Genomic DNA, 249,289 nt, shown 5'->3' on the forward strand with positions numbered 1-249,289 from the left:
CTAAACTACCTTCACAGTGCCTCACTACCCTGAGTGCAGAACTTCCTAATAGCTAATCTAAATCTACCTTCTTTTACTCTAAAACCATTACCCCTTGTCCTACCACAAACAGGCCCTACTAAAAAGCTTGTCCCCATCTCTCCTGTAGGTCCCCTTTAGTTACTGGAAAGCTGCTATAAGGTCTTTCCAGAGTGTTCTCCAGGCTGAACAGCCCCAGCTGTCTCAGCCTGTATTCACAGGAGAGGAGCTCCAGCCCTCTGAGCATCTCCATGGCCCTCCTCTGGACTCCCTCCAACAGGTCTATGTCTTTCCTGTTCTAAGGACTTGAGAGCTTGACTCAGTACTCCAGGTGGGGTCTTGTGAGAGAGGAGTAGAGTAGCAGAATTCCCTTCATTGACCTGAAGTTGTTTTTCCACCTATAACACTTTAAAGATGTCATTGGGAAACAATTACAGGATTAATATGTCCCATTAACATCAAAATGACTGACTACCAGGACATGTATATCAGAAGTAAAATCCTTAACTTACAGTGTCTTCAAAGTTATTAATTACCTGCTTCGTTTTGCAGCCGTCAGATTTAGGATGTCACAAGCTAGAGGGTTTCCAATGATTAATCCTTTTTGAAGGATTCTGAGTTCTAAATTCTGTATCCTTTTTGAATATCTTTATACCTTATACTCAATGGCAGCCTGCAGCATTGAGTTTAATGATTTAATCATGCACCCTAAGGAAAGAGAACTTGATTTTGTTTGTTCTTAAACCTGTTACCAAATAATTTCACTGAATGCTCTGTACCTGTCATACTGTGAGAAATAATGAACAGCCACTCCTTAATCACCTTCTCAGTTCTACTCATGGTGTTATAAAATTTAACATCTCCCCCTCTTCCCTCCCACAGTTTGTTTTCCAGGTTGAAGGGCTCAAGATTGCTTACTCTTTTGCTGTGGAAGTTGCTGCATTTTGCAGATTAATGTTGCCATTCTTCTTAGCATCCTTACCAGCTCAAGTACAACCCTCTCAAGATGAATGGCAATGATTTTATTAAATATGAAATATATTTGTGAAAACAGAATATTAACTCCTACAATTTCTTTCCTATTCTTCAAGATGATATTAATCCCTGAGAGATCTTCTAGATTAGATCATGTTACCTTTACATGCCTTTGATAAAAGATCTTTTACAACGATTTTTTTTAAATCCATATGTAGAAACAAATGCAATCCTCCACTCCTTGACGCCTTCAAGACTGTAATAAGCTTGCAAATAAAAAGATAATCTGAGCGGATTTTCCCTGTATCTCATATTTGAACTTCACCCACTGACTGATTTTATTCTGTCTTCCAGTTTTTACAAATTTTCTTGGTGCGAAACTCAGATTTACTGTCCTCAGAACAAACTCTTTAGCTCTCTTATAGATACACGCAGCATCTGCTTCTATTTTTAATGCATAAAAAGGCCTTTGGTATTCTTGCTGCAACTGTCTCAGCCTTTATATTCATTCAAATAAACACCTAGATTTAATAATATAAATTATGAATTGACCAGTGAGATAATACATATTTCATGATTGGAAAAAGTTTTAAATAGACACTTTCCAGGCAATAATTTCCAGTCATCCACTTCCACTTACTTCCCCTTCTCTTAGATCTCAGACCTTGTATTCAACAGAAAAATACTATCTCCAGAGCAATAATTCAACAAAGTCTGCATATGGAGATTTATTTTCCTTCTAGCCTGAGTAATTCCACTCGTGGAGGCAGGGTTGCAGGCCATCCTTTCCACCAGAACCTGAAGGTAAATGCCTTTTTTGTTTTATGGAAATTAACAGGAACAAAGTGCAGTGCAGCCTTAAAATGTGAACATACTTGAAGTGCCCATGTCTTTACAAAGATCTTCCATGTCCTGGCAACAAAAGCCACTATACAAAGGAAAAAAAACCTCCAAACATACTAAAACCTGATTCTAGAAGTAAAGACTTACAGATTGAGGAATTAAGAGATGCTTCCAGCCTACTCGTATGTGCATATTATTTATTGCTACCCCGTAGCCCTTATTCAGAGAAAAACATACACAAGACTTTCTAAGCTTGAGAGATCCCTCAGAATTGTCTGTACATGATTTTGAAAATCTCTTCACCCACATTGTGTAATGCTTTGCCTCCAGCCCAAGGTCTTGTATTCCAGACAGTATCTTGAGAAATCTGTCAGAACTGAGATGTTTTCATGCAGAAACCCCCTGATTTTGAACTCAGATGGATACAGGAAAGCCTGGAGCTCGCAGTGGTCACTCATTCAGCGCACCAAGCAAAACAAATCAGCTAGCTGTGAATGGCTTTCTGAAGTTGCAGGGAATTCAGCAGGGCAAGAAAGTGATGTAGCTCAGCTGGTTTCCTTGTAAAGGGGAAAGACAGCACAGCAGCACCCAGCTGTAGTCTTTGAACAGAGCAGCCTTGTGTTATGGAACTAAATAGGAAACTGAGAAACCAGGGAACAATTTTCCTGCTTGCAGGCCTCCTTGACCGTTTAAAAAACCTCTTTTAATCCTATCTGTGAGTTCCCTGATGAAGAAAACAGGTTAATAGCATGGCAACCTGAAAAAAGAAGGGCTATTTTTCTCAGCTAAGCAAACATACATACATATATGTCACCTCCATCAATGCCACGCTTTGCAGAAATATGCCAAATGTTGTCAGGCAAGATCCACAGGTTTAAAAGAGCTTTTAATTAACATTGCCCTGCCTCCCAGGAACAGTGAGAGAATGAATACACTGAAGATACAAGGTGCTCATCTAGCAACAGGATCACGTAAGTATAAATGAAACTCAGTTCAATTTTTATAGAATATTCTTCCATCTGACTGATTGAAATAAAAATATCATATAGTCCCTGAGATCATCACCTGCAGATTTATACAACAGCCAGATCTCGTTCTCAGGAAAAAATTATTAATTGCAGCCTATTATTAGCCATGAAAACATCCTATAGTGTTGTGAGTCCTGGTTCATGTCACTGTACTTTCTAAAAGCAATACCCTTAACTTTCCTCAACACAATGTTTGTGTTAGCATGGGTAAGTGCTGGCTCTCCAAGGTTTTATTATGAAAGAAAATGGGCACATGTGAAATGACTTGAATAGTATCGCATGTATTTGGACTTCTGTGGTGGAGGACTGATGCTGCCATAGCAAGAAAGTCTCTGGATAGTTCATATTTGAAACCACCACAGTTAAACTCCCTGTTGTGACAGAGAACAGCTGTATCACTAGCCTGTGGTCACCTTAATTTTTGCAGCTGCAGTGGTCTGCAGTTCTTAGGGGCTGTATTTCCCTATGATTTCACATGCAGACTGGTGCATTCCTCCCACCTGACCATGTACATGTCTGTATTTACAGACCTGGGTACCAAAGCTGTAACTGAAGTTGGATATTTCTATGGTGTTACTGTCTTGATGTTGGTATTATTTCATTCTGAAGTATAATCACAGGACTTCTAAATAAATATATGCGCTTTTTTGCAGCTTATTTTATATATTTATATGTATATATTGCACCCTCTATCACAAACTAGAGGCAGCAAAATAAGCCTTTTGCCAGACACATGCTTCTGATACTTCTTTTCTTTCTGGGCTTAGCAGAGGTCTGGTTTAGGAGACTGCCTCTCTACTTACAAATTGTTATGCTTGAAAGCTTATAGATGAGATATTTTAAATTTCTGCCTTTTCCAGCATTAAGCTGGTTTTGCAATATCACACTTTAGATGCTCAGGTTTTTTCACATTTCTTAAAGCACTAATTATCCTTTTCAAGCACTGATCTTTTTCATATGCTCAATCTTTACAGCAATTACAGTTACAAATTTCATAAACAAATACTATTATAACAATGTGAAGAACAGAGATAATTTCTGAATCATTTTAATGTACTAGGTACATCTCCTGGGTTACATCTTTTCATTTCTCAACTGTTTGTACTTTCCCATTAATACTACATTTTCTCTATTTATCTACAGCCACTGCTACTCTAAACTTGGCTCTTCTGCTCTCCGGTCACTCTGTTGGAGTAAAGGCTCTATCTAAAGGTAGATTATATTTTCATTTATTTTCATGTCTTTCTATGTATAGTAACTGCATTGGGTATCTTCAAGATGAAACAGATTCAGTTGTTCTGGTGTAATTTCCAACCCCTCCATATTTGCAATTGCTCCCAGTCAGAAATAGCATATTACAAAAGAGCTGCTACCTATTAAAATATTGCTGATGGGAATCCATCAATGAAAATGTATGCTCCATTAGTGACATTTCCATTACTGAAATTAGTTATATAGCCAACATAGCCACCTGCTAAGTGTTAAATTAACATTCCTTTCCCTCCCTGCTCTACTATGCTCTACTTCCAACCACTGCTACCCCAGGGAAATAAAATGGGAGTATTTTTAGATATGGAGTTTCTACTACAAAGCAGAAACTTTGCCTGTAAAGGTGAATTATCCATACAGCCATAAGGATGTAGTTAGACTGCTACTACGGAGACAGTGGGACAACTGCTGCAGGTAGTTTCTTTCAGGATTTGGAATGTCTCTTTTCAGTTTTATATGTCTCTTTAAAAGCACCTTAAGCCAGAATGAAAACAAGCTTAAAATAACATAGATGTTCACAAGGGGACTAAAATCAGCATACTCTCAGTGGTATAATTAAAGGGGGTTGGAACTAGATGATCTTAAGGTCCTTTCTAACCCTAACTATTCTATAAATCTAGGATTCAATTGAGATTATAAACTTCCTGAGAGAAAAACATCCTTAAATAAACTCTTCTGTTCTGCATTAGAGGCTCTTTGTCTCACATTAATAAAAAAGTGTGTGAAACACAAATTCACTACCACATAGGCTGTTGTATCTCATGCTATCCCACAGAATGAGATGGCTAGGCAGTGGGTCTTGTATCTTCACGTGTTACCACAACAATCCTGAATACAGGCATCTCAGAGGAACAGTTACTCCCTAGCTCACCTTAGTGGAAATTTGCTTTTCAGTTCTGACATTGAGACCCCTTTGGTATTTGGGTAGCACTGGTCATTCAGGCTGCTGTGGTTTCCCTGTCTAGCACCAAAGGTCCCTTCACGTCAGTTCAGTAGTGTGGAAAAAAGATTATGAAGCGCAACCTTCACTCAGGTTTTTAAAACACCCTTTTATCTGTGACCAGAGGCTAGCACAGGCTGTTCTATTGCTCTCTATAAATTTCCATTGCCTCTGAAGATTAACCAGCTTGGGAGCTTTTAATATATCATCATTATTACATTTGCCTTTGGTAAATGTACCTAAAACATCTTTCTAGAGGACAAAATTGCAGCATAGCAAGGGAGATGAGAAGCTGCTATTCATAAGCTACTGTCTAGCAAAGGTTAGCTTATAAAAATGCATGCTGACTTAGGCAGTATTTTTCATTGCCATTTTGGGGATGAAGATTTGGTTATAATAAGATTTCTTACACATCCAGGAGTGTCTGCACACAATATATAAATAAGAGGAAGTGCTGAGATCTGAAAATAAATCACTTAACTTTGCTTGAAGATTTTTAGGAAACTCTAAGGGCTGTGAAGTTAGAAACATTGCTTAAAATACTTCCATTTGTCTTCAGAAAAGTCAATTTTTGGTGGGCAGTGGCATGCAAAGCCAATAAATACTTCATCAGAGGCATCTTCCAAGGAGAGTCAGGACACAGCACTGAAGAAATGAGTCAAATGACAGTTCTTGCTTGACTAGGTATTTTGGAAAAATCAACTACCCAGCATCTATGTAGAAAGCTTGGCCGCTCAGTGACTTTCTTCCTTGGACTAAGCATGAGAAAGTATTGTGGTAGCAGAGATCCAGAATTTCATGAGCCTGTCAAGTAAAAGCAGTGCTGGAGCTCAGTACTCTGCCTCAAACAGTATGCATCCATTTGCTTACCTACAGAAAGAAGGAGGAAAAGCAAGCTGAGAACTAATGCTGAGGTCCTCACTTGGCCAGGTTTTACAGTTTTCTGACAACACTTTAGTTTTCAAAACATAAAACACATGTAGAAAGAACGTTCATAAATCATTAAGTGGTCTGGAGTCTTACAGACGCATTCACATGGTATGGGAGTCATTAACATGTTACAATGACAGGGAAAATGTCTAGGAGTTCTTCTGGTGATACAGGACTTAAAGATGATGGCAATATGTTCCTATTATCTAGTTTGCTTTAAAATTTTATTATGTGGAGCTGCACCCTAGAATTTTACATGCAAATTAGTGCCTCTTAATTCTTCCTCCCACATGAACCAAAGCATTAACTGGGCCATGTTTTCAATAAGTGGAGTCCCATATGCGCACATCTCTGCTTACATGTCCAAATCCCAAAGCTGTGCCTGCAGCTGAATGTTTTGGTATCTGTTATTTGCATGAAAATTGTTGTTACTAAGGGTAAAAATACAGGTATGTTTTGTATCAAATTATAGGCCTCAGTTTACTGGAAAGACTTGAGCATATGAATTGATATAAATATGAACAATAGATTGCCTGATATGTTATCTCCTTTTGGGCTCATTCAAGTGGGAAAAATTGGCTCCATAGTTGTGAAATTACTTATCATTTGGATGGTAACACATCCAAACATTACATGCTGACTCAAAACATTGTGGTGTCATTGCACTCCCTGCATCACCAAAAGCATGCTGGATTGCCTCGGGCAGATATGTTACAGGGACCCTCCAGCTAAAGTGGAATTGTCCCATAAAATCACAGCTAGCCATTTTGTTGGCAAAGGAGTGAAGTGCATACTCATCTCAAAGAACTGCTGTAAATTGTCTTCCTGGTCACAGGGAGGCAACAGGAAAGGAATATGCTTTGCAGACAGGCATGTATTTGAATCACAGCAGTTCCTTATCTGTACAGCAGCTTACACTTCACTCGAAGTTCTTCCTGAGCATAAAATCACTTGCCAGAGCTTTGCAGGGTCAGAGCAATATGCACACAATTTTTTTTAAAGTTAAGAAGTCTGGTCATCAGCAATATTCTTAGGTCTCTCCCCTAGGGCACTAATTTCCCAGAGCTTCTTTTATACTCAGTTCCTTTACACAATACTTCAGCTGGTCTGGATTGTAGAAAAAGTTATCTCATCCCATTGGCTGCTAAAGGATAAGCAAAAGGAGGTTCATTTCCCTGGCTAAATTTAATCTGTGAATAGTTCATCATTTTTACAGTTGGCTTTTTCTACTATTTTTCATTAAAGGAACCATGCAAAATAATGCAAATTATTCTGGCAAAGGGATCCACAAAATCAGGTGAAGAATATCTGGTGCCTGCTCCATTTAGTCCTGAATGTTGTCATCACAGGATAATGTTATAAACAAACGTTTTCCAGGATGTGTTTGAGATTTGTGAAGGACATCTGTCTGGTCATCACCTTCCTTCTGTGTCGTGTGTTCCGGAGCTTGGAAAAGCTGCACATTGTCTGCTGCAGGCATGTATTTTGCATATCAACACATGATCTAAAATTTATACAATAGGATTTTTGCACTGGGGCAATTCCCGCCTTTCACCAACACCGATCTTTCCTAAATGCACAGAAATGACAGTCATAACTAGCTAAAAGGAGGCCCTTCTGAGAGAGCTTCTCCAAGTAGGAGGGAACAGTGCCATCTATTGATTGGGTGGTAAAATGATGTCTCCCATCTGACATTGAAAACACTTCGGGAGTTTTAAGTGCCTTCTTCAGAACACCAGCCTTGCTCCAAAGTCTTTGTTTTGGTAAGTGTCATGCTTCAGTAATACATTCTTGAGGAGGAAAAGACCTAACCCCCACAGCTCCAAAGTGTGATGCTTTTAGCTATTGAACACTGCAGTCTAGAACATGGCACAGTTACGGAAGGAAAAATATAAAATAAAAAAGGCCTTATACTGCTTTCTTCCTAATGTTTGACTTAGGTTCTTTCCACTATTTAACTTACTAGCTATTTAGCGAAAATGTAGGTGCATATAATAAGTGGCATTACACACAACAGAATTATTTACTCTACGTGCTTCATTTACTAAGAATCCACAAACAGTATCTCTTACACAAGTCTGAGACTATGCTACCATAGTTAAAGTGGAAATACTTTATTACCAATAGTTTAAAATTCATGTATACATGAACCCAAAAATAGAAAACACTGAAAAAAATCATAGATGAATGCAAACAGAAGTTTTGCATGCCACCAGCTACCACACACTCTATTCAATATATTTCAGATTAAACTAAGTAGTCCTCAGTTGTTTAACTGACAATTTACAAATTTATAAAAACTGGATTTTCTTCCTGTAGTGTATATATATAACACATACATAACAGAATACCATGCAGCATACCATAGCATTCATATAGGATAATCACACACTTACTGTGAGTAAAGCAGTCTTCTCAAGTTCATGCTGATGAACCCTTTGCCTAGTACTTCATGCTGCCATTTCCTAAAATTTTACACACATGCTTATCTAACAAACCTGGTTGTGCCTGCCACCTGACGACCAGCTTCATGGAATATGCAACTATCCAAATATCACTGAAGTTGGCTCTACCCACACAATAACTTTTGATTCTATAGGTGTCTATATAGGGCGGGTTCTTTCTCTGCACCTCTGCAGTGTAAAGGCTCACATGTATATAGAAAAAAAGCAGTAGTTGGAGAAGCTGTTACCCCATAGCTGAATAAAACCGGTGCTCGTTCCTCACCTTTAGTGTAGAGTGCAAAAGCTCTGGTTAATCACAGAATCACAGAATGGTTTGGGTTGGAATGGACCTTAAAGCTCATCCAGTTCCAACCCCCCTGCCCTGGGCAGGGACACCTTCTACTAGACCAGGTTGCTCAACGCCCAGTCCAGCCTGGCTTTGAAGCTAAGGCACGTGCTCAGACTTTCCTGGTCTGTCTGAAGGTGGCATCTTGTCTGGGTCAGCACAGACCTGAGCAATGGACACAAGCGCCCACAGGGTGGCACTCAATAACAACACTGTGGAGCGGCACGTCCCTGTACCCCGTGTCGGGGATGTAACCAGCTGTGTTCGTCTGAAAGGTTTCAGGATGCTACCCGCGTATAACTGCACATGTTCCTCGGAATATTCTGAATTTCAGCTGTATGTTTCCTGTCAAGTTGGAGTTTAAAATTCGCAAGTGCAACTCTGTACTTCTTTTGAAGCAGTGAAAAAGAATCACAGGTTGGAGACAGAAGCTGTGACAAAACAAGGTATTGCATGTAACAGAAAACAGCAGTTTGCTCACTGTCCATCTCTTATACTAAAGCCTGCCTTTTACTTCATCCTTTTGTTCCATGATAACAAGTCAGACCAAATCAATCAGCCAAACCTTCACAAATAAGCTCTAATATTGTGTTGATTAAACATTGTTCTAAATACAGTGCTCACCATAAAGAAACAAAGAAAGGCAAGGCTTGTAAGAAGAGGTAATACCTGTTAGCAGGTAATAGTACAGTCACACAAATGCCAATCTTCTGAGCTTACATGCATTCTTCAGGATTTAAACCTGTTCCTTAAACAAATACTAACCTTAAGGCTTTAGGAAATTTCCCTCGTGTCATTTGAAGTGAACTGAACATCTGAAAAAACTCCTCACCAGTAGCGTTTATGATTTTGCCCGCTAAAACTTGGTATCAGCATAGGCCTCTGTTTTGCACTTGTATGTTAGAGAACAATAACATATGAACATGGAAATGGCTGCAGGAGGTCACACTGAAGATCCATCCAGTCCAGCAGTGGCCCATAGTAGAGCATAGGGCACATTGTTAATAGGGCAAACAAATACTGATGGCAAATACTTCCGGTTCCTGACAGCATGAAGCTTAGGCATTTGCCAGCGCAGAAGTGGTATTTGTGCTCAGTAGCCTTTGGTGGGGTTTGGTGCTTTGTTTGGGGTTTCTTAATAGATTTGTCTTATTTCCATTTTCTCAACATGGGTCCGTTTGGCATTGATCACTGGCATGGCAGCAAGTTCCACGTTTAAGCGGGCATTGCTTGAAAAGGTATCTCTTTTTCATTTGTTTTGAACCAAGAGTATTGCTGGATGCAGGTATGATGCTGCAGTATTACATGCAAGGGGAGAAGCTTTGCACTTTTAAATCAGATAGGAGGGCTGCCTAACCAAACACCCTTACATTTGCTATTTGCACCATATATAATAAAAGAGATGAAATTTTTTTTATATCTTCTCTGAAGTCAGGAGATCAATGCAGCTATAAGCCTCAGCATAAAGGCTGACCTTCAGAACCAAACTAGTATAATGTTTATCCAGGCATAAAGATGCTGTGAGGATAAAGCTTGTTATCTCAGGCCTTTCCAGACTGAGGGAGAAGTGTTATATTCGTGATGATGTATAAGGAAATACGCTGATATAAAGCACTGAGGTGAGATTCTGAGCTGTGCTTGAATCATGCTACAGGATCTTTAGATGTTAAGATAGTTTTACACCTACCCAGTTCTGAGTGTCTCTGTGACTGAGGAGATCTGCCTGTAACCGTTTAAATCTCTCTGAGGCATTCAGGGGGTCACAACACTGCCTTGTATCATCCCCTTCTGCTAAAACATTTTCTGTGACAGGAAACACATATCATATATATAAAGACAGAAAAAGTTTCAGTCTCTTTAAACTGACTATAAATTAAATCCATCAAGAAGCTCTGTGGTTCCTCCTTTCAACAGTTCAGATCTTAGTGTATTGCTTCCTCTAGAATTCAACCAGCGTAAATGGGGAAAAGAACATTTCCTTGTAAAACAATTTGAAGATCGATGGTTAAAAGATTTTTTACAGAAAACCTAAAAATATCAAGATGAGGAGCTGGAAGTTTCCTGCATTTATTCATGAGTGGCATTTTTCACAAGCAAAAAATGGCTTTGGCATTTTCCAGTCCTAAGGTCAGCCAGAAAGCTAGCTGCAGACCTAAAATTTAAAAGCATTTCCTAATTCTGAATAAATCTTTAAACAAAACTAACTGGACCAAATTCCTTCTAGACAAACCTAAATGAAGCCTGTTGAATTATGTCAACAGGAAAAAATTTGACCTATCTTGTTTACAAAATGTTGCGCAAATACAACAAATCAATTGAGTAAACAGTTCCAGAAAGAGTGCAACATCATAATTCAAAATATGTTCTAGGAGACATAAGGGTAGATCGTGAGCTGAAGGCTTGCATCATGGAAAAAGTGCTAAATAAGGACTAAAATCTGCTCTAACACATTTAGCCTTGCTGCTCTTACTTCTTTCTCTAGTTTATTTAGGACAGAAGAAAAATGTACTTACCAGACAGGATCAAATTCACCTCTGGTGTAAGTTAGCTGGATTTAAGACCAAGACTTACTTAGTATTCTGATTGCCAGAGGATGACAGACAGTGATCATGACTAAAGGACAGAATTCTACCTACATGTGTTAAATACTGAAACCCAATGAGAATACTGCATCCAATCCATGAATGAAAATCATAGAATCATAGAACCATAGAATGGTTTGGGTTGCAAGGGACCTTAAGGATCATCTAGTTTCAACCCTGCTGCCATGGGCAGGGGCATCTTCTATTAGACCAGGTTACTCCAAGACCCATCCAACCTGGCCTTGAACACTGCCAGGGATGGGGCAGCCACAGCTTCTCTGGGCACCCTGTGCCAGTGCCTCACCACCCTCACAGTAAAGAAATTCTTTGTATCTAATATAAATCTACCCTCTTTCAGTTTAAAGCCACTTGCCCTCATCCTGCCACTACAGGCCCTGGTAAAAAGTCCCTCTCCAGTTTCTTATAGGCCCTTTCTCTAGGTACTGGAAGGCTGCTATAAGGTCTCCCCTGAGCCTTCTCTTCTGCAGGCTGAACAAGCCCAACTCTCTCAGCCTGTTCACAGGAGAGCCCCTGCACAGGAGAGCTGGTCCATTGGATTTACAGACATCCTACTCCTGTCCTCAGCTTCTGTGTGGTATTACTCTTCCTGGCAGGAGTTTCTTCTCAGTCCCTGCAAAGCATGGTAAACTGGTATAGGTAGCAGAAACTGCTTTTTGCCAACTCTTTCATAGCTGGGACCTGGGGACCACTATAATGGGAGAACGCTTAGTGGGTAAGCCAGTCAGTAATTCAAGCAGGCATATATCTGTGCTCAACTTTTATGCAATCCTTCTGCTAACAACCAAAAATCAAGTATTAATTAAACATACAGACCTAAACAGGAAGTCTTAGGTCTACAGTACTGTGAGACTGATGCTGCATTGTGGTTTTTGATGGCTATATCACTTTTTGATTCTTAGCCTCCAAGGCTGTGATAGCTGAGTTTGAGAGCTCTTCAGCAGGGGCAGCCAGAACTAAAGAAGGTATATTGTCCCTTCCCCAAGCTCCACTGTGTGTCACTAGTGCTCACATACAGCTTTTCCATGGATTAAGACCAATCCATTCCAAAGGTTTGCTTCCTCTTTCCATAGGTCAGAGCCAGTCTGTTCTGGCTTGTCAGACAGATTTTACACTCTTTTGCATGCAGGACCAGTCCAGCAGTTTCAGGTGGGTGCTATTTGTCTGCAGACTGCATGCTGGCCGTCTGAATCCTTCAATTTTTTGCAGACTGGATACAGTTATTTTAGTTCTACTATTTTTGTGCAACTATGCCAAGCAAACAGATATTACACAATATTTCATTTCCTAAAACAAACAGTCTTGTGATATGTCTGGGTGCAAGGCAAACAGGATGCCTCATGTTTCTGTTTTAACCCAAGCAGGCTTGTGGTATATCTGGGTACAATGTAAATAAAATATATTTCTCAAATAGGTTTTCTCACTGAACAGCTATCCCTTCTGACTGTTGATTCCTGCCATTCTGTGAACACACTAGCTGATCACACAACTGAGTCCAGTATGATTTTCCTTCTTTTGCCAAATCACTTTTCACTCAGCATAGAGTTAGTCACTGACTCACCTGAAAACAGCTTCCACTCCTCCTCTACATGAGCCACTAAAAGCTACCTTCACACCATCAGGTAGAAGCAAAAGTTAAATTTGTATTTAAATGTTGGGTTTGGGTTTTTTTAAAGAGAATGGGTCACTCATGCTCATATGTTAAGATTATGACTGTATACTTCTCTGACAACTTGGTAATGGTAATGATTACTTGTTTAATGAGGGCTGGATATAAATACTAGGCAGAATTTATAATCTCTTGTTCTTCAACTGTGAACCACAGCAGATGGTTTCACTCTATGCAGATTAAGAGCAAAGTAACACATTTTGTATTTCCAGAATAAATAGGAATAACTTAACGCCAATTCAGTTAGATCATACAAAATAGGAAAGACAGCATTCTAAGCACTGTGTATCTACTGATTTGAGGAGATTTTGACATTACAGATATTACATTTGGCAGTTTAGAATCATCCACACCACAAATGGATGAGAAACTGTGAGAGAGAAGAATGAATCTGCAATAGGACTGGGATTTGGTTCTCCTTTCCTTTACACCCCTCTTCCACTCAAGCCTTTACTGTAATTTCCAATAGAGCTCTTTTTCTGCAAGGACCCATGTTAGAACTAGTTTGTCATTAGAACAGTTACTCTGAGTAAAGCCCCTTTTATGTCCTATCCATGTCTCCAGGAGTTTAAATCAAAGCATGAAACAGGAGAGGACAGAAGTACTTAAGGGATAGACTAGGAAGCACAAGGAAACAACACAACAGTACGCATCAGTGTGACTGGTATCAGTTCTAGCAGTCTTAACCGTTGCTATGGGGTTTTTAGGTATCAGAGCAAAGAAGAACTTTAACAAGAAATTGAAAGGTTATTTTAGATATTCATACATACAGGAAATTTCTCCCCAGTGGACAGTACAGGGAAAGCATGAAAGAAGCGGGCACTGCAGACTGACATCACAGTGTAATAGTAGGAGATCTTGATGGAGGAGACCTTGATGGCACCAAGGTCTTGCACATGCAGACTGCTCAGGAGCCCACGTGTTTGATTTGGGAGCACAGCTCACCCATCCTGCCACCCAGATGGATGAATTTATGCCAAATATGAGCTGGCAATTCCAAGCCAGGAAATCTCTTGTCACTCTGTATGAGGACAGCAACCAGGATGGAGAGAGCATTCTTCCGTATGACAACACCTGCAGTGGAGATGGGCATTTCTGTGGATGAGTTAGTGCCACGATTTACCTCTGAGGAGTGACAGATTGGAACAATGTAGTGCAGATTGGACCACGGATTTTGTCAGGTAGGATCCATGCTGCAGGATAATACCTAGTGTGTTTGCTGGTCCCACAGTTCCTGTTGTCACCCAGTTTCTACCACAGAAACAGCTGTTGTACAATTGAATCAAGATAACCACGGGTATAGGATAGAAGAAATACAGTATGTTACAAGGGAAGCTTTATAACAGGGGAGAGACCTTGCAAGTGAAACAAGCTTTTGGATAATAAAGGAAATCAGAACTTTCCCATATTTTTGCAGCCAAATTTAGGGAAACAGTATTTTCAGCAATATTCTGAATGGCTGTGAATTGGAAAACATTCACAAAGGACACAAAATTTTTTGATTCACAAAATCACAAGGACATTTACTCAGGAGACAGAAAGGAATGTGACGGTTACTGAAATAAATAATAGGCATAGGTGTCAGCAAAGTACAAGGGCAGAAGCTGCATTAAAGTGCTGGGCTGCTTTTGATGAAACCCCAGATACCAACTGTAAATTGTTTGTTAAGTACACTGAGAGATTAAAAGAGAAAGGATGATGAGGCAATAACCAGGAAAGGCAGGTGAGTTCAAGGGCACTATTTTAAAATGGGAGAGGTCAAATCATGCCTGGATCTGCGAAGAGGAGAAGCAGAGTGAGGAGAAGACTAAAGATGATTAAAGACAGTGTGGTGAGTGGGCAACAGAAACTAAAAGAGAGGATGAGACTAAGTCATTAGGAACATGACAGAAAAGAAATAAGTAGTTTGAAACCTTAGCATCTCTCATGGCAGGAATAGCAAGCTGCAGATGGGCATATATGGTTTTGGGTCTGGTACATGGTTCCTCTGTCTCCTGTTCCCATGCGGTGATCATGAATCACTGTGTCAGCTTTAGATCAGCCCAGACTGGCACAGTCATGCTGCTGGAACTCAGACTTTGTGCTGAGTCCTGGAAAGGCACAAGTATGCAGGGGACACAGCCATGGGAGGCTTTTGTGTTGTAAGCAGGACCTGTGCACCAGGATGCTCCTGTCTATTTGGCCGTGACTTGTTTCACCACAGGTTTCAAAGTATGGAACAGATGGATCCTAATAATCCACAAAGGTATCAAATCAGTCTGTCTCTGCCCAACACACTTAATTACTCTCAAAGCTTTGGATATAAGACAAATGTAATTCCTGTGCTCGTAATTATCATCCATAGAGCTGTGAAGGTAACTGACTTGGCATGCATGTTTTGATTTACATTAAGTAAGATAGATTTCTTCCCTGGGGATCCACTTTGATGCAAGGGAAAGGCTAATATGACCTGGTGATAGCAAACAACTATGCCAACAGAAGCGTTATGTCCTGGAAAGATCATCCAAGGGGAAGAGATGATTAAAGGATGAATAAAAAATAGCTTCTGGTCATCCAAGATGGTGTCCACGAAATAGGCAGGGGGGGAAACAAGTGGAAAAAAAAATATTGAAATACAGTATAACTGTTATAATAAACAGAGTAATAAACAGGGATGGCAGAAACTTATTTGTGCCCTAGGGAAACTGACAGAGAGAGAAGCATTTGTTTTCAGACAAGATATTAGCACATTAGAAAGTCAGTGAAAGATACTAACACATTAAAGGCCTTACTAGGCAACGTAAAAACATCCCTTTAAACTGCATAATAGCAATAGTATAATAATAATTTGACCAGAAGTCAAATTCATTCCTGATAAATTTTATTCCCTCTAGGAAAAAAATGAAGATGTTGTCTCCTTGCATGCACACACTCACTGTGCTGTGTTTTTTCTTACTTTTTTTTTTTTTTGTAAACTCAACCCCAAGAGGTTTGAGACATTTTATTTCTTTTTAAGTAGGTCACTGTCTTTCCTTTTCTGCAGTGCCTTCTTTCTAAAACAACTTGTAGCCTAAACTTTCTTCTCTTTACAACAGGGGAAAAAGAAAAAAGGCCTGCAGAAATTTCAAATCTACTTTAGCAATTCTACCCTATTCCATTTTAACCTCACTCCCTCAATACTGACCAAGCTATTCTCAAATTCTTGCCTTTCCATCTGCTAGTCCACAGATAAGGATTTGGGGAGGAAGGCATCCTAGAGAGATGAAAGGTGTGTACTGCACAAAAGAGGAAACTTGTTCTTGAAAAGTAAGACAAGGCAATGCAAGTTGTTACTAAAGCTGTCACCATTCTGGTCAAGCATGATCTTTGCAAAAAGACAGTGACACACTGACTGTCAGGAGCTTAAAAGAAAACAGCCTAAAACTCCATCCCATTATGACCTTCCTGCATTTATCTCCATTGAAAATTGCCATTACCTCTCCTTCCACCTCCCAGAAGACCTGCAGAACTTCTTGATACAATAACCCACAAAATGTCAAAAACATAGTTTATCCAGCATGAGATGGGGAGAGACGACAATGAGGGAGTGACAACAATTACGATACATGCAGGTAGTAAATGTGTACAGGGGAGGTCATCTCTGATTGCTTGCCTGAAAGGTGGAGAGAGTGCATTGGTAACTTGGTTGCTTAGGATGCTAGAGGCTGTAACACCACTGCTTGCATTTGGCCAGCATGCTTAAGCCCAGCTTGTAAATCAAGGACCATGCCTGGAGCTTGTGAAGCCAAGTAGAGCAACATTCAGACTCTCTTCTCTGCCAGAACAAGATGTGAGGTTCACAGGCACTGTGGGAGGAAGACATCAATAATAAATGAACTAAATAATGAAGACTAGCTGTACCTAATTATAGTTCTAGCTGGCCTTTTGAATAAAGAAAGTTCAAAGCTCCTGCAAAAAGATGCTGACCACTTTTCTGAATGGTGTTTGAACTTCACGGATTATTAACATGAGAAAGTCAGGAGATGCTAGTGGAAGTCACAGCAGCCTTTCATGACCTTACTGAAGAGAGAGGCAGTGTCTCTTACAGCAGTTTGTTTACACATCAAAACATTCTTAAGCTTAAATAAATATTTAACTTGAATACAATATACAATACAATTAACTTGAAGCAATATATGAATTAAAATTAAATTGTGTAGGGTATTTGGAAGCTGTTCTTCCTTATAGCTCTTGGTACCTGACTTGGGAGACTAACTTAGTAAAGTAGCTCTTCAGGCTCTGTACATAGTCAGGAGAGAGTCAGTTAACCACAGAAGGAGTGCAGGTTTCTAGCCAGGGCATTTAAGTGTCTAATGCTAAGTGTGTGAATGCATTTAACTCCTCATCCTTCTTTATTAATAGTTTAATTGAGAAGGATTTATTCCTAGTGCCCTTTCCATGATGCAAATCAGAGATTATGAATGGCTGATAACTGGGAACTGAATTTCTCTCAGACCAGGGGAAAAATGTTGTCCACAGAATAGGATGTTGGGTTATAGGTTGGTGTACTTGTGTTCTTGTCCAGTTCTTGGTGACTTCCTGTGACTAAGTGGGGGTCAGTATACACTTGCTTCACATTTTTCTACGTGTAAGATAAACATAGTAATTCCTAATCACATTCTAAAAGAGGTCTTCATCTTTGGATAACAAAGTCTTGATTATACATCAACTACAATTATTTCGTTCACAGCACAATTATCTATGCATATGGGCACATTGGAGTTATTGTTACATATTTCTAAATAATGTGAGTAGTAGAAATTAAGGACAGTTTAAGGTTCTTTCTAAACTTTAAGTGCATTTTCACTTTCATGCATAATATGAAATGTACTTTCACATGATGGTGAAATTTAAACTGCTAGAGCATACTGAAACAACTGCATTTGCAGAAAGATCTAATCAAGGGTCTGATAAAATTTTACTTTGTGCAACTAGTAAACACCATTAAGATGTTTTTCATCATCCCCTATTCTTTCAGTGGAAGAGTGTTTCATAGTGCTGTGTAGGCTTCCTCATTAGACCTCAGTAACACTAAACCAGCATCTAGGAACATAAGCAATATGTACACATGCCGAGTAAAGTGCAGTGTGTCGTAAAAGTACACAGTAAAGGAAAAAACGTTGCTAATCTGTAATGCCATCTGTGTATGGCACAGATTATATCACGAAGGAATGCCAACAAGTCATTTTTGAATTTAAGCACAGATTACTTTTAAATATATATCAAACTTCATGATATAACACAAAATAACTGGCTAAACTATATATGAATATTTTGCTGAGTTCAGTGGGTATTACGTAAAGGATGCTGAGGCTATAAACATTTTATCTGCATTTACAGCTTGAGCCTATTTTCATTATCATTCACCATTTACTGGTACTGCTGCCATTTGCTTCAAGCATACTGCAGAACAGTGATGCAAATTTGTCATCTCTAATACTCAAGCCATGGAAGCAAAGTAATCATAAAATAACTGACATATATTTGCTGCATGCAATGTGAAAGCGCCTATCTCACAAACCAGTAGGCCTGGTCCTTGGATGAGGAAAGTCAGTTCAGTTCTCTCTTCTGCAGTGGAGCTATACCACTCTCCGCCTGCACAGAAGCTATGGCCAGTTACCTGTGGCAGTGACATGCTCCTTCTTTATAAATGTCTTTTCAGATGCTCTACACCTTTCAGGTTTCTCTGGTATAGTAAGCACTATTATCCCAGGCAGCCTCCCCCTGCAGCAGTATTCGCAGTATCCCCTGATGTTCACTTCCAGTTTGGTGGCTAAGTAATTGTGGGATTGTTGTTTTTTTCCAATGTGCCTTCTTTTTTTCTTTCCAGTCCCTATACTTCTGTAGTTATTTCTCTGAAGTAAAATGTTCTGCAGAAGAGGTTGCATGTACAACCTCAACACTAACTATACAGTCATCTTTTGTTGGAAGAGTTCCTTCTGTGATGCTAAAAATATCTATTCTAGTATTTACTATTCTCAGGTGTGTTAAATGAGGCAGTTCACTAACTGCTTTGTCTACCTTGCTTACAGAAATGGGTCTCAGATGATACTTCACACTAATTCTACTCTGTAGTACATGTAATTAAATCTAATGTATCATAAAGATAGCAGCACTTTTTAATCTCAAACACTCCTGGGTATATAAGCCAGTTTTCGTACAGTCACAACGTGAAGACTGCAACTGAGAATGTTTTGTTTTCCAATGTTTTTAGGCCTTAATTATTTAATATGATCTCTTCTGTTTGTCCCCTGTGTTTTCACACTTCCTAAAATAGATCACTGAACTAGTTCAGTATGAACATACTAATGTATAATGCTCAGGTTTCAGAAAGATTTTAATAGCCTTTTCTTTTTTACAGCAGAGCTGATTGAAGGTGTGTCAATGCAGTAAGAAGCCTGTGATACCATTTCGTAGTGCTTATGTTCTCTCCAGATGACCTGTTTTCAGAAGAATCTTCAAATGGCTTGCAAACATTCACAGTCCCTACACTGCAAATTACTTATGGTTTCTATAACAATGTTAGAGCATGTATTATAAAACAATTCAAATTTAATGGTTTCAGTCTAATTGTAATGCCGTGGCTGGAGGTACTGCTGTTGAATGCCAGAAAATATACAGCAAATGCCTGTACATAAATAACAGATTGAAAATTAATGAGTGCCAATCTCTTTATTTTTGTATTTCAGGGCAGAGGGTAATGTAACAGTCATTAAATATCCCTAGTATGACTGCATTTAAAACAAAAGCCTGATGGCAATTATTTGACATAATATGCATACTAATGAAGAAATCCAGTGACATACTGAATAGTTATTTGGTTGCAAGCATAATTGTCTAGCGTATATTTGCTAAAAGGAATAATACTCTCTATCTCTCCCTTACTAGCCCATACAATTAATACTTGTGAGGATGCTGAGGACAAGGTGCAAGATTACTGGAAGAGGTGGTCTGGCCATTTCTCACCAGTCGTCGCACACCTGGAGACACAGGCAGAAGTACATCATCTGCTGCATTTCCAGACCCTTGTCCAAAGAATAAACACAAGGAGTCTTGTTCTCTGGAATGCAGCTTCCCTCACTGATGGGTCACACTGGGAAGAGAGTGGTCTGAAATCATTATGGTCCATAAAAGACCCTCTCAGGTACTTACTGATAGTGGTTTTGAGCCACTGTATGCACACGCTGTAGGCAGGCCTTTGACACTTAAGGTCAGTGCATGTAGAAGGCAGAACGCACAAAGCAGCGTCTTATCACTGCAGTCCCTGATGGAAAGTCCCTTTCTGGCACCCCGGTAGGCCCCCTTCAGATACTGGTAGGCTGCTGAAGCCATGAAGACAACCAAATTTTAAGTCTTCCTTTTTCCGATCAAGGAAGGTCAAAACATAGGTGCAAAGAGTTAAAACATTCAATACCCCAATCAACAAAACTGGGCTGAAAGGAGGAAAACAGAGGACCCAAAAAGCCTCACAAGTTTCTGCGATTTCCCTCTATTTACCACAGGTCCTTGCTTCTAAAGGATTTTATTGGTTTGTTTGTGTTTTTTTCATCCTGTGGGTTGCTTCTGTTACTTGACACAAACCGTCCGGCTCTGACAGTGCAGAAGGGGCAGCCCGGGTAACTTCTCCTCGCAGAGCAGGCCGCCACGACACCCGCCAGCGCAGTAACCGAGCGGCGACCCCACTCGTTCGCGATCCACGTCCAGCACGGGGGACAGCGCAAACCCAACGCCGATAACGCCCATACCGCCGATACCGCCGACACCGCCGATACCGCCAACGGCCGCCGGCGCGACCTTACCCGCCGAGGGGCCCGGCTCGCGGGCGGGAGCGGATACGCGCGCGCGCAGGGGTGCGTCGCCAGCGCATGCGCGGCGCGCGTCTCCTTGGCGCTGCGCGCGTCTCCTTGGCGCTGCGCGGAGGGCGAGGGGAGGACTCAAGGAGAAGGGAAGGGGGTGAAGGGGGGGTTCGTTGCTTCTGCTGTCGCCATGTTCCTGTGGGATTCCCTGCGGGCCGCGGCCGCACGCTCGGTAAGGGGGAGGCCGTTGCTGTGGCGGCGGCTGTACGTCTGTTCCCCGCCGGCAGACGCGGCTGGAGGAGGCCGCGGGAGTGGGGACAGGCCGCGGCGGGCGGGGTGGACTTGTGGGGGAAGCCGGTGCTACCTTCCTAGTGGGAGGGCGGCCGGGGCCTGCGGTAGGGCTCGGCCACGGGGAAGAAAGGCCCGGGACAAGTGGTGGAAGGGCGTCACTGCCGGGTGTTTGTCTCGCCCTCAAGGCCCCGCGGCTTGTCGGGGTTATCTGACAGGCTCTGGAATGGTGCTGCCTGCGACAGGTTGAAGAGGCTGCAGCAGCAACTGCGTGGTGCTTATTGTAGGTTATCGGGAAGCTTCCCATATGGAAGTAAAGTTTCTGATTTGTCTATATGTCAGACTCTCTATTGGAAGGAAGCCCCTTAATTTGTTTTTCATTCCCGAGTCAGCGCTTCACAGCAATAGAAATCCTTTAGGCTCATCCTGTTTCTTCTTCAGTCTGAAATTACAGGTGTGGTTCTTGAAAACAGAACAATATCTTTGGATAGAATAAGGGTTTTTCATTTTGAAGGAGCACTGCATACATGTGTTATATTTATTTAGCATACTTTAGTATGATTTATACCAGAGCATCACATTCTCATTTGCATGTTCCTTTCAGCATTGCAGAATTTCAGTTATATTTGCATGCTCTACTCAAAAGTCTTTTCCCTGTATTTTATGTGCTGTCTGGCACACTGAGGGCACTCAAATTGCCATGCCAGTGCACTTCATTTGCTGTTTCATCTCAGTTGTTAAAGATGGTAGCCTGAAAGTCTCTTGAAGTGGTGGCATTTGGGAATGATCTGCAGTCAGCAGTTATCCATGTATCCCAGAGTTCATTTTGGCCTCTGACAAAGAATGGCAGATGAATTGCTTTCCTAGCTGCTGCTTTCAGATGACCCAGAAGTGGAGAGCAAAGAGGAAATCGGTGCACACACTACACATAACTACGTGGTAGATCTAGTGCTTCCCGGAAGTACTGATCATATGACAGCAGCCAGCGTGTGAAATTACACTGTAGGTGAAACGACATGAGCTGCTGCTGAAAGCATTAAGCTGATCAGGTTGCTCTTACAGAAGGGAAGGGACTGTAGTTCCCTGGCACTTAGGCTTGGGTTTCAGATCTCACCCTGTGACTATATTCTCACTAGTTTGATGCTGATCTGCTTGGAGTCCCACAAATTTTGTACAGTAACAGAAATTAATTAGTTAAAGAGGGATTTTTTAATATATATGCTATACTTTAGGAAATATAAAAATTGATCTAGAATTCAATATAATAGTAATATGAAATTAAATTTGTTATAGAATGATTGCTTATGACAAGATAATATTAACAAGTTATCTTAGTAATACTGGCCAGAATCTAAAAATCTTGATCTGTTTTGGCATGACAGATCCAGACAGAAAGTACAGAGAATAGCTAAATAACTTGCATATAGATGTGTGTTCTGATGATATTTCAGATTTGTGTTTATATTTGTCCTCATATGCCTCATCATACTGCTCAGTTAGATAAAAGCTGCAGAAGCATGTCAATGAGAAAGAACCACTGTAGTTCTGGTAGTTTCTGCAGACTTTACATTTAAAGTACTTACGATATAAACTAACAAATTAGAAAATTCTTCATTAAATGCTTGATGAGAATTTGTCTTCGAGGCACTTCAATTACGCTGTGGCAGAGTATTACCTGAAGTTAAATCCTTTTACTTCTATGTTGTCTAAAACGGTCAAAGTGAATTAAGAGATTTTCTCTCCTAATAGTAGAGGAAAGCTCCTAATAGTCTCTTCTTGACTTAGTTTAAATTATTAATTATGATAGTAGTATTAATAGTTTACAGTTAGAGAAGATATCAAGCTGGTTCTGAAAGCAGCCACTAGCAGTATGTAAATTATTAACTATTAAATACTTTGTACTTTATTTTGTTTGTAGATAAGACAAGTCCGATACTTACATAGAACAGCAGGATGCAATAGCAGTGGAGGAGCCTTATTTGTGGTAAGTCATTTTCTGTCCTACTGTGAGGGGAATGTGTAAGACTTGGCATATGCTTTTTTAATCTGCTTGAAAGCTTCTGGTAAACAGAACTTTGCTATAGAAGCCTGCTGGCATTTACACAGAAGCGTTTTTTTTTTCAATAGAACTTTTTATTATGGTTGTGATGGGGTATTAAAAGGGTTGTTGTTTTTTTTTAGTTTTTGGCCTTGTGTTTCTTTCCTTGTATAGTGAAAACTCATGGTAATGGTGATACTAGTAGTATTTGGGTGTGATTGCAGATAAGATTGCTTAAACTGTATTTCATTATAAAACAGTTCTTGTTGCCCTTTATAATTGGTGTTACTTGAATTTGTAATTGGAGGTCATGAAACTTTTTGCAGGTGTAATTTCTTGCTTTCTGACATGGGCTGCAGAATTACTGTTAGGTCCAGGTTTAGCCCTGCTTACTGTGAGTTGAACCATGCAGTTCTTGTTCATTTTATATGTGATATAGCATGTTGCATAATGATTAATAATTGATGCCATTAGGCATTATCAGAGGCATCCCTATATATATATAAAAATAGTAATAGCAATTGCAAAAAAGAAAAAGCACTCCAATTTAAATGTGTAAAGCAAATGTGTGGTCTACTTCTGAAAAGAACCAGAAGCATCTCCAAGAGGTGTATTCTGCCCCATTCTGCCGTTTAGAGCTTTAGCTAGTCTGTGGTTTAACAGCTGAGTAATTCGGTGGTTTTCCAGTGCTTGCTAGAAATCAGCACTTTACTAGAGAATTGACCACTTTGTTGAAAGCAGGTGCTCAGCATTTTTGGACAGATTTTTGCTGTTGTTGCCTTTCTGCAACTGCCTCTACAGCTTTTATCATACAACTAAGTTAATGGGATTAAAATACATGCTTTTTATACTTTTCCAGAAACTTGAGCAAGCATCGATGATTTGTAGAGTGAGAGCTGGTATTCAAGGAATAGAGAAAACAGTGTAGGCTGACAACTTAGGAAACTTCAAGTGTAGTTTGAGGTTGGTGAAGACAGGCAAAAGGTGTCTTTGGCATCCTAATGTGTGTTGGTGCCTGGCACATGAAGCTAAATAGCTTTGTAAATTCTCCAGGTATTTTTCAACATTTATGTAACTGTTTAAATTATTTGCTGGAGGGAGGAGCCTTAAAATAGAGGAAGGAAAGTAGAGAAGTGAAGTTGTGTGTTCTAGTTAGCTACTTGTGATTTGCAGCTCTTTATTTAATGGCATCACTGACTTCCTTTATTTTTATTCTACAGCAGCAGTTTTGCTAGAAGAGCATAGAAAATTGTTCCAGGGGGAGGGGGAAAGGGGAAAGTGTGTGTGGTATTTTATGGGGGGAGGGGGGGCAGTTGTTTTTTTTAACAGGTTCATATTTGTTCCTCTGTGAAGCAAAAAGCTATGAGAAGGGAGATGTCAGTGCATGTGTAGTTAGGGCAAACAATTACAACTAGAAACCTTTAAAGCAAGTTTCAGATGTTGTTTAACACAGCAGATTTCAAGGGAAACTCTTCCTGCTGATTTGAACTGAATGTATTATTTTAATCAACACTATATACAAAAAAGATTTCTCAGGGCGGGCGGGGGGGGGGGGGGAGAAACAGCAACATTTGAAAAAGAAAAGTAAGTCTTAGTTTCCTGGAATTTATATAAAGTGTCAGAGGTTGTTAAAAAGTGCTTGTGGAGGAATAGTGGACTTACCTGGGAGTAACTAACCTTGTGGTAGCCCTCTTTGTATGTCAGTTTATACATACAAGCCTCTTGGTTTTGTTTTGCAAAGCATATTGGTGGTTCTTGTTTCACTTTCTGTATATGAAATCTATCTGTGAGGACAGGAAATACATACAGCATGTTTGTTTTGTAACAGCAGGGGACCTGGCTAGAAGGAGACCTGGTTGTCATAAAATCTAGTATTAAAAGGCAGTTCCGATTTACATGCCTATGCATCCCTTTACAAACTTTTTTCATGCAAGTTTTGTTTTCCTTACACATTATCAGAAAAATATAGAAATAACAGAACTACTACTGATACTCCTTTTTATTCTGAACTAAACAAGAAGAGACTTAAACTTAGTACCATCACAGATGGACAGATCACTCTGCCAAAAGAAGTACATATGTGAAGCTTAAAACTAGGTAGATTGTTTGCCTATAGTAATGCAAAAGAGCTGTTCCAAAACTGGCATTTCTGATGGCCAGGGAAGGCCTGATTTCAAATATACTTTTATTTATAATAGTTGTCTACCTTTCTTTAAACGTGCCTTCTCTGCCTTTGACTTCTAAGCTGTGTTTAGCCCCTTAACAGCTAAAACATAGCTCTTCTACTTCATGGTTTTAAACAGATGGGCTGAGTTTCCTTAACACATAGGCTGCCCTGATGTGGGCTTTGTCATAGGGCTGCACAGCAGGTTAGAGAATCTATGTATTAACAGTTTCAATTACTTGTGAAGATGGTCAGTGAAATACTTGGGTCTGAGAATACTTCCACCATTCTTCAATTTATTGGGGAACATGAGAAGGGAACTGGGAAAAAAATTAATAAAGTTTGACCTTGCTTTTCAGTAAATGTCTGTAATTGGCAGACATAGCTGTTTGCACTTAGTTTGTATAGGGAGGAAGCCTTAATGTATTGGTTTCTTTTGATGAGTGTATCTTATATGAGGAAAAGTTGAGAGAGCTGTGACTACTAGAGAAGGCTGGGGGAGGGAGTACCTTCAGATCCCTTCAAAGAGATCCAGGCTCTACTGAGTGATGCCCAGTGACAGGACCAGAGGCAATGGCCTCAGAGAACATCAGGAAACACTTTTTTGTAACTGTGAGGGTCACCAAGGACTGGCACAGGCTGCTCATAGAGGTTGTGGTGTCTCCCACCTTGGAGATACGCAGAACCCATCTGGACATGGCCCTGGCCAAGCAGCGGTGGGTGGCCGTGCTTGAACAGGAGAGTTTGGCCTGGATGACCTCCAGAGGTCCCTTCCAACCTCAACCACTCTGTGATTGAATACAGTATTCTCTCCAATACTGTGTCCTTAACTTTGATCTTGCTCACCAGAATCTGTCCCCCAAAAAAAGGGAGACATGCACCCTTATTATTCGGAAGTAAACCAGTTCATGCAAGTCTTGAATAAGAGGTGCATCATCAGACAAATCAAGACTAGGGAATGTGCGATTGACAAAATCCTTACAGCTCAGTAGGCCTAGAACTCTAAGCTTTTGATGAAAACTATCAAACTCTCTGAAGCACAGAAATAGATGAAGCCCATTTAGGAAAATGGAAAACAATCTGAAGGGGGCCTACAAGGATGCTGGGAAGGGACTCTGCATCAGGGACTGAAGCAATAGGAAAAGGGGTAATGGGTTTACACTTAAACAGGGGAAGTTCAAGTTAGATACAAGGAAGAAGTTCTTTACTGTGAGGATGGTGAGGCACTGGAACAGGCCCAGGGAAGCTGTGAATGCTCCATCCCTGGCAGTATTCAAGGCCAGGCTGGACAGAGCTTTGGGTGACATGGTTTAGTGTGAGGTGTCCCTGTCCGTGGCAGGGGGGTTGGAACTAGGTGATCTTAAGGTCCTTTCCAACCCCAACTATTCTATGATTCTATGATCTCAATGGTGTTCACCTGTGCTGTAGCCTTTACAGTGTATTTTGGAGCCTTGCTTCACAGAAGTGACTGTGTGACAGCTGTAGCTTTGGATATAAAGTCTTTATTATTCCTCTTCACATATAAAATACCCATTTAGAGATGATACACTGAAAAAAACAGCTGTGCTAGACAAAGAGGGAGATTTCAATAAATCAAATATATTTGCAAAAGAAATTAAGTACAATTGTATCAAATAGCTATGGAAGGCAAAATAGCAGCCTGAAATAAAACAGGCATGCAGACTTGAGAAGGAAAAGTTAAGTTACGGAAATACTTATCATGAATCATGGATTTGATCTGTTCAGCTAAAATACAGCCAGGTCCGGAAGGGGAAAAAACTTAAAAGCTGCACAGTATTTCCAACCTGTTTTTTCTCCATCACCCTCTTTTTGAGAACTTTCATTAAAATTGCCACAAAACCCTCACCACCATTACAAATGAGGAGTCAAATCATTTATCTTGGCCAGTCTAAAATAGTGACAGCTGTGTTCCTCAAAGCTGTCTTGTGTTATCTAGCAGACCACACAATAAGCAGTAAATTCACACTTAATAAATTATTAGTGTGTTCAAAGGGAATCAGTTATCTTACTGTAATTCCTGTTATTTGGGGGGAAAGTCATCCTTGGTGGTGAAGTACATAATGACTGTGGCTTTATATTAGACTTGGGACCGTGGTAGGTGTGCATGCTACCAAATTGAGAGAGGCAGTAGTACTCTGCTCCTGGATATAGACAGTATAAGCAAAGGGAATCTCTCATTAGACCAGCAGATGTAATTGAAGTATTTGGCCTTTTGATATTTCCATATTAAAATTTCTAAACCCAGGAATAGCTATGGGCCACACATATTTTAAGTTCTGCACTGATGACAGTCTTTCAGTATGCAAGTATTTTGCAATGTTAAGATTTGTCATTCAACCCTTCGCTGCTCAACAAGAACGCAGCATGGAAACTGCAACATCACCCTGGGCTACTTGAGAAAATGATCAAAGTGCAAGTGAGTGGAATGGGTTTCTTTCTCCTAAATATCATTTTAAAGCTTTTATTATTAGCTGGTTGTGACTTGCTTTTAACATCAAGGCTCAAGTATAGTTTGCATTATTCCCGAAGATTTCCATTTAATTTGCAAATTTCTCAATTTGAAAACTGTATAAAGTTTGGAATGAATCTTAACTACAAGTATTTCAAGGATATTGTAATGAGCAGATAAGAGAGAAATGAAAGTTTTGGGCAGGAAGTTTTTCTGGTGAATAAGGATTTTTATCAGAACTAAGATTTTATTATAGGAAAATGTCACTTCAAGACTTCTGCATTCTCATGGGAAAATAAAAAAAAAACAGGCTACCAATATTTTTGATATCTTGCCCAGAGACGTTTAATCCTTTGAGTTCTATGAAATCTTTACCTGGAATATATCTGTTTTATTCAAGCAGTTCAACTGTAACTGTCTATTGAGAAGACATTTTACAACAGTAAATCTGTTCTGAATTTCTTCTCAACCTGATTTTTACACATCTTTTTCTTCTCCTGAAGCACAGAGATACTCCTGAAAATAATCCAGATACTCCATTTGAATTCACACCTGAAAACCAAAAGGTATGAAGACAAAAAGCAGGGAAATGCTCAGACTTTGTCTTTAGATCAGTACTGATGTATTTTTCCCTCTTTCCCTTTAAAAAGCGGATAGAAGCAATCATAAACAACTACCCAGGGGGACACAAGTCTGCAGCTGTCATGGCAGTACTAGATCTGGCCCAGAGACAGCATGGATGGTTGCCCATATCAGCTATGAACAAGGTATTTAGTACTCAATTCTCTTTCAAGCACAGTTTTATTGTTTTCTTTCAGTATCTTACTAGAATATTGGCGTTTCTTTATCAAAGCGTACTAATGTGGAAATTTACACATGGGACAGAACTGTCAGAGTTCCATATGAGGCTACATTTAAAAAAATGGAAGGGAAAACTAACGCAGAAAACCCGGGGCTCTGTTTTCTACGCAGTGTTAGCCTGTTGTTAGAAACTACAGATAAAACAAAAATCACATGAGCCCTGTATAGATTTCCCAGACACATCCTGGAAGTTGGAACAGAAACTTGAAAGATTTTTGTCTGCTGCTGAAGTTTGGGAAAGAAGAAAGGTAAGGATGATGGGGGCTTTCTCCTCACAGGTTAGTGACGCTATGCACATTACCAGGATCATGCTTTACAGTCTTTAGGCCTGTAAAGACTGCAGACTGACCAGCCTTAGTGTGATACATGTCACGAGCATACAAGTAGTATAACACTTCCCAGCAAATGCCTGGAAGACTTACAAATTATTAAAATGGTTTCAAAGTAAGCAAGCGCACTGTTCCAAAGTGATAGGTTGCATGGTAGTAATCAAATAACAAGAAATAAAAAATACTGTTTATATAAATAAATTGTTACATTATGTATTAGTCTGGCATATCATCAGTTTTAAAATGAGAAGCTTTAAACTCAATTAAGATACACTAAGTGAGGAGTGTGAGCATTTACAGAAAATAGTGAAGGAGTTATGGGCACATTTAGAGGATGGCATTTTAGGTCAGCTGCTGTTTGTACAGTGTAGCATAAAGCTTCAAATCTCTATTAATACTGAATGGGAAAAGTTCTCTATTTACTCTGAAGTTTCGGATTGATATTATTAAAGTGAATGAATATTTTTCATGGTCTGTTATTTGCCTGCTAATAGAGACTGGAACATAAAACAGTTACCTTTGAAAACAGAGCCAGTTCTCAACCTGAGCAGTTTGCCAGGGTTCCAGGTTAATGAGGTCAGGGACCTCATTGCACCAGAACTGTCTCCATGGAGATAGTGCTCCCCCCCCGGCCCCGTTTATTAGCTGTGACGCCAATCTGTAGAAGTAGCCATGGTGTGCCACAGAACCTGAGGCAGACCTGCTGTCTGAATTAGGTGACCATAGCAGCAACCTGTAAGTATTCCCTTACAGAAGGCTTATGTGGGTTAGTGTAGGCAGATTCGCACAAGTTTGTTCACTCATACAGCAAAAGAGCAGAAATGTGATACGAGCTGGAGCTGACAATGAAACCTAGAAACCCTGCTGACTCCTTGCATCTGCTTGTGTATGATGCTAGATGCTGGAGGGGAAGTGACCTGAGCTCCTCGCTGTGCTAATCCATGGCTCAGTGGAGTTTCTTCTCACATGTGGTGACTCCAGAGTAACGGGTATCTCTACTTGGCACTTGAATATAGCTGTACACTGATACCCCTCCCCTCCTTCTTACTTACCTGCTGCTGCAGGGGACAGGTGACTTTACAGGTTTGTTAAATGCCTTTACTGATGCTGTGCGAGAATTCAGTATAGTCTGTTTTCTCCTTCTTACAGGTTGCTGAAGTATTAGAAATGCCTCCTATGAGAGTGTATGAAGTAGCAACCTTCTATACAATGTATAATCGCAAACCTGTTGGGAAGTACCATATTCAGGTCTGCACTACCACACCTTGCATGCTGCGAGACTCTGACAGTATTTTAGAAGCCATTAAGAAGAAACTTGGTATGACACAGATTTGCAATATACTTGTAATTTTTTGTTTAATGAAGTAAAATTACTCATGGTGGGAACAGCAATAGTATTGAAAATAGAGTGTAAGTATTGGAGAAGAGGTGCTAAACACTTCAAATTTGAGATTCTCCCTTCAGTCTTTATTTGTAAAGATTTCAGTATAGCAGAGCAGAAAAGGCCATTGCCTAGAATGCCATTTATTGACCTTAAAGTGGTTTTAAAGACAGTTTGCCAGGAAGCTCATTATTCTAATGTGGCTCTTGGACTGAGAAAGTGAGTGCTATGCCATATACAGGAGAGGACTCTGAATGCTATGGCTTTTTTTTTTAATATACAAAATAAGATTTTTGAGGTATATGCTATATGAAAATTGTAAGGCTGTTCTTTTTTTTTTTTTTACTTCAGCAAAGTGATAGAATAGTTTGGGTTGGAAGGGACCAGAAAGGTGATCTAGTTCCAAGCTCCCTGCCTTTGTCAGGGACACCTTCCACTAGGACAGGTTGCTCCAAGCTCTGTCCAACCTGCGCTGCCAGGGACAGGGCAGCCACAGCTAATTTGGGCAGCCTGCTCCATTGCCTCACCACTCTCACAATAAAGAATTTCTTCATAATACCTAATCTAAATCTACCCTATTTCAATGTAAAGCCATTCCCCTTTGTCCTCTCCCTACCTGCCCTTGTGAAAAGTCCCTCTCCAGATTTCTTGTAGGCCCCCTTTAGGTACTGGAAGGCTGCTGTATGGTCTCCCCTGAGACTTCTCTTCTCCAGGCTGAACAAGCCCAACTCTCATCTCAGCCTGTCTTCATAGTAGAGGTTCTCCAGCCCTTTTTTTCCTCCTTATTGGACGGTTATGAGGAAAAGTGGGGATAAGATCAGCAACTAACAACTCTTCCCTTTCTATGAAATTACAAGTTATGCTAACCCTTCCTAAGAACCAGTGTGAGAACAGCTGCAGAATAGCTGCTTATTATCTTGCATTTCACATATTCTGTGGTCTGGAAAAGGCATATTTAGATGAAATTTAGCTGAAGTTTGTTACTGCAAAGATAGCTTAATTTAACTGAAACTCTTAGCTTGAGAAATCAAAGCATTAAAGATGATAGTGTAGTTCATACTGAGACAGGCCTTACTTAAGACATTAGTGTGTTGTTCCTGCTCCCCCAGTAACTGTAGAGGAAAAATGCTTTTCAGCATTCTTCTTTCCATGGAGTGTTTTGTTGAGACCAGACTCAAATGTTATGGTGGCTGAACTGTCCTCTGGGGAAGGTATTTGTCTGGATCACTAAAACAAAAACATGTCATGGAAGCTAAGTCTGTGTATAGTGTTGTTCAATGTATAAGCCTTGGTGTATAAAATTGGAAGTTGTTTATGAATTTGTAGCTAAGAATTTTCATGCTTGAATCTTGGTTAATTTGGGAATTTTATACTCAGTGCCATATTAACATATTTCATACCAGCACATGAAAGCTGTTTTCTCTATTTTCCATTCTATTGTATTGATTACTAAAAATGTTCCCAAGTAGAGCTGTTCTGTTTCTTAGAATTGTCATTTCATGGTTATTTTTCAGTAAGTCGTAACTGTAAACCTGTAACTAAGGTCTCCAAAATGTGTATGAAAACTGACTTCACAGTTTGTTAGAATCTTTTGTTGAATGGAAATATTTTGGACTCATTGAAGAGGACTTAACTATGCAGCTGTTTTTAAGGGCAAAACACAAGTAATGAGAAGTCTCTGAAGTACTTATACTTTATTAATCTTGTTCAATAACCACTGCTGAACCTAATATTCTTTATTGGTTTAGGTATAAAAGTTGGGGAAACAACACCCGATAAACTCTTCACGCTAATAGAAGTGGAATGTTTAGGTGCTTGTGTAAATGCACCAATGGTACAAATAAATGATAATTACTATGTAAGTATTGCATTCCCTTTTTAAAGATGAAACTTCTTTGCTGGGTTATGTTTGCATTTGTTTCAGACTCTGAAGTTCTGGTCAGTTACTTCAAATTCCTATTGGCAAAGACAACTTCCAACCTAGAACATCTTTCAGTTTCTTAGCCTCCTCCTAGCACACTTTATCTGTAGCACAGTGTATTGGAGTATTTTTCCTTTCTGTTACTGTGTTGATTTATACAAGTGGGGTAATGTGTTTCTGTGATAGTAGTCTGCCCATAAATCTGGGATTTTAGATAGGTATTTGATAAGCTTTTAAAAGCACTTTAAAGCAGTCTGATGGAAAGCATGGGCAGGCTTAACACTAACTATTTTTAACTTTTAGACTTCTAAATTTGGCTGACCTGAATTATGCCTGACCTAGATGCCATCAGACCAAAGGAATTAATGTATTGACTGAATTCAGCTTAAAAAAAAAACCCAAAACAACAACCATCCCAAACAAAAACCCACAAAACCAACTTATTTTTAAAATATTTTATTGTTATCAGAGTCTGATTAATTTTTATGAACTGTACTCTTGAACTATACCCACAATTGCTTTTGTCACAGCTGACACCATTATGTACCACTATGGATACAGTGGGTAGACAGAGATCCAGCTCACTGAGGTACCAAGGAAACTGAAAACACAAGCCCATGTTACAGATGACCTGCATCAACATTGTTAGTTTTTACATAATTTCTGCAATATATATAAAACAAATTTTAACATTAAAATGACAGTAGGTTTTTTAATTTTCCTAATTCTTTAAACAAGTATGCATGTTAATGGACAGGGTCAAAATTCACCACACCTGACAGCCCCTAATCTGATGAATTTTGAATGCTGCAATTACTGCAATTGCTGACTTTGCAGGGTCTTTTTTCTGTTTGGTCAGTTATTTGTTTTCTTTTTTGTGGTTTTTTTTTTTTTTTTACAGGAAGATTTGACACCTAAAGATATCGAAGACATAATTGATGAACTGAAGGCTGGCAAAGTTCCCAAACCTGGCCCAAGGTATGCTCTGTATAATACTGGCCAACTACTTGAAGGCTGATGCTTCTGAAAAACTAGATTCCTGTTCCAGTGATTTGAGGTCATAACCTACAGATAAAAGGCATTAATTCACATCCTGAACAGAATGGCATGTATTCAGTGCCTTGCGGTATCTTCAAAGCCAAAAAGAACTGAAAGGAACAGAGAATTTGCATGTTCTTGATGCACTAGAGGAGCATGAAATGTGAAAACATTTAATTCTGATTTGGCTTAGTACTTAATAACTGAATGGTATCACCTGTTGCCTTTTTATTTTTCTAGCTCATGGGAATCAACAAATTCCTGTTGTTTGGTGTCTTTTAAATTTCTGACAAAACCCAGAAAGATTGCAAGTTTGTGGAAGGGTTATTTCTGAACTGTTAATTTCCATTGCTCTCTGTTAGCCCAACTACACACGTTTGTGTGAATGGGGGAATTAATTTGACTTGGATGTGTTACCTATTCCTATTGTTTCATCATAATGTTTTGGGTTTGTTTGTTTTTTTTTAATACAAGAACAACAGTCTTAAAACAATCAGTTTCCAAACACAGGGAAGCATCTTTAACAAAAATATGACCACTGTAATCAGATACTGCCTTTGGTATTACTGGGATCAGCATCACTTTTGTCTGGCCAACCTATAAATCAATAAAAAAAGAAAACCAGTCATCCTATCTTGTATTTCAGTTATGAAACTATTTGTCACGAAAGAATGAAAGAAAAAAGTGGCTTCAGGCTTAAGTCAGATGCACACAGTATGTGAGGTGATAACAGTACTAGCACTGGATAAAACACTGTTTTTCATTTTTCAGGAGTGGACGTTTCTCTTGTGAGCCAGCTGGTGGCCTTACTTCTCTGACTGAGCCACCGAAAGGACCAGGTTTTGGAGTTCGAGCTGATCTCTAAGGATTTTGTAATATAAGATAAACTGTCTGAAAATAATAAACTCATTCTAAATTTCCGTAAAATTATATGCATTCTAGTACTTCTTTTAAAAATCAAGAAAGCAACAGCAGTTAGAACACCTAACTTATGTGGTTTTAACTACTGCAAAGCATAATCATAATTCTAGATTATAAGAAAAGTGGTTCTGTCAAATGTGAAGTGGCTCACTGAAAGAGTCCACTTACAGTCACTGAGAGGTGATAGCTGCATCTTTTGATCTGTCATTAAAAAAACCTTTTATCTTTTTCTAAGGTTCTTTGAAGAAGCAACAAAACTGCCTAAATTACTGGCACATCTGGCAAATGCACAAGGAAACAAAATGAAAGGAAATTATCTGGCAAAGCTTCATTGCTTACTACTTTTAATTGCAATTTAAAAACAAAAACAAAAAAAGGTGATCAAGCATAAAAAATCTGGTAGGTTCCGTAAGAAGTGTTTCTTGAATCTAATGCTTCCTACTACCATTCAGTGAACAGGGAAGATGTGAGAATTATCTTTTTATCATGTTAACCAAAAAAAAAACTCAAATAGCAGTACTACTCTACAAAAAAGAATGAACAGTAACCATTTCCTGTACAAATTTATTCAATACAGCCAAGGTATGCGGGGGGGGGGGGGGGGGGGGGGAACAAAGTATACTAGAACAGTTTAATATTTAGCTAACTGTAATATATAAAACTAGGTATCTGGTTCGCAGATCTTTCTTTGACCTTACTGCTGTGTACCTGCTACTTTTAAGAACAAAATTTGTGTGAAACTGAGGTTCTTCTTCTCCCAATACAAAAAAATCAAAGATAACTTTTTAAAAAAATTATTGTATACTGATACTTGTATATAAAGCATTTGACACATTTTACAAGTGTATGTATATGTACGCACACACTTTTCAATGTAAATGAGGAAACATGAACATGTCAGTTACCAGAGACTATACTTTGTCTGCCTCTACTAAAATCTGCCATGGAACTTACATGATTATAATTAATGTGGTAGATGGAGCTCAATTGTATTATTTATATTTTATTCTGTATTATATTTAGTTTGGTTTGATACTCTGATTAACAGTTCTTTCCTAAACTGTTTTCCCTTGCCCAAGTTTTGCATCTACAGATTTCCCTGCATAATGGTTATCTCTTATAGTCTGTTCATGCCCTACCTTTGTTTCAATAGACTCTGTGAAGTTCTTTGATATACTGTTTAAGTAGTGTTACTGTTGGTAGTTCTGAGAGCAAAATATATGAGAATATCATTTGTATGTAAAACTTGCTTTCCCTTCTACATTACTAAATTTATAAAATGAAATAATTGAATTGCATACAAATGGAAAAGTAAATTCAATAAATATAACTCACGAGTGAAGCAGTCACCCAATAAGAATGAAAAAGCCTGATCTTATATGTAAATGTTATAAAGCACTGTGCCTATGAGAAATAACGCATGGATTGAAGTATTATCTGTAAAGTTGCTGAATGCTCTTCTTCAAGGTCACTTGAGTATCTAATAGCCAGATGCCTTGTAGCAGACTAGGCAGCTGGCACTTCTCTGGAGACATGAGATAGCACACTGCATTTTGATGTAGAGATGCTTATTTTTATATACCAATCTAACTAAGCTGTTTCTCAGTAACAACAAAGCTGTATTCCTATTCATACAGGATTACCATATTCTAATCTAGTATGAAAGCAGACAACTATTTTCAAAGTATACACTGAACATAAATGAAGACTTTGCACGTGTTATGGAACTACTGTGTGCTGCAGTTATTCAGCATTTTGTATGTAACTGAAACTGACGGGATTGCATAATTGTGTTGAAAAGAAACATAGTTTTAGACCTGCCAAGTGTGAAACTTTCAAGTATTCCAAAACAAAACTCAACTGCCAGACTCCTCCCATTCGTAAAGCTGGACAACAGGATTCATTGCCTCCTCCCACTTTGCTCTTATTCATTCCCTCTATACACAAAAAATCTTGAATGTCTGTCTCATGAGCAAAACATGAACCTCAGCGGTTTCCCATTTGCTGGAGATCACCTTAATGATGTTCCACAGACAGGTATGTCACTCATTTTGATGCAGCACATCATAGTCTGCCACTCATTTGACCAGAAAAAGATAATTTGGTATTATCCTTACAGTGTGGTACAAATCTGATACACCACTGTTTAATTTCAATACTGTAGTGCAGCTCTAGCATTCTGAAATATGTGAAGAGAAATACGCAAATAACCATTGTTCTTCTCTCCCATCTAAACCCACTTCATTCATCAACTGCATGAAGCTTTATGGTTCTGGTTTCCACATCAAGAGTTTGGCTATCATTGTATTACGATAAATACTTGAAAAGAAAAACAAAAACCAAAACCCCATCTTGTGTTATTTCAGCTTTTGTTGAAATCTGAACATTGCAAATTTGAAACATGTCAACTAGAAATACAGATTCTGCGACATTTGTTACTTGTCGTTGTTTACTATATTAAAAAATACTTTCATAATAACTTAAATCTGACTGTGATAAGGATTAAAACAGTGATTGTTATGGAAGAGTTCCAGAATAGTGTAAGAATTGTAATATATCCAGGTTCTCTTTTCTAGTCTTGAACAGCTGCAAGTAATACTCGGTACTTGCTTTTAGTAGTACTGAATATTTCAGCTAACAAATACTAGTAAGACATCAGTTCCGTTATCCTCAACAGCAGAGGGCTACTAATAGTAATGCTAGGCAGCTAACCAGTCAAATACTTCTAAATCTGCAGTTTTGATGTACCAGTTAGTATCTTGGACTGTAAGAGCACTGGGTGGCCAGTTAAGTGAAAAATGAGTTCTAGATGATCTTAAGGTCCTTTCCAACCATAACTATTCTATGATTCTTTAAACTGATAATAGAGGAGCAACAGGCCTGATTCTGTGGGTTTTAGTGGTCTTGTTTATCCCTCTTCTGGAATGGGGAAAAAAAATGAAAGAATTCATGTGCTATATTATCTAAAAGTGGAAGAAAAAAAAAAGGCGGCTTTTTCCCACCCCAGTTAAAAGACTATAGAGAAAATTTTAAGAAAAATAGGTTTGGGAAAGGAAAAGAGATTTAGAACATGGAAGCACAAAGAAACCACTGGGCCAAGCCAGTGGGTGGTGGTTGCTCCTTTGGTGAAGATGGAGGAAAGTCTGGAGTAATGGGAGACTCCACTACATACCCAACAGTGTTGCATAATGAAGTGTTTCCATGACCTCTACACGCTACTAGAAAAATGTCACCTGGAACCACACTGTCACTAAATAGGAAGAAGCACTGAAATTCAGTTCCACCGGTGCAGTGTTAGCTGGGCCACTCACTGGCTGACCTGCCACTTACCCACCAAAGGCACGTGTGTATGCTTTCACCAGCATGATGTTCTGCTAGTTCTTGGGATAAAGTTTTTAGACTTTTGTACTATAATCAGAGATTTTCAGTCACTGAATTCCTAGATGTGAGTTCAGCAATGACGGAGTCCAACTAGATGCTGCACACATTCATGTTGATTAAGACCAGCAGCTCACACTGCTGGTAACACAAGATGTTTCACCATGGAAGGCAGATCAAGGGAAGCACAGTGCAGCTACAAAGGCATTTTACAGCTGTGCTGTATGTAAAAGGAGGGGGCTCTGGAGACAAGGGGAAGAAACCCATGTAGGGGAGCAATTAGCACTTGACTAAGGCTTAAGGAACCCCTTTTTAGTTAGATATTAAATCTTAACATCTGCTGCAGATGTTGCTCACAAGATTCCTTCCCTGTTTTGTCAGCTGCTGGTTGTGAACACCTACTAGCACACACTGAAATCCTGAAATGCTACTCATGCGGATGCATGAGGATCAGGATGCAGTGCTACACCACCACACTATACTTGTAGCCTGTCATGTTTTAGAGGGTGAATCAGCAATGGCAACCCTGTATAGTATTGTGAGAAGGAAAAATATTCTTCCTCGGTAAATAGTTGTTAGTCCACTTACATTGTTAGCCCCTAGCCTGTCCACTCCTCAGTGTGCTTGCCATCTCATGTGATGACCTCTGCAATCAAGCTGACATGAAGAATATGAAGCAAGTGCAACTCCCTTTGTGATGTACTCAGGGGTGCTGGAATTCCTGCTCCAGGTCACCTGACAGAACTCCTGGTACACTAACAGAATTAAATGAAGGCAGTTGCTTTACCACAAGTGACCTGCACCAGCAGATCATACATTACAGTAACATTCTTGAAAGCATGTGAGAGAAATCTGCCTGAACAGATTAGGCAGATCAACAGTAAAATGTTGTGAAGCGTGGGAATACCTGGGATTTGCGATGCCGTTCTCTACTCGGGCTGGAAAATGATGGGTGGAGAAAGTCTACATAATAGATAGCCTTAATCAAAGCAGTCTTTTCATTCCAAAAAAAGCATCTGAGAAATTCACCCATCTGACTTGCACAGTAAATATTAAGGAATTCTTGCTTTCTACACAAGAAATCCAGTAGCAGACTGAGCATGGCAATTAAGACTCCACTAAGTAGAAGGGTTTTGTTTAGTTGCTTTCTCAAAACATTACCCCTGAGACAGCCCATGTATCTTTAGTCCCCCACACCCATCCAGAACGCACAAGTACCAAACTACATGTGACTAAATTCTTTTAAGTCTTAACGTGTAATACTATTTTAATAAGCAGTTACAAAGCCTTTCACAAGTGCAGATGAATGACCCATTTTCAAAGTTGCAACTAGGACTAACGTCAGCCTACTCCTGTAACCCCTTCTGATGCATTTGTATGACGTCTCCCTTATTGGCGCAAGCAAGACGCCCCTAAAAGCTACACACTTTTTGGTGTCCCTGCCCATGGCAGGGGAGCTGGAACTAGATGATCTTAAGGTCCTTTCCAACTCTATTCTACGATTCTATGTTGTTCTTAAACCTGGAAACGGGCCCGAGCTCCAGACAGCAGGCTCTGCGGAGCTGGGGCCCGCACACCCACACAAGCGGCCCTGCAGCGACGTGCTGCACCCGCCAGGGAGCGAAGGGCCGAGCGCGGGCGGACGAGATCCCTGCCTAAGGGCGGCGCGGCAGAAAGCACCGAAAAGGCCCAGGAACGGCGGATTCATCCGCCCGCAGCCCCTCCGCGCGAGTGCCCCGAAGGGGAGCGCCCCCCCCCCCCGGCGCCGCGCCGCGCCGCACGCACGCACCTGCGGCCAGCAGCTGCTCCGAGAGGCTGCGGGACCTTTCGCTGCAGGTTGCCGGCACGCAACGATCCTGTCCTGCCGCCTGCGAACACTCACACCGGACACCCAAGACAGCACATACCCACACCCGCCTCATTCAGATGCGCCGCCAAGCTGCGCCCGCCACGCAGGCGCAGTGCGCCAACCGTTAAAACTCACTGCGCCACCGCCGCCAGAAAACCCCTCCCCGAGGAGGGAGGGAGCGACCGGCACCGCCGTGGCGGCACAGCGGGGCGGTGGGGAGGGTCGCGGCAGCGCCTCTAGACCAGTTACCGTCAGGCGTTCCGCCCTCGCCCGCTCCCTGCCCCTCCACCAGGCGCGAGGCACCTGGGCCGCCGCCATTTCCAGAAAGTTCCAGCGGCAGCCGCCGAGCACAGCCCGGCTGCCCCAGCGCCTGCGCGTCGCTCGCACCCTTCGCTCGCCACTCTCTTACGCGGGCCCACGCCTACCCCCCCCTCCCCCAAGTCCCCGCCACTGGCACCCTGCGAGCCCGTTCTCCCCCGTACGCACAGGAGCGAGTGCGCTCCTCCCGCGGGGCCCGGCGGAGGGGAAGGGCGCGCCCGCACCCGTGCCCGTGCCCCCCGGGCCGGGGGAACAGAGCAGCGCCGTAACGGACGTTGCCTCTTTCCCTCCCCAGCGGCAGCCAGAGCGTTGTAACGCCCGCGCCCCGTGCCCTGTGTGAGGGCCACGTGGGCGGGGGGCGGCCAATGAGAGCGCCGCGGAGCCCGGCTCGAGCACCGACGTTGGGGAAGGGGGAGGGGAGCGGCAACGGCAGCGCAGGGGGAGGGCGGGCGGGCGGGGGAGGGGAGGGGTGTTTTCAAACCCGGCAGCCACAGCGGCCGGAGCCGGGGCTGAGCCCGAGCCCCCGAGCCCCGGCGGCGCTGGCGGGCGGTGGCCGCTCTCCTGCCGGATCCGCCGCCACAGAGAGAGGACGGGGTAAGCGGCGGGAGGAGAAGGAGGACGCGTCCCGCCGCCGGCTCCCTAGAGAAGGTGAGGACCGGAGCGCACCTCCCCGACCCTTCCCGGTGCGCGGCGCGGCCCCCCGATCCCACCTGCCGCCGCGGTGCCGCGGGGTGACGCCCCCTTGTCTCCACACGGCGGACAGTGGGGCGTCCGGGGAGCCCTCACCGCGTGCCGCCTCAGGGGGTGTAGCCGCTGCCTTGCCCTCCCGAGCATCGGGCACCGCGCCGCCCCTACTGAGTTCGGAGGGCAGGCTGCCGGGCGCCGGAGGCACGGCGGCGGCGGCGGTCAGCGGCGCTGGGCTGTCAGCCTGTCAGAGCCGCGGCGGGAGCCATGGCCGCCGCTGTCACCGTCTGGCGGCCGCGCCTCTCGCCCGCCCAGCCCAGCCCCTGCCCCGCCGTCCCGCGGGGGGCCCGCTAGCGGTGCCGGGGGCCGGGGCGGCCGTTGTGGCGGGAGGCACGGCCGGGGCGGTGGTGTGGAAGGTGGCGGGGGCTGTACGGGCGGCCGAGGCGCGGGTGCCGAGCGCGGCATGGCGGTGTACACACGCTCGCACACACAAATAAGTGCCGCCGCCCCGTCTCCGTTTCGGGAATTTCGGCAGCTCGCTCCAGCCTCTGGAGTCGCTCCGCCGCTTTCGGCCGTGCCGCCCTGCCGGGGTGGCCTGGCCTCCTCAGATCGAGACCTGGGGCGAGCGGGTGAGGCGTTCCCGGCGGCTTCCGTTGCATGCTCGCGGCTGCCCGGCTGTTCTGCAGAAGAATACGTTGAGCTTGCCTGGTGTGCCAGTGCAAGGCAGCCGCCGCTGGTGTGGAGCACTGCAACTCGCGCGGCACAGGTGACACTAGGCAACAAAGGAAGGGCAAGAAAAGAGAGAATGCCAGGCTCAGCTGCACGGTTCTTTATGTAGTTCTAGCTTGACTGCAGGAATATTGCTAATAGTCAGTCTTTTATTTAGTGTTTGTTACAGACTGGATAGCTGACAAGAAATTAAAGGGTATTATTTATTTATTTATTTATTTAAACTCCCAGATAAAAAGAGTAGTTCAATATCAGTATTGTCAGATAGAGGTCTTGTGGAAATTGTCTGGATGCTGTCACTGTGCCTGCCTTCTACAGGCTATGGGATGTGGAGGAAAATCTGAATTATATGCCTCTGAATTACAAGGTAGTTTGTGGGATAATGCAGTTCTTTAATGAAGACAAGTAAGTTATGATTCTTGTAGGAGCAAAAAGCTATCAGACAGATGTGGAATGATCCAAATGTACTTATGTTCCAGGAAAAATTGTTTAATCTTGGAATACTAGGAAAGGGTGAGATCATCATGTCTATAAGAAATCATTAACTTTTATTAAAATAATTCACTATTATTGACATGTCATGATTTTGGGGGAGAGGTTGTGCATTTCTGCTCTCAAGTTTCGAAGCAGCAAGAGTTTAGGTAGTTTTCAGTATACAGATTGATAGCAGTTTGGTTGTCCTCACATTTTACTTACTCTAGGTAGGAACATAGTGAGCTACCCACAGGTGCTGGGCAGCTGCAAAGAACTAATGGACATGTGCTTGCTTTCCTTCTTCCACTGTATTCATTTGCAATAGTTCAGTGGATAGTAGTCACCAGGATGATAGATCCAATGAGAAACTTAACATGAGCTGACAGTGTGTGCTTGCAGCCCAGAAGGCCAACCGTATCCTGGGCTGCATCAAAAGGAGCGTGACCAGCAGGTCGAAGGAGGTGATCCTGCCCCTCTACTCTGCTCTCGTGAGACCTCACCTGGAGTATTGTGTGCAGTTCTGGTGTCCTCAAGATAAAAAGGACATGGAACTGTTGGAACAAGTTAGAGGAGGGCCACAAAGATGATCAGGGGACTGGAGCACCTCCCGTATGAAGACAGGCTGAGAAAGTTGGGGCTGTTCAGCCTGGGGAAGAGAAGGCTGCGTGGAGACCTCATAGCAGCCTTCCAGTATCTGAAGGGGCCTATAGGGATGCTGGAGAGGGACTCTTCATTAGGGACTGTAGTGATAGGACAAGGAGTGATGGGTTAAAACTTAAACAGGGGAAGTTTAGATTGGATATGAGGAAGAAATTCTTTCCTGTGAGGGTGATGAAGCACTGGAATGGGTTTCCCAAGGGAGCTGTGATTGCTCCATCCCTGGCGGTGTTCAAGGCCAGGCTGGACAGAGCCTTGGGTGGCATGGTTTAGTGTAAGGTGTCCCTGCCCATGGCAGGGGGGTTGGAACTTGATGATCTTAAGGTCTTTTCCAACCCTAACTATTCTATGATTCTAAGATCCTCAAGATGAAGTGAGATGTCAGGGCATTTCACCTGTGCTTCTTACTTGAGGCTTGTGCAGATGCTGAGTGTCACTTTATTTCATTCTTTAGATGGAAACTCATACTCTCAGCTACCCTTGTGACTTTATCAGCTGGAGACCTTAATGTCACCCTATGTGAATTTAGTAGGTTTCTGTGCAAGGTTGAGAAACTGTCTTCTCAAAAAAAATTCCAGGGTTTGAGGTATAGCAGGATCCTTCATTGGGAACATAATGGTAAACCCATTGACCATCTGTGTCTTCCCCTACTCCCCCTTTAATACTTCTGCTTTTCTGTATGTCTTGCAAGGTAAAATGTCAAGGCGTGCCAATGTTTTTCTCAGCACCCAGGGGACTATAGTGGAATTCTTGTGGTGCTGTCAGGTTTTTTGGTGTATGGTATGTGAGTTCCTTGTCTGATTTCCTAGGTTTTCTCTACTAATCACTGAATGCAGACAGTTGATCACGGAGCCTTTGGATCTTTCATAAAGATGACAGCTCAATCTTTCAGATACAAGGATTTCTGCCATCTCTTTGTGTGTTCTTCACCCACCCAGAGGTTTACTCAAAATTATTTGTGAACTCTGAATACTACAGACAGCACAGCTTAGGACAGATGTTGAGTAAGAAAGCAAGATCTGTGCAACAAACTGAAGTTCATTTATGTTTTCTTCCAGCAGGCTTGCACAATAAATTAACTTCTTTGAGGAAAAGGTCTTTTAATAAGCAGGCTGAACGAGTGCTTATTAAGCTTCAATGTTTGTTTGGCATTACTTGGAGGGGATACTAGTATGTTACCACTTACCTTAGGATTTAAAGAATATATTGAAAATATAATATCTGTGTTTACTAAATTAGAGGTCACCAGTCATAGTCTCAAACAGCAGCTTCTTTGCAGCATTAGGTGTCTAAACTGCTACAAAACCCATAAACTGTTCCAGCTTTAGCTTTACTAGAGGAAAAGTCCTGGATATCCTTGTAGTGGAAATGTGGGCACGGCACCTAGAAATGGCTGAGTTAGAACATCTTCCTCAAAATTTGACATACAGATATGTGAAAGCAAGTGTTGAATGGTTTGCCATGTTTAGACAGTGTTAGGCTGATGAAATTGACTGAGAGATGAGCACAGTTGGTCCTCTGTAAAATAGGAAAAAACTATTGACCAGAAAATATGTAATGATTAACCTGCTACCACACTGTTAATATACACACTCAGAACAACTTTTGATATTTTTTTGATCTTATGTTATGAAGAGGTGGGCTGGGCATGAATGCTTGGTGTTTCTTCTTTTCTATGTTCTATTGCAGATGGAGTAGTATAAATTTTGGTTGGTCATTTAGTCTCCAAATCAAACTATATCTTTTTAACTACATCATTAGACTCTACTTAGGCTCTAGCAACAGATGGTATGAAATAAATATTAGCACAAACTCTGTCTTGCATTTTGTGTTATGACACTGAATAGTTTTATTAACAGAACAACAGAAGTCAGAGCCCTGCTAACATATTTAGCTTTTTTTTTCCTACCAGTTCATCATTACTCTAGAACTTAGAGAAGTCTTAGAAGGTGCCTCCAAAGCTTGTGGAGCCATACTTTGTATCTTAGCTGTACAGTTGAGGACCCTTATTGCCACCTTGCATGAAACCTAAATATTAATTTAAGGAGAGGTTTGAAGTCCTTGAGAGTATAACTGTGCCTTGGCTTATTTTGAGTTTCTCCCTGGATCTGACAAAGCATCCTTATATCTTCTGCAACTACTTTTATCTTTAGCAAGCAATATTGAATGAACTCTCCTCGGTTTCATGGCTGCTACTTGGAGTGCTGTAGGTAGTGATAATGCCACAAGAGGACTGATTTACACTAAGAAAAGTCATTAGCAATGTTAGAAACAATTATGAGCTATATTGGAGACAAAAAGTAAAAATGCAAGCTGAAGCGAAAGACTTGAGATATTTTCTTCCTTGCTTCAGGCATGTGCTTTCCACTTGCTGGTAGCCTAGTGGAGATGGAGAGTATTGAAATTTCTTCTTGTTCTGTATCTTGCCTTTATGAGGCTGTAAAACATCAGAGATTAGAAAGCACTTATTTCTCCTCTCTGAGCTTCAAAATGTATTAATTGCAACAGAAACCAAATAACACTTTGCATTTCCGCTATTGTTGTGGTAGAAATCTTAGAAAGTCCCATTGCTTTGATGACAATGAAAATGGGCTTACTTATGTGAAGACGTTTCCAATAGTTTCCTTTTCCTTTCAAAGCCTTTTGTATTAGTCCTACTTAAAAAGTGTCTGGCTTTTCAAACCTTTCAAACTCTGATTGGTAAATAACTTCCTTAGCAGGCTCATGGAAATGCCTTCTTCTTGCTTATGTTTGCTTCAAGACTGTGTGGAACAAAGATAGCTAAATGAGAGAAATCATCTTTCTGTGGTGCTCTGCTGTTCAGCAACCTACTAATCTGGGTTCTTACTACAAGTTTAATTACAAAGGAAAAATGGAAAGTTCTCTTTCTAGTGCGGGTAATGCTAATCCATTCATCTTCTGACTTCAAGAAGGGACAGGTGTCTTGACAACTGTATTACCTACCTTTTTTAAAAAAATAAAGAATACTGTCTTTTGTCTGGAAAATAACTGCTTCTTTGCTTTCTAGTCCCTGCGATTCTCCAGACAACATAGTAAAACATTAATGAAGGTTAATTGCACTACTCGTTGTAGCTTTACAGCTCTAAATAGTTATACTTGTATGCAAACAGAGTTCTGGATATTCTCTGTTCTCTATTTCCACTCCATCTGTTTCCTCGCAGTCTCTTTTCCCCCAAAGAAAAATTATTTCCGTAAAGGAACTGACAGACCATTTTGTTCTGTTACTTTTGTGATATGTGGTGATAGCCAAGAGGTGGCAATAAAGACCGTAAAATATTTTGCATGTCTTCACAGTTTAGCCAGGACAAAAACCTCTGTTATCCATCTAGGGACCTGTAGGTAAGCCTAGTCAGATGCCTGCTGTTTTTCCCTGCACCTGCTGCTTTAGGTCTTACACATGAATGGTAGCACTCAGGTGCGCTGTTTACCCATGGTGAATCCTGCTGAAGTTGGAGGTCTGTAAGTAGGTGTTGGCAGTTCATCTGTTTTTAGACCATGAAGGGCCTTTGCATGGTTTTAAGATTATGTTCCTTCTGGCAGTGCTGCAGGTAAATTGTGGGATTTTTTTGTTTTAGGTTGGAAAATTATCATTAGTTTATAGAGATTTAAAGGGAAATTACTGAGGTTCTAGTAATCATGTATACAGTAGGTTAGAAATGTCTTGTTTTTCAGATATTTAGAAGGTTTCCATAGAGGATGTAGGTTCCTGTAGAAGGAATTTAAACTCAAGATAAGCAAGCCTATTGACAATTGAGTTTGGCAAAGTACTGATAGAAAGGCTTGTAAGTTTTCCTTTGGTAGTCACTGTGATAATGGAATAGTCTGTCTTAGTTGACAAAGGTCTACATAGTTACATCTAATTAGGATGTAACTAAAATCCACTTAGTTACATCTTTAAGGATCCACTAGATTAAAAGTTTACACCTCCACTTCTCCATTTTACTTAAAGGGAGTATCATGTTATGATAAACATCTGTGCAGGTGCTTCTTTACAACCTGTAGCTCATTCTGAAAAAGACTCAAGAGGAAGCAAGCACCTGTGAACATACAAGTTTTTAAACTTGTAGATTAAAAAGGAGGACTAATGAATTTTGCAGTAAGTGGTTTTTGCTCCTAAGAGCCAGGGTTCTTGGGCAAGCACGACTCATTTCTTTCCCAGAACAGATTTCTTCTTTAGAGGATCAAGAATCTCCATTATTTTGAGAGGCCGTCCAGAATAAAGGGAGATCCCTTCAGACGCCCTGGAAACTTATGTATCAGTATGTCTGATTCTCAGAGTAAAAAAGTAAGGTTGTTTTCCTATGTAAATGTTTATTTTGACAGGTAGGTATATCCCTCTGTAGGACTATGATGTTTGTATTCTACGCAGATGTCTTAATGATGTGATTTAACTTGCATATGACATCTGTACTCACAAGCTACACAGGTTCTTCTAGCCACCTGTGTAGGTCTTTGTTGGAGTAAATTCTGTCCTGACTACATAGCAGAAGTCGCTGGAGAATATAGAAGGCTTAAACTTTCTTGTATGGTGAACATATCAGCATGAGGAGACAGCTGCCAGTAGACATGCTGTCGCTGAGGTAAAGAGCATCTGCAGTTCTAATTGGTAAAACAGAGTCATAGACTAGCTGAGATCAAAAAACACCCCTGGAGGTCACCTAGTCCACCTCTCCACCTGCTCGGAGTGGTATCAGCTAAAGCAGATTGCTTATAGCCATGACCAGCTGAACCTGGAATTCACTCCAACAGTGTGAGTAAAATGTTGTTCTCATTTTAGTTTACTGGGATTCCTTGTTGAACCTGCTGCTGAGGACTTGATAGGTTGTAAAACTGTCAAACTTCTTTTCTTCTTTTTTTTCCCTGTTTGTTGGTGGGTTTTTTTTAATAGTGTGGAATAGAATTTTTTTTTTTTCCAACTGTTGTAGGTAATGTGCTTTTCCTGACCTAATTTCATTTTTAAGAGTCAAAGGATGCATTCTTCTTGTACTGCCTGTATGTGGTAGTCTTGTAAAGCTGTGTTGCGTTCTACTAAGTACTGCTGCGTATTCTCAGTGAAGTCTTTTTTTTTTTAGTGACTAATTAACTGGCTGCATAAATAAGACTTATTTGCACTTCATTTCACTTACTAAAATTGCAGTTTCTGATATTGTTTTAAGAAAGAAAAGACAAATACATGTCTGTACTCTGTATGTTGTTTGTGCTAGAACTCAATTGGAGAGTCCCTTCCAGTGCCTGCAACTCAGAGTAAGTCTGTGAGTGAGAAACTGAAACAACTTTATTTTCTACTGCCAAAGGAGAAATCTGAAAAGTAGCTAAATCATAAGTATTAATAAAAGCATTTCTCCAGAAACTATAATTTTATTATTGATAAAATTTGAAAAGAAAATCAATGATATTTTTGATCTTCCAAGAAGAAAAACAATTATTTATTCGACCAGTTGTATTTGTACCCTCATCGTTCTATTTGTTTCTTTCCAGTGCTTCCTTGTAGAATGTAGACATATATGAGAGCAATAATGCTAGTATCTTGCATGAAAAGACAAAGGGTTAATGTGAGAGTAGGGAAGTGCAGTTGTGAATAAGAAAGTAATGACAAACATCTTCCAGATATGTCTTGAATTCTGGCACCGGTTGCAGTTCCTTACTGGCCCACATGGGGGAATGCTGTAGAAATAGTATATGTAGTTCAGAAGGAATGATGCCCTTTGTCACTATGGGAGCCGTCCGTGCCACACTGAAATGGAAGTCAGTGTCAGACTTCTGGAAGGCAGGTTTATCACCATTTTGGGGAGAGGCAGTGGTGGGGTTTTTTTGTTTGTTTGTTTTTTTTGTTGCTAATGTCAGAACATAATCCTGTTCTTTAACATTTGTTTCCTACATCTTGGTCCTCCCAGTTTGAGCCAGGGGATGTGTACTTAAGCGCATAAAAAGAAGCTTTAACGCAAGTCTTTCAGAATCAGGAAGCATTTTCTGTTTTTAAGTAATTCGTAACCATTCTCTGTTAAAAATGGCATCTGGTTTATGTTATATGTAAGCTCCACAGACTTTCAGCTTTGGTAATTTAAACTGTTTAATTCTAAATCAGTTTTTTCAGAAAATACTAGTTTAAATGCTTTGAGTGCAGCACTCAATATGATAAAAAAGTGGTGATAGAATGATGTACCTTTTTTTGCAAGATAATACGGGCTTATTGATGAAGATTCTGCTATTCTTGCACAATCTGGGATGCCATTGTGATATCAAATGTTCTACTGTTTTATACTTTTGGAAAAAAATAGCATTTTTCCAATCCTATTGTGAAATTATTAATCGCTTAAGACTGTGGTTTTGCAAGTTCATTTATTATATACTATCCAGTCCACATGCTTCACGATTAAGCAAGCTTGCAGCGCTAAGACTTCTGTGAAATAGTATATTATCCTGAAATCTTAAGCTGGAAGGACTTGTGTTCTGAAATTTTATCCCGAATGTAATTATGCATATGATTGAGATGTAAATCAAAGAGTACCTACTGTAAAGACAGTTCCTTAGCCCTGTGTGTTTTCTTTAACAATCAACTAGCATTTAGGATTTCAGACTTGTGAAACTATTTCTGTTCAAAAACAGAATTGAAGAAACCATCGTGTTTGATCTTACTTTTTGCTCCTTCAGGTACCTTCTCATTCAATGCTTCCCTGTTTCAGATGTCTGTTTATATTAAATCTTCTTTTGGGATCCCTGTTGCAAAGCACCATCTTCCCCACTTGTCTGTTTTCAGGCTTGTGTGACCTGTCAGTTTAGGCCATGTTTGTCAACATTTTTCACCCTAAACAACATTATATAAGCACATTAATTCCCATAGTGTTTTGTTTGTTTTTTTTAATGTCAGGATATAGTTCAGTGTTCTAGGAGATGCCCAAGAGTCAACTGGGAAAGAATTCATCCCTACTTCTTTTATTTCGTACATTTTCTCAGTACCTTACAGGGTTTTTGGAGACAGTCTCTGCTGTCTTCTTTTGGATAGGGTTTGATGCCTATACAGAATGGATATGATGGGTTTACCCAGGTTTTGGGTCCATGAATCTAACTGATTCTTTGAGAGTCTCCCGTCCTTTGAAAATGACACCTTTTTGGGTACTTGAACTTTAATATTTAGTGATTACTAATATTACTGTGATATGTTAAAGTAGAATTAGAGCCTAGCACACTCATTTTCTTTAATTCTTCCATGTTCACCATCTACTGAAAGAACATTAAAGGTCATTTACAGATAGCTGGGATCCTTTTGTTTCTTTTTCTATGTCATGTTCAGGGTTTTTTTGCTCTTTTATACCAAGCAAGACTAGATTGTTTGGATATTTTGACAAAATTTTAGATTTTGTGATTTTTTTCCAGTACCTTGGCAAGGTATAAACAGTAATTAATTCTATATGAGTTTAGAAGTCTGATACAAACAAGCTGCTTTGATTTTTTTTCGTAATCTTGATGTGCAGAGTGACATTTGCAGTGGGAGGACCTCAGAATCTATTTAGGACTGGAAACTTCAGAGAAAGTAAAGGAAGAAAATAGGAGTGTCTTGCGGAAGAAGTGAAACTAGTGCTTCTTGTCTGTGTTTCCATGCCTCTTGCATAAAGGTTAGTGTCAGTAACCTGCTGTGTCAGAAATGCTGTCTGCTGTATGTTAGAGTAGCACTTCTGCAGATAGCAAAATGTGAGCACAAGCTGATGGTTTTTGGCTGGGACTCCACTTCAAAGTAATGAAGTGAGTGGATCTCTGGGGATAAGTTACAATTGTGCAGTCCAGGATATTGCTCCAACAGGAGTCCTCTTGCAGAAGTTGGAATAAGTCATCTGACTTAGGAGGAGGTTTCAGGAAGAGAAAAGAGGGTCCCATGTTCAAGAAAGTTGAGTACTGACCCTGAATATTACCAAGTTTTAGTCTGTTTTGGAATTCATGTAAGATGCAAGCTTTTTTTGTGAACATTTGCCAAGTGTTTTTCTCACTTGTGGATAACTGCTTTGACACTGTTTTACCTTTTTCCTTCAGCAGTGGTAGGGAAGAGGAGTTGCTTGCAAAAGTTGAAACTGAAGTCACTAGTAGCTATGGTCTAACCAAGTATAAAGTGCTATCTAACATGAAATAATCTGAAAAATGAAGTCTGGGTTTGGCAAATTGCTGAAACTCCCAACTTCATTAGTTCTGTGAACTGAAGTTGCCATCTGTAAAATGAAGGACATAATGTATTCTCATCTTCCAGTGATATTGTGAAAATAAATTACTGTCTGTGAAAGGGGAACCTTAACCATTATTATTCCCAGTTTTGATTTATGGATAGTAAGTTCTGTAGTGTTGTCCAGGATAGGTCCTGCTTTTTATTTAGGGTGTGTTTTAAAGTAATAATAATTAAAAGTATTGCAGGCATTTCCTTCTCTTTAAGAAGGTAGAAATCAAGACAAGCTGAAATAGCAGGGAATCATGGTATGTGTAACCAGTGGATTCTCTTTGTCTGGAAGTAAGTGATGCCACTTGTTGTATGTGCTTCTGGTCAGTAGTTCCTCAGAACTTCACCAAGTTCTCAAAAAAATTTCACACAGCAAGAGAAGCCAGTTTCTTCAATTGCTATGAGAATTTGCCTTTGCCAGTAGTGAGAATGATCACAAAGTTTTTGCCTCAAGTGCTACTTAAACATTTCTGTAGGAGCATTAAGAACTAAACTGGCTTAAAAGGAATGTTCAGCAAATGAGTATGTTGCTTGATCATGTCTGAGGAAGTATAAATAAAATCAGAGTTGTAAGATACCCTGAAAATCTGTTTTTGTCTTGTTTTGATTTTACTTCCAGAGACAAATCAGTGCAAATGTATTTCTTTCCTTCTGCCAGGTGAATTTTTTGAGTTTTAGTTATGTGTGTAACATGAGAGATGTTCAGAGCTACTTCAGCAAGAGTTAGAATCCTTAATTGCTTGACATTTATTGTAAGTGTAGTTGCAAGAAAACATTACAGAAAGAAGTACAGGTATATTTCTAATGAGCTGTGACACAAAAGAGAAGCCACCTCTTGCTCAGGTACAGCTTTTATTGAAGCGTGAGCCGTCTGAAACTCACAAACCAGTAGTGCCTCTAACATTCAGTCAATCCATGCAACAAATTTCAAAGGCATATTGGGGTGTGGTATCTTCAACTGGAGAATTAGATTTTGTAAATTAAATATTGGGCCAAACTTAGTTTGTTTGGGTTTCTTATTCAAGTTGCTGCTTGTAAAATACAGCTGCATGGTTTATATGTGTCTATAGTGAGTCAGCAATAGGAAGGGTTTTATTCTCCATGTTTTCTTTTACAGCTTTTTTTCCTGCTCAAGTAACAAACTCGACCTGGTCTGTGTAAGGTGCAACAACAGCTGAAAATGTCTGACTGACTAGATAACTGAGGGACTTGGATGACCTCCAGATGTTCCTTAACCTCAGTTATTCTTTAATTCTATGAGCAATGAAGTTCTTGTGTTCTTTGATAAGCATGTGTTTGGTTTTTTTAAGTAAGACAGGTGGGGTAAAGCCTTGTTAAAACTTAATCAAAAACCTACAGATTCAGTCATGTTCTTTACTAGAGCATAGTTGTTAGAAAGACAAGTTTAGGTGCTATGATTAGCATGGAAACTAAATTGAAGAGTATTGTAAATCAGTGGAACTTGACACTTGATACCAACCACAGGTAAACTTTGGCTCTTAAAATAGGGATTTGAAGGTGTTCTGGGTTGGAGCCCGAGGTCCTATATAGGCAAGTGCAAAACCCCTGTAGAGTCTTGTTTGTTTTCTATATAGGAAAGAGTTGTTATGTCCTCATTTTTTGCTTTTCCGAGTAGAAATTCCTAGACTATGAGATATGTTCTTTATTTTGGTAGGAAGTAGTGGTGAGTTCCAGCTGAAGTACTGGAAAATCTGTCTTGCTGCCTGAGTGTCGGTTGTCGGCTTTTTTTCAGGGACTTGGCCCTAGTGCTGCGTAGTGGAGTCTGGCATGCAATGAGTAGGTACTTCAGAGTATGTTAAAAGCTGTTCTGGAGGTTATGAGTAGTCACTGCTTATTCCTGCTTCACTGTTCAAGGACACCCTTATAAAATGGGGTTAAAATAATTCTGTTTTTCTTATTACAGAAAGATTTGTGCAATTCTTAGATGTTTGGATCTCAAGTATCTAAACATTTCATATCAAAATCAGAAGTGCTTTGACAGGGCAGCAAGTCTAGTAGACCATTCCATGTATTAGCTAGGATCTGTGGAGTCTTGAGAATACACATATCCGAATTATGTCATGGCATATATTTCTGAAAAGTATGTTTGTTAGGTTGGTGTTCTGTTCTCTTGGATTTTTTTAACGTATCATCCAAAATCTAGTCAGGAGAAATGTTGGGGGGGGAAGCGGTAAGGCACTTTTTCTGAGGTTGCACAATAGGTATAGCAGAGAAAGGAGTAGAACTGATCTTAGAATTGCATGTTCTAGCCACAAACTCATCTCAAGTATTGTGCAAATCTTAAAGGAAAACTGTAATAAAAAAGAATTCCTGTTTTGTCATATTTTACCATCAGATGCTGTTGTAAAATCTGCCAGATTTGTGACTCATGTCCACCCTGCATACTGCATTTGCACTTAATACCACAACAGACTGTTGCCTTAGGCACCATTAGTTTGAGACTGTGTTGGAGCTTAGTTCTTTCATCATAACTGTGACAGTGGAATCCACATGGCCTGCACTGTCACAGTCATGTGTGAAAAGAGCTTGTGAATATTTTCCAAATAAAAAAATGTTCTTGTCACCTTTCATTTGCATAAGCCACTGCATGTACCATTAAGGCACTCTTCTCTCCATCATACTAAATTGATGTGCTACCTAAAGCCAGTTGTATTTAGTAATTCATGCTAGTTACTGCTAGAGAACTGAATTGCAAGTGCAGTGAGACACCATGGAGTGCAAGGCAAAAAGTACCTGGTAATTTGTTAGGTTCATCGTAGTTGATGGTCTTTTAGTGTATGCCACATCCCACAGGAAGGGATGATAGTAAAAATTTAGTCTTGGATAGTATAACATACACAGTGAGCCTCTGTTTCATCTTTTCTTATTCAAAATGTGTTTTTCTTTAAGCTTGTAAATGATAACATGTTTCTAGCCTGCAACAGGAGGTGGGCTTGCCGGTAGGGTTGTACTGCAGTGAATGTTTAGCCCGTTACAGCTGCACATGTCTAATGTATTTTCAGCTTTTGGAAAAAGTGTTTTATTATATAGGTCTTCTACCTGCTCAACTTTGACTTCTGCACCCTGCAGCGTCCTTGATTGCTAAATGATTGGGAGGAAGTCTTTTGGGAGATCCATATAACACTGTTTTCATAGGACTCTGCACAATATCTGGAACTGGTTTTGCTCAAATGAAGCCTTTAACAGCTCTTTCATTGTAAAGATCAAATAAACTGCTGCAATGATTATAGAATAGCTGTGTTTATATAGTTCTCTGCTATGAAGACCTTATTAGAAAGACTAAAATTTTTGTGGCTACAGTCACTCTGAAATTTTGAAATTTCAAACCAGTATTTTGCATAATGTTCTAATGAGATTTTGAAGTGCACATCCTGGGCAATGTCCCGTTCTTTACCATCATTTTGGCATTCTCATGAGTCATCAGCAGTGTTTAAGATTTCTTTTCTACAAGTATGTCTGTCCAAGGAGGTAATGGAAAACTGACCACAGTAGTAAGTTGTCATCCTCCATTAAAGCTAAAAGGAGATGGAACGCTTGTGCTTTTTTACAGGGCCACAGGAATGGCAAGACTGAATAATTTTGGTTTGTGTTCTGTGTTCTAGGGGGAAAAAAAAAGTCTTGTGTGTTGATCACAGAGTCTGCTGTGCTTGCTTCACAAGCATAATCCCTTCTGACTTGTCCTCTGCAGCTTCCTCATCACAGTCACATTCTCTCATTTAGTAATCTGAAGTTTTACTCCTCACAGGCATACTTCTGTGGTGGAAATACCAGGCAAAAATAGAGATGCTCTTTTCATACACATGGTGTTTAATTTCCCAAGCCAGTGTATGTTGTACTCGAATAAAGTCTTTCCCCACAGTCCCAAATTCCAGGTCTTGCATGTCTTAGCATGTCCCCAGCCTCTAACCAAAAGATCCCAGATAATCTTTTGTTCCATCTTGAGCCATTTTTTTCTTACTGGACACTGTGTGTGAAAACGTAGATGCTGATCTGATAACACATGCGTTGCAGTCTGACTGGCAGCTGGTTCATTGTATAGCAGTAGGTTATGGTTAAATAACTCTGTGTATAGAAGCACTGAGTTCTATAAAAAGAAAAAAATTGACAATGCTGCTACATCTCCCATCACATTTCATTTAGTACTAGTAACACTGGAGTTTGTTAACAAATCTCTTTTGGGAAGAAGTCACTCTCTTGTTTGCTGAAGGGTGCTTTTATTGTGAAATAAAATACTGAAGTAATTTGTACTTTCTCGATACGAAGAAAAAAAGAACCCAAAGACTGTTAAACTTAATTAAATGAACATCTTTTTGCTAGTATCTTTCTGCTTAAACTCTGCTCCTTACCCTATGTAAAAAAAAACAAAACCAAAACAATTTTCTGTGGATTTCAGTCTTTTGTAATATACCTAGTGCATTAACCTTAGCTGCTTTTAACACTCCCACCAGAATGTAGATAACATTTGGTATGGCTGGGCGGGAGCTACCTACGTACTTCTTAATTAGCCAGTATGTACATAAGGGTTGGCCAGCTGGCTTTCTCTGAACAGAATATGTAATGTTGGCTTTTGCCTGCCTTTCTCTCAGTTCAGCTGTTCTTAGACATCTCTCTATTACACTCATCCACCAACTTTTATTTTCCTTTCCATAATAGAGTCTTAATAGCTTTGAGATGCAGATCATACTAGTCACTTCTAAATAATCTTGGAAGAGACAAAGTCTTGGGAATGGGAGGGGGGAGATCGCTAGGAGGAAATCAGGTCAGTGTCTTAGTTTGAATCAGGTATACACCTTTAAAATTACTATCCTTAGCTCTCCTCACTGTGGTTTAGCTTGCTATAGAGTGGCATCAGAGCTTAATTCCTCCTGTTTTAAGCTGAGAGATGTGTTCAGCAGTGTGCTGAATGTGCTCCAACCTTTAATGTGTGCTTAGTACATGAGACTGCACTAGAAGTAGTCTAGGGTAAAATTGCAAAATGTGACTAGTGTAAATTCTGACTTTTTGTTACCAGCTGTTCCAGTCTACAGATCTGCTCTTGATAATTGTGTATTCCTTGCTAATGTAGATGTAGCCTTAGCTGTCATTTTCAGAAGGTGAATTTTAGCAAAACATCCTGAAGTACTCCTGTCAAATATTTATAGCAGAAATTTTGTACAGTCGATTCACTGTTTCCCAGTCTGGAGTAAATGCGTACTGGAAGAGAGGGTTTTTTTTGTTCTTGGAGTATGGCATGAATTCTGTTTTTTCACATAGGTGAGAGCATACTCTTTCATTGGTACTAGATGTAAGCTTATACAAGTTAATAAGTTAATACAGTAATCTGTTGGTGTTAGAGATTTATTATATGCCTAATTTTCTGTAGCTTCCTGTGTTTGAAGTTCTGGTGGTTGATGGGGGGGGTTTGGGTGAGCATTTTTTCATGAAATAATCCTGGCTTTTTGTATCACTGGCTGTAAATCTGTCAAAATGCTTGTATTTGTTACTCTAAGGGGGAAATAGATTATTTTTTTTTTCTTTAGGTGAAAAATGATTGAGAAAAGAAGTTTAACAGTATTTCAAATAATGGGACATTGATAACTGATAATGAATGTGCAGGAAATATGTTCAAGCATAAAGACATGCAAGCATAAAATCTGATTATCCACTTTGTTACGTGCAGAGAAGTTTCTTTAGTAGAAAGCAGATTCTATGTTTTATTGAAAAGGGTGAAATAGATCAGTGTGTGAGAGAAAAAGCACAGCTGTGCCTGTTAGAGGAAGAGTGATGGTGCTGCTTGTTGTGACAGAGGAGAATAATTTGAATGTAAAGAGTTTAACACTCGGTTTAGGGTTCTGGTGATTTGAAATATGCCATCAAGGCTGCCTAATAAACCAGTAATTGCATTAAGAAACAGCCCTGAAGGAAACTCAAAGCAGACAGATCTAGGTTTCCCTGGAAGAACCTGCTAATGTTCTGCATTTTCACTCTGAATGAAAATGTTTGTTGACTGTTCAGAACATGAATTGAAATGGCACTGCATTGCAGGCAAATGGAAATAAAATTAAAATGACAGTAAAATCGCTTCTTCAGTTCAGAATTTGATTGTAAGATATATTATGTGATCATGGGTTGAATAATTTACTTACATTTCTGGACCATAGCTCTTATAAAAGAGCTACACTTTCTGAAAAGAATTTTTTTTTCTCCTCAAATATTTGTAGCATTTATATCTGAAAAGTGTTTCACAGAGGGATTGTGAAATACCAACCTGGTATATAAAATACTTAATGAAAATGCTGCCATGTGTCCGTGTGATAGTTGTGATGGTTCTTTTTCAATAATCCAGTATGTGATGCTCAGTTATAGTGAACTTCTAAAGCAGTTCTCTCTTCAAAACGTAATTGGCTTGGGGTTGAGAATTGAACAAATTCACATTTACTTTTGATCATGTGGTGAAGAAAATGGAAACATGCTCTGATTTCTCTTTTCATGGAATCATTGGAATGCTTATAGTTGGAGCATGATCTATTCCAACTCCCCAGGTAGGGACAAGGAACACCTTCCACTAGACCAGGTTGCTCAAAGCCCCATCCAACCTGGCCTTGAACACTGCCAGGGATGGGGCAGCCACAGCTTCTCTGGGCATTTTCATTTACTTTATGTTTGTATAGTATTTGTGCTAACTGTATTATTTAAAAATACCTTTAGTTTTAATTTATTAATTTATTTTGAAAATGTTCTCATCATCCTCTTGCCCCTATACAATGCCTTGTAGCTTGAATTATTTAAAATACACTACATAGATGAAGGGAATACACTAATGTTTCTTTTGTTCTGGGTAAGAACAGAATAGTAGGAATTCCACAATGTTGTGTCTTGTATCATACTGGAGGCAAGATTCAGATTATGGTATGTCAGACAGTTTCTAATTAAGCTCTTCCTGTTTTTCCTAAGCTTGTAGTTAATGTTGAAAAAACCCAAACAAACACCACCAAAACAATTCACACCACCCTCAGGTGTAGGGAAAGTGGAGGAAAAGAGCAGACCTTAGTGCAGCATTTCCTAATTTTCTAACTTGAGGACTGAACATTTTAAACTTTCCTTCTCCTCTTATTCTTCCCTTTCTGTTCTGGAGGAGTAAGAGAGATATTACTTTGCTGTATATAACAGTATTAATCTTAGCTAAGTATTCTGTTAGGGAATTTCTCATAGTTTAGGTCTTGTGGGGGTTGGATGGGTGGGTGGGGTGTAGAAATGTGTTTAAATATGAAAATTTTATGTGTCAGGTCTGGTGTGCAAAACAGTTTTCTCAAAGTCATCTGCCAAAGAGAAAATATCAGCCTCTGTTGTCAGTTACCAATGTCAAACCAAAACAGCGGCCCTATAACACCAACAAATTTGCTACATGATGATCCCAGAATCTTAACTGTAAAGCAACAATATAAATGTCACTCTTAATGTCTCAGTGAGACATAAAATTACTACAAGACTCAGTAAGACTGTGATCACATAAATATTTGTAACATAATACATTAACTCAAAAAGACCCATAAAACATCACCAGCTTTAAAGTGAAGTCAAATGTGGTTTTCCTTTCTACACGACCTTTATTCTTGCAAGAAGAGTGGTTCTTTGCTCTGTGGAAGAGGCAAGCCAGACCTCTTCCATTATGTGAATTTATAATGACACTTGGCTTGGAGATGAAACATCACAGAGCTCTTAGAGCTTCATATGCATATATATTTATATATATGCATATATATATATATATATATCAATGGCTTATATAATTAATTTACTAGACAGTGAAAATTAAGGCTTCTAGTTCCAGGTCTAACCTTTAGATTTTTTTTCTTGTAATACCTATCTCTTGATCTAACACAAAGTACAGTAAATCACCAAAATTTGATTGTCTTTCCATATTTTGGGTAGACAAATTTCAGTTTCCCAGGCTAGAAAGCTTAATTGCTCTTTATAGTGTTGCTAGAAATGATCTTGTGCTTCCTACCTATAAAATTAAGCGAGATAATCAACAAATGGCCCATCAAATCCCCAGAAGTGTTCAGTCTGCCAAAGAGGTAAGTTAGAGGGCTGAGGCAGTTCAGCGGCTGACTTGGTGGTTTTCTAATGGCTGTGTCCCAAGAAGTAGCCATGTTTGACTTTTTGGGTTTTCGCCCCAAGGTTTGGGCTGCAGATGAATGGGATGCTTGAAGTCAGGTGTCACTGTTACCCATCTTTTTAGGATACTGTTCAGCTCTGCTACCATCTGCAGTAACAACATTTGTCCTGAAATGGCACTGCAGTGTATATATTTAAATAGTGTTCTTTGTTTATTTTTCAGACACACAATGAACCCACTGATACAAGATACAGCTAGCTAAACAGCTATAAGATGCCCAAATTTGGGTCTTCAAAAACAGTTCAAGTTGAAAATTCTGACAGTGACAGCACCATGGTGGAAAAAACAACTGCAAAAAAGGTAACAAAATTACATTAATGTCCATTTAATTTCAGTGAAATGAAGAGCATGTGTTCTATCACAAATTTTGTTGCTGTAACAGGAAGAAACAAATCTGTATTCTGGTTTCTTGAGTGCTGAAAAAAAGTGTCTGTACATTGAACTAGGGAACAGAATTTATGCCTTTAATTGTGACTTGCAGTTTAATTCAAAAAGAAGCTGGATGTGTTGGGTTTATTTGATACAAGTTAGTTCATAGTTTCCATATTTTAAAAGAACAATGATTCATATTATATTTAATTTTATGGTGTCTTACTGTCTGTAACAAACGCATGAAACATTTCTGAAGGCCTGTGACAGAGCACAGACCAGTGAACAAACAAGTTTCTTATGTTCCTTTGTAATACATGGGCTAGTATCCTCTCCCAGGGCTTGAAAGCCAAGTGCTGCAGAAGGGTTACGAGTAAGTCCTGTACAAGGGAGTCCACTTTAAAATTGTACAATCCATTTTTGAGTGGTGGAGAATGAAGGAATATGGGAGGTCCAGTAATACTGAAAAGGTAGTTTGTTGTTTGTGGAAGTGAAGTATCCCATCATTTTCAAACCAAATTGAAAATAATCCTGCCTGACCACTTTGGTGGCCTTCTATGATGGGGCTACAGAACTGATGGACAGGGGTAGAACAGTTGATGTCATCTACCTGGACTTTAAAGCATTCGACACTGTCCCACACGACATCCTTGTCTCTAAATTGGAGAGACATCAATTTGATGGATGGACCACTCAGGGGATAAAGAACTGGCTGGATGGCTGCACACAAAGAGTTGTGGTCAATGGCTCAGTGTCCAGCTGGAGACCAGTAACGAACGGTGTCCCTCAGGGATCGGCGTTGGGACCGGTCTTGTTCAACATCTTTGTCACTGACATGGACAGTGGGATTGAGTACGCCCTCAGCAAGTTTGCCGATGACACCAAGCTGTGTGGTTCAGTTGATACCCTGGAGGGAAGGAATGCCATGCAGAGGGACCTTGACACGCTTGTGAGGTGGGCTGATGCCAACCTCATGAAGTTTAACCATGAGAAGTGCAAGGTCCTACACCTGGGTCAGAGCAATCCCAGGCACAGCTACAGGTTGGGCAGAGAAGAGATTCAGAGCAGCGCTGTGGAGAAGGACTTGGGGATGCTGGTTGATGAGAAAATGAACATGGGCTGGCAGTGTGTGCTCGCAGCCCAGAAAGCCAACCGTATCCTGGGCTGCATCAAAAGGAGCGGGACCAGCAGGTCGAAGGAGGTGATCCTGCCCCTCTACTCTGCTCTTGTGAGACCTCCCCTGGAGTATTGTGTGCAGTTCTGGTGTCCTCAAGATTAAAAGGACATGGAACTGTTGGAACAAGTCCAGAGGAGGGCCACAAGGATGATCAGGGGACTGGATCACCTTCCGTATGAAGATAGGCTGAGAAAGTTGGGGCTGTTCAGCCTGGAGAAGAGAAGGCTGCGTGGAGGCCTCATAGCAGCCTTCCAGGATCTGAAGGGGCCTATAGGGATGCTGGGGAGGAACTCTTCATTGGAGACTGTAGTGATAGGACAAGGGGTAACAGGTTCAAACTTAAACAGGGGAAGTTTAGATTGGATATAAGAAGGAAATTCTTTCCTGTGAGGGTGGTGAGGCACTGGAACGGGTTGCCCAGGGAGGTTGTGAATGCTCCATCCCTGGCAGTGTTCAAGACCAGGTTGGACGAGGCTTTGGGTGATATGATTTAGTGTAAGGTGTCCCTGCCCATGGCAGGGGGTTGGAACTAGATGATCTTAAGGTCTTTTCCAACCCTAACTATTCTATGATTCTATGATTCTATTATTTGGAATAGCCCAACCAAGTTGCAAATAATCCAGTTCTCCATTTTGTCTGCTTAGTACACTTGTGCAATAGAGAACAAATTTATCTGTAATACTACTGAATAACAGAAGACAGAACAATATTCTTCATTGTGAATCATATAACAGGGTTGGAAAGGACCTTAAGATCATGTAGTTCTAACCCCCTTGCCATAGGCAGGGATACCACGCACTAAACCGTATCACCCAGGACTTAATCCAACGCGGCCTTGAACACTGCCAGGGATGGAGCATTCATAACGTGTTTGGGGAACCCATTCCAGTGCCTCACTGCCCTCACAGTAAAGAACTTCTTCCTTATATCTGACCTAAACAAGGAAAGAAATTAAATGATGACTTGTATATTGCCTTAAGGAGAGAGAATCCATTTATCTCCCAAAGGGTCTTTAAAACTGTCTTCTCAGGAAAGGGTGATTGTGTGTGTGGTCATACATAATGTTACTGGTTTGAAGCCTGTATTCTCTGTAAAACCATTTGATGAACGGATATACGATAGGAAGAGATTAAGAAGCAGGGAAAGATAGGAGGATTCAGCATCTACTTGAAACTGTCTTCTGAGAACATTAATAGAAAACTTGAGACTTTTTAGTCTCTTCCTAGTTTGTTTTATTGGTCCCACTAAAGTGAGGCAAAGGTAGTTGTTCCTGCTAGCTGTGATGAACTACTCAGATAAGAAGAGGACGATAACAGAATATCGGGAAAGGAAATTGGCTTACCAGTAAAAGGATGAAAGAATGTTGGGGTTTCTTCATTATTTGGTTTTTTTGTGATCCTTGTTTGATATATGGTCAAATTAATTCAGGTGTTACTCAATAGCGGGGGAAAGAGGGAATGTCTGGGACCTACAAGCAGGAAGAATAGGAAGGCTATTGCATGGAAATTTAGTGGTATTAATACTGTCTTTTTATGTATACTCTTGCAAATAAGTGACATTTTGTAAAGATTTTAGGTTATTTAAAACAAAAATTGAATGTTCTGGCTTTATAAACTCTCATCTTGACATTTTGGTATTTCTGAAAGAAAGTTTTGACACAGGAAATCTTCAAGATATAACCAACAGCTTCTTAGCAAAACTGACTTATGTCAATTTTTTCAAGCTTTATTTATGTTTATAAAAAATGATAACAGAGGTTAAAATAAATTTTCATCTTTTGTTCACTTTCATCAAAGCAAAAGTGGTGGGTTTGCTGAAATCTGTCAATTTTAAAGTGTTCTTTTTCCCTGTTTCTTTGCTAAAGGTGTGGCGTGAAATGCTTGGGGTATGCTTGTTTGTTGGTTTGAGCCTATAGAAATAGATTATTGTAGTTTCATAGTGGAGATTAATTTCTTCCTTCTTAAGGCTTTGAATTTTACATAAAAATTGTTCTCCAGTTTGAGTTTTATTTATTTATAACTTTATAATTTATAAATCAAAATAAAGAGTTTGCTTGCGAGGTCCCTTTTACCTCTTGCATTCTATACCTCTGACTCCCCCTCACCTCTTCTTGTTGCTCACTGTCATTGTAGAAAATTGGTGCTAGTTTGGCCATTAAACCTGCAACTGCTGCCAAAGGAACTCCCTCATCAGTGACTCTTTTGCTCAGTTCAGTATTTGCTGGTTGTCTTGATGCCTTCCTCTCCAGTAATCTCCTGCCTTTGATCCCCATAAACTGTTCCTTCTCTGCTAATAACACTAGCAGTTACATCTGCAGAGCCACATAACCCCTATACTCTGCAATCTCTGTTAGGTAATCTTCTGAAGCAGAGATGTGTAGCTCTTTTGCCAAACATTAAAAAAAGGAGATCTGAATTCATATGAAGATGTGAATAACTTATTTCCAGGAAACAGAAGAGTGAACATAGTGTCGTTTATTTAACCAGCAGGAAATATGGCAAATTTTGATTTGATTTAAAAAGAAGTAAATTAACATTCTCTTTTTAATGTCATGTAAAACCCTTTCATTGTGATACTGGTTGAAGTGAGGGTTTGTCCTTAGCTGATTGTTCTAACAAAGAAAATGTTTTTGGCTGATGACCAGTCTACAGGAATTAAAAATACAGGCAAATGTCAGATTCTGCCTTGCCTGGTATTTAAGATGCCAGTGAAAGCAGAATTACGTAGAAAATTAAAATCTAGGGGAAGATGGCAGTTTGACCAATGTCATAGATACGGAGTCACAATGTGGTTTGATTACACTGATACCAAAAAGTAAGCTGATAAACTGCTTGCACTGTTATATTCAGTCTTGCTCACCATCCAGCTTGGCACAATATATAATACGAGATTAGAGTAATGTAGGGTTTGGTTTGAGGATTGTATGATACAAATTCAAATGTAGTATTGAAAACGTGAGATCCTAACTAAAATTGCAGAATTATATAAGTGTTGCAGTTAATAATCCTGTATTCATTATTTTTAGCATAATAAATATAGTTGGGTTGCTTTTGTCATATTTGGGGAAAAACTAAATATATAGTTAAGATGCTAAATAGTCAGTGACATGATCTGTTTTCTAACATATGGGCAGGTAATTGTCGGAATTGTTTAGCTGGCCTTTGAATAATCTGCAATCTTTCCCCATCTATTAGTAAAAGTAGACAAAATCATGCCAAAATGTAGTAGTTTTCAGCCTAGAAAAGATTCAGCCTAGAAAATCAGTTAAAATTCAACAGGCAGTAGAGTAAAATTTGAGTTTGAACAGCAGAAAATCATTAAGGCAAATCTGTATTACATACACAAACATGAAACTCTGAAGTAAAGGTTGACCAGGCCAAATCAATGGTGATAATTTTAAATGAAATGTCTTTAGGAAGTAGCGGAAATTTCTGTAAAGCAAATAAGGATTTTTCTCTATACATAAATACTCGCCACCATAAATTTTAAACCAGTAGTCTTTGAAGCATTAGAACTTCTTATGGAAAAGTTAATGGATTTGTTAACATAATTGATGTAGGAAAGTACTGAGGCCTACTGTGAAATAATGTTCATACAAAACAGTGCATCTAACAAATGAACAGTCATGTTAACACCACTCCCTTAAAAAAAATCATTCGTGTTAGCAAAATAAACGCTGTAATGGCCTAAATATATGGTGTGAGCCTATTCCATTGGTTAATATATTAAGATAAAAGAAAAAACACCTGCAGGATTTGGTTTTCCTGTCATAGTTGGTGCAGTGCTTAGCTCTTACTGGTTGGGCACTCTTAGCTGTTGACTGGCGAATGTAGTAAAGTTACTGTTGTTATGGTACTTAATTTTTTGTGTTTTTCCAGTGGAAGTTAGTGCTTATTACACCGTTCTAGCAACATGTGACGTGAATCAGCGTGTGTTAAGGTCTTCTGAGAGCTTAAAATTCATTAGGAATAACATCTCTGTTAATAAACTGAGTTTATATTATGTATGCTTTAGGGTACATATATTTTTATGTCAGTTGCTCATCTTGGGAGCATAAAATAAATTGTGAGAGTGTGTACAGCAGATAGACCATTTGGTGTTTGCATGAGATATCTTGTAAGCACAAGAGCATAATGACATTTTAATTTATTTAAATTTATCCTTTAGAATTTATGTGGCCACACCTCAGGAAGTAAATGGTATATCTGTGGTCTGAAGAAGAAACACATTTGGGGTTTGTAAGAATTAACTCTTTTCTTAAAAGAGTCCAATGATAGTGCCTAAAGCCTTTTTAATACCATACAGGACACGCTTCAATATGTAATTATCTTTGATAGGCAGAAAAAGAATGCTGCTTCTCCCAGGGTTTAGTACATCTGCTAGATTATATGGCACTCTGTTGTCTCCTTTTGTGTATTGTCATTGATTGTCACAGTACCAGACAATAGAGCTGGAATGAGATATCCAGAAATTGTCCAGGCTGCTCTTTCTTAGCCTTCCGAGACTGTTGAACAGATTAAAAATGTGTTCCTCATCATAGCACACTAGTATGGTTTTGTTGACAGAGAAAATTCTTCCTTGTTACTACATCCTCCAGTGAGGCATGCATTAAATGTTGAGACATGCAGATCCAGTTCATCCATTTGCCCCAGAGTAGAATGAGCTGTACTCAGCTCTTGACAGATGTTTGCCAGACCTTTTCTTTAAAGCCTTACTTGATGGAAATTCAACTGTTTGGGCAGTTTATTCTGATACTTAATTACGCTGACTGGCATAGTTAGATACTTTGTAGAAGGATAAATAACCTTTGCTTGTCTCCTGTTGCAGTCTAAAGCCATTAAATGTTCTCTCACTGTAGCGGGCATGGAGAGTATGTAATGCTTTGCAGCAGCAGTTTATTTACCTGAACAGAACCTCCTTAGAAAGTCCACAGGAATTCTAAGTTACAGGTTGTTTTACAAAAGATGTCAACGTTGTTTTAGGTTGCTTCCACAGATCACATTAATATATAGAACTGTTCATGCTGAATTTCAAACCTTCCTTTGGACCATGAAAAAGGGAAATCCATGCTGTTACAGTGACCAGGAGTAGCTGGAATAGTGAATGCTCGCTCTTTAACTCAAAATGCCTATTCTAACCTGAGGGACTTGCTGCTTCCTTTTGTCTGCCTTCATTAGGAGTGGAATCCAGGAAGCTGTTAAGAAGTTTCTGGCATTTAATGTGGGGTCTTGTGATTGTACCATTAATTTTGTTATCCGTTTGTAGAACCTTGGTTTTATCCTGGCTTTTCCACTTCTGTTTTGTATTTAGACTGTTTTTCAAATTTGGCAGTCTTTTTGCTTTCCCTTCGCCAGCGCTCTTTGCTTCTCCCTCTCTCCCAGTTGTGATGGTGTTTACATGTATAATTGCATCTCTATTTCAGCATTGTCACTGAAAATACTAAGTAGCATCGACTTGTACAGACTTTTCGAACACCCTGTTCGTTGCATCAGTTGGGTTGGAAGGTCCACCAGTGGTAATGGCTAAATATTTAGCTAAAGAACAAAATACTCAGATTTTTTTTTTTTTGTTTCTGCATATAGCTGGTTCTTTCAGTGTATCTTTTATCCAAATGTGTGCATTTTGAACTGTCTCTCCTCCTAATTAGATCATCACAAAATTAGTACTCAGTGATTATCAAGAAAGTAGTTCATCGGTCATCATATTTAACATAATGCATTTATACAATTTAAGAATAAACTTTAAAGTAGGAAATTATTTAAGCAGTTTGTGTCTCTGCACCTACCAGTCTATTGTATTGATTAGTGCCAAAACGAGTGATTCTTTTTAAGGATTGCCAACAGCAAAATTTTGCCTTTTTTTCCTATAGAGCAAGTTGAAAACCAAATTTTTAATTGATTGTTTCTATTGCATGATACCTAATGTAAGATAATATTCTACAGAAAGCAATAAGATTTTAATACTGTGGGAAATTTACACACATACATATGAGAAGTAATTGGATTGTTTGAAACAAGGGATGAGAAAGCTCTTGGTGAGGTTGTGCTGAAGTGGAAAACTCGCCTGTGTAGTGGAAAAGACTAGAATGGGTTTAATGGAGTTTAGATCTGCTTTTGTCAACTTATAGATGGATTTGCAAATGGTCAGTTGTGTTTGATTGAATGGCTTCTTTCAAAAGTAGTCACACAGATCTCTCAAGGGCCTAGGAGAGTCTTAAGGAGATTTAGATTTTTAGACTTTCTTGTTCTAGCATGTAAGAAAAAGATGGGGGGGGGGGGAAGAGGGGGGTGTGTTCCTTTGGGGTTTTGGAGAAGGGTTGGTTTTGGCATGTGGGTTTTATTCTGTGTTTTGGTTTAGAGTTTTGGTTTGGGGGTTTGGTGGTTTTGTTTTGGATTGGAATTGGGTTTTGGGTTTTTTTTCCAGGTTTCCAAATTCAGAGTGAAGATAGGTTTTCTCTGGGGATATCAACCTTCTGTTTCAGGAATTCTCCTGACATAGGCTGATCTCTTCTTTGTGATTACCCTGGTACAAACATTTGTTGGCTGAAGATTGTAGAGTTTGTTCGCAGTTTTTTTTGTGTAATCCCTTCTACCTACTGTTTTGGCAGTAGTTTAAACTCAGAGGGTGAGATGATGTACTCAAACTGTTCTCATGTATTTATTTTTTAAAAAATGAAAGGTGCCCTCAGGAATAGTACCTTTACTTGGAGTTATTTTTCTAGTTTTCCTCTAATAAAATAAATCTTTTAAATTCTTCCTTCAAAAGTACCAAGGAGCAGCCTTTTGTTTTTCACTGATTGGCAAACTAGTGTGGCTCCCTATTCTGCAGCCTTTAGAAAATGAATCTGTGAATGATTTCATCCAATCATCTGTTAAGAATGATACAAAGTTATGGAGTTGTGGTAGCTGACATAGCTGGATAATGTTCTTCTGCAGCATGTAATGAACAGAAAATGTTATGTCTCTACATTACACCTTGGTTGGTAGGCTAAAATGTTGGGGTTTGCAGAGGGTTCTTTCAAGCAGTCTTCTCACTAATCTGATATCTTTTATGTACTTTGACCTCCTATATTATCAAAGTAAACATAAGTAAATATTGTGCCCATCCAGATTTGTATCTGTTTATCTTGAAATATGTTTTGTAAGCCATAAATCCCAGGTTTATGCAACTAAGAATAACAAATAGCTTTTAGTTTCTTCATAGATTTTCTAAGTTCTTAGTAAACTTTTGCTTTAGAAAATCAAAACTACACAATTGTTGAAATAGAAAGGGAGTCCTGTATAGATGGATTACAGGGTGGGGGTGGAGGCAGGGGAGGGTTGTTAGAGTGGGGTTTGGGGGTGGGGTTGCTGTGTTACTATTCACAGTGATTGCAGCGTGGGCTTTTAATGGGATTATTTTGTTATGGTCAGGGAAGGAAATTGGAATGGTCGTTAAGATTTAGCAAATTCTTGTCCAGTTTGTGTTGTTCCTTTGCTTATTAATCAAGGCTCTAATAGGGAACAGCAGTTCTACAGTGATGTATCTGGATGTAGCAATAACACAGAAGGTGCTCATTTTAAAAATAAAGGAATGCCGTTTATTATTTTTATGTTATTTTTAGTAAGGCTGGATTAAAAGTTTTTCAGTAAACTGTTATATGCATACTTACACACATGCACATACATTCTCACATAGCAGTCTTTTCAGTCTGTATACGTTATAAAACTATTCTGCTTTATGCAAAAATTACTTAGTATACTTTTTATTTATATTAGAGCAAGGACAAGATTGCATCCTACAGCAAAACTCCAAAAGTGGATAGGAGTGATGTGAGGAAGGAGATGAAAGAAAAGTCTTCCATGAAACGTAAACTTCCTTTTACTGTTAGTCCATCCAGAAATGAAGATCGCAGTTCAGACACAGGTAGAACCTTTTTATTTCCTTAACTAATTATTTGTTGTTAAAATACATCCTAATTTAATTAATTGTATATTATGTTTTTATATTGATTATTTTTCCCTATAGAAAAGGATACTAAGTATAAGAGTTGTTTGCTTACTTCTGATTGTTGCATCTCAGTCTGATAGGCTTTCATCCTGTCATTAGCAAGAGCTAGCATGCCAGCATAGTTATCTGCATTTTCCAGTTGTTTCCTAACCTCATTCTTTTACTTCTGTTTTAGTAATAAATGATTCTTTTCATTGTCATCTGTAGAGGTCTATATGTTTAAACAAGTAAAAGACATTTTAATTGTCTTGATTTGAGACAGCTGTCAGCCTTCTGTAGCTTTTTTTGGGGAGGGAGACTTGGAAAGATTGGTAGATGTACTGTCCTCCATAGAAAAGGATGCTGAGGTTATGGACCTAACTAAACTATCCATGGAGAGTGAACTTTTTTTTCAGTCTCAGCTCCTATGATCTGTTGAAGATCCCTTTTCTGTACAGGCTGGTAGTTCTTCCTCACTTAAGCATATTCTTTTGGAACTGATTTCAAGACTTCAAAATACTATTCTTGGCTCTTTTCAAATCAAGATGGAGGGATCTGGGTGTATTCCAAGAGTACCTCTGAATCTAGGTAATTAGTTTTCTGTATCCTAGTTCATTAATAGTTCTGTCGGTGGCAAAACAGGATCTGTGCCCTCTAAAAGGCCACCAGACAGCATGTTCTCACATTTGTCAGAGGCTCAGTGCTATGGTTTCTTACATAGTGCTCATTGTAAATTTGAATGTTTTCATAAACAGGTAATTCCCTGAATGTGCTTAGATTTAAATGCAAGGTATAACTATGTATCTTCAGTACTTACTTAATTTTTGGCCAAGACTGCTTTAATGCAGATTTGGTTTCTGGATATTGCATACAAATTTTTGTTACTGTAAAGAGAATATGGCAAGAAATCAAAATTTGAAATAGTCGCGTTACAAAACAATACTTTTGGCTTTAGATCTCTCTTTTCAGTGGTTTTACAGAATTCTGGAGTCTTAACACTATTCGTGATACTACTTGATTCTTAAAAGGCCATGTATAAATTAGAAATATGCTTCCAGTATCCACTTTATTAAATTTATTGTTTGGGACTAGACCCTACCTATTTTTCACAATGGAAATAAATATATTTAGAAGCAATATTTAGCACTTATCTAATGTTTTCTGTGTTGAAAATCTTCTATCATCTCTCCCCACACCCACCAATTTTAAATAATTCATTGTCGCAGCATCTTGTAAGGTAATTTACTTCTTTGTGTTTCCTTTGCTGTAGCTTATGTTGTCACAGTTGCCACAAACAAGATATTATTCTAGGAACTTAGAATGCACAAAAAGACCATGGGCACACTACAAAATCTTTTTGTTACAAATTGTAGCAGGGAGATGAAATAAACCGTTCAAATAGGTGTAAGAGGTACTTAATATAACAATAGAAGGCACATAGCTTTTAGCTACTGTGTAGCAAGCATCATAGCTTGTTGTCCATTTCTTTACTGCTGAGGTAAGGAGGTAAGAACAATTACCGCCTTTCACAGATGAGGAACTTGGTACACAAGCTTTCCAGAAACTTTTTAGGGGCAGGAGCATTACCAGGATGAAAAAAATAGTTCTTTGTAATGCTGATTATGTTCCTCACTAAGTAGATTAGACCAGTGGGAATTAGCCACTTACACTGGTGCCAAGTTTGCCACTGACATAGATCAGGACTGACATCAGTGATCCTTGAAGTGCTGCTTCTGACACAAACTTGGCCTTATGCAGTGAAAAGGTTTGCCATCACTGAACTAAAATGTTGGCTCTGAAAGCAGAGTTCCCTGCTAACTACTATGTACAGAGAATGTCAAATGTTATTTGAGAAGGAAGAATGTAAGCTTTTGGAGATGGGAGTGTAAACAGAGTCAAAGAGGAAAAAGAAGAGGTGGTGAAAAGTTTTTTTTATCAGCTACTAGTGCTGGTGTTAAAAAAAAATAAAATAATAATCTCAGTTTTCTTCTGATACTTTGTACAAATCTGCAGCGGTATTCTAGGTATGTGGTCAGAGGTTGTGTATACAATTCATAACTGGAAGGATTCTGAAAAAATACGTGGTACTACCTCATTCATTCTACTGCCCATTACAGTTCCAGGATGTTTTTTATCACTTCCCAATAGTTTGGGGTTTTTTTAATAATCTCCCAGTATGGGGTTTTTTTTTCAGAGTTCATAGTAGCAAAATGTTCTTACTGCTTTGCTAAACAGTTTCTCTGTGACAGGTAAGACCATTAAGTTTGACTTTTAAATGGTCTTACAGATTTAGGGGACTACTAAAAATCTCCCCGGGAGAACAGAAATAAAGAAATGCCGTAAAAAGTAACTGCAGCATGAAAAATTTCATTTAAGTAATTGTTTCATTTAGTAAATATTAATCTCCACAATACTATGATATGGTTGCTACCTGGTTGTAGAAACTCCATGATGACTGGGCTTCATCCTGTTTAGCAGGTGAATCAGTCAAAGAGTTGGAATACATAATTTTGAGAGCTTTACATCATTAGAGCTGTCTTGGTTCTGTCTACAGAGTATTCATTCATAAACTAAGATTTTGTCACTCTTGCTTTATTTTTGTAAAAATTGCCCCCTGCAGTTATACCTCTTGCTTCTTTTTGTGGTGGGTGTTTTTGTTTTTTTTTTTGTTTAGGTATTGTCTAGAAACTGTAAGTGATAGTGAACATGGACAGCTGAATATTAACTTAATTGGGAAATATTTTATTAATATTGATTCCTACAAAACTATACATTAAGTACATTTTACCCCAAGTCAGTTTTGGCAAGGCTGAAAACAAATGGCATTTGTAGTGTCTTGTAAGAGTCCAGGACAATTATAATCTTCCAGTTTATCTAAATTTATATTTAATTCAGTGTTTTTGCCTAAGAAACCACTGCAATAAATTGGTATTAAATTTTCAGATTTAGCCTTCAGGTTACTTTCTTAACAATTTCATACTGGGTAGGATTGAGTCCAGCTGCCTGAATGGAGTCATGCAGTGCCAGCTGAGATGCGTGCAGAAGCTAAGATGTCTGCACAGGGCTGAAAGATGTGAGTAACAGAAGAGCTGTGGCCTGCAGAGGCCAGCAGGACAATGAAATGGCGCTACATGCCTTTTTTAAGGAATAGCATTCTATTTTCAGTTTCTTCTGTTGTGCAAGGGTTTGTCTGTTTGGACAGCTTCCTAAACTGAGGGCTGTTATGACTTCCCCATTCTTTTATCAGAGCAACCAGAAAAAGCTAGTAAAAAGTCAAATTTGTTTATATTACAAATTTGGCAGTATAGCTTTAACCCTTATTTAAGTTAATCTCATAAAGGATTCTACATGCAAGCTTTAGTGAAGATTGAGAGAATGGATGGTGGAAGGAGAAGCATTTTTCACACCTTTTTAAATAAATTCTCTGATTCAAAGTCTCCTAATCCCAAACAAGAATTTGACTGAAAAGCCATCACTTATTTAGACTACTTAAATAGCACTATTTAAATTCTGTTAGTTTATTTAATGAGTTATTTTAAAATAACCTCTGATGTGTTTATCAGAATAAGAGCAACAGAAAAGTGCTGCTTTTGCAAAGGAACTTTTTCTCCACCTTATTAGTGTGAAGAGAGAAATTTGAATTTTTGCATAATAAATATAACTGCAGATTTTCTGCAGATCAGAAAAATCATATTAAAAATTTTAGTTGTGAGGATAAGTATAGGCTTTTTTTTCCTCATAGTCCTATTACAAAGTCAATTATTCAGGAAGAATAACAAAAGTTGCAATTATACTGACTGCTAATTTGTCATCTTTCCATGGAAATTATGTTCTCCAGATTTTCTGTTTATAGTAGCATCTCGGTTTTGTTTTCTGACCCCTTCAGTTTCTGTCTTTAAAGTAGACCACACATGGCACAGTCATATTTCTTTTAGCATAGAAGAGCAAAACAACTGTCCTCTTCATGTTCCATGTGTATGTCATAGTAAGACAATTTGTGTACTTGTGCTTCCCGTAGTTACAGAGGTTAGTGGGGTTGTTAAAGGGACTGTTTACAAGCTCACAGTGTTACTCCTTCCTGGATTTGGACTTATTGTTCAACTATTACAAGTTTTTATTGTTTGGCCTAGAAGCAGTAAAGTGAAGGCGGTTTTGCGTGCGTGCATGCGTGTGTGTCTGTTGGTTTGATTAAATAAATATGCAGTAAACTTGATTAGTTAGGTATCACAGTAGTACCTTGATATCTCTACAGAGTACAGTATACTGAGAGGTCTCTTCCATCATGTTCTAATCTTTCACTGAAGGTTGGAAGCAGCAGTCAGTCGTGTTGTTTCTCTTTAAAGTAACTTCAATCAGATTATGACAGTCACACAGATCTCAATAACTCTGTCTCTTGACTTTATCAGCAGCAGAACTGATCATCTTGACCTGTCTTCTACAGTTGTAATAAGCATATTAATTTCTTGTGTATCACTCAATCCTATTACTTCCTTAGCAGCATTTTTTTCAAGCAGTACATATTTTAGCTTTGCATGGTCCTATTTCTTAATCCTGTTATTCCTTACAATTTGCACTGTGAGAGGTGATCTATATTCAACTAGACTATCATGAGACCTGAAGTTTGAATTTGGTCTTTTTGCTTTCTTTTATCCACTAAGGTGGATGTTTTACTAAATGTGATGTTCTATTAGCTTGGATTAACAGTTTTGAGGACTACACATCATATTATTTAATAATTTATTTTCAGAAAACATTTAGAAATTACTTGACTGTAAATTTGTAATGTATCCAAATTAAACAAATAACACACACACACACACAACATACATAACTGGTTGCCTTGGAACATAATCTGTCATACATAAGTTCTTAAATAATTGCTGGTGATTCTGATGTTTCTAGTCCTAGAGTGAAATATCTAGGACTAGAGTGTGAGTGAATTTCATGAAGCTCCTCTCCAAATAAGTGCTCAAATGCACCTATGTCACTGGTTTACATAACTTGGCTATTTTTAAGTCCTTTTATTAAGTGTTAGGTGAAAACCTTACATTGCAAAATGAAAATCTTGAAAGGAATGTTGTCTAGATAGATTCGGCTGCATATTATGAAGGTTATTTAATAAAGATAATTGAACATGAAGCCACTTGAAGAGCTTTGATTTTTATATTTTTTAGTAACAAGAAGTTCTCTGATATTCTGTGTCCAGCTGCTGAAGAGCACCAAAAAGTGTCAAGAAAGTGAATGCAAAAGAAATTTTCATTCTACAGACTGAAAAAAATGCTCAAGATCTTTAAAAAAAACAAAATGCAAAACAACATACCCCCTCAAAAAAACCAAGCACAAACAAAAGCCTAATTGACTGTCAATTTTATAAATTCTCCTTAAACTTAATTTCTTAAACTGATAGTATTCCTTTATTAGGAAAGTTACTACTCTAAAAATTGTATAAACATCAGGTACACAGCTATGTAAAGTTTTCTGTTACCTCAAGATAAAGAATTGCTAAGAAGTCAAAGTTGATGAATGTTTTTAACAGGAGCAACTTCTCCTGCTAAATATAGTGTACTGCATGATGGTATTCCTGGAATGAGTGAATGAAAACAAATTGCATAATACACTCTGCAACAAGCGTAATGGGGTTCCCAGTAATTTAGAGGAATTTTTCTGTGGATTTGTGCAGCTTCCTTATCAGCACTTGCATCGTTGTTTTCCTTGGAGTAAAAAGAAAAAAAAGAAAAAAAAAAAGTAGTTTTTTACTATCTTACTTATCTATTGGTGTATAAAAAAAAATCTATATGCCCTACTACCTTACTTTTGCTTCCTTTCACCCCTTTGTCTTGTGTTATTCTGTCTTGTACATTCAGAACCAGAGCATATGCATGAGATCTTGAGAGGGGGAAGCAATAGCCTCTTACAGGACGTACTTCATATTTTAGGTTTATTCTTGATCATGTTAATTTTGTGTATTGAACTGTTGAGATTTACTGAAAACACATATGAAGTCTCACAAATTTTAATAAAGTTGTGTCTTTTTTGACACATAAGCACATAATTAAAGTATAATTTGGTGAGAGCACTTGTATTCTTATTTGGTACTTTAATTGGAAAGCTCTAGAAATGCCTTGCAAACATTATGTCAATAAAGAGTAATAGAAAAATAATTTGCTCACCACTGAAATGCTTTGGAAGGTGTAGGAGGGGATCTTCATATTGTTTGAAAACACTAAACATGAGATGGGATTTAACTGCACTCATTTATTTAGTAAGCTTTTATAACAAGATTATTAAAAGAATAAAAACCACCACTAACAACCCACACATACACAAGAGAAAAACCCCAGACCAAAAACCAGCAGATAAAACTACCTGGAAAACTACACTGTGTAATAAAAAAGCAACAGGTAGATCATCAAAACATTTATTTCATTTATTTAGATGTATTATTTTCTCAAGCTGAGTATAGCTATAAAGTTGCAAGAAGTACTTCAGAATGAAAATGAATATGGTTACGAAGAAAAGAATAATAAACAGTAAATAGCATAGCTAAGAAATAGCAGATCATGCCAAACAAACTGAAATATATTGTTTTGATGGAAGCGTTAAGTTAGTCAATGAAGAGTATGCTATGCATTATCCTTGGAGAGATAGCCACATATTCACAGTGAAAGTTTTGAAAGTACAATTTCAGTGTTGATTTTCTTTAAGATTTCCTATGCAGACATTCTACCAATAGGGCAATAGCCTTGATTTAGATATTCATGAGTATGAGATGCCTGCAGTTTGGAAAAATCTCATGTATTGCTGTAGTAAAAGGAATCTTGTTTCCTTTTTAAATGTGACTGATAGATTTGTAGGTTTTTTTTAAATATGTACGTAGAACTGTAGCTTTCCATTCTTAAAATAGCCCTGCTTATAATTGTTTAGTCTGTAAAATCATGTATTTCTGTTTTGGTCATTATGAAATTCAAGGTGTGCACTATTTACTTGCCTTCCTGTGCCTGAATAGCATTGCATTATTAAAGCCTAGAAGATGAGATTTGGAGAAGGTTAGGAAGGCAGAAAATGAGAGGAAATGAATGAAGTGAGGAGGGCCGCAGAGAGGGCTTTAGGCAGAAATGGAGAAAATCAAAAGATAAAAAAAAGACAGTTTGGGGTTTAATGAAATGTGGAATGGCATGGTTAGGAAACCTCAACGAGACTTAAGCTTATAATTTGTGATTTTTATTAATTTTTGTGTCTCTGTAGAAAGTCATGAAGTTAGCCTGGGTGGAGTCTTCTGTTTTAATATTTTCTGCGTTTGCAGATGACAGGGGGCTTGGGGGTTTGTTTCATGTTTTTTAATAAAGCTTTTATCATACAGGTGTTTGAGGTTGACATTTAGAAAATGAAACTGGGAGGACCAATATAATCATGGGGACAAGTAATAGCACCAAAATTCCCACCCCTTACTTTCACTTAGCTTAATTGCAGTTCACAAAATCACAGAACTGTTAGGGTTGCCAGGGGCCTCTGGAGATGATCCAGTCCAGCCCGCTCCCAAGGCAGGCCACCTAGAGCAGGTTACACAGGATTGTGTCCAGGAAGGTTTTGAATGTCTCCAGAGAGGGAGACCCCATGGATCCTCCTGGGTAGCCTGTTCCACTGCTCTGCCACCCTCAACGTAAAAAAGTTATTCCTCATGTTGAGGTGAAAGTTCCTGTGCTTATTTTATGGCCATTGCTCCTTATCCTGTTGCTGGGCAGCACTGAAAAAAGCCTGGTACCTTCCTCAATTTTTAAAAAAATAAATTAAAAATTTCCACAATCTTTTTAGTATTGTCCAAAATACAAAGTTTAACAGTGTCTCATCAGAAGGTAATTGGTCACAGTAAGAATAAGTTGACATAACTTACTACACAAAAAGCTAAAAAGATCAGAGTGGCAACCAGGCTTATTTAACCAATACTACCAATCCCCAACCAAGCCTCAACGAATTCCCAGCCAAATTCTACCATTTTTATATGGCCAAGTCTGTTTCATCTATGACACATTCTGTTGGAATGACAGTACAGCCCGGCACAAGCAAACCAGGAGGTTCCTCGATTGTGTGGAAGACAACTTCCTTCTGCAAGTAATAGAGGAGCCGACCAGGAGAGGTGCCATGCTTGACCTCGTGCTCACCAACAGGTAAGGGCTCGTTGGAAATGCGACGCTCCAAGGCAGCCTTGAATGCAGCGATCATGAGATGCTCGAATTTGAGATCCTCAGGACAGCGAGAAGAGCGTGCAGCAAGCTCACTGCCCTCGACTTCAGAAGAGCAGACTTTGGCCTCTTCAGGAACCTGCTTAGGAAGGTTCCGTGGGATACAGCCCTAGAGGGCAGGGGGGCCCAAGACTCTTGGTTGATATTCAAGGATCACCTGCTACAAGCTCAGGAGTGTTGCACCCCAGCTAGAAGGAAGTGCAGCAGGAGGGGCAGGAGACCTCCTTGGATGGATAAGGAGCTGCTGAGGAAAATTCAAATGAAAAAAAGAGGCTTACAAAAAGTGGAAGCAAGGACAGGTGGCCTGGGAAGAGTACAGGGATGTTGTCCGGGAAGCTAGGGACCAGGTTAGGAAAGCTAAGGCCCAGTTAGAATTAAACTTGGCTAGGGGTATTAAGGATAACAGGAAGGGATTCTACAGGTACATAGCAAATAAAAAACAGACTAGGGAGAATGTAGGCCCCCTCAGGAAGCTCTTGGGAGAACTGGCTACCCTGGATTTGGAGAAGGCTGAGGTTCTGAATGACTTCTTTGCCTCGGTCTTCACTGCCAAAGGCTCTGACTGCACCACCCAGGTCTTGGAAGGCAGATGGAGGGACTGTGAGAATGAAGACCTTGTGCCCACTGTAGGAGAGAAACTGGTTCGAGACCATCTTAAAAACCTGAACGTGCACAAGTCCATGGGTCCTGAAGGAGCTGGCGAATGAAGTTGTGAAGCCACTGGCCATCATATTTGAGAAATCATGGCAGTCAGGTGAAGTTCCCGATGACTGGAAAAAGGGAAATATATGTCCCATTTTCAAGAAGGGGAAAATGGATGACCCGGGGAATTACAGACCAGTCAGTCTCCCCTCCGTGCCTGGCAAAATCTTGGAGCAGATTCTCCTGGATGACGTGCTAAGGCACATGAAAAACAACAAGGTGCTTGGTGACAGCCAGCGTGGCTTCACTAAGGGGAAATCCTGCCTGACCAATTTGGTGGCCTTCTATGATGGGGCTACAGAACTGATGGACAAGGGCAGAGCAGTTGATGTCATCTACCTGGACTTGTGTAAAGCGTTCGACACTGTCCCACACGACATCCTTGTCTCTAAATTGGAGCGACATCAATTTGATGGATGGACCACTCGGTGGATAAAGAACTGGCTGGATGGCTGCACACAAAGAGTTGTGGTCAATGGCTCAATGTCCAGCTGGAGACCAGTAACGAGCGGTGTCCCTCAGGGATCGGCGTTGGGACTGGTCTTGTTTAACATCTTCATCGCTGACATGGACAGTGGGATTGAGTGCGCCCTCAGCAAGTTTGCCGATGACACCAAGCTGTGTGGTTCGGTTGATACCCTGGAGGGAAGGAATGCCATCCAGAGGGACCTTGACACGCTTGTGAGGTGGGCTGATGCCAACCTCATGAAGTTTAACCATGACAAGTGCAAGGTCCTACACCTGGGTTGGTGAGACCCCAGGCACAGCTACAGGTTGGGCAGAGAAGAGATTCAGAGCAGCCCTGTGGAGAAGGACTTGGGGGTGTTGGTTGATGAGAAAATGAACATGAGCCGGCTTCAGTGTGCACTCGCAGCCCAGAAAGCCAACCGTATCCTGGGCTGCATCAAAAGGAGCGTGACCAGCAGGTCGAAGGAGGTGATCCTGCCCCTCTACTCTGCTCTTGTGAGACCTCCCCTGGAGTATTGTGTGCAGTTCTGGTGTCCTCAAGATTAAAAGGACATGGAACTGTTGGAACAAGTCCAGAGGAGGGCCACGAGGATGATCAGGGGACTGGATCACCTTCCGTATGAAGACAGGCTGAGAAAGTTGGGACTGTTCAGCCTGGAGAAGGCTGTGTGGAGACCTCATAGCAGACTTCCAGTATCTCAAGGGGGGGCTATAAGGATGATGGAGATGTCATTAGGGACTGTAGTGATAGGACAAGGGGTAACAGGTTCAAACTTAAACAGGGGAAGTTTAGATTGGATATAAGAAGGAAATTCTTTTCTGTTAGGGTGGTGAGGCACTGGAATGGGTTGCCCAGGGAGATTGTGAATGCTCCATCCCTGGCAGTGTTCAAAACCAGGTTGGACGAGGCCTTGGGTGATATGGTTTAATGTGAGGTGTCCCTACCCATGGCAGGGGGGTTGGAAATAGATGATCTTAAGGTCCTTTCCAACCCTAACTATTCTATGATTCCCTGTTGTAATCTTTAGATCTCAGCTTCTTTGTGCCAGCCACAGAGGAGAAAAAGCAGGCAATAGACATCCTTACTGGATTCTGCCCCGTCTCTATGGTCTGTAGTCCAGCCTGGAGGGTGAACTGGGATTACCTTTGACTGTAGGATACAAAGTCCTGTCCAGCTGTTTAAAAGCCTGTTGGCAGGCTTCCAAAAGATGAAGATGCAGTAGAGTGAGCAGGATCTCTAGAAATGCCTGGAATTGGAAGATGTTGTTTCTGTTGGTTAAGTCTGTTGCACTATTCTTCAGACCGTTCCTTCTTGACAGTGTTGGTTAAAAATGTTTTTGTAACACTTTCAAAAAATTAAATTCCAAATCACGTAATTTGTGAATAAGGTTCCTTGAACCATCCAGTGTATTTATATTCAAGTAGTAAATTTAGGGGCTCTGAAGAAAAAGGTAGACATTATAGATCTGGCATGTAAGTAATAGAAGCTGTTTTCAAGTTATAAGATGTTGAATTTAGTAAGAACTTGTTAAGACAGAAAAAAAGTAGTTGCCTAGAAAGATGAGATAATTACAGAAAATTAATGGTTTTCATTCCACATAAATATGCAAACTACTATATCTCTAGAAAATAATAGTTAAACAATAATGACCAGGTAGGGAGATCTGCAGAAAACAGTTGTACCAAAAGAAATTTGGTGCATTGAGAGTTTGTACCTGATTGATTTAAGAACATTAAATACTGCTCCAGTTAAAAGTGAATTAGTTAAAGTCAATTACAAATCAGTTGTTTTCTATCATATTTTAACCTAAATACCTGTGTTCCTTTTATAAGACCTTTATGCAGAAAAATTAAGGGAGAACTTTTGAAAAGTATGGCAAATACAGACCAAAGTTTCCAAATTACACAAAATTATAGATTTGAAAATCATTAGGTTTTAAAAAGTTATCTGATTAAGAACACATTTAACCAATCTGAAGATCTGTGAGAGTCTGTAGGTACTGAACAGTTTTAGAAATGATCTGTTTATTCAGATGCGTAATTTTAGCTCCTGGTTTAAAACTTGAACATGAAATATTAAATAACTTCTGTAAATATTGATAAAAGGAAAGAACTTCTGTATATAAAACAGCCATATGATTTGGAAAGAGATTAACTTTGGAGAATAAATTGCTCTAAGGTGAAGTAACAGGATGAGTTTGAGAGAAACAGTCTTTCATGCAATTAGCTAACAATACCAGTAGTTAAAAGCCTTTTCCTAATTTTTAACATGGTATCTTGAGAGAAGTAGAATCGAGCAGTCTCAGGTCTGTGTTCAAGGCTGAAAATTGATTAGCTGATCTTACAGAATCTTTCTAAGTGCCTGACTTTAATCTCTGAAAATTAAAGTTGTGACATAGACAAGTCTTCCTGCTGTGAAACAGGTTTTTCGTCTTCCAGAATTGTTTAGTAATCCTCAGAGCTTTAAGTGCTTTAACTCAGTAGCTTATCCTGATATGATTAGAACAAGTAACCAAAACTAATACAAATGCAGTAAATTAGAGATGCAATTTCTGGCTTTCATCACCAATCACCAGTTCGCATACCTTGAAAGAATGTTTTTATTTCTAGAAAGATGTTCTAATAGAACAGCAGTTTGAGTTATTAAATGTTAATATTTCCAGAGAAGGAAGGTTCGGAGAAAAAGAAAATTAAGAAGGATGCTGGAAATAAGAAAACACCACCAGTTAGCATTCTTTTTGGTTATCCTCTGTCAGAGCGCAAACAGATGGCACTTCTCATGCAGATGACAGCAAGAGACAACAGTCCAGGTGAGCTTGCAAAGTTAACAGCTTTCTTCCTCCTGCCTGTTTAATTTTGTCTCGGTCAGAATATTCTGAACCCTGATGTTTTTCAACAATCCTTAATTTTATTGCTTTTTAAAAAATTATTCATAAATCTGTTAAAGCTTCTTTGCATTCACAAGCAATTTGATAATGTCTTGACCTTCTATATTTATGTGCAAAAAATTGCGCTATGATAGCTGTAAAACCTGAAAATCTTTTTCTTTCTTTAATTATTTTTGCCTCTCAAATAATGTGCATTACTTAAAAGCGAAATGTTATCTGTTGGGGGGTGTTGATTTTGTTTCTTTTTTAATGAACTTTAACTACTGTCTCATTGTCTCGATCGGAGCAGGGTTTTCATTTTGAAGGAAAGTGGATTGTTTCCTTAAGATTGAATGGGAGAGGGGTGACACCTTGTTTTGAATTCAGAACTTCAAATTGTCCTTGCTCCAGCTGTATTTAAAAAAAAAATCTTTCTTTGTGTATGTTCTACAGGTGTAACATTTTTACAACATTGGCATTTGAAAGTGAATGGTTGCATTTCCTTAAGAAACTATGTATTCCAGCCAAAAACATTTGTGCACAGAGTACAATACCCAGTAATTCATCAAACTGGTATCCCACTACATAAAAATATGGTGGAATTGTGCTAGAAGAAGCAGAAGCAGAGTAGATACTAATCTGCATGGTCATGCTTCTCTGTTTCAGCAAAATTTATAACACAGTTTGTGAACCTTGCAGTCTGGATAGATTTCATCTGTCCTTGGAACCTACATAAAAAATAGTGAGATATTGCAAAACACGCTTTTGCATGCTGTGAATAGGCATTGTGTTAATACAGATCAAGTGTCAAATATATCCTTTATTTAAATATAATTATCCGGTAGTTATTAACAAGAGTTAAAATTAGCTAAAGTAAAAATAGTGTTAAATAACTTCCAGTGACCATTTTAAAATTTATTTTGTAGATTCCACCTTAAATCATCCCTTACAAACAACACCAACACAAAAGAAAACTCCAACCTCTTCTTCAAGACAAAAAGACAAAGTTAACAAGCGAAATGAACGAGGGGAAACTCCTCTACATATGGCAGCAATTCGAGGGGATGTTAAACAGGTTAAGGAGCTAATCAGTTTAGGTGCAAATGTGAATGTAAAAGATTTTGCAGGTAAGTTGATATAAGTTCTCTTAACTGTACTAATTCTATGTACTAAAACTATGATTCTATGATACTAATTCAAAATTAATGCTGAAGTCATTATCAGAGGTTTAATTTCAGTTCATGCTATATGCAAATGAAAAAATACAACTCATTAGAAATTCTTAAACCATGGTTGTTTTTTTTTTATTTCTGATAGCAGTGGTAATACTGGGACACTATAGAGCCTAGTATATTATTAGAACAGTATATTAATACCTGAAGGTTTCAGTTGTGACCAGGCAGTCAGTAACTGGTAATGGGACTGTAGGTTGTGTGAGGAGATGGAAAGTTCAGTAACAGCAAAGGTGGCATTGTAATGTATATTATCTTCTCACTGGGACAGCTAATGTGCACCAAAGCAGATGGGTATAGTGTAGCTTGCACTTGTCATTTAGTTCTGTTAGATTAATGATAGTTTTGATATGTCAGTATTTGCTGTGATTTCAGCAATGATTGATGAACTTTAAGGTGAGTTGCAACTTGTACCATATTCTTAGCATCCTTTATTTGGTATCTTTCTTTACTGTCTGTTTGTCTGTAAGACCTTCTAAATAAGTTTTTGGAACCTGCTGGAAAACTTTTGCCTATTTTGTTTTTGATATGCTCACAGTAGTTAAGTTTCTACATGTTTTAGTAAAAAATCCATTGAGTAAATACAAGATTCCCTAAGTAATGCTTTCAGAGAAGATGATAGAACCTTCAGTTTTGAGTTCAGTAGTTGCCAGCTGCTGATTGGCCAGGCGCCAAATGAAATGCATTTACATACTGAGATAAGCCAAAGTACTTTCTGAGTTTTCCTCAGCCAGTGTAAAAGAGTCTATGACTTAGGAGCTGGAGTATTGGGTAGAGATTTAGGGCATAGAAGGAGGTTGGGGTAATGAGGAAGGATGGAACAGAGTGAAAGGAAGGCTAAATTACAGGATAAAGGGTTCGGTGGGGTGTGGAGGTTGTTGTGGGATTGAGGTCTGAGAGACATCTATAAAAAGATAGGATTTCAGTACATTTCTCTCTTAAATGCAAGGATAACTCTAAAAATAATACAAATATCAAATGCACATTATATAAACAGCATAAGAAACAGCTCTGCCTCTCAACATCGGCTCTAAACACTGGCTTTTTTCATCCACAGTAGAAGTGGGTCATGGGAAAGTATGGTAGTAAATATAAGAAGGGGCCATGTTGCTTTTTTTTTCTTTTTTTTTTAGAAGCAAAAATATAATGAAAGTTTGCATGAGTATTTTAACTAGACCTACAGCAAAGCCTGCTCTTAAAGATCCTCTTTTTATAGGTCTGAATGGTTACAGTGAGAATTACATTCTCAATGGGAATGGGTGAGATGGGCTGAGGTAACAGGCTCCAGTTGGAGAAATTAGGATTTACATGATACAATTAGTTGTCAGCTCTAACTTGATGTCAAGAGAAGGTATTAACTAGGTGGACAAAAAACTGAATTTTAAGTAATAAAGAGATCAGTAATTTCTTGGTTTGCAGAGGGTAGCTGAATTTGTGTTTAAAGATGAGGCTGCCCAGGACTGGCATGTAGAGGAAGAAAAGAAAGGAAGCTGAAGTAGAACCCTATGAGATCTTCAGAGAAATTGAGAGGGAAAATGAGAAGAATTCGTTGATGAGCAATTTTAGAAAAGGAGGGGGAGGTTCAGGGGAAGATAGGGCCGTAGAAACATTACAAGAAGAGATGTTGTGGTGGGTTAACCTTGGCTGGTTGCCACACGCCCACCCAGCTGCTGTCTTACTTTCCATCCTTAACAGGGCAAGGGGAGAAAATAAGATGAAAAAAAGCCCTCATGGTTTGAGTTAAAGGCCTTTTAATAAGAAAAGCAAAAGCTGCACATGCCAGCAAATGAAAAAGAGGAATTCATTCACTACTTCCAGTCAGCAGGCAAATGTGCAGCCACTTCCTGGGAAGCAGGGCCTCAGCAGGTGTAATGATTGATTGTGAAGACAAACACAATAACTATGAACATTCCTCTTTCCTTCTTTCCTGAATCTTTTATTGCTAAGCATGATGTCATATAGTACAGAATATACCCTTGATCAGTTTGGGTCAGCTGTCCTGGCTACATCCCTTCCCAGCCTCTTGCACAAGGAGGGAGGGAGAAAGCCTTGATATTCTACAAGCAGTTTCAGCTGTAGCCAGAACACTAGCTGTGTTATAAACACTGTTTTAGCCTCAAGTACAATGCACAGCACTTTTTGAGCTTCTAGGAAGGAACATTGTAGCTTAACCCCAGCCTGACCTGGTACAGATACTTAATTCATTTTGAAGGCAGAGGAAAGGATGGGGAGAATGGTAGAGAGCTGGTTCTGAGAATTGTAGAGTCATAGAATGTTCAGGGTTGGGGGCAACCTTAAAGATCATCTAGTTCCAGCCCCCCTGCCATGGGCAAGTACACCTCACACTAGACTAGGTTACTCGAAGCCCTGTCCAACCTGGCCTACAATGAGATACTTTGATAAGCAGGTTCATAAGAAGTCAGGCTGCAGTATCCGACATTCATTGCTGAACAGTTGTACGCTTACACAGACAGACATTTTAGTTCTGGTGTTTCTCTAGTTAAAGGTCTTTTTGCTCCAGATTAAATCAGGCACCACCAGAAAACTGAGCAGATGTGGCACGAAAGTTCCTAACTGTTTTCACAGGCTTTATCAAATCATTTACCACCCAATACTGCTTTCAGCCATCTAGTGACAGGAGCAAGAATCAATTGGGAGCAAGTCATTAGAGACTTCATTCAGAACTCTGAAGGAGGTGTTTGGGATCAAGTGAGATACTTTTCTATTGGTAATCCAAAGTGAGAAGCAGAGGTGGTTAAGCTTCAAAATCCTGTGTGGAGGAAGAGGTCAAGAGGAGGGGGAGGATCTGAGCAATGAGTCATGAGTGGAAAAAAATAGGAATTCAGGATGCAGTGAAGTTTAGAGAATTAGAGTTTTTAGCTAAGAATTTGGCAGGACTAAAGGAGCAGAAAATGAATTAGTAATGGAGGAAGTAACCCTGCTCATGGGATACCTGCCAGAATGATACTGCCATGTGAGAACAAGAGTAAAGGAAACAGATGTTGAGAGCAAGCCAGACTAGAATTGGCAGGCCAGACACTGTGGTAGGGTAGAAAGGAAAAGCAGTAAAATATGGAGAAGAGTGAATTACAGAGAGACTTAATGAGGGGAAAGAACACAGGGATCAGAGGGCTGAGAGCAGAAGAGTGTCATCATTGCAAGTGATTGAGAAAAGGGCAAATGAGAAGAAAAGGCAAAGAAGGATGTGGTAGCCAGGCAGTGTTGAAAGTGAGTGACCCAAGTAATGTTTGGAGAGAAACTACAGGATACGAAGATCAGGAAGAAATGTTTTGCTTTTTAATTCAGATGAGTGGCAGGTGAGAACTTGAGGGAAAGGTAAAGGTGAAAAATTACCTTACTGAGGGATTAGGTAAGTTAGATGTTTCTTGTACCTCCTCATCATGGGTATACAAGACTATTACTGATTAGACACAGAGTTCAAGTGAATGTGTTCTTCCTGACTTACACTGGTTATATTGGAAAGAAAAGTTGAACAGCTTCCCAGAATTGAGCTTTGAGAAGGCAGCAGCAGCAGGCTAGAAGTTCAGGGCAGCTATGAAGTGGAAGGCATCAAGTTGGGAAGAAGTTGAGGTAAGGAATATAGGGTGTGTGGGTTGATCATTGTTTTCCACTGAGGCTCTGTTACAAAAAGTGAGCACTGAACTTCAGATTATCAATGTAGAAATCAAAATTGCTAAAAATTACCAATATTCTAGGAAATATCAGGAGTAAATTCTCTGCCAGTATTTCTTACTAGCTTGTTATCTACACTAGTAACTGCTGAGTGTTATTAGTGATTCCTGGTGCATGTTCAGTGGCTCTAAAGGAGCACTGTTTATGATAATTTGCCATCATCCTTCTTTCCAATAGTGTGGTTTTCAAAGCATTTCCATATAGAATAATGTTATCTCTATATCCCCAACACTGTATTCAAATGCTCACTAGTCAAAGAATTTCTAGCATGTTTAGCCTGGGGATTTTGTGTCAGATTTTGTCTTTTACTATTTGAGTAGTGATTTCTATGTTCAATGTAATCACAATAAAGTTTGGAATTTGACAGGAGGTTTAAAATTTGTAAAGCACATGTTCATCAGATGAGTGGCATTACCTTCCTGCCAGTTACTGTGTGTGAGTGTATTTTGAAATGTCTTGAGGCAGTAGAGATCTGTAGTACAGGATCTTTGACCTTTCAAACTTAAATTTCCCACTCTTCACTACAGGTTGGACGCCACTGCATGAAGCTTGTAATGTTGGTTACTATGATGTTGCTAAAGTCCTGATAGCAGCGGGAGCTGATGTGAACACACAGGGCTTGGATGATGATACACCACTTCATGATTCTGCTAGTAGTGGGCATAGAAATGTGAGTCTGCCGGGAGAGCGGGAGGGAAATACATAAGTGGTTTGAAATGCTCAGTCTTTAGAACAAATCCTAAATGTCCTGACCACTGTCATATGTTTTTTTAATTATGCTTCTGCTGGTTTGAGAGCATCTTAAAGTTGTTTTGGTTTTGGTTATTTCATTTTGGTTTTCATCCTACTTCTATTGCCAGTTGTTTTCTACCAGTATCTGCTTTCTCAAATATTTGAAAGTTTCACTTCTGCTGTTTTAATAAACATCTCAATGGACTTTTTTGGAGAGACTTCCACTGTGTAGAATTCTCAAAATAAAAATGTCTCCAAACAAAAATGGTTTGTGTGTGTGTATATATACACACACACATATAAAAGTATTTAAGGGGGAGGGGTGGTGGTGTATATATATATATATGTCCTACACTTATTTACAGTCTTTGAAATACAGCACTGATGTTCATATATTCTTAAATTATCTTTTTAAGTTTTACCAATAACGAATTAGCAGAGAAGGTAAATGGAGCACTGTAGGTATTTTACATTAATTACTGAATTTGTTCTTGCTTTCTACAAAGTAGATGCAGAAATTACTCTGCTTTGCCTTTATATCTCTTTTATTTCATAATGGTGTGTGTGATCTACTGTATAAAGCAAAAAAAAACAGAAAATATCCTTAAATTCTTCCAAACAAAGGTGTTCAGTTTGAAAGGATCTTCTGGAAAGGCTGGAGCAATGAATTATATTAATCTGATTGTGACATTGTACTTGACTCTTTAGTAACCATTTCTTATGGCTATCTAAACAGAAGTGGGTCTTTACCTAGAACTTGCATAAAGTTGTAGTAGAGTTTTGGAGAACAGGACCTCTTGCTTGTCTGGTCTCAGTATATGTATCTGTGACCATCTCACTGACATATATCAGAAAAATTGCGAAGTTTCCTGTTAACATAGTTTCATGTTAACATTCACTGTCTGCTGAATTTACCCATTCTTAGCATGTACAACAAAAAAAGAAGTAACTCATACTGAATACTGTGCTGAAGATGCAGTAGCCTCAGTATCATAACTTTAACAGCTTGATGCCCTTGGTGCTAGAGGAATCAATGATTTTGCTATATTGTATGTAGCTGGGGATGGGGGTAGTTTGTTCCTCCAGTAAGATACTTGGATCTCTGTCAGGGCTTTTCTAAAATGCAGTGGAAGCCAATAGTACTGCTACTTGAAAAAACTTTCCTGTTCCTTAGAGGTAAGTGCTATAAAATTTGGAGCAAGAAGGTGAATCAAGCACAGAGGAATAGAGAGAGAGCTTGGTATGTGAGGAACCAGATGAATTGTGTGAAGAAATGCTAGAACAGCAAGAACAAAAAGGCCACTGATGCCTTTCTTTATGATGATGCTATGTCTGAGTAACAGAGGACAACCTTCTTCAGTCTTCCCAATTGCCTGTTTTAACAAGCAGATTACATATACCTGGGACTTTTTATTCTGGTTGCTGAAGGCTTGCTTTCCAGTCTCAGTTTCATAGGTTGAAGTTTGGGATTATGTATCATGTTATCCACATTTCATGTGCAGTGGGAGATTTTTATGCTGGTCAAATAACACGTTGTGGAAAACCTGAAAGTTCATTTATTTAATGCTGCAGATTGTGAAGCTGTTGCTTCGACATGGTGGAAATCCATTTCAAGCCAATAAGCATGGGGAGAGACCTGTTGATGTTGCTGAAACTGAAGAGTTGGAAATGCTATTGAAAAGGGAAGTGCCCATTTCTGATGATGAGGAAAGCTGCTCAGGTAAAAGTAGCCACTTAATAGTATACTTCAAGTGCATCAATTTGTCTGAAAAGTGGTTTTAATCTTTTGCATAATATTAGCTATTAAGAGTCTCTGCAGGTATCAGTTGCTATTGCTAAGGTTGTTTTCCACCTTTAGGGGTAGCTTTCAAATCTTTCAATTGAATTGAGTTAATCTGGAATGTTTTTTTTGACACCAGGTTGACCATTCCAATAGTTTTTTTTTGTATTCTTACTCTAGATTCTGAAGCTCCATCTGTAAATCCTTCCAGTGTAGAGGGCAATGCTGATTCAGAAGTGGAAAAGGACTCTGTAGCCAATGACAGCAAACAAATAGCCCCTAGTAAGGCTCCACTTTCATCTGCTCTTGATGAGTATGAGTTTAAAGATGATGATGAAGGGGAAATGAAAAAAATGATTGATGACAAGCACGTTCTTAGAAAAGACTTAAGGAAAGAGGACGAGACTGAAGATAAGAACAGTTTGTTTGTGAAACAAGAAAAAGTAGTTTTTTCAAAATCATTTAAAAGCAAAAAGCAGAAGCCATCTAGAGTTCTGTATTCAAGTTCTGAAAGTTCAGATGAAGAAATACCTCAGGACAAGAAGATAGTCCCTGTTTCAGAGACATCGAATTCTGATGTAAAAGTGAAGAAAGACTATATGGTTACAAATGAACAGAAGCAAAAAGGCAAAGTTAAAAGGAAAGTAAAAAATCAGAGCAAAAATAAAGAGAATCAAGAACTTAAGCAAGAAAAAGAAAATGCCAGAGTAACAAATATAGCTGCTTCTGGGTTAGATTCTTTAGATAAAACTAGAGAGGAAGAAACCTTTAAGAAGTCTTTCACTCCAAAAGAAGATTCTTCTTTACATGTATTTCATATCACTGCTGGGAAATCTTCAAAGCATCCCTGTGGATTAAGTGAAAAGCAGTCAACACCATTAAAGCAAGAAAACACCAAATCTTGCTTATCACCAGGAGGTTCTGAAATAACATTGCAATCAGAATTAGTTCGGTATGATCACAACACTGATTCTGAATACCTAGTAGAAAGCTCTAGTGGCAAATCTTGCAAGCACAAAGAAAAAAGCAAGCATCATCAGAAAGATTTTCACTTAGAATTTGGTGAAAAATCTAGTCCTAAAACTAAAGAGGAAGATAATAGCTCAGCATTTGAGAATTCAGATTATACCCTGAAAAAGATTGACAAGGAAGGTAAAGCACTTAAAAAGCATAAATTAAGGCACAAGGAAAGAGAAAAGGATAAGCATAAAAAGGAACAGGATGGGGAGAAGGAAAAACATAAGCATAAAGAGGTTCAAAGAAGTATTGAGTTTGACAGAGAATTTTGGAAAGAGAACTTTTTCAAAAGTGATGAAAATGAAGATATGTTGTTAAATATAGAGCATGAATCTCTTTCTTCAGACAGAAAATCAAAGCTAGAAAAAGCTGTGGCAAAAGAAGATAAGTTAGTTAAGGAGAGACAGTTCCAGAAAGAGAAAAATACTAGAGAGGACAGAGAGAGAGAGAGGAACAGAGAGAGGGAGAGGAACAAAAAGGAAAGTGAGAAGTTTCTCAAGGATGAAAAATTAAAAGATACAAAAGAAGAAAGTACGCTTGCAGATAAAGAATTTGAGTTGTTCTGCTTTGGTGTTAAAGATGAGGCTGTCAATATTCATTTAATAGAAACAGATACTGAAAAGCAGGAAAAGAATTTTAAGGAAAATAAGGAAAAGACTGAAAAGCAAACCTCAGCCAAAGAAAAAGATATTGAAAAGTTAGAAAGAAAAAATGGAGAAAAAGAGAAAAAGGTAAAGCATGAATATAAGGCGGAGAAAGAAAAAGCAGAAGTGAATGAAAATTTAGAGAAAGTGAGGGAGAAGCCCAATTTCCAGCAAACAGAAAGATGCCATAAGGAAAATGATAAACTAAAAAGCAGCAGTACTCTTAAAAAACTTGATGACAAGGAAAGAAATAAAGAAAAAACTGATAAGAAACATGATAAAGAAAAGGCTGATAAAGACAGACATTGGGCTGAAAGCAAAGAAAAACACTGTACTGAAAAAAAAGTCAAACAGTCTGAAAAAGAATCTGAATATGCCAAAATAGAAAAAATTAAAACTAAAGACAAAGAAAAGGAGGTTGAAAAAAGAGACAAATCCAAAGACAGGGAGATCTCAGCAGCAGCAAACTCAAAACACATACAAGAGGAAAGGAGATGTAGTACTACAGAAAGTAATAAAACAGTGCATGACAAACTGCCATCATTGAAAGAAAAAACAAAAGATGATCTGTTGAAAACTCCAGATGGTAGAGAGAAAGATAAAAAAGATAAAGATACAGACCGATACAAAGAGAGAGACAAACATAAACCGCATCAAAGTAGTTTACTTAAACTAAAACTTGAACATGAAAAACTTAAGCCTAAAGCAGCCCCTGCACCAAAGGATGCTCGACCTAAAGAAAAAAGATTAGTCAATGACGATTTAATGCAGACTAGTTTTGAAAGAATGCTTAGCCTTAAAGATCTGGAAATAGAGCAGTGGCATAGAAAACATAAAGAAAAAATAAAGCAGAAAGAGAAGGAACGTTTAAAAAAACGCCCTTGTTTAGAACTTAACAAGATGAAAGAAAAACCAAAACACTCGTTACCTGAAGTAAAAAGCAAAGAACTGATTCATTCAAAAAGCTCAGAGTTGCCAGACATTTGTATGAAGGACAAACAGCAGAAAGACACCACATGTAATAAATTGCAATCACTAGATACAAGAAGTGTTAATGTTATAAAGCCTTCATTGGGTTTAGATAATTTAAATAGATCCCCCAAATCAGAAAGTGAAAAGACAGGTCTGAGCTCCAGATCAGTGTCCATGGTTTCAGTTGCAAGCTCTGAGGATTCTTGCCACACCACAGTAACTACTCCAAGGCCTGTAATTGAATATGATTCAGACTTCATGCTAGAAGGTTTGGATTCCCAAATGTCTTTTTCACAATCACTGTTTCTGGCAAGTGCCAAATCACCAGCCCTTCTTGAAAAAGAGACCGATGGTCTTGCTGAGTTGCCAGATCGCAGTAAGCTACCTTTCACAAACAGGCTTCCACCAGTGTATATCAGATCAGCACCTGCTGAAGATGTTAAACTGGTTTTAAATGAGTGTAGACCTGTAGTAGAGGTTCGAAGATGCAACATGCCTGCTGCTGTTTCCGACCACAGCAAACAGCCTCAAATACCAGAAGAAAATAATCAAAATGGTCTGGCATCAGCTGAGACGTATGCTAGCACTTCTCCTAATTCAGAACTACCATGTAGCGTGCTTGAAAGGGATTTTCAAAGTAGTGTGTCTAGTTTGCAGTCAAACTTCACATCAGCTCCAACTGGAGCTTTTGGCAGCAAGCAGACAACAGGTACAAGTACCATTAAAAATACTGCTCAGATAAGCCCTTCAGAAGACTATAATATGCACTTAGAGCCATGTGGTCAAAGTGGTGTGACTCGGCAAACCAAACCATGGGATGTGCCTTTTGACAGACTTAATTCATTAAACAATGAGTTTACCAACTCAGGTTATAGTGTTTCAGAGCAAGATACTAACAGTGTTACAGGAATGCATAATTCTGAAAAGAGGACGTTAAAAGAGCAGCAAGTACCTGAAATTTTGCCTCAGCATGCCGAAATAAAGGGAAGTTTCGATTCTCAAGAATCTGTATCATTTTTGCCTTCACAGTCGCCTTGTTCTTTACCTACCCAGGCACTCCCAGATGTATCTAAATGCGTTTCCTTACCAGGCATTAGCAGTCAAGATTCATCAGTTGTACAACAAAATCTACTTCAGGCTACAACTTCTACTTTGGATACAGATGCTACTGGTAGCAGAGAGCAGGAGAATGCTTTTTTCCCTTCAGACATTAAGAAGGTTGATGCGCCCATTGCTGTATATTCTGAGAGCTCTGCAAAGGGTATTTCACAGAGCTATCTAGGAGTGAATGATCTACCTACAGTACTGTTAGAAAAAGATACTCCTGAAAGTGATAGCAGTTCACAATTGAATACAAGTTTGTATGCCTTCAGTAAAGTTGCTTGTAAAAACGCTCGGAGTGAAGTGGATAGTAACACAAAAGATACTTCAGATCCCAGAAATGAAAAAAGCCAACAAGAAAAGCTGGTTTCAGTCCATGTTGTTGATAATAAAGCCAGTGTTGATCTCTGTGAACTAGGTTCAGGAATGTCAAAGGGAATTACAAATGAAGTGGCTAATAAAAAACCCCGCACTACAGAGAGAGAAAATGTGTTGACAGATGATCCACTACAGTATTCCTCTTTATCCAATTTGGCAAATAATTCACAGCAGATGACACAGGAAGAGTTGCATAAATACAGCCAAATAATTAAACTAGAGGAAGAAATTGCTGAAGATCAGAAGGTGGAACAGCAAGAAATACCTCAAAGAATCACAAGGAACAGAGCAAATTTGCTTGCTAACCAGGCTAAGCAGAATCCTCTTGGCTGCACACAGACATCAGAAAAAGAGTCTGAATCATCAGCATCTGTGAAAGCAAGGATTAGATTAACTGAAGAGGATGATGCTCAGGTCCATCATCCACGTAAAAGAAAAGTGTTGCGTGTGCCTCAGCCTGCACAAATGAACCCTTCTTTACTGCAGGCTAAGGAGAAAACCCAGCAGTCACTGGCAGCTATTGCTGATTCTTTGAAACTTGAAGAGATTCAGCCATACAGTTCTGAGAGAGCAAACCCGTATTTTGAATACTTGCACATAAGAAAAAAAATAGAAGAGAAGCGTAAATTACTGTGCAGTGTTACTCCTCAGGCACCTCAATATTATGATGAATACTTGACCTTCAATGGCTCATACCTACTGGATGGCAATCCCTTGAGCAAGATATGCATCCCAACAGTAAGTAACATGGTCTTTAAATATCCGGTACAATAAAAGGCATGTTCTGCTTTCATAACTTTCACATTCTTCATAATTTACTTCTGAATACTTGTGCTGGAAATAGTAAGTTGAACATGTCAAATTAATAATGACCAGTAATGTCAGTCCCATTCAGGAGGCATAAAAAGTGTGGTTTCGTAGTTATTACAAGACAAACCATCATGTACAACACCTTTAAAAGGCACACAGACAAATACTATATTTCAGAGTATTTACTACTGTCCTTCTAGAGGTGAAGTCAGTTGTTGGGAGCTTCTCAGATTTTCTGCTAGCAACAATTTGGTTAAAACTTAATTATTCAATGTTGTTTCATTTGGGGGGGGGGGTGGGGGGGGGGTGGATGGGGTGTGTGCAGTACTTCAAAATATTAAGTCCGTCACCAAAAGATGTAAGTAGGAGAGAGCCTGCTAGCTATTTCAGTTCCTCCTTAATGCTCTCAAGAGCAGCAGGTGTAATCTGCTGTGTCCTAGCTTTTGTAATCATTGAAGTATTCTGCATTTCATTTAATCATGTGAAGTTCTTTGCCTTTTCACTGAAGAACATCCATAGTTCAGGAACACTAGTTTGGTTCAAAGCTCTCCATAGTTCTGACACAGGCATTTTTCCTGATGACAGCTATGAAGGAGGTCTGTGCAATGCAGAACATAATTGGCTCAAGTGCTGTTAATACTACGATTTACTATGGAGGTGACCCTCAAGGTCTCTCACAGTAACATGGTCCCTGCTGGTGTCTTGTTTTGAAATCGGCATAATCATGGTAGCACTTGAATTGTATTTCCTTTCTTTGCTCCTCAGCACACCTGGTTCTGTGCTTATTGTTCTATATGGGGGACGGGAGACCTGAAGCATTGCACATTGAGGGTTTTCTGAAGTACTTTCACTCCTGGGAGTAGGAGGTTTTCTATTTTTCTACCTATTTACCTAATTCACTTAAACGGTTCTAGTTCTGAGGTAAAACATATAAGCTTAAGTCTGTTTGAATGGTTTAAGTTAACGCACATAATAGCTAAAATTGGCTGAGACCACATATTTGATTTCCTAAAGTAGTTGTTTGGCTGACATACAGTAGCTTGGTAATGTTAGAATTCAGCAGAAGTTGATTGTATGCCTGTTACTTAATATGCATCAAGTTAGGAGAAGTCTGAGTTTCAGTATTTCTGAATGGAGTAGTTGCGAAGTTGACTCATTTAAGATAACTTGCCCCTGTTTGAGATGTTGCCTTAGCTTTTTCCAATAGAGTTGAAGATTTTTTTGATTTAGCAATGCACACAAGTCTAATATATAAAATTGAAAAATGTTTGCTTCATTCAGAGGTAATCATAATCCCCCATATAAGCTGTTCCTTCTCATTTTTCCAGTCTGACCCCTATTTCTGCCTGAGAGAATTAATATGTGCATCCTCTTTCTATTGAGTTCTCTCTTATTTGATGGTGACCACAGTTCTTTGTAATTAGTAGATCAATTATAGTCTGAGGAAAGATGTGGGTTCCCTTGGTCTGCAAGTGAACTAGGATGTATCATAAGCATTGCTGCAGTGTATCAGGCTGTCAGCTTTCCCCAGTCTACCAGTCTTTCTCAGTAGCTGTTGCAGCTTCTGTAATATATCTTTATCCCTGGAAGCAGAGGATTTTTAATTTCTTTTTTTTTTTAATAGCAGCTGCTAGTCAAGTACATACTGTTTCCAAGATACAACTTACTGCTTGGGCGTCACACTTCAGTGTTTAATCTTGGATAAGCGGAAAGAGAAGAAGCAAGGCATATATTTTTCCCTGGTCCATCTTCTATCTGGGCAATAGAATTCATTTCCCTGTCATAAATGGAAATATGTGTAGGTACTATAAAAAAGGGAGAGTTAATTGACTTGATATTAAAGCACTGCTTCATACATCCTTCCTGTCTCTCTTGCTGTGCACAATAGAGACTCTCCAGTTCATGAAAATAATTTAGGTAATGGGGTAGTGCAAATTCTTGGGTAACTTAGGTTCAGAAAACATCAGAGGTGAGTGGATGCTCCCAATTCTGAATGGCTTTCAATTACTTCTTGTAAAGAAAAACCTCTAAAAAAGTTTAGAAAAACATGCATATGTACTTGAAGGATCACAGTTACTGAGTTTTTATCTCATTTTGATTTCTGGGTTGCTTCCCTGTACATACATGTTCTGGTGCTAATTGCCTCTATGCAAATGAATGTACTGCCTCTATGCAAACACACCCAGCATGGGGAAAAAATAAGAGGAGTTAAGAGACATGCACACACCTGCAGGGCTGTGATCCTATTGGCATCACAGAGGCTGGGATGGCTCCTATGATTGGAGTGTTGGAAGGATACAGGCTCTTCAGGAAGGACAGGCAGGGGAGATGAGGAGGGGGTGTCGCCCTCTGTGTCAGTGACCAGCTGTAGTGTGCAGAGCTCTGCCTGGGGATGGATGTGGAGTTGAACAAGAGATTTTGGATCAGGACTAAAGGGGGGACAGGGACAGGTGACATTATAGTGGGGGTCTGTTATAGGAAGACTGAGTGGATGAGGCCCTCTATGGACAGATAGGAGCAGCCTCACATTCGTAAGTCCTGATCCTCATGGCAGACTTCAACCACCCCAGCATCTGTTGGAGGGACAACACAGGAGGGCATAAGTAATCCAGGAGGTTGATGATAACTTCCTTCTGCAAGTGATAGAGGAGCCAAAAAGAAAAGGGACTATGCTAGACCTTGTTCTCATAAACGGGAAAGGGCTGGTGAGAAGTGTGAAGCTTGAGGGCAGCCTTGGCTGTAGTGACCATGAAATGGTGGAGTTCAAGATTCTTAGGGTAGCAAAGAGGGCTCCTGGACTTCAGGAGACCAGATATGGGGGAAACACTCCCATTTTTAGAAAAGGAATACAAGAAGACCTGGGAAACTACAGGCCAGTCAACCTCAGTGCCTGGCAAGATCATGGAGTAGATCCTCCTGGAAACTGTGCTAAGGCACATGGAAGACAAAGAGGTGATTGATGACAGCTTCACTAAGGGTGAATCGTGCCTGACAAATTTGGTGGCATTCTCCGATGGGGTTATGACATTGGTAGATAAAGGAAGAGCTTAACTGATGCCATTTACCTGGACTTGTGCAAAGCATTTGACACTGTCCTGCATGAAATCCTTCTCTCTAAACTGGAGAAGTATGGATTTGACAGATGGGCCACTCGGTGGATACGGATTTGGCTGGATAGTCATGCTTAAAAGGTTGTGGTTACCAGCTCATTGTCCAAATGGAGACCAGTAATGAGGGGCATTCCTCATGGGTTGGTATTGGGACTGGCACTGTTCAGCATCTTTGTCATCAGCATGGATTGAGTGTACCCTCAGCAAGTTTGCCAACGATAGCAAGGTGTGTGGTGTGGTCGACATGCTGGAGGGAAGGGATGTCATCCAGAGGGACCTTGACAGCTTGAGTGGTACTTTTTACAAGGGCATGCAGAGGTAGGACAAGGAGTAATGGTTTAAAATTGAAAGAGGATGGGTTTAGATTAGATATTAAGAAGAAATTCTTTATCATGACAGTGGTGAAGCACTGGAACAGGTTGCCCACAGATGTGGCTGCCCTGTCCCTGGCCATGTTAAAGGCCAGGTTGGATGGGGCTTTGAGCAGCCTCGTCTAGTGGAAGGTGTCCCTGTGTGTGGCAGCGGGGATAGAACTAGATGATCTTTAAGGTCTTTTCCAACCCAAACCATTCTGTGATTCTATTTAAAATGTCACTTGTTTTGTATATGCTTTCATGGTATTGCTAGTCTTCTGTAGTTGTAGAAGGAGCAGATAGAGCTTTTTGTTTCAGGCAGAAGGGAGGGAAAAGAATTCTGAGAAGCCCAAATAAATGATTAGGAAATGGGTGTTTATTTCCATTAGGAGTAAAGTGTAAGAAAGCAGCATGATTTTTAATCTAGAGGGAAATATTTTAAGCATTTTAGTTTTGCTTGTTTGAAAAATCATCTACGGTGCAGCTAAATGTTTTATTTAATTACTGTCACTTGCATAAATGCACAAGTTTGATAAAATTAATGATGTTTGTTTCCAGAAATAAAAAGATAGAATTTTAAAAGTTATTAGTAGTTCAGATTTAATGTCTGTGCAGGGTTTGCTTGTGTATAGAATTTAATAATTTTAGTTTGCCACTGTTGACCTTTAATGGTTCTTTCATGATGCTCTGCCAGCCTGAGTTTTGCCTCATTAATTTACATAGGCTATAGGAAGGTAGATACTCTTTCTTAAATTATTGCTGTATGTTAGATATCACTGTGTGAAGGTCTAGGTGAAGACAATATATTTAGCTCTGACACTCTGAGACTCAGAATAGTTTGTGTAACAAACTGTTCTCTGCACTGGAATTTTAATGATGCACTATAGTTTATCTGATGAACTTCAGACATCCTGTAGGTGGGAACTAGGAGATGGTGCACTTAAGTTTGATTTCCACAGCCTTGTTTACATACTGTAATTTATAACCCATATCACCTCAGGCTGTAAGGATAGTCACGTATGAATTGTAGCTTCCCTCTCTCCAATGCAAATAGAAGACAAGATATTGGACACCAGTTCAGTTCAAAACAGAGGGCAACAAATCTCAGTCTTCTAAGAGAGTAAATTTAAATTGTACTTAGCTATGTTACCTTTCAGATTGCTACATCAGTATGTTCTGCGGGGTTCAGTCATCTTTATCTGTGCTGCCTCCTGAAAAGAGATACCCGGGTGATTCATTTCCAGCTTCTGATGGCTATCTAACAGATGTTTCTAGTAAAAGGGATTCTGTCCAGTCTTTCAGCCACTGCTGTAGAAACTTAAGTGGTAAAACCTTATTTTAGTGGTGTTACCAGAACTTTGCTTCCTAAGTGCATGAAATATTATAGCGGTAGAGCAGGCTTGTCAATTTTGGGTGGCATGGGTGAGGGGAGGTGGAGAGGGATGTGTGAAAATAATTGTGGAAAAATTGTGTACGTGTGAATCTGAATTAGCTTCAGTGTTGCTTTTTTTTATAACTGGCAGAAATGAGAATTGAATGTTTGTAGAGTGAGGGGCTGCTGGTTTTGTTGTAGTTGTTATGAAGGATGCAAGGCCTGCAGGAAACTTTCTTAATTGATTTTCATGTGTTGGAGATGTAAGGGCATGTCTTGAACTTCAGCTATGTACGATGGCTGCCTTCTTGTGAAGAGGAGCAGAGAGGTGAGAGGCTGAGTTCTGTCTGCCTTTTATGGGTGAGGTAAGAGAAGGCAGGGCCTCTTTGTATCCTTCTTGTCTGTATGGAGTCTGAGCCTTTAAGGAACTACTTGCGATAATTGGTTTTGTTTATACAAAAAAACTGAGGTCAACTTTTCCTCGTGGCATTCAGCTTCATGCTCTGTTCTTTCAAGTTCAGCATGCATGTTTGTATTTTCCCTACACGTTTTTTGCAGTCTCTTTAATAACCGTCTCTTTGAGTAGAAGATCAAGAGGCTCCTCTGGCTGTTCTTGCCTTGAAATCTTTAACTTCATTTTCCTTTGAGGCCAGGAAGTTTGCTTCCCTTGTCCAGACGCAGTGCCTCCGGCCGGCAGGGGGAGCTTTATTTCTGACTAACTTGGATGCATAAACTCGAACCCTCTTTATAGACAGGTGGTTTATCTTGCCGCTTATGTGGTGAGCTTCCCTCTCAGCAAAAGCACTGGGATTTTTGAGAGATCTTTGGGGTTTGGTAAAAGTAATTAGGTAAAAGTTTGGTGGTGTTACAAGCATCTTATTTTATTGAAAGACTGTGACAGCATTGTTGCACTGTGCCGTGGATCCAAACTTTCCAGGCAAAACTAGACTGCAGTATCTCTCAAGCTAAACTTAAACACATTGCTATCAGTTATGATTAAGACTGATTCTTCCAGTAGGTGTTTGTGATTTGTTTTTTTTGTTGTTGTTGTGTTTGTTTGTTTTTAGTGCTGATGACTTATACCAAATGGCACATGCCATAAGCATTACTCACTGGTTTGGAAGCCAAACTGTTTTGTTGGGAAGAGTGAAGTGTATCTTGTTTAGTAGTTTGAAAAGTGAAGGAGTTGAATGTCATTTTATACGAAATAGTAACTTAAGGAATGAATCACAATTAGTTATTCTGTATGTTCTTTAACTTCAAAGATACTGGCTAACTTCCAGTGGGGGAAAAGCTTGTCCTGAAATAATTTGCCAAGATAACAATAATTGAGTAACTTTTGGTAGGTAAATCACTTTGTTATTGGAGTGCATGGGGCAGGATTGGTACTAATAATACAGTGTGTTCATATTTTCATAATGGATTTAGTATTTCTTGATAGTTGCAGGATGCATATTATTGAATAGAGTGATTTCTGTCTTTGTGTTTTGTATGAGGTACAAGGTGGAGTGGAAACACCTGTAGGTATATATTTCAGCTGTGGTTTCTGAGCATCAGTGGTAGTAAGCAATGTTTTATTTAGTTTTCATCAGTCTTTCCAAAGCAATACCAACGTTCTTACATCTAGTAGTTGTTAAAAACCATGCTGAACTGTCAGGCAGAACTTGCATAGAGAAAAGTAAACTTTGCATGGAGCGTTAAAACTCCCAAAATGTTTATTAGTTACTTCTCAAGAAACTTCTGGTTTCTGCAGTTGCCATGAGGGCTCCAGGTGCCTTTACAGTTTTTGTCATACAGCTCGGTCTGGTCAGTAATACCATACAGTAATAACTTTAATTGACTAGACATGCAAAATGTTTGGAGTATATCCCATCAGTAATAGTGTTGATAGCTCACTCACTGTGTGATTTTTCTTTTTTATAATCTTTTTTTTTTTTTTTAGGCATAGGCCTTTAAAAAAATCTTATTTGAATAACTGACAGGAAGAAACACTTCTAAGCCACTGCCTGGCCTGTAATGGGGTTTTTGTGCTTGCCTGTGTTCTGCATCATTATAAAATTAGGAAGATGGTTGGTTATCTTTTATGCCATATATATGCTCTTGTATTTGGTTAGGCAGCTTTTAACTTCTCAAAATGAACAGTTGTGCTTGAAAGTCTTTAAAATTGAAAGCAAGCTGTATTTTTACGATGTTCTAATATATAGCCCTTTTAAAGAACAGCTATGGCATGCTGACAATGACTGGTTAAAAGCAGTAAACAGTTCGAAATGCCATTTCAGTCAGCTTTATTAACTTTATGGCAAAGAATCCTTTAAACCTTTTATTGCAAATGGGCTGAAGCCATATAATTAATGGAATGTACAAAATTCATATTTTCCCTAAAAAATACCTTGCTTATGGTTGTTTTGCTTTTTAAAAATAAAAGCCCAAATCATATAAACAGTATTAAGCATATGTTAAATACATAAAAACATATGTTAAATATTCACTATATTGTATATTAACACTTTTTCCACAGATTACCCCACCTCCCTCACTGTCAGACCCGCTTAAGGAACTATTTAAACAACAGGAGGTTGTAAGGATGAAACTACGTTTGCAGCACAGTATTGAAAGGGTAAGGCTAAAGTAATTTATTCTTGTATTTCCCAACTTTAAGCTTTAGGGGTTTTCATTTTTCAATGGACATTTGCTCAGTTTGACATTACTTTAGAAGTAATCTGCCTTCTATCCAAATTTATGAATTGGAGAGACTTGTAAATAAAAAAAAAAATGGCTTAGCAGAATACTTAAGCTAGTAAGATAGCAGCTTTTTCCTTTAATTGCTCTAACATGTGACCCAGATTTTTCCCAGAGGCAGTGAGAAGTGGGAAGAAAGCTTCGGATTCTAGTTTTGAAAGCTTGTAATGGTTGTAGACTCTGAACCAAAGTAACTGAGTTAAATGAATTGAAACAAGAGCATATTCTGTATTGGTAGTAGACATATGTGGCTTTAAGACTAAAACATTACTTGCAATATTCTGCTTGCAAAAACGGCCTAAAATTATGTTAGAACTGCATCCGTAGGCTTGACTAAATATGAACTCAGATACTGAGAAAATATTCCTGATTTAAGAGTATTCTTTATGGTGCCCAAACCTTTCTCTTTGGCAGCTAGCTTTAGATGTCTTGTCAGTATTGCGAACCAGATTGCTTGTGAATATAGACAGGACCGCTTTCTCACCTATAATGTATCTTAAATATTTCCACAGGGTTATACAAGCAGCAGGCTCATTAAAACCCAATGCAGTACATTTTGGTTAAGTTGATTTCATTGTGGCTTAACTAACCACATTGGGAGGCATTTCAGTGTAAAGCTAGGTATAAAATAACAAGCACAAAGAATGTAAACATGGTTCAAGTTCTGACTGAAAAGAAATTAATTGTAACCAAGGAAAAGATGCTGCTTTTTCTGTTTTCCGAGCTTTCTGTAATCCACCTTCTTTTCTTCTGATAAAAATCAGAGCCATTATGTTGCAGAGCAGTAAACACAGCATGTACATTAATTTCTGTCTTTTAAAATTCTCCATATTTCTAGTTAGTTTGCTCAGACTGTCCTTCCAATCAGATCTACTTTATAGAACTGTTAAGTCAAGTTTGGCCAAGTAAGCTGTATTTTCTTGTATTGGTTCAGGAAAGAATCTTTGTCCAGCTATGAATTTATGGAGTTTCTGCATGTTTGTTTTTTTTTTTTTTGTTTGGTTTGGGTTTTTGGTTTTTTTTGTGTGTGTGTGGTTTTTTTTTTTAAATAAAATTAAATTCTCCTACATATTATATTTCTGCTTGAGTATGTTTGGCCATTTTGCCTGGTACGACAAGCAAGTAACAAAAATCTTAATTCAGTCGAGACTCACAAACCTATATCCCAACCCTGTGCTCCTCATACCTTTCATCTTTCACCTTCTTCATCAACTAGAACTTGCCTCAGTGGCACTGAGTGGAAAACCTGGGCCTGACCTGCAGCCAGCAGTGGTGGTAGAAGAGAAGGTATTTTCTGTTCTGACATGCAGGGAACACTCTTTGCATCATTAAGTTGAAATTTTGGATTTGATCAGATAAACAACTACTCCTCGCTCCACTGGCCCGTTTCTCACACTGTTCAAAAGTATAAACCCTAAAAAGAAATGGGAATTTTAATGAATCCAGCTGAAATGCTTAATTTACCAAATGTATACTTATATGGTGATGTCTTTTCAATTAGGAAAAGCTTATTGTTTCTAACGAGCAAGAAGTTCTACGTGTTCATCATCGAGCAGCAAGAACGCTAAATAATCAAACACTACCATTCAGTGCCTGCACTGTTCTGCTGGATGCTGAAGTTTATAATGTGCCTCCGGATGCTCAGGTAAAGAATGTATTTCAGAATTTCAAACAAAAAGGTCAAAAGGAGTGTTTGGAGAGAATTCTGTTCCTTTACTGAAGTTGTCATTGAGTTGCCTGGAATTAAAATTTTGCACACTATAGACTGTTCCTTTGATTAGGCTTCATTTGGGTGTTCAGTAACAAGAGGGTATGGATATAGGTACACTGTTTTTTTGTTTTGCACCATGTCTGGTTTCTTTCCACTTCCAAAGATTATGAAAAGGATAAATTGAGAACATTTTTCTGCTGATTTTTATTAAATCAGTCATAAACAGAACATATTTTGGAAGCTTACAAATATAACTTCAACAACAACAAAAAAATATTTGCAGAATGTAGGATCATTTTTGTCAGTAGTCCAGAGAATCGGAATGCAGTAGTGTGTGAAGTGATGAGATTGGTTTGTGAAGTCTGGAAATGATTTGTGGAGGTATTCACATTATACTTTTCTTCTTTCTCTAAGGCAGCCATTACAACTGTGCCGTAAAAATCAGATGACCAGCAGTGAAATATCCAATGCTATTTCTTTAAAATCACCTCGAGCTCCATATTATTTAAATGCACCATGTTATTTATGTGTCCAGTGTTGGTACTTCGTCCTGATTAAAACATAAAATGAGCAGCGTACTTTATAATCTGCATACCTTTCATGGACTACCACTCAGAGATTTGCTGCAGCTCTGTTTCTAAGAGAATGTAATTTCATGGTCTTGAAATTACACCATGAATTTTGTGTGTTTTGTATATTTGTATATCAGTATTTTGTGAACAAGGCTGCTAACAAAAAATGAAAACAGCATTCAGCACCTGTTTTGGTGACTGTAAGGAGCACAAATAATGGAAGGAAGAAATTTGATGATTTGGGGGCAATAAAAATGTTGATGCATTGGATGTTGGGCATTTTTAAATGGAACACTTACATTTCCAACATGTGTGAGATTCCACTTTAGTCCCAGAGCCCTTTATAGAATTATTATAGCTTCCAGTGTTTCCTCAGTCTGCTGCTGTGCTTTTTCCCTGTCTTTAAAGAACTAGAGCTATGCACAACTAGGTGATTCAGCAAGAGATAGCAGTTTATGGGGAGTGTATTGTTCTTCCATTTTAAGCTTTATAATGCTTTATACCAACAAGCTTTTAAGTCATTATTTCCTTAGTGCATTTGTTAGGGCAAAAAATATATTTTTCTCTTCCATTAACAGTCCACATACCATCATTGTTAGTTCTGAAGTTCAGAATGTGCTTGGCTTTTTTCTGCCCCAATTTAGAGGCCCTCAACTTTTTAGAAATTTGAGGTACATCTGATTTTTATGCACATAACTGCATTTTATAGTTAACATTTTACAACAGATTTTAAATAAACTGATTCTACATTTGAATTTTGTGAAACAAAAGGAATCTTTACTGGGGGAGCAGTTGTGGTTCCTACGTCTCCCTCCACACCAGGTACTGCAGCTTTTTTTGACCATTAAGAGAGCAGCAGTAGTAGTAAAATGCCTCTCCTTCCCCCTTACTGCCTTAACAGCTTTGTGGTTCAGTCTGTGTTAACTTTTCTTACAAAATTATAATACTGCACATAACGTTCAGCAAAGAATTAAATATATTTTTTAATTATAATTGAAGTCAGTGTTTTAAATTATCAACTTAATGCTTTAAATTTGCTTGGTGGGAAGAATGTAGATGCGTAAGAAACCATTATCTTGTAGTACGTTCTCCCGCTTAGCTTTTATCCTGCTAACAACTCTTAGTTTTGTTCTACGATGGAGAAACATTTCTGATGAATTTTTCAAGTATTTGAGCAAATAGCTGCCAGAGATTTTTGATAAAAGATTGGTTTATTTTGCAGGAAAATGACCACCTCAGAGCTGGTTTTATGGGGTTTCTGGGTTTTTGGAGGCTTGCCTTTACGGCTGCACGTGTTGCTCAGACCTTGAGAACCGTACTTGGCACTCATATGGGCCAGAGCAAAGATGGGGGAGGGAAAACAACCCAAGTTTCTGGTGAATAGACCGTTAGCTGGTCACAGCTCACCTGAATGCCTATGCTATGGTTCAGGGTTACCGGACAAGTGTTGTTGAGGGCTCTTTGTACAACCAACCTGTGCAGCTGTCCTTGATACCTGAAATCTTGGCTATTTTCTAGAAACTTCTGTCATTGCAGGTTTGTTTTCCTCCTGTTCTTGCCCATTGCTACGATGTACAAGTTCCTGCAGCGTCCTATTTTTCTTCCCCCACCCCCTGAAAAGTAATAGCAGCTTGTTCTATTTAGTGGTTATTATTTAAACGTTACATTGGCATAGTCTGGCTTTAGGGCTATCTGTAGAGTATCTACTTTCTCACAACGGGCAGATGTGACATTCAAGATTCTTATTAAAAAAGCTTTAAAAAAATAATAATTCACAGGACATAATATATGTCTGCTCTCTTTTTTTAACCTCCTCTGGGGATTTTGATGGAAAAAATATTCTTTATTATAGCTTTTGAACACTTGTGTACCCAGGTAAGTCAGGCTGCTTGAGTTTTCCTTTATGAATGTTTTTGCTTTTCCCTGAGGGAATATTAATGTAATTTGTGGCTGAATTTTTCAAAGAGCAAAGAGATAGCGATTTTATGGAAGGATCTGCCTTGTACTGATTAAGGCATAAATCTTTAAGCCTCCTACTCTAAATTTCAAAACCAGAGTACAGTAAACAGATTGTGGGAATCTGAAAATACCCACCTTTAGTGAGCAGCTGGCGCACAGCAAAGGTGGTGGTCAACATTTAAGCTCGTATGTACCTCTATACTTTGAGTTTATTTTTCCATCTGAAGCACTGTTTAGGAAGATCCCCCACAGGAAGTTTCATGTTTTAAAGTCTGTTTAAGAGTGATTCATCAAATAACTTATCCTTTGAATAATTTTTTGCAGGCTGATGACAGCAAAACATCGGTAAGGGATCGATTTAATGGCAGACAGTTTATGTCATGGTTACAGGACGTTGATGATAAGTTTGAAAAATTAAAGGTATGTTTCTTTGTCTTTCCACTTCAAAAATAAAAAACAAACACAACAAAAAGCCCCCAACAACTCTAAAGTGACTATGAAGACAAGATGAATAAATAGTAGATTTGCATGCAATATCATAGGCTATTGTAGAGGTTTTAAGGGCAACACAAAGGAGGGTGTAGCTGTATAAAAAAACAAATTTTTCTTGCTGCATGGTGTAATGGAATAATCTACAAATTTCTGAATACTTAGTGGGGAAAATTACTCACTGCCACCAGAGAGGCTTTTAGATTTTTCTTCTAATTTCAAACTTGTTGCAGTATTTTTTTCATATAATAACTTCTTTCTCAATTTTAAAACAGACGTGCCTTTTGATGAGGCAGCAGCACGAAGCAGCGGCTTTAAACGCGGTACAGAGACTGGAGTGGCAGCTTAAACTACAGGAACTCGATCCTGCTACGTACAAATCTGTCAGCATTTATGACATTCAGGAGTTTTATGTTCCTCTTGTTGAAGTTAATGATGACTTTGAGTTGGCACCAATATGACAGCCAGCATCTTCTGGTCACCCTTTCCCTGGGACAACTAGGGATTGAGGTGCAGTGATACACAAATCTTTGGGGATTTTTTTTTCAGACAGAGCACTTAATTCTGTGGAATACTACCTTTCTCAATAACTTGGGTGTTCCTTCGGAGAAGTGTGGCACAGCCTCTTGTTCAAACAAGTCGGTTTCCCAGTAACTGCATTATCTGTATTTTAAAATTGCCTGTAGCTTTACAGCTTATTGCTGAAAAAGATGACGAAACATGGTGAGTTAACAGCGCTGGAAGCTGTTAACAACTGAAACAGCCACCAAAAAACAAATGATACTTACAATCTGCTGTACAGCTTTGTGCTATGAAACTGCAGTTAGAGTTGGACTCCCACAGAAAAACAATGAACAAGCCTGTGGAAGAAAACATAAGACTTGGAAGAAAATAGTCTATTATCTTATATTTTGTAAATTGCTGTACAGCTTTCTTTTTGGGGGAAAAAAAAAAAAAAGAAAAAGATGTAAGATTGTCTTCCTTTTCAAATAATTTATTTTATACATATTGTGCAAATGTAAATAGTCTTGTAATTAATGTTCAAACCTGTATAAAATAGAACTTTTAATTGTAAAACTGTTTTTTGTCTAATGTTTTATTGGACCAAAGTTGTACTTTTTATTAAGTGTAGCGTATTTCTGGTTGGCAGTTCTTTTCTTTTGTATGGCATGTATTTGATTTAGCTGCTTGTTCCATCACCATAACTGTAAAATAACTGAAACTGAACTGTACTGCATGCTTCACAGAACTCCTAACCCCTTTACTTCAGTAACCAATACCTTAACAACTGTAATATCTACAAAGTCATATTTCATATTAGTCTGTTGTTGTGATGCCATACTATGACTTACTAAACTGAAAATATTTTTGTGTAAAGCAAACAAAAAAGTTTTGCTCTTATATGGTGGTCTCGTAATAGAGCCTATTTTTTCCAACAAAATGCCTTTGAATGAAAATTCTTAAATTGTATATTGTCTATTTTAATATTAATCTATGGAAGGATATGTAAATAGTTGTAAATACAATGTTTAATAAATTTTATCGGTCATGTTATTAGTTGGAGTTTCTTAATATTGTAACACTGATACAATATCGCATCTTGACATTCCTGAAGTACATAAAGAGGCTGAGTGAAAAGCTGAAAAAGAAATCCCATGTTGTGAAATGTAATGCCCGTTTTTTTTTCTTAGTCCTGTTAATGAGCAGAGAGTTAATTATTTATTAGTAGGAGGCTACAGATATTCATGGAAAAGATTTGTTACCCTCTAGCCCATAAATTATTCAGGAATGCTTGGGATCTGATGTCCATGAAATTACTTCTGAAAGAAATGGGGCTTAGGCAACAGACCCAGTTACCTGGAAAAGAAATGTAAAGTGCTTTGTGGGAGCTGATGTTTAATTACTATTTGAACTACTACAGAGTACATACTCCCTAGGCTGGCATGAATGCCCAGTTTACCTTTCTTGTGATGGGGAGCAAACAGGCATTGAACAAGAAGGGACTGTGTGGATAGTAGGATCCTTTCTTGTGCACATCACTGCTAGTTCCAGTCGAGAGTAAAGTAATAGTAACTCAAGCACTGTAAACCCAATTAATATGTGGTTCCCTCCCTGTAACTTTTTTTTTCCAGTTTTAATTTGTTAGGTACCTGTGGAAGAAGTTGTTCCTGCTTTTATATAGGAGTGTCTTCCTGACATCACTCAGAATTGAAGATGTGCTCAGGAAAATGTAAATATTATTCTTCTGAAAATAAAATATTCTTCTGAAAGTAGCTGTAAACTTTTAAAATAATACAGATGTCTGTGTTACCTGTTTTAAAAGACAAGGGAGGAAATGGGAAAAGCTACAAGTGTTAATAACTAGTAAATATGTGTTAGGTTATTTCCATCGGATACTAAAAAGTTATATATCTGCAAATGGGAGATCCTGATCCAGGCGTTAGGAAGTATGGGTTACAAATAATTCTAAGTATTGCGTAAAGAACGGGAAGGACAAACTGGGTTGCAGGAGCATTGGCTGTGCAGGTGACAAAAATGCTTGGGACGGAGGAAACAACTGGGACTTGGCGTGGTTTACAATGGTACCTCAGCAGGTCCGAGTCCACTGGGGCTCCCGCTGTGACACAAATAGGGTAGCAGGATGGCAGCAGGAACAGCCCCACAGGCCTTTGGGACCTGGCAGGAGTGCAGGGGGTCAGGGTGTTTCCTGTAAAAGGGAAAGTTCATCCTCTGGAAGCATGAACAGAACCAGGTTTGTGATAAAAGTGGCTTAGCAGTACCCATTTTACAAGGAGATCCAAAGACAGGTGTTGCTTAAGGGTAGACTGTGTCTTCTTTACAAGGAGAGGCGATTTCCCACTACTGGGGTCTGTGGAACAGATTTTGTGTTTTACAGTTGCAACTGCTTAGTAAAAGTTGCTCAGAAAACTGGACTGACAAAATGTTTCAGTCCCTTAGACAGTGATCTCTTGGCATATCCGATATGAATGCAGGATTTGTTCCAGTCGTGTAATTTACTTGTTTTCCAAGGTCTGCTTTGGGGGACAATACCTGGTGTGTTGTTTAAGGACACCCAGCTGTGGATTTCCTTCAGCAAAGCGGTGCGAGGTGGGGGGTCAGAAGAAGGGATGAGATGAAATAGAGTAACAACTTGTGGGGGCGGGATGCCCGTGCCTCCTTCAAGGAGAGCGTCTCCCAGGAGGCCTGACGGCTCCCCGGAGTTTCCAAGTCCCTGCCAGGTTCTTCCTGCGTTTTCCTCCTGGGGACCAGACTCGTTACCTTGGTCCCTGCAGCCTGGCCGGTAGGAGGATGCCGCAGCTGTTTGAGATCCTGAGCGGGGCTGCCCCAAAGCCCCGGGACCCTCCTCCTCAGGCACAGCTGCTGCGGACTTACCGCCAGCCTCGAGTGCCCCGGGCGCTGCCGCTGCCAGCGCCGGCCGCCCGCGCCCCCTTCTCTCTCAGGGCTCATCCGCAGCTCTGGGTGCGGGGCTGCCTCTCGCAGCAGCCACCCGGTGACACCCAGCGCCCCCGGCCCGGCTCTTGCTCTTCTCCCCACACGACCTCCGCGCCCTCTCCTGCTCGCGCTCGGGTCGGAGGCGGATGCTCACCCGCTCCTCCAGCGCCCGGGCTCCGCGGCTCCATCCCGCGCCTACCCCCTTCCCCGCTCCGCGCAGCCGCCGCCCGCCGGGCCGGAGGGTCCCCCGGCGCGCAGCCGGCGGCGGGAGGAGGGTCCTGGCGCCTGACGGTGCCCCGAGGCGGGGCGAGGCGAGGCCGCGCCGCCGCCTCCGCGCTGCCTGCGGCCGAGGGGGGAGCAGCGGCCGAGGCGTGCGGGTGCTGCCGCCGCTGCCGGAGCAGCGAGAGCCGCCTGCGGAGCGGGTGGTGCCGGCCCGCGGCGCGGTGCGGTGAGCCAGCAGCCAGGGGAACGGGGGGGGAGGCGGGAGGGTGCCGGTGGCCGGGGATGAGCGGGAGGCGGCGGGGCCGCGGGTGCTCCTTTGTGGAAGAAAAGTTTCGGGGCGGCCCTGCGCAGCCGCCCGCTGCCGGCCGGAGGAGGAGGAGGTGGCGGCGGCCGGGCCCCCACTGCCGGGGGATGGGGGGTTCGGCGGTGTTCCCCCTGCGGGGCCCCGGCAGCCCCGCGCCGCTTCGGCAGGGGGTGCGCGCCCTGTCACCGGCCTCTTGGCGGGGCCGTCTCTGCGGCCCGGGCCTCCCGGGGGCGGTGGGGAGCGGGAGCAGAGCGCGTGTGACCGGAGCAGTTCTGGAGGTCCTTCAGCAGCGGGGTGAGCCCGGCAGAGAGGGGGAGCGGGGCCGGCCCCGGGCAGGGTCCTGCCTCGGGAGGAGGGGGGCGCCGGATAAAAGTCGCGGGAAAGGAGGGGGCAGCGCGGGGAAGGGGTGCGCGCCTGGCCCGGTCACCCCGGGGGAGCCGGTGGGGGTGGCACCGCTCGGGCTCAGCTTCTCGGGATCCCTTTATGTAAGGCAGCCCCTGGCCGAGGCGGTGCTGTGTTGAAACGCGCCTGGATCGCGCACCCGGCCGAGCATCCAGCCTGCCCCGCGTTCGGTGGCTGCCCCTCCGGAGAGCAGCACCCGCACCCGCGGGTTTGAACCGTCCGTAGCCGAAGGGAAGCTTCCTTTGCTCTGGGTGCCAGGGAGAGGAAGCGGTGCCTCAGCTAAGGGGAAGGATTCCGTGTTCTCCAAGCGGGTCTCGTATGGGGGGGCTCCTCGGTCCTGCATGGGTACAGATGGCCGTGCGCCCAGCACGGGGAGGTCGGGAGTGTTTAATAACCATTGTGAGACTAATCTGACACAGGCTTAAATGTCCGGATCGTGCCTTATTTACATGTTGGCTTATTTTCTCCCTTTCATATTTGCCAATTGCTCATTCAGAGCGGTGGCTTTTTTTTCACTTCATAAAGCAGAAGAACATTTCTAGATACCAAAAGAAAGAAATCCAGGGCCCCATTAGCATTTCCCCCCCTTAGGAGAACAATACAGGCTCACTGTAAGCTTGCCCAAACATGGGCTGCCTTTTATTATACATTGGTACAGTGCCTAGTGCAACACGGTCCTCTTCTGCCGGGGGCGCACATGCTGAGCAGGAGTAGAAGCTCGGTGGCACACCACTAATCATCGCCGGGCTCGTAACAAATACCACCTGCCGACAAGCTGGGTTTGCACAAAGGGGGAAAGGTGGAATGCTTTGAACCAGCCCAGCTCCTCTGCCTGTTTGAAGTAGCAGATGCTCGTCTTCAGCTGACTTCAGTCACTTGTTTGGCTCTTGAAAGTCATTCAGAGACCCCGGAACTTTATGAAGTATTGGTGTCTGTACCTAACAAAGAAGGAATCCAACAGCGTTGTGACTGAGCTGAGCAGCAGTGTGACATCTAACTGCTGGTTAAAGATGACACGGCAGCTTAACCTTACACGTGGTAAAAGGTTGCTGTATAGCTTTGGTCCTGCACACCTGTGCCTACCTTTAGCCTGAGGGCATACTACAGGAAACCTACCCTTCTGCTTTATGCATTGACAGGATTAGGTCTTCACTGGTGGCTTGTCTCTTCTGAGGCGTTTTTTTTTGTCGCCACTGCTTATAGGTTGTAATATTTGACACTGCAAAGTTGAGATTGTTCACCTTAAGTTTATTGTAGCATTAATGCATAGGTGCAGTAGCAGAAAGCTTCAAATAAACAAATTAGTTGCAGGAGGAGGGGTTGGGTTTGACATTAAGCACCCCAATTTGACCCAGTATTAATCTTTGTTGAAGGAGTTGCAGGGGAAGGCAATGGCAGGATTTCACTTGTGTCCCAATAGCCTTTTCAGTTGCTGTTTCTTATTTCAGTGCTGGTTGAAGTACTTGTGAAAATCACTCACCTGCAGCAAACATGAGGTTGCAGTACATCACTGCGCCCACCGTCACCATCCTTCTCTTCCTGCTGTGGACCCAGTCCTCAACAGGCTGCAATAAGGCTCTCTGTGCTAGCGATGTCAGTAAATGCCTGATACAGGTATGAGTCCCATTTCCTTTATTTGCTTTTATGTGTTTCAAGACAAGGTTCTGAAGTTGCCTCTTGAAAAGATCCAGTGATACAAATAACTGGTATTCTATGTTAAATAATGTGTTTTAAAGAAGCTAATTTGGTCTCCTGCATGTATAAATGCAGATTACCAGCCATTTTATAGATAATGTTAAGTGCGTGCACCAATGGACATGTTTCTTTTCTTAACGGAAACATTTTCTAGTTGAGGATTATGATTGCTGGGTTATTGTTAGAAGCCACTTCCAGTCACACTCTTAGTTTTCAGTCTCTTCTTTATTAGTGATGTTACGAGCAAGCAGCAATTTGAAACAGACATTCTATTACAAAGGTTTCTGCGGGCAATTGTACTTTTTAAAGTTAACTGCAATATCACAAGTTCATATGTGCTTACAGTGCTCCCATATCTTTCTGAGGTGTTCTTATCTACTCTCTCAACTTGCAATCTGTCTGCTTTCTTTACCCTCCTGGCCCAGGCAAAGGGTCAGTACTTGATGTCTGATGCCTTCCACAACATCAGGTTTGTACAGTCAATTAGAAGATGCCGGGTTAGATGGGGCTTTGAGCTACCTGGTCTAGTGTGAGGTGTCCCTGCCCATGGTAGGGGGGTTGGAACTGGATGATCTATGATTCTAAAAGCTCACATGTGAGAACAAACGCAAGTAGGGGCAAAACTTGTCCTGAGGTGCATTCAGGAAAGCTTTTTGATCAGGAGGGACTGACAGCTACTAATGACAATGAGTGAGCAAGCTCTGAAAGCATGAGTCCACTAAGAAGCGTAAGAGCCAAACAAACCAAAAACCCCAAACCACACAGATGTTTAACTCAAATCCAGATGCTGTTTTTGACTTGCTGTGTGTCTGTCTTCAGTGAAAGAAACAGACTGAGACCAGGTTGCTCTTACAGCAGGAGTTAAGCAGGAGTTGTTCTTGCTGTGGCAGCGCATATACTGAAATTGGAATGATTCAGAGATCAGCATGGTCCCTGCACAAGGATGACATACAAGTTCATGAAACGTTCCATTTTTTTTTTTTTTTTTTTTGACTTGATGATCTTAAAGGTCTTTTCCACCCTAGCTGATTCTGAGATTTTGTGTTTCTAAGGTATGGTGGGCAGCAGGACGAAAGTGTCTTTTCTAGCAAAATTGCAAGCGGGTCTGGTAACTACCAAGTGTTTATTTATCAGTGGTGTATTGAGCATGCTTCTTGACTCTGTATTGGAAAAAGGAACCTCGATAGTGTCAGTTGCAGCTTCTTTTAAATGAAACTGCTTCTTTGTAAGTTGGAAAGGCAGTAGCAGAGAGCACAAGCGTCATGGGGTGGTAACGTGCTAGTACACTTACTTACTGTAAATGTATGGTCGCGGTCTGAAAAGTGGTGCTGAAGTGGCATGAAGCATTTCCATGCTTGCTTCATTTCATTGGCTTCTGTATAAAATTTGTCTGGTTTACAAATAAAAATACTCGTCAGATTCACAAATCCATCCTGTGAGATGAAGACTGACTGCAGGCTGAACTGTCTTCTGTCTGGCGCCTGCACTGCTATAGCTTAGAAAGAAAACCCCCAGAAATGGGAATTGCTGCTTCTCCTTAGCCCCACCATTGCCTGTGGAGTTGTTAAATAAGGGAGCAAGAAAGAGGCTTTTACTTTTCCAGAGACAATGCCAGTATTGTTGTTGGTGCGGTTGGCATTGTGCGCTGCCACAAATTGATGCTCTCAGAAGTTCCTTCTGTTGCATTTTTTCATATCACCTTTTAGGTCTGAAACCTTTAAAAAGTATGGTGCCAGTTGTGCACTGGATGTATGAGCTGTTTGAATAGCAAGCGCAGTGGTACAGATCTGTTGATTCGGGGGAAAGCTGTTGGTCCAGATGAAGGGGAAAACAGGAGAGACCTATTGCCTCCTTTTTCTGTGATGCTGATGGAGCCCACAGATGTCTCCTTCCCAAGTAATCACTTAGCTTTTATCAAGCCAAGCTTGAGACAGTCAGCATTTAAACTTCATTTTTATGAGCTAGTCTGAAGAGAGTACTTGGTGGAGAAGTGGAGCTAATGCTGCTGGAGTCCCTGCTGCTGGGATCAGCTGAGGTTTAGCACTGCCTGGAGGTGACTCACATAACTCTGCTTTGCTTGGATAATGTTGGCATCTCTGTGGCTACACAGCCCTGTGCATGCAGACACCCCTTTACTGCTTTACGTGTTGTAGTAGACATGCTCTCTCTTTGCATAGGTGATGTGGAATCCCTTTCTAAAGCATTTCCTTAAAATCAAAACTGTATGCAATTCTCTGAGACCCTAAAGTAACCCGCACCATGTGAATTGTGTATGATTATGATTACAGAAGGCCACTGTTCAGTCTCCCTGTCTGGCTGCTTTCTTCCTGCAAATAGGAGTGACATACCTGTCAGCATTCATTCCTTACAGAAGAACAGGCAGACTGATTGTCACTATGAAGGCTTCTAAAGCTTTGACTTAGAGCAGATGAGTATATCCATGTTTGTTTTTTTTCCCCTTTAAACTCTTCTGGAGAAATCTGAACTTACAATAGCATTGAGTGAGTTTTCTTGACTATTGCATGACATTTTTCCCTCACCTGTTTTTATTAGTGTTCTAGTTTGGCAATGAGACCAAGATAATGTCACTCAGAGGCAACTGGGGAACAAACAGAGCATGGATGTTTGTCATCTGTATCTGCATGCAGAAAGCAAGGCTGCCTGTCTCAGAGACATAATGAGACAGAGGACCTGCTCTCTGAAGAAGCATACGGTTAACATAAATATTTTTGCCGGCATGGCTAGAAGTCAGTGCAGTCATTGCTGCCACTCCTTGGAGCTGCTCTGCTGAAGGGTGGTCCCTACATAAATATTTATTTCGTTAGATCCAAAACAGAGCATGAGATCAACAACTTGCATGCGTTCAGCTTTCCGTCTACATCTTGAGGCTTTAGTTTCCTTGGTGCACTCATAGCCTAATTCTTGGTTTTCTGTAAGCAAAGTCCTATAAGAAAATAGCTTGAGGCATCTCTCTGTGTAAGCTCAGCTTTCTCAAAAAAACCTTTGTGGCTTCCTGTAGTTGTTGAAGGAGTTGTAGATTAAGACTTGGGAGTGTAGAGAGTGGGACCTCAGTATTAGTTCCCTTGAAGGCTTTGAACATAGTTCCTTCCTATGTCGTTGGGATTGGAGCATTGAAGTCAATACCTGACTGTTACCTTGCTCTTCAGGTAGGCCACCAAGGCTGGGTTGCACATGATGTGTGTATTGCAGTATTTATTCCAGCACATCTGTTGCTGACTCGAACGCCTGGGTGGTTGTGATGTTCCCATGTGCGGAGGAGATGAGAAGACCAGCTACGCTCGCTGGGTGGAGTGTGTCTATGCGACATGGAGGAAATCCTTGAGGACAGAAATCTCTAGGATGGGACATTCCCACAATTGTTCATAGCAGATGGGTTTGAGGCGAGCCCCAGGCTAGCTCTTGCAGTGCAGAGTTACCTGCGGTTGTCAGGCTGGAGTAGTATGTCCATGTTGTGCTGGAAGCCGAGCTTTGCTGTCTCATGTGCGACAGCTCTTTAAACTACTGCTGTCTGCAGGAAACTAACAGTGCTGCAGTTCAGACATGGATGTCAGATCCTTCTGAAGAGGGGTTGTTTTGTGGAGAACAGAGTTTTCTCTCCCAAACACTACCTGCCCGCAAGTCACCTCAGCTGGTGTGGTATCGCTCTGATTAAAACCTCTCTTCATCTTTTTCTTCACCTCCTGTTAAACTTGTGTACAAACTTGTCAGCTTGAAAGGGTTTCCCAGACTTTTAAACCCTGTGGTATGAGATGAACACCACTCCTTAACTTCAGGGCTCAGGCATCCAAAGGCTACTTTTTGTGTGTATGTTGTCGCTGTAGTAGGTAACACAGCTGGGTTAACAAAACAGTTCTGGCTGGTTTGCTTCCAGGAAACTTTCTGTTATTAAACTGTTGTAGGAAAAAAAACATTAGCTCTTTTTCTTTCACTCCCCCTTCCAGTTTGCAGAGATGTTGCCAATGCCTCCAGGTCCTGTTTCTCACTGCACTGAGAAAGCAGTCTCTGTCATTTAGAGAAAGCTTTGAAAAACAGGCAGATGTTAAATACCTTGTAAGAATCTTGATTTGCTCTCTGGAGCAGAAGTGTCTTCATTGTACAAACATGCCCGCTTCCTATTCAATGCAGTATTTTTAGACTGGGAAGCTTATTTCTTGCCTAGCAAAATACATTCTCCGATGCACCTTCAATAGTTCAGCTTGGGAAGTTGCCAAGCTGACTTATGAGTAATATTTTCTTCCACTGACGCCTTGCCACCCCCAAGCCATCAACAAGGAACGTTTCTCATTCTGCCTCGCTTCACCCACGTCTCATGTTAGCGTTCTTTTAAAAAGATGTATCTGTACAAGTATCCAGTGGAGATGAGTCAGGCAGAAGGACTCAAAAGTGGTTAAGGAAACCATGTACATGCAAGCAAACATATGGAAGAACAGACAGTTATTGCCCTGAAGAGCCTGTCAGACTCTGAGAAGGGGGGAGCTGAAGAAATGTGCAGAAGACAGATGAATTACATTGCTCTTTCCTCCCTCCTCACCCTCCAAATTACTACTACTAATAATAATAATAAAAGAAAGGCTTAAAAAATTGCACTGCTCATAAGCCCTACCTATGAAATGAATTTGTTAAAATAACTGGTAGGTGTAATGCTGCCATCCCAAGATAATGCTTACACACAGAGATGCTAAGCAGACATTTTTTCACTATGTTGCAAACACGGAACTCAAGGTTGCGTTTAATTCTGTGAGAATACTCATAGAAAACTGAAACAACTTAAATTTAGTGAATTTTCTGGCTTTGATCCGCACATTACATTTAATAGGGTATGGAGAATCACCTCCTCCCACGAGCTGGTTTGTTGGTGTTGCAATGTCTTTAATAAGTGTAAAGTTGTTTGCTCGGTTTTCCTGTTGATGAACAAATATGTAGGATATTTTTAATGCTAATATGTGTTAACGGTATTCTCTGGCCAAGGTAACAGTATTTTACTCATGGTTGGTTTTAAAGCTATTTTATTGAGGCTCTTTGTTCTCAAGGCTGACACAATCTATCTGTTTATCAAACAGTAAGATAAATATTTAGCAAGTGCATCATTCATTCACATAAGTCATCTTTCTAAGTTTGTGGTGTTTCCTCTTGTGGAAGAATTTGTATCTCTTACTAACAAGCCTGCTTTTCATCTTTCACTTGGAAGTAGCACAGTAATAGATGGCATTAATAAATTCTGAGGATGCAGAAGTAAAAAAATCTTGGAAGCTTTCCCCTCTGTAAATAAAAATCCAAGACTCACGAAGGCTGCATGTTGCAGAAATGCATGTGGAGTAGCAGTTCATGCTCGGTCAGTCAGTGGGGCAAACAGCTCACATTAAAGTGTGCAGGCACGTTACGTAGCACATAGAATAGTCTGTGAATTTTGTTTCTTTGTGGGCTTCAAGAAGATTTATGATCTGGGATGAAGTGAGTGGAAGGCAAATAAGAAGTCGATGCATTTATACTACATTAAGACATTGTAGCATGCCTGCAGCACGTTTTAGGGTTTGTTCAGTTTTAGTTCAGAACGGGCAGTGTTGCAGCTTCATATGCTGTATTCTTAAACCCCATCCCCTAGCCAGACCTTGGTCTGGCCTCTCCCTCCGAAATGCACTCATTGGTCTCCTGTTGGTTCATGTGAGCTGGTGTGAGTGAGAGGCGGTCCCTGTGCACCTACAGCCAGTGGACATCTGCATTTGCTGGTGTTTCCAAATAGAGAACAGGGGTTGTACACGATCAGGTGCATCTCTGTGCCTTGCCTAGCAAATGCGCTCCTAATGTTTGGTATCAAAATGTCTCTTTCTCCCCTTCCTGATGCTTCTTAACAAATTTCCACTTAAAAAGTGGAATTTTGCCCCCTTGGCTTCTTCCCAACGTGCTACAGCGAGACTTTGTGGATGATGTTTGTGTCTGCCTGCAAAGAGTGTTGTCCCTGACCCAGCTGTGGTTACCTGAGGTGGAGCCTCTGGTGGTGACTCCAGGTTGGGACAATTTCACACCAAACCCTCTTCCTGCCCTTCCCTCCTGTCCATGTGGGTCTCTGGACCACACCACAGCATGTCACTGCCCTGCCTCTGGAGAACAAGATCAAAGAGCAAGGATGGGAGTCACCTTCTCCCTGGCCCAGTGCACAGCAGAGATTTGCCGATGACTCTTCCAGTACAGCCAAGGGTGGGAAGGATCCCGTGGTCAGTGTTTCCAGTAATGGGATGTTCTTTTCTCACCAGTTGTGCGTAATGTGATAGTAAGGCAGACGTCATCACAACCAAATTCCTAGGACAACCAAATGTGACTTCTTGGCTGTCCACTTTTTGCACGGTGGTGTAATTCAAGCCTGTGTTATTGCCACGTAGCCACAGTCTTTTGGCCAGAGTGGAATTACGAGTATGGATTTGAGATAGAGGGAAGGAGACTGCCTGGTTTTTGAATTTTCTTCATCCATGTAGGCTGTTTCCAGGCTTTGAGGTCCACAAGTCTCCAGCAGATTTGCTAAACCAGTGCCTTCAGGTTTAGGTGATACGAAGAGAAAGGTTTGTCTTCTTGCTTGTTCTATCTTTTTGGCTTAATAATGGTTAAAGAAAAATAAGTGTGTATGCCATTGCACTTTCTGGAGGCTGCAGAAGTCTTTGGTAACAGCAAAAAGGAATCAGCTGGACATGGTTGGGGAAAATAATCTGGTCACTAATACTGGACAAAATCCTGCAGTCAGGTGACTTAACTGAGTAAGTTCCTTTGAGAACCCATGAATAGATGTGATGGTGGACATCATGTATCTTCTGGAGCATGTGCATGTGGCTTACAGTAACTTTTTTAGCTGAATTATAATATACACACACTATTTATATATGAAGAAACATCTTTCTTTGAACTGCCTGTTGTGAAAACGTTCAAAGAACTTGCAGATTCAGGCATACATAGAAGTGCACACACCTTTCCCATGAATAAACTTAAATGGGAGATTTAGGTTAGATATCACGAAGAAGTTCTTTGCCGTGAGAGTGGTGAGGCACTGGCACAGGTTGCTCAGAGAAGTTGTGGCTGCCCCATCCCTGGCAGTGTTTAAGGACAGGCTGGTTGGGACTTTGAACCTGGTCTAGTGGAAGGTGTCCCTGCCTGTGGTAGGGCGTTTGGAACTAGGTGATATTTAAGGTCCTTTCCAACCCAAACCGTTCTCTGCTTCTAATAGGGTTTTTTTCCTCTTCTAAATGCTGACTTCAGATTTGTCTTCAGAATGTCACCTTTAAAAAATGTAACAAACCCAGAGTTGCAAAAGTTCTTTTTTGTAAACTGAAGTAAGTTCTTTGGCTGGAGATATTGTACTGTATTAGAGCACTAAGCTTTTTTAATGCTGTAATTTGAGTTGTGGCTTGAGAAAGAATTGCTCTGCTGTGTTCACATTTTACATCTGGGATTGCTGCTCTGTAATGAGTTTCTGTTTTCAGGAGCTATGTCAGTGTCGCCCTGGGGAAGGGAATTGTTCCTGCTGCAAGGAGTGCATGCTCTGCCTGGGCACCCTGTGGGATGAGTGCTGTGACTGTGTTGGTAAGTTTGTGTTTCTTTGGGATTTTCTTCTATTTTAAATTGCTTTCTCCTGCTACGTGCTGAGCTCACAGTCTTATAATAGAAGTAAAACACTGGGACAGGATCTGTGCTTTAAACATCTTGCAGCTCATTCTGTGGGCGCTGAATAAGTTACTGTGGGGAGCCAAACACTGGAAGGCTGTATCTGCCTTGTGGAGTGGCCATAGGCCAGGTTTTTCTTGGTTAATGTCATCATAACTGACTATTAATTTTGTCTCTAAAACATAAACTCCTTTTTGAATCGTCATCTTGAGGAAATTACGCAGCACGTGGTTCATGGGGTTGGATGCCATATGGAGGTTTCTAACTGCAAAGTGTACTGACAGATACCACACAGGGACAATTTTAGGTTACAGTTCCCTTGTGGATTCTCGGGACTAATAGGAAATAGCCATGGCCAATGTTTTCATCTTTCTTGTATTTGCAAAAAAAGCTCTTTGTGGAGGATGAGAAGGAGGCATACAAGTTCCTACTGTGGGATTAGCTGTAGGATAACAAGAACAGTGTTATTACTAACAGGTAGTGTTTAGAGTGCCCACATCTTTGAAAATGAATGGTGCCCCTGCTTGTGGAGGATGTATTCTAGTTCCATCTCTTGTTTAAATGTATTGGAAGGCTTTGTCCTCCTGTGGTTGCTGGAAATCTCTCTCTGCAGCCATTCAAAATCTTTCTGGCTTCCGTGAAAGGGATGCATCTTGAGTGTTGTATCTGCTCTCAGCTTCTCTGGCTGACTGGGTCTTGTCTGAATTCATGAAGCTGTTTAATGTCAAAAATGCTCCTTTTCAGCCCATTGTCTCTCTTGTTCCATCATGATGTGAATATGCTTTCTGACATCCTGCTTTCTCTTTGGCTCTGGCTAGCTTACCTTTGCTTTACTCTTCTTCAGTAAGCAGTGGACTGGCATGGTCCTGCGCATGTGTGATTCTCCCCAAAGGCACAAAGTGTTTTCAGCCCCTGCACCTCTGGAGGATATACATTTAGAAAGAGGCCCTAGAGTTTGTATTTTATATTAGATCTTGGGCTCCCATCCCCTTTGCCCTTCCAGCATCATCTTGTGTTGGCATATTCAGTCATAAGAGTAAGGAATAGGACAGTAGACTATTTTCCCAGTTCAGAACAGTTGTTTGCTGTAGAAATCAAGGCATAGTATGCCAGTATCCTCTAGGGAGAGGAAAGACCTGCCTCTAGGGATTGTAAAGAAAGCAAGCAAACTCCACACACAAGTGGCTGTTTGTTTTTTTTTTCCTAAATCTGCAGATTACTTACTCCTTGTTGTGCTGCTCTTCCCATGGTGTTATCCAGGACAGAAGATGATGAGGCTTCAGGTTCAGTTTCCAGTACCAAGTATACTAAACCATCTCCTGATGGTTTTGCAGGTGCCTCAGACCTTGTTGGTTCTATGGTATAGTCCTGTTCTTCTCTTTAGCATAGGGTCTTCCTTCCTGTACCCTTATTCAAATGAAGAAAGAGGAGTGCATGCCATACCCAGCTCCCTGGAGACAGTTCTTGGATGATACTTGAGCTGATATTTAAGTCTCTTTAAAAGCTGATCATGTCTAATGTAAAAGCAGATAGGTTGTCGTGTCTTTCACGTCACGTCTGCTCTGAAGTCAGGAATTACCTCCTATCATGCAGCACTGACTTTAATGCCCTGTGTTTTGTGTGGATGTTATCTCCCTTATCTGACGGGGAAAATGAGACTGGAGGAGGGAGAACAGCAACAGGTTCCTCTGACCTTTATTTTTCTAAGCTTTGTGAATTAAGTTCTTCTAATCCCTCCTGTAAAGGCTTGTCTGCTTCCATCATTTCAATAGCCCATTTCTGCATCTTCTCATCCATTTCAAAGAGGTAATGTAGACATGTTTGTTCTTGACCAGTTGCTGCTCATATAAGCTTTTTATTTTAATTTTATAATAATTATATATAAATATAATTATAATTAAAATACTTGTTAAAATAGTAAGAGGGAAGGATCTTTGTGGAACGAGCAGTTATCCATTAAACTATGAGCTATGGTTTCTTGTTACCATCTTAAGGTAATGTTTTCATAGTGCATTGGTACACACACAAACTCATACACATTCTGCAATACTCTAATAAACAATCTGGGTGTTATTTTTCATGTATATTCTTCTTACCAGTGAAATCTATTTTCTGAATCCCACCTAACAGAGGGGGCCCCTAGAAAGGCTCATTGGATTCCATTTCACAATGTTCATACAGAGACATCAGCTAAAGTATGTCTCTTGATGTATCTGTACAAAACCCTTACCTGGTTTGATATCTTCCCAGTTCATTTTCAGGTGGGCATGCTTTATTCCAGTTGTATGATGAATATTCCATGTGCTTACTAAGAAGCATTAATGCAGGGATAGAAATCTTTAGTTAAAGCAGTGAGTCCAGGAACGTCTTTGAAGACCTTTTTATAGGAGCAGACAGTCTTGTGGTGTTCTTGTTATTAAACACTGGTAATGCTAACCACTTGCTTAGGATTTGCCAGATTTCATACTCATCATCACGGATGAACTTTCCTCTGCTTTGTTCATTATGGAAATGCACCTCCTTAGATTGAAAAGATTGGGGGTTTGTATAAGGTTCCAGTTAAACATGGTTTCTGAAGCTGGAGTCCTAATGTACCTGCAGGGCAGGAGATGCATGGGTTGTATGGAACAGGTAGTCTTTGAACGTTTATGTCCTATATTTCTTTGATACTTTAAGGATTGGTGTGCTTTGCAGCTGTAGCCGTCTAAAACTGTGTCTGTGAAACTATCCAAAATGTTATCCAGATGTACATGAGGAAAATGGATTTGTGTGTCTCTTGCCAGGTGACTTCTAATGGTACTTTATGGCTTCTGAGTTTAACTACCTATGCAGATACAACTTTTCTTTCTAACCTTGATTGTTTCAGTGTTAGATTAAATAAAGATACCCTTCAGTTTCATTGCTAGTAACAAATGTTAGTTATGTTAGTGTTTAAATGGTTAATGAAAAACTAGCACCTGCATTGCACATCACAAAAATACTTTGTAGGAAGTGGCAGACAGAGAAAAGATTACAAAGTTTCAAAAAAGATACCACAAAAGATGTTGAAAAGTAATGAAGAGGTAAGCTGGAAACAAGCATTTTGCCTGTGGTGACCCTTCCAACTAAGTAGTAAAACGAGGTTCATCTGGGCTATCTCTAAGCAGGTAAAGTAATGCTCCCTCCTTGCTCAGTCCTTGCAGCCCAGAAAGCCAACCGTATCCTGGGCTGCATCAAAAGGAGCGGGACCAGCAGGTCGAAGGAGGTGATCCTGCCCCTATACTCTGCTCTTGTGAGACCTCACCTGGAGTATTGTGTGCAGTTCTGGTGTCCTCAACATAAAAAGGACATGGAACTGTTGGAACAAGTCCAGAGGAGGGCCACGAGGATGATCAGGGGACTGGAGCACCTCCTGTATGAAGATAGGCTGAGAAAGTTGGGGCTGTTCAGCCTGGAGAAGAGAAGGCTGTGTGGAGACCTCATAGCAGCCTTCCAGTATCTGAAGGGGGGGCTATAAGGATGATGGGGATGGATTCTTCATTAGAGACTGTAGTGATAGAACAAGGGGTAACGGGTTAAAACTTAAACAGGGGAAGTTTAGATTGGATATAAGGAGGAAATTCTTTCCTGTTAGGGTGGTGAGGCACTGGAATAGGTTGCTCAGGGAGGCTGTGAATGCTCCATCCCTGGCAGTGTTCAAGACCAGGTTGGACGAGGCCTTGAGTGATATGATTTAGTGTAAGGTGTCCCTGCCCATGGGAGGGGGGGTGGAACTAGATGATCTTAAGGTCTTTTCCAACCCTAACTATTCTATGATTCTGTGACAGTGATCTTGGTGTCTCTGGCAGATGACTAAAAAGATCTAGTGCACTGCTGCAGCAGGTGAGATCAAATACTTGAATTGTGATCAAAAGTTTCATGTAGCTCAGGACTTGTCAAGATACTATCTTCATCCAGTCGCAAGCTTTCATTCCAGATTCATGCTAGTATCGATTATACTGTGCTTTGTTTCTTTCCCCAGGGAAAACAAACCTTCCATTGAGATCTTCATATTCTAAACTGTCATTCTAGCATAAAAAGGGAAGTGAAGTGCTGTTTGGATGAGGTTTTTCTTTTCACTTGGATCTCACAAGTTACAGGTGTGTTTTGTGGAAGTCTGCAGAGATGTGAAACCTGCCATTGCAGAAATCTCCTCCTGCTGTATTGGGTGGCAGTTCTGCTATTGAGCTGAGAGTGCAATATGTATGAAAGGGCTCTGTTCTAAATGTTCTAAGTATTCCTGCCTGTTTCAAGGAGGAGTTCAGGGAGTTTCGTGTAACTTATTGTTTCATTCCTCTGCAGGTATGTGCAATCCTCGCAATTACAGTGACACACCTCCAACATCCAAGAGCACTGTTGAGGAGTTGCATGAACCAATTCCTTCCCTTTTCCGAGCCCTGACGGAAGGGGATACTCAGCTGAACTGGAATATTGTTTCCTTCCCCGTGGCAGAAGAACTGTCACACCACGAGAACCTCGTTTCCTTTTTAGAAACAGTGAACCAGCCACAGCATCAGAACGTCTCTGTTCCAAGCAACAATGTCCACGCACCTTACTCTAGTGACAAAGGTATGAGTGTAGTGTCCTTCCTCTCATCTCTTCCAGGAGCCTTCTTGGTGCATACCCTATGCTTGTCTGTGCTTGCTTCTTCTTTTCCCATGAGAAAGTGAAAAGTTCAGTCTAATTTTGAGCATGAAGTAACAAAAGGAGTGAGGCAAAAGTATTGAGGAACATGGAAGATGGTGTTAAAGTGTCTGATGATCTTAGAAGATGCTGAACCACATGAGTTTGTTACATCTACAGTTCGTCCTGTGGCATGAGGCAGATTGTTCATGTTATTTTGCATGCACCAGCACATAAGCAGTTACATGTATCTTAGGAGACAGGACAGACAAAAAACCATGAAACTAAACCATGTATCAGTGCAGAGGCAGGCAACTGAAATGCATGGCTTCAGGGATTTGAGAAAGCCATGTGCCATAAACCATTGTATCTGGAGTAGGTGTTTGTTTCTTCCATCTGAGTTGGCATAACTTGAACTCTTTAGGAGGATGGTTTGTAGTAAGCTGAGTAAGATTAGCAAGATCTCTCTTTAGGTTGAGGAGGGATATGTGACAGACACTCTTAAAAATAAGCAATTTGGGGACTCATTGCTCTTACTTTTATATCAAGGTTTTTGTATTCTTACCTTTACTTTAGAGTACAGACTTCAGACTATTGTTGGGGAGTGAGGGAGAGGATGAGAAATTTGAAGTAGTGACAGCAGTGGCATAAGAAAGAAAAATCCTCTCTGCTTCTTGGTTTCCATACTGAACCTGAAGTACTTTTCCCTGCATATCATTACATCAGACTTAAAAGAATCTCATAAACAGTTCATAGTGAAATTGCTGCTTAACAGGGGAAAAAGAGAATCTGATTTGCTTTATTAGTGTAATTAATGCTTTGCTTCCTTCCCAACACGCACTTTAAATATTCATTACCTCATATGTTTCTATTGTGATGGCTCTTTTATCTTACCAATGAAAGATGCCCTAATTGATGGACACACTGCTTTGCCATGCCATTGTGAACCTTTGACCTAGTTACGTTTCTGAGTAGGACTGCTGTTGATTAAATGGGACCATAATGGCAACATCTCTTATTTCCTTTGGTTAAGACACATTAGAAAAATAAATTAACTCCAGAACTGGGAAACCAGATGGTCAGAAAGCATCTCATTCATATGTTTTTGACGTTATTAAAACCTTTGCTTGCCTTTATGAGAATGATGCAAAAAGCCATGTTAAATGGCAAGCCACAAAAAGCCCTGTGTGCAAACACTACAGTATTTAAAGAGGTAAATTATACTTGGGGGAAAAAAAATTATGCTTAGAACAATCTTCAAAATATTCCACTGTACTTAACTACTGCAGCCCAGATGGCTGTTCTCTGTCAGTCCTTTACTACCATACCAACAGGATGGGCTAATGATAGTTTTGGATTAAACTTGGAATTTGAATTTCATCTCAAGGGTGTGGAGGAGTTTTGAGTTTAACAACAGGCAAATACATAATACTGCAATTTTTTCTTAGTCAAAAGTCTCCTTCATTTCACTTACTAAGACTGTATTAGAGATTAAGTTGAAAAAGGTTTTGCTGGAATGATGACAGTCCAAAAACAGCAGTTATGTTTGGAAATAGTTACCAAATGCCACTGGTTTTCAGGTTTCAGTAGACACTAAGAACAGAAACAAATGTCAGAGCTGTTCTTGTAATCATTGGCTGTGCCTACTCCATTTTAGTGATCAGTGAAGATCTAGAAAAAGTAGAAGATGGCTTTCAACATCGTATACTTTAAGTATCTAAATATGTAAGCCTGTTTGGGAGTCTCTTTTCTTGGTCACAGTGTAGGTAACTTTCTAGTGCTCTGCTTTTTCAGAAGTCATTAAAGTTTGCTTATAAAAATGTGGATGATTCAAGCATTGAGAACAGAGAAGGTGGAAAGAAAATTTGGGTGCCGGCCTTGGTCAGTTGATGCGTAGTATGGTGGAAGCAAGGACATCTGGGGAGTTGTACTGCTTGTGTTGGATGTTGTGTGAACCGTGGGGTGGCATTTTTCTTAACACTTACTTGATGAGATCATTGATGAAGCAGTAACCAAAAGTTGGAGGGGTAGTAGGTCAAGGGCTAAAGAGCCTTGTGAGCATGGGCACAGGGAGGCAGCCCAGGAAGTTGCTGGATTCTGATGGCTTCTGCCTATTGAAAATTCAGTCACGCAATCAAATCAGTGGTTTAACAAGCTAGCATGTGTTGGAAGAATCACTTGAACAGAGGCTGGGTTTGTGCATGTGTATGTGTCAGGCTCAGTTGCAGTACATACAAGCATAGCCTGCAGTGGAAGAAACTGAAGACCATCTCTTTACCCTTTCCTTCTCCCCAGCCGCGCTGCTAGGCTTAAGGGCAGATCTTGCAAATGGAGAAGTCCTTAAGGTGAATTGCTCAGCAGTTGTCTTCAAGGCTGTAATATTCAGGGATTAGAAAGAGTATTCCTGTAAGCAGGGACACAGATGCTCTATGATTTCTTTAGCAGGGCTGTGCCTGCACCATTTTGTGGTTCTTCGTGGCTCCTTGTGTGCTTCACTCCAACATGGTGTGCTGGCAGCAGCCTACTGCATAACCAGTAATGAGGAAGAGGCTAATGAGAGGTAGATTTTGGTAAGGGGACAGTAGTCCCTCTGCTAACTTCTGGAATATATCCCCAGTTTCAGAAAGGCTCTGCCTACAAATACCCCTTGTTACGTTGTGTAACACAGTTCTGGTTTTACTTTTGAGGGGTTGTCATTAAGCTGGTCCAGGATGCGAGGCTCGCTCGATGCAGTTCTGGGTGAGTGCCAGGAAAAGCAGCACCAGCCCCAGGAGCCCACAAGCTCTGTGCCTGAGTGGCATGAAGCCACTGGCCCCGGGAGGGTGGCTGTAGATCCGGGAGGAGGTGGAGTGTGGTGGGATATAAAGCATTCCTTTCTCGCCCCAGCCTGCTGTGAGCCCAGCCGCCAGACCTTGAACTTCCCCATTATTATCTTAATGAGTGTCTTCCCTTTCCTCCTGTGAATTGACTTTTTAACATTTTAGTTGCCAAAGTATGCGTGTGCTGCTGGAGCTGCTGTAGTTCTTTGTATCAGTAGTTTCTGACACTTAAGAGAGGATTGCAATGACTGTTAATCTAGAGCTACAGTCATACTTTACTCTTTTTGCTTTACTTTCAGCTGGTACCCTCAGAGCTCTGAACTGTGAGTTCAGATGTTTAAATAAGCTTAATTGTTTCAGATGATGACAGGATGTTGGCGAGAGAGAGAGGGGAACTAGATAATCTTTTGGCAACTGATGAAACAAAATCTGTGTTGTAGTTAAGGGTTTCTGACTTACACAGCTTGGTGACATAGGGGATGGTGTCTGCTCTGCACTTCTGCTCCCCTCCAGTGCCAGCCAGGTAGAAGAGAGCTAGTAATCCACTAAAGTGGCTTCTGCCTCTGTAGGTACTCTAGGAAGACTTTTATTTAAAACAATTAATTATTTTTATGAGTTCTGGTTGGCATAAAATGGTTTGGCTGCTGGATGGACAGTTGCCTCTTTAAAGTACTCTCAGAGCTATCAATAAATAGACCATCAGACAGCTGAACTCACATAGCACCTTTAGCTTCAAAGATTGCATGCAGGGAACTGCCACTATCTCGGGAAGTTTTCTCATCTTGTAGATAAGCATTTTCCTTAACTTGCAAGAACGGAGTTGTTTTGTCTTCTCTGAGTTGCTAAATTCCTCCATAGTGCACTGATATGGATCTCACTTGCAGCACAGACAGTATCATAGCAAAACCTGGCAGAAATGCAAGTCTATTTCTTCTGGCCATTTTGAAATTAGACTTGATTGATTCTTTTCTCCTATGCAGCCTTTGTTGAGTATGAATTGGGGGGGGGGATGTGTGTGGAAATAGGTGAGAAGTTCACCTTCTGGAAGAAAAGAGAATGCTGCTTCATCCTTATCCCTCCCCACACCTGTAGTCTGTAGTCCTTACTGCGTGAAAATTGGCAAAACGCAAACGAAAGAGATGTTACTGTACCAAGTAACATCCTTTTTATCTACGCTGAGGGAGCTGAGCGATGACTGTGTAATTAGGTTTGTGAAACAAGTTAAATACTCTCCACAATCCCAGCTGAGCCTGTAGGTATGTATATTTCTCCCCTGTGTAACTGTTTCTGCAGCCTATAAAGAGGGATTTAATGTTTGAGGTGAGGAACTCTCCTGCTTTCAGTAACTCAGCCTCTACACAGGCACTGCTGAGGATGTGACCTGGAGTGTCCTGTGACAAAGAAAGAGCACCCTGGCCAGTCTGACTCAGTCAGACCTGGCAAGTGTCTGAGCGAGTGAGACTTCAGAAAGAGTTTGGTAGCAAAGATGCGGCACATGTCCTTCAGCTGCTTACAAGAGCTGCTGGGAACCGGCCAGATCTGCTGCTGGTTCTTGCTTGCTGTGTACGGTCTGTTCTCTCCCCTTCGCAGCATTTTGGACTGGTCCTTTAGGACCTAACCCTCTTGGCTTGTGTGCAGGTGGAAATAAACTTCCTCCTACAGTTAGGTCAAAATTAATGCTGCTGCCACCTTAATAAGATTAATGTCTGGCTTTGGTTCCATTTTGGTCTTGGGAGAGTGGTCAAGGAGACCAGCCTCACAGGACCTGACTGCTGTCATCTGGTTTTGCCAGGGTTATGGACCTGCTGCTGCTCATCCTCCGGCCTCCTTTCCCCCAGGAGAGGTCTTCAGTCTCTCAGTTCAGTGTCATTGATGTTTACATCCTAGAAATCACAGGCTCTTCTTCCACAAGGTTTATTTCATATTCCAGCAGGCATTAGCTGATGAACTAGGCTTCTCCAGGACTACTGAACTGGTACTAACATGGAAGAGGCTGTCACAGATGAGGTTAACATGAAAGAGAGCACAGATGTCTTCTAACACAGAGGGCACTGGTCATTCTCTGGTGTGAAGACAGCCTGCAAGTGCTGGGAACAGCTAGCCCACCTCAGAGTGTACACAACTTTCCCGACAAGCTTTCCTGACCTAGCCTTTCTTCTTGTGTGTTACAAGTCAGAGTGCAGTGATCAACATGATAGCAGTGAACTCTTCTAACAACCCCCTGGAGAGGGCTCTGGTTTCTTCAAAGAGTTCTACTACTGTCTAGAGTGAGCCAGGAGTCATTTTGCCTTTGCAAGATGGTCCAGAGACTAGGTCAGTCACGTGGAGATGGCATCTCAAAAGCTGATTTTGCAGAAAGAAATCTAATCTTTCTGGATTATCCTGGATTGCTTGTTTGGAGATAGAAGCTCTGTGCCTCCAGCTGTCACCTTCTAAGACTGACCCTACCTATGGCTTTTAAGGTCAAACTTGAGAAGAAAACTAGTAAAAAACTATCAAAGAAGTGCAGTGGTATCAAGCAGGAGGGTACAAAGAGTATGAATGTGTCTTAGAGGCTTCTGTAACATCCTGTACTTGCACACTAGCACTGAACTGTATGACCGACAGGACACTTGCTGGTGCTTATTTCATGAGGAATGCTGCCAGGAGACTCACCTCTACTTTCTCTGACCCTACCCTTCCACTGAAAACCTCCTGTGAGGAATGAGCAGAACATACCTGGGAATGTCTGGGACTCCTGAGAACGGGTGGTGTCTGCTCCTCTTGGGACGCTGGCAATCTGAGCTGTTTGTTGCTGGTGACTGAATGTTGCCAAGTGTGTCCTCCATAAGAAGATAGAGCTTCTGTATGGTCTCTATGTGGATTCTTGCCTTCAAGGCTGTCATGGCTGTATCTCCCTACTACTTTTCAGCTTTGGCCAAGCACTTTAGGTATATACATGGCTGGTATGTAAGCATACACATCCATTTTGCTCTTTCCTTCTCCCCTCTGTGAACAAAATACTGCTGTAGATATACTGGTTGTTTTTAGGCAGAGGTTTGTTTTTTGAGAACTCTCTTCCTCTGGTTGTTGTGCCACAGGCTCTATTATAAAGAATCATAGAAACAAAGTGCGAAGAATGGGACAGGACTCACACAGCCACAACGTACTTTGTTATTCTCAGCAATGCTTCAGGTACTCCAAAATTTCTTGGACAACTGCAGCGTTACCTGCAGTACAGCTTTTCTGCTTCAGCTGTGGGTCTGCACTTCCTCCCCAAAATCTTTACTGCCTGTTGCACTGTCCATCTGCAAGATGTGTCCATCAGTTCAGACCTAAACAAGGTAGTGAATACTGTCTTGCTTTCAGCAGGCTGGTAGCATGTCCTGTGACCCTCTTGCAGCTGTTGAGGTAGTGGCAAAACAGTTTGACAGTAGTCAGGGTCCCTCAAAAACGTTTTAACAAACGATTGGTCTTAAAAGGGTTTTCAGATGTCAAAGAGGAAAAAGAAAAGCTGTTGGATGTATCATGCTTTCCTGCATGTTGTGTTGTCTCTTGCCACATGCTTGAAAGCATGGGCACCACACAGATCATCTGTTGGTACTGAGGAAGCTGACTGCATAGATCTGATGACTTGTAAAGTGATGGAGACCCTTGCTATCCTCGACTCACCTTTGGACCTCACCAAGCACCTTAAGAGCTTGCCATGAGATGCGCATACTACTACTGAGGCTGTTAATGTATGGAGCACCCAAATTTTAAAGGGGAGGTTCTGGTGCACATCAGCGTCCCAAGACTTGCTTACAGATAAGAGACTGAATAAACAGTATGCTTAACAGCTGCACTGCTCTGAGAGTCCTTTGGTTACTCACCATTCTCTGTATCTCTGTAATCATTAAAAAAAAACAACCCACCCTGTCTTGGTTTACCATTTATGATTGGATTACATTTTTCTAATCCACGTTGGAATGTAGGTCAGGATGTTTCTCCTGGATCCATACTTCAGAAGCAGTAATAGGTTAGAAAGCCCTTTGACATCTCCCACTCACAACTCTGATGTGTGCAAGTGAGATATTCATATGTGCAGACAGCTCACAGTTGTGCTTTTCCCCAAAGTGTGCCAAGTTAATACTGTAAGTAAATACAATATAATTCAAGTCCTTTGGAGGATGAACAAAGGTACGGTGTAATCACCTGGTCAGCACAAAAGAAAGTTGGTACAATCTGTACGTAGACTTGGGAAGGATGTTTTTGTTCTATAGCTGTGAATGCCTCAGCTCCAGTTTGAAGCTGCAACACCAAACTTCATGGCATTTCAAGTTTGTTAGAAGAATAAAGTCAGCATTTAGGCAGAAGGGGGTTCTTAATGTTAGTACTAAAACTAGTGGTTTCGCTTAAAAACGAAGGAAAAAGTGTGCAGTTTCAAGTTGAGGAAAACTGGATTCTCTAGCTCTGTGATTTAATGTGGCTGAAGAATATTGTGGAGTTGGGGGGTGGGAAGGAGGAAACATTTACACTAAAATAAGTGGGTTTTAAGTTTTTCATGATGGTATATAGCAACTGCTGGTAACTGTGAAAGTGATACCTTGGTATTACCTTCAGAGGACACATGCCTTCCTGTTGTTTTGACACAGACCATCCTTCTGCTTGAGAAGGTATATCTTATAACTGAGGGCCAAACCCCCAAATATTCATGCCTCTGACTGTAGAAATGAATGAGTCCAGCAGGAGAGCAGACAACAGGTTGAGTTGTAGACACTGAAAACTTGAAGTTGATAGATTTCACCTTGGCTCTCTGCCTCTTCTCTCTGCTTTCACTATCGCCTTTTTTTCTGTATGCCTTACAGTCATGATGATTTCCAATCCTCCTTCAAAAGCTGCACATTTTATTAATTTTTAACTAACCTTTAAAAATATTTCAAGACCCTTTAAACCAAATTTTTCCCCCCTCTTGGTTTAGAACACATGTGTACTGTGGTGTATTTTGATGACTGCATGTCAATACATCAGTGCAAGATCTCTTGCGAGTCCATGGGAGCTTCCAAATACCGATGGTTTCACAACGCCTGCTGTGAGTGTATTGGGCCAGAATGCATCGACTATGGCAGTAAAACTGTAAAATGTATGAACTGCATGTTTTGAAGCAGGAAAATTGTAATATAGAAATATTGAGGCCAAAGTAATCTCTCTCGGTTAAAGAGATGGGGATTGCAAATACTGTGTTTTGGTGGAGTGCCTACTGGTTGCAATTAAATGCACCTGGTTGAAAAAAGATGTATAAAATCTGAAAACTTTTTTTTCCCTTGTCTTTTAATTTTAATTCATGTAAGCAAGGCTAACTAGTAGAAGTTTCAACACTACGTTTTAAGTTTATTTCTGCTCAAATGGTACAGCCATGCTCATCCTTGCTGTTCTGATTGTTTTCCTTTAATTTGAAAGTATCGACTATACTGGTTTTCAGAATGTAGTACTATATCTTGTAGTTTAGAGTAGGGAAACGTTACGAGTATGGTAGTGAGATTTCTATCACCTAAGCTCAACAGATAATGAAATGGCTGCTAGTTGGAGGGGGTTGGTTGTTCTTTAGGGGCTGGTGGGTTTTTTAGTTTCTGGGCTTGTTTTTTAATCTTATTACATTCCAGGTTTTCAGCTTAGCCTTTCATTGTGAAAATGGTATTTGGGCAAAAAGAAAAACTCATGCTTTCTTCTCAAGTTCAGCACGTGGGCTGTCATGGATAAAATCCAAACTTCTTAGAAGGGCTGCCCAACAAAACACTATGTATGGGGCACTTTTCTTCCAAGTTTCATTTGCCTAGCTCTTGTAGGTACATTAGGGCCTATGTTGTGTAATTTATATATTAAACAAGCAAAAAAACACCTTTTCAGTTGTCATGGTTTAAACCGAACCAGACAACTCGTTCACTCACTTCCCCTCACCACCAGCCAACCGATAACTCGCCCCCCCCAGCCCGACCAAGCACCGACCAATACCTTCTCCAGCCCTGCAGACTCCCAGCCCTTCCGGCTAACTCCCAGTTACATCCTGGTCATGACGTGCTGTGGTATGGAATACCTCTTTGGTCAGTTTGGGTCAGGTGTCCTGTCTCTGCTGCCTCCCGGCTTTCACTCTTCCCTGGCAGAGCATGAGACTCACAAAGTCCTTGGCCAAACCAAAACGTCATTGTTATCAGCTCTGTTCCCAGGCCGAAAGTCAAAACACAGCACTGCACCAGCTACCAAGAAGGAGAAAAATGACTGCTACTGCTGAACCCAGGACATGAGTCTTCTCTTAGATACCAAAATACAGTTGTTAATTGCAGTTGCATCTCATCCTTTTGCACCGTTCTCTAGGGCTGCTTACTCCCCAGACATTCAGTCCAGTAAAGGAAACATGAAAAGTTACTATGGATTTAATGACTAAATGAATAAGGAAGAAGGAAATTGCATGACCAGTAAGCGGTACACGGCTTGAGTTGAGCTGTTGGCAGCAGACATGTTACCATTTAGTAGTTTGCTGTGAATATGTATTCCAAAATACAATTACTGGCTTTTTTCCCCATGAAATGTTGTCACTGAGGAAGGGAAGTTGTGTCCACAAAGGCAGAATTAGGCTGCTCTGAGTTTAGAACATCTTCCATTTTTCTAAGTGTTTTAATATGTTGGCAGTTACATAGCAGTTAGTATGAGCCCGTTAGGGCTCTGTTGATAATGGTACGAAGTACAAGCATAGAGTGTATAAGTAATTAATGATCAGCTTTTGGTATTTATAATGATGTGGGTTTGAACTCCTTGATTTCTTTTTTTAATGCATATATGCATATGCACACAGAAAAAAGAATTTGACCATTCATGTTTCTCTCACTAACATCAGCCTAGAGGGATTAAGCTGTTTTATAGTCACACCTGTCTATCTGTACCATGTACAAATGAAAGCAGTCATTTTAAATTGATTTTGTTGAAAAGTCTGCCTGAATGTTGTCTTTTCATTTTTCTTATGATACGGCTTTCATTAAGGTGAAATAATAATGATAAAAAATCTACTCTTGTGAAATAACATTATTTTCTTCAGTCTCTTTTTCAGCTATAAAAAAGTACTTGAAAGATGAATGCTTTGAACTAGTGGATAATGGAATACCTTTATGCTTCAAATTTGCAATGAAGTAATAAAAACTGATAGATGTGAATAGAAAAGCTTAGCTTATCATGAAGGAGTTGTTCCTTCTATATTTGACAATTCATGTTATCTCTTCTTCCTCTTGAGTTTCTTAAAATGAATGGAGAGAAAGAATACGTTAGAGTAGCTGTGACTGGTTTTAGCTAGAGGGTGATGCATCATCAGTCTTGACCGAGAGAGGAGACACAAAGTAAGCACTGCTACATCAGCATGCTTCGGATTCTTGCCATGGTGAATTATTAGAAGCACCACAGTAGTTCAGAATCTTCCTGGGGGGAAAAACAGGGCTGATGTTTCTGGTCAGGCACCTGCTGCCCCATGGATCTGTGACACCGTCTCCATTTACATCATTAGAATTTCACCGTGAGGTCAAGTCAAGGGAACAGCAGGGTGAGAGCGGGAGGGATATGGGGAATTTGCTTAACAGGGGTCCAGGAAACAGTGTAGGGAACAGCATAAAAATGTAAACACGGTTATTTGTATGTAATGGCCTGAGAGCAGATACTGAGGATGCACACTTTGCCTTATTTTTTGTAATTCCTGATGCTGTCTAGTTTGCTGTAAGCGTTGTGTGTATGCAAATGTCATACAGCAACATCCAGTGTATTTTATTACAATGAGTGTGTTAAGAGGTATTTTAATAAAAAGACATTACTGATTCTTATGTTTTCTTTTTCGAGATTTTATTTTGGAAAGTTTTTTATTTAGTCTTGCTCATTTTGCAAGAAAAATCATAATTCATTTGGGGGGGGGGGTGGTATTTCACCTGTGTCTGGATACCAGCAAAGCATTACCTACACAAGTGCTTCAGAATACTTCAGAATATGTTTTAAAAACTTTTCTGACATCAGCCAGTTTTATTGCTGTCCTTTGGGATAGAATTGTAAATCACTAAGCTTCAAGGGAAGCCAAAAAAAGGTAATCCATATAATAAGAAATTACACAAATCCCCAGTCTGCTTGGGTTCTGACTGAGAAGGGGTTGAAGGCCTTTTGTTATTCTTTCTCTAAAAGTAGCTAAAGTTTTTGTTTCATTGTTTTGGGTTTCATTTGTTTGTTTTTCCCCACAGGCACTTGTTCCGAAATTTCAGAAGCATTGACACCGTGCAGAGAGTGAGTACAATGGCCATAATGTGCCATTGTGTTCCTGTAATTTCTTAGGGCTCCTGGCTTGATTTTAGTACATTTAATAGATTTCACATCTCGTACCTAAAAAAAGAAATACAAGAACACCTTCTTGTATCTCTGATAACATATCTATGGTCTCTCCAGTATCCATGTCAAAGTTAATGGCTGCTTTGGTACCTGGCTCCCAAGTCACTCTTCCTGCTGGTTGGCTCGTCTGGCTGGATGTTTGTTGGCGATCACATGCTGACACACGGACACACACAACACATATGCTCTGGTCTCTCCAGCCACAGGCGTCCAAGACATGCAGGCCCCTGTGACTTGTCATGCCTTTCCAGTGGCTGGCACTTAGATCTACATGCACAGAGACCCCCTCACCCAGGAGGAGCATCAATGAGGAAACAGGACAGACCATGGTGATGAGGTATCTGCAGGGCACTGTCAGACAAGTGTACTGACCAGCCCCTTTTATGTTCTTACCCTCTTTTTCTCCACATTTGTTCATCCCTTTCACTGCCTTTGGTCTTTCTGCTACAAGCCCTGCAACAGGTCTTCTGCCACCCCAAAATGCTATTCCCTTGCATCCCAGGTATCCCATACTCACAGTGGTGGCTGTCATGGGACAGCCCTGGGAGGAGCTCATTTCTGTGGGCACCATATTGGAATTCCTTCACCTACCATTGTGGTGCTGTGCTCATTTGTGTTCATTTCTGCTCATGGAGTGTTGATCACATAACCTAACATTTGGCTAATCATAATGTCAGTTGGATTTTGCAAAGGAAATACTTGTGCCAAGATTTGCCACATGCTCTTGGCATGGTATCTTTCACCAGGCAGTACATCATTAAAATTTGCGCCACTTGCACAGGAAAACATACTTTGATACAAGATGTTGCAAGGAACAGAGCAAATCCCTTTTTCAGACAAATCCAAGATGTAAGGCTACCAAGACCAAAGTTTTCTGACATCCTTTTCATTTCTTAGGTATTTTTAAAGTTTCTTCTTGCTGCAATAATTTTGGAATCGTAACTCCACAGTAGTGCTCATGGGAGTTGTACAGGCAGAATTCAGTGTCAAGACAGCTCTTTTAGCTCTCCTGCTATGTGGGACATCATATAAATAACAGACTTTTCCCGCCAAAGGGATTACCTAATCTTACTTTTTTCCTAGCCTTTCCTTTATATATTCAGGTTCTTTTTATGTCACGTGGGTGTTTCAGTATGTGGCCAGCTAGTTTCTTTCATAAATACACCTCCTTATGACTGCTGTGTATTCCTTTATTGCTAATGAGAATTACATAGTGTATCTACAGCTATCCCAGAATAGTACAGCCCATGTAGGCTCCCATCTCGCCAAGACAAACTCAACCCCAGAACTGGCTTTCTTGAAGTAGGAGTATTACTGAGAGGGAATGGGAAGGAATCATTCATTAACACAGCTCTGCCTTTTCCCCCCTTTTTTCCTGTCAAAATGCTTTCTAATGTTTCCCTCCATTATTGTTTTAGGATGTTTATGAGGGTCAGGTACATCGGCAAGACTGAAAATCAAAGCAGAGAGCTTGCCACCTTAGACTCCTTACTTTGTCCTTCAAGCAGTAAGAATTTACAGAGTGAATGTGGGGGCATGGAGGGTGTAAGAAAGCGCCTCGGTCTGTGTAAGTAGGCCTCAGACCACAGTAAGTTTTGTAGGTCAGAAGTCATCCAAATGTGTTTCACAGGGCAGTAAATTGGTATTGTCAGCACTACACACAATAACTTGTTTGTCTTCAAAAAATGGAGAAGATTCATTCTGGACTCATTAGATGATGGGCCTATTGTGTGTGAACTTGTGTTGGCAACCGCCTGTGATAATACTCTTCAGAGTCAAGAGCCTCTGGCAACTGTCACTTCAAGTGGAGATCCTCACAGGCAATCATCTCAAATTACTATAGGATGTTACTGAAATAACCTTGCTCTCTTCTTTTGCCAGAAGCAGCAGCCTTTGGGTAACAAAACCCCAACATTAGCGGTGACATTAAGCTAAATAAATCAGTAAGCCCTTGCTGTTAAACCATTTCTTCTGGATGGGAGGAAGTAAACTGGAAGTTGCATGGTTATGTAATATGTTGTGGAGACAATATCTGTGTGCTCCAACACTAATCGGAGTGTTTACAACTCTCCCTTTTGTATTTCCTACTGAATAGCACAAATTCCTGTGGGGGACCTCTTGCATTACCACAGGAGGTTGCACAAAGAGCCCATTTGACAGGGACTAAGCAGCATTGAATCTCGAGTGAATAAATGAAGCAGGTGGCACGCTGCCACAGTATTAATGTGTCCAATCACCCAGGGATTATGTTTGAGGCTGTGGGAATGAATCGGTCTGTTTTTTACTGAAACAAATTCCCTTGTTGATGAGGAATCCTGAAAAGGATTCAAATTACGCAGGTGCTTAACGTAACAGAAACTCGCATTGTAAAAGGCAGAGAATACAAAATTTAACACCACTGTAAACAGGATGCATGTGGAGATGGAGATGTGTTTCTTGGCACAGCTCACATCCAGAGCATTTCTCCACTTTCTTGTATTCCAGAGAGTGGTAGAGACGAGCGGGTAAGGATTCAAGATCAGGTTCATTATGCAAGATGAAACTGAAACAAATGGCTGCAAACGGAGAGGTCACAAGCAACGTTATTCGTGAGGCAAACACCTATAGAGCTGTGTCAGCCCCTCCGTTGGTACTGACTGGTTTTGACGTTTGCTGGCTTCCCACCGTTACAAATTTTGCCTCACAACGGGTTTAGTCATACACCGCTTTAGTCACGGCTAATGCTCACAGTGCCTGGTACGTCAGTTCAAGAGAGCAGTCGGCGCTTCGCCCGTCCTCAGAGGCTTCAGAAACCTTCACGGGGCTGTTGTACCGGTGTTTCCCGCCGGGAGGCCGCTCACTGAAGCGGGAGGGGCGCCGGGGTCCCCTCACGCCGCCCCTCGCTGCCCGCAGCCAGCCCCAGCTCCCTTCCCCGGCCCTTCAGGAAACAAGGGGCGAGGGAAGAGGGCTTCCCCCGTCCCCTGGGAGTTGTAGTCCAGGGGCCGCCGAGGCACCCCTCCCGGGGGGGAACTACGGCACCCGTCACGCCTTGCGCGCAGGACGGCTCTGCTCCCCGCCCTCTCAGCATTGCGCCTGCGCAGAGCCGCGCTCCTCCGCAGTCTGGGAGGGTTGGGGGGGGGCTGGCGTGTCGGCGCACGCTCCCCTCACGCCCCCGGCGGCCGCGAGCCCCGGAGCGAGGCGGGCGGCGCCTGCGCGGTGACGAGCTCGCGCCGCTACGCGGCTGTCCTTTGCGAGCGCGGGCGGCGGAGGCGGAATGGGGCGCGAGGCGGGGCCCCGGGAGTGAGGCCGAGGCGGAGCCGCTGCGCCGGCAAGCGGGACCCCGGCGGTGAGTGCCCGCGGGTGCGGGGACACGGCACGGCACGGCGCGGGTGCGGAGGTCGGGGCGGGCGAGGGGCGATAACCAGGGGTGATAGCGAGGGGTGCGGAGCCGCCCCCAGGCGCGGCTGCCAGGTGGGGGAGGGGCCGGCCCGGACTGCCCGGAGCTTGGGGGAGGGGAGGGGCCGTTGGGGACTCCGCCTCCCCCACCCTGTTCCCGGTTCGGCAGGCCCGGGGCGCTCCTCTCGGGCTTCCCGCTGCGGGATCAGCTCTCTCCGGCCGCCCGGAGCAGCCTGGCCCTTCCCGGCCCGGCTCATCCCAGTGGCGACTCGTCGGGGGAGCGGCTCAGGAGCGGGGCCCGGCCCCTATGCCTTGCTTGTCGGCCCTCATGGGGACCGACGGCGGGGAACAGGCTTCTCGTCCGCCCGGTTGTCTGCAGCGTTTATGCGCTTTGAATCGTGCGGGTTCCCTGTAGCTCAGGCTCAGTTAGAGGTCTGCTGTAGTTCAGCTTTCTGTGAAGTTGCTTTGGGGTTGGCTTTCGAGGGGGAAGAGGTCATGGGTTTTTACTCATTTACTTTCACCTAGAGGTCACATCTTGAAAAATAGAAAACTTTTACTCCTGCGTCTAGGATGTTTAACAGGTTTTAAGGACTCTGTGTTTTCTACCTAATAATGTTGTTCAGAAAGCATGTGATTTGTGAGTAAAGAAGCAGACCGGACTTTTAAGTGCATATGCATGTTACAGGAAACAAACAAAAAATAAATAAATAAATGCCAGCAACGCACATTGATAATCTGAAAGTATCTGTTCATGAGGATGGTGTGGTTTGGACACATACTTCCCAACCTGGTGTCCCTGAGGCTAGTAATCGTCCTTAATGAGCAGTAATAAAATATAATAGGCGAAGAAGACCTTTTTACCAGATGGATTTGTGCAAGTGGTTTGTTCCAGCACAGCAAGCCAGCCATAATTGCATTTTTGTACCTATTTCTAATCTGGAAAGCCCTTGAAATGCTTGCCATGCATGTTTGGCATTGCTGTAATGCACCCACTCAGAGCTGATGTTAAGGCTCTCTCAGATATGATGCAGGACTGTAGGACTGTAATGGATGTGAATTTATTAGCAAGCTTAGAGAAAAATGGCAGAGAGGTCCCTTGGGTTTGGGTTGTAATATAATTTGAGGTGCTACATGCAGCTTCTGGGGAATGATGCCATCCATACAGCTTCTTGGTTCGTTTTAGTTCAGTCCATTTCTAGTAGTTACACAGTTGGTGTGATACATACTCTTGAGGGGCTATTTTCTACAGAGCAGTGAAATAGGAATGGAAAAAGCTTCTAGACAGTTGGGGTTTTCAGTGTTTGCTACTTCCAAGCGCTTGAAATTTACTGCCCTCCACCCCCCCAACCACTCTAATGCTCTAGGTCATAAATATGGTGTTTATTGTGGAGAAGCAGGGAACTTTACATTCCCTGTTATAGGGATCCATCTAATTTTTAATTTGAGAAAATAAGTTGTGTTCTTTTAATCTTCCCACATCAGAAATAGAAGATAGGCAGGCATAGCTGCCTCAAATTTTTAATTCTGAGGGTGCAACTATGGCATTATGCTTAGTTAAGGTGTATTCAGGGGTGGAGGGCATCAATTTTTGTGATTTGGTTTGGGCTTTTTTTCCCCAAAGAGTAAGGATTTCACTGTAAAACCGTTGGTGTAATTGTAGTTAGACAGGTGAGAAAGTTTGTTTTTTTTTCTGTAGGGTGGCTTATTTCCATTTCTATATATGCATATCTGTGTTGCCTTGGTATTGCAATAACTGCATTCTGCCTTCAGAGCTGCATGGCTTAATTCTGTAGAATGCATATGGAGTGCCTCTGAAACCTTGAAGTTCTGATCTCACTTATACCCTTTAGGCACTTCCCTAATAGGTTTTAGCTGTGTTTTCTTACAGAAAAGGTTTGAACATTTTCTGAATAAATTGCTATTTCTTACAAGCAGTTTTTAAACTACCATGGAAGATGCTGCTGTTCAGCCACGAATGAAATCTGCTCTTCTTCTGTAAAGCATGGTGTCATGTAGCTGGCCTCAAAATGCCAAAATAAAGTACAGTATGACATTGTTGTTTGTCTCGTATAATCTACTAAGCTTTTATCTGAACCAGTGCATCTGCTTATTTTGAATCAGTGAATGATTTGCTACCCTTAAAACTAGTCGTGGTTTGCCATGTGCCTGCTTCACATTTTCATCTGAAGAATTAATTAGCTCTTTCTGCTGTTCACCTGAGCCTAATGAAAAATAGTTTTCAAATTGTTGCTTAAAAAAATACATCAAAGGAGCACATCATTGGGCTTGAGAGTAGCCTGTGGGAGGCTTGCACTTTGGCTGCATCTCAGTGTTGAGAGGTACGTGCTGTACAAATAACATATCTTCTGCCTTGTCACGGCCAAAACTGGAAAGGTAAGGATTTGGATTGATTTTAGAAAAATGAAGGGTATGACTCCTTTCCTGTCCATACTTATTCTTCCCATCCTGGCCATCCCTCACCTTTTGGGCTTGACATCAGGGAATACAGACTTGATTGGAGCTGTGCAGGTACAGTAGAATGAAAGAGTCTTTGATGTTGGCAGCAACAACAGCAAGCCTTTATCTCTGAAGCTGAATAACAGCAGGGATCTGCAGCTCACTGCTTCTGGTTTGTTTTCAGGCTGCAGTAGAAAGTGGGGGATGACTGCTTACTTAGGGCAGCTGTTGGGAAGTGGAATGGGGAGGGATAGATATAATTGCCTGAATAAGGAAGGGTGAGTCAGTAAATAGGCTCAGGCAACACTCAGCTCTAGTATATCTGAAGAGGTTATAGTTTATTCTGTCATGTTACTAGAAGATAATGTATTAGGAAAAATATTTATTTAGGTTTCATCAGTAAGGTGCTGTGACGATTTTGAACCAATAGGGAAGAATTTGTGAAAAAGATAAATACAAATTACAGTGGCTTCAATGGCTCAGGTAATTTACTAAGGTAAAAACCAAAGTTAACACCTGAACAAAATATGTCTGACCAGAAATATTTGGGAACTGTAACTGGGGTCCTTAGTATTGTTTATTAGTAGTTGTGCATTGAAAAAGCAGAAGGCATCTTTTTTTCTTGTCTAATCTATGCGTGGGACACTGAGATCTACCAATGCGAAAACATGCGATCACAGTGTTTAGGAGCGATCGGTTCACTGCCTACAAGTAGTATTTCCTTTGGTAAGTAAATAAGATGTATTCAGATGGAGAGCATGGTTTAGTATTTTTCCCTTGGGTAGCTTTTGTAATACTAAGGAAACAAAAATACAGATAATGAACATGTCCCAGTTTCTTCCAGAAACAGCTTGGCATAACATCCTGACTAAAAACATAGCAACTAGTTATTAAATAAACACAGAATTCTGTAACAATAAAGAAAAAGTGCTTACCAGTTGCTAAAACAATAATAATGTAAATCTGAATAAGTGTACTGAGCTGTTTATTAGCACAAATTCATGTGGTATGTAGCCCAATTTAAAAAAGAAACATTAGTAAGAAGATGTTTTGTTTAGTCTTAAATAATCAAATGTAGTATTATTTTCTATGTGCAGAATTAAGTCTTGCAAGTGTTCTAATATAATTGAAGAGCGTGATGTAAGTCACTTCATCCTCACTGGTGTGCCCTTAACTGTTAATAGTTTGTCATCTGTCTGTTTTGAGTGTGGGAAGATACGTAGAAATACAAACCTGAAGCAATCAGTGCTACTATAAAAAAATCTTTACAAGAAGGTTTGCAATCCTTGGTGTTATAGATTAATTTACTGGATGACCTTGTAGTCAGTCCCTTGCTTGGTTCCATCTGGACAACTGCCTTTTTCCTAGAGGAAGCAGGGAATGGCTTAATGATGCTTGCCAGCTACAGCCCAACATGAAGCTCTGCACTGGGGAAGAGCTTGCGTTAGTTAGCAGAGATGTACTACTTTAGCTTTTTCAAAGGAGTAGATGCTGCCCTCTACTTCAGTACAATGGAAGGGGCAGCTTTGCAACTAGGAGCAGATTTCTCATTTAGCACTGCCTTCTTTATTGTCCTTCTTGCTCACAAGCAACTGAGCTTTTTTAAACTGACTATTTTGGTCTCTGGAGGCACACAAGGAAAGAAAAGTGATGGATGTTTGTGTGAGGTGGGAAGGGGCCAGATGGTTGCTGTAGAGGAAGAGTATGGAGCCAGTGTTCAGTGGCCAGGCTTGACATTCCAAATCAGAATGTAGGTTTGGGCCAAACTGAAAATTGTTTTAAGGAAAATAAACTTGATTTCAGGTTGGTTGTTTTGTACATTTGCTAACAGTGAATAACTCCTCACTCAAGTAAGTTCATATAGTTACGTACAGATAAAATGTAATTTTGTTTATTTTCTGTCCTCTGTAGTATGAAAATTTCACACGTTTCTATGATCTAGCTTAAGTCAGTGCATGGAGTTTGCTTCCTGTTTTACAGTTTCAGTAGGACCCCGTGGCTTTTCTGTTAGGAGTAACTGACCTTCATGCTAGAAGATGGACATCTGGCAGAAAGAAACTCTTGGAACCGAACATACATCTCTGGTACTATCAGACCTTGAGCTGCATATATGGTTTTTAAAAACACAATGTATGATAACAATAGTGTTAACTGGACACTTGTGAGAAAAGAGCTATCATGGTGACAAAAATTGCAGCTTCTCTTTTGCACAAAAAAATTTAGTAAGAATTCTGTAAGGATATCACTTCTCTTGAAAACCACATGTAACTTTTTAAAATAGGAGTTTCACCTATTATTTAGAATTAGGATTAGAAGCTAGAATCTTCTTTTTTTTTTTTTTTTTTGCTATAGTAACTTTCAATGAACTTTACCATGTCATTTGCCCTGTCAGCTAGGGTTATTGCTACTTTGGCATTTCTAGCCGGTCCAGATGTGTTTTTTGAACACAAGCAACACCTGTCAAGGTGCAGTATTTTTTGGATGTTGCAGTGAAAATAAATTTTCGCTGATTTTTATTAGCATGAATTACATTGAATGCTAAATGTAAATCCTAATGCTAAATGTAAATCCTAATGCTAAACATGCCAGCAATGAAACTCATTTTGTGGTATTAGTAGTGATTTTCTCTGTTACTACGGAAGCCCATAACTCGTGTTTTCCTCTCTCCAATACACCGCTTTCACATTTTAAATATTGAATGTATTAATTTAATATTGCCTTGTGTAAGATAATTAAATTGGCAGATATTTTACTATGTTTTGTAATAACCTAACTCCAGTAGATTTTAAAATTGTGAACCAAATGCTATATAAAAGCATAATGCTGATCTGTACAAAGCCTAAAACACCTTTCTCTTTTTTAATTGGATTTGAAGAAAAGTATCATCTGACACGCTTCTCTCTTAATTTTCAGTTGTGGTGGCTTCAAAGGAGGTGCTGTTCTTTTAAGATAGCCTAAAGAGCTTTTCATATTTGATGGGATTTTTTTAATTTATTAAATGGACTAAAAATGTAAGAGCTTGGTGAAAAAAAAAAAAAAAAAACCCCTAACCTGATTGAATATATTTACCAAAAAACTCTTTGGATTATTTCAGTCTAGTGGGTTTATCTTTCTCTCTCTTTTTAGATGTTTTAATCTTTACAAATTCTTTAAATTTTCTTTGTGCTGGCCACTTGCAGGCTAATCTTAGATGAAGAGATCTTTCACAAGGCATGCTTCTGAAGTCTTAATCCTGAAACATGGGGTTGCAGTTCTCCAGAAGTTACACAACTCGTACACTGATGATGAGGTGTGGTTTTTATCAGTCATGTTTTGAAAAGGATTTGAAAAGCTGCTGGAGGAAATGAAATACAGCTTTCCAGCTGAAAGAGGAGGTGATGAATATGTGGATTTTATTTTTTTTTCTATATGATTCAGTAAATTGATGTGACTGACATACTAAGATGTAGATTCAAATCCAAGTTCCTTAACAAAGATAGTAAAGAGGAACTAATATTCTGGCAATGACTGTCACAAACATAACTTGAAATGTGCCAAGATCTGTGTACTACACCAAAAAGTTACATTGTCTGTTACCTGCAGCAGTCCTTTTGTGTGCTACAATTTTATGATATTTCATTTATTTTATTATAAAACTGGCTCACGGTTTTCTAGTATGGTTGCCTTCTTTTGACTGGTAGTTCTTAATTACAAAATCCTTTTGTAATTAAGGTTTTAATATGCTATTTCAGTCAGACAGACATTGAAGACATCTGAAAGATACACAAATGCCTATCACAGAAGTTTGCAGTTAGTGTGTATCATTAGAGCAGTCGGTTACAGATGCATGTTTTTGACAGGTAATTATATGTGGTGTTTTTCAGTGCTTAAGAGCAAGGATCTCACCTCAGTCTTAAAAATGCCTTATACTGTTAGAGGCTGTTTTATATTCTTTTGGGGGCAGGGGGAGGACAATGGCACTGTTTTGTCTCATGTTTATTAGGGCTCCCATTAAACTACCTACACTAATTTTATTTCATAGAATCACAGAACACTGGGTTGGAAGGGATCTTGAGGACCATCTGGTGCAACCTTTCTTGGTAAAGTGTGATCTAAACTAGATGTCCTAGCACCCTGTCCAGGCACATTGTAAAAGTGTCCAGTGTTGGGGAATCTACCATGTCCCTGGGGAGATTCTTCCAAGCGTTACTTGAAGCAGCATGATTTTTCCCATGTAGGCAAGGCTACACAACAGATTTGGGAATAGCAGTCAGAACTTGTTTGGTCCTGTACTATCAGATACCAAACTTTTTTGCCAGCTGAGAAGTATACATATTTTTAATGTCTATTTGTTATTATTCAGTTCATTTTTATTACATTGTGCAAGTAAATTGAAAACAGCAATCAGTGTGTATTTCATAAGGTATAGGGGTTTTCTTATGATACTCTGAAGCTGTAGGATAGCTAAAAATTACTGCAGTAGGTGCTCCAGGCTGAGCTGAAGCTAGTTATAGAAAATGTGAATTTAACTTTGAATAGTAAGGATGTTTATACGTTGTTTTTTTTTTTTTTCTTTCTGTAAAGCTGGTGTTTTATGCAAGCTTTCTTGTAAGGCTTTCTATGTAAATTGGCATAGCAGACAAATACTGTGAACTTGTGGGTCCTACTGCTGTTTCAGTAATCAGTAATTTAACTGATGAGTCTTCCCCATGAGTGCCTCTGAAGAAACCTTTGCTGGCTGCGGAGGCAGATTCCTGCTTCGCAGCCAGTCACTGCAGGGACCAGCTGCTGCCCCAAGGTGGGTGATGCTGCACCTCACCTCGAATGTATATGTTTTTTCAGTGTTCTCATGCACGACATTTTGCAACATCTCAGCCCTGCAGGTGGTGGTGTTAATCATAATTAATAATCTACTGAGCTTATAAATATTGAAATTGACTTTCCCCTTGGGTACTGAGTAAATCTGAGGCAGGGTGGGAAACAGAAAATCCCAATTCTACATAGGGTACTGACAAAAAGTAACTAAAAATATAGAGATCTACAGAAAGGCTAACTACTTCATGTGGTGGTGATGAAGAGTTGTCACTGGCACTGATGGGAATATGTCTGAAAAGAGGAGACGGTACAGTCCTCTTCTTGTGTGAAAGTTATATGCCATAATTAAAAAGATAATTTTCTTTTACATATAGCATGAGTTTGACAGATATCAACATCTGTTCCAGCATGGAACATAACATGGATCAATAAAGCTATTATTTTGCTGGCATGGTGCAAAACAGATCTGCAAAGGAAATAAGCTACATCAGAAAAAAAAACTCTTGTTGGGTAAAACTGCATCTACAACAAGGCTTTGCTGTGCTGGGAGCATGGAAATATTATACTCCTATCCATTATAGTTAAAATGGGAAAGCATTTGCATGCAGCCCGATCTCCAGCTCGTTTTACTCAATATGAGCCTAATAAAACAACCAGTGAAGGCAGAATGGGAGGCTTTCCTTTTGCTTGGGTTTCTAGGTCAATAGCCACTGATGTTAGCTTGATAATATACAGGACTCTGTAAGCCAAAAACAAAGGTGCTGCAGATAGACATAGTTATCAAATAATCATTAAAAATAATGAGCAGATAGTTATCAAATTATCACTAAAAATAATCAGAGAAGCTTTTGTATAAACATTTTTTCTAGATCAAATTCTTTCCTTACTTTTCCTTTCTGCTGATACAATAGAATGGGTTTTCTCTCAATCACCATAGTTCCGTTTTAATTTAATATTCACTAAATGTTGGATGTGATTTGCCTGTGTTACAGTGGGGCATGTAGGGTTTTAAACATGAAATAAAATCATACATGGAAACTGATCATCTGTGTCGTGTATCACACTGTGAAGACATCCAAGCAAAGCTGTTCTTAGTTTCTCCTTACGTTATAGAGTTCTCAGTTCTAGCAACAGTCTGTAATTTACAGATCTTTTTGTCTGTGTTCAAGCATGGTGGAAAAAATTCAGTGTAAAGCGCAAGAAACTTAATTTTCTCATTTTTAACCTTAAAGGTTTGTGTGTCATTAATATACTTTCAGAAAAATATTTATTTCTCAGGATGATAAAGCCTTAGAATTTAATGTTTTTTGCCTTTGGTAAGGTAAACTAGATTGTTCACACTTACTTCCCAGTTAAAGCATTATGAAATTAACTTAATACTGTTTGAAAATTCCATGAATAAAAATAATGATCACAGTTCAGTGAAGCAGCATGGTGCTTCTAATTGGGTTTTCTACATCAGTCTAAAAGATAATATCTCAATAATGGATTAAAACGTGTTGGTGCCTGGATTCAGCACGTGGCACTTTGTGCAGCATGTGAGCACTTTGTCGTTTCCTCTGTGTATTAAGCAGGTTTATGCAGTGACAAAGTGTAGCCAGGCTTTGTTTTGAACTCAGTGTACTAGTAGGTGGTGGCAAGTGGCTTTTAAAGGACAAACCAGCAGACACAAGTTAAGTGATGTTTTTAGGAGGGGGAGCATACTTATTCTGGTTTTGTTGTAATTAGCATGGATAAGAAAGATGATGATAATGCAGCAGCATTAGTATCTGCCCATACGTGTCAACTGAGTATGTTCCCAGTATCTCCGTAGAGCTTGAACTCTACCTGCTGGCAGGAGCCTCGCAATGTGTTACTGCATCTCTCCTGCTGCTGTGGCTTTTGCCAGGTGAATTACTGCTGTTACAGAAATGCCAGAGTGTTGCATTACACGTTTTTGGTGTATAGGCATGTCCCAGATTCGTTGCTAGCGTTAAATCCAAAGCAAAGTGACTTTAATATTTTCTGTTTACCCTTGTCATTTCTAGTATTTTAGCATGCATTATCTCATGCACTCTTAAAAAAAAAAAACTAGCAAAGCAAACAAAAGCCAAAACTAGGCTGTGTGTAGCCTTAGATTGTTATTTTTTTTAACGGGGCTGTGGAACTGATGTGTGCATGTTTTCCTGTCTGGAAAAGTAGATTCCATTGTCTGTCATGTGATCCATTACAGTTAGTCTGCAGGTGCTTTTGAAAGAACAGCAGGATCACTTAAACCTCCAGTAAAATACTTAATACCAAATCCATTGGCTTCTCTTCTGCTTCATTTTGTTGCTGCTTTTTTTCATGCTGATGATTAGCACTTGCTTTTTTTAACAGAATTTGCTGTGCGTTCATCTCAACCAGTCACAGTTCTGTAGGGTTTTAGACTGTCCACCTAGACCTCACTAAGTTGTTCTCAAGTTGGCTGAGTTCAGGTGCTAGAGTGTGACTGAATGATTAGATAATTGAAATCTGTAATGAGGGCAATTTGTTGTTAAATAAACCTAGCCCAGGAACTGCTAACAGCATGAAACTCAATCTCAATTCACGGGATCATTAGTTGCTGTATGTATGACTTGCTGCAGACCTTTGGTGACTAAGGATTGGACAACTCATTGGAAGACTTGTCAGAAAACGTGAATTGTCTAAAACTTGTGTATAGTCCTGAGGGCAAACAAAACCTGACGTGATACAGTGTTTATAGTGATTGTTAAAAGGTAAACTGCATATCTTTTATTGCACTTTCCTCCTTTCTTCTGATAAGTGATAAAAGTACAACTTTCTGTTGTATTTTACAAGCATTAGTGCTGGCACAAGTGAGGATTTGGAGAGTTGGACAGGAGAAAAGGGACAGGGTTGTCACACCAGGAATAATTCTAAGGCCAATCTAAGCAATAGTGAGTATTATATATTTTGTACAAGGGGGTGTTTTTCAGAAGTATAGGAGAGTTTGGTATATTTGCAGGACAGTTCGTATAATTCTATTTAGGTCCTAATAGTTCAGCCCTTATTGAAAGTTCCCATGTTTACATTTGGGCTGAAAAGATGGGTTTCTTAGGTACTTAAAATTCTAAACAAAAAGCACAAATCAGATCCTTCAAACTGTTTCTGAGAATTCAGCTAGAGGGGAAGAATATATCTTCTGTAGCAAAACCTATTTTGGTAATCAGGCAAACCTTTCTAATGCTGTTTGTAGTTTAGAAGGGATACCTAACTTTGGCTGGAGAAGACCTCCCAGATTTTCTGATATATGAGTGGACCATGATTTTCAGAAGCTTTGAATGGAACCGAGTGTGGGAGAAGTAGAAGGTGTCAAGGGAAACCTGGGGAACAGTGAACAAACAAAAGGTGAGGTTTGGTGAGGCACTGGGTGTGGAAAAGAGGAACAGGGAATCTGAAGTTTCATAGGTCTAGGTGCTGAACACCTGTGTGGTGAGGAGGAGATTGTGAGAGAAAGGAGGTGCAATCCTGGTGGTGGAGGAACTGGACTGTGGAGGAAGGGGATAAAGAAGTTAATGGAAAGAGACTGAGCCTGGGAAGTGGTGGTAGATGCCATGGAATGGGAAACTAGTGTACTGAGCTTGACTATGATTACTGGGGCAATTGGTGTTGGGTTACGTTGTGGTGACAAGACCATGGGACCCAGGAGCAGGATTCGTAGGGGGTGAGACTATAGAACAGCGATCCACACTTTCCCAAGAAGTTGGAAGGATGAGGAATTATTCTCTGGGTGAGCAGTAGCAGTTGTCATGCAGGTAGGTGATGAGTCAAGATACTCCTGCTAAGTCTAGCCTGGTTACAGTGCCCATCTGCCTCATGATGCAGAGTCCAGACCTTTTGCTTGTTACTTCAGAAACATACCACATAAAGCAATTAAACAGCAGTCTTTCCAGTTATTTCCAAGAATGTCCCTTACATTTGTGGTTATGACCATAATGTAACACACTGCTTTGAAGCTGCTTCCATGGCAGTTGATTCAGCTGGGGAAAGACATGTGGCAGGGCTCAGAGAAATTGTGGCTGCCTCATTCCTGGCAGTATTCAGGGCCAGGTTGGACAGGGCCTGGTCTAGTGGGAGATGTCTCTGCCTGTGGCAGAGGGGATGAACCTGCGTGGTCTTTAAGGTCCCTTCCAACCCAAACTATGATTCTACAATGGGAATGAGCATGGGAACAACACGTGACATAGTTTGCGTAACCTCTGTGTAAGGCTTTGGTTGTTATCCTGTAACAAAGGTTTGTGCCTTGACTTTTCTCCTAGACTGTCTGATTTAGCTTGCTCTGGAATGGGCAGCAGGATACAAACTCACAGCGTGTCTCACCAGGCAGAAAAAAAGGCAGTGTGACAGCATAGCCAGTGCAGGAGGCAGGGTCTTGGAATCATAGAATCTGTCCTCTTGGGACAGAGGTTTCTCCTCTGTGGTTATGGTGGGTGTCTTTCCAGGTGTGCTCTGTCTAGAGCAAAGCACTTAACTTAGATCCCCTGGGGAAAGTTTTGTTTTCCCCAGGATGTCTGTTGAAATCAGCCAGTGAATTGCAATTCTGATGGAGCTCTACAGAATTTGTAGACCGAGGCTGTGACACTTTTCCCTGAAGTGAAGCAAAGTGGAGAGCACATGCTGCTGCATACCTGGAGATTTTATCTTCATGTGATTGTGAGGCTTTATCATAATGTGATCAGAGACATTTCTAAAATACCTAAAATACTATTTAATTATTTATGTTAAGGTTGGCTCTCTTCTGAATGGATTAATGAACAGCTGGTGTACCCTCAGTAACAGGAAATAACCTGGATCCTGCTACAGATCCTGAATGTGAGTTGGCTCCTCCAGCAGTCCATTCCAGTATGGATGTGGTGTATAGCCCTCTGACTGTTGAGGGGTAAATAGTTCTGTGTATTTGTATATCACTACTTCTAAGCTGGTATGGACTCTCAGAGCAGAAATTAAAATACTTCCAATGGTATTGTTATTGTTACAGATTTTATCCACCTACAGGTAACTGAGAGAACACACAAACCTGTTTATGTTACTTGTAGAGCTGATCTGATGCTGGCATTATTTTTGACAAATGTACAGCTTGTTCCTCTGTGACTTGAGTTGTGTGATGACAGACACTTCTTTAGTGTACATTTTCTAACATTCTCATAGCATCCCATATCCTGTAAAGTAATCTCAGTTTAGGAGCTGAATGCTGCTAAGCAGTTCTTATTTTCTTTAGCCAGAAAAATCTTGTGAAAGCCCTTCTTGAGGCATTAGTTCTTGCCAGTTATGAAGAGTGTATGAGTCACAAGGGAGTTACTTAATGCTGTGTTTGTGATTACTTGTGAAATTTTAAACTTGCTTTACCTGTCTGCATGAAGCATTTCCCTTTTCTTCCTCTTTGCATGGCCATATTGCCTTATTAAAGAAAGGGCACTGTTTATGTACCTGGGTACTGCTTGTTAAATAAAATAGGTGGCCTCTGATGTCATTTTGCTATTTGACTGCATGGCAACATTTCAGTCTTAAGAAGCGTTTGAGTGAAAGCAGTGTTTTGCATTAAGCTTTTCAGTGTGTTGTAAAAATAGTCTGAGCAAGATATAGAACTTAGACATGTCTCAGACATTGTATAACTTTACTAAATAAATAACTTCTGACTCTGTCTTCTCATCTCCAAGTCATCTTTTTCAACTATCTCAGCAGTTTTATGAATGCCACTCATGGTTTCTGAAGTGCTTTGACACCGATAGTTTTTATTCTTTCCTTTTATGGTTCATTACTTTCCAAAATGGAACTATACTTCTTTAAAAGCATAATTTTTAAGGATTTTTTTTTCTTCAAAAGTGGTGTGCCTCATTTCTGCAAATAACATCAGTTTCTTCATGTAAGCCCATATCTTTTGGACTGAATATGATGATGAAGCACTGCTGTGTTTTTGCTCTTGCTTTTAGGCAGTGACAGTAGAGCAGGTTCTGGTATCTGGTAGTGATATTTTCGGTGTAACACCCAGATTTTTGGAGTGTATCTGCTTGTGGCAAAATGGGATGACTTAGGGACACCCACTGCATTTCAGATGTGGTCTTGCATAATGTGTGTTGCAGAAAAATTCCCTGTGTCCCTCATTCTGCCTCACAGCTTTGCAAAATAACATCTGTGCATGCAATCACCTGCTCTAATTTGCTTCTGCTGTTGTAATTTGTTCCAAGGCACAAAGTCACAGACTCGGTGCAAAACGGAAATAATGGAGCCTTCTGTGTGAATGACAGAGCTGTGAGTTTGGTCTTTCAGACTGTGCCTCTCTTTTAATATGTTCATGCTGGATTAAATGACACACTGTAATAAGGGGAATCTATTAAGGTTCCCTGCCATGTCTCTCTTTTCTTCACTTCTTTATGTTTTTTCCAAACCTCAGCTGTTTAATATTAATTTTTACTTAGTAGATATGTAGCTCAGGCTGATTATTTTAGGAGAGAGTTGTTATTTTCAAAAATTAAACTAGAAAAGACCCCCACATTATTTTGCCCGTTCGGGCATCTTCATCTCCCCAGCCCGCATTCCTGTGCTTGATGTATGATCTTGAAAGATGGCTGAGCTGGGTCAAGTCCAGAGGAAAGCCACGAAGATGCTCAGAGGGCTGGAGCATGACTCCTGTGAAGATAGGCTGAGCGAGCTGCGGTTTTTCAGCCTGAAGAAGAGAAGGCTCTGGGGAGACCTTATAGCAGCCTTCCAGTGCCTAAAGGGTGCCTACAAGAAAGCTGGAGAGGGACTTTTCACATGGGGACATAGGACAACGGGGAATGGCTTTAAACCAAAAGAGGGTAGACTTAAATTAGGTATTATGATAAAGCTCTTCACTATGAGGGTGGTGAGGTGCTGGCGCAGGTTGCCCAGAGCAGCTGTGGCTGCCCCATCCCTGGCAGTGTTCAAGCCCAGGTTGGACAGGCCTTGGAGCAACCTGGTCTAGTGCAAGGTGTCCCTGCCTGTGGCAGGGTGTTTGGAACTGGATGATCTTTAAGGTCCTTTCCAACCCAAACCATTCTATCATTCTGTGGTGGTGGTATGATGTCTGGGAGTTTGTGTTAAGGACATACCTTCTGCTTTCCATGTTTAAATTCTCCTTTAATTTAGTCTTTCCTTGGGGGGTAGAGGAAATGTCACAATTCTGCACATGTTCAGTGAAGGCTGTTTATTTTTGACACTCAGTTATTCTGAAGGTTTGAATTCATGTTGAGCAGAAAGATGGTTCAAGAAACTGCATTTTGGGAATACTGTGAAGAGTAGTTAGTTAGGTCTGAGTGAAAGTAAAATCTGGGGAGATTAAGCTGTACATGCAGTATCACAAAACAAAGCTGCCCAGAGAAGGTTGCACCCCTGTCATCATGTTCTGCCACCCCTCTTTTTTCACTCTTGTGTGATTGCTGAGCTCTTCCACAAGCCAGCTCAGCAGCAGAAGTCTGTTGGAGCAGCTAGTAAACTGAATCATCTCACAAGGGGGTCTGGGGAAAGCAAACCACTGGAATTGGGGGTGTGTGGTAATGGGAGGAGTAATATGACCTTACCCACATGGGGCATAGCTGTTAGTGAGCTCTTAAATCTGGCAGATGAGAACTGCATAGGTGAAGAAAAGCAATTTGAAGCAAGGAGCGTGCTGCAGAGAGCAGGACTGACTCACTAACAGGTTTGGAACAAAGGGTCAAGTCTGAGAGGGAGAAGTTGGCAGGAGAATCAGCCTGTTAGAAATGTTCCTTTTCAGAATGCTGAGAGGATCTGTGATTTTTTTCATTCTCACCATTTTTTGCTGTGAAAGCTAGAGGAAGGATGCAGTTTTGTGTGGAAATAGTACATTAGTTCTAAAGGCTCTGGTTCTGCTGATAGGTCTTGATAAATCAATTTGAATGCCATGGAATTTCTCCCTCACTTAAAGGACTAGGAAATCATATAGAAAAGCAATGCTTTGTTAAGCTGTAAAATAACAAATATGAAACCTAAGTGCAGTCTTATTTTGTTTGCATTTACAAATATGCACAATTATTTTTAGTCAGTGTCTCTGCTTTAGCCAAAGTAAAGAATGAACCATATTAAAAGAACTCATGAATATTTTGTTTCTCATCATAATTCTGTGTGTTACTGTGCCCTATTCATATTCTAATCTGAGTAATTTCCATAAGCCTCTGTGAGTGATCACCTGTAGTGAGATTCTTTCTTTCATACAGTTTTCACTGTGTTCTGCATACAGAGAACTGAAGGATGAGAGGTTGGTTCTAAAAAAGCCCAATCAACCAAAGAAACAAATACAACCCTCCCCAAAACCCACTTAGCTGGGCACATCTATGATTGTTAACATGACAAAACACAAGTACATATTATGCTTTTCTGTATTCTACCAATCCATAAATAAGAAGCCAGGAGTTGAGTAATACTGCTAAGAGTGTTGTGGAACGTATGGGCTAAGGCTGCCTTCATCCCAGGAGCTTGGCTTAGTTCCAGAGGCAAAGCATGTGCACCCTTATTTTCCATGGTGGGGTTTATGTGCCTTGGCAATGGCATTGTTCTTTCCCTCTGTGCATTTGCCTGTCTTGCCCACTGTAGACGTGGACTGATTTGTAGGTGTGGTACATCCTATTCACTTCATTAAGTGTAGTATTTGTAATTTCATCCCATGGGTAACAGTTAAAAGTTTAGTCTGTCTGTTCAGCAGCTTTGGGTGGGGTGGTTTGAGTTCTGCTCTTTTGGGGTTGGTGGATGAAATGCAAAGAGGTGCTCTGCAGGAATTTTACAGATCATTCTGATACTCAGTTGAATGCAACAGTATTGCCAGTCTGTGTCATTGGTAATATTGAAAATGCTTGTGTTATTGAAAGTTTTATCCTGTTTTGATATCTGTGAGTCTGAAGCTTTAGATACCTGGACATTTCTCCTAAAATACCTTGTTTGAGCACACCATTTACTCGTTTAAACACAGTATTGAATTAGCAGTGGAGTATTTGATAACAATTAAAAATGTAACAAAATCCAACAAGCATGACAAGTAAAAAATACAAAGAAACTGGCTGTGCCTTGTATTAATGCTTGTACTCTTTTAAAAAGGCTTTCTGCTTTTGTATAAGAAGTTATAGTGTGTCTGTATGATGTATCAGGAGTTTCTGCTTAGCCAGGAACTGTGTCATTTATATCTCTGAATGAGATTTTGTGAAGTACTGGGTGCCCATGACTGTTTGCCTCACTTAGCAAAGGGTTGACTGCTTTCTTCTTGACTGTAGTCTGTACATCAGCATTAAATAGCAGGTGTACCAGAGGTGACTGCAGAGTACAATGGCTAGTGCAGAAACCACAGGTATTATATCTAGATACACTTGTCACAACTAAAAAACTCATAGGTTTACTAAGGCTTACATGCATAATCTTACACCATGTTTTAATTCTGAGTATTGTGATTTGATTTTTTGAGAAGGAAGGTTTGAGGCCATGACTACACAGCCACCATGATCACTTTAGGTCTGAAGTGCAGGGCACCTTTCCCAAAGTGTCCACAGTCTTCCCTGTGACACTCGTATGGCTGCATAGGGAGCCAGGCTGTGGAACTGATGTATCTTTAAAATAACAAAAAATCTTTTTTCCTCCTGTTTGTCTTCCAGTAGCTCAGTTTCTTCTCAGCAGTAACACAGTAGCACAGGTGGAAGTTAGCGTGTAACTGTGACTTGACCTGTCAGCCAATTATAGCAGTGGATGTGGGAAATAGATTTTTCTTTCTCTGGAGTTAGCTCTATTTCTGTTTTCCTTTCATCCCATGGAAGAATGGTTCATATCTGAGGGTGACCCTTTAAACACAAAGGGTCAAGTTCAGCAGAGTGGACTCCAGAGGTATGATGTCCCATGCAGCATATCTGTTCTGGGGAACTTCTGGAATTATCTGTGCTAGGAAGAGTTTTTTTGCTTATGAGTTTCATTGCTGAGAATTTATGTATTGGCTTTCTTCAGCAGTTTTCATATTAGCTTTTATTTGGTCATAACTCTCAAGCAGGCAACATATCAGCACCTGGGTGCAGATGACCTGATAACCCCTCTTTGAATGTGAAATTCTTATAGGCCAGAAAAAACAATCATGCTTTTTCTACCTTCTTTAATTTACATTAGCATAACTAGAAGATGGATTTGCTTTAACTCCCCCCCCCCCCCCTTTATTGCAACAGGCTAGGCAAGTTCTTATTTGCATCTGTAAAATATGTTTGGGAAAGATGAAAATGATCTTTGCCTGAAGTGCAGTGCTCACAAACAGTCTGAGCTTCCAGACAAATGTATTTTGTATCAAATGTTTAAAGTTAGCTGTTTTATAGTAAATATTAACCAATCAGTACACAAGCTGCCTATGAATTTTGTAAGAATTATTTCAAATGTTAAAATATTCTCCTACTTAATATATAATGTTTTACATATTATAAAGTATAAATGAATAAAATAGCAGCTCACATTATGTTAATGTGGCTTAGGTGTTAATGGACAGATTCAGCAAACCCTGAGCTTAGGACTTGATATTATATTACTGTGTCTTGACAGAAGTTGGAACATTCATTGCAGGAGGCATTGCTGTTTGTGTTTTCATGATAGAGCTCTAAAGTAGGTGGTCTGAAACCCATTGCTGAAAATTGTGTGGGGTTTCTTTTTGTTTTCCCTTCCGCAGGTGTGATGGACAGGTAGCAGAAGATCTCACTTGGATATCAGGGAATCAGAATGACTGAGTGCTTCCTGCCTCCCACTAGCAGCCCCAGTGAACACCGTCGGGTAGAGCACAGTGGAGGTCTTGCTCGTACTCCCAGCTCTGAAGAAATCAGTCCTACAAAATTCCCTGGATTGTACCGCACTGGTGAGCCTTCACCACCTCATGACAGCTTGCATGAGCCTCCAGATATAGTATCTGATGATGAAAAAGAGTATGGGAAGAAGAAAGGAAAATTTAAGAAGAAAGAAAAAAGAAGTGAGTAGGAAACTGCTCTTATTTCATGCTTATAATTTCTTTTTCTCTCTTTCTCAAAATTGCTTAGTATTTCCAGTGCTTTTTTTTAGACGTGTTTAGGTGTGAAGGAAGCTAACTTGTACAAACAGGCTTTGTGCAATACCTGTTTCTCTTCCAAAGAAGCCTACACCTTAACCAAAAACCAGATTTGTTTTTTGCTGCACAAGTACAGGTGCCAAGCATGTGCCCAGAATTACTAATAAACTTGTTTATCCAGAACCTTTAGCAATGCATTGGTAAACGCCTGGCATGTGCTTCTTCTAATCTCATTATCTGTTCACATTCTAAGTGGAAGTTTACAAGTGTATTTCTAAATAGATGGTTTTTGAAATTGCAGCTGAGGGGCTAAGATAAAACCAAGTTTGACCTGAATTTTGTACTTTTTAAATTTAGAAGAGCCAGTTTCAACAACTTTAACTGTTTTCCCTTATGTCTCACGTATTCAGTTTGCTGTTGTTACCACCTCAAATTGTCTTGTGCACACCGCATCATTGTTTGAGAAGCAGTAAGGTCTGTGTCCTTTTTTTTCCTCTAGCTTCTCATTTTAATCTGATCATGCAGTTTCCACCAGCAGTGCTAAAGTGGTGTTGCAGAGTTCAAAAATGTGCAAGCCAACATTGAGATCTGAATTTACTAGAACCAACAGAGTAAAGGTTAGAGGAAAGTAAAGCTTTGACTGTAGAATCCATTCTTTGTCAGTGTATCCCTGTCCAGAATGGAAGATTTCATTTAGAAAGTGTACCCCTCCAGCAAAACAACACAAGGGAAATCTTAACTTCTGCACCTTTGGATTTGTGCAGAAAATTTTGCAAACACGAAATAGTTTCTATTCTGTAAGAGTTCCTCTACATGTTCTGAGAGAACAAAGCACTTGGAAATACTAATTTGGTAGTGAGCACTCTCAGTAGCAGAAAGATCCTTCCTGTCCAAGTCTCTGAAACCTAAATATCACAGCCCACATGCTGGGGCTTTTTTTAACTGACATTTGTTTTAGCAAAACTTCAAAATAATGTTCCTCTTCTACCATGCTTCTGTCTCTGATGCCTGGAAGTTCTGGCTGCCAGTGTACCTCGCTACTGCTTACACGTGAAGTTTGGAAGATCAAAACCAATGAGACAGCACACACTATTCTGTTAGAATGAATCTGGTGACTGTCTGTAATATGCATGCACATATTTAAATAATTACTCTTTAAGAATTGCTGCCACTGCACTGCTTTTAATCAAACTAGTTTCCTGGAATGCAGGAATTGTTTCTACCACAGTTAGGAGGACTGTTGTTACTCTATCTAAAGACTGTGTGCCTAAATACTGCTGTAACTCAAAAACATATTATCCTCAAGTTAAACCAAATAGTATAAATTCCTGCAGGTTTAAAGTGATTTCTCAGGATTTTCCTCTAACAACATTAACCTAATACAGATTATTGGAATGGTGATGAAAATTCAGTATTATTGAATAGGTCTAAATTCAGGCTGTTAGTAGTTGAGTTTTTTTTACTCTTTGCAAATCAGTTTTCTGTTCTAACCCCGCATTAGACACCTCTAAATTTGGAATTGCTAGAGGTCAGCATTATATATAGTGTGGGTTTCTTTGTGGCTGTCTCTTGGTGACAGTGTAACTGCAGGCTAAAGAGGAAAAACGCTTCTTCAGCAAATACATGCAGGTCTGTGCACATTAGCACTGTAGCTGTTTTTTTCCACAAGACATCACAACGCATTTTATAGCTGATGTAAAGAAATTTTTGTTACTTAAGCTTTAAAGGTAGGAAAAATCCTCAAACACAAAAAGGCAATATGGAGGAAGAATCAAATTATCTCCTGCAATCTGTAATGTAAAAAACATTACGCATTTCTTAGCCCTAATGTAAGTGTGTCATATAGTTGCCAGTCAGGTGTAAGAGTAAGTTACATATAAAGCTTTCAGTACATCTTGTACAGTCCAAAAATAGGCATTATTGTAAATATACCTTGAACAGACATTTTACTTACATAAATGACAGGTGTTCTTTACAGTTGCTTAACATGGTTGATTTTTTTAAGAGTCCCCCTTCCAGCTTTGCCTTTTGTTATTCCTTCCACACTTCCGATTCTTTGGTTTCTTCCACCTTTTCGATTTTTGGGATATTTTGATAATACTCTAAATATAAACTTCAGAAATGTTTTGGAGATAATAGAAAATGGAATGCTGGTTTTGATGTGGAATGTCAGCTCCTGGAAAAGTGTTTCAGCCACTGATCTCTATTCTCCACTCCTCTGACAGACTGAGTGTTGGTTAGCTAGAGAGCGAGTTAGATTAGGGGATGTATTAGGGATTAGAATGCATTTTATTTTCAGCGGGATAGTTTCATCTCAGATGTGTTCCCTGACTCAAAGGGAGCTTTCCATGCAAGACTTGTACTGTGGCAGCAGGAGAGCAAAAATAGACCTTTCTTCAGCAGTAATGGTTTCTATGAGACACTGACCAGCATAGTTGATTTTTAAGATTGAATGTTTAAGCACCTGTCAGTAGTTGTGTGTTGATAAAGTCATAACATTAGAGTTCCTTGCGAAAGGAAAAAGGTTCTAAGACATTCTTAAGAAAAAAGCTATTCTACCCATTAGACTCTCTGTAGATAAAGAGTCTGTATGTAGTAGATCTTACTCTGCTTATTTGTTTTGCTTCTGAGGTGCCGTTGGACAGCATGGGTTCAATATGCAGCTGGATTTTTTGTGTAGAATCATTTTCATTTTCTTTACAGAATTCTTGGTGGAAATGGAGAATTGGTTGAACTGTAAACAAAACTGTTTTGTGAAAGGACAGTAATATCATTGTCATGAACTCTTTGATGTTTTCAGGGAATCAACGCATCAACAAATGCGTTGGGCAGGGGTGTTCTTTTGGGAGGTAGATGAGGGCTGAAATATTCTTATTGTTAACTTGAGGACCTGCTCCAAACAGTCTTCAGTCCAGATTGGGTGTTAACCCTTATCTCCTTCCTCTGAGTTGCTGAGTTGAGGTTCTAGTGATCTGTGACTGTCAGGTACCAGATATCAGCCTATTCTCTCTTCTGTCATCTTAAGGGATTTTTCTCCAAAATAGTTTCTTCTCAGGAACTTGGACATCCAGCAACCATGCAAAAGCTCTAATAGCATTCCCAGGTCTTTCACATAGAGGAGTGGCATGTGAAGTTGTCTCTGTTCTTATGATACTTCACTTCCATGCAGAGTGCTAATGGAGATACTTCATGTGTATGGGGAGAGGTCTGTTACAAATGTAAGGAGGCCATTGTCATCCTACGAAACAACCACGTCGCTGCTATTGCAAACAGAATGTTATTTTTACTGATCTGGTGTGTGGGGAAGCTCTGAATACAGTTCCCAGATCTACAGAATAGGAAGTCACTACAGTTTCCTACCCGTGATAAACATTAGAGGCTCTTCATATCAAGGTTTATCTTTTTGTTGCCACATTCTGTTCTACTGACAAAGTACGATGTGTATCTATACACCAGTGTGTATTTAGCAAAGTACCATTTGCAAACAGTTTAAAAGTTTGCTTTTCAGTGCCAGTGATTATTTTGAATCAAAATTAGGTAAGGCAAATTTCATATTTCAGCTTCATTTACTCTCATTGCATAGCACTGAGCAGTAGTTGGAATGCATAATTTTGGGGGAGTGCTGTGCTCACATTAGTGAGTTGAATGTAAAACCAAACTGATCTAATTGAAAGTTGGATACTAAGTGCTGGTAGTGTCTGTAAGTTTGAAGTTTCTGTTATTAACAACAATACATCTTGTGGGTGAGGAGAGGAAATAAAAGCCATCTACCCAAGCTGATTATGCATCCATGTATGTCTTACCGTTTTCTTTAGAAATGTTATATGCTGATGGCAGTCCCTGTGACGAATTGAAGTTAGATAACTAATGCTAGCATTGCACTTTGGTCCCTGTAGTCATATTTGACCAACTGATTCTTCCATATATAAAAGTGATCCATGTGTCCTTTCAGTGAATTAATTACTGATGCATGCAAATTTCCCCAGGGAGCCAAAATGAGGTGTAGAGGTATAAATAGCTTAAAAACTCACCAGAGCCCTGATGCACAAAATGTATCTTGTGGTAGGTTTGATAAGGGGCAGTTCTATATAATGCAGCCCTTTGTGTTAACAGTAAATACTACATAGCACGAAATTATAGCTTCATCGTAAGAGTGCAGGAGAAGCATTCCGGAGTACACAGACTGATAGAAACAGTGGCCTCACTGCGTGACAAAGCTTTTAAGCCTGTAAGTTAATTTTTTCCAGAGTAACACTGGAATATTTTAGTATTACTGTTTTTAAAAGAGGTTTTCATTATTTTCAGTAAGATAAGGGCTGTACTTGGAGCATCCTATTTAAAATAACTGCAGTGAAGGTATGCTTGTGGAAGGTCTAACAAAGTCTGAGCAAGGAATTGGCAGATAGTTCACTTGTTATGCTGGTAAAATTGGAGTATTTATTAGTACTGGTCTCACACAGGTCAAGGAAAATGTCATTAACATGCACTAGAGTGAAGGGAAAATGCAGAAGTACTGGAAGTTTTGAGGAAACAGTGAGCAGAAATACCAGTTTACTAACAGCAGGTAATACTTCTTTCCAATGTTAGAATTACCTGGTTTGTCTACTGCTTTTGGTAATTCCTCCTGTATAAATGTAAGTTGTTTATATTTCAATATATTGTATCACTGGTGGAAGGGATACATTAACTTTATTAGCAGAAGTATGGTAAAGAAAACTGGGCTACTCTGAGAGACATACAAACCCGCTCTTGGTATGAGTGGGAGATTGAGATTCTCTGTGAACCTAAGGAGTATGTATCCCTAAGCATTACTGAGACTGTTTTGTATTTAACTTGCTCCTTCCTGTCTTCTCATGAAGTCAAGAAATACCAGTTTCAGTAATGTGCAGTTGCTGGTGTTATGTTACCACGGATCTAGGAAAGCACCCAAGGTCTGTGTTGCAACATGGAGTGTTGAGACACTAAGGCAGGTGTTGTGTTGGGGACACTGACTTCCAAGTTTGGGTCCCCTGTGCTGACCCAGGTGACATGCTGGGGGGTGACCCTATGCTGTTTGACTGTGATCAGGAAAGGTTGAGGGCAGGTTGTTCTGGGCAATGTCTGGTGGGGATCTGGCTTTCTGTTTGGAATTTAACATCTGTGAACCCAATCTTGAAGCTTGGTGCCAGCCCCATCTCATTCTGACAAAACACAGTGGTGATGTGTGCTCTTCCTTTGTCCCATAGCTGGTGCATCAGCAGTTCCTTCTTGTATCAGAGTGAGATGTGAATCCTTCCTTTGTGCACTGCAAGTTTCCTTAGCCATTTCTGGGTTTAGTTTATAGAGTGGATGATGATGGTATAGCTGGTAAACTGGGAGGATGAGACCTGGCTGCTGGTTGTGTCCAGATAACATCTGCATTTTGTAATAAAAATTCACTGTGACAGGAACAGTGCTACCTATAGTCTTTCTCTGTGTTGTATGAAGGTGTGCGTTTGGTAGCCCTAGGGAAGAGTCCAGACCGAGCTGCTCCGGCAGTTGTAATTATTTTATGGCATGCTTTAATACATTTCTTGTATTTATTTGACTGTTAAAAGCTGCCTGCTACAGAGCAGCCAGGGAGGCTTCAAAATACAGACAGCTCCTTGGACGTGCTGAATTAATGCTGAGCAACTCTGCAGCTTGGTATAATTTAGAATTGGAAGAACAAAAGACTGAATGTTTCCTGGTTCTTTTGCATAAGATCTTTTACCTGTAAGAATTACAGCCTATAATCTCTTGTGTGATGCGTTCTCTCATAATCTAAGGGGGTAATTTTCCACCACCCAAAACTATGCAGGAAGAGCACTTGGCTGTCAGTGTGCTTCCTCACTTGGGCAGAGCTGCTGCCTGTGGGTAGTGGAAGAGCCTCAAAGGATCTGTATAATGGGGGCTTCACACTGAAGCAAGAGCTGGCTGCCCTCTGCCTTGGGGGACCTGGCTGGTGCAAAGGGCCTGTAAACTGTTGTCTTTGTTGACCGGGTTTCTGGCTTTTCTTACATGTGTGTGTAAAATCAGTTAATTGACTTGGAAGTTGCCTTGGTTTGTGTGTTGTTGGTTTGGTTATGGGTTGGTTTTTTGTTGGTGGGGTTTGGTTTTTGTAGTCCATGTTTGAAGATTTGCTTGTTGTTGCCTGGAGGACAGGCAGGGCTTGCTGCAGAGGCGTAGCTAGTAAAAGCCCTGGTGCACGTTTTAGACGGCACTTGGTGTTCTGCTGCTCAAACGGTGTACTCCACCCATTGACTTGTTTGAAGTTCTTTTTAAGGCAGATACCTTCACGGTCAGGTATTGTGCTAATGTTACTGGAATTGTTTTATTTGTCAAGTGGAAAAGTAAGTGTGCTTGGGCCTTTTTCTCTTTTTTGTATTTTATTTGAGGCTGAAACTGTTAACTTCATACTTAACAGTCATAATGTTCTGGGGAGGGATTGGGGAGTTAAGTGGCTGAAGTTTAGTTTCTTCTTAATGGAAGCTTGTTAGGCTTATGTGTATGCAGTAGATGATCCTTAACAGCAACTCTTACGCTGTTGATTACAGGAACATAGAGAAGTTGCCAGACAGTTGTTTTTATTTTGCATTTCCTTGACTATTAGAGGGGAAACCAGCCCGTAACATGGACATTGCCATTATGAGTAAGTATATAAAGTATTAATTGTTTAGATTGGTCAGGAGCTGTGGATTATCTTTGATGTGATTATGCAACCTTGATTTAGTCCTTGTCCACTTAATTGTGTAAAGGCTAAAGAAAACCTTCCACAGAGTCAAGCCGGTGCTATTTTCTTCACTCATGTTTCTTTTCATTTCTCCTTATGTACTACTGCCTGTTCTCTCCCTCTTACAATATGCTATCTAAACAGACTTACAGCTTTCCTCTTGCCTTCTCCTTCTTTGCCCAATAGCGGAAGGTTATGCTGCATTTCAAGAGGACAGTTCTGGTGATGAAGCTGAAAGCCCTTCAAAGTTGAAGAGGTCCAAGGGAATACATGTCTTCAAGAAACCCAGCTTTTCCAAAAAAAAGGAAAAGGATTTTAAAATAAAAGAGAAACCCAAAGATGAAAAACACAAGGAAGACAAACATAAGGAAGACAAACATAAAGAGAAGAAGTCAAAAGACTTAACTGCAGCAGATGTTGTAAAACAGTGGAAAGAGAAGAAGAAAAAGAAAAAGCCAATTCAGGAGACAGAGATACCTCAAGTGGATGTTCCAAGTCATAGACCCGTGTTTGGCATTCCTTTGTCTGATGCAGTAGACAGGACCATGATGTATGACGGTGTCCGCCTGCCAGCAGTTTTCCGTGAATGTATAGATTACGTAGAGAAGTATGGCATGAAATGCGAAGGCATCTACAGAGTTTCAGGTACTCTGGGCACACTGACATGCAGGTTCCTAAGGTCTTTACTTGCTATTTTCTTACTATTTTAACATTTCCACCACCTAGGGACTGTTAATAGCTGCATTAATTTTAATTATCCAAAAGGTTATCAGGCAGTTAAAGTTGAGTAACTCGTAAGTCCGGAGTACCAGAAAAATTGCTGAAGTGGCGGTACTGCTTACTGGCAATAAGAAACCACTTGCTTTTGCCTTCTGTGGTAGGGTGCCAACGATGAATAAAATGTGTTAGTATGGCCAGCTTCTGTTTTTTTACTTCTGCATTAGAAATGCAGTGCTAGTTGATTGCAAAAGCAAAGATGAGATACAACCACTTTATTACTTAAGCTTCCCACTAAATTGCTTTTCCCAGTTACTTCCATTGTATGATTCCCCCCCCCCCTTAAAAATTATTTTCTTTGAGCAAATACACTAATGAGCACAAAATCCAAGTTCCCCTAATTAAGCTTAGCAGCAGCAGGCTAATTAACCATGGTGGTTGTGTAACATCAGCTTACATAAATGGAACATCAGGTTTAGTCACATTACAGAGAACGGCCCCTTTGTTTGTGAACTGCATCTGCAAAGTAACTTGTGTAAGTACCTCTGTGGGTATGTTTAAGGGAGCAAGAACGAGTGAGAAAAGGAATTTGAGGAAAAGCAGTGAAAAGCAGTAATCAAACGGTTTTAAAGGCTCCATTAAGCTGTCTTCATGCTGTCCATCTGCATGGTATGTGGTAGGCATGCATAAATACTGCAGCAGCTTATGCTGCTTCTTCATCTTGCCTGTTGGAACATTCCAGCTGTGTTTTTTTCAAGACACGATGTGTTGGGAATTTTTACAGATAAAAGGTGTGTTTTCCATAAATCATTTTTGATGTTTGTACCATCTAGTGTTCCCCTGTGCAATAGCACCCTCTTGTGTGTGTCGGACTGCTTAAACTGAGAGCGCAGAGAGACAATTCCAGTGGCTCAACAACCTACCAGCTGTTGTGATGCCTAACTTGGACATGAAACTGAGTATATTTTACCTGGCATTTACCATGGGCTCAGCACACCCAGCTTTGCTGGTTGTGTATGAGCCAAGTTGGCGCAACTCAGATGGGTGTTTGAGCTTTAAGAATGAAATTTCCCCAAGTTTGGGAAGATTGGAATGTCACCGAGTTACAAAAACACCTCACAGAAAACTCTGGCTGTGTTGAGTAACTTTGTGAACACGCTTTCATTCATGCAGTGCCTCAAGTCAAAAATCCTGTGTGAGATTCCTCCACTGCAGAGGGCCAGCTGGAAACCTGGAAAATAAAAAGTGTGGGGTGTGTTTTGGAAGAGGAAAGCTGTTATAGGTAGAACTTGTTTGGGAGAGGAAAGCTATTATAGGTAGTTGATATAGGTAAGAACTTGAGTTGATAACGTATTTGCTTCTTGGCTTAGGACTCTATAATTGAACAGCCAGAAAGATGCTGATTGAAAATACACAATTGATCTTGTGTTCCCGTGCCCTTGCTCACCCTGTTGTATGTCCTTTGATGGAAAGGAATGCTGGCGCCAGTTCCAGTTTGGAGCTTTGGCAGGGCTGTGGTTTTGCTTCATAGGAGTAGTTGGTGCTTTTAGAAACAACAATCTATGTAATTTTGAGTCATGATCTTAATTTTGTTACACATGGGTAACTTTTAAAAGGTGTTCCTCAAGTAGTTTAAATTGTAAGGGGAGGTGGAATAAGTGCCTCTCAAAGAAAAAATGTGTAACTATAATTATTATACATTTACAGTTGAAGATTTCTCTTAATTCTTGATCTAAATATTTTAAGGAATAAAATCAAAAGTTGATGAGCTAAAAGCAGCCTATGATCGAGAAGAATCTCCCAACCTGGAAGAATATGAGCCCAATACAGTAGCCAGCTTGCTGAAACAGTACCTACGAGAACTGCCTGAAAACTTGCTTACCAAAGAGCTAATGCCCCGCTTTGAAGATGCTTGTGGGAAGAGCACAGAAGCTGAGAAAGTTCAGGAGTGCCAGAGGCTGCTGAAAGAGTTGCCAGAGTGTAACCATCTCCTGATTTCTTGGCTGATTGTGCACATGGACCACGTTATTGCAAAGGAACTGGAAACAAAAATGAACATCCAGAATATTTCTATAGTGCTCAGCCCTACTGTCCAGGTATGTGTGCCACGCAGCAAGTGCCAGAGCAGAACTTCAGCCCAGGAAAGACTTCTTTGTAGGAATTCTTTTGCAGGTGGGAAAGAGGTATTGTCTGGTAACAGTTAAGCTAAATTACAGCTTCTCTTTATATACTGGGAAGCTAATCTGCTGGGAAGGGAAGAACAAAAGACTTTCTGAATGTGAGCTTGCATGCTATGGGTCTGACACCTGGCTTATTATGACAGTATTACAAAGACTCCTGTCAGGGTTTTAATTCTGCTGCGAACCGAAGTCATTTAATGTTGAATTTGTCCAACAATTCATGCAGATACACAAATTTCTGTGGGCTTTTGATTCAGCATTAATTTAGCGAAGACTATACTGTTGCTTAATTTTAGTATCAAGCCAGTGAATCCTGTCCTGAAAACAGATCTTCCTGGTGCAGTAATGACTTTTGTCTAATGGCTTTGGTGCAAGACAGAATACCAAAGCCATTTCCCTGTCTGCAGTCAGGGAAAAACAACTGACTTAGTTTTCCAGTAGGAGTTTGTGGATTCTGGATTGATTAATTCCTTAACATCTTGGAAATGTTTAATTTAAATACAGTTCACAATTAGTCCTTGCATAATGGAAACATGGCATTATTGGGTGTGTGTCTTCTAGAAGAAAACCCACACTTCAGAAGAGCTTGGCTTTATAATTAAGAGCCTAGGAGGAAGCCCAGTAGCAAAAGGGCTGGGCACTATTATTCTTAGCTCTTTTGCTATGCCAGACACTTCCTAGCTAAGAAAAGAAGTAACAATTAATGCAAAGCAGTGCAGGCCCAGTCATGTTTTTGTTAAGTAGAAAATGCAGGTAGTGACAGGATAAATGTCCGCAGTTTAATGAAAGATACGGTATCAAAATAAATACTTGTTTCTGTCTCATGTTAAAACAAGAACAGCAGCAACAGGCCCTTTCAAACTCCTTTTTCTATTATAGTAAATCATCTGAGAGAGATGTTGTAGAAATTGCTTACATGTTGGGGAAGAGAAAGCCATGGTGTGGTATGGTTTGTATTGCCTGTTACCCATTGTTGTCACTAACCACCTTTACACTAGTAAAAGGAAAGTAATACATCTCTGTATCTACCAGTGATGGAAATAATTGCAGTAGGTTAAGATGTGTCTGAGTTTAGCATGAAACTGCCTCAGATACATAGGTAAGAGACACAGATTCCTTGGGGACAGCACCGAGTTGTTTAAAGTATCATTTTTAATCCAGATTTTAATTTCTTAGGACAAACTAGTATGACTACGAGTCACAGAAAGGCATTCTAAAGGCTATTTCTGGAGAAAGATACTGTGCTTCACAGATAAAGATGATGTGAGTAAAAGTCATCTTAACCACTGTTTTGTATGTCCTTTCTCTGCAGATCAGCAACCGTGTCCTGTATGTATTTTTTACACACGTTCAAGAGTTCTTTGGGAATGTTACCCTGAAGCAGGTGACAAAACCTCTTCGCTGGTCAAATATGGCAACAATGCCAGCACTTCCAGAAACACAAGAAAGCATCAAAGAAGAAATCAGGCGACAGGTTGGAAATTACTTTAGTGTTTTTATCTTTGCCCTGGCTTTTATACATTCAGTAGTAAATCCTTATAAGCTTGTAACAGACACTGTAGTTCTATCACACTTGTCCTGTAAGTGGAAACCACTGAAAAGAAATTAGTGATGCTGTTCCCCATTTATGGGTGGAAAGGTGTTATGGCCTTGTGATGATTATATAGCAGAGCAACCCACGAAAGACAGGGCTATGTAGTTCAATACTTTTACAGTGGGAGAAAGGGCCAGGGGGATGATCAGGGGCCTGGAGCACCTCCTATATGAAGACAGGCTGAGAAAGTTGGGGCTGTTCAGCCTGGAGAAGAGAAGGCTGCATGGAGACCTCATAGCAGCCTGGAAGTATGTGAAAGGGGCCTGTGAGAATGGTGGGGAGGGACTCTTCATTAGAGACTGTAGTGATAGGACAAGGGGTAATGGGTTAAAACTTAAATAGGGGAAGTTTAGATTGGATATAAGGAAGAAATTCTTTCCTGTTAGGGTGGTGAGGCACTGGAATGGGTTGCCCAAGGAAGTTGTGAATGCTCCATCCCTGGCAATTTTCAAGGCCAGGTTGGACAGAGCCTTGGGGTACATGGTCTAGTGTAAGGCATCCCTGTTCCTGCAACTAGATGATCTTAAGGTCCTTTCCTCTAAAGGTCAGGAGGACATGTTAAAAAAGAGTTTGATTTCTTTAATACTGCTCTTCAACTAGCTCTAGATCATGTATGTTAACTCTTGTTAGCTGACATATTGGGCTTTGAAAACCAGAATCCCAAGCCTGTTGCCATGAAGCCAGAAGGATTGTTTCATTTTAGCCTGCTGTGCTAGGATATATCGAAGACACTGATTTATTTGCAATATTTCTAGGAGTTCCTACTGAACTGTTTACACAGAGACTTGCAGGCAGGGATAAAAGACTTATCCAAAGAAGAGAGACTCTGGGAGGTGCAAAGGATTTTAACAGCTCTGAAAAGAAAACTAAGAGAAGCTAAGAGACAGGTGGGTAACTTCTGTTTATTGGCCAAGCATCTAAATTGTGGATTGCTAATTTGTAACAGTTAGATCAGACCACGTTTCAATCCGTTTGCTGCAGATTTTACATCTTCACTTTACGTGGCTGATGGGCAATTGCATTTTCTGGTTAGCTGGCTCTCCCTAGGGGCAGCAACATCTCCACCTGTTGGCACAGCTGTTGACAAAAAAACCAACACATTGCATGATTAAAAACCTAGTGTTTGACAGAGAGCATGGATTCATTATATGCTTGACACAGTGTGTCCTGGAGTAGCAAGAGGAACTACTGGAAAGCTCAAGGTTAACAAACTTCAAGCATGCTTTTTTAAACTGTCATACGTCCCTTGCTGAACACTTTTAAGACAACCACGATGTGATTCTGTATTTGGAAAGTAAATAATAGGTTCCGGAAAATCTATTTTTACAGTAAAGTGGCTGGGGAAGCTGTCCTTTGAAAAGTTGTTCTCTTTCTCTGGCAGGAGTGTGAGACAAAGATTGCACAAGAAATTGCCAGCCTTTCAAAGGAGGATGTCTCCAAAGAAGAAATGAATGAGAACGAGGAAGTGATAAATATCCTGCTTGCACAGGTCAGCACTTACCTGCTTGTTTGCTGGTATTTTCTTGCTCCATCTTCTCTCAAAAATACTAAACGCCCTTTCGTTCCTTTGTGATTGGACATGGAAGGCTTAAAGGGGTCTCTCTATTAAAAGACAAGGCTTGTTTTAATGGTAAGTAAAGTAGGGAAGGAATGGTGACCACAGGAGTGAGCCCAAAGCTGAGGAGACCTGTTAACAGCAGAAAGGAGACACTGTGCAGAAGCAACCACCACCACCAAAGGTAGCCTCTGTTGTTGAAGTACTTAGAGAGCCCTTATAAATCTGACCTGTTTTAATACCCTTAACTACTTCCCTGCTGATCAAAGGAAGTAAAGCAACTACCCTGGCTTTTTTTGCTTTCCTTTGCTTCCCTGACTAGCTTTGATCTTCTCTCCCCTGTAGTTGCCTCCTTAGATTCACCTTCAGACATATATTTTGTAATTCAGGTTTTCTAGTTATTTTACTGGTTAGCCAGAATTTTCCCCTGTGATTTAAGGGAAGTGGCAGCCAAACATGCCAGAACTTGGTGCGTCATCTTCACGGCTATTCAGTGCAGCAATCATCGTGAGGATTCAGAACAGAAATGGCTGGTTTTCAACTTGCATTTGCTTTGAGGCCTTGATGAGTCAGAGTTCAGAGCACTCCTGCTGAAAGTCTGTCAGAGAACAGCACCATTGCTTACCAGACGTTCCTGCAGAAAATAAGGTCAAGGTCTGAAGTGAACTAATTGATCATTACAGGAGAATGAGATTTTAACAGAACAGGAAGAACTGCTGGCCATGGAGCAGTTCCTGCGGAGACAGATTGCCTCGGAGAAGGAAGAAATAGATCGCCTTCGAGCCGAAATAGCTGAAATACAAAGGTAAGAGGGGAACTGCCCGCATCGGAGCTCCTGCCCCACATGTGCTCTTCTGAAATGATACTCTCAACCACACCTAAAAGCTCAGCCTGTGAACATCACATTTGAAAGACGCCTCTTTTTACTGCAATCTCAGCAGCTTTGGGCCTTTCAGGATATTTTCTGTTAGTGTAACAGTGGAGTTAGCATCTAAAGGAAACAGATCCTGCGCTCTTAAAAAAAACAATCCCCTCTGGACATCACTGCATTATTAAATTAAGCTTTGAAAGGAAATTCTGACTTGGTGTTCAAAACCGTTGCAGATTATTCAGTGGATCCAGGTTAACCCTTTTACGCTGCTACAGTTCTGGCAGCCTTGAGGAGGTGTTTGAATCAGTTTGTCATTGATCTTTCAGTCGCCAGCAGCATGGCCGAAGTGAAACAGAGGAGTACTCTTCTGAGAGTGAAAGTGAGAGTGAGGATGAGGAAGAACTGCAGGTCATCTTGGAAGATTTGCAGAGACAGAACGAGGAACTAGAGGTAAGACTGGAGTCTTGGCATTCATTGGCACTCTTCCCCTTCTGGTTACTGGATTTAGTCTGTGCAGAGGTACTTGCACATATGCAGACTCGTAGTTTGGCATCAGTTGTCGCTGGGCATAACAAACACCCATATACTCTGTTGTGTGCAAGTCCACGTTGCCATTTGGGATAAGAGCATAGCTCCCTAGCGCAGTGCTATATGCCCCCTTAGCTGTTGCCCGCCTCTGCCAGAAGGAGCCCTGACATTTGTTTTCCTTGCTTAAAGATAAAGAACAATCACCTGAACCAGGCGATTCACGAGGAGCGAGAGGCCATCATAGAACTGCGGGTGCAGCTCCGGCTACTGCAGCGAGCCAAGTCAGAGCAGCAGGTGCAGGAGGAAGAGGACCCAGAAAAACGTGGGGTTGTTTCTGAACAGCAGCAGAGAGACAGTGTCCTGGAGACAAAAGCAGCCAAAGAGCAGCCAAAAGCAAACAAGGAGCAGCAAGTGAAGCCATCACCAAGCAAAGACAGGAAAGAAACTCCAATTTGATCAGGCTCCTTTGGTATGCGTGAAACCAACTGAACTGTGCAAGTTACTGTAATCTGAGTCAAACTGCACAAATGAGCATTGCTGGCTGTGTACATTCTGTAAAGAAACCTTTCTTTTAAGTCCTGGAGACTTTAGTCTCTAATACTTGTGGCTTCTACTCATCAGACTCAGGTGAGTTTGGAGAGGCCAGAAGAGTTTTGCAGTTAGCATCAGATTATTTTGAGAGCGTTTCCTTCAGGTGATTTAAAATAATCCAGTAAGTTTTATTTTAAACAAAGTCATTCTTTACCTTCACTGGAGCAGAATTGGAAGATCTTATTTTCAGTAAATAAAACCACCCCCCACCCACACTTACTCATTATTTGCCTTGTGACTCTCTTCATCCTCATTCACCATTACTTCTGCTTATTAACCTAGTCACTTCTTGCTTGTGCCTTTGATACCTTTCTGATGCAGATGCTATACAAGGGAGCTTTAAATTTATTCTGGGTTGGCTGAAAACGTGGGAGACTGCGGGGTATCGTGTTAACCCAACATGCCGTTAAGCTTCATTTTTGTTCTGAGATGTACTGAATAAATGTAAAGACTTGAGAGATGTTATTTATGTCCCTGTATGATGGAAACGTTCATCAAGAGCTGTTCGTGTCTCTTAGCCATGTAGATAACCCATCTGTAAACCACCATCCTCATACCTGTTCATGACAGGCTGTGCTCACACTGCTGCCATCCAGCCAAGAGTGTTTTCTTCATCCATTCTAAGGGTTCCAAATAAGCCTGAAGTACAGGCAATGCCCTGGGAGACACCAGGGGTTCAGCAACAGCCTCTTCTGGTGGTTATTTAAAACACAACCCCCAGCAGTTCAACAGCTTCTGTCCATCCACGCTGGCATTCAGGGGCCTTTCAATGTATTCATGTTTCAGATACACTCACATGACTCCACCTGCAGACAGCGAACTCCCCAGTGTGCGTAGAGGCGATCGTATTTTCTAACCTGGATATTTTCAGCACCTGTTGGATGGGGTTGTATTCTTTCTCTATTGCACTGTTGTGAATCATTGGCCATGATTTGATTTTGTACAAATAATGCTTTGATATGTTATAGAAAACAGCATAGTATTTTTTTAAAATTCGGGGAAAGAAGTTTATAAACACAGAAAATGTGGTCGGGTGACAAATGTAAACTAAAGCATCCTCCCCTGCCTTCGTTACATACATTTTATATTTGCTGGCAATATTTAAACTTTTTGGTTTAATTCACACTAATTCCTATTGAATTGTCATGGGTTTTTCTAATGTTCAGACAAATCTCTTAATATCGATTAACTTTTATTTTGTTAGGATTGTATTTATCAAGCAAATAAAATCAACAGCCATTTGAAAGTAGTTTCTAATTTACCTGCTTCATAATGCACATGGTAGTTACGCTTCTAGGAGAGGTTTAAACGAATTCAGGCTTTCTAATAGGCCTCCCTCTGAGAGAACACTGTTTGCAGCTCAGTGTTAGAGGAAGTTTCCACAACTCAGCTGAAGGTAGAGTTTAATTTGATCAAATTAAAGATTCTAAGACTTTGGCTTCTCTATAACTACTTGAGAGTTCAGTGGTGGAGGTAAAAACGCATCATGTTTATTCACATCATCACTTCTATACATGACCACTGTTCTTTCTCCTGCAGCCTTGCACTGCGCTCAAAGTGTTCCCCTTGAAGTCTCAGATGGAAGTGGGATTGTTGCTCCTGTGGAAATACAGCAACTGTAACCAGAAATTCATTTTCAGAACCCCTGAACGATGTTTCTTTGACATTTTCTTTCGTGTTCTTTAAAATGATACATCCAGTGACACAGTTAGTTATTGATAAAACTCCTGTAAAGCCTGCAGTTAAAACCCAAAATGCAAGCCAACCCTGCCTAAGCACCATCCCATCTTTCTGAAACCCAACAGCTCCAGGGCAGGGGGTCCAGGGAGCCACAGCCCCTGAGCCCTGTCCAAAACCAGACCCTGGCACGAAGGGCCAAGTGCCTGCCTCTGGCAAGGGGTTGCTTTTCCTGTCTGATGATCTCCCCAAAGGGGTTTGACTGCCCCAAGTCCCATAACAGCAGCATTACCCCAGTGCTCACAGGGCTTGTGGAGAAGCAATGCTAGCAGCAGTGATTTCAAAGGCAGCAGCTGCAAATACGCAGCCAAAAAAAAAACAAAGCTCATTTCAAATAAAATGGAAAGTAACTGAAACACAATAATCTGAGTGTGCTCTTCAGATCACTTTATAATCTGACATACCAATGCCAAGAACCTTGCACTGACCTATGAGCTGCAGCTCCCCTCCCACGGCACTAGTGATGCCTACTCCACAGGCCACCTCCACAGAGTCCATACATGCCTTGAATAACTCATTTAACTAATTCAAAGTTAGCAAGCATCATTTAAACTGGCTTAAAGTAAGACTCTTCTCAACAGTGTACAGCTTGCACATGCTGAATACAACAGAACCTGTGTCACATCCTTTGGCCAAAACACCAGACAGACCTACCCTTACCGGAGTGAGGAAGCAATAGGCCTGCAGCATTACTGCTAGTGTTTTGGACTTAAAATTTAGGCGACAGACTGATGTGGCCCATTTGCTTTCCTCTTGAAGACCAAGTGCTTCCACTACACAGCGGTACTTCAGAGAAGTTGGGGGAGTGAGACAACCCCACACTTACTTACCTTTTTCAACACAAGCCTGGTCACTCAGTCTGAAACCCAAAGGAGGAGGGAGCACGGTGTAAGTCAGTCACTGGGAGTACACCACCAGTATGAATCAGGACACAGCAGACAGTTACTTGCATCGAACTGGAATTTACACTCATACTTCCTGAAATACTGCAGCTGTACAGTGAATCAGCTTCACACACCTTGCATTACAAACAGGGTCTTTTTTCCTCCCAATAAAGTCTCATCTGAAAAAATAACAGCCGGAAGTGAACTGTTGCTGCCTGAATGGCTGAAAAGAGGTGAGGGTGTTCGTTTTAGTTAGTTATTGAAAGAAAAGTTAAAAAACAACCAAGCAGTACTCCCCTCAGATCACATCCCTACCACAAGCCTAATAACATCACCTCTTGTCCAGCACCTTACAGGATTCCAGCCAGCTTTCCAGGGCTATGCACTTCCCACAACAGGGTTCTGATGCTGGCTCAGCTTCCTGCTCATGGAAGCAGAAGCCACCTGTTCTGATACAACTGTAGGTTTCTTCCCCAATGGTGAGGTGCTCTGAAAGTACTGCTGTACACCCCACTCCATCGTCCTTTATGACGAAGCTGCAGGACCACTGTACAGAAAGCTCCCACCTCCACCCCCTAGCTCCAGTACTAGTGCTGCAGGGATTCATTTTTACCTCTGTGTCCCCTGGCTGTAATTAAATGTAATGAAAATGTAATTGAAACCAAATTAATATTAAAGTATCAACCCACATCTCTTATCAAAAAGAGGTGTGACCATGCTTAATCTGTCAAGAGTTTTCACTTTTCAGCATGTACCTCTGACTCACAGTCCTTCATCCGCAGCGGGAAAAATGCCTCATCCAGACCAAATACGGCTTCCATCCAACAGCACAAGTTCTCTACAGTGTTCTTTAAGCATAACAGAGGATGGCTGCCAGTCATCCCAGTTCCAGGGAGACGAGGCACAGCCCCACTAGCCAAGCCTCAGCTACTGTGAAATAAATGACCATTGCAAGAGAAGTGGCCCAGCCCCATTTGAGCCTTTGTTGTCAGCTTACTCAAACTAAGCCTTTCTGGTTCTTACACAGGAAACCTGGATTGACTACAAGTAACTGTCATTTCTTTAGATGTTCTAACAGTGCCTCCCTCCCTCCTCCTCTCAGCAGCCTTGTTGAAACACATGCAGAGAAGCGTGCGCACTACCGTCACTTTCCAGTCCTCAACCAAAACCACCCGTGGGTGGGTCATCCTCTGAAAACACTCCCCCTACGGAAACATTACTACACCTCTGCAAATGGGTCACGGGACTTCAAGCAGACGTGATTAGAGGGCTGTGAGATGACTGAACATCTGTTTACCTGTCTCTGCTAAGTCCCAGTGTATTTTAATGGGCTTGTTGTAGTCCAACCTCTACAGCAAGAGCCCTAAAACAGTCCCAGTACCCTGGGCTCTTTATTTTCCTCATCTAAGTAAAGTCAGTAAAACTAAAAGGCAGAGTCTGAAAGCACCCAGTGGGGAGAATCACTGTACCTATTTTCAGTGAGCTTCCTGTCAGTCTTGTATTCTTAAGGCAGTCTATCAGTATGTTCTAACTCTGCATATAAAGACAAGATTAATCACTTTAAATGTTCTTCCCATGTTGTCCAAATGCCAGCAGATAGGAAGACGAGTGTAAGAGAGGAGAGAACTGACAGGAGAGAACAAGCAGAATACAGAACTAGGTTTTGTCCATCTGCCTGTCCCTCTTCCCTCCCAACTAAGGCAGAGAGGTCCCCAGGCTGAAATTAGGTCAGAAAACATGAGCAATGCACCCAAATTTCCACGCCAAAGGGAACACAAGGAGACCTTGCCAACAGGAAGAGATCCAATTGAAGTGGAAGAGCATGCCTGAGCCACAGGAGAAGCTTCACCGTTCCCCCCTCTCTGCCCACTCACTGCCAATTCAAATCGGCCAGCTCTGAACCCTGACCTCTGACAGGGCAAAGGGGACAAACACCAGCAACTGAGGGGCATGATCCATTGACAGAACATGAAAACCATCACAGACCTACACCTACACTGAAGGGTTGCCAAGCCCCTGCAGGCATTTATTTCAGCTAGGCTGAAAACAGCTGCTGTTCTGCAGTCCTAATAAACCTAGGATCTTGTCCACAGGGCCAGGAATTTGTGCAACAGCTATCTGGGACGTTCAAAACAGCAAAGACTGATTCCCAAGCATCAATCATACCTTAGTTAAAAACAAACTGCCCTCCAGAAGGTTCCAGACATTTGCCTGTTTCTGTGGGCATGGAATCTACATGAAAGCATGGTGAGGAAACGGCCCTACTAATTCCTGACATGTCTGGGAGGAACAACTGAAAACAGAGAACCTGCTATGAAAAACAAGTGGGAGAAAGGCAGACAGTGCATAACCATGACATGGGAATAAAAGGATTTCCCATGAAGAAGCTCCAAAAGGAATGAGCCAAGAGATTAAATAGAAAACAATGAAAATTGCTTGTGAAGGGCTGATTTGGTGTTCTACCAAGAAGGCGGGGATGGAGCTATGATACTGCCTTTGAGAAACTGCGGATCAACAGATGAAGATCTGGGAGCCACTTTCTGCTCAAGAGATCCAGACCAGAAGAGAAATGCATTGAGATACAAAGCTCAAATCTTTCTTCAGGAGACACACACACAATAAGGGGATTCACCAGGATCTTCGGAAGCACTGCCAGCTGCTGTCCCACATTAAAGAACAGCTCCTCTTTTCATCACTCAGAACCGAGATGTACATTTCCCCAAACCCCATACCCTTAGGGACAAATTGAAGCTTGACTTACTGACATCACTAACACTGCTGACATGAGATAATATCCTGTCAGTTCAGTAACACAGACCATATCCATCGGGCTGTAGATCAAATGCTCTCAGGCAATGCCAAGAATAAAGTGAGTCTTTCCTTCCCTCTCAGTTCTTGGGAATCACCAAATGAAGCAGAAAAGAGGCAGGCAGATCCGTGACATGTGGAGGAAAAAGAAGTAAACCAGCTATTTCTCTGAAGATGGTCTTTATATTTGCTACATGCCAGCGGAACTGAGGCCCTCTACACCTGAAAACACTCAAGTCTTTCTTAGGAAAAGCCCCAAATACCCTCAATTTTACAGGCCTGCATCAGTACTGAAGACAAAACAGAAATAAAGCATGTGGAAAATCTGTCTCATTTTTCTACTTAAAGATGCCTTACCCTTAAATAACTAGAAAATGCCTAAAGCGATCAGATACAGTGCTTCCTTTTAGTGGACTAGTGGAACAGTAAGCACAGTAATGGAATTAGGCTGGAACATGTTCATCGTGGACGCCAAACACAAGGATTTCTTTTTAAGTCCCAGTACTCCTCCAATGAATAGTACACTCTATTCGCAGCTAGAAAATAACCTGGAGCATGCTCTGGTCTGAGCAAAGAGCTGATCCCATTCACCTCAGAAATCACACACATGACCCAAATACAATTCAACTCTCATGACACTGAGGCAAAGCACAGACCAAGGGATTTATGTGCCCTGAGCAAAATGCAGAAATCGACTGGATTTCAACGTGTTATTTTCAAAATGGGAATCACCTGGCCTGGAAGAGGACTAGTGATTTGTGATTGTTCTCCATAGGGCAGCAGAGAGCGCCCAGAAATCCTCTTGCCCGAAAAGCTCATGGCTTTCTGATGATCTACTGTCACCAGACAGAGCACTGTCGCACTGCCTAGATCTCTGGGGACTCGTGTGTGGTTTCTGAACAATTATCAGACAACATGAGGAACTTGATGAGAATTATTACCTACCCCATCACCTGCACTACAGGAACTTGTGACCCGAGTGTATAGTTGCCTTCACAAATTTTAAGCAGATTTTGAAAAAAAACAACCAACCCAAATCACCAAAACCAAAATCACAAAAACCAAAGCAACCAAAAACCAAACCCCAACCCTAAAAAAGCACAGCAAAAATCAAACACTCCAAAAACCAAAACCCGTCAAGTTTCAAGGCAGAGAGAGATGACAGTATCTTAACCACCTCTAGGTGTTAGGGAATAGAAAAGCAGGCCTCTGGGGAGTAAACAGCAACTGGAGTTTACTAGAGAAGAAAAGGCACAGGAATGTTTTCCCAAGAACACAGGGGAAAAGACAAACCTGCCTGGGGCTGAGCTGCCTGAGTACCAGCCACCTGACTGATAAAGTGTTCTGCTAACATACATCAAAGATAAGCTGCCACAGCCATTTCTACCTCTGCAGGAAAATAAGCTTCATGCACTTCAGGTTCAGCATGCTGGAGGAAGGGTGATTTAAGCAAGTCGCCCCTGGAAGACAGAGAAGGAAATACTGTCTCAGTCATTTTAAATGACAGGAAAGGATTAGGGACTGAGGACAGACTAAGGGTAGTTTCAGCTCACAAAATCCAGACTGAGGTGAATATTCACACTCACTTCAGCAAAGATGCCATTTCACGCTGGAGTGACAGGTTCCCAAGCGCAAGAGGGACGCTCGAAAGAGAATCTAGCAAAACCTCAATTACACAGCCAAAGTACATCTGTGCTACTGGAGGATGTTCTATCTCAAAATGAAATATTCTTCACAGACATTAAGCAAACTTCTTCACGCTACAACAGCCATCGAAGTGTAAAGAACTAGGAGAAAAAATAGGCCACTTAAAGTTCAAACTTATTCTTTTAATGTCTTAAAAAGGTCACAAGATTGCTTTCAATCTTATTAATAAATTTTATTTGGACAAGTAGAGAACAACTTGTATCACAACAGCTTTAAACAACATGATTAAAGACTGCAGCACTCCAAGGAGGCTCTCAGATATGTACAGTATATGAAGAAAAAGGTTGCACCTCAGAGCCGATCATGATCAAGTTAAAAATACCTGACTTAAAGTACATGTGCTAATAAATTTCCTTTAGGTCATGACCAGCATGAAAATAATTAGGACACAGGTACTCAGCAAAGTTTTCTGCTAATGGGTACAGCAATATGCTGCATTTAAGGATTAAAATCAAATACTAGTTTAGTGTTAGCACTGAGCCCTTACGAGAAATCCAAATTTCTACTTTTCCCCATTTACAAACATCAAAGCTATTCCCGCTTAAGGGTGTGCCCAGCTGCACACAAATCAAGTCCTTGAATGATAAAAACTTTTTAGCACTAATACTGGAGGTCTTACATCCCGGTATAAATCTGCCTTTCTGGCCATCTCATCTATCAGTTGCTACAGAAAATACTCGCTAAGTTAACTCCTCAGGAGAAACAATGCAGGTCTCTGGAAATCACATCCTTTCTACAATGAAAATGATCTGCCAATTCAAGTTTCATTTGTTGAGGAAGACAGAAGATTTAAGGCTTCGGTGGCAAAAATAATCCTCTGAGCCGTGTTTTTCTAAAGTCAAGCTGATACAGGTTTACTTTTCCTTGACCTGAAATCCCTGGTATCAGGTTTAGAAAACATCCACCTGTTACATCTGGCAAGAAATCTCTCCTTCCAAAGAGGTTGTCAGAGATCAACCATTTTAGAAGCATTTGAGGATAGTTTGTTTAAAAAATTTTTTAATTATAGCAACATTCAGAACTTTTTAATAAGTCGATGAAGCAGTGCTCATGGCATCGTCTGCGATTTTGGTACTGGCAGGGTGTATGCTTGCAAAATACTTGACATCACTGTCATCATCCATTTGAAGAGCCATTATTGTTTGTTCCACAGCCTCTTGGTGAGAGTTGGCAGAATTCAGAAAATACTCTGTAAAAGAAAATGCACAAGACTTAAAGGAGGAAAAGGCAGCAGAGAGTTCAATGCAAACCTGAGCGCGCTGTCACGAGGTTCAAAATCTCAGGAGACAGTGCACACGTTCAGTCAAACTGGAATATCTGAGCAGGCACGCAACACACTTCTGAGTATACCTAGGAATTTAGCTTAAAAAAGTGTATCATTCCATATTTCAGAGCACAGTTGCTGTAACAGTGCTTTTAGAATACAGGAGTTCTATAGCCCTTCAATGTAAAAGTAAGCGTGACAGACACCATGATCAAAAACGAAGAGGAAAAAAACTCTACAAGAGACTCCAGAATGTGCTTGTATCTGTGATGAAGTAAAGGTATCACAAATCCACGGCCATGCCATTTCACTGGCAGACTTGCTAAATAATTATCAAACAATAAAATTAAGATAATATGAAACAAGAGTGGAAGAAGTTCCAGCACCTGACAGTTTTCATGAACTACACAAGTTGCATAAATGCAGTGTAACCACATACAGCTCACAGGAGCAGCAGTTTAGATCTGGAGGTTTAAAATCTTCTAGACTTGTTTTTTAAATCTGCATTTCCTATCTATCCACCACTCCTAATCATACGCACATCATCTCTATGAGGCTGGGACTACCTGTATTATAAGCTTACATAGTGGCAATGCAGAATGGAGGTGTACCACCCAGGTGGGGAACACAGCGGTAACAAGGACAACAACAAAAATATTAATATTACATGGTAACAGGAAGAGTAATGACAGCCTTGGCACAGTTAACAGAGAATAAATTACTGCACATCAGCTACTTCATCTTAACTGTCTACATATGCTTATTCAATCTCCAGCATGCACAAGGCAGCTAGCAATAGTTCTCACTCTGTTGGCATTTTTCTTCACACTTCCTACACTAGGAACAACAGTCTTCAGGCCGTTGCATGGTTTTGAGAAAGAAAGTGACCAAAACTGGATGAAGTATCCTAAGTGAAGACACTCTGCCAGTTTGCAAAATAGAGCAGTATTTTCAATGTTATTTTCCCTAGCAGTGTTTTGGACTCTGAGCACAGCTGACTCTTCTGGCATTTACTATGCACTGGGGATGCTTTCCTAAGCAAAGTCTGCAATTTGAAAGTTGCATGTCTAATTTCCTTGAGAAGACTTCAGAGGAACTTTCTTTCCACTGCTACCATAAAATATGAAAGCAAACAGCAGCCATCTCTTCTCCCCCAGTGAGAAAACACACAGCAAATTTGTACAGAGTTTTTATTTCTTATTTTTATAACACAGAACATCAACAGAATATTTTTATTAACCAAATAAAAGGCACTGCTCAACAACTTCACAATTCCTAGTTGTTCATTTGTGCTTTCTATGCCTTGATGACATTTCTACAAACCAGCTAATTGAGGGAAAATGGCACCAAAAGAACAGGCTGGTGTATGAGCAAGAACTCGTATTTCCTCAGCATTACACAACAGTGGCCCTGATTCCATAACATGGTTCATGGCTTTATCTCAGCCAAGTTAACATCCCACACCAAGAAGACTGTAAAAGCAAGGAGTAATCCACATGTGATGTCGATTCTCCTTTCCCTGCTGACTGTAGAAAACAGGAGAGACAAAAAGATACCCTGTCAGCCCACGGCAACTCTTTCAGCCACTAACCTTTCTCTAAAAGGGTTTGCTTTAGTGTTTTTGCAAGCAGGACTCGAACATTTGGAACCCTGTCAGATGCCAAGTGTAGCAAGTGTGGCAACAGATGCACAGCAAACTGGTCCATGGGCAGGCAATCATCTTCACTGATAGTCTGGCAAGGAGACAGAAGAAATTTCCTTAGATTTCAGCATGTATAATCCCAACACGTAAACAGAGCTAACATTACCTTCACAGCACGAACACAGTAGGCAGTATCCACAAAATTGTAAAACATGGTACAATACTTTCTAGCACAAAGTCATACAAAATAAAGCAAGTCAGGGTTGAAGAAATTCAGGCTCAGTTAGAAGCTCATTTTATTTTGTATGAAGCCTGGCAACTTCCTTATTTCTACTGTTTTATTCAGTCACTGTATCATTTGAAAACAAGGAAGTAAAAAACCTTCCCAATACTTTTCAAGATTGATTTAGTCTTTGTTCTAACTAGGTACTGTATCAAGATAAGAATGGTCCATCTTAATAAATGTCTGCTGCACCAAACTATTTCTCTAAGCTCAAAGCTAACATACCTCCAAATACTTAAGAGACCTGTTCCATTTGGGCAACAGTCGTATTGCCTCCCAGTCTGCACCTCTGCTACAGGCTCCAAATTTGACCATTTCTTGGTCATTTCCTTGGGACACCAACTAATATCAACTTCCCTGCTTATTTTGCTGAGAAAATGTTGCTATTGACCAAGCTGCACTAACTGGCTAAGGAGATACAGGCAAGTCTTGGTGCTTGATTTTTAAAGGGTAACCCAAAAAAATGGTAGGCATGCTATAAAAATCTCACTTCAGGCTGAGTAATAAGACAGCCTCCCAACTCAGGGATTATTTTGCTATGCTTTTGTTTAATACTCAGATTTCAGAACCTGATGTTAATATGCTAAGCTAAAGATGCATCCGAGCATCTATGGAGTAACACTGAAGAAAGCAGCCATGAAAGCTATTCACTTGGAAACAAAGAAAAGAAAATAGCATCAACAGACAGCTGAAGAGTTCCAGCTGCTCTCCCCCCTTAATTCTTACCACCACCACCACATCCCCTCACCCCAAAACCAGAAAGGATGATCAAAAAAAAAACAACATTTCACCTGGCAAATAAAGACAAAAGTTTGACGACCAGACCATTTGCGGCATCTACAGAACTTTTCAACAAGTTCATTCATGAGGTCTACCACGAAGGTTGGCGTTGAGGCCATGTACAGCTTTTTTACCATTTCACTAACCTTGAAGAAGGAATAAGAAAAAAAATACAAAAATCACTTCTGACCAACCCTCAGAAGAAGTATGAAATCCTGAATTTACTTAGATTGCTTTACCAGCTTGTAAGAAATCCAACGGACAGAAGACACTTTGTCTGCACAGAGGCTGAAAGCGATAGGTCGCAAGTAGTCATAAATGTCTCTGGCACTGTACAGATCTAGAAGCAAGATCAGTTGCCTACAAGATGAAAGAAGAACCAGAGTATGTTATAAGAAGAAAAGTAGCTTTAACTATTACTTCTGATCATTTATATGATGACACTTGCCAAATATGCAATATGGCCATAACAAAGTTACTGAAAAGTAAAATCTTTCATTTTTCAATGCCAGCAGTTTGACTATGGGTCATTTGCAAATTTTAGATTACCACTTATTCACAATAATGGCAAAATGCTAAATGAGCTCAACGAAGGAAAAACGGGGAGAGGCAAGGGAACCTGGTCACTTAAGTACACTGATTTATCAGATCAATAAAATTCCTCTACTTAGGATTATACTGGAGAACTAGCGAAATTATCAGTCTTCAATGCGTATTGAGTTGATTAAGATTTCAGCAGGTTGCAGAAATTAGTATGTCATGAACAGTAGAAATTATGTCAAAAGAAGCGGCATGACATGTTACAAGCAGCCAAATGAAGGTTTCTGTATCAGCAGCAACAGCTAAGTGATTTGTACTTACTAAATCGAAACTAACACTTAAACGTAGGAAAAACATCATGATATCAAGATCAGTTTTGAGGTAACTCTAATCTCAAAAGATGCACTGTAATAAGTCACTACTACATGCTTATTTCAGCACTCCTGCTAGAGAAGCCTCTGTCACATAGTATCTTCTCACAGGTTAAGTGCTGCAGCTTTGATCATCTTGGTGGCCTTCTGCTGAACTTGTTCATCAGCACTTTCCTGTATTGGTATAGATGCATTACTCCACATGAGTGCTGACTAGAAGGGGCTAATCTGTTCCCTCAATATGCTGATTGTGCTCCTGTTGATACAGACCAAGATTGTGCTGCCAGGACACACTGCTGGCTCACGTTTGGCTCACCAGAGCAGCTCCCAGGGCAGCTAGTCCTCACTCTGTCTCACTGTCAGAGGCTCTTTCTTCCCACATGCAGGACTTGGCATCTGTCCCTTGCTGAATTTCATAGGCCACTTCCTCTGCTAGCTCTCCTGAGCAACTTGACCCTTAAGAGCTGCCTCCCATAGGAGTCTGCCTACCAGTCCCATGAAAAAGCCAAAGTGCTACTCACTTTCCTCAGTCCCCCCTCAAGATCTACATCTCCTGTGTTTCATGATCATGAATTCAGCCTACTCCTCAAATACAGCAACTTGAAGTCTAACTGCTAGAACACTTCTACTGACTTCAAAAGCAACCAGCTGTTGTCTTCTCTTTTGGCAGCTTCTCAACATATGGTGATGGAAAGAGACATTCAAGTTCCAACTACTGTGATATACAATTATGGTGAATTTTTAAGGAAGGGAGACACATAGAGGAGGATAAGGACTATCCGCTAATTAGGAGTGAAATAAAGAATGTCACCGTGAAACACCTATTCTGTGATTTTAACATTTTAAAATATCTGTAAAAATAAAAATAAGCATCCAGAAAACTACGTACTCAGCCAGCTCAGCACGGAAACGCCAGTTCCTGCTGTTATCAGTCACTAGGAATTCCTGCAGCTGATAAAGATACTCTCGTCTTTTGTCAAGATGAAGAAGCTGTAACAGTAAATACAAACTTACATAAAAAAATGTAAGCTACAAGCAGCAGATAGATTAAGAGTTTTAAAATACAATTAATAAAACACTTGCTTTTGACGAAAAAAAAAATCTTTAGTAGGTGAAATCCTATCATGCTTAAGTGTGTGAAATCACATGGGGCAAACTAAAAACAAACTCTGATCTAGTCTCTTCTTTTACTCTGGGAAATGAGGGGTAGGCAGAAAAGTGCTGCTTTTAAAGGTTTTGTGAGCTTCAGGTCCAAAAAAGAGGCAGTTATAGAGAAACTCTAAAGGAAATCTGAGAAGTAAGCTGCATAGAGAGGTTAGACCACCAAAAAACTTAGTATCATCCACTGCCACCTACATTACTTATTGAATAAACATTCACAAATGAGGCTCTTCAGAGAAAAGAGCCTATCAGCAACACAGAACTGCAAAACATACTCTAGTATTCAACAGACATCTGTATGGATTCCCTCAAAGAGTTAAACCAGTGCTATGTTAAAAAGCAAGTACATAGGAAGAAATGAAGCAAAATACATAACTGCACTTGACTGCAGTTGAATGCAGACATACCTTCAGGAAGTCATGCAGGTGTTTAAGCACACCTATCCTCACTTCATCTAGATCTTTTAAAAAGCCGTTGAAGACAGGAACTAGATCTCCAGCTGTAAGCTGGTCTCCAAGGATAACTGCAAGTTCATGTATAGAAAATGCTAGTGTCCGCCGAACCTTCCACTGTAAAATAACAAACAAATCATTTTTATTGATGCTGCAGTTCTATTTTAATTTGAGGGTCAGTATCCAAGCAGACTACAGTACTTACATACATTCAATAGTGTCTCATGCAGTAAATAACAAAGGAAAAAAAAAGGGGGGGGGGGGGGGGAGAGAAGAAAAGACAAGTGACAAGGTATCATTTCTTCCACTTGAATATCAAGGACCTAAGGCAAATAAAAGTAACGAAAATATTTTACTTTTTCCAAGTGCTGGGAAAGAAAATAGCACTTCTGACATCAGTGACACAATCTTCCACGCTTTGCTTTAAATTCTCTTGGGTAAATCAGTTCCATACTACTTCCCTCTCACTTGTTTAATTTATAAAACAGAATAAGATACATATCCCACGATATTTCAGCTGGTGCATTTTAGCTTCCATAATAGGTAAAGTTTCATCCACACTGAGTGCCCAGCAGTCCAAGGACCAGAAATGCTTACACTCATCCTAAATTGAGGGACCACTGTTTTAAAAGAGTAACTATTTTAAGTATTTTTAAAAATAAAATATTACCTATTCTTTAGCCAGCATGTTTTCTTTTGCCCTGGGTTGGTGATTCAATCTTATTTCAGATTAGATTTGTGACATACTCTGGACAGACTGGAATACAGGGCAATCTGGTTTTACTTTTGTCCTGGGTTAAAAATTTATTAGCAAGCTTTTTTTAATGGCTGCAAAAGAGTCTGGAAACTATGAGCAACAGCCATGTTACTTGCTACATATCACTGAGAGCTGCTGCTCTGACACAGCGAGCAACAAGTTAAAGAGAGGTGAAACAATCTGAGACTATTTAAAAAAATGAGTATCTCCAAAAAAGGAAACCAGGGAGGACTGAGAAACTGTGAACCAACAGTAAAATGCACGAAGCCACCTCCTAACCACCTGACAAGAAGGAAAATGCTGCCATTTCCAGTGTTTATTTTTAAAAAGAGCAGTGCTGCATGGTGATAGTGATGTTATTCCCTTATGACTAACTAGATGTAGCCCCAAAAGGCCACCAAGAAGCCTGGTGTGAGGCTGACTCACTGAGCTCCAGACATGCCTACAGCGGCACATGTCTGTGCACGCACAGCAGCACAGTCCAAATTCTCATACCTTTGAGAATCCCAAGCACTGCCATAAAATCTCAAGCAAGCAGAGGAAATCAGAGATATCTCCTCACATTCCTGCTGAGGATCTATCTCTCAAACTGCACCACTTCTTTACTACCTGAGCACCACACACAGCTTCCTCTGAGACAACTGTTACAACTTTCATTCATTATACAAATAAGTAATATCGGCAATAGAAAGTTCTATGTAAAAAGCAGAGCAACCAAATATCCAGTAAAGGAGGTAGATCATCACAGAAGCTCAGATTATTCATGGTCACACCACAGAAGTTCACATCAATCACCGTCAGAGCTTCTTGAGCTTACCTGCATGTCAGATGCCAGTGTCTCATAGGTATCTTTCAAACAGTGCCAATTCTGCCTGCCTAATGTAAGTGCCACACCTGGCAGGCTGTAGGCACAGTGTTTGGCAATCTCGTTATCAACCGTTTGTGCGCGAGAGGGATCAGTCATTGATAAATACTGATCCAGCAAGGCTTGAGGTACAACATCCTACAGGAAGAAAAGGGTAGAATGCTTACACTGTTTCCAGTAAGTCCTCATAAGGCTTACTAAAATTCCAGGGCACACAATTTTTCCCCTACAGCTACAGAGTATTATTTAATTACAATCTCTTGATAAGAATGTAAAGTTCCTAAGTTCCACCAAAAAGTTCCAAAGAAACAATGGCACAACCGGGGGCTATTTGAAAACATACAGACCAGCCTAACAGATGGGTGGGTGGATCACTGTCTACTTAGGCAGACCAGGAAATTAAGAGACTATCTTCTGCCTTTCCACAAGCACTCAGGCTCTCATGCTGTGCAGACTGGCTGTTTTTACTCATCCACAAAAATAGGCAGAACAGCAAATTACGACACTTGCTCAAAAATCATTTTCCTATTCCTCTCAAAGTCTTGGGGAGGTGGGGAGTAAAAAACTAAATTAAAATCCCTTGGGAAAAGGGCAGAGTAGAGGTATAGTATGTTCAAAATTGCCATAAAACTTCCTAAGTAGTCAGCAGGAAGGAGAAGGCCTCTCCAGAGATAAAGACCTCTGGTGAAGACCAATCCTTCTGTCCACCAAGAAATTAAAGCATTTGAACTACAGTTTTGTGAAAACCTCTTTGCACTGATTTCAATGCTGTCCTTGCTTCAGCTGTTGTCATTTTATCTCAGGCACTGATTCTACCCAAAGGGGTGCACCAGCATTTCCCTAACACAGCTACTAAATAGCTTGGCTCACATAAGCAGCAAGAGGGACTGAGGTTCCCAGTCAAGGGAATCACCTTAGTGTGGGGTGGCACACTTTATAATGAACTGTGTAGCAACAAACATTTGATTCCTTTTGGGAAAAAACAACAAAGAGACAGTTTTAGCTTATGAAACTCTTTCACAGCTTTGCTGTGAAAAGCTGACAAGGGGTGGGAGTGGTTCCACTCAAAACACTTAACAAAAAAATCCCATCTCCTCAATAACCTAATTTACATTACAGGGTAGTTTCTGGAGAAAAGGAAAGCAAACGAAACCAGAGCCTGAAAGTCTATGACAACCATTACACCTCATGTCAAAAAATGCTGTCATCTCTTATACATAATTGAAACAGAATCAAATGCTGAATTAAGCCATTATCTCTGGAAACAAAGATTATTTTAGAACTACTTATTTAAGAGGTTTGCTGTATTTAATAGCAACTACATCAGAAATTAAATGCATAACAGAAATCCCCATATATGTAAGAAAAAAACCACTTATCTGATACATGTAGAAAAAAACAGAAGTCACTGCCATTTACCTGTACTTTGGATTTTCTTTCTTCTTCAGGGCTGAAACTGTTAGTGCTCAAATCTGAATCATTATGAATATAGTGAAGTGTAGAATCCATATTCTATGAAAGAAAAGAAGAAAAAAGGTTACACAAAATACATATTGAACAAAAAACAGATGTCTACATGAAGAAGTGCTGTCCTCACCTCAGGGTCTTTTTCTGAGATTAAAGGAATACATGTTTCATATCAAATACAATTTTGCTACAGCCCAAAATCAAAAGGTCTGTAAAATAAATCTTTTTCCTTTAAATTTCAAACGCTTGCTCCTCGCACTCTTACTCTATTTTGGGTCTCACAGAATCACAGGAAAGAAGTACCTTTGAGACTGCATTAGGGAAAATGTAACTAACATATGGGTCACACTGCTTCTCCCCTGAAGGGAAAAATAAAATATCTGTAATGGATTTTGTTGGATTTGTTGCTTTGGATTTGGTCAAAAGCTCAAAACAAAGCCACCACCATGCTTAAGAGCAGAAACTGATGAGACGTATGCTGTTTCTACTTTCCTAAAAGTAATTATTCTAGTATCTTCTCTACCGATGACCTTCAACTTTTAACAGAGTACTAGTGGACCACAGCTGCTGACACTACCCATCACTCCTTTCAGCAGTTCCATTAAAATCACATTTAACAATCATTCAAGTATCCTGGCTACACATCTGGACCTTGAAGATAAGGCCTGTGACTCTGTTTCTTATCTCTACCAATTAGCAGAGGTGTGATATGCTATGATAAACTGCTGCTGAGAGGGTGCACTGCCACTCTACATCAGTGGAGTTCCCTGAATACTATGGACTTTGCATAATCAGCTGTGAATTTCAAGATGTGATGAATATTTGAAAAGCTGATAAGGCTGCTATGTGGTAGAACAGGACAAGAGCATTTTTGCTAGGTATGAGCCATGGTATCTATCCACAGATGCTGCAGGGTGAGCTCTCAGGGTCAACACAAGCACTGAGAACATGCCTACCCTACCAGCTGTTCAGCTCGGTTTGACAATGATAATTTTCCAGCGAAGTATAAACTTCTTCAAAAATAGCCTCCAGGATACAATCTGTCTTCCTTGGTTTGACTTCAGACAGTTGCTTTTTCCTCTTCCATGAGCTGATTTCCTCTAAGCACTGGGATATAATTTTAGTCACTGAGATACATAATTACAGGTGATAAATGATAAATGCAGAGCTGTAAGGCAACTGCATACAGCAGCCCAAAGTCACCTGTACTTGAGTGGCCCAGGTGCACAGGACCAAAGGCTAGCCGCCCATTCTGCTACAATAAAAATAAGACGACTCCATCTCACAATCTCTGCTACCCCAGCTCTCAAAGGCTAAGCTAAAAATAATACTTCGTTGATTGAACTAAGTTCAGCTACTAAATATACTGAAGGGTGGCACAGATGGGAACATTTTTACCCAGTCGCTTCTAAAGTCAAGTATGCGTTCCAGGAAGGAAGATCTTCAGTACAGAACCAAAGCATTAGTCCGTATTTAAGTCAATGCAGTATCTCTATTCCTGTAGATGAAGTTCCATCTGTACTTTACCATGTAACATGCATACACTGAACTGAACACTGTAGAGAGCCAGGATATAAAAATTCAGCAGGGTTTAACCTGAAAGTTTCTTGCATGCCATACTGGTGAACCACCACCTCTGAGATGCAAAATCTCTGTCATGGCCTTACAAACCTCTTATGTGAGTGCAGTGATCCGGTCTCATGGCATTCACCCTCTTCTTAAAGAGAGGTACTTGTGACAGACAAGAGTGGGCTGATTTTAAGCCAGTCTCCTTTGTCTTTCATTTTCCTTCCCTTCTCTATCTCTAACCATTAAAAAAAAGGAGGACACCCATACCCACCCACTGAGAATATGACTTGAGGGGTTTCTGGAGGCTTACATTCACTTATCAAACCTTACAAAGAACATGCAGCCTAAAGAAACTAAAAGTGGTGGCTCTTGAGGAAAATATAAAACAGATACCCTCATCCTCAACAAAGGTACTTCATCTCTATCTGAAATTCTTATCTGTTCACTCTATCACAACATTTATTTTCATGTGAATAGAGGACCTCTCTAACATGCAGCAGTAACTCCTTCAGGAGCCAACACAGCCACAGGAGGACAAGCAAAGTGTAATTTTGCTTTGTGGTAAGTGTGCAGAACTGTGAAGGCTGCTTTCAAACATGAAATGCTGTAGAGCCTGATTTTTCCGAAGTGTCTAATACCCTACTGACATGTTGCTATACTGAGACTTAACAAAAACAAAACAAACAAACAAACCCCAACAGAATAGGAGGAAAAACAACCACAAAAAAAGCCACCTGTGAAAATCAGACCTCTCTTCACTGCTAGGGGCAACAGTCCACTTGCTCAACAGATCACAGCTTGGTTCCCAAATTTTAGGTCACTTCTATGACATCTTTTCACTTGTAAAATGTGGATTTGATTCAGCGCCAGTAACAGACTAGGAACTGACAGATTAAGAGCATCCTTTTAATGAGCAAAACTGAACCATGCAAAAACAACATATACCAGTGACATGACGCTGCCATGATGCATTTACACTGTCATTTTACACATTAATATAAGAAAGAAGCAACTGCAACTGGTCCTCTGATTAAAAAAAATGTATCAAACCTGACATCAGGAATTTGGCGCAAGCTGTTTTCTCGAAACAAACAAACCAGCCACGTTTATAGTGTTAAGTTATGGTTGTGTATAAACAGAAGTATCCAAGTGAATGTCACATTCTTCTACCCCCTATATGGTTTTGGGCTACATGGTAGCCCAACAGCTTAGTTGAAAAGTTAATTAAATGTCATCTAAAACCATTGCTCTAATTAAAAAAGGTTGAATAACCACTTTCTGTGATTTTATGGAGCATATTTTGGAACCACTGCTTTCTACAGAGCTTTTTTTTTTTGGTATCACCAAAGCTTGCAGCACTGTATGGAAGGGAACATAGTGGGTTTGGCCTAATACACAGTACAGAACAGAAAATAGTATCAACTGCTACAGACTTCACCTGGGCAGGGGGGCAGTGGTGGGGTGCTTAACAGGTTCAAGAAACTTTAAAATGTTACTGACTGCTAGAATCCACTTTATCTTTCAGCAGCCTGCATAACACCCTAGAGTGCAGGTCCTCTTATACACACCAGTAAACTACTACAGAACATTCTGACAGGGAGCACAGGGAACAGAGTAGCTCCTTCTCCAAATAGGGGGTGGGAAAGCAAGGAGGGAAGGCACTGAAGAAGAGGATTCACTTCTTATCAGTAGGGCTCAATTTAAAGAAGGCAACTTCACAGGAATAAACTGCAGCAGCATTAGAACATTTTAAGATGTGACAGTCACAACAAAGATTTTAAGAGAAACTATTTTAAGAATTTACAAGGACAAGCACAGAACTGGCAAAAACAAAGGCAAAAACCACAAATCATTTTAATTTAGTAGCTAGTAGCTTCCATACCAGCCAACAAAACTGACCACCATACTAGCCAAAAGTGGGAAGCATTTGGCTACAGTTACCACACAAACACAAAATACAGCTCTATTACTGAAGCCTTGGAAATTCTAATGGAAAAAAAATAAAGAGTACACAACTTGCTTCTTACCTCAACAGTATCACCAATTAAAGGCACAATATCGTCCAGTATAGGTTTAAAATTCTGTTGGTCACTGATGGTCAGTTCAGCCTGTGAATCTGTTCCCTTGCCAACACTGGCCATTGTCTCTTCTTGAGGATCCAAACTAGATGCTATGAGTGCAGCAGACAATACCTCCACTTGTGCTGCAGCATATGAAAGAGAAATACATGAGACTGAACTGCAATAAAATTCTAGCAAGTCCACAGATCAACTTTTAGACAATGACTAACTGGAAGACAGGTGAAGAACTACAGGGGATGTACAAATTTAAGATTACTGACTGTTAGCAAATCCCAAACTGGAGACAATTAGTGTAAAACATAAGGAAAAATAACATTCCTTTTTTTTTTCCTGAGGATTCTCAACCACACTACAGTTGAACAGTGAAATTTGTCTTTAAAGCAAATACACCCCCCACACACACCCAGGAGTAAGACACCATTGTTATGGCAGGATCAGTACATATTAATGGTGCAAGTAGTCTTTGGTACTGAACAGCACATGAATGCTAACTTACTGACTGGGTTTTCTGTGGGAGGTGGGAATAGGAGAGAAAAGGGAAAAATAATTCAAATAAAGGTTGAGAACAGGTTTATTCATACAGAACAGATTTAGGTTCTAAGAGGCTGCGCCTCTATGTATACAGTCATTCATTTTTTACATTTTTATAGTAACTCTAAAGCAGGACCTACATAGGAGGATGTTAGACCCCAGTAACTCTTTTCTGCACAGGATACTTTTAGCCTTGCATCCTCCAGAAAAATAATAAAGGTTGCACTGTTTGATGTCCTCTTATTCATCAAAAGGAAGCATTAGCACTTCAGACACTGTCATCTACTCTTTTGAAATGGATCCAGCAGTTCTGAGACTGCTCTTCTTTCCATCCCTCTGTTTACTGCTAATTAAAAAAAACACCTTTGTTGAGCAGTGTTCCTTGGATATCGCCTGACCCAAGCAGATCAGCTACCAGAGGCAATCGTAGCTGCAAGCGACACAGAATTCAGTGCAGTCTGAGCTACCCTGCCTCCCTCGTTCTCCACTTTTTTCCAAGAGGGTAAGAAGGAATTAAATTTACCCAGCCATCCAGAAGCTCACTTTCTCATAGAATTTTTTTCCAAGGTTTTTTAAAAACTCCTCATGAAATTAAACAATAAACAATAGCTTGTTTTTAAATCCACACTGCCATACCAAGTTAAAGTCTGAATTTCTCCTTCTAGTTGTTTTTGTGGTTTTTTTTTTAATAGGGTTACTAACAAGGCTTAAAAGACGTTTGAACTTATTTGTAGACAAGCAAAATAGATATGCAATACATCTGTTACAAGAAGCAAAATTACAACAGCACAATCTTAGCTGCAAAAATTGGAAAACACCCTACAGGTTCACTGGTTTCTATGTAGAGTTTGATGAGCAGGAATAAAGATAATTCTTTACAACACACAATGCTAGTTCCATAAGTGCATCAAATCTCTGACAGAATAACCAAAAGACATTCCTGCTGTATTACTATAATTCACCTCAACAGGAAAAAACATAGAAAATTAGAGACTTAAAAACAAAACCAACATCATACTAATACTTCCTCCATGAAACACACTGTGTTAGAAAACAGTTTCAATATGTTATATTGTAATATACAGTTTGCAAATACACATAGAAAAATGATGAATTTTAAAAGTTGCAAGATTAACAAAAGCTTTCTGTGACTTCACTCTTCAAGTGTTACTTCACTTACAGTAAACCTCTGTACTTTAAGGCCCATGAGAATAAACAAGATCAAGGTTAGTAAATTCCTGTAAAACTTGTAAATCAAATAAATTACCCAAGCCCATGCAAAATAGGTGGTCATTTCACAGCACCTGCTAAGGCAAGAAATGCCTGATTTCCAGTTTATTCTCATTTAGAGAAACCAAGCAAGAAAATTAAAAAGAACTATATTTTGCCACACATCAAGAAGATGTTTTTCATTAGGACTCATTTCATGCAGGACAACTTGATGAGAAGTGCACACTCCTCTCATTTTCACTTCAAAGCCAAGAAAGCTTATCCTGACTAGGTGACACATACTGCTTCAACTCTGAGTATGTATTTACTGAAAAATCCACACAGAGCTCTAAAGATTACTCTAGTAGCAAGAGTGAAGCTATCTGCAGCAGAAATTGAGAATTTTCCATTACATATTCCCCACACATGCCCCACTGTCAGTCTGCATGCTTGGACCACCACATAGGGGCTTAATGGGATGGAGACCACAAGTATCCTGATTTCCTCTGCCTGCCCTAGAGGAAGGAGATAATGACACAAACGTTCATCTTGTCAGCTTCCTGTCAATTCTACAATGCCAAGATGTGGTGATGAAGGACTGGAGAGGCCAAACTCCCAAGGATTTCACTGACTGGCAAGTATCTTCTTTGTTGAGTGCTTCTCCATAGGTCCTTGTCACACCAAGGGTGACTCTAGTGCTGTAATTTACCAAAAGGTGAATGACCCCACATCTGTAAACATCTTAAGGTTCCAGCTTAGCAAAGGAGGAAAAGAAAGAATGCATGTGCAAGTACGTGCATATGTGTGCACAGACTCTAGGTGGCTGCCTTGATACTGAAACTTGAAACAGCTTCCTAATGAGCTGTCTTCACCACCGCAGGCTCAGGTGCCAGGGCATGTCCCCTCATAATCCCATCACACAGAGACACAGTCCAAGATCTGTACTGATACCCTCCTGACTAAGGTGGCTGCTGCTGCTGCTCCTCCTCATCTCCCACAAAGGTCTTTCCTGAAGCTAGAAGACAGGCAGACAGAAAACCATTAAAAATACAAAAGATAAGGGTCCCTTCTCACACATGACAGGGAAAAAAGCCCTAGAGCTCTTGGGAAGCAAGGTTTTGGGAGGAAAACTGGAAGGGAATCTGCTGGCTAACCAGCTTTCACAACTACCTTCAGTAAAAATTGAAGTGTAAAGGTCAGCTATGTGCATAACACAGAACTCATGGTAAAATAAAGGTCGATGTTCACTGGACCTTAAACCACCTGCTAATTAACTCTTGCTTTGACTTTTGCTTCAGGTGAGAAGTACTTTTCAGCAAAGAATTATTTACTCTTGGCTACTGTACCTGTATCCTAACAATAACTGGCAAAACCTTTAAATTCAAAACCACACTTTATCTGGCCTTATTAAATTTCCTGGTCCTCAGGAGTTTCTGTCCTTTCAGTGTGCTTTATTATTGTTTTCTGTTTCTCCTCACATTTCACTAGAAGACAATATTTACAAGTTGTATGCTCCCTTTCTTTCATGAAGAATTTGCTTTCCTTACCCTCACTTCTTACTCCAAGGCAAAAGTACATTATTGGGCACAGAGGAGTTTCTTCTCCACTTCCTCCCCACCTACTGTTCCATTAGCACCATATTTTAGATGCTTGCCGCAGGCAGTGCTAGTAGCCTAACTTAAAAACAATTTTTGTAAGGAATGGGATCAACTGACCACACATTTAGGCTGGTTTATCCCTATCAGGTCTCCATTTGGCAAAGCAGCCTGTAACTGGCATAAACCACAGTTAACCCCAGTAACCTGCAAGTCAGGCTTACTTCCCTCAAACAACATTCAGAAAAGCTGACATTACATGATTTAGCACTTTCTATGCAGAACATCATCAGACAAATCAAGCTGAAGAAAGTGTCCCTGGAAGGAAAAATAAAGAAAAAAAACATCTGTGGAAAGAAAAGCAACCTCTGAAGTAAGTGAAGACAGCAGCAGCCTCAGGGAGCTGTAAAAAGGTGAGCTGAATAAGGACCCTCGGATCATTTTAAAAGAGCTGGCATACTTCAGAGGAATGTGCAGGTTTCCGTCTCCCAGTCTGAGACCCTCAAGGCTATGTGGCCAGTGGACTGGAAAGGTCCTATTAACAGCGATTACATACAACTGCTTGACTTTACATAGCCTGTGTAGCTCTGCTAGCCTAGGAGGTCTCTCTGATGTGCTGCTCCCAGAAGCCAGGCATACTTATGAAACCCTTCTCTACTCTTCAAGAGCTTCTAAATGGAGGCTGTGTATTCACTTCAATAATTCAGTCTGGATCAATTCTCAGTTAGACCAAATAAACTTGGCACACTTGAAGGCAAAAACACAAGACTGCAATAATAAAGACCTTACAGAAAAATGGAGAAGACTAACTGATTAAAACTAAAATGGATAATGCATAAAATGAAAACTGTGTATCACAGTTCAATATTAAAAACAATTAAATCTGCCTCCTTATTTAGCATGTATACTAACTACAAATTAATTTCCTGATCAACAGCTTATGCCATTGAACCATCTATTTGATTATACTGTCAAGACAGGCAGGCAGAAGTTTATACTGATAACTGGATGTGTATTCCATGCCCTGGGTTCAGTGTAAACTGTGACAATTCACTTTATGGAAAGAACTGTACCACCTTTAAACATTTTTACACAAATGAAAGGGCCCTTTTAGTTAATCATCCATTTTCATAATTAAATCAAAATAGATACAATCTCTTTAAGGACCAGGAGAAAGTAGTACTTCTGACTTTTAAAATGACAGAAAGGTTAAAACCCACACTGCTAAAGCAACATATCCATACCTCCAAACACTAAAAATGCTTCAGTATCTTTACTATACCTTTAACATCTGGATCGTCCATATGGGGTTCCAAATTTTCTATCATTTCTTCCAATTCTTTCCTTTTTGTCATAGGAATGTTTGAAGATACTTGCATAGTGAGTTCCTGAATTTCTCTGTCAAGTATTATCTCAGAAGTCTGCTGAAGCTCAAGGTCAATATCTATTTCAGGAAGTGGAGTCCTCCAGAAATGGAAAGAGTTGTACAATTCCTGCTCTGAAAGAGAGGTTTCCTGTGAATTCAGCCTGGCCTCCCGCAGACCTGCTGTACAGCAATGAGAACTGTGCTCGTTCTCATCAGCCATTTCCCCACAAGATTCTGAGGACAAAGTGCAATGGAAGGATGACTCAGTCTGGAAATCACTTTCCCTCTGGGAGTGATTTGACACTGTATTTTGATCTTCCATGGCATTTTCAAGTTTTGTTGCAAAATCATCGTTATCAACATGTGAAGACAGATCCTCTGTCCTGTTGTGCTCATCCTCTGTTGTAACATCTTCTGTAGTCCTGACTTGCTCACTGTTGAGTGCCAAAGCAATTGAACATTTAAAAACCAAAATATACTCATTGCAAACAGATGCTCTTGAGAAGTCACACACATGCTATCAGCTTGCCATTTATGAAACTAGATTTACTTATAGCATGGCAAAATAAATCACAGAATTACAGAATGGCTGAGGTTGGAAGGGCCCTCTGGAGGCCATCTTGGCCATCCTCCCTGTTGAAGCAGAGCCACCCAAAAGCAGTTGCCCAGTGCTTTTGAATACTTTGGAGGATGGTGACTCCACAGCTTCCCTGTGCAATCTCTGCCCATGCTTGGTCGGCCCTCACAGGTGTAAAAAAAAAATATTAAAAAATTATATATATACTTTTTTTTCCCCCGATGTTCAGAGGGAACTTCCTGTGTTTCAGGTTGTGCCCATTGCACACTGTTCTGGCACTGGGCACCACTGAAAAAGCCTGGCTCTGTCCTCTTTGCAGCCTCCCTTGAGTGTTTCTACATACTGATAAGGTGCCCCCTGAGCCTTCTCTTCTCCAGGCTGAGCAGTCCCAGCTCTCTCAGCCTCTCCTCATAGGAGAGATACTCCAGGCCCTTCAATACTTTTGTTGGACTCTTTCCGGTATGTCCACTTGCACTGAGGAGCCCAGAACTGAATCCAGCACTCCACCTGTGATCTCACTAGCACCAAGCAGAAGGGAAGAATCACCTCCCTCGACCTGCTGGCAACACTCCTCCTCATGCAGCCCAGGATACCACCAGCATTCTTTGTAGCAAGAGCACATTGCTGGCTCATGGTCAACCTGGTGTTCACCATGACCCTTAGGGCCTTTTCTGCAAAGCAGCTCTGCACTCGGTGAGACCCCAACAAGCACTGGTGCCTGGGGCTGTACCCTCCCAGGTGAAGGACTTTGCACTTCCACTTGTTAAATTTCAACAGGTTCCTGCCAATCCACTTCTCCAGCCTAAGGCCCCTCTGGAGGGCAGTGTGACCCTGTGGCACATCAGTCACAATTCCCAGTTCCCATCATCAGCAAACTTGAGGGCACACCCTGCTCCACCATCCAGATCAATAATGAAGACGTTAAACAGGACTGCACCCAACACTGACCCCTGAGGTGCATGACCAGTTACTGGCTTTTAACTACATGTCGCTGATCAGCGCCCTTTGGGCCCAGCCATTCAGCTAGCTGTCAATCCACCTCACTATCTCCTCATTCACCCATACTTCATCAGCTTCTCTATGAGGATCTGATGGGAGACCATGTCAAAAGCCTTACTGAAATCTAGGTTGTCTATATCCACTGCTCTGGCTTCTTTAAGTCAGTCTTTTCATTACAGAAGGTATATCCTAAGGTATCTTAAGTTACTGAATAGTCATGTCTTTTCAGTATATAACTGAAAATTTTGGCAGCCTGTGAAGCAAGATGAGAAGTTCCAGATCTTTCCATTTACCAAGATAAATACACAATTCATACGGGAAGGTTAATTTTCTTAAACTTGCAGTTCATACAGAAGAAAAACAAAAAGAGTAAAAAATAATTTGTAGATTTAGTGAATTCTTTACCTGTTTTCCTGCACAGAACCACCACCTTCTGGGCTTTTACCATCTTCTTCTTTGAAGTACTGGCCACTGCTGGATGGATTAGCAAAAGTTGATATGAAAGGCCCCAGAGACTGAAAAGCAGCCTGGCGGACCTAGTGGAAAGGGTCCACAAGATGGAAAAAAAAAAAAGAGTTATTTATATATATGAATCAAGTCTGCCCTATAAAACATAAATGCCCACTACTAGGAACTGGAAGGGTCATAAGCCTACTGAGGAAAGCAACAGCAGAGGCTCTTGTCTGGAAAGAGTCAGTCAGTCATGTACATAAAGTGCTAGGTAAAAAAAAAGTTAAGAATAAGCAGGGTAAAAACAGCTAAATCACAGTAATTAGGTTCAGAGGCCTATTTCCCACAACCAAAGAAATCATTATTATTTAGAAAGCAGAAGCAGGAAAATTGAAAGCTCAGCTGAGAATTTTAACAACTTGAAAGGATAAAAATTATGTGCAGTGAACAGACATTTCACTACCGTAAGTCTGACTGATGATAAGCTCTGCGTTTCTTTCCATTTCCTACCTGGCCATGTTGTTCATTTGTTCCTCCTTTCTCCTACTATTTATTCTTCTCTTCCCAATAATTATCTACTTTTTTTTTTGCCTAATTCTGCTGGGCTATAAATTGCATGATTTTCCAGAACCCATGAGCTCATGCTCCTGTGCAAAAGATCTACTAGATCTACTTTTGGATCTCACAAGTCATCTGTGCAATAGAAAAAAACTTAACATGGTCTGAGGACAAAAAAAAAAACCCAACCAATGAAATAAAAAAAACCCACAAAAATGAAATTAAAAAACACAACACCAAAAAAGACCCCACCGACAACCAAACAATCCCAAGCCACCATACACACAAAACCCAACTCAAAACCAACCAAACCTAAAACCAACAAACACCACCACCACACTCCACTGACCCACTGCTCCCCAAAACAAGAGGCGGTGGTAGGGAACCTCAAGAAATACAAATGCATCACATATAATTGTCCAAGTTTGTTGATGATTTTCAGCAGTATTGTCACAGGCAGTTCCTGTAGCTAAGAAAACTACACCCCTGACAGTTTTTCTGTTACGCTGCAGTGAAAACGTGAGGGACTTCCTACACCCACTGACAAACTAAGCAGTCTGAGAAGAATTTTGCTTGAGGCGAGTGAAACAAATTGTGTTATCCACACCTATGGGGAGAAGTTTTATATGGACTATCAGTAAAATCCTTTACATATGACAGCTAGTCAAGAAATAAAAAGCAATTCTTACCCATCGTGAAGGATCACTAATCAAATTAATAAAAAGGGTTGACAATTTTGTCCTCCGGACTTCCTGTGATGTTGCACAAGAAACTGCCATGAAGCATTCAGCACAGGCTTTCCTAACTCCCCACACATTATCAGAGCAGAGCTGGAAAAACCTCGGCAGCTGTTAGGAACATAGTGAGTAAATTTGCAAGTCTTAGCAGGCAGTACTTGTTTAGAAGCAAGTTCTTTTTTCACATTCATCTCCTGCATCTGGTTCTCTCTCCTCACACTCAGATACATTAGTTTAATATTTGCAAGACAAAGAGCACACATTCAGTAGCACCACCCTTCTAATCAGTTGATCTCATGTTACTTATGGATACAGATAAGGACAATTCACCTGTGTGAAGAAGAGCAAGAAAGTATTATTTTTCAACCTCCTTTTATATATATATGTGTGTGTATTTGTAAGAGCCTCACTGAAATGCAAAAGAGCATCTTCAGAAAGAAGAACAACCCTTTCTTTTCCAACTTCTCATTGTTAGATTTATCAATCTCTGTCACCACCTACCCTATAAAGGCAGGACCTAAATGCATAAAGAAACAGGGAAATGAGAGAAACACTACATTTGGTGCACAAGCAAACATGTCTGAACAGACCAAGGGGTTTACTAATAAAACTGAAGTATTCTGAAGTTGGTCAGGTGCTTGGGTTTGTTGGAAATGGTAGCAGTAAAGACAAAATGATGGACAGCGCAGGTGAAGCAAAGACATGCAGGTCATCACATGGCTGCCTTCATTTTCAGTAGGCAGTGTTGAAAGTAATACAACTGTTGCTACAGCTCTATTGATCTTCAGCTGTTCCTACTTTCTGCAGCAAAGCTTTCTGGACTTTGCTCCTGATTAAAAAGCATTTATGTTATAATCTGAAATTTCATCTAAAGCCATTCAGCTTCCTCCTCCCCCTCCATTTTGGTGTTGTTTTTTTTTTTTCCTTTTAATAATACAGAAAAGGCAGAAAATGGCATTTTCTGTTATGGAAAGAGATCCCCAACCATCCCAGCCACATTATTGCTTTCACATAAAATAACTTTTTTATTTCATAGTTTAACTGCACACTCTACAAAGTTTTAATCCAAATTTATGACATATATAACTAAAAGATCATTTGTGGGAGAGAAATCAATTTACATCCCAAATTACAATGTGTGTAAATCTGCACAATGATACTTCATTATCAAATGGCTTGAATCACACAGTACCTAGGGAAAAATGCAGCAGATGCTGTAAGGAAGTAAGAAATGCCCTGAGGGTCACACTAGGCCTACCTGTCCCAATACCACATCTGCAAAATGACACAGAGCCTTTTTCAAAGTCATGCATCGAAGTCCTTCACTAATCCATGGCACTCACTCAAAGTCTTCTGGCCCTCAACAAACTCACTGTTCACGTGAGTTTCCCAAGAGGAAAAAGTTGGAAGAAGGAGCCCAGCAAATGTCAGGGTGATTTCTGCTCCCTAGCCCTGTAACGCCTCGAAGCCTATGAACACCCACCAGCTCCTTTGACCCACCAGGAGAATGGGGGGCACTGCTAAGGATCCTCTGCTCACTACTCCCTGCTCCATCCAGTTCCCTTCTTTTCCATTTTCAATTTGTATCTCTTCCCTTTACTTCATTTGTTATTGCCCAGACTGATTTCTTTTCTTTGCCTTTCTTTCTCTTTCCCTTCTTCCCAGGAGGTCTGTGAGGCTTTGTTAGAGTCAGGAAAAGTTACTTTAAAAGATTAAACCAATGAACAGCAGCATTAAGTAATGCCATTTAAAAAGAGAACACATAAGCCTCACCACTTCTAGCAGTCTATGCCTACCATGCTCCTCCTGTATCTACAATCTCCCACTGCATTTATGGACATTAGAAGACACATTTCTGCCTACTTCTTGCCTAATATATTTCTGAACTTGCAAATACTACTCTGAGCCTCCACCACCCAAACTATTTTCTTCAGTCTGGTTTAACTCTTCTCTCAGCTCTAAAACTGAGTACCCCTTAGCTCTAGACTGTGTGACTTGGCAAGTAAGAATGGTGTATTCATAGTAACTTTGAGATTTTGTAAACGTCACTCATAACCTCACATCAGCAAAACTGAAGAGTCCCTGCTCGTTTAGTCTCTTCTTACTAAAGCAGTGTAGTAGTTGTTCAATCATTTTAGCTGCCCTTCCCCTGTACCTTGTCCTGCTCCAGTACTGACTCATATTAAAAAGTATTAAAAAACAGCTTACCAGCATTTCTTCGGTGGCTTGCTGCCCAACCACGCTGCAGATATCCCCAAAATTGGCTGCACATACCTTGCAGACAAAATGCAAAAGAGTAACCAAGACTACAGTTTTAATACAGCAAACAAAAATCAAAGCAAAAAAATAAACAGCTTCTAAAAACATAAACCCAGGTTTCAGCATAAACTCAGCATCAGCTACCTCCCCATTCCATCAGTTCCCATGGTTAAAAAGAAAATTAAAAATTGTTTTCTTCATTTCAAGCTTAATCAGCCTTTTTTAATCATGAAAGAACCATCCCAGAACTTAAGTGAAAGGGAAGAATAAAATGTGTTCAAACTGCTGTCAGATTAAAGAATACAAGAAGTTATCACGGAAAATAAGCTATGCAATTGCAGGGTGAAACCAAAACACAGCCTCAGCACCTAAATACCATGATGGAGTATTGGTTTATTTCATCTTAACGAGCATCTTTCATCTTATCTGCAATCTACCATATAAGCTCAGGTGGCCGATGTTGTATCAGTTACAGCTGGTTCACATTTTCATAACCATCTACACAATCATAAGACAAGCAGATTCTTTCTTTATTCCTGATAATAAAGGTAAGAACTTTGGAAAAAAACTCAGTGTCAAATATAAAATCTGTGGAAATGCGAGGTACAAAGAAACCCCATAGCTTTCACTTATGCATGTCACAAATGAGACCTAGCAGGAAAAACCCATTTAGCCAAATGCAAGTTCCAAGTTCATGACATTCCTTTCACAGACAATCCAGACCAAATGCTGATAACTCATACCTTACGAACATGAAACATTCTGCAGTCACAGCACATCTCGCAAAACCTAGGAAGAACAAGTCTTTCTGTGATGTCCTTTCCTACCATGGAGGCCATTTTGCACATTATCTAAAGGCAAGACAGACACTAATCAGGGATGCTTGTACAACACAAAATTCTGTGCCAGTTAAGCAGAGGCTTTTTATGTTTACTTTTCATTTGTATGGACATAATGTTATTGAAAATTCTTTTCTCTTTAATACCAAATGGATGCGCAACTTGGAAACATGCTACCATGACTGGAATATCATGCATTCAAGCAAACTTTATACTGTGTGATTTGGTACTGGTGTTACTTACAGCCACAGCTTCTGTCTTCACATCATCATTGCTGTCTGGAGCTGTCAGATCTATCAGAACAGGGCATACTTTGGTTTCTACATCATATCTCTCTATGAGTTCTTGCTCCAACAGAACTAACAATGCTGCCTGGCTTGTTTTTCTCACCTATCATGAAAAGACAAAAGAATGAAGGAATTCAAAGAGAGGGGTTTTTTGTTTGAATAAATGTCCTGTATTTTGGAAGCTGTACCTATATACTGTCACACACCTATACTAGTCGCACTCTGCAAGAGGACAAATGCTCCAAAAGCAGTTCTGCAAACACTTCATGTTTGAAACAAACTATGTTTGAACTGAAGAGCAACTGCACATTATAAACTAAGGCAGTGCTGTTATAAAAATGCCCACCTACATACTTCCGAAAACAGAGGACAGCAATGTCAAAAAAAGTAGCCACGGCAGAGTTCATGAAATACATAAAGCGAAGCAGGACAACTACCTAGGAATAACGAAGTTTTAAGGAATGTGAATTTTAAACAAATCCTCTTTTTCTGAGATCAAAGTGTTCAGCTGACACTGAATAACTGTGTTTATTTCAAACATATTTGAAATGCTGAGACACTATTTTGTTCAGTTGTATCTGGGGAAAAAGAACAAAGCCTGCACAAAAATAAGATAGCCATTAATAATTGACTTCGTACATGGCAACCCCTGCCTCTCAAAAAAAAGGAATTTAATCAGAAGAGAAAGCATTACATACAGCAAGAGACTACATACTGCAATGCAGTAATTTTGAAAACATCTTTGAGATCTTTGTTTCGGAGCAAACCAACCAAATGAACTATGAGTATCAACAGAGGTTAAGATGATGAAAAGAATCACTGAATCTGCTAGCAGGAGAATATCAAGCACAAGTATGGTTGTTATACAGAATCAGCAAAACAGCTAATTCATGCATAAATTCATGTATATTACTAAGAAACATAGGTTTGGGTATGTATTTTTAATTATGAAAAATCTGGGAAAGGCAAGGGAAAAGAGGTAACACTGAAGAGGCCCTAAATATTTTAAAATAATGTATTACCTAGAAGTAGTCCAGTCTGAAATGATGTAGAAAAGCCTACAAAAAAAGCTTTAGGCAAGCTAACTCACACATGCAAAGAAACAAAACACGAAAGTTCAATCCCAAAGATCATTGAATTGATACACAAATAACTGGTCATGAAGGTACATAATGGTGTTAAAAAATGAATTATATTGAGAAGTCAGGTTTTTGTGACCTACTGTTACTTTTTGCCAGAATTTAAATTATGTAAGCTTATCAAAATGACTGTTTGGTTTTGCCCATGAGAATATAATACCAGAAAAAGGGCCCCAAATAAGAACAGATCATGTCTGATGAAAAAAAAATGTTGGAAAATTTCTTTAAGTAAAGTTCAGAGTGCCATGTATTTCATGTCCATTCAAACTTTTTACCCTAAAATACGACACAATCATATGGTGATACGTTACTTGAACAGAGCATCACATCAGGTGCATTCAACTAGCAAATAAACTATTTGTAAAAGATACTTACCTGATTATTCTGGTCTGCGAGGTAACGCACCACTATAGGCAGTAAGTATTTGGAAAACGCATATGGGATTGAAGGTCTGTTCTCTTGACAGAACATAGCAATATGAGGCACCTGTTCCATTAGTTCTGCCCGCACTGTTGGCTCTGTCAGGGTCAAAATAAAACACAAAAAAAAGGCACAATAAGTGTTTACAAGCATAGTGCTAGAATAAGATGGCTCTGTACATACAAAGTACGTTCTCAAGGGCTCATGTCAGTGTGTTTCTGTCGAGGTTCGTTTTGACAGGCACCATCTTTTGTCAAAACTAGGTACAACTGCACTCTGTACTGCTAAACTACTAAAGGGACAGGTCCGACATTCGCAGTAATAAAAACAAGTCAAAACGAAGAGAGCAAACCATCAAACATTGTGATATCATAATCTGTCTGAACTCCTTATGAGCATCCCTTACTTTAAAGAAACCTGCTAAGCACAAAGTCAACCCAAAACTGATACCAGTGAGAAGAAATGAGCTGAGGGGGACTCTTTGTCACAATCTCTCACACAACCAAAGGAGATCAGCTGTTTTCAAGACTAAAGTTGGCAAAACCACCTATTTTCTTCCTATATGGGATTCTGGTCCTCTTATCTGACAAGGCCTAGCTTCTTCACTTCTGGAAGAGGAACTTGAAACGTGCCAGAGAAAGTAATCCTTTTACACCGCAACATGGTTTTTCCATCTGTGTGATAACCTGCCCAAAAGATGGTTAAGCTAAGAGGCCTTGAAAACACCCTCCATTTGCAGCTGCATGGCAGCCAACACAGAGCACAGCAACTACATACAAGAGTCCTTCCTTCCTGAGATGGAGAAAGTCATCATCACTGCTGATAAGACTGTGCACAGCCCCTTACCCAAGAGCAACTCTTTTGAAATGGCTGCAGATGGGAAACAGCAGAATGACGAACCATCAGGCTGGGCAAGGAGGGATGGATGGCTGAAAGGCAAGTGACAAGGAGATAAGACTAGCAACTGAAGGTAAAGGAGACTGGAACTTGCTGGATAAGAAACTGGAACCAGGGCCCAATGCCAGGGCTGGAGGGAATCGCTTCCATCTTTCCCATAAGGCTGCTATTTCAAGACATGCCCAGGACATGATCCTGGCTGATAAGGGTACAAGATACCCATGATAAGGGTACAAGAGGCTTCTGTCACAACACTTATCACTAGGAATTAACTCTCACTTCTTAGGACTTCTGCCTCATTTCTTGCAGCAGACAGACAATGACTCGGGGGCAGGGGAGGACAGAGGGAAGAGTGAGGAAGATAAATCTGGCTGAGGCTGCATGTTTGGCAGCAGTGCTTCTTAAATTGTTTCCGAATTTGCTTCAGGCAGTTCCCACTCTCCCAAACCCAAAAATCGTGGCTTCCATTATGCCAATGCAACTGTTTGTGCAGCCAGACAACAAACCATATCAAAGAACTGATCTAGCTGACACAGCTTTTGCCCCACCACAGCAACGTGATTAAACAGCAAGAACAGACATATCAGATTGGTTCCCTGTGCAATCACACATTTCCCCCAAGTAGCAGAACTATCTGATGACAGAAGCAAGGCAAGTGGTGGTAAGAGAGGGTGCTGGGACTGCTTACTGCGATATTACCAAAACAGATTATCAAACAGAGTGAAAGAAGCAAAACGCTGAGAAAACCAATTCATTCCTTTGCCTAGCATGAAGCTGTGCAAAATACTCAAACCAGACTCTTCAGAGAGTAACTGCACACTACCTATTTGACTGCAGTCAGAATTTTGTGTCATCATGGCTGAATACCACCACTGCGATCAAAGCCAACAAGAACTATGTATTAAGCATATCAAGAGCTATGTATAAAGCTTCAGACAACAGACACTCAAAATGGGCAGACCGTTTTGACTTTGATACCTCTACAGTTTGTCCACCCCAGTAAAGTAACGGCAACATTTCCTTTCCCCACATTGCCTGGGCTTGCTGTGAAACTGAATTTATAAATTTCTTTATGAAGCACTCCAGTAGGACAGCAATGAGTACCAAAAAGATAAGATCCTTGTTTCTTCAGAACAGAGTTCATCTATTATGCAACACTTTAGACAGCAGCCACACCACCTGACAATACGGAAGAGCTGCTCATGTAAAGTGAGCCCCCTTCTTCCTGAGCTGCTAAACAAGCTCTGGCTTTGTGAGGAATACAGACAGATGAGATGATGCAATTAAAGATTTGAAAAATTCATGCTCAGGAAAGAATTAGAACTGTAAAGTCACCTTAGTTCTTACATTCCCTAACTTCTAAGTACATGGCTCTACGATCTTACTAAGGTCAATTCAAACCAACAAACAAATGAGCACTGTGTATGTAACTGGCTATGTAACCCAACACCGTAATTCACTATCAAAAAGGCATTTGTGCTGTTCTGGGGAATTACTGCTGCTATGCAAGAACCTTAACCTTAAGCTTACCAATTTAGATAAGAGCTCAATTCTTCCAAATGCTGAAGCGTATGTTCCAGTGTGTACTGAATAGAACCTAATCTTGCAGTCTGATGGGGTTACAGTACAGCTTTTCCTTGCATTATGTTTCCTAAAGATCCAAGCAACAATGCCAAAAATTTCCACTAAAGATACAGCAATTTCTCATTCCCTTCGTACATTCCTCAGCTTTGCCTTTAGCTTAGACGGGTGGCAGATCCAAGTAGATTCCAGCAGACTTCAACACAAGACAGTGTCTGCCATTTCAGTTTAAACTTTCCTGTTGTTTGTAACACAGTTTCTGGTTTTGTCATCAACGCAGTGAACAGAGCATGGTGGTTATCAGTTAAAATAATTACACACAACTTCTTAAAGCATAAAACTCATCCAGCTGAGGAACACATCTGTATTATATATGTTTTGCACTGTAAAATACAGTCAGGACCAGGCCTTCACACAGTATAAACAAAATCTGGGTGGAGAATTTTGCTCCACATCAAGACAGAAAGTTTCTATTTTAGGCACACTGGAAAAATCACTGGGTACAATTAGGTTCTCCATAGCATTTGCTTGGAACAGTATTTTTCTGTTTGGCAGAGGAAGTACTTTTAAATGCTGCTCTTTTCAAGCTATCTCCTGAAGGTACGAGTCTGTGCCTTAAAGTAACAGGTACACGAAAAAAAAAATGCTTCAACTTGCCGAAACAAAAAAATGTGGAAAGAAATATTAATACAAAAAATAGATCTCAGAAGCAAAGTCATCCTTGTTTTCCTCAGTCACTAGGCACTTTGATTCTAGGTCTTGTGTATTCCCTAGATACAGAATTATACTGAAGTCATGTTCAGAAAACAAGCAAAATTAGGAGAATGACAGAAGAAAATTAAAACAGACTTCCATTTCTTCTGTTTGTGAAATAACTTTGAAAATCAGTTGCTAGAATAAAATGACATAGTTCTATTTCCAGACAACATGAAGCCAGCAATATATTCCAACCAACATCTCCAGAACCTGGGCAGACTCTGATCTGCACACACCAACCTTCAGTTTTAGACATTTCACAAATCAACTTCCCAAACTGACGTCAAAATCATAGAAGTAAATTAACTGTTCCTTCCTCATCCATGGAAAAACACTTGGATTTCCCCTACAGTTTCACACCATCTCTCATGTAAGCAAAATGCCACAATATTCATTGAGCTACTCCTAGCACATACACTTACTTAGCTTTCCTATATAAGTGTAGTAATGTTTATTTCATCCCTGCTGAGGCTCTGAGGAAGTAAAGCACCACAGTTAGCTGTATACTGAAAATTCAAAGGGGATTATTGCAGAGCTGCACAGTGTAATACCAACTAATTGCTCTAGAACAGTTATTTGTAAGTGAAGCACTAATTCCAGAGGCAGCTCACAACTAGATTTATTTCACAACAGGTTACTCTGCAACAATGCACAGTGTTTAGAAGAAATTTTGCAAAGCTTTCATTATCTCAGAATGACCATTCTGGAATACAAACAGAAATTTCCCGTAACATTTTTGTGTTCTGAAAGTGTATATGAAAAACAACTGCTGGTGATGTTAATGCTGTTTTAACCAACAATTTTGATGAATGTTTTAAGTACACCTGAGTATTAGTAATATTTGTTCTTATTAAGGGTTTTGAAAAGTTAAGGTGTAAGTGCATCATTTTGCATTTACACTTTCATTCTTTTGAAAACAAAAATTAATTTGGTGAAAGGCAAATTAAAATATTGACTCATATGTTCTAGAGAAACAAGCAGTGCAGAAGACACCTTTATGCCCCTCTCCCTGTAAAGATCCTCACTTCTGCATTCAGCCTGAATATAAGGTCCACAGCATACCAAGACGCCTACAGCATGAGCAATAGTATGGGGTTTGTATACATGTCCATTCTCAAACAATGTAATTTACGTGATCAAAGTTTGCACAAATTCTTCAGTTTGTCAACTCAACCTTTATCCATCCACTTCTTTCCTGAATGAAATTTTCCTTTCCCCCTTTTTTTTCCTTCTAGTGTCATCCTTATTCTCGACTTCCACCATTTCCCATTTCATCTGTCCTTCCAACTTTCCTACCTTTTTGAAGACAAAAGAAAATCTAGGCAAGCAAAATGCACTATAACCAGAACCTGTCCCTTTTAGCTTAGGAATCCATCGGAAGGACTGATGTGTCCAGAGTGTGTGCTGCTTCAGTGGTCAGGTTCTTTACTCTTACTAACCAGAAACAGACTTCATTACTGACTGGCAGAGCAAGGAGTGAAATACAGACTAATGAGAGAGGGGTAACGTCACCATTAGTCATCCATCAGATGAACGGAGAAACAAAAAAGGATCACATCAAGAAAAGGAAAATGCGTAGCTGAAGATAGAAGAAGTGGTATGGAAAATACTTCCACACCATTATGGAAAATTCCCATTAATATTGCTTACCTATCAGGATTTTGTTAAATGCAATGCTGTAATATGTGCTATTTGACAGGCATTGTTATCTCTCACTATGCCAACAGCAATTGAACTGGTCTTACTAAGTTAAGCACTCTATTAAGTAATTAAGGTCATGAGGCCATCCACATTAAGCCTGATTACACAGCTTCAAAACTTAATGACCAATTAGTCTAATAATTGTTTTTAAATTCAGTGAGTTTTGCAAACTGCATTCACAACTGATTCTATGCAGTACAGAGACTATTGGTCACTCAGGAGAAAAAAACCCTAGTTTATATAGAATCAAATAAACACTAGTCCTCTAGGAAGTCACTTTCCCCCTCCCCCCCATCATTCTTGCAGTAATTCTGCTATGGCTAACTTTCAAAGCCAGTTAATCATACCTGTGCACACATGATGAAGCCTTCTATCATGTAAGTCATTCACAGGCTGGTACCAAAAAATAGTTTGTATGATACTAATTTACTTAAGTGAAAAAGACAGACATAAGGCCCTTGTTCAAGCTCACATGAAGTCTGTGGCTAGTCTACATTTGAGAACGAAGAAGGCCCAGCTGTTTTAACACAAAGATAAGCATTTTATCTCTAGCAAGGATTTATGTGGGATAAGTTAAGATTTGCCAAACACTGGGCTTCTATGCCAAGCTGATTCTTAGCTTCTATAGATTCAAAGACACCACAAAAACATATAAGTGGGAAACCATACCCAACATCCCTAAAGAAACAGAGAAATTACAAAGGGATTGAACAGCAGATTCAAGAGCAATACAAGGTATGTCAGCTGTAGCTATTCCAGAGAAATCACTACCAAAGTCAGCAGGGAAGTCCAGAGTTCTGAAGGACTGAGAAACATCCACACCCCACAGCAAAATCAGACTTGGCAGCAACACACAACTACAGTAGTTAAGAAAACTACCAAAGAAAATATGCCTTTCAAACAACTGAGATTTGGAGAGAAAGTTTCTCTGGGAAGTAAGTGGGTTGGAGGCAGCAGATTACTCCCCAGCTGCTACTGACTGGTTTCCTCCACTCATCAGCAATTCTGTGCTGCCATTTACATACAGCAGGACATGACACCAGAGCACAGCAATTCCTGTGTTCCATCAACACTTGGAGCAACTCATTTCCAGTATCACCTTAAGTGGGTATTTTTTCCACAACAGAAACATACTAGTGATCTGAAAGCTGCAAAACCACATGTAACCTAGAAGTAATTCACTGGAAAGAGTCCAAACTGCCCTGTCAGGAGAAGACCCACTTTATATAATTTGTATGTGCAGTTACACAATGGTAGTCAGAACTGTCTTTCCCAAAATACGTTTCACTACAACTCACTGTGCATCCACCTGCAACCTGCACACTGACCTTTCATAGATATTAAAGCATCACTTAGCATTCTTTCAAGTATAGGCAACACTCAGTTCTTCTCCCCAAAAGAAACCTTCATAAATTAGCCATATTAATAAGACACTATTCCAAGAGTCCACATGAGTTTCCACCAAAAGCTGTTTGTGTGAGCATTTTTTTGTCAACAGGTTTTTTTAAAAATGGCTTTAGAGCTGGTATTTTCCTTTGCCACCATGCCTCAAAAAATGTAAGAAAGTAAGGTCTTGGCTAGCCAGTTGTTATGTGAAGTTCTGTGTCAATCATACCAAGCCATAGTCTCATGATTTTTTGTACCTCCCCTCCTGCAATCGTGTATTTGAACACAGATCTTTTTCTAGTAAAGATTAATTTCTATTTCACATTAATGCAGCATTTAGCGCAACAGAGAGGACATGTAGCTTTCTAAGTGTTACTGCAGTATATGAAGAATAAGAGTAATTACTGTTTTGAAACTTTCTTGCTCTCAAACTCAGAAATGGCTGTCTCATCGTAGCCACAGCTTATTTAACAAAAAAGCCCAACACCAAGCAACAACTGAAAAAAAAAAGCAGCTAAAAAAAAACCCCAACACAAACACAAAACAACCAACCCAAACCCTAAAATGATATAAACATGTTTCTTTTTCAAGCAAAGACCACATCTGAATGACATCAGCCCAACTACAGGACTTCTGAAGTTGTAGGACAAAGGACTGCTTATTTCTAGTTCACTGCTGTACTTGTATTTTAGATAACAGCAGCAGTAGCACAGAGAGCATGGGTATTGTGTAAGACTAATGAATACCACCTATTAGAAACAAGACGACCAGTACATAGTTTAGTTTGACTTCCCAGCAGTTTGTATTTGTCCACAGAAGCTGTGGCTGCCCCATCCCTGGTAGTGTTCAAGGCCAGGCTGGATGGAGCTTTAAGCAACCTGGTCTAGTGGAAGGTGTCCCTGCCCATGACAGGGGGCTGGAACTATATGAGCTTTACGATTCCTTCCCACCCAAACCATTCTGTGAATTTATGATTATTTATTTACGAATTTAAACACGATGACTGGACTCCAGGATGACCATACAGGTATCCGGCTCTAACCAAGCAAGTCAAAACAGAGATATTTTGTTTTCTTATTCCAAATTCAGTTGTTTTGTTGTTTTGATTTGGTTTTTTGTTTTACAGAACAGGTCAGAAAAAAGTATCATAAATGGTAAAAAGCATCAGATAAAAATTAAAACCAAGCCTAGTAATAGCAACCTTAACCAAAAACCCCAAACCCCAACACCCTCCCCCCCCCCCCCCAAAAAACAACAAAATCCACCGGGCTGTAGTTTGAATAATAGTCAAGCGTATGTATTAGTGTACAAAGCAGATCTAGCTCTCTAATGAATTTTCACATGATTTAAGACACAAGGATATTCTAATAACCTGTCTTACAGAAACAGGCTAAGTCAAATACTGCAACTGCTTGAGGCACAAGACTCACAGTTGAGTTTACAGAAACTTAATTTGCGGGGCAGCTGCAGAATCCAGTGCTACTAGTTTGGCAGATCTGAGACAACTTCTACAATGCAGGAAAAGCCTGAAATGCTGCTTTTACTGACACTGAGAAAATATCAACCCTGGCTAAAAGTGTACTCCACCCCTGTTAAAGGAAACAAATGGATTTCGGCTCAACTCTTGGTTTTCATTACATTTCTATCCAAGCAAACTTCAATTTCACATACTTGGTCATCAATGAAAAGCCTACAGCTACAAAACTGCTTCACAAGGCCGTTTCCCCCTGGGGACACAGCTGTCCTATTTTCCAAACTTGAAATAAAGCTTCAGAAAGTTTCTGATGCTCAAAAACGTTAACATATACAGATTTTGAAGCAGAGCTTTGCTAAGAAAGCACTCTAGAATCAGTAGCACGCCACTGTTGTCAATTAAAGACACATTTAATCCTAAATGAATAGTGACCATTTTTCCTCTTAAAGAATCCTTGGAGAGATACTCAATACAATTGTGTACTGCTTACAATAGGCTATTTTTCCTGGCTAAACAAGGACATTCCCTCAGAAAAGTAAAAATGTGTGTTTTAAATTGTCCTGGGTTCAGCTGTAGCAGCAGCAGCTGTAGCAGCACATACATAACTGCTACAGTTGAACCCAGGACATAAAGGAAGACAATAATGACAGAATAACAGAAATCAGCAGAATACTTTTTTACTCTTGGAAAGCATTATGTTCTGCAATCCCGTAAGGGAGAAAAACTAACAGACATTAAACTGAAGAAATGTTTTCTTCTCATACAGGATTTAACACAAATGTCTCTCCACAGCACTTCTACAATGACAAAAAAAAATGAACTTCTGATCTTCTGTGATGTTTTGCTGCTGAAGCCTTCCTTCTTCCTTCAGGTGCTTAAACTGTATCAGCTTTGTTGAAATCAAATCCTTAATTCTTTCTAGAGCATCTTCAACCTGGATTTTTTTTTGCAGCTATTTTTCCCTTCACCCACTCTCCCACCACTTTTTAAACACTCATTTTCTTTTACTTTTTTTTTCTTGTCCTGCTTTTGCCTTTTATTCCAAGCACCCAGTAGTCTCAATACACTCACAAAGGCAAAAGGCAAAAGCCCTTCTCTATCTACAGAACCCTCCTAACTCACTGCTTGTATCTGCATCTTGTCACCAATTTCTGCTGCCTCTCTTACCTTCCCACCTGGTGGCCCAAAAGGGACCAAGAGAACAACTTCAGCATTTAAATTCTATCAAAACTAATAGAAGTTTTGCACAATGTTTTTCAAGATTCTTATCAAGACAGGAAATTTTCACAACCTAAAATAATCATGCAGATCTGCTAGGTAGCTGAAATACATAATTAGTTATTAAAAAATGTACTGATGAAAAGTCATAATCCTACATTTTGAAGGGGCTTAATTCTCTTGAGAAAAATAGTACAGAAAAAGTCATCTGGGGGGGGGGGATGATTTACCAAAATTAAATTTTACAGTATTTTATTGCATTTCAGAAGCCCAGTTTGAACATCAAAAGATGAGAAAGAACATACTGGTCCTGTGCTGAACACAGGTTCAGCAATTCTGACTCTCTCTCATAAAACCAGGAAAATGTTTAATGCTACCTACCTGAATCATCAGCTAATCTGCTGATTCTCTCCAACACAGCAATACAATCTCTCTCATCATCACTGACTTCCTTCAAAGTGTCCAGCAAACTTCGAGCCACCATTTGCCTAGTTTACAAGAAAGATTAAAAATTAGCATTATTTGTGTCCAGAAATACAGCCAAAACCAAAAAGTTGTGCAATCATACAAGTTTCTTAAACTAAAAAGTAAAATTTTGTAGATTCACCTTTAACTGTTAGTTCTGCTTGGGGAATTATTCTGATGATAACCCTAAAGAACTGTTAACTTTAAATGTAACATTAAAAGTACCCCTTCGGCTTACAAGGGTAAGAAAAACCAGCCACAAAGACAAAAATGAGTAAACATCTGGCAAGAGGGCAAACAGGCACTGAATGTTAGGAAGTCAGTGTCAGCTTTCCACCTTCACCTCTGAATTCCCCAACTCGCTCCACATGAAGGAGCAAGACAACTCTACTATTGTCAATTTCAAAAAGAATTACTAACATTTCAGGAAAACATGAGCACTCAATCTGAAGATTTCCATACTGATAGTGATGTTTAGAAACTAAACTTCATTCAAATGCTATCTGGAGCGCTGTGAAAATAAAACGTACTATGCCTGGGACATACATTACGCAAAGTAGATAAAGAAACATTAAGAAAATATTAAACAAGTCAGAATCAATAATTTTCTAAGGATTAATTTGTCACTGACAAAGTTGGGGTTTTGTCCTCCAAGGTTCTGTTGCAGCCTATGTTACAAAGTCATACCTGTCAGTTACCTACACAGCCCTAAACACTAACTTTTTAAACAAGGAAGCCGGCAAAGTGTGGCTATCAACCTTTCTCTTCAGCAATAGCCTGCAACAGCATAACTCTCCCCCCCCCCCCCCCACTTTTGGACACCATGGGTTGAACATGAGTTCAGAGAGCTAGCAGGATTATCCTAGCAGTGGCATGGGCCAAGGAACAGTGTCCAACATGCTCCTAGCTCCTGTACTGCCCCAGAGCAATTTATCAAAATGCTGAAGCAGCAAGGGTCAAGTGCAACATTGTTTCCAGAACTGACTGATGGAAATGTTAGGAGGTAGCCTAGACACAAACAATGTTTGTTGACAGACTGCAGTGCCCTGAACAAGAGCAGAAGCATAACTAAAATTGATCATGCTTACTACAAACACTGAACATCAGCAATGGTCACAAACTGGTAAGAAACAGAGGGTTACATTCCTAGCATACAAGGGAAGCCCAAGAGCTTTACAATTCCATGCAACTGGAGAAATGCAGTAGGTTTTCATGAATTCCAAAAGCTAAGCAGATATTCAGTTTGAGAAAACGGAAGTATCAATAATTTAAATGTTTCACACTGGCCCCTTGCAAAAGTATCTTGAACTAAACTGTTTTGACATTACAGTTCAACAAAATCCTGTAAGAAAACAACCTGCAAAACTTGTTTGCCTTTAACAGATTTCCTCTCCCTCACCCTCTTCAGCATTGTAAACATGCAACATCTCTCAGCAGGGACCTTGATATGCAACTGGAAGTTCAGCTACCAAAATCCTAATGGAGGGAAACAGACTACGTGACACACTAACCTAGAAGCAGAGTTGACTTGGTCTTTTAAAGGGCTGGACACCTCTGAAAAGAGAAGATGGACACATGAAGCGTATTTCACAAACCAGCCTGTCTAGATGCATGTGTCAAACATAACCTTGGGAAGCGAGAGACAAGTCAGCTGACCCACTGAGTTGGTCTCTGCAAGTAAGGAAGCACACTAAACAGGACTACATCCCATCTGGCTCCTGTGGACTATGGAATGGCTCTCTACTATGCTGTGAGCTTTGAGCAGACTTTCATCTCCTCACAGAGCTTTGTTAGCAGTACACTGAACTGTGGTAATTGGATCCCACAGTAAGTTTTTGCTAGCTCCTATGAGTTGGCCAGATCGTTATGCAGAAGTAGCCACCCTGTAAGCTCACAAACCTTCTGCTCAAGAGGAGACGAAAACACAAATCCTAACCTGAAGTAGATAGGACTTACTTATTAAACCCATTCAAAGCTAAGAAGGGCCATTCAACTCTTCCCCTAGGCTAAATGTAGAAGATGGCTCCCACCTGCACCCTGGTGCTATTACCCTCTTTTGCTTGTAAAGGAATCAGTGGACCTACTTTTATATTAAGCAGCTTCTGTTAAAAAGCTTTACAACAAAAGGCAACATGGCAAACTGGCAAAACTTAACTGGGTAGGCAGCCAGTAATAACAGGGTAATCTCTTAACTCCATCCATCCAGTGTCCTGGGAGATGATGTCCACTCATGCCCTCCAAACATTACAGGCTCTGACCTAGTTCTGCCACTATAGCCAGCAAGCTGCCAAAATTCTTCTTGTGCCTCCAAGACACAAAAATAGGACACAGAGCTAAACCTACCTCACATTTGCCACAGCCTGAGAGCTAGAGTCTAGCAACTAATGCACAATGACTAGAGCCCTACAAACCCACACTTTAACATGCTCTGCTTAAGGAGAGCAGAGAGTAAGCAAGGGTGCACAGAAGGCTGTCTAGCAGTCTGATCTTTCTTTTCATGCTAGCATTGGTGGCTGAGCTACAAAAAGCCGGCAACAGACAACTGCAATGAACTATCAATCCACAGTAGCACAGCATAAGGCAAGGCTGCCCAGCAACTGGCCAGATGAGTACCAGGTGAGCATTCGTAGAATTGTAACTGAGCTCTGAAGGATGACCTGTCTGCTACAAACACAGACCGACAAAACAGGCGGACATGCTTCAAGAGGCAATGAGATACCTCCTGTGACAGTCAAAAGGAAGAGGAGAAGTCTTCTTCTACAGATAACATGTCCCCATAAACTGCATTCTAAAGGAAATCAGACTCTTTCAAGTACATATGTGACAGAAATGAGTCCACAAATATTAATGATGATAATAAAAATTATTTCAATGGCATACACTCTTGTACTATATATTGCTCTTGGTTATCAGGGCACAATTCTGGGCTAGGATGAATGGTTTCTTGCTATTTCCTTCGTCACTGGCTTGGGTTTCTACAGTGCTTGCTTCTAATGAGATACCAAGCTCCACTAAGAACTTCTACCTTTACACGTTCTCACTGCCAGCAGAGTTGCCCTCATTGCAGGAACTAACAGAATTGTATCTTTTTATTCATTCAGTCAGATCTGATTCCCAAATCCTCCAAGTCCAAAGAGACTGTTTTTTTTAGGTGCTCTGGCAAGTGACACTTCAAATCAGTGACCCTACCGCTGCGAACTCTCTAAGGAAATTATTTATTCACCATATATGTCCCTGGTATACAACTTCCACACAAGTAGCAATTCATCTATTTAGCCATTAAATAGCTTAGAGACCAAAAGGAGAGAGGTCAAAGGGTGGAATGTAGCATGCAACATGCTTCATAGCATGCAATAGTGCTTTCTTTGGCTATTATGTGCCAAAGTGGAGGATAATTAGCAAAGTTCATGTTTTCATGAGCACACATGGGGAGAGCTTGTCCAGTGGTAGAAAAACTGACAGGATATCTTGTAGGCACGCTTCCCTGCATTTAGCAGCAGGATAAAAGGGAACAGATTACTAACACCCTGCCCTTATGCCCACACGCAGGGGACAGATACTCTGACAGACTCTGTATGTGCATGAATTAGGATTTGTGACCATATACCCTCAGAGAGGAGCTATAAATGCCTTTGCTTGGCTCACTCAAACTCCTTTTATACAATCATTTGCCTTTATTTGGAATCAATACTGGGAGTTCTAAGTGGTATAACTACTGTGTACCAATCACCATCGTTAGCTCTTTAAGACATTTCTACTAGAATTGTGGTCAATGGCTCAATGTCCAGCTGGAGACCAGTAACAAGTGGAGTCCCTCAGGGATGGGTGTTGGGACCAGTCTTGTTCAACATCTTCGTCGCTGACATAGACAGTGGGATTGAGTGCGCCCTCAGCAAGTCTGCCCATGACACCAAGCTGTGTGGTTCAGTTGATACACTGGAGGGAAGGAATGCCATCCAGAGGGACCTTGACACGCTTGTGAGGTGGGCTGATGCCAACCTCATGAGGTTTAACCATGCCAAGTGCAAGGTCCTACACCTGGGTCGGAGCTATCCCAGGCACAGCTACAGGTTGGGCAGAGAAGAGATTCAGAGCAGCCCTGGAGAGAAGGACTTGGGGGTGTTGGTTGATGAGAAAATGAACATGAGCCGGCCTCAGTGTGTGCTCGCAGCCCAGAAAGCCAACCGTATCCTGGGCTGCATCAAAAGGAGCGTGACCAGCAGGTCGAAGGAGGTGATCCTGCCCCTCTACTCTGCTCTCGTGAGACCTCACCTGGAGTATTGTGTGCAGTTCTGGTGTCCTCAACATAAAAAGGACATGGAACTGTTGGAACAAGTCCAGAGCAGGGCCACGAGGATGATCAGGGGACTGGATCACCTCCTGTATGAAGACAGGCTGAGAAAATTAGGGCTGTTCAGCCTGGAGAAGAGAAGGCTGTGTGGAGACCTCATAGCTGCCTTCCAGTATCTGAAGGGGGCCTATAAGGATGCTGGGGAGGGACTCTTCATTAGGGACTGTAGTGATAGGACAAGGGGTAATGGGTTAAAACTTAAACAGGGGAAGCTTAGATTGTATATAAGGAAGAAGTTCTTTCCTGTTAGGGTGGTGAGGCACTGGAATGGGTTACCCAGGGAAGCTGTGAATGCTCCATCCCTGGCGGTGTTCAAGGCCAGGTTGGACAGAGCCTTAGGTAACATGGTTCAGTGTGAGGTGTCCCTGCTCATTGCAGGGGGGTTGGAACTAGATGATCTTAAGGTCCTTTCCAACCCTAACTATTCTATGATTCTATGATACGCATTCGAAACAGCATTCTTCTGTTTTAGTGGAGGTATATTCTCCATGCAAGCCCTAATTTCCAAATATGTAGTAAAATTACATTCTTGACAAAGTGGAAGTGGAGAACTGCAAAGGCTTATGGCTTAGCCCTGATACATCTACAAATTTACTATTGCCCTTAATTCCTTGGAAAGAAATTTCTCAGTTAATGAAACAGAATATACACATCCTGAACACTTCTGAACTGTTTTCCAGAATCACAGACATGTAAAGCCAAGGCTTATATTGTGACTGTTGCAGTCAGGAATCAGATAACCACATTAAAATAATTCGTTGTCACACATGGCCTCCTTTCTGATGTTAATCTTTTCCATCCGGACTCTCAAAGCCAGAAGGTTACCTTCTACCAACCAAACCAGAAACTATGTCTGTGCCATAAAGTCAGAAGCATATATTTTAGCCAAAAAAAGACAAGTTACCCAGAATGCTTCAGGCCATATCTTCACCTACACTGTCAACAGTGAAGAGTGCTACTGATAAGCTGTACATGACTACACACACCTACACTTAATCCCTCTTTGACTCCCAATATATCCTCAGTTACTGCTGAGTGCTGCTCTACAAGTATACTGGAGTTAAACTATTTCAAAAGACATCAGGTATTCTCCTCAGGGAAAAGCAAGTAAGTACTTTAGAACACAAAGAAGCATGACAAATGCATAGCTTAAAAATATCTACCTTGATCTGTAGACATAGTCTTGATAGCCAAAACTGATCATAGTGATGACTGAGAGTCTGCTACCAAGATTTGCTTTGGTTTGAAAAGAAAGGGCAACACAATTCCTACAAAGTAAGCTGATCAAAAGGAAGGGCCTGGCTTTCAAGAACTCTCTCACTATTTGAACAGATCAAACAGTGAGGATTTTATACTTCTGAGCCTTCTTAATGAGAAATGGAAGCAAGTTGACATTAATAAAGCTTAGTAAAACCAACCAAGAATTTTTAAAATGAGAAGACACAAAAGCTATGCTGCAATCTGTACCAGCAATTAGATTTTAAAGCAAACAGCAAAAGGGAATCCTCATCCAAGTATGCATGCACACACATACCAGTGCTACCAGACACAAGGAGACCTTGTTTCAGGTCTTGACTTTCTTCTCGGCATCTACTCTTGATGCAATCTGATATTGGATTATTAAAGCATATGCTAGAAATGCTTCTCAAATCTGGTTTGAAGGCTGTCTCTATTAATAAAACTATAAAAAGGATTCCATTTGCCTTAGATTTCAGATACAAGACCAGTTGAGAGAGTTGGGCTTGTTCAGCCTGGAGAAGGCTCGGGGGAGACTGTATAGCAGCTTTCCAGTACATAAAGTGGGTCTACAAGAAAGCTGGAGAGGTACTGACAGGACAAGGGAGAATCACTTTAAACTGAAAGAGGGTAGTTTTAGATTAGTTATAGGAAGAAGTTCTTTACTGTGAGGGTGGTGAGACAGTGACAGAGAAGCTTGCCCAGAGAAGCTGTGGATACCCCATCCCTGCCAGTGTTTGAGACCAGGTCAGATGGGGTTTTGAGCAACCTGTCCAAGTGGAAGGTGTCCCTGCACATGGTACTGGAGTTGGACTACGTGACCTTTAAAGGCTTCTTTCAACCCAAATCATTTCACAGTTCTACAAAGAAGGGGCTACTGTAGTATTTGTCAAGTTCCTCTTCATTCTCATAGCCGAAGACATCTGTGGTGCTGATCAGCCACACTTAAATGTAGACCATATAGAGGATGCAGACCATAACACGCCAAAAACTGTCACACAGCAAATCCTTCCACCATTTGGGAAGCTGTTAAAGAATTCCATACCTCACTCTTTTCAGTTCACCATGTCAAAATTCATACATATTTAAATGAAGAAGCAATTCCTATTTGCAAGTTCCAAGTCTGAGCTGTTACATTTTTTTAGGATTGGGATATAGATCCATTTCCATCTCAGAGCAACTGACTTTGGCCTTCAGTCACATCACAGCTGAGAAATCATGACTGCTCAAGGAATCTTCTCGAAGGAGACTAAGCTTTTGTAGTAATTGTTAAAAGTCACACACTGAAAATACGATACGTAAGATGACATACCAGGCAGAAAATTACAATAAAAACAAATGCAAAGAGAAACAATACCTTAAAAGATACATTATGAGGGGAAAAAAAAAAGGCAAAAAACTAAACACTAAAAGCAAATTCATCCATTTTAGAGGAAAAAAAAAAAGAAAAAAATCTTGACCTAATTTACTCAGGCTCAACCTTAGAATAGTTAGGGCTGGAAAGGACCTTAAGATCATCTACTTCCAACCCCCCTGCCATGGGCAGGGACACCTCACACTAAACCATGTCACCCAAGGCTCTGTCCAACCTGGCCTTGAACCCTGCCAGGGATGGAGCATTCACAACTTCCTTGGGCAACCCATTCCAGTGCCTCACCACCCTAACAGGAAAGAATTTCTTCCTTATATCCAATCTAAACTTCTCCTGTTTAAGTTTACAGAATAGTTATCTCCAGGATGAGATACTTCTTACAGATTCTTCTCTAAGGGGAAAGCTGGGAGCCATGCTCATCTACCTCAAAAAAAAAAAAAAGCAGCTAAAAGCTGTGCCTCACACTGTGTATCTCTGAAAAAATACATCAGGTAAAATGGCGCTCTTTCTCAGTACAGTCTGAAGAGGGGAGGCATCTTGTCTTAGCTAAACCAGCTTCCCAGAGCCATACGATTATGTTTCAAGGGTTTGGACATCTATATTTTGAAGCTTTCATGCTAATGCAGGTTCAAGGTCACAGAGCAACCAAAACATTAACAACTCAATCATAAAATAAACTACACATATGTAATTGGATGTGATTATACCATATTAGCAAAGTTGTTTATCCATATCTTTTCCCTACAAAATGCTCCAGTTTATGTGTCTAGCAAAAATCTCCCTAGTTAATCCTGGGACTGACTGATGCTGAATCATCATAAACTGCCCGCAATAGTTACTATCAATTAGAGTGATATAATTGCTATTCACAGTTATATCACTAATGGTTATCATATACCATTTCCTTTATTTTCCTATGCTACGTAACACAGTAGGCCTCCAAACAAATCTAGGATTAAACAATGTGTTTACAGCAGCAAAAACCAAACCTATAAACAAGTTAATAAAAAAAAAAAAAACAAAACCAGAAAAAAAAACTGAGAAAACTATAGTTTCTTCCCCCATCTTCCCCTGTAGAAAAGCACAGGCAAGTACAGGATGTGTAAAGCTGGGCAGCATCATCAAAAAGATTTCAAGTTTATGCATACCCCAACACTCCATGCAATCTATACTGAGAGTCTCAGAGCCAATTTTTTCTTAAATGGGCAAGTAAAACATTAGGACCACTCTTGTTTAAAATTCAAGTCACAGAACCAGAGTTTCTGATTTTGTTTTCCTCCCTGCTGGCTTTTGTTACAGAATTGTCACCTATAACCCTGAAGGCTGCTCTTCCCTCCCTCCCCATGAAGTCAAACATGGAAGAATTCTCTCCTGGCTAGCAAATTGCTGGTGTCATCTCAGATTGTAAAATACAACAAACTTTGGATTTCAGGAAAACAGAACACTTTAACATCAAACATTTCAGAACTGATTTATGCATACAGGTTTTTGCAGATTATAATAAAAGAAGCCATTCTATAATTGTTAGCTTCAGTCAGAATGAAAACCTCCCAAACAGGGATATGTTCATACATGTAGTAAGGAATTTTAAGTACACTTCATATGACTCAAGTTAAACACAGGGCTAAACCCTTACAGAACTCGGGCCATAAAAAACAAAAGAGGCTAACCTACAGGGTGGCCACAGACTTATCTTCTGCATACCACTGAATTAAGAATTCAACATAGAACCATAGAATCAGAGAATAGTTACGTAAACATGCTTTATTAAGGATTTACTTGGCGCCCAAACAAAACTACGTTAAAATACCAGAAAACCTCAACCTTAACATATTTCATACATTTCTATGATCTTGTAGCTGTTTACAGTTACAATTAAAATGATGGCGTTTAGTTTCTCCATTCCATTGCAGAGTGTCTGTGTACAAGGGATGGGGTATGTGTTCCTATCTGAAGTATGCTACAATACCTGTGCTTTTAAATTAAGCCACTAGCTCAGTGGCACTACAGAAACAAAAAGGGGGAAATGCAGACCACAGTATTAACTGGGCAAGTTCACTTTCAGTACCCAGAAGCAGCAATACTCAAACCGTAAACTATGGATAAGGATGATATTGCAGAATACTTCTTGGGCTCCTCAGGAAATCTAGAGCTATCGTTATTATCCTCTCCTGACCTTTCATAAAGTGTTTTCTTAAAGTGACTTTCCACACAGAGTTACAGGTACAGTTCACTTATCTTCTAGTCATGTGTCAGCAGGAATGTAAGCATACACAAAAAAATAAAAGGATGTCTTCCAATTAATAAGAAAGTTCAAGGAACCCTGAGCTACAGTTACTGTGAAGGTAAGCAAACATTCTTCTGTTATCACTACTATCTTGCTCTAAGTAGGAGTATCAGCAAACAGAAGGAGTGGAAACTGAAGAATATTGTAAAGCTGTTGGGTTTTCTTTAATTACTTGTATCTTACACAAGTTGGCTTGTCAGAGTTGAATCAGATGCATAGTTTGCATATCGTTAGCCAGACAAGGTATTTAAAAAGCATACCTGTTAAATATGTTCTCACTTGCAGCGTACTTGTCCAGTCTTCCCAAAGGCGTCAGCATTTCATCTTGTGAGACAAAGTCCAGGGCTGAAGGTATAATAATCACATCAGACTCTGAGCTGTAGTCATCCACACCAACTATCAGAGACATCAGAAATATTCCTTATAATCACAAGTTTAACACTAAAATGATGTCTTGTTGTTGGTCTGAAATAGTCTAGGCAACCTCCAATTGACAACGTATTTACTAACTGCATTCCCCCCAGCTTTCCCAAACACCCATAAGGACTTTTCTATACAACAGTGATGAATGACATTTATTGCACTAAAATGGATTTTGAATAATTTTCTCTAAATTCCAAAACATGTTTCACAGAACATCCACAGTTCTCTGTATTTTTAGCTGAAAAACAGTATTTTTTATCAAGTGACTTTTAGCTAGTTGTAAAGTCAGCTTTTTGAAGACACGTAGACTAAAATCATAGTTGTAAGTATTCCTGAAATGAAGAGTTAATACAACATACAGAACACAAGAAGACTTTTTTAAATCTATATTAAGCATGTAGGAAAGGTCAAATGCATGTGTTATATCCAATCACCAAATAAACTAGCATAATTATTAACCAGCACAAGAACTATCCCAGGTCACTTGCTTTACTCCTGAAAATACACTAGAGTACACTACAGCTATTCTTCAGTCTAGCCAAGCTTCTCTGAAAAGCCTTTTGAAAACTGGCGAATAGAGACACACAGAAGACAAAGACAGATCTAGAAGTCCAACAATTTTTATTTTTTTTAAAGTGAACTCTATGGAGGAAAGAAAGAGATTACTGTGCTCTTGCCTTTCACATGATTATACTATGTTACATAAATCGATTATCAGATACTGTATCATTGTCTTCAACATTTGGAATACATAAGCAGGTACCATTTTCTGAAGTCTTTCTTTACATATTTCAATTTCAAAAGATTTAACCCTAAATTTCTCTAAAAGAGTAATATTTTTAGACCTAAATAGAGTTAACAGCATCCCTTTTACTAACAAACTAATTCTCCCCTTTCCTAGGTATAGAATCAACAGCCATTGTTTAACTGATTGTAAATCCCATCCCTGGAGGAGGATCCAAATTCTGCAGTTGCTGGTAGGACATGAAATCTTTGCCAGAAGTCAAATGAAGAAATGAGGGGAGGAGAGCAAGTGCGTAAGAATACCCTGGGCAATAGGTATAAGGAAGAGCATGCTAGTAGCTGTGAGATAAAGCAGATGGAAGAGCAATTTGGGGAGAAGAATTCGTGGTCTTGGATATGCCTAAGGTAGAGGATAGCAAACTTCAGGGAAGAGGAAGGACAGGTCAGCTGCAAAAAGCTACTGCAGAAAGCTATTGCATCACAAAGGGGAAGCACTTAGCAACCCCAAGTTTACACAACTGTTTGAAGGCATGTTTGGTTTGGCTTTGTGGGTTTGGTTGTTTGGGGTTTTTTGTTGTTCATTTGGTTTAGGTTGGGCTGCCTTTTTCTTTTCCCCAAGAATGTTTCATTTTTACAGGAAATGGGGGAGGGGGTGTAAAAGTTCACTCACAACACAAGCTAGGATTTTATGCCAGGTTAAATTAACAAGGAACAGCCTACATCCTTTCACGGGGTCACAAGCCTTTAATTCAACCTATCAATTTAATTGAAACCAGGAGTTTTCCTGTGTTTTCAGTTATGCTGTGCACCTTTCTCACAAGGACCAATCTTTTTAGAAGAGAATATTTCAGCTGAAGGTACCTACAATGATCACCAAACTGCCCGACCATTTTAGGGCTGACAGAGGTTATAACATTATTAAAGGAAACATCCACATGCCTCAAACGCTGACAGCTTGGAGCATAGACCACCTGTCCAGGAAGTCTGTTTCCACTGTTTGACCACCATCTCGGTAAAGAAATGCTTTCTTATGTCCAGTCTGAACCTCCCCTGATGGACACAGCTTTAAACCATTCCCAGGTGTCCTGTCACTGCACCCCAGGCAAAAGAGATCAGCATCTCCCTCTCCACTTCTTGGGAAGCTGTAGGCAGCAATAAGGTAGCCCCTCAGCCTCCTTTTCTCCAAACTAGACAAGCCCAAAGTCCTCAGCTGCTCCTCATAGGAACATTTTGTTGTCAACCCTCCAACAGTAGCAGCTCACAAACTCAAGACATACTCTGAAGCAACACGTTCTGCAACATCCACACATGAAATGTTACGCAGATACTCCTCATTCCAGGAAATTAATTGCATTAATTTTTTTTTATCATTACAATTTCACCCTTCACTAGGGAGCTAAACCACTGCACTTGGATCAATTTCTAAACAACAAAACTTAAATTAATACTGTTAAATTGTGGCATAACAAAAAAAAAAAAATCCCCATCACTTAATACTCGGTGAAATTAATCCTATGCCAACATCCTATTTTTTATTTTCCTATTTTACAGTCTGTTGATCATACTATAAATTTAAATGCATAAATTGAAGAAGAAGCTATTTCAAAATATCAATATTACTGTCACCATTATTTTATTTACCTATCAAATGCATGAATAAAAGCCCGACAACTGCATCAACTACCACTAGGTTTACTGCCTTTGTTTCTCTCCTCTCAACCTCAACTTTATGGTCATGTTTCTCTCTGTCCCCTCTACATTTATTCTCCAATAATATTCCTACTGCAAGTGGCCTGATGTAGATGCCACCTTATATAGTGCAGAACATGGCGACTGCTCACTCGGTATATCTTAACACATAAACATGCATCCAAGTTGACTAAATATCTGATGCCTTTGACTTAGTGAACAGAATGTTCTGATAACTTCTGCCTTGTGAAACTAGTTAACCAAACTGCTAAATCCACTCTATATCAGATGAAAATATCAATGATAAACTGAAAGCAGCTGCTCATATTTTTATCTGATGGATGTCTCCTACTAGTTCAGACAGAAAGTGAGGTGTCTGCATTTGACTCTGCTGTGTTTGTGCATTGTAGAATTAAGTTTAGCACTAAACTGGTCTTGACATGCCTCTGCTACTGATGCTGGGCAACATTTATTAAATATTCCAGCATCTCAGCTCATAGTCACAAAAGAGATCATTCAAATGGCAGCATTCTGATAAATGCAACACTTAATACCAACAGGGAAGAAAGGGGTGATAAAAATAAATCAATCAGTTAGCAAACAGTTTATAGTTCTATTAGCATTACAGTTATCTTACATATTCATTTTCACCTGGAACATGAAGACACGAATCCAAGTGAAAAGAGACATCAGTCCAGTAGAATAACAAAGCTCCTCAAGTTGATGTTTGTCTTTGACTTGCCTGCTTTGACATTCTCTACACTGGGAAGGTTATTCCAAAAAAGTTATCAAAAAGTCTGTTAAATATTGCCTCTGCAGCCTTCCACTGCTTTACACCCAACTTTGAGCACTTGGCCAGGTGCCACAGGACCTTTCGTAAATTTTACCAATACAAAAAATACCCTGAACACAAATGTACTGGTTTTGGCTGGGAGAGAGTTGTGCACCTCCAACCTACTGCTGGCAGGGCAGTGTGAGAAGCAGGAATAGAAAAGGCCTTGACACTGTGTAAGCACTGCTCAGCAGTAACTAAAACATCCTTGTGTTATCAACACTAGTTTCAGCACAAATCCAAAACACAGCACCATACACGCTACTATGAAGAAATTTAACTCTGTCCTAGCCAATACAAGCCTTGGCTAGTTCAAATGAAGAACACAGGTTCATTCTCACTTCGGAATGTAGACCAGGCAACAGGGCCACGTGTTACTTTCCTGCTGCAGAAAATACTATAGGTCACTTTTCTTAATTTTTCCACTTTTTCAAACCAGTACAGAAAGTCCAGACCAAATGGTCAGAAGGCATCTGAGCTACAAGACAGCACTGAAAACTAATGCAAGTGAAGAACCTAAGTACTCTTCAATCTGGTCTTACATGTTCACACCAGCATGCCAAAGAAACAGATCTCAGAAATTAGAAGTTAACACCTTATCCCAGCAGCTTAAAGTCACTAGTGGTGAGGAACAGTAACTGGACAAGTGTGAAAAGCAATCACAGTGCCCCTATTTTCAGTCCACATAAGCACCAAAGCAGAGCAAAATGCGTAAATGCATTTGTCTAAAATAAGTAGTTTGCAAACTCCTATTCAAAATTCTACACTACTACCACTGAACACAAGGCAGCATCAGATAACAAGATAAGCACGACTTTGTTTCAGTATCTGTCACTTACCTGCTGTATGACACAACCCAAGTAAACCTCTTTCTTTCTATATCTTCATTTTCCTGTCCAATCATTTGTTTGACAGCTCATGATAGAAACTATTCAGGCTCATCTATCCTGCATCTAGTCTGTACTATACAAAGAATGTATTAACACCCCCTCGCTTTAAGTTCTCCTGTTTCCCTTGAGTTCTGTTTTATGGCAAGGTTACAACAATTACTTGCCACAATTATTAACCAGCTTGGACCATACAATCTTGCTGGGACAGACTATGTTTAGAGGAGATTAGTCAACCACTGACAAGCTTGGCTGGCAAGCATGTAACAACAAAACAGAAATCCATTTAAAACTCAGTCCCCTATAAAACCATAGCCAATACACCAACTTCCAAGTAAGCCCATTTTTCTACTACATATCTTTATAATATCTTTAACAAAGATTTCGATCATATTGTGTCTTTTACAGATAGCTGGACATCATCATGATTGAAAAAATAATTATTATTTTTCTTTTATTTAATACTGCATGAACAATTTCTTGCCACAGACTGTTCAGTAGCAAGGCCTACATATATTATTTTTATTCTTCTGTATTTGCTATGGGCTCCATGGCAAAAACATATCCATCATTTTGACATGGGCACTCGGTAACAAGACAAAATATATTCTAAAAATGAGCAATATTCATTTCTAGAAGGTGAGCAACAAACAATTTTAAATGTTCAGGATTTCCATCTAATATTACCATCCTCATTTTATTTTCTGAATTCCCAAAGCATTCTGAAGATCTATTAAGAAGTCTGTATGGCAGTTGCTACAAACATCTCCAGTAAAATGGATTAATTTTTCTTCAACTGCAGTAGAGGCTATTTATTATGTTCTGTATCAATTGTAACTACAAGAACGTTCAGGTTAATACATCACTTACATGCAGAAAGGACTTAGTTCTGTTCTGCTGTTCAAGCAAATATTTTTTCTGTTTAACTGTAAAGCAAAAATAGAAGTCCTACCAGCATTTAGAATAAAGCCCTACCTACATAATAGGTAGTCAAATTACAAAATAACAGGAGCAAGTTTCTCTCAGTACTTCAATATTTTAAATAAATTCTTTCCCATGTTATTTTCTATAAAAAATATTGTTTTCCATCAATGTTCTACAAAGAAATCCACCACATTTAGCATGGAAGCTAAATACCTGTATTTGTCCACAGTAATGCATTACTCTTACCCTCTCACACTACACTATATTCCAGCCTGCTTCCATAGTGACATCACAGACCAAAGTGTCAGTCACACTACTTCACCTTCATCTGCTAACACAAATTTACTGCACTGCTTCAGTAACATTAACCAAGGACTATTGCGATGGCAGTTAACACAAGTATTACAAAAAGCATTTGTCATGCTGAATTCCACCACCCTGCCTGCTTGACCCAGGTATCACTGGTGATCTCAGATCCCATTGTCGGAAACCGGGAGCCAATTTTTCCAAGAAACACTTAAAATCTATTATCTCTCTTTGACTCCTGTAGTCTGAGACTGAAAATGCAAATGAGGTAACAAGCTCACCCCAATATTGCAAATGTTTTCAGAGAAAAATACAAATTTGAACAAGGTATGGTTTTACTCAGCAAAATTACAAAATAGGTGCACAAAAGCATAAAAGGGATCTGCAACTGATAACAGATTTTCATCTGCTCACCATACTAGCAGAAAAAGAACCACACTTCCCTTTCTCTATCTCTCCCTAAATTTCCCCTTCGAGTATAGAGCACTATGTACCTTGAGCCTCTTACGAATGTGAAGTTACCACACCTGTATGCACAGACTTTGCCTCCACTCCAGATCCGGTGGGATAAGGTTTGGGGGTGGGACTGAAGGAGGAGAGAGGGAGAAGCAAGGAAGAAGACAAGAAGGGGGAAATGCAAAGCAGCTCTGATGCAAAGCTGCTGTGGTAGTAGCAAGGCTTACCACATTAGCCTCTATGTAGCACTTTCATAGCAGAGCTTGCCAACAGCTTGAAGCACAGAGCAAACGCTTCAAAACAGATCTTTGGTACAGGCTTGCAGAGAGAGCATCCAGCAGACGAAAGAAAGACACAGCCATCAAAATCAGCAACTGTTTACACACAGGACTTAGGCAAATATGGCACAGCAAATTTAAAAGATCCAGTAGACTAACAGACTATTTTCATTTCGCAAAGACCTTCGGTAAAAGACAGTTATCAAGCATAACGAAGGTGCTGCATTTCTCAGCAAACATCAGAGGAAACAAGGGGTGACACAAAATTCTCCACGCAACAAGGACAGGTGTGGCTACAGACAAGCTTGTCTTTCCAGGCATACACAAACAGCACTGAAAATCCTGACTTGCTCTAAAACAAAGGAATAGTTCTATCGCCTATTGCTCACTAGTCATTTATTTGTACAACAGTGGAATGTACCTTCAACAGTTTGACCTGCAACAAAGGCTGGCCAGAGGAAATTCAAACAAAGAGAACGACATCCAAGCTACCAGTGAAAACAATAAACAGTTTACATTTTGTCTGCCTATTTCCTGTTGGTAACATGTCACACCCATCACCACGGTACTCAAGTCCCTTGCTATTTAAGGGGCTGTCCTTTACCCCTTCCTAACAACTGCATACAATTAAGAGTGGTGGAGTGAGGCCGGAGTGAAGCAAGTCAGCTATTGTGAGCACGAAGTTCCATCTAAAGTACTTTTTTTCTCCTCTATGAGTTCCTCACAGTCAAAGAAAGGTATCCATCCTCTCCCTGCAAAGCACTGCTGACTAGCGGTTTGTGACTGACTGAGAATTCTGCAGCACTACAAAGAGAATCCCACTTCTTCTTCAACCAAGATGTCCTGTCATGGTAGGACCAGGGAGATCATGTACACAGGACACAACACTGATGTGACACCATGAGTTATGACACATCAGCTACTAACTGAACTGCTCCACTTGAATCAAGTGTTGCTCTACTGTACAGTTACTTTGACTAGTTCAATCACAGTAACTGAAATAAACTTACTTCAGCTAAATGCTGCAGGAGAAGACAAGTTCTATGACCAGTACGTCCATAATCTACAAAATGTGGCCTTCCAATATAAATCACTTTGAACTTCCTAAGTGTACTTCTCCTCTCTCCAGTTAAAACCCAGACAATGCCCTTGAGGTGTTGTTTGACAGCATTCAAAACTCTGGATGGGATAAGCCTTTGTGTTTCCTGAGCATTCAGAGGCGGAAATTCCTTCTGTAACTCTTCACGCTTTTCTTCCTTCTGCAACTCCCCATGCTTTCTCCTGTCCATGCTCAGTATAAAATGTAAAAGTGGTCTATGGGAGAAGACTAAGCAGTACAGAATGCAGCAGATTAATTCAGGAAAAGGAACAGTCATGAGTGTCAATTTCAATGTTATTTAAAGTAGTTTTCTCTAATAAAACATACATAAAAGCAAATTTACACAAGCATGTATCCCTATGGACTAATCAAGCTATTCCTCCTGTAGGCTAAAGGGGAAGGAAAAGGTGGTCTCTTCCATTCAAAGATTTGGGAACTGTTCAGGCACTATGGCAACAATACGAGAAAACACCTAAGCAAGCTTGTTTACCAGAGAACAATGCACCAGCAGTCTGCATTATCGCTCATATACAATGTCACTTATACATTAGTATATTTAGCTTTTGTGGAATTCATACTGCAGAATAGTGTGCATTTGTTGTACTGTTACCTACAGGTGCCTGCTAGCTCCCCCACTCCCCAGTGCGATAAGGAGGAGAATCAGAAAAAAACATAAAATAAGAAATTCCCATACACTGAAATAAGAACAGTTTAATAATGGAAATCAAAGTAAAATATAGTATTATTAAAATAATAAAAATAGGAAAGAGAGATAGGAAGAAATAAGCAAGTGATATACAACTGCTCACCACCTGCTGAACGGCACCCAGCCCATCCTCAGGCAGCGATCACCCCTTCCAGCCAACACCCCCCCCAGCTTATAGTCTGGGTATGATGCTCTACGGTATGGGATATCCTTTTGGCTTGTTCAGGCCTGCTGTCCTGTCTCTGCTTCCTCCTGGTTTCTTGTGCCCTTCCTCACTGGCAGAGCATGAGAGAGTGAAAAGTCTTTAATCGGGGTAACTTCTCAGCAACACCTAAAACATCAGTGGGCTATCTGGCTTTAGTCTTAGAAGAATGCCAAAAACTCATCACTGCACCAGCTACTAGGAAGAAAATTGACTCTATGCCAGCTGAAACCAGGATACCTTTCAAAAACACCCTAGCAAACCAGTACTCTGAACTCTCAGTGCAGTTGTCTTGCTGTTGCAAATGAACATCCTTCACAAACATATTTTGACATTTTGTTCAACCTACATCCTGAACAGGGTTTTAACACCATACTGCCAGAAAAAACTGCAGCATCCCTCCCACACCACATGAAACCACATTATTTTTTCTTATGCTATACCTTCTAAAGTAAAGAAGCCCTGATGTTCTGGGTTCCTTTAGGGGCAGCTGTTCCCGCCTCTCTCTTCCAAAGAGGGAATTGTTACTTTAGCTCTCAAAGCAGAACCTATCCTTTCATCCAGTTCTGTCACAAGTCATCTCTTGCAGCTACTTCTCCTACAATGAAAGCCTCCTGCCCTCATGTAGGGAAAAGACACACACAGTAAAGAAAGGCATTTTATCTTCAACATGCTCCCGCCTGCCACCTCCACAACAGGTCAGCAATCAGAAAGAACTGCACAAACACCATGGTTTCACTCTTATCTTAAGCACTCAAGATTTTGGAAACTTCCAGCTCCTTCCTGCCTCTTTCACTCCTTTCTTTTTCTTTTTTTTTCCCTCCAAGAGGAAGAAAAAGGGAGGAGAATACCTGAAGCCCCAGGAGATAAATCAGAAGATGACAAACAAAATAAATAAATAAGAGGTTGCAGCCTTAATCGAGGAGCCCTGCCAGAGACAGGAGCTTAAAAGGCAGCTGGCAAAAAGCACTATTTCCACATCAGAAAAGATGCTACTGGCCTTGGGAAGCTCAAAGCCTAGAAAATTACCTGTTCTTCAATCCTCTGCTATATGTAATGGAGAAAACGTGCAGCTGCATGAAGAAGGTTCATTAGCCTGTATCAAATCAAGCACAAACCTTTCCTCACAATAGCTCCTCTCTAGGATCCTAAGAGATTGTTCAAGAAAGTGACTAACTATTCATTACCCACCTGAGACTGCTGAAACCAAAATTCCATGGGGACACAGCTGTCCACCTGAGTCTCACAGTTTCTATGAAGGTCAATCACCACATTAAAAGACAAAGAAATGAAGAGTCAGGAGAATGAAAACCTCATCTCCAGGGGAAAGAGGTATTTAACAAGTATGTCACATTAGCATTAAAAAACTGTTACTAGATTCCTGATGGAACAGAATCTCAGTCCCACAAGAGAACTCATTCTAAGCACTAGAGAAAGTCCGCCATTAATTTATTGCTTTTTGCAATGCAGACATTCAAGATTGCAGATGACTGAAATACCAACCCAGTAATTCAAACTATTCCAGCACTCTTTCACCAGAGCGAAGACTCTGATGCGACCAAAAGGTCAGTACTGCAACACAGCACTGGAACATTATGTTGGAAATCTAGCTATAATCAAAGCTGGAATTAAGCCTAAGAAGTGACATGACTTGCAGTCTACACATAAGAACTAACAGCGTAACAAAATTTGCTAATTCTTATTCTGTGGCAAAGGAACAAAGGAACCACAATGCAAAAGCTTCTGATATTACTATGTACAGCTATGGGAAAGGTTAAGATGAATTTTAACATAATGAATGCATGTTATGCCAATGTAATTCGCTGCAAGAGAGTAAGAACTACAACAAAGCATCAAGCTGTGATTGTGATTTGACACCACAGGGAAATACGACTGATTTTATTTTAAAAAGAACAAAAAAAACATTTTTTTGACTTTTAAGTATCATTAATGAAAATAAAATTAATTGAAATTAGCTTCTATTTGGGAAGAAACCTGTGTGCTACCCAAAGTCTTAAGAGTAATTTAACTAAAAGCATTCAACCAACACAAACTCACTGCTAATGCCAGATGATTTGCTGATCACCTGGAAAAGGAACACCTCAATGAAAAACCAGCTTCTGACATCTGCAGATGCACAGAGTTTTTTCTTCAGCTCAGTTAGATAACTAGTTCACTCACAAAGGGGAGGGGAGGCTAGAAAGATCTGTCTTCCCTTTCCAACCAATCAAAAAGAACTCTATACTAAAACCAGTGGTATGTTAGGTCATAACTACTAGTTTCACTATCATTATTATTATTTTTAGAACTGTCTAATCCACTAGTAAAATCCAAACATTCACACTAGATTTGCCAATTGTAAATACTATTTTAAATCTACAATCTATCATACTGTTAAACTCTTATGCCAAAGAAAAGAAGTTTACAGATGTGACCATCTCTATAAAAACTTTAACACATCTAAACCAGCACTGTCTAAACTATGCTTAGATATTAAAACATAATTTTCTGCATTTTTAGTCTAATTGTATAGAAAAAGGTAGCTATCACTCACCATTTCTCAACATGACATAAGGTGAAGCTTCAGAATCTGAAACTATGTAACCAAAGCACGCATATAGTACTAGCGACTATCAAAAGTTCAAAAGTTGTATGTAAATGGAGCTGTTGGTTATCAATAACAAACATCTTTTCAAAAAACATACATGCAAAATAGTAAAACCAGTCATTAGATTAAAATTTCTTTTCTCGCCTGACTTAAATCACAATTAAAATCCCAAGTTAAATAAAGCTACCCTTTTTTCCCCCCAATCTGAATTCTAATTACAGATGGATCTATTTTCCAGAATACACATCCTGCACACATCAATGGACAGACTGAAAGAAGTCAGCATCATGGTACATTGATTTCATCTATCTGTACTGATCAACCTTCAGAAAGATCCAGGGGGAGAGCAGAGAGGAACACAAACTATCTAGGAAGAGTCATAAAGAACATTTTATTTATCATCAGCAGTATGTAATTCTACAGCCCCATGTGTTTGCTTTTCAATCACTTTTGTTGCTTATTTTCTCTTCTATACATAGCTTACACGGTTACATTATTTCATTTGGGTTTTGTATGCACAAAAAGATTTGAACAAAAGCCAATTTTTCCCTGACTTCTTTTCATATACTGTGCAAGATCTCAGACAAAGAATCAAGGAAGTCAATAGTCCAAGCAGTTTTATGAGTAACTATGCAGCTGACATTGAATTGCTATCTCAATTTTGCAACCTTATAAAAGCCAGATGGGATGGGGAGTCTTCTGCAGGCTTTCACTTTGAATTTTCACCCTATTGCCTTTAGGGTGTGAGTTTCTGCCTTAGTGGGTATCACACAAAGATTCTTGTTAGGGTCACACAAATGAAACACGATATGTTCCTTATTGGGGGGGGGGGGGTGTTAGAGTCAATAACAAAGTCGCTTTTCACGATAAGAACTTACATTTAGGAATCAAATTTCCTTATAACCTTCTGTATGTTCAGCCAGGATACATACAGTCACTGATTTTTTTGTCTTTTTTTTTTTTTTTTACTTCAAACTACCAAGCAAGAAGTGGCTGAAATCAAGAGAACCAGAATTTCTTTAACTATTATCGCAGCCTTAATCATCAGGAGCTACCTCTACAGAAGCAAAATATGAAGTAAAATATAAGTACTGAAATACCCTATGTAACTACTTCGTCATCAGTGTCATGTACCATCAGGTGTAAAGTATGCATTCACCTTCAAAAAAATATAAATTTAAGAAAAAAAAAAATCAGAGATTTCACTGGTTACCAAGCAACCAAGAGTAGAAAATAATATGAAGCTTTTAAAATAGAAATGCAAACCAAAGCTGAAATTAATTATTTAAAAGTCAATCCAGCTGGTTTATCAACCACTCTCTAAAAGCCTTTCTTATAAAACCTCCTGTTAAATCTCTGACCTCTTAAACAAATAAACAAAAGGCAACTTTCAAACAGATGCCTTCCATAGCATATATTCTGAAGATCTCCCACTCCTCCAAAAGCAGATTTACTACTCCCTGTTGAAATCTAGAAATGTTTCTCTTTACCTAAATATTTATCAAGTTCTCTTTGGGAAATGGTAAACTTTCTTTTACAAGCAATTATTAAAATGATAATCCAAAGATTTAATTTACTGTTTTGTATTTCAGGTTAATTGGAATCCAGTGAGCTGGCACACCAAATGAGAGGCACAAATTGTACAGCTGTACAAGTTGTTGACTAAACTCCAACTTTCCAGTAAAATACTTAATTCCAGACACCTTAAAGACAAAGACCATTCAACAGCTGCTCTTAACTCTGCATTTCTAAAAAGATACATAGACGCTTGGTTCATGACTTTTAGCAGCAACCATACATTGCTGTTTGCTCAACTCCCAAAACTTTCTCCTGCTGCTTTAGAACACAACCAATAAAAAGTATCTTATTCACCTTAGTAATTCTTCCATTTTCTTTTGTACATTTATTGTATTAGAAAAGTGAACCACATTGTAGACTGTCATTATAAAAAATAAAAAAAAAAACCTAATAATTTGTGATTCAGAATCAAACCTGGACTCGCTGATAAGCTGCAAAGGAATGCCTGATCTAGTAAAACATCCTAATCCATATGCCAAATCAGAGACCCAGCTTCAGATGTCCAATCCAGATCTTTACACATGCATCCCATCTTAATCACTCCTGGTTTCTCCAATGTACCTCATGGATGTTTTCCTACTTCTTGATACCACGTCAATTAAAAAGGCCAAAGATTTATTATTTATTACTTATTTCACTTTTCAAAATAGCCGATCAATTGATCCTATCTCAGTCTTTTCTTGTAATTCATATAATTTTACATTTACCTAATTTCTCCTCCTAAATTACACTACCATGACTACAGATAGGCCTGCATGTCTTTTTCCTAGTTTGTCCCCAACTATAGCTTAGCACATCGAATAGCAAGACCACAGCTGGCAGAAATGACACATGCATAAAAGCTGCCAGCACTTCATAATTCTTTTCTCACAATGGCATTCTACTGCTTCAGGAATACACCTCTGAATCAGTGTCCAATGCCACTGCTCTGAAGAGCTATAAATATTTGAAATATTTACAACAGAGAGGTTCTGTAGGGTGGGATTCAGGCAAAAATTGCCTGGAAAAAAAACCCCTTTTTTTTAAATTAGCCTTTTCCTATATGCAACCATGAATTTGTAATCTCAAATAATGCATCAATTAGGAATGCTTCCATAAATTGCGTTAAGACCTGTTGTACATGGGTACAAAACACTGTTATTTCAAAAAAATACCACTGCACAGAAGCAGTGCTTTTGACAAGATATGTACAGCCTCTCTGGTCTGTATGATTCTCCTCCAGCTCACACCCACCCCACAAGAACAAAAATCACATGAAATCCAGAACCACAGAACACATCGTGTGACTGAACTATGTCCAGACAGCACATGTTGATTCATATAGATTCCTGGTTTTTCTCTTAAAAAAACATGCACAAGTACTGAGCTATTCACTTTTATCTACTTCCATCAAAATCTCAGTAACTTTTAATGAGGTTTCAAATCTTTACATTTCTATAGCACCTGCCTTCAGGATGCTCTCATCTGGACTGAGTCGTATCTCTCCACACATATTATTTCTTCATTTTTGAAGGCAAGACCGTAACATCCAAACCACCATCAGGAACTGAGGGACTCAGAATCATCTCTCCAATGACTACACATCACTTCTTACTTCAACTCCTTAGTCAACAAAAATCATAATTTATGTGGAAATTTAAGAATGCACTTTTTGAAGTGTCGCTTCTGAAGAAGTCCTCCTGTAATCACACACACAGTTTTCAAAGAGCTACACTATCAATCTGAATTAATAAACAAATAAAGCCTTACAGAAAGGCTCCTTGTTTGTGCGAGACAACACATGATAAAAGCCTTTCAAATGTCAGACGACAAAACTGGAACAGAAGACGTAACAGTTACATTTTGAAAAGTTAAAATTACTTTCCTCTAAAAACCTAAGGTATTAAACAAAAGGTTATCCTCCTGCAATCACCCCCTGGGGAGCAGACCAGGGTGCAGACACCACAGCAAACCAAATACCTTTAGACGGAAACAAGGGGTCTGTTCGTCCCCGGCAGACTGCGAGGAGGCAGCCACCGGCTTCACCAGCTGCCTCCGCCTCCATTTTTTTCCACTTTCCGCCCAAAATTCATCCTCCTCTGCTTCCAAGGAGCTCCCTCAGTACTGACGTTACCAACAGACGCCTTCCCACCTGAGTAACATCTAACAGCCTTCCCTGCCAGGCTTCATACCCCTGAGTTAGTAATTCTGCACCAGAGCCATACTCTTCAATTCACACCCTGACATTAACTCTTTTACACACAGCTCTCCATCAGGGTCAGGAACAGGGGGCCTGAGGGGAGGGGACACACGGACACAGATACACACATACACATAAAATATACACACATATACACATATAGCTATAAAAGGATAGAGTAACCCACGCGCTGTATCCTCCGGCCCATCAGGTTTCTCCTCCCCGGAGGCGTCCCCCCAAGCGGAGGCCATGAGGGGACGCCACCGCCCGGCTGCCCGCCCGCAGGCTGCCACACCTCCCCGCGGGGCGGCCGTTAACGGAGCCCCCGTGCCCGCCCGCCCGCCCCACCCCACCCCGCCCGCCGGCCAACGCACCCCGCTGCGCGCCGCCGCTGCCCTGGGGGAAAGCCCGGCGGAGCCCGGCCGGCCCCACGCGTGCCCGGGTGCGTGTCATGTGCACCGAACGGCGCGGAGCATGGCCTCCTCCGCCTCCCACAATGCACCGTGGGTGCTCCCCGCTGAAGCCACTTCCTCGCCCGAAAGCCGCCCCACACCGCCGCCGCCCCCCGGCCCCACTCACATCCGTCGATCTCCTCCTGCAGGTCCTCCTGGAGCAGCGACAGATCTGCGGGAGACACACCATGTGCCAACGCGCAGGGAACGCCGACCCCGCCAGCCCCCACCACGCGTAACCCGGCCCGCCCGCGGGGCCGCCCCCCGCCGCCGCCGCCACCGCCACCGGGCTCGCCAGGCTGCGCCCCCCCAACCCGACCCCGCCCCGGAGCCCCCCGCACTCCGAGCCGGACAGCGGCGGGGAGCGCTTCCGAAGCCGGGTCGGGGGAGAGGAGGGGGGAGAAGAAGAGGGCTGGCGCCTCACCGGGGAGGCGGCGTGTGTGGAAAGGGGGAGGGGGGCGCTACCTACCCGCCATCTTGCTGCAGCCCCCGTGGGGCGCTGGGCTACATTTAACCCGCGGCCGAGCGGCAAAGGGGGCAGCGGTGTAGGCGGAGGGACGGGGACAGGTCCCGCGCGGTCCAGGCCCCGGGCCCGGCAGCGTCTCCCGAGTCCCCGGGAGAGTCGCGCAGGGAGGAGGGAGGGAGCGGGCGGGGGAAGGCGGGAGGAGGGGTCTGGGCCGGACACGCTGCCCCCGCCTCCGCCCGGCGGTGCAGCGTTCGCTCGCTGGTAGGGGCGGCCGCGCCTCCCCGCCCATCGCTCTGACTCACGCCCGGAGCCGCCCTGCCTGGCTCTGTCCGCGGGCAGCGGGGCCGGCCACTGCCGGGGCATAGCCCGTTCACCGGGCGTGCCCCCATCCGCCATCTCTTCACTGGACCCTTTCTGCAGCCCGCCAAGGGGCGGGAGGGCAGCGGGGCTGAGGGAAGGACCACCGTGATCACGGCCCTGCCCCGAACGGCCCTATTCGAGCGTTGAGGGGTCAGCCGGAGGGAAGGGACCTCACAGCGGGGCCGCTCCTCACAGGTCCGCCTCACCTTAGGCTGCATGGTGTGGCTTCCAGACTCGAAGGGTCTCGATGAGGCCGCAGAAGTCCTTGCTTCAGGCCTTTTGAGGTCACCTGGAGAGAAAGGTCCCCTTAGAGGCCGGCACCATCACCTTGCCCAGAGCACCCTCCTCCAGTGAACTCGGAGTATTCGCAGCTGAGAACCCGTGTTTTAAAAACACATCATGTTCCCCACTTTTGTGAGTTCTGTTTTAAAAACAACTCAGTTCAGGGGTACATACACACAAAGATGGCCATCGTCTTCTGCTTTTGTTTGCTGTACCTTATGTTCAGTGCTGAGGGTTGTTGCCCTTATCACTGTTTTGATAGATTTTCTGCTGTAAATTGGAAGATTTAAAGTGTTGGATAAAACAAATGCTCTAAATAGTTGATGCCCAGAGCACTTGATAAAGGACCATTACTGATACTGGTGCTACTGGGTAGCACCAGTATTACTGATTATTTATTATTATTATTATTATGTGTTTATTATTATTATACTGATTATATATTACCAGTATTACTGATACTGGTCTTATGTGAGTCTTATTTTTATTGCTGTAATAACTGATTAAGATGTTAAGACACATAAAAGTCAAATAAGTAATTTTGCATAGTTAAAAAAAAAAAACAATTTCAGTAGCTCTGGTTTTAGCTGAATGTTTAAAAGCATGTCTTGTAAACTCCTTTTTTAACATACGGTTCTTTTTATTTTGTAAGTTGGGCAAGGATGAAATCTTTATTGTTATTTTCTTCTCCTTGCCATATTGGCTGAAAATGTGTAATCTTCTTTTAAAATGCACACATCCTTTTCCCTACAATCCTACAAACAAGCTCTGTCCTGTTTCATACATGTTCAATCTTTAAATGACTCACTAGGGCCTACTAGATACTGATTATTCTACGCTTGCTTTTATTCAGATACATGACCTCAAAATCTGAGTAAATTAAATAAATTCACCATAGCTAAGTTATATGAACTATGCTATTCTCTGCCAAGGTAGTTCAAGAGGAGATTGAGGGGAAATACTTGACATCACAAATTGCTGGCTATAATAGCAATAGAGCTAGACCAGAAAAGGGTACTTGAAGATTCCATTTTTATTATCTCTATTAGCACAGGTTATTTCCAGGAACACTTCTTTCCCCTCTGCATCTTTCACCACAATCAAGGCCTAGTTTTATGTCCTCTGAATTCAGTAGCAATAGACTAAAATGTGATGGGTTTGGTTTTACTGAATTAAGGGGGTTGGTTCCTTTTTTCAGCTCACAAATCACCCTAACCATAGATTACCTTGGTCAAAGCTACCTTAACCATTATTATTATCATCAGAATGAGAAATGGAACCTTAATGAGATATATCTACGACAACTGGGTTTATAATTTGAAATGCACCAGAATTACTGCTCTTAGAAGTATATTAAGTGTTAATTATCATCAATTAATTATTGCCTCATATGTAATGGTCTTAGGTATTTAGGATTTTGTTATTTCTATGTATTTATGAAATAAAGCAAGGGAAAATGATTGCAAGAGATCATGCTTACATAAATTCATATAAATGAATTTTGGATCTTACTATGTGCATGTGATCTTCTGAAGTGGTGGTTAGCTCTTTCCCTGTAGGCAGGACTGTGTGGTATTTAAATAGCACAGATAACAAGGATCGGGGTGATTTAGCCTCACAAGACAACTACAACTGTTCAGGAATGGCTTTTTTTTTTTTGCTACTTTACCTATAGAACATGAGACTGTTCCTCAGGGGCAGTTGGTCCCAGCACCATCACTAGCAGCCATCAGGAAAAGCGAGTAGATAGAAACTCTGTGGCAAAACCTTTGGCTCGTATGGTGACGCACACAGATGGGAAAAAAAACATAAAAGAAAAAATATTATTTGGCTTCATGCCAACACACAATGCAAAATCCCCTTAATGAATAAGTACCAAGGTATTTGTAAACTTCTGGGCCTCACTAAATCCCCAGGTGCTCCTTAATGGCCTGATCCAAAGGTCAAGTTGATGGTCAGATTCCCTGCCACTGGTCACAAGCAAAGCAGACGAGAGACCCTTTAAAGCGTAGAACAGATGCTGACTCAGGCAGTGTGATGAACTGCCTTTCTAAAATAACTGATTATGAAAGAAAATATTCATAACAGACTCACTTTATTAGACGAGTCTCTTAATGAGCAAGTAATGTAACACCTGCCAAAAGATTCTAGCAGATTTTGTGCTGGAATTCTCATTGTCAGTTTGAGTACCCTTACAGGCACTAGGCAGTAAAAAACCTGAGAAAGAGATAAGCTCGTATTTGCACACTCTGTATCATGGAAAAACACACTATGAAGGGTGGAAGCCAAGGCTATGGATGGAAGGATATAAATGGAAGATTCCTTGGCAAGATCCTTTGCACGTGATAAGACACCTGTACTGCTGTCTACATGATGTATCTGAAAAAAGTCCATAGCAATCAGCAAGACATATAGTATTTACATAACGTACTACATAAATCCTTTCAAACCTGCACAAGTGACCAAGTTAGACACAAGATACCCAACATCCATCTAGACATATTTGCAACATGTTGTTCTGTAGTTGGATTAGTGACATATCTTCAGTCAAAACCATTCCAAGTAAAAGAACCTCAGGCTCAAAAACCCTGCAGCCCCAGGAACTCACCCATATTATCTTGTTATATTATTATGTAGCATATTGTTATTATTATTATCTATTTTCTCTCCTTTGCTGTGAAGCCGCAAGTCTGGTCAGACAGCAGTGCCAGCTTTTAATGTCTGCATATTAACTAGCTTTGCATTTCTCCCAGGCTACACTTTGTATGTGGGAAGAGAATCCCATAAATATCTGCACAACCATCTTGCTATCCTCCTTCGGATTCCTCCGCAAAGCTCTTTTTTCCTGTAAAGCTTACTAAAAAATGTATCGGGGTTAGACTGCTGGTGCACCAAGGCAACTGCTTATCCTCTTGAGCAATACTGACTCATAGTTTTCTTGTCCACCCCCAGGATCCTGTCTGCACGTATATGTTGTGCTTTAAGGTTAAACTATACACTCTTTACTTTTTAGAGCACCTCTTTATTCTTTACAGAGTGCTTTAGCAGAATTGGCTGATGACTAAATATATGAATTTAGATACATACACACACACACATGCAAGCACTGGGGGACCTATAATAGCTATGGATACATATGAAAACCTGGGGACTGAACTCTGGGACACAGATGATTTGCATTTGAAAATATAGCAAAGTGTTTCTGCCAAAAAGAGGTATTCATAATAAAATCTTTCTTCTGCATTCCCTTTCCTTCCTTCTCTCCTTTCTTTGCTTTTCTCCCTGTTCTTTTTTTCCCTTCCAATAAAAATATCAGAGGGTTTTTTGATACGTTCCTTGTGGTTGTGAAAGTCCCTTGTGCAGCACTCAGTTTTATTTAATTTTTCCTCTTTCCTGGGTAAGAGTTTGAGCTGGTGGCTACCTGCGAACCTTAACATCAGAGTCCAGCTGCCACTGCTCCCAGTGAAGGCCTCACAGAAGGATTATAAACACATTAATATGCCAACTGTGAATAAATTAACACCTAAATTTGCTGACAAAGAGCTTGGTTAATACAAAGTTAAGTTTTCCTTGTGGGTTCCTCAGATCAGTCCATGACAGCAACAAATTCAGTGGCAAGTTCAAGTGATGCTCAGACCTCTGGAAAGTAGGAAATGCCCACCTGAGGTGCATCCTGGTGCAACATTAAGGCTGCACCTGGAGCTCACACTGGCTTTTGGCATTAGTTTGCAAGCAAATCTGTTGCATGGCAGTAGTAGCTGTGTGGGCAAAAGGAAGAGACTCGTAAATCAGGAGAGAAGTCTTGGTGCCTCATATTATGATCAAGACCACTACCAGTGGTGATATCCCCAGCTCCTTTTCGGCCATAGATGCTGGGGGGGACTGGGGGGGGGGGGGGGGGCTGAGCTTTATAACAGGCAAGTGAAAATCTACGTATTTCATCCCACAGGTGCTGAAGCTCACAGTGAAAGAGGACAAAGGAATCATGTATCAGAGGCTGTTTCACGTAGCTGGGTCTCAGTGTTTGAGTGCAGTGTATGTACAAGATTCCTCATTTACTGGCCCACACCTAGATGTAGGTTTTGCTTTATCAGAGCTGTAGAGGAGCTTTGAGATGTTGTACTTCAGGAATCATGTGTCATGTGTATTCTGTAGGAAGACTGAATCACTGATCAAACAAGGCAGAGTTCCAGTTATACCAATGAACCTCACCTCTGGGTTTCCTGGTTCTCAGAGGTTTGTGTCTCACCAACATACTGGGAGGAAAAAAGACTGGGCAACCACAAACTGAATCTTTTCCTCAGTGAATTGCCTGTTGAATGTATTATTTATTTATTAATCAGAGAGAAAAGACTGATTTTGGGCTATTTCAAGAAATTACAGCAACCACATATATGCACAGCTGGGATGCTATCGTGTTGGATACTGATATGCCCAACCCTTCATCCTAGACCTCCAGATCATTTTAAGGAAATAAATGTCATTAATCTCATCTTATGGGGTAAAGGAACAGAGAACAAGAGAAGCAGTGTTCAAGGCCAGGTTGGATGGAGTCTTGGGTGACATGGCTCAATGTGATGTGTCCCTGCCCATGACAGGGGGGTTGGAACTAGATGATCTTAAGGTCCTTTAAAACCCTAACTCTTCTATGATTCTGTAATGTGCCTGATACTGTGTGAAGCCTGAGATGGAAAATAGCAAATCAAAACATAAGAAAAAAAAAAAAAGAAATTCTGTACTGTTTTTCACTGTCTGATGCCATTACATATATGACAGGTAGCAATCTAATCTAGCATGGTTCCTTATGTGCTAGCTCTAAGTTGTATGCCTGGCCAGACCCTGCCTCCCTGAGAGACCTGCCCTTGAGTCAGCCAGGTTTTCCAGCCTTTCCTCAGCCCACACAGTCTCCTTCCCCACCCAACCAGTCCCTATCTGGTAATACCTAACCTGATTTTCAGATTAATATATTTGCATTTATTCACTCCTTCATTTCCTGGTCTACTGAGTTTAAATTTGCATCTCGCCAGGTCTGCTTAGATATTGGCACATAGCAATCAGCTCACACTCTTCTTCCTGTGAATCAGAGATGAGTTATTCAGATCCCAGAATACACCTCAGAGGGACAAATGGGACTGAATTATCACTACCACCAAACCTGCTCTTCCTTTTGGTGGTTGTCCTCCAACGTCAGTTTAACATCCCACCAGCTGGCCCCTTCCTATGAACCTTTCTCTTATTAATACAGCACCAGCTCTCCCCATCCTCTTGCTCCTCCATCCCAAATTCTTTTCAGCAAGCTGCATGTACAGCACTCTTACCAGTTTTTGAAACTTTTTAGTGTTTTCTTATGCTCACATCGCATTTTTCCTAAGTAAAATCGAAACAAAACTCAAATCCTGGCAGAAGGGGGGTCTGGCAGCCCGTCTGCAGACCTTTCTCAGACTTGAATTGGACTTAGGTCAGATTCATGAGTAACACTGTTTCCCATCATGTGTGAATCCTAGCTGGCTAAAGTCTTCTTGGCCACCCTATTAAGCTAACACCACTGTAATCCATTTAGTCAGGGAGAAGTTGGCACCTGCCTATGCAGGCAGCTAAGCTGTTTTTTGCTGATCTGAAGCATAGTATGTGCCAGTGGGATGCATGTGAGGAGAATGATTGCTTTGGGACATGGCTTGTTATCCTGTTCTGTGTGATTGCTAGGGCCTGTCAATCCTAAAAAAATGTGAGGGGTGGAGAAGTCAAGGGGTTACATCCTAAGAACTCTTTGTTTAGATAATCCTGGCTCTTGTAGGAAGCAAACAGAATTTCAGGGTCAGCTACACACGTGTGTTTTAGACCTTTGGAGGAATCCATCTTTAGATGGGTGTACAGTCTTTTGACGGCAGATGTGAACTCATCCTGCTTGTGCTCCAACTCAATCAGCAGCAGTGTAATTACATTTCAGGTAACACTGAGCTGAAGCAGATGTATGGACAGACAGTGGCACAACATCTGGAAAACAGACAAATATATGCAAAATATAACAGAGGTCCGTTTGCTGAAGAAATAATTGAAATTCAAATTTTTGTTCTTTTAAAAATGCAGGCTGAGAATAGTCTAAAAGACTCAATGTTTTATTTACAGTGTTAGAAAATGATCTACAGACTATGAGCAAGGATTGTATTAACAGGAAACAACTGCTAAAAAGCTACTCAAAATAAGGAGGACAACTGAATGATGGTTCTTGACATGGGCTGGTTTCTACACAGAACTTTTCAGCTATTGAACTGGGAGGGAATCCAAAGAACAAAGTGTTTATCTGAAATAAATGTACTGAAAACTAGAGGGGATACAGATAAACATAAAACCCCACATATAATCTCCGAGGATGATGGTGACATAGTATGAGTTATGAAATCTGACAATATACAGGGGCAGATGGTTTGTCATAGCAAATATCAAAAGTTTAAAAAGCTGTCTGGTTCAAAAATAGTGCTTTTGTTTAATTAAATTCCCTAAGATGTGAAAGGGCAATTACAGTCCTAAAACAACTCCTGGCTGTTAATTTCCAAAGCAACTTTGTTCACTTGATATATAAATGACCATTTTCTTTCTTTTTTTCTGCCACCATATAGGGCTTGAACCATGGGTGCCTGGTTGTGTCACAAATGTAAGCTGTAATATTTTTTAACTGTGGGAACAAGTTGAAGGGGGTGAGGTGTATTAAGAAGCTTTACAGTCTGGATTTCAACTTCTTGGATTCAAGCACTGGCAGCATTTCAGGTTCAAAGGTTTTTGTTTAAAATGAGGTTTAATGTGCTTAGACTGTAGCATTGCCAATAATATCTTGAACTGGGTGAGTTTTATTGGGTGATTCATAAAGAAAGTCAGACAAAGTATGCACAGTGGTATTGGAATGTGGGTGGGATCAAAGTAATTATTTAGTGGAATATGCTTGTCAAGCTCAGCATACAGGAAATCTTCTTTCTGAATAAAGATGGATTTAGCCCATGAGAACCTCAGTATATTTCCAAGTGTCATTTATTCCAGTGAACCCCAGTGAAAATACCAAATAAAAAGAGAAAGCTGCATCGTTCACCTTCAGATATTCCACTGGCAATGAGACTACAGTCAGACTTGTTGGGAGTAAAGGGCAGGAAAGTTAAAAAAAATTTAAAAATAACGTGTAGTTCCAACACAGAAGAAAATTCTATGTGTTCTCTAACAGGTTGGTTGCAACGTTTTATGTAAATACAATTTTGCCATTAATTCAGCATCCATAAGCCTGCTGAGCTGGGTTTGTTGTGATTGTACATTTGCATGCACATACCTCACTCTTTCTGCAGTCTTCCTGTTCACATCTCTTTCCAGGCAGGATTTTGAAATCCACAGAGTTAATTTTGTTTCTGAGACTAAGGAGCCACTTGTACTGAGAACAAGGAGCTCTAACATTGGGCAACTGAGTCCTGCTTGGAGGGTTTTATACTGGTATGAGTGATAGTGTTGTCTTGAGTTCAATTATTAAAAAGCAATTACATCTATAAAACATCTGTTTTAATATATTATGTTTAATTTCTTTTTGGGTCCTGATCAGGATATATGTCTCCGGATTTTTTACACTGCTTGCTAAACAGTAGCCTGCTGTTATCCCTGGTTTCTCCATTTTGATGCTCTTGGAGGGCATAACCACCTTGGAAGCCTGGCCATGCTTTCTTACAGCCCTGCAGGGCTGAGGGATGCCATGGTCCGATCAGCAGAACCCCTCCACTCTTGTGAATACCCAGAGGGTAGCATGACGCATGCCATACCACACAGTGTACATGCACTGTACATCATGGAGCTAGAGAAGACAGGCTTTCTTGTTCCAGTGCCATTTTTCAATGCCTTGGTATGGTTCAGTGGCTAAATGACATTTACAGTGGTCCTAACTGCTTCTGTGTCAAAATCCATGTATTGGTGACGTAGGACATCTTACTGAAATAAAGGAAAACTAGCAAAAGGAAGGCTGAGGCTACCCTGTTTCACAAGGAGGAGTTTTATGGAGGACAGGGAGCTTGCAAGACTCATATTCCCACAAACAGGCAGAATCATAGAATCACAGAATGGTTTGGGTTGGAAAAGACCTTAAGATCATCGAGTTCCAACCCCACTGCCATGGGCTGGGATAAGACTGGGATAAGGTGAACTCTCCTGCTAACAGGAGCTAAAAGAAAGACTCTAGCTTTGACCCTATTCTGGAAAAGATTCAGTATAGGAAACAGTGCAGATATAATATTTTCAGAGTGCTTTCTGTCTTTGACTTTGGAAGGCAGTCTGCTGTTTTTAAAGACATGTGTATAGAGAATTAGTACTCCACAGATGCTATTTAGCTCTATATACCTAACAACTGTGTTTTTTTTAAGAGTATGAATGCCATTAACCCATAAGTTTATGGATCAGCTTTAAAATAATAAATTACATCCTTTCACTCAAATGTACTTTAAGATTTAAATGAGATTAAGTACACAGGGAAGATTTTAGTTTGTAATTTGCCTCAGCAAGAAATAGATGAAACACAAGTCTGTGCTTGCTGTGGTGTCCTTCATTAAAAGTTAATCTGTACAGTCCTCAGAATTATCAGGAAACAGAACTACATTAGGATATTAGGAACTTGAGAATAAAGGAAAAGTTCTTTCTCTTGGAAAGCTCTAGTTTAGATGCCTTAATTATCTCATCGTACCTTTTGGTAAACGAACAGAAAAGCATGTCATCTACAGCATGCCAGCGCAAGTTGGAGGAGAGGCAGTGAAAATTTGGCTTATCTTGAAAAAACAAGCTGTTAGAGCAATTCTGTTTCTTTGATCCAGAGACAGAGATTTCATAAAGATAGAGCTGGGAGCAGCATGTCTTGCTTTAAGATAAACTTTGTGTGTTCTTAGCCTTAAAAATCTCTGCATCCTTTTTTCTTCCACATTCATCTCCTTAGATGCCACTAACACAGCATATGTACCTAGAGCCTGATTACTTGCCTATTTCACTTCTTCACTTGGGCTGGATAAACAAACCAACCAGCCCTCAGTTTGAGCTTATTTTTGGGGTGACCGGCCCAAGAATAGGTGTACAACAGGGTTCCCTCAAAGGGATGCTTATGCCCTTACTTCTGTGTTGGAATAAATAAGACATTAAGAACTTGCTATGGGATAACACACCCAGGGAGCTCTGCATTTGGATAGAAGTCTTTGAACTCACACAGTGTCATTTACCTCCCCTTCCTGCAGGATAAAGATAGCTGGGAGTTCAATTTTTCCACATCCTCCGTGCAAATCATGTGCGACCCAGGTCCCCAAATCCTCTGTTATTTCCAGAGGTCTGACTTCCTTAATTCCCAGGTTGCTGTTTGCTATGCAGCCACAAGCAAATGCTATGATTCAGGTCACCCAGATGCCCAAGTGCTCCCATTCTCTATGTAGGAACCAAAAAAGAGATACCCACCGAGGTGTAGTTCATCTAAGCATTTTTGGAAGAGGCATTAAAAACAAGACACAGGCCCAGAAGTTC

The 249,289-nt window shown here is 40.5% G+C and overlaps 5 protein-coding genes, 1 long non-coding RNA gene and 1 pseudogene across 19 annotated transcripts; 5 read left to right on the forward strand and 2 right to left on the reverse strand.

The window, feature by feature from the left end:
* Nucleotides 1–19,737: 19,737 nt before the first annotated feature.
* Nucleotides 19,738–20,775, reverse strand: LOC133266371 (uncharacterized). Its single transcript, XR_009742346.1, has 2 exons — nt 20,651–20,775; nt 19,738–20,173 (listed from the first exon to the last, which is right to left on the reverse strand). It is a non-coding gene; the product is annotated as an uncharacterized LOC133266371 (long non-coding RNA).
* Nucleotides 20,776–21,001: 226 nt separating this feature from the next.
* On the forward strand, nt 21,002–34,293 carry NDUFV2 (NADH:ubiquinone oxidoreductase core subunit V2). The gene is made up of 8 exons (XM_061448792.1): nt 21,002–21,108; nt 23,083–23,148; nt 28,340–28,402; nt 28,487–28,603; nt 30,176–30,344; nt 32,156–32,265; nt 33,230–33,306; nt 34,138–34,293. The coding sequence occupies exons 1-8, from the start codon at nt 21,067–21,069 to the stop codon at nt 34,229–34,231; spliced, it is 738 nt and encodes a 245-aa protein (XP_061304776.1). The 5' UTR covers nt 21,002–21,066; the 3' UTR covers nt 34,232–34,293.
* A 5,965-nt stretch (nt 34,294–40,258) lies between these two features.
* Nucleotides 40,259–106,785, forward strand: ANKRD12 (ankyrin repeat domain 12). 4 transcript variants are annotated; one of them, XM_061448793.1, is made up of 12 exons: nt 40,262–40,480; nt 58,939–59,076; nt 68,080–68,227; nt 80,364–80,510; nt 81,494–81,694; nt 86,020–86,162; nt 87,797–87,944; nt 88,185–92,854; nt 100,280–100,378; nt 102,002–102,145; nt 105,067–105,162; nt 105,507–106,785. In XM_061448793.1, exons 2-12 carry the CDS (start codon nt 58,990–58,992, stop codon nt 105,690–105,692), a joined length of 6,069 nt encoding a protein of 2,022 aa, XP_061304777.1. In that variant the 5' UTR covers nt 40,262–40,480; nt 58,939–58,989; the 3' UTR covers nt 105,693–106,785. The 4 variants fall into 4 exon arrangements, with proteins under 4 accessions (XP_061304781.1, XP_061304777.1, XP_061304780.1 ...); XM_061448796.1 differs by lacking the exons at nt 40,262–40,480; nt 68,080–68,227; XM_061448795.1 differs by lacking the exons at nt 40,262–40,480; nt 58,939–59,076; nt 68,080–68,227 and adding an exon at nt 68,616–68,878.
* Nucleotides 106,786–110,142: 3,357 nt separating this feature from the next.
* TWSG1 (twisted gastrulation BMP signaling modulator 1) lies at nt 110,143–131,711 on the forward strand. 2 transcript variants are annotated; one of them, XM_061448799.1, is made up of 5 exons: nt 110,143–110,650; nt 111,061–111,226; nt 118,795–118,894; nt 123,296–123,562; nt 131,375–131,711. In XM_061448799.1, the coding sequence occupies exons 2-5, from the start codon at nt 111,104–111,106 to the stop codon at nt 131,554–131,556; spliced, it is 672 nt and encodes a 223-aa protein (XP_061304783.1). In that variant the 5' UTR covers nt 110,143–110,650; nt 111,061–111,103; the 3' UTR covers nt 131,557–131,711. The 2 variants fall into 2 exon arrangements, with proteins under 2 accessions (XP_061304783.1, XP_061304782.1); XM_061448798.1 differs by lacking the exon at nt 110,143–110,650 and having other exon boundaries at nt 110,988–111,226.
* Nucleotides 112,186–112,285, forward strand: LOC133267392 (U6 spliceosomal RNA; annotated as a pseudogene).
* Nucleotides 131,712–137,973: 6,262 nt separating the features above from the next.
* On the forward strand, nt 137,974–172,490 carry RALBP1 (ralA binding protein 1). Of its 2 annotated transcripts, XM_061448800.1 has the most exons (10): nt 137,974–138,127; nt 156,107–156,400; nt 163,392–163,850; nt 165,669–166,018; nt 167,415–167,576; nt 168,452–168,583; nt 169,078–169,185; nt 169,935–170,056; nt 170,449–170,572; nt 170,840–172,490. In XM_061448800.1, the coding sequence occupies exons 2-10, from the start codon at nt 156,157–156,159 to the stop codon at nt 171,104–171,106; spliced, it is 1,968 nt and encodes a 655-aa protein (XP_061304784.1). In that variant the 5' UTR covers nt 137,974–138,127; nt 156,107–156,156; the 3' UTR covers nt 171,107–172,490. The 2 variants fall into 2 exon arrangements, with proteins under 2 accessions (XP_061304784.1, XP_061304785.1); XM_061448801.1 differs by lacking the exons at nt 137,974–138,127; nt 156,107–156,400 and adding an exon at nt 163,030–163,124.
* Nucleotides 172,491–178,478: 5,988 nt separating this feature from the next.
* On the reverse strand, nt 178,479–239,485 carry PPP4R1 (protein phosphatase 4 regulatory subunit 1). Of its 9 annotated transcripts, none has more exons than XM_061448807.1 (20): nt 239,132–239,485; nt 238,790–238,834; nt 223,560–223,644; nt 213,970–214,076; nt 204,531–204,673; nt 202,973–203,119; nt 202,634–202,741; nt 201,840–201,905; nt 199,584–199,742; nt 198,292–198,422; nt 196,227–196,744; nt 191,556–191,731; nt 187,912–188,004; nt 186,445–186,630; nt 184,826–184,987; nt 184,147–184,247; nt 182,586–182,706; nt 182,358–182,492; nt 181,233–181,374; nt 178,479–179,566 (listed from the first exon to the last, which is right to left on the reverse strand). In XM_061448807.1, the coding sequence occupies exons 1-20, from the start codon at nt 239,415–239,417 to the stop codon at nt 179,403–179,405; spliced, it is 3,075 nt and encodes a 1,024-aa protein (XP_061304791.1). In that variant the 5' UTR covers nt 239,418–239,485; the 3' UTR covers nt 178,479–179,402. The 9 variants fall into 9 exon arrangements, with proteins under 9 accessions (XP_061304791.1, XP_061304790.1, XP_061304796.1 ...); XM_061448806.1 differs by having other exon boundaries at nt 223,560–223,695; XM_061448812.1 differs by lacking the exon at nt 223,560–223,644 and having other exon boundaries at nt 239,132–239,202.
* Nucleotides 239,486–249,289: the final 9,804 nt, after the last annotated feature.

Source organism: Pezoporus flaviventris, unplaced genomic scaffold (assembly GCF_033815535.1).
Source record: "Pezoporus flaviventris isolate CSIRO_AGI_PZ_B2104156 unplaced genomic scaffold, CSIRO_AGI_Pfla_v1 ptg000007l, whole genome shotgun sequence".
NCBI lineage: Eukaryota > Metazoa > Chordata > Aves > Psittaciformes > Psittacidae > Pezoporus > Pezoporus flaviventris.

Excerpts from the sequence above, each read along its gene's own strand:
- NDUFV2 (XM_061448792.1), top strand. The coding sequence starts at position 21,067 with ATGTTCCTGTGGGATTCCCTGCGGGCCGCGGCCGCACGCTCG. Across the intron at positions 30,345-32,155 it reads AGCCATTAAGAAGAAACTTG|GTATAAAAGTTGGGGAAACA; the intron begins GTATGACACAGA and ends TTATTGGTTTAG. Across the intron at positions 33,307-34,137 it reads GTTCCCAAACCTGGCCCAAG|GAGTGGACGTTTCTCTTGTG; the intron begins GTATGCTCTGTA and ends TTCATTTTTCAG.
- ANKRD12 (XM_061448793.1), top strand. The coding sequence starts at position 58,990 with ATGCCCAAATTTGGGTCTTCAAAAACAGTTCAAGTTGAAAATTCTGAC. Across the intron at positions 86,163-87,796 it reads CTAGTAGTGGGCATAGAAAT|ATTGTGAAGCTGTTGCTTCG; the intron begins GTGAGTCTGCCG and ends TTAATGCTGCAG. Across the intron at positions 87,945-88,184 it reads TGATGAGGAAAGCTGCTCAG|ATTCTGAAGCTCCATCTGTA; the intron begins GTAAAAGTAGCC and ends TTCTTACTCTAG.
- TWSG1 (XM_061448799.1), top strand. The coding sequence starts at position 111,104 with ATGAGGTTGCAGTACATCACTGCGCCCACCGTCACCATCCTTCTCTTC. Across the intron at positions 111,227-118,794 it reads TCAGTAAATGCCTGATACAG|GAGCTATGTCAGTGTCGCCC; the intron begins GTATGAGTCCCA and ends TTCTGTTTTCAG. Across the intron at positions 123,563-131,374 it reads ACCTTACTCTAGTGACAAAG|AACACATGTGTACTGTGGTG; the intron begins GTATGAGTGTAG and ends CTCTTGGTTTAG.
- RALBP1 (XM_061448800.1), top strand. The coding sequence starts at position 156,157 with ATGACTGAGTGCTTCCTGCCTCCCACTAGCAGCCCCAGTGAACACCGT. Across the intron at positions 156,401-163,391 it reads TAAGAAGAAAGAAAAAAGAA|CGGAAGGTTATGCTGCATTT; the intron begins GTGAGTAGGAAA and ends TTTGCCCAATAG. Across the intron at positions 170,573-170,839 it reads GACAGAACGAGGAACTAGAG|ATAAAGAACAATCACCTGAA; the intron begins GTAAGACTGGAG and ends CCTTGCTTAAAG.
- PPP4R1 (XM_061448806.1), bottom strand. The coding sequence starts at position 239,417 with ATGGGCGGGGAGGCGCGGCCGCCCCTACCAGCGAGCGAACGCTGCACC. Across the intron at positions 238,835-239,131 it reads GGGCTGCAGCAAGATGGCGG|ATCTGTCGCTGCTCCAGGAG; the intron begins GTAGGTAGCGCC and ends TGTCTCCCGCAG. Across the intron at positions 214,077-223,559 it reads AGTGAGAACATATTTAACAG|GCAAATGGTGGCTCGAAGTT; the intron begins GTATGCTTTTTA and ends CTTGTAAACTAG.